The sequence below is a fragment of the Equus asinus genome, chromosome 1 (genome assembly GCF_041296235.1).
Source record: "Equus asinus isolate D_3611 breed Donkey chromosome 1, EquAss-T2T_v2, whole genome shotgun sequence".
NCBI lineage: Eukaryota > Metazoa > Chordata > Mammalia > Perissodactyla > Equidae > Equus > Equus asinus.
Genome location: NC_091790.1, coordinates 91,263,470 through 91,551,827, shown reverse-complemented (window position 1 = coordinate 91,551,827; position 288,358 = coordinate 91,263,470). Strand labels below are relative to the sequence as shown.

General features: G+C 40.6%; 1 protein-coding gene and 1 long non-coding RNA gene across 6 annotated transcripts; one reads left to right on the top strand and one right to left on the bottom strand.

Annotated features, from left to right (window-relative positions):
* Positions 1-88,456: 88,456 nt before the first annotated feature.
* On the bottom strand, positions 88,457-94,854 carry LOC123281697 (uncharacterized). Its single transcript, XR_006521360.2, has 4 exons — positions 94,588-94,854; positions 94,304-94,486; positions 92,888-93,074; positions 88,457-92,364 (listed from the first exon to the last, which is right to left on the bottom strand). It is a non-coding gene; the product is annotated as an uncharacterized lncRNA (long non-coding RNA).
* On the top strand, positions 94,369-287,683 carry EGFR (epidermal growth factor receptor). 5 transcript variants are annotated; one of them, XM_070496260.1, is made up of 28 exons: positions 94,369-94,502; positions 219,049-219,200; positions 220,336-220,519; positions 223,630-223,764; positions 228,695-228,763; positions 229,645-229,763; positions 231,195-231,336; positions 232,894-233,010; positions 236,606-236,732; positions 236,831-236,904; positions 237,779-237,869; positions 239,629-239,828; positions 240,762-240,894; positions 242,671-242,761; positions 244,477-244,634; positions 250,440-250,478; positions 252,497-252,638; positions 253,524-253,646; positions 254,590-254,688; positions 260,306-260,491; positions 276,573-276,728; positions 277,664-277,739; positions 281,052-281,198; positions 282,620-282,717; positions 284,294-284,461; positions 284,833-284,880; positions 285,638-285,740; positions 286,599-287,683. In XM_070496260.1, the coding sequence occupies exons 1-28, from the start codon at positions 94,415-94,417 to the stop codon at positions 286,958-286,960; spliced, it is 3,627 nt and encodes a 1,208-aa protein (XP_070352361.1). In that variant the 5' UTR covers positions 94,369-94,414; the 3' UTR covers positions 286,961-287,683. The 5 variants fall into 5 exon arrangements, with proteins under 5 accessions (XP_070352361.1, XP_044617370.1, XP_044617369.2 ...); XM_044761435.2 differs by having other exon boundaries at positions 285,635-285,740; XM_044761434.2 differs by lacking the exon at positions 284,833-284,880.
* The last annotated feature ends 675 nt before the right edge of the window (positions 287,684-288,358 follow it).

Here is a 288,358-nt window from a genome sequence, read left to right as displayed (position 1 = left end):
TTGTCAAGCCATACTGTGGCAGGCATCCCACATATAAAAAGTAGAGGAAGATGGGCACAGATGTTAGCTCAGGGCCAGTCTTCCTCAGCAAAAAGAGGAGGATTGGCAGCAGTTAGCTCAGGGCTAATCTTCCTCAAAAAAAAAAAGAACTAGACATATGAACATATATCTAATCAAAATGCCAGAAAGAAAAGATAGTATGAATGGCAGAGACATGTTATTCTAAGACTTATGGTTGAAAACTTCAGAACTGATAAAGAACAATCCTCCCATTGAGGAAGCATATTAAAAAACAAATCGATTAGATAAAATTAAGTGCAATACTTTGCACATTTCAAATTATACTAAAGAATACCAAAGTAAAAATGATCTCTAAAAGATCAAGTGAAAGCAGAAAGATTTCTTGCAGGGCATAATAACTAGACTGACAGATATCTGAAGGGAAACATGAGGTTCTAAGAGACAGTGGAGAAATAGCTTCAGATATCTGAGAGAAAATAACTGACACTGTGGAATTTGAGGCAGAGCCATGCTATGAATCAAAAGGGAGGGCAAAGTAAATGTATTTTCAGGCAAAACTTGAGTTTACCACCAATAGACCTTGTTAAAGGCATTTCCAAAACATTTAGATTATAACAAGTGATCTCAATTCTTAGGAAGAACTGGGATACAAGAGTAATGGTGAGTAAACAAATTAGAAATCATGCAAGTAAATCTAAACAAATATTAATGTATAAAACTTTACTAATAATAATTATCTGCAAGAAAGATACAGGTAGATATAGAGTAACTTTAGACTATGCTAAGTGCACATGCTACATTTAAAAATAACCAGTAAAACCAATAGTGGTGGAATATATAAATTCCAAACTAGTAGGATAAAAATTGGAATTTAAATCCATTAATTCAAAATAAGAAAGAAGGAAAAATAAGAAAGAAAGAAAGAAAAAAGAAGAAAGGGCAAATAGAAAGTCTAAAATAAGATAGAAGAAAAAATGAACTATAGCATTAATCACAATAAATGTAAATGGAATAAACTCAAATTAAAACATAGAGTTTGTAGGATTGGAGTTTTATAAAGTCTGACTAAATACTACTTAAAAGAGTCAATTGAAATTACTACATAGAAAGATTGAAAGTAAAAGAATGGAGAAAAGATATACTAGGCAGATACTAATGGAAATAAACTTGGTTAAAAAGTAAGAATGTCAGACAAATTAAATTTTAAGGCAAAAGATTGTAATTTTATAATCATGAAACATTAAATTCACCAAGAAGACACAAAAATTTAACCTTGTATGCAACCAATATGTCATCTCAAAAATATAAAGAAAAATTTGCAGAATCATATAAAAGTAGATTGAGAAATCTATTACCATATGGGAGATTAATCAGAAAAAAAGACGTAAATGTTTAGAAAAATGTAGGGATCTAATGGAGAAATGCATGTGTGTGTGTATGTGTGTGTGTTCGTATGCGCCTGCACTAAACAATTAGAATATATGCATTTAATCAATTAATTAAACAAATATTTACAGACTGCTCATTCTGTGCCAGGCACTGTTTGAGTTGCAGGGGATGCTACAATGATGACATACATATAGTATGTCAGAGGTGATGAGTACTATGGAAAAACAAAAAGTTAGGAATAAGCATAGGAAGTACCTGATAAAGGGACTTGATCTGTTTTAAAGAGTGTTTGGAAAAGGCCTCACAGAAAATGTAACAGTTGAGCAAAAAGTTAAAGGGGATGAGAAAGCAAATAGAGACATACGGATTTCTAGGGGAGGAGTATTTCAAAAGAAAGAAACAGCAACTTCTCAGTCCTTAAAGGGAGCATATTCCTGGAATATTCAGGACACATAAATTGGCTGGTATTTTTAGAATGGGTTGATGAAGAAGATAACCAAGTGGTAGGAGAGTAAAGGCCAAAGAGTAAATGTTGGGGCTGAAGTACATCCTGTAGTGCCTTACAGGCTACTGTTCAGATTTTGGCTTCTGTTCAGAACAATGCTAGCCTGTGGGGAAGACATAGAGGAAACAGCATGACTATGTGGGAGGTTGTCTCAGTAATCTTGATAGGAGAAGACAGCGACTTGGAATAGCGTGGTAGTAAGGAAAGTGTGAAAAAGAGTTCACATCTTGGGTGTATTCTGAAGATTCAGCTGACAAGAATTATTGATGGATAAGATATGGCATGGGAGCAAAAGGAAAGTCAGCTATCAACAAGCATCACAGTGACTATATTTTGTGACAATGAAGTGAAGTTAGAAATCAGTGATAGAAGGATAACTTTTAAAGCCCATACATCTGGACATTTAAAAACACACTTCTTAGTAATTCATAGGTCAAAGATTACACATAATAATCATTTTTAAATACTTAGATATGAGCAAAACATAAATATAGTGCATCAAAATTTATGGGACATAGTCAAAGCTGTATTATAAGGAAAATTTATATTTATAAATAGTTATTCATAAAAGCTCAAAGGCCAGCTTAATAAGTTAGAAAAGCAACAGAAGTGTATTCTTAGAGAAAGACGAAAGAGGGGAATAAAACATAAAAGCATATCAACAAAAGAGGTAAAATGAATACAAAAGAGATCAGGTAAGCTGAAAGTTAGTTCTTATAGAAGATTAATAAAATTCTGAAGTCTATTGCATGATTGATGAAGAAAAAAGACAAAAAGTAAAGAAATAATAATAGCATGGGAACATAACTAGGTATGTATGCAGAATTAAAATGTTCAATATTATACCAAAAAATTTGAAAACTTAGGTGAAACGCACAATTTCTAATAAAAATGTACTTAATAAAAAATAGACTCACCAAAAAATTAGAGTTATAAAAATAGAAAGAAAAATGTAGGAAGAATAAGGAAGGAAGGAAGGAAGGAAGGGAGGGAGGGAGGGAGGAAAGAAGGGAGGAAGAAAGCAAGAAAGGAGTCTTAAGAAACTGAAACAGGACAAAGATGCTTATTATATATATTCCTACTTATGTGTCCATTGTCACAGACAGGAAAAAGAATACAAGATATAAATACAAAATGAAAAGATTGGAAGAAAGAAGCTATTTAATTTATTAATTATTAAATTAATAATAATCAATTACCTATTCATTACAAAAGGAAAAATAATAAGTAGTGGAGAAGTCAGGCAAAACGTTACACAAGTACACCTTTATTAAAGACATTAGATAAAACTTAGAAAATGGAGGTATATACCATGTCCACAGATAGAAAGGTTTAATATCAAAAAGATACACAGCACAAGGAGAGAGAACCCAAACAGAACACCATAACCCTGCTGAGTTGAAGAGACAGAGAGAGGAGTTCAGCAAGTCTGAGGCATCAGGAATTGGCAAAGTACATGGGAAAAGAGGAGTAATGTAGAGAAACAGCTCCAGGAGTCTGTATATGGAGTCCTCTTACGGGGACTTTGGATGAATACTAAGCTGTGCACTTGTTTACTCTCATGGAACTATATTCATCTGTGCAGAGAGTATAGTTTTATGAGAGTAAACGGAAAACTACTGGAGATGAAACAACTACTAGAAATCTAAAACTGAGCAACCACTGGAGCTTGCACAGGGCAGATCTGCCAGGGAGTAGAAAGCTCACTAAATACCAAAGGCATCCAATAGAGAGTCCAGAAATGTGAAACTTTAATAATAGAACAAAACTACCCCTAGTGTGGGGTTACTCTAAACTAGCTTAATAGAGCATTTTTAAAAGCTTTAAAAGGCTCTAGCTGATCCCAAAGAAAGTTAGCTGCCTGTCAAAATGAAACTCAGTTCTCTTTTAAAAAGACAAAGAAATTCAAATATCAACAATGTGACACATTGTACAGTATTTAATTAAAAAGCATTAAGAATGTGAAGAAGTAGGAAACAATGACGCATAACCAGCAGAAAATAAGAGAATAAAAATAGACCCAGAAGCGACAGAGATAATGCAATTGACAGATAAGGACTTAAAACAACCATTGTATCAAGGTTTTAAAGGAAAACATACACATAATCAGGAGCAAAAGAGAATGAGAATTAATCTCAAGGCATCCAAGGAGGTTGATGCATGTAAGAATGAAGGTATTAAGATCCTTCAGGAAATGTGAATGTACCACGTCAGGGGGTAGATGTTAATACTGGAAATGAAGACATTTTATTTCTCTAAATCTGAAGGAAGGGAGGATAGAATCAATGATAATGGGGGAAAAGATGTAATTGTATCCAAGAAACAGAAAGAGAATTCATGTCAGATAGCCTTGTTCTGAGTATGAGGAGTTTCACTGTAAAATCAAAAAAAAAAAATCTGCCTGAATTAAGAGGAATAAAGTGGATGTGCGGGTTTGGAAGCAAATGATAAGACATAAGTTAAGTACATGTAGGATGATATTAAAGCTACAAACTATGTCAGATGTTGTTAATTTCTAGTAGAAAAATCCAATATATAATATGACTTTCTGCATCAGTTTTAAGATTGGAACGCCAATATGGTGCAAGTTTCATCAACAGGCAAAAAAATTTAGAATGTTAGTTGAACCAAGTCATGTAGAAAGAACTCAGGATATAAATGATGTAATGGGGTAACAGAAAGAGATCAAGTTCCTAGAGATTATAAAAATGGCAGAGTGGATTTAGGAAACTGGGGGAATGGCAACAATAGGAGAGATCGTTGTGTCAGTAGGAGCAAACCACTTCAGAAAGAGTCAGTGGCTGGTCTTGCATACAGGTTATTGATTAGAACTGAAATAAGGTTAAATTAAAGTACAAAAACAATGGAGCTGATCAAAAAAGTGGTGGAAATATATAGGGTAGAGACAAGTAGAGAAACCCAAGTATTAAAGTCCTTAGGGAATTTTGAGGATCTTTCTGTTGAAAGATAGAGTGAAGAGGGTGTGTCATAAATTAAATCACATGTTGCTGTTTTGGAAGGAGAGTGTAGGAGAAGGCCCTCACTATGGCATGAGATGTACAACCACTCACATTTGCCTTAGAAAGGTATCCAGGTGTCAGGATAACAGAAAGGATACGCTAGTCCAAACCATATTGCTCTAGCCTGTCGTACTTGTACACCAAATCTATTAGCAGACTCTCATCCTTTAGCTTAAGGTTTTATTTCCTCTTAAAATTTAAAATGCTTGTGAAAGGAATATTCATTCAACCTGATCCTTCATCTTTTGTGGAGCTGATGAATTTCTCAAATCTTTTTACTGGAGTAGTTTTAATAAAAAGAGAGGGGAAAATGCTAGATAGTAGAGAAGTCCCAATAAGAAGAAAATAATGCACCAAACAGGAGGCTGGGAACGTGTCATTTATGATTTCAACTGAGATCAATCTTACATGCCACACCCTGTGCATACCTGGGTTGTGCAACTCTGAAATAGGTGTGGCACACCTGTAAGTGTTCCAGGATGAGTCTAGGCAAAGACTTTTCCTGAACCCCTGTCAAATATACTGCTCAAAAAACTTGGGCTTAAGCCAAATCCCCTAAAAGGAAAGATTTTGCTCACCAGATGGTAAACTCAGTTTCCTCCCTTTATTACCAATTGCCTACAGAAGACTGAATGGGAGAAAAAAATTAATATATAATCTCTGGGTGTATATAGGAAAGAGGCTGGGGACAGAGTGGGAAGGTGAAGCAGAAGGATGTATACTATTATGTATACTATTTGGTTGTCTGTATCCAGGGAGTTAATCCCTTTCTTTGAACAAATCAAAATGACTTGACAGCTATAATTAAAAATCCAGTCTGTCTTAGAACTAAAACCCAGATAAAAGTAAATTTCTTATTTTCCTGAATACATACATAGCTATCTACTCTTTATCCTTTATTTTTATCTATGTGTGTGTATGTGTGTGTTTTTATTTACAAAGGAAGCAACAAAATTTTTAAAACTCTCCCTCTTATCCAGAGTCACATAACAATGGGAGGGAGTAACCAGGTCACAGAAGAATCTTGACCTTCAGTGGTTGCTCAGGATTCTAAAGCTCATCCTGTACTTCTAGGGGCAGGATAATAGCGTCCTCATTGCAGCCTAAACCGTATCTTTGCAATACACCCATTCTGGGGAGGTTAAAAGAGGAGCATATAAAAATGTGTGTATTAAGAATGGGGAGTATGAAGTACATAGTTTCTAGCTCACTGATTTTGACAAAGCATTTCGATTATTCACATCAATTGTGTTCAAAATCACCATTCATTATGTTACTGTAATGCTTCAAACACCAAGACTTCATGAACACAAACACAGTCTCTAAACTATGTGGCTTCATACAAATAATAGTCTAATCATGTAGTAACCTGTAGCATTAAAGATTTGTAATTAAATGTATATTTTTGTAATCAAAAATAAATTTAGTGAGTGATGTCAGTGAAAATGGCACAGTAAGAAAATCCAAAATCCTCTTCTCCATAAAAGCAATGAGAACACTGGCAAAAATTGCTAGAACTAACATTTTCAGAACTTTGGAAATTAACCAAAATCTCTCAGTTATCTAGGGAACATTTATTCAAGACAAACTCCTGAATCTCAGTAAGAACAGCAGGATATATGATGTTTTAACATGCCCCATTCCCATCCCACTTCCCCAACTCTGCAGTGGCCTTGAAAACCAGCAGCCTGCAATCATGGTGGAAACTAGCAGTCTGGCAGCCAATGGAGGGAAAGGAACAGGTTTGTATCTCCTTCAGAGCCACATTTCCAGATTATTCTCATTATTTGACCTGCCTACTGGCTCCTTGGAAGACCTTACTCACAAGGCTGTTGTTATTTCATTTGACTTCAATATTGCCCGGTACCAAGAGGCTTTTCTCTAGGGCTGTTTGTCAAAATAATCAGTCAATCCTTTAACACTGGTGATGCCCAATTCAGGAGCTAATAACTGAGGTAAATATTAGCATAATTAAAGAGCTTAAAAGATAAAGCTGAGGAAAGAGATGTCCATAGGGGCTTTGAAAAGCTCCAACAAATTCCAGGGAAGCTAAATGGTCATGCACACACCCAGGACTGTGCCAATGCCCAGGAAAGATTCGTGAAGACCCTAAGCTCTCACCTCTAGCTAATTCTGAAGCTCCACCAAGCAGGAAGTAAAGGCTAATGCAGAGTTGTAAGGTACCTGGCTGAGTGTTAAATATTCCAACACACACACACAGAGAACCCCTTGGAAAAGATTGGGTGATGTGTAAGTTCCAGGCATTTAGGGAAATCTCTATCTAATCATTAGCTGACCACTAAGCTAACCAGGCAGAGAATTAAGTGGCCATACGTGACAAAGAATACAGATTTTACAGAATTAGTTCATATACATAACTAAAAAAACAGTAGCAACAAACAGCAACAATAATAGGCCCTAGGGAGGAGAGAGAATCTGATTTCTAAAATTCCCACATTGTATCATTTAAAATGTCCAGTTTTGAATAAAAAATCATGAGATATGCAAAGAAACAATAAAGTATGGCCTAAATACAAAGAAAAAAGTAGTCAACAGAAACTTCTCTGAAGAAACCTATATGTTGTACCTACTAGAAGAAAACATTAATCAGCTATTTTAAAAATGCTCAAGAACTAAAGGAAACCATGTCTAAAGAACTAAAGGAAAGTATGAAAATAACATCTTAGCAAGTAGAGAATATCATTAAAGATATAGAAATTATCAAAAATGACCAAATAAAAAATCTAGAGTTGACAACTACAATAACTGAAATGAAAAATTTATTAGATGGGCTCAACAGCAGATTTATGCAGGCAGAGGATATAACCAGCAAACTTGAAGATAGCTCAAATGAATTTGCCCAGTGTGAAGAACAGAAACAAAAAATAATGAAAAATTAACAGAGCCTCAGAGAACTATGGGACACCATCAAGCATACCAACACACACATAGAGAGAATTCCAGAGAAAAAGAAGAAAAAGGAAAAGAAAGAATTGACAAAGTAATGGCCAAAAATTCCCAATATTGATTTTAAAAAACATTGCACATCTAAGGAGCTCAATAAGCTCCAACTAGAATAATTTAAAGAGATCCATACCTACACACATCATAATTAAACATCAAATCAAAAACAGATATCAAAAGGGAAATTAGAAATTACTTTGAGATGAACACATCTCAAATAAAAACATATCATCCAAAAACTAGTGGGATGAATCCAAAGCAGTGCTCAGAGAGAAATGTATAGCTTTAAATTGCTAGATTAAAAAGGATGAAGAATCTCAAATCAAATAACAAACCTTCCACGTCCGACACTGAGAAAAGAGAAGCAAACTAAACTTAAAACAAATGGAAGGAAGGAATGGAAATTAATGAAATATAGAATAGAAAAATAATGAATAAAATCAATGAAACTAAAGACTGGTTCATTAAAGAGATGGAAATTAACAAACCTTTAGATAGATTAACTAAGAAAAAGAGCAAAGACTCAAATTACTTGAAAGAAAATGATAGGACATTACTACCTAACTTACATGGGCAAAAAAGGATTGTAAAAGAATACTATAAACAACTGCATGCCAATAAATGAGATAACTTAGATGAAATGAAAAAATTCATAGAAAAACACAAACTACTAAGGCTGTTTCTAAAAGAAACAGACGATCTGAGTAGATCTATAGCAAGTAAAGAGGTTGAGTGAATAATAAAAAAAACTACCCACAAAGAAAAGCCCAGATCCAGATGGCTTCACTCCTGAATTCTACCAAACATTGAAAGAAAATTTAATACCAATTCTTCAAAACTTCTTACACAAAATAGAAGAAGAGGGAATACTCGTTTGATCCTGAGGTCAGCATTAGCCTCCTACCAAAATCAGGCAAAGATATCACAAGAAAAGAAAACTATAGACCAACACCTTTTATGAATATGGACACAAAAATCTTCAACAAAACAGAAGCAAACCAAATCCATTACCATATGAAAGGCATTATATACCATAACCAAATGTGATTTATCCCAGGTATGCAAGGTTGGTTTAATATCTGGACAGCAACTCATGTAATAAACTATATCAGTATTTTTTTAATGACAAAATCATTTGAATACATGCAAAAAAATTTGACAAAAGTCAACATCTTTTCATAACAAAAGCACAGCAAATTATGGATAGAAAGGAACATTCTTAACCTGACAAAGGGCATCTACACAGCTGACATCATACTTCAAGGTAAAGATTGGATGCTTTTCTCTTAATATCAGGAAAAATCAAGGATGTCCTCTCTTGCCACTTCTGTTTAACATTATCCTAGAGATTATAGTCAGTGGATTTGAGAAAGAAAAAAAAGGCATCAAGACTGGGACAAAAGAAGTAAAATTATCTCTATTCATAGGTGGCATAATTTTGTATATAGAAAATCCTAAATAATCCACTAAAAAACAATTAGAACTAATATGAGAATTTAGCAAAATTGCAGGATATAAAATCAATATACAAAAATCAATTGTATTTCTATACACTTGTAGTGAACAATTAAAAATGAAATTAAAGGAGCAATTCCATTCATAATAGCATCAAAAAGAATAAAATACTTAGAAATAAATTTAACAAAAGAAGTGCCAAGCTTATACACTGAAAACTACAAAACATTGCTGAAAGAAATTAAAGAAGATCAAAACAAATGGGGAAACGTTGTATGTTCATGGATCAGTAGACTTAGCATGGTTGAGGCACTCCTCAAATGATCTACAGATTCAATGCAATCCCTATCAGAATTCCAGCTGACTTCTTCATAGAAGTTGACAAGCTGATTCTAAAATTCACATGGAATTGCAAGTGATCCAGAATAGCCAAAACAATCTTGGAAAAGGAGAACGAAGTAGGAGAACTCGCACTTCACAATTTCAAAACTTACTCCAAAGCAATGATAATCAAGACAGCGTGATACTGGCACAAGGATACACTTATAGACCAATGTTATACAACTGAGAGTTCACAAATGAACTTATGTGCCTTTGGTCAATTGATTTTTGACAAGAATGCCAACACCATTCATTAGGGGAAAGAATAGTCTCTTAAACAAAGGGATATCTGCATGAGAAAAAAATGAAATTGGACTCATCTCACATTATATATAAGAATTATCACAAAATGTATAGAAGGTCTAAATGTAAAAGCTAAAACTATAAAACTCTTAGAAGAAAACATAGGAGTAAATCTTCATTACTTCGGATCTAACATTGGTTTCTTAGCTGTGACACCAAAAGGCACAAGCAACAAAAGAAAAATAGAGAATTTGGACCATTAAAATGAAAAACTTTTGTGCACCAAAGACATGATCAAGAAAGTGAAAAGCAAGTGATAAAAAATATGTGCAAATCATGCATCAGATAAGTATCTAGCATCCAGAACATAGAAAGAATTCCTACAACTCAACAACAAAATGACAAACAACCCAATTGAAAAATAGGAGAAAGTCTTAAATAGACATTTCTCCAAAGAAGATATACAAATGACCAACATACACATGAAAAAATGATCAACATTAGTCATTAAGGAAATGTAAACCACAACCACAATGAGATACCACTTCACACTCATTAGGATGACTATCACAAAAAGAAAAATGAAAAATAACAAGCATCGGCAAAGATGTGGAGAAAATGAATTCTCATACATTGCTAGTTGGAATGTAAAATGGCACAGTCTCTTTGGAAAACAGTTTGTCATTTACTCAAAAGTATAAACTCTGTGTTAAACAAATGTTATATGATTCAGCAAGTCCACTTCTAAGTATATACTCCCCAAAATTAAAACATGTTTACACGAAACTTGAACACAAATGTGCAGCAGCGTCGTTCATAACAGCTCAAAAGTGGAAACAACCCAAATATCCATCAGTGGAGGAATGGATGAACAAAATGTGGTATAGCCATTCAATATATTATTACTCAGCCGTGAAAAGGAATAAACTCCTGATTCATGCAACAACATGCATGACCTCTAAAAACATTGTGCTGAAAAAGAAGCCAGACACAAAAGGACACATACTGTATGATTACATACATGAATTCATACATATATGAAATGTCCAGATTAGGCAAATCCATACAGATAGAAAGTAGATTAGTGGTTGCTATGGGCTAGGGATAGGAGAGGAATGAGGAGCGACTGCCAATGGATAATGGGTTTCGTATGGGGATGGCCAAAATGTCTGGAATTAGACAGTGGTGATGGCTGCTCAACTTTGTGAATATACTAAAAACCCCTGAATTGTACATTTTAAAAGATTTAATTTTATGGTTATATGACATATCTCCATTTAAAAGTGAGTTTAGCTTTTAAAATGTGTCAAACGATGATAAAAATATTTCCAAAAAAGTACCATACTCTCATTTGCTCTTTAAATTATAGTCACCTTTTGCTAAAAACCAATTCCCAAGCAAAATCTTTATCCCTGGACAGGCAACTTCCTTTCACCAATCTTGGGGTCTCAAACTCTATTTTGATACTGAAAAGCAAACTTACCAGCTGGGTAAGTAAAGGCATCCAAGTAAAATTCTCTGGGGTTAAATAATTTAAGCTATCTGAAACCGTGACTAAAATTACTATGGCATATTTGAGTATATGTTTTAAAGTCAGTATTCCCTTTATACTATTTGTTTCCTTTCTTTTTTTTATTTATTTATTTTTTCCTTTTTCTCACCAAAGCCCCCCAGTACATAGTTGTATATTCTTCGTTGTCGGTCCTTCTGGTTGTGGTATGTGGGACGCTGCCTCAGCGTGGTTTGATGAGCAGTGCCATGTCCGCACCCAGGATTCCAAACGGTGGGCCGCCTGCAGCGGAGCGCGCGAACTTAACTGCTCGGCCACGGGGCCAGTCCTTGTTTTCTTTCTTCTGAAGAGGTTAATAAAAATAGGTAGCTCCTTAAATCCACTTACTTACATTTTTCTCATCCATTTGTTAGGTCTCCTTAACAGTATAGATTTGTTCCCTGCATCTGTGAGTTTGTCAGGAGACTTCAGGCAGGGACCTCAGGGTGGGTGGTGGGGTGGGGGGAGTGGGGGGTGATTTGAAGAATTTTATAAAAACTTTGCTCAAGCTCTCCCATGGATTTTATTTATCATCCCTTTAATATATGACAGAGTCTAATTCACTGATGTATGACATACAAAAATCATGCTAACAGTTCTTTAGTTCATTTGTAGCATAATATTTTTGCAAGCAACCTAAATTTTCTAACAAGACAGGATAAAAATAACTACATAAAATGTAAGTTATATATACAATGTATCCCTTAAATTATTTGCCATATTTTGCATGCGAGTAACATTTTAGTAACATTTCAAAATTAAAATTGCTTTAAAAATAATTTACATACATGGATTAACATTTTTTTTTTAGTCATTACAAGAGGGTATAAAATTGAAAGGAAAGGCCTCTTTAACCCCAATTCTATTTCCTGGGATCATCATTGTTAAGATTTTGCTTTAACTTCTTCTGGTGAGTGACATTATGAGTATTAATAACAATTTTCTAGTACCGTTTCTTGATTTACCAACTTTTTAAAAACTTTTAATATTGAGATAATCTATACTTAGAGAAGAATTGCCCCCCAAAAAGAGAATTCCCACATACCTTTCACTCAGCTTTCATTTATGTTAATGTCTTACATAACCATAGAACACTTATCAAAACTAAGAAATTAACATCAGTATGAGATTATTAACTAAACTACAGAACTTATTCAGATTTCACTGGATCTTCCACTAACAACATTTTCTGCACCAAGATCTCATTCAGGATTTATTAACTTTTAACAAAACCAATTTATCCTTCTCACAGAAAAATAAGATTAGCACACTTACACAACCTCCCATTTTCTTTCCCTCTTGGCCTTCCTATAATTACTACTTACATATTTTTGTTCTTTTAATGGTGTGATTATAACTCCCATGGTTTGATTATCAACTTTGAAAAGTATCTATTGATTTCCCACTTCCAACAGGAGATTAGCATACTTACACTTCCTTTCACTTCTCTTTCCCTACTTCTTAATTTTTGTTAAATTATTACTTTTATATTATTAAGGTTTATCATTTTATTTTTGTATTATAGTACCCTTGTCTTAATTCTTGATGTATTACTATCTACCAAAAAGATCCATTTAACACTTTGGCTTTTCAGTTCCTTGAAGGTCACTCTCTCAGTCTCTTTAACATACTTCAGAACTTGTCACTACCAATATCCTCTTCAGCAAAATCTCAAGCATTATTCTTTCTACTACCTCTGTCTTTCTAGCTCACTTCCTCCAAAAATTCTTTGACTTCCAAAAGTTTGCTCATGCCCTTCTGTAATTCCTCCCTCTCACCACTCACTACCCCATCCTTAAGCAACCCTTGGTGTGATTTCTGTCACTATATATTAGTTAGTTTCCCAGAATTTTATATGTATGAACAATTATGTATGAACAATTTTTGGCTGGTTTCTTTTACTCGGCAAAATAATTTTGAGTTTCATCCGTGTTGTCCACCTCCCATTTCTTTCTCTTGCTGAATCATGTTTCATTGTATGGCTATAACCATTCACCTGTTGATGAACATTTGGGTTGTTTGTAGTTTGGGGCTATACAGATAAAGCTACTATTAACATTTGTTTAGAAATCTTTGTGTGAACACACATTTCCTTTTCTCTTAGGCCATTCCTAGATATAGAATGGCTAGATCACACAGCAGGTTTATGTTTAACTTTTTTATTTCACTTATTTTGTTGAGATCATGATGGTTATAACATTGTGTAATTTCAGGTGTACCTTATTATTTATCAATTTCTGTATAGACTTCATCGTGCTCACCACCAGTAGTCTAAATTTTGTCCATCACCGTGTATATGTGCCCCTTTACCCCTTTTGCTCACCACCAGCCCCTTCCCCTCTGGTACCCACTAATCTATTCTCTTTATCGATGTATTTGTTTCTTTTCCACATATGAGTGAAATCATACAGTATTTGTCTATCTCTGTCTGGCTTATTTTGCTTAACATAATATCCTCAAGGACCATCTACATTGTTGTCTTTTTTTATGGCTGAGTAGTGTTCCACTGTATATATACCACATCTTCCTTATCCATTCATCAGTTAATGGCCACTTGGGTTGCTTTCACATCCTGGCTATTGTGAATAATGCTGCAGTGAACATAGCAGTGCATAAACCTCTTTGAATTGTTGATTTCAAGTTCTTTGGATAAATACCCAGTAGTGGGATAGCTGGACTGTATGGTATTTCTATTTTTAATTTTTTGAGAAATCTCCATATTATTCTCCAAAGTGGCTGCACCAATTTGCATTCCCACCAGCAGTGCATGATGGTTCCCTTTTCTCCACATCCTCTCCAACATTTGTTGTTTTTTTGTCTTGTTAATTATAGCCATTCTGACTAGTGTAAGGTGACATCTCATTGTAGTTTTGATTTGCATTTCCCTAACAATTAGTGATGTTGAACATCTTTTCATGTGTCTGTTGGCCATCTGTATATATTCTTTGGAAAAAGTGTGTTCATATCCTCTGCCCATTTCCTTTTTGTTGTTGTTTTGTTGTATAAGTTCTTTACATATTTTGGAAATTATCCCCTTGTCAGATATATGATTTGCAAGTATTTTCTCCCAGTTGGTGAGTTGTCTTTTCATTTTGTTCATGGTTTCCTTTGCCTTGTAGAAGCTTTTTAGTCTGATATAGTCTCATTTGTTAAGTATTCTTTTGTTTCCCTTGCCTTAGTAGACACGGTGTTTGAAAAGATGCTGCTAAGACCCATGTCAAATAATGTACTGGCTATATTTACTTCTAGGAGTTCTATGTCTTAAGTTCAAGTCTTTAATCCATTTTGAGTTAATTTCTGTATATGGTGCAAGATAATGGTCTACTTTTATTCTTTTGCATGTGGCTGTCCAGTTTTCCCAATACCATTTGTTGCATAGACTTTCCTTTCTCCATTGTATGTTCTAGGCTTCTTTGTCAAAGATTAGCTGTCCGTACATGTGTAGATTTATTTCTGGGCTTTCAATTCTGTTCCATTGATCTGTGTGTCTGTTTTTGTGCCAGTATCCTGCTTTTTTGATTACTATAGCTTTGTAGTGTATTTTGAAGTCAGGAATTGTGATGCCTCCAGCTTTGCTCTTTTTTCTCAGGATTTCTTTGGCTATTCTTTTTTGTTCCATATAAATTTTAGGATTCTTTGTTCTATTTCCATGAAGAATGTCATTGGGATTCTGATTGAATCTGTAGATCGTTTCAGGTAGTATGGACATTTTAACTATGTTTATTCTTCCACCCCATCATCATGAAATATCTTTCCATTTCTTTATGTCTTCATCAATTTCTTTCAATAATGCCTTATAGTTTTCAGTGTATAGGTATTTCACCTCTTTGGTTAAGTTTATTCTTAGATATTATATTCTTTTTGTTGTGATTGTAAATGGGACTATATTCTTGACTTCTCTTTCTGCTAGTTCGTTGTTAATGTATAGAAATGCAACTGATTTTTTAAATTGATTTTGTACCCTGCAACTTTGCTGTAGTTGTTGAATATTTCTAATCATTTCTGATGGATTCTTTGGGGTTTTCTGTGTATAGAATCATGTCATCTGCAAACAGTTAGAGATTCATTTCTTCCTTTCCAATTTGAACTCCTTTTATTTATTTATTTATTTTTGCCTAATTACTCTGGCTAAAACCTCCAGTACTATGTTGAATAGGAGTGGCAAGAGTGGGAACCCTTGGTTTGTTGCTGTTCTCAGAGGGATGGCTTTCAGTTTTTCACTGTTGAGTATGATGTTGGCCTTGGGTTTGTCATATATGGCCTTTATTATGTTGAGGTAGTTTCTTTCTGTACCCATTTTATTGAGAGTTTTTTAATCATAAATGGATTTTGGATCCTGTCAAATACTTTCTCTGCATCTGTGGAGATGATCATGTGATTTTTATTCCTCATTTTGTTAACATGGTATATCACATTCATTGATTTTCAGATATTGAACCATCCCTGAATCCCTGGAAGAAATCCCACTTGATCATTGTGTATCCTTTTAATGTATTGCTGTATTTGATTTGCCAGTATTTTGTTGAGGATTTTTGCGTCTATGTTCATCAGCAATATTGGCCTATAATTTTCCTTTTTTGTGTTGTCCTTGACTAGTTTTGGTATTAGGGTAATGTTGGCTTCATAGAATGAGTTAGGAAGCATTCTGCCTTCTTCAATTTTTGGAATAGTTTGAGGAGGATAGGTATTAAATCTTCTTTGAATTTTGGTAGAATTCTCCAGAGAAGTCATCTGGTCCTGGACTTTTGCTCTTTGAGAGGTTTTTGATTACTGTTTCAATCTCTTTACTTGTGATTGGTCTATTCAGATTCTCTATTTCTTCTTAATTCAGTTTTGGGAGATTGGGTGAGTCTAAGAATTTATCTATTTCTTATAGGTTATCCAGTTTGTGGGCATATAGTTTTTCATAGTATTCTCTCATAATGCATTGTATTTCTGCAGTATCCATTGTAATTTCTCCTCTTTCATTCTAATTTTATTTGTTTGAGTCTTCTCTCTTTTTTTCTAGGTAAGTCTGGCTAAGAGTTTGTCAATTTTGTTTGTATTCTCAGAGAACCAGCTCTTAGTTTCACTGATCCTTTCTACTGTTTTTTCAGTCTCTATTTCATTTATTTCTGCTCTAATTTTTATGATTTTCCTCCTTCTGATGCCTTTGGGCTTTGTTTGTTATTCTTTTTCTAATTCTGGTAGGTGATGTTTAAGATTACTTATTTGAGATTTTTCTTGTTTGTTGATGTGGGCCTGTATTGTTCTGAATTTCCTCCTTATAACCACTTTTGCTACTTCCCATAAGAGTTGGTATGTTGTAGTTTCATTTTCATTTGTCTCCAGGTATTTTTTAATTTATCCTTTTATTTCTTCATTGATCCAATGGTTGTTCAGTAACATGTATTTAGTCTCAACATATTTGTCACTTTCCCAGGTTTTTTCTTGAGCTTGATTTCTAGTTTCATAGCATTGTGGTTGGAAAAGATGCTTGGGATGATTTCAATCTTCTTAAATTTAGTGAGGCTTGCCTTATTTCCCAGCATATGGTCTATCTTTGAGAATGATACACGTACACCTGAGAAGAATGTGTATTCTGCTGTATTTGGATGGAATACGCTCCTTATATCTGTTAAGTCCATCTGATCAAGTGTCTCATTGAAATCAAATATTTCCTTGTTTACTTTCTGTCTGGATGATCTGTCCATTGATGTAAGTGGGGTGTTGAGGTTCCCTACTATTATTGTGTTCCTATTTATTTCTCCCCAGAGGTCTGTTAATATTTGCTTTATGAACATTGGTGCCCATGTGTTAGGTGCATATATATTCATAAGTGTTAAGTGTTCTTGGTGGCATGACTCTTTTATCACTATATCCTGCCCCTCTTGTCTCTCATTGTCTCTTTTATCTTGAAGTCTGCTTTGTCTGATATAAGGATGGCAACAATTGCTTTCTTTTGTTTGCCACTTGCTTGGAGTATTGTATTCCATCTCTTCACTCTGAGCCTATCTTTGTCTTTAGAGCTGTGATGTATTGCCTGTAGGCAGCATATTGTTGGGTTTTGTTTTTTAATCCATCCAGCTACTCTATGTCTTTTGATTGGAGGATTCAATCCATTTACATTTAGAGTGATTATATATATATATGAGGATTTAATACTGCCATTTTGTCTCTTGTTTTCCCATTGTTCTATGTTTCTATTGTTTCTCTTCCTTTGCATTTCTGACTGACATTTCATTTTGGTGGTTTTCTGTAGAGGTTTTCTCAGTTTTCTCTTTTTTTATGAATGGTGGCTCTGCTCTGATTTTTTGTTTAGTGATTACCATGAGGTTGGTATAAAAGTTCTCATAGATGAGATAGTCCATTTTCTCACAGCCTCTTATCTCTATTAGCCTGAGCAGGTTCCACTGCTTTCCTCTTCCCCTTCTGAGTTATTGTTGTCAAAAATTATTCTGTTTTCTTTTGTGTTTGTGATTAAGTTGAAGTTTTTATAGTTACTTTTGATGGTCTCCTTCCTTTTATCTTTTAAGTTATAATTTAGTATTTGCTTTCCTGTTCTGATAGAGAGCTGCAGTTTTCTGATTTTGAGTATTTATCTCCTTGCTCAAAGGTTCATAGATCTTTGCCTTTTTGTTTCCAGTATGAAGGCATCTTTAATCATTCCTTGTAGGGGATGTCTAGTGGTAATGAACTCCCTCAGGTTTTGTTTATCCAGGAAAGCTTTTATTTCTCCATTGTATCTGAAGGATAGTTTTGCTGGGTAGAGTATTCTTGGCTGAAAGTTTCTATCTTTCAGTGTTTTGAATATATCCTTTCACTCTCTGATAGCCTGTAAGGTTTCTGCTGAGAAATCCACTGGAAGCCAGATGGGGTTCCTTTGGAGGTTATTTTCTTCTACCTTGCTGCCCTTAATATTTTTTCTTGATCATTGACTTTTGCCAGTTTAGTATACTATTCTATACCTTGGAGAAGGTCTTTTAGCATTGAGGTAATTAGCCATTCTATTAGCTTTATGCATTTGTAAATCTGGTTCCTTCCCCAGGTTTGGGAATTTCTCAGCTATTATTGCTATGGACAAGCTCTCTGCTTCTTTCTTCCTCACTTCTCCCTCTGGAATACCTGTAATCCTTATGTTGCTTGTCCTAGTTGAGTCAGATATTTCTCAACGAATTCCTTCATTTTTCTAAAATCTTAGTCATCTCTCCTTCTCTACCTGTAGCAGTTCTATATTTCTATTCTCTAAATTACTAATTCATTCCTCTATAAAATCAGCTCTATTTTTTAAGGATTCTAGATTTTTATTTCATTAATTGTTTCCTTCATATCCAGAATTTCTGCTTGTTTTGTTTTTTATATAGTTTCAATCTCTTTGGAGAAGTATTCCATCTTCTCATTTAATTTTATTCCTGACCTCATTGAATCGTTTTACCAATTTTTCTTGTAATTCATGGAGTTTCTTTACGACAGCTATTTTGAATTCTCTGTTATTTAGATTGTAAATTTCTGTGATTTTACGGTTGGTTTCTGGAGAATTGTCATTTTTCTTATGATTTGAATTATTGCTGTAGTTTCTCATGGTGTTTGATGAACTAATCTTTTGTTGGTGCATTTGTGGTAGGTGGTAGTATTAGGTTGTAGATTCCACTTGCTACCACTAGGGTGAAGGAGGAGCTGAGTTTCTGAACCCACCCATCTGCTGGAAGTTGTGGGGATATTATGGGTGCTGGCACCAGCCTGGAGAGCATTCAGGCACCTGTGTGGTCTGTTGTTGGTGCGCAGGACTTCCTCACAGGGACCAAGCCAGGGCGACTCCTTGGGGCACAGCGGTATTGTGGGCTTCCCCACCACTGGCAAAGTGATCATGAGCAGACTAAGGACTGCTGCTGCCTCTTCCTACAGTCACTCAGGGGCACGTTCCCACTTTCAGGGTGCAGTGGTACTGTGGGTGCTCTTGCCAAGCTGGCAAGCACTTGTGCAAGTGCACAGGGCTGCTGAGGAAGGGCAGGGAGTGCTCACCTATCTCCACCACCTCCTGAGGGCCAATCAATCCACCTTCAGGTGTATAACTTCATGGGTCTCTCAGGCTGTCTGTTGTGCTGTGTGGGTTTTCTCCATTGGTCAGTGAATGTCCATTTAGTTGTAGTTTGAAGGGGGAAAGATAAAGGAACAGCTCACTCTACCATGTTGCTGACATCACTTCTGTTTAACTTTTTAAGGAACTCCCAAACCATTACCAGAGTGATTGTATCATTTTACATTCCCATCAGCAGTGTATGAGAATTTCAGGTTCTCCATATTTTTACCAATACTTTGTGTAGCTAGTCTTCTCAATTTCAGCCACTCAAATAAATAAGTATGCAGGGTTATCTCATTGTGATTTAAATTTGCATTTCCCTAATGATTAGTAATGTTAAACATCTTGTAACTATTTGCCATCTGTATGCTTTCTTTGATGAAGTATCTACTCATATTTTTTGCCAATATTTAAATGGGTTATTTTAATTGGGTTGTTTTGAGATTTCTTGAATATTCTGGATACAAGTCCTTTATCTGATATATAATTTGCAAATGATTTCTCCCAAGATATCCTTGTCTTTTATTCTCTTAACAGTGTCTTCTGAAGAGCAGAAATTTTATTTTATTTTATTTTATTTTTGAGATAACACTGGTTTATAACATTAGATAAATTTCAGGTGTACATCATTATATTTTGATTTCTGTGTAGATTACATACTGTTCACCACCCAAAGACTAATTACCATCCAATACCATACACATGTGCCCAGTCATCCCTTTTGGCCTCCTCCCTCCCCTTTCACCCCAATAACCACCAATCAATTCTCTGTATCTATGTGTGTGTTTGTTTGTTGTTATTGTTTTTATCTTCTATTTATGAATGAGATCATCTGGTATTTGACTTTCTCTCTCTGACTTATTTTGCTTAGCATAATAGCCTCAAGGTTCATCCATGTTGTCACAAATGGCAAGATTCCATCTTTTTTATGGCTAAGTGGTATTCCATTGTGTATAAATACCACATCTTCTTTATCCAGTCATCCCTTAATGGGCGCTAAGGTTGTTTCCAAGACTTGGATATTGTGAATAATGCCACAATGAACATAGTGGTGCATATATCTTTACACATTCGTGTATTCATGTCCTTTGGATAAATATCCAGCAGTGGAACAGCTGGATCATATGGTACTTCTATTCTTAACTTTTTGAGGAATCCCCATACTGTTTTCCATATTGGCTGCACCAGTTTGCATTCCCACTAGCAGTGTATGAGAGCTCTGTTTTCCCCACATCCTCTCCAACATGTGTTATTTCTTGTCTTGTTAATTACACCCATTCTGACAGGCATGAGGTGATATCTCATTGTAGTTTTGACTTGCACTTCCCTAATAATTAGTGATGTTGAACATCTTTTCATGTGCTTGTAGGCCATCTGTGTATCTTCTTTGGGAAAATGTTTGTTCTGATCTTTTGCCCATTTTTTAATTGGGTTGTTAGTTTTTTGTTGTTGAGATGTATGAGTTCTTTATATATGTTGGATATTAATGACTTATCTGATATACAATTTGCAAATATCTTCTCCCAATCATTAGGTTGTCTTTTAATTTTGTTGATGGTTTCCTTTGCTGAGCAGAAGCTTTTTAGTTTGATGTAGTCCCATTTGTTTATTTTTTCTATTGTTTCCCTTGCCCAGTCAGACATGGTGTTTGAAAATATGCTACTAAGATCAATGTTGAAGAGCGTACTGCTTATCTTTGCTTCTAGAAGTTTAATGGTTTCAGGTCTTACATTCAAGTCTTTAATCATGTTGAGTTAATTTTTGTGTATGGTGTAAAACAATCGTCTACTTTCATTCTTTTGCATGTGACTGTCCAGTTTTCCGAATACCATTTATTGAAGAGATTTTCCTTTCTCCATTGTATGTTCTTGGCTCTCTTGTTGAAAATTAGCTGTCCATAGATGCATGGGTTTATTTCTGGGCTTTTAATTCTGTTCCGTTGATCTTTGTGTCTGTTTTTATGCCATTACCATGCTGTTTTGATTACTATTACTTTTGCAGTATATTTTGAAACCAGGGAGTGCAAGCCTCCAACTTTGTTCTTTTTTCTCAGGATTCCATTGGCTATTTGGGGCCTTTTGTTGTTCCACAGAAATTTTAGGATTTTTTATTCTATTTCTGTGAAAAGTGTTTATGGAACTTTGCTAGGGATTGCTTTGAATCTGTGGATTGCCTTAGGAAGTATGGACATTTTAACTATGTTAATTCTTCCAATCCAAGAGCACAGAATACCTTTCCCTTTCTTTGTGTCTTCTTCAATTTCTTTCAACAATGTTTTATAGTTTTGGGGATTTAGGTCTTTCACCTCTTTGGTTAAGTTTATTCCTAGGTATTTTATTCTTTTTGTTGCAATTGTAAATGGGATTGTATTCTTAATTTCTCTTTCTGCTACTTTTATTGTTAATGCATTGAAGCGCAAGTGATATTTGTATTTTGATTTTATTTCCTGCAACTTTACTGTCTTCATTTATTATTTCTAAAAGTTTTCTGGTGGATTCTTTAGTGTTTTCTGTAAAGAAAATCATATCTGCAAATAGTGACAGTTTCACTTCTTCCTTTCCACTTTGGATCCCTTTTATTTCTTTTCTTGCCTGATTGCTGAAGAGCAGAAATCTTAAATTTTGATTAAGGTCCATTTGTCACTTTTCTTTTATATATAAGAATTTTAGAAATCCATTCAGAAACTGGATTAACATCTTTGCTTTAGGTGTATCCACCCTTATTCAAAGCTGTTCTTTCCCTTTGGGGGAAATTCCTCTGCCTGTTGTGGAACTCCAGAAGTAATTTGAAGCTCTGCTTTGCTCATTATTTAGGCCTCGCTCCCTCACTAGCAGCCCCTCCTATAGCCCCACTTCTTCATGGTACAATAACATGCTCTAGCCTAATGACCGCTAAAGCCTAAGACCACTGTGGCTGATCTCCCTGTGTGCAAGAACTGCTCCATCTATTCCCAACACAGTTTTGTGGTGATCCCCGGATCACCCCAGCTGTCTGCATTTGTTGGCTCTCAGTTTCTCCAGGGCCCTCTCAGGATGATCCAGGCAGTCTCTGGTATCTTAAGCAGTGCCTCTGTTTTGATATCTCTACTATTATTACCCTATCTTCTTTCTATCTTTCTGGGATTTCTCAAAAGTTCTGATGTGCTCATGGCATTTTCCTTATTTTCCAGAATGGTTACAGTTTCATTTAATTTACATTTTTATTTCATTTATGGGAGCTTGAGAAGCAGGTAAGACAGCCACATGTGCCATGGTTACTATCTCCAAGTTACACATTCCCAGCCTTTCACACAGACTCCTTATATTGGACAAGATTCCTTCAACTGAAAGAGACAGACATAAACTAGTTTTAGAAAAAAAGGCAGAGGTGGAGGCAGAAGAGAGATTTACTTGAGTGACTGGGAAATCAAGGCACAGTGGATCTAAGGGTCCAACAATCTCATCTGATTTCTGTCTCCTTTCTTCCTCTGCTTGTCGTCATTCTCAGACAGGCTCTCACCACATGGCAATAAGATGGCTTCTGGTAGCTCCAAACCTACCATCCTCATAGGTCATGATCCCAAAGACAGACTCTTTCTCTAGCGACATCCATATTTCACATCTCCTGAGGGAACTCTGGCTGGCCCGTATTGAGACATGTGACTAATTTTGAATCACATGGCCAAGGGGATGGATATCGTGGTTGTGTCCACAGCTATAGGCAGTATTTGGAGGTTGGGAAAGTTAAAGAAGGGTCAAGCCTATCCAGAAACACAGAATGGATTCTCCCATTGTAATTATGGGTTCTAAATCTAGGAAAAGAGGAATGGGATTTTGGGCAAATATCCACTCAGAATTAACAAAGCCATGAATTGGATCATGATACCTAGAGTCTAGAATAGACTATCAATGAAAGATTCTAGAAACAAACCAGCTGCATATAAGCATTGAGCATATCATAAAACCATTATTCCTGACAAATGAGGAATGGTTAGCTTGTTAAATGAATGGTGCTCGTAAGAATGGATAACTGTGTAAAAGAAAAAAAGGTTGGAAATTTCTCTTCATTCCTTAAGCCAAATACGCCATGTGAAACCAAAATTGTAATGAAAAACACATGAAATTGTAGCCTTAGCATGGAGGATTTTCTAAGGGTTTAGTGAGTCAATACATATTTACTGAACATCTTCTACATGCCAGGGAGTTTTCTAATTATTTGGGACACATCTGTAAACAAAGCAAACATCCTGCCCTAATGGAGTTTGCACTCTCCAGGGCAAATACATAATTAAAAAGCTAGACAAAATAAATAAGCTGTACAGTGTGTTAGGGGTGAGACATGCTATTCAAAGTAGAACTAGAGTAGGATAAGGGGTGACAACTGAGCAGAGTTGAAGGAGGAGAGGGTCAGCTACTGGAAAATGCAGGGGACAGGGCCTTCTGGCCAGAGAATCTGCTAGAGCACAGTCCCTGAAGCAAGGATGTCCCTGGTGTGTTGAGAAGCAAAAAACAGGCCCAGATGTCTGCAAGGGAGGGGACTAGGAGGGGACAGCAGGAGGTGGGGCATATCCCAGGCCCTGTAGGCCACTAGAGGACTTTGGCCTTTACTCTGAACAAACAGGATTTGCTCTAAGCAGATCCAAAAGGATCGCTGGGGCCACTGCTTTAGAGATGGACCTTGATACGAAGAGGGTAGGAGTGGGAACAGGGAGCCCAGTTAGGGGGCTAGCGGAGTGTCCTAGTGAGAGAAGAAGGGCTCAGAAAGGAATGTAACTGCAGTGGAGATGGTGAGGGGAAGATCAGGAGTTTAGTGTGCACGATATCTTGCTTTTTAAGTATAAACTGCCTACTCCATATCCCAGAGGGGCGATCACATAAGCAGTTGGTCATACAGCCTGGAGTGTGGGCGAAAGGTCTAACTCAAGTCCAAAAATAGGAAGATGTGACCCACACCTGTGTCATAGAGCTTGAAGCTGAATGAATGAATAGGACCACTGTGGGAGTGAGTGTCAATAGAGGAGTGCAGACAAAGGGTGATACAAAACAACAAATACAAAGGAAAATTTGGAATTTACCCATTGAATCATTTTAAGCTTCTTTGCATTAAAAAAGGAAAATATAAAACAAAAATAGAAAATAGATTTAAACCACATATGACAGATAGAGGGTTACTTACCTTAACAATATGTAAATATCTTGAAAATCAGTAAGAGAAATTCAACTACATCAATAGCAAAGTGGGCAAAAGACACCAAATAAAATGATCAATAATAAAGATTTGACAATGTCATCCTAAATAATAAACAAACACAAGTGGAAATAGTAATAAATACCATGCTTGTATTATAAAATTAGAGAATGATTTTAATAATAAAGGACTTGGAGAAGACAAGATGATCTCCATACTTTGTAAAACCAAAAACGCATGTTGCAAAGCTATACATACCAAATATATCATTTTAATAAAAAATAAACCTAGGGGCTGGCCCAGTGGTGCAGAGTTTAAGTTCACACACTTTGCTTCAGTGGCCTGGGGTTTGCCGGTCTTGATCAAGCCATGCTGTGGCAGGCGTCCCACATGTAAAATAGAAGAAGTTGGGCACAGATGTTAGCTCAGGGCCAATCTCACTCAGCAAAAACAAGAGGAGGATTGGTGGCAGATGTTAGCCCAGGGCTAACTTTCCAGTAAAAATAAAAATAAACCTATATTTATATAATGTTAATCTACTGTAGGTCGTGATGCTACTTATACAATAGGATATAAATTGTAAAGGGAAAGTGTGTACACGCGCAGAGACACTTTTTTACACATGGAAGAAAATGTGCCAAAATGTGGATAATGATTGGTCCTTGGTGATGGGATGATGGATTTTTTTCTTATATCTTTATTTTCTCAAAATGTCAACTATTATCATGCATGTTTTTGGTAAGCAGGGAAACAGTTCGATTAAAAAATAAAACATTGAGAACAAGAATTCCGAATAAATACACAGCTTACAAAAGCATTGGTAAAGTGTTAGCTAAACATAAGAATACATAGCAGTGAACAAGGGAACCACTGTTTACATGTTCTCATCCAGCTACAAATAAGGCACTTCACACACAGATTTGCAAGGCTGTGTCACTGCTATATTGCTAAACTAAATTTGTTTAGTTCTATAATACTGTAGGGACTGCATGAACAATACCCTTCTATAGAGAAATGTTCAAATAAGCAGACAGCGACCTAGCCAATGTGGCTTATACAGCCCCCTAAATCACTTGTTCAAATTTACTGGTCTCCCTTTCCTAAAAATCCTATTATTTGGGTTGCTTCTTTCAATTACACAAAGCGGAAGCATATGCTATTTGGAGGAGGAGGAAGGGCCCAGGATCTCTCGTTTGTGTGGTAATGTGGATTAATCTCTGAGCTTGTCTAACCGAACTACAGAAGGGAAAAAAGAATCTGACCTGAAGATAAACTTCAGCACATGCACTCTGGTTAAGCATGGTAGATTGAAACCACAAATCTACCTCCAAGACTTCTTGAAGTCCCAATAAATTTTTAAAGGAATTGAAAAATTTATATCTCTATCCAAATCTCTCAAAAAGGAAAAAGAAAGTGAGAGAGGGAAGAAAGTAAATAAGAGATAACTGCCACTTGTTAGAAGGAGGAAGGCCTGCGGACAATGGTAAATGGCCTAGCAGAATGGAGATAGCTGAGATCACCCTGCAGTGGGTAGCAGGGTGGTAACCATCTGCAAAGAACAAGCTGGTCTATGCTACAGAACCCTGAAAGGCTTAGCAACTGACAGCAGAGCTACCTTAAATGCTGAGTTCGAAATGTAAATGAAAATAAGGAATTGATTAAAGGTCCACACAAAAAGCAGTCAAATTCCCAGATTTCCAATCCCAGACCCAACAGCAAAAGGCTCCTCCCTCTCTGTCCTCGAGAGTGGATGTGCCGTATGCACACACAGGTTACTGAAGCAGCAAAGAATGAATTGAGAGGTTTATCTTATATAGTTTATCTCTTATAAAGCATAACGGGTCCAACGAATAAAGGTACACAATCCTGGGATTGAAGTTACTGAAATATGTGGCGTCTGAGTGAACACTTGGAGCTCTGACAGAGCTGGTCTCGTAGACATCATAAGGTTACATGAAGGAAGCAAGAGGACAAGAATGCTTCATGGCTCCGTTCATTTCCAGAAGGCTTTTATTTGACGCTTTGATTAGGTTTAGTGTTAATCCGCATTTTAGAGGACATCATTACATATCGGTCAACAAATCTCTAAGCTTTATGATTTTGATGTGTCAAAATGAAATAACAACCAACCAAACGAACTATGAAGAAAATAGGACATAGAACTGACTTAAAATGTATTCAAAAACCCTTTAATTTATTAGTTGCATTTTGTAAAAAAGGTTACCATGTACCAACTTTGTTTTCATTTATTTCCTTAATACAAAATTAATTTTAGCAAAGAGGAATGAAATTCCCAATACGTATCTGGTACTTAGTGTATCTGAGCTGAATTATTAAATCTTCCTGGACCTACTGAATTAGTTGCATTTTTTCACTGGTGACTTGTTATTCACAGTCCTAGTTATTTATTCATCTAACTAAACTAAATGCACTGAAAAATAGCTTCAAATTTTGTGTAATATTATAATAAGAGATTGTGTGCACGTGTTTAATCTTGTATCTACATTAAATATATAGATATGGCTCAGAGAGAGATTTCACAAGTGAATTTTGGTTTTGATTTGGTGTCTGCTACAGTCATATGTTACCACATAGTTGGCACATAATATATAAAGTACTTTTCTCCCACCTATTCTGTCATGCCACCAAATTTAGCCCTTTTATTAGTAATATTTATACTGTCTGCTGGCTTATTTTGGTGTGGATAAAAGAAAATGTTTATTTTATTTTATTTCCTGAGACTTGAAAGTAGCCACACCAGGCTCAACTTGTAAGAGCTAACTCGGGGGTAACTTTGTAAAGTCAGTTAACAGGGAGTTTTCAAGAAACCGTATTTGCCATAGTGCAGAGAAACAAAAAGCAGCAGGGAAATCGCAAGTCTTGCCAATCGTGGGTTCTGTCATTCTGGGATGCAGAAATACAAAATTAAAAAGGCCAGTCCTGGCCCCTGTGATTTCCTTTTCTCTGGGTCCAATGCTTTGGACTCCAGTCAACCCCAGCAGCTGGCATCCAAGACTAGTCTTAGTAGGTCAGGTTGGAATCCTGACCATTCCCACTCAGCCCTTCATCTGTACCCACCACACACAAGGGGCCATTTGAATGAGACCTTAAGAACCAGAGCTCTGCCTATTCTTCATTTTGGGCAAGATTCATCTTTGTTCCTCAAAAGACAATGGCTGTGCTCCTTTCCTCTCAGTTGAACTCTTGGCAACCTACAAAAAGCAGGGCATCTGCTTCTGTGGTCTTAATTTCCCACTGAACTCACTTTGTGTTTATTGAAATATATTCGTAGCTCTTGAATGAATATTATGAGCTTTGGAGTTAGGGAACTGGTGATAATGGCTTAGAGGCAGTCATGAAGGGCCTGGCAGGGACAGAAGCAGGAACTCCAATCAGCAGACAGTCCACGTCTGCCAGTCACTCCTGAAGCAATTTTCCTCTGCACTCAATCTGGATAAAGTGAACATTCGATTACGGAGGAAACATTTCGTGGGCTCCTAGTATGAATCAGGACTATGCAAAGTATTGCTGGTGTAAAGTCGAGTAAGATGTGATCCCAGTCCTCATGGCTGTTTCAATTTAGTGAAGAAGAATATATTACAATGTGATATTCACTCACTCATTGAACAAGATATTATTGTGCCTTAGGTGCCAGGTCTACAATAGGTCATCTCGTCCTCAACTCCTATTTTTCTCTCACACCCACATCCTATCTATTTTAAATCCTGTCAGCTCTACCTTCAATATATATGCAGAATTCACTGCCACCACCCTACCTTGAGTCGTCAGTGTCTCCTACATGAATTATTGGAAGAATGCCCCAATTGATCATCTCACTTCTACAGTACCTCTATCTGTTCTCCACACAGTGCCCAGAGCGGTTCTTTTAATATGTCAGCCATTAATGAGATGCCCTGGTAGAAAACACTTCAATGGCTCACAAATAGATGAGAAGTTAAAGCCAAATCTCGTAAATGGGGCACAAGGTCTTACAAGGTTGAAGTCACTGTCACCTCTCTAAGTTCATTTCCTGTCGCTCTCACCTCCCTCCCCTCCTGTCACCTTCCTTCCTTGCTGTCCTTCAATATGTTCTTCACCAGGGGCTCAGGGCCTCTGCTCTTGCCATCTCCACCTGGAACTTTCTTCCAAGATGGCACACAAGTCACCACATGAACTCGTTCAAGTTTGTGCTTAAATATCACTTTCACAGGGAGGCCTCTCTGACAGCTTCAAAAATTCTCATATTACTGTCAATCTTTTTTTATCCATAGCCCCACCAATGCCCCAACCTGGATTATTTTGAACTAAATATCAGACATTATATCTTTTCACCCATAAATGTTTTAAAAATAAAAGTTTTTGTTTAAAAAAAAAAAGACCACAGGCTGCCCAGTGGCATAGTGGTTAATTTCACGTGCTCCATTTTGTTGGCCCAAGCCTCACAGGTTCGGGTCTAGGGTGCAGACCTAACACTAATTGTCAAGCCATGCTGTGGTGGCATCTCACAAAATAGAGGAAGATTGGCACAGATGTTAGCTCAGCGACTGTCTTCCTCACAAAAAAACCCAAAAAGACTACAATACCTTTATTGCATCTAAAAAATTAACAATAATTTTTTAATGCTATCCAATATCCAGTTAGTGCACACGTTCCCCCAATGATCAATACATGTTTTTTAAGTTTTTTGAATCAGAATTCAAACAAGAACCCCTCTTAAGGCTTTTGTTTTTTAATTGCTTCTCTCTCTCCCTCTGTCTCTCTGTTTCTTCCTCCCTTGCTTCTTCTCTGCCTCTTTTCCTATTTATTTGTTGAAGAAAGTAAGTAGATCGTCCTGTAGAATTTCACATATTCTAGATTTTGCTGCCTGTACACTGTCCTCTGTATTTCCTCTAAACTGGTAATTAAATCTAGATATTTGATCAGATTTAAGTTCATACTTTTAGCAAGAATATACATAGGTGATGTTATATATTTCCATCACTAGGTACATAATGTCTGCTTGTCTCCCTTTTTTTTAATATTGGTAGCCATTAATGGATCCAATAGCACCTGGATCTATTATTTCACTGGAGGTGAAAAGATGTTGACATTCAGCTCTATCAATTCCTCAAGCTTTGTTAGCTGGAAGAGATAATAATAAGTCAAGAAGTAGCTGTGCCAGTTTTGGATGAGGTCATCCAGGAAGTGGATACAGAGAGAGCCCTGGGGACTATTAACATTTCAGGACAAATGAGAAGAAGAGCTGAAAAAGGAAGCTTAAAAATAAAAGTCCTGGAAAAGAAGAGAATGCCATCAAAGAAACCAATAGAGAAGAAATATTTCAAGAAATAGAGAGTAGTCCACAATGCCAGATATCACAAAGATATCAAATGTAATAAGGGTTGAAAAAAAAATCACTTAGAAACAACAACATGAAATTATGCTCCTTCCCACAATTCCCATTATTGTATTTGAAGGAATGAAAGGAGATTCACATTTACTTAGCACCTGATATGACACCTCCCAACTCCAAAACTGTCTTCCATGTAAGGGTCTCTACCATGAAGGGAAGTTGACTTATCAGGCATTCAGTCCCAGAGGGTTGACTTATCCAAGCTTAAAAGGGCATTGGAAAGTGAACTCTATTTCTTCTGTGATGAATCCACGTCTAGGATATGGTAACCAGGATCAATTGTGAATATAGCTTAACCACCTGAAAATGGCCAAGTGGAGAATACCATGGGGAGGGAAGTAGAATCATCCAAAATGACTGGATATTGAAAGGTAAAATCCAGTTAAGAGAAGTGTCAGCCAGCGAGACAACAGCAAGTAGCCCAGTAGGTGGCTGGGCAGGTTGAGGTTGAGACAGGACCGCCATGAAGAGGGGGTCCTGCTGAGAACCAGGTTCTAAGTGTCCATAAATGGGCTACTTTGGCACAGGCTCCAGCACATGCTGCAGGGAGAGCAGGTGGGTTGTAGGCGTTATGCCAGGTGATTTGGAAACCACCTGTTGAAAAGTTGTCGTGTGGTAGGAAAGATCAGAAGTCAGAAAAATCTCATTACGATTCTAGTAAGTTCAAAGCAATGGTATGAATATTTTCCTACACATAACAAGGACTGGAAAAAGACACAGGTTTTGGGCCCAACTCTGCTCCCTACCAAAAGGATGAACTAAGGCAAATTACATTAAGACTCTGAGCTTTTTTTTTTTCATAAGACCTGTACAATAGAGATGGCATTTCTCATCTTATAATTTGTGTTTGGAATAAGTAAGTATATTTTTTAAACTATCAAAGAACCACATCCAAAATAAAAACTCTAATCCTACAGTTTTAAAAAGTTTAAAGAATCAGCCCTCAGGTCATACAACCAGGTAATGCCTGGGCAGGGAGTAGGCTCTGGATACCTGGGCCTGGCGCTGAGTTCCCCCTGCCCCACCGTGCTGCCTCTCTTTCCTGGGCTCAGTGTTAAGGGCAAAAACAACACACAGACAAATTGCCCAACTTCTGGCAAATACCTGAGGCCATGGCTGTGCCAGCTTGAAAGTGAGCTGCAAAAAAAATAGCATTTACCAGACTCAAGTCCTAAGAAGACTCATTGTCAAAGGATCGAAAGAAACAAAGAAAAATCATTTATTCTCTTCCCGAAAGCCTGCCTACTGCCTAATGAGCAACAAGGGCTTGTACAAACCTCAAATTAGAAAGTGACCTTAACAGACTTTGGGCAGCAGTTTGATCAGTCTTCCTATTGTTTTTGGAAGCCGTACGCTAATCTGGAAACTATCCCCATGGTATTTACCAGGAAGTAGGTAAAGAGTTAGCCAAAGAAATTTCCGAAGGGATGGGACCTGGTATGTCCAAAGAAGTAATAAATTTCTCCCAAAGATCTTGGACTTTGTCAGAATTCTTCGAGAAACAGGGCTCCTGGTATGAAAGTATGAAAGGAACACCAGTGACTAACATCACAGGATGAGAGCTAAAACCCAACAAATATGAATATGGGTAAGATTTTTAATAAAAATTTATCTGTAAAGCAAATAAGGATAACTATTAAGGTCTCACAGCTAATAATTGGTAGAGCAGGAATTTGAATCCTATTCACTTCATTTCCAGAGCTTGTGTTCTTATCATTTACGATGGTTAATTTTATGTGTCAACTTGACTGGGCCACAAGGTGCCCAGATATTTGGGTAAACATTATTTCTGGGCGTGTCTCTGAGGGTGTTTCTAAATGAGATGAACACTTGAATTGGTAGATTGAGTAAAGCTGACTGCCCTTCTCAATGTGGGTGGATCTCATCCAACACATTGAAGACTTGAATAGAAGAAAAAGGCCAAGTAAGGGAGAATTCCTCTCTCTGCCCAAATGTCTTTGAGCTGAAACATTGGTCTCCTGTCTTCAGACTCAGACTCGAAAATGGAACTTATACCATCAATCCTCCTTCCTAGATCTCCAGCTTTCAGACTGCAGCTCTGGGGACTTTTCACTTGGTATAATCCTCTCTCTCTCTCATATGTGTATAGATAGTTTCTATTTCTCTGGAAAACCATGATTAATATATCACTACTCAATATGGAAATCTTAATTTAAAATAACAATGATATTTTGAGCATCAATTTGTTAAAATGGTTCTGAAGTTCATTGGGAAGCATAAATAGAAGAGTTAGAAAAGAGCGGAGAACTATATTAGATATTTATTGCTGCATAAGATATTAACCAAAAATTTAGCCATTTGAAACAACAAACACTTATCATCTCATAATTTCTGTGGTTCAGGAATTTGGGAGTTACTTAGTTTGGTTGTTTGGGTTCAAGGTCATTCATGAGACTGCAGAAAAAAAGTCAACCAGGACTATCAGAATATTGAAGAATAATGGATGTTTGGTTAATGTCTTAAAACTGGGTTGTGAAGTTGGTAAAATTTACTAAAAGTCGTTGGCTGGTATACTTGCTAGGGGTGAATTTTATGATATGTAAATTATACCCCAGTAAGGCTGTTTAAAAAAAGAAAAACAACCCAAAGTTATTTCTTTAAAAAGATTAGTTAAATCAATAAATTTTAGCAAGACTGATCAAGGAAAAGAAGTGGAGAAAACACAAATTACCAATATCGGGAATGAAAAAGGAAACATTACTACATATCCTACAGATATTAAAAAGATAATGAGTACAATACAAACAACTTTACAGCTCTAAATTTGACAATATATACAAAACAGACAAATTCCTTAAAAAATACTACTTACCAGAAGTAACACAAGAAGAAATTAAGAATCTTAGATATTTTATGAGGCCAGAATAACTTAGACACCAAAACTTCACAAGCACGTTACAAAATACATACATACAAAAATATTAAACAAATAAAAATTAGCAACCAAATATAACAATATACAAAAGAATAATATATTATGACCACGTAAATTTATTCCAGGAAAGTAAGGGTAACCTAATATTGGAAAGATATTCAAAATAATTCACCATGTGAGGTGGTTTTAAAACATGTCCATAAATGCTTTAACACTCCTCCCTTCAACAGTAGAACATAATTCTTCTCTCCCATAGCATAGGCTGGACTTAATGACTCCCTTTTAACTAATAGAATAAAACAAAATGATGGTATCTGACTTTGGAGACTAGGTCATAAAAAGCACTGTGCAAACAGCTTTGTATTGATGTTACTCAAGCAGCCCTGTGAAAATGCCCACTTGGTAGGAAACTGAAGCCTTTGCCAAAAGCTAGAGAGGAACTGAGGCCTCCTGCCAACAGCCATGTGAGTCAGCCATCTTGGAAGTACACCTTCTAGCCCCCGTCAGACTACAGATGACTGTAACTCTGGCCACCATGTTTTCTGCAACCTCATGGGAGATCCTGAGCCACGATCACCAAGCTAAGCTGCTACTGGATTTCTAACTCTCAGAAATTGTGTGAGAAAATAAATATGTGTTATCTAAGCTGCTAAATTTGGGGGTAATTTGTTACATGGCAATAGATAATTTATATACCATAATTACTTACAAAGGAGAAAAGAGATACATATATAAAATCATCACAATAAACATAGAAAAAATGTTTAATAAAATCAACGTCAATTAATAAACTTTTAAAAATCTTAGCAGACATGAAATAGAAGGGAATAACCATCATACTTTTTTTTGGAGGAAGATTAGCCCTGAGTTAACATCTGCTGCCAATACTCCTCTTTTTTGCTGAGGAAGACTGGCCCTGAGCTAACATCTGTGCCCGTCTTCCTCTATTTTATATGTGGGACGCCTGCCACAGCATGGTTTGACAAGTGGTGCATAGGTCCACACCCAGGATCTGAACCAGCAAACCCTGGGCCGCCAAAGCAGAACATGTAAACTTAACCCACTGTGCCACAGGGCCAGCCCCCACCATCCTTTTTTTTTAACTCAGGATGAATTATTTTTTCCACCTTTACTGAGATATAATTGACATATGGCTTGTGTGAGGTCAAGGTGTACAACTTGATTTGATATACACATATATAGTGTGAAATGATTGCTACAATAAGGTTAGTTAACACATCCATCACTTCACATAGGTACCTTTTGTGTATGTGTGAAAACTTAAGATCTACTCTAAGTTGCTAAGGCAACTTTCAAGCATACAATACAATATTGTTAACTATAGTCACCATGCTATACATTGGATCCCAGGAACTTACTCATCTTATAACTGGAAGTTTGACCACCTTCGTCCATCATGCTTAATAAATTATTGAAAGTCTTCCCTGAAATCAGAAATGAGACAGAGATTTCCACAATCACTTCCTCTATTAAACATTGAATTAGAGATTGTAGCCAGACAAGATAAATAAATAAAAGGTAAAAAGATAAGAAAAGAAGAAATAAAATGCCATTATTTACGAACAGGATAATTGTGTACATAAAAACCCAAACTACTATATTTAATGTCATATTATCGAGGTCTCTGACTACAATGTCAATATACAAAAATCAGTCATTTGGAGCAACCAAAACACTTTCATTGTTGGTGGGAGTGTAAAATAGCATAAGCACTGTGAGGAAATGTCTGGCAGTTTTTGTAAAGCTAAGCCTACAACTACCCTTGATGCAGCAATTCCAATTCTAAGTATTTATACAAAACAAATGAAAATTAATGTCCACAAAAAAACTCATACAAGAATGTTTGTAATAGCTCCAAACTGGAAGCAGCCCATGTGTCAATTGTGGAAGAATCAATACATAAATTGTGGCATATTTATAAAATAGAATACTACACAGGAATAAGAAAGAGCAAATTACTCACAGACACAGTAATTGTCTGATTCCACTTATACGAATGTTTAACGGCCCGAAACTAAACTACATTGAAAAATTCAGAGGAGTGGTTGCCTCTGGAAGTGTGGGGGTGGCAACTGGCTGAGATGAGACATAAGGAAACATGGCGATGGTAATGTTCTTTATGATACGGATTTGGGTTGCACAAGTGTATGCATTTGTCAACCTTGAATCATATACTTCAGATTTATTCATTTCATTGTATGAAAATTTAACCTCTAAGGAAATAAAGGAACCACAAACAAATACTAAACTCTAGTTGACGAAAATTAATGCTAAAGTAATTAGGAAGAAAGTACTAATGTCTGCAACTTATTTCAAAATGCGTCAAAAAATAAGATAGACTGATGGATGGATAGAGGAATGCATAGATGAATAAATAGTTGAAAAAACAAGTAAGGCAAAATGTTAATATAGGACATAGGTGGTGGTATATAAGTGTTACTGTAAACTTGTTCAAAGTTTCCATGTTTAAATGTTTTCATAATAAAATGTCAGAAAAAATTGTTTCTATGTAACAGCAAAAACTTGAAAATTTAGGGGCTGGCCCCGTGGCCGCTGCAGGCGGCCCAGTGTTTCGTTGGTTCGAATCCTGGGCTCGGACATGGCACTGCTCATCAAACCACGCTGGGGCAGCATCCCACATGCCACAGCTAGAAGGACCCACAACGAAGAATATACAACTATGTACCGGGGGTCTTTGGGGAGAAAAAGGAACAAAAAATAAAATCTTTAAAAAAATTTTTAAAAAAGATGAAAATTTTAACAAGACATCATTAACAAAAGCATTGAAAACATCAAATACCTAAGAATGACTCTAACAAAATATGTATAATATCTCTACAGAAAAAAACCAAAACAATATTTCATAAAATAAAGAACACCTTAATAAACAGAAGAATTTATTATAGTCGTGATCTGGAAGATACAATGTTGTAAATATGTCAGTTTTCCTCCAGGACTTATAGATTTCAATGAAATCCCACTCAGTACCTAGCAAGTTTTTGTTGTTGTGTTGAAGTTGACAAGCTCATTCTAAAAATTTACTTGGAAATACAAAAGATCAGAAATAGATAAGGCAATCTCAAAAAGTAAAAATTAATCTGGAGGACTTACACTGCCTGTTGTCAAGACCTATTATAAAGCTATAATAATTAAAATAACATGGAATTGGTGTGAGGCTAGACAAATTGGCCAACTGAATGAACAGAGAATCCAGAAACAGACCCACACAGATACAGTCCCCAGGTTTAGTACATGCGCAGGGTCAATAGGAGGTTCTCTTAGGAAAAAATTTAATCTTGGCTCCTACCTCACATCATATACAAAAAAAGATCAATTCCAGATGTATTAGAGATAAATATAGACGGCAAAACAATAAGTCTTTTGGAAGAAAACAAAGTAGAGCATCTTCAAGACCTTATAGAAGGCAAAGATTTCTTAAACAGGGCACAAAAATACTAACCATATAGAAGAGCAAAATAATAAATTGGACTATGTTAATTTAAGAAAATCTATTCACCAAAAGACGCCATTAAGGGAACAGAAATTAAAGCTACAGAGAGGGGGAAGTTGTTTGTGTTACATATTTCCAACAAAAGACTATCCACAATGTGTAAAGAACTACAGGTCAATAAGAAAAGACATAAATCCAATTTTTCAAAATAGAGGTAAAACCTGTGCAGGCACAATATCACAGGAGTTGATTTGACTACCTCTCCTCCTCCAGGTCTTTTTTTTTCTCCAGTTTTACTAAGATATAATTGACATACAACATTGTACAAGTAGAAAGTGTACAACATCCTGATTTGACTAACAAATATTGTGAAATGACTACCGCAGTAAGTTTAGTTAACATCCATCATCATAGATGCAATAAAAAGAAAAGAAAAAAAGTTTTCTCCTTATGATGAGAACTCCGGATTTACTCTTTTAACAACTTTCCTGTGTGTCCTACAGCAGTGTTAGCTATGGTCATCAAGGTATACATTACATCCGCAGTATTTATTTATCACAGAAGCCTTTAGGGTAACACACTATAGAAATGATCCCTGAAAGTATTGTCTTTCCAGGACTTCTTATACCCACTCATTCTCCTAGGCTATTTGAAATTTTCCTGGGGATCTATCTGAGATGTTACTATTTAAGTTCTCTTCTGTCTCTTCCATTAGTCTTATTCGGTAGAACCCTTCTGTTCAGAAACTCCTCAAATGAGCTGTAATTCTTTTTTCTTGCCTATCCACTCACATGGGTTTTCTGTCTCCCTGTATAGGTCAGGCCTTTGGTATCTCTTGAGGGGCGATAAACCAGCAAGCAGTTCGAGAACTTGGACCCCTTAGATAAAGTGTAGGGAATGTTAGAAGTGGAGGAACCTCTCTGTTCTCAGGCTCTCTGGGAACAAAAAAGAGAGGGGCAATCCTCTGATGGTCATCTGGTCAAACAGGCATTCAGCTCAGGGCTGTAGTTCCTTTTAACCATCTGGTGTCAGCACGATAAAGGGACCACCCTCCTTAAAGAATTCCATACACAAACCTCTTTCCCCAGCTGGTATCTCTTGGGTATCATTAAAATATGAGCATTCCCAGGGTCTCCCCCTGAGAGACAAGCTTTCTGTCTGACTGGACCATGCTTGCGTTTTGAGACCACAGAGCCACTGCAGCTCTCGGCCACAGGTTTGTCTGCATACCCTCCAGGTATGTTTCCTACACAAGCATGAAGTCTGTAAGAAGATGATGCTAACATATGTGTTTGGGCTACCATCTCTCCAGATATCTTCCACAACAAAGGCCGACCTTTAAGTGCAGATTGATGCTACCCACCAGCTATGTTCACCAAACTGAACTTTTGTCTCAGTTTCCCCATAGGTGTCTCATCCATCCACATGAACTTCTTGCTGATGTCTGTTTTGCCCTTTGGTGTCTGCTGAATATTCTACTCTGTCTTGTGCCTCACACTGTTCATAGCCTTGATTCTTTAACTAACCCTGCCACAATTACCCCCACCTACTAGCTAGAGTCCTGCTTCAACCTCAATTGACACCAAAGCCAAGCTCTTGCTGCCTGCCCCCAGAATGAAGAGACGCCTCCCCTTTATGTCAGTATGAAGACTTAATGCAAGTTGACCTTAAATGCTTTGGGCAGTTGGGTCCTCCTCTTGGGGTGCAGCCCATCCTACACCTCACTCTCTCACCTTACTGCTCTATTCCTCTAGTTTTTGAGATGCCCTTGAGCAAAGCCAAAGCACATTGTAGTATCTATCTCTTTTTGCTTTCAACTGAGAACCTGAGGAGGTCACTATCACTGATTTTCTTTATTGTGGTAGAAAATATATATATCATGAAATTTGCCATTTCAACTACTTTTATGGGTATAATTCAGTGCCATTGATTGTATTCACAAATGTTGTGAAACCATCACCACTATCTATTTCCAACACTTTTTCATCACCCCAGCGGGAACTCTGTACTCATTGATCTACTACTGATTTTAAATGACAAAAGTTTCCATTTGCTAGATTACTAATTTGAGATAAGGGAGATTCAGTAATCACATAGTTAAAGCCTTTTCTTATGTTTAAAGTTTCATGATAGGATACTTCTCTTGGGAAGGGAAGAATGGCAATTAATTCTAAACCTGGTCTGGTGACATCACTGTTCTGGAGCTAATTGTACTGTCTTAAGAAGGCTTAGATCTCCTCCTGAGCCGTGGCATTAACTGCATCCTCCATTTCCTGATCAGGCTTTTTGGACACAAGAGTTACATTCCAGCCATTGGGACAGGTACAAAACAGTTTCAGAAGATGTGTCCAGGAAAACTATCCCACAGCATCTCAGCAATACCACTCTGCCACTGACACACACATACTGCCTATTCCTTTAGTAACATCTTCACTACCCAAGGTGGTGTGAGGTAAGTCAGAGGACAGAGTGGAATGTAGACACAGGATCACGCTGGTGAGATAAGGGTATGAACTTTAGCTCTATAACGCCAGAACATCTGTTTTGACTTTTCAAAGTTTTGTTTGTTTGTGTTGGTCATACATCACACAGTGTAGTGGTTAAGTACATGAGTGGACTCTGGAATTAAGCTATCTGGGTTCAAATTAGAGCCATGGAACTTACTAAGCCTTAGAACTTTGTAAGGCTTTTACTTATTAAGGCAAGTTGACAAGTCTCTGTAAGTCTCAATTCCCCAAGCTGTATAGTGCACATTAAAATCATAACTATGAGGAGCTGGCCTGGTGGCGTAGCAGTTAAGTTCATGCACTACACTTTGGAGGCCCAGGGTTTCCAGCTTCGGATCCTTGGTGTGGACCTATACACCATTCATCAAGCCATGCTGTGGCGGGTGTCCCACATACAAAATAGAGGAAGATTGGCACAGACGTGAGCTCAGGGACAATCTTCCTCTAGCAAAAAGAGGAAGATTGGCAATAGATGTTAGCTCAGGGCCAATTCTCCTCACACACACACACAAAATTTCTAAGTATGAGATAAGGCTGTCATGAGGATTAAATGAGGTAAACCTTCTAACCTGCTCAGCTCAGTGTCTGGCCCATACTTAGAACAGTTGTTAAATATTAAACGTATAAGTGAAACAGAACAATAAGTAATTTTCAATAAATGAAGTGTTTAGGTACTGCTTTTGAGATGCAAAAGCCTGGCTGAAAAGACATAAGTGTTTCAATTAACAAGACTGTTCAAAATGTCAAGTTTACAGATTACTAAAACTGTTTCTTTAAACAGTGCTAGGATGTCAAGTCCCTGCATGGAGCGACTTAAACATTCTTTTCATAGTCTTTCCCTTCCAGTTATAAGATGCCAAGTTTCAGTCAAGCACCTGATTCCAATGATATTCTAATAGGCCCAAGTGTAAGGTGCTTTCATGAGTATTCATCCATAACCTTGATTTCATCCACTTGTTTTTTTGGGGAAGGGGTTTGGCATTCAATAGTTATGTGGGGAGTCCAGAGAAAACTTCAAGCTCGTGAGAAGTTTGTACTTTGTACTGTTGAGATTATTCTAATTCCAGCAAAACATCCCATTTCAGTCTGTTGTAACAACCTGTGTGATTACACACCTGAACGTGTCCTTGGAATGTGCCAAGCCACAAGCAAAGGCCAACTATTCCAGCTATGTCTCCATAGTTCAGCACCCGTATCTTTTCACAAACAAGAACCAAAACAGCCCCTGGTCTCATTGCTTGAACATGGTTGGGAAACTCATGCCCTCAGGTCATCATCTCCCATCTCAGGTCATGTGATAAACATCCATAAATAAGGATAATTCAGGCTGAAGGCTAAAAAATAAATAAGTGACCCAGAAGAAACCACAATATCTATTTTAGAGTTTTTTAGAGATAGCAGACAGAACAGGAATTGGGTCTGTTCATAACCAGGTCAATGATTTCCAAAAGCCTAAGTAATATCCACCAAATGTGACAAACTAGATGACGGTAGACTCAGCAGCCAAGAAATCTGATCACAAGTGGAAGAGAAGGGAGCAGGACAATTCTTGATATCTGCTGGGCATTCACCACCGAGAAAGGGGAAGTTCATCTGAACTCTCTGTGAAATAATAGTTGATTCCAGACACAAGGAGAATCTCTTGAAGAACTTGTACAGGGAGAGAACTGGAAAAAAAACCCCACAAAGTTCCAAGGTGACCTGGAGTGTAAAACCAAGACCCAGTAGCTGACAGGTTGGTCGTATACGCTGACCACATGTGATGGTGGGGAGAGGCAAGGCTGACCCAGTGTTCCTATAGGCACTGCCCAACCCTATCCGCAGGCATACGACAGCAAACCATTTGCAGACTTAATTTTGCACTCGAAGGGAAGCTGCCCATATAGCCAGGTGTGTATATTGTAGGCTCAGAAGGGTTGAGATTGCAGGTGGCAGTTTGGGGTAAGGAGAGATAGGGGTTGACATTTGCAAAGCCTTTTAATACCACCAATACCAATCATAAGGAATGAAAGTATCTTTAATATTATATATGCAATGTTTAATAACTACATTTTTAAATTAATATTTGCTTAATTTTTAAATTAAATTGGCACTGCTATCCCAATATGCCAAACTCATTCCATTTTTCTGTTGCATAAAAAAATGTGACTTCTACAGAGTTATATTCTTAACATAGAAATGAGTGTATATTTTGTTTTATGTCAAGCATTTTCATGTTGCATAAACATTGCAATTATTATTTTAAGTTCTGCATCCTGTATTTAACTCCATTTTAATTTTTTCATGGAATATTGAAGTTGATGCCCATGTTTTGCTTTTATGTATAAATATTACAATAATTACCTTCTTCCTTTTAGATAAAAAGTCCCTTGTTTAAGTTCCAAGAGGCAGGATTCTGATCAAAAAATATTTTTGCAGGGGCCGGCCCTATGGCATAGTGGTTAACTTTGGCGTGCTCCACTTTGGGGGCATGGGTTCACAGGTTCTAATCCCAGATACAGACCTACACCACTTGTCAGCCATGCTGTGACAATGACCCATTTATAAAGTGGAGGAAGATTGGCACAGATGTTAGCTCGGGGCTAATTGTCCTCAACAAAAAAAAAAAAAAATGTCTATATGCATGTCTGTTTGTTATTTTTCTCATTATAGATGCTGCCAAATTAATAGCAAGAAACACTGTATTAATTTACATCACACATGTTATGGGTGAGTGCACCACTTTCATGTCTAACACACTAGCTATTTTGCCATTCCAACTAAGCATAAAAGACATCTCACTGGTCTTTTAAATATATATAATTTCATTCATAAAGAACAGTGTTGACCATCCTTCAATGCTTGCATGCTAAAAATATATCCTACTAGGTAAATTTTCTATACTTAAAGACCTCATTTGGTGCTCATTAGTTTGAAAAATAAATATATTTTCTCATACAAGCTGAAAATATTTTCCCACTTATTTATTTTTACTTTTGATCAGTATTTTGCTCGTATGTTTAATTACTTTTTATATTCTCATGATTTGGGAGTCAGCTGGAGATATCTTGCAGTGCCTGTGCTCTGGAAAGATCACACTGGAAAGATCCCTATAAAACTAATAAGAAATGAATAATGTGACAGATAATTTGAGGAATATCATTGAAAAGAATTGAGACTATCAAACTGAAGAAGGATGAACCTACAATCTCTCCTGAGAAAGAATAGTATCTAAAGGAAGTTAGCGGAGGATGGAGCCCTGTCAGTGCCTGCAAAGGTTACACTTGGAACAAGGTGCTCTTGTAAGCAGAAAGCCAAATGCCACAGTGGCTAGTTTTGAAAGAACACCAAAAAGAGACCGCAGAAATAAGCCTCACTAGCGGGTCTGCTAGAGGCTCTGATTCTCCCCTCCAGGAGGGTTTGTCAGCTCAAAATCCCACCCTGACATGGCCGATTGGTGAGGGATATGGAAGTTTGAAGTTCAAATTTGTGCAAGAAGTTACATCCAAAAATAGCTTGTTTTTGTTCTCTTTTCTATAATTGTTTTATGTTTTCAGATTTTTGTTTCCAAAATGGTGAATCATTGACTTGGTTGTGTAAATTCAGAGTAAATGTGAATTTGTCTTCTAAGCGAATCTCTAACTTAATATTATGTGAAAAGTGGACATCTTATAAACTACCTGGATGGAAAATGAACCTGACGTGCTCTGGAAAGTGATGTTAGAAGGCATATAAACTGGTTCTGATAGTGAAGAAGCAGCTGAGGTTGAAGATGCAAATGAAAATATTGAATAAAATTGTTTTATGAAAAAAATGAAAGGTGCAAGATATCCTGCAGCAGAGTTTTATTTGTGAGAAAAAATTAATATATTTTATAAATGAAAAATACTGAAGTTCAAGAGCAGCAGACTGTTGGAAAGAGTAAATGCTTTTTCAAAACTTAAACAGATTTACTATGAATTATAAGAGAGAACTTTTAAATATTTTCAATGTTTATTCTCAATAGCATTAAGGGAGATAGAACAGCCATGAGACATGTAAGCAATATTGAAGAAGAAACTATCTAGAATACATAGCTCCATTAGTATGGTTAACTAGATACTCTATGCCTGCTATGAAACACCTAACTTCTGGACAAGAGCAATCTAGTTCATTTCTAGGCTCTTTAGAGAGAAGGAAACCTCCCACTCACCGCTACACCCCCCAAAAAAGAAAACTTATCACTGGGGAGTGATTATTGATGCACAAAGGAAATAGGCAGGATTTCCCTGAAGATCGATACCAATCATCACAAGACAATCAAGACACTGAACTTCGAGTAGGAAAGGTGAGCTGAGCTCCTGATAAAGTCAAGCCTCTCTGGAATCACTTCTGAGGCCTTGTATTAGTATCCTATTGTTGCTATAACAAATAATCACAAACTTAGTGGCTCAAAACAACACAAAAATTTAGTATCCTATACTTCTACAGTTCAGAAATTCAAAATGGGTCTGTCTCTATTCCCAGGGCTGTCTTCCTTCTGGAGTCTTTATAGAAGAATCCATTTCCTTGTGTTGCCAGCGTCTGGATACTGCCTGCATTCCTTGACTCATGACCCCTTCCTCCAGCTTCAAAGTCAGCAATGTCAATCCAAGTCCTTTTCACGCTGCCATCATTTCATCCTTCTGCCTCCCATGTTCACTTTTAAGGATCTTTGTGATTATATTGGGCCCACCTGGATAATCTCCCTATCTTGGCATCTGTAAATTAATCAAATCTGCAGTGTTCCTTTTACCATATAAGATTAACACATAAATAGATTGCAGGGATTAGAATGTGGAAAATATCTGTGGGGCCGTTGTTATGTCTACCATAGGCCCTAAATCTGAGTCCCTAAATCCCTCCCTAGGGCCTGACCAAAGCAGATGCACATCCTCTCTGGATAAACATATCCCCAATTTAAGTCCACAGGATTTACATAGAGGAAGACCAAGCATTAAGCCCGTGATCAATGATCAGCAAACGCATGAGGAAGCAAGTTACCACAAGTAAGAGACACCAGAAACAACAGATAGCAGAGTTAAGCCCCAAGGAACTGACATAAAGAGTTTATCAAGACTAACCATGAAAATAATAATAAGACTCAAAGAAAGGAAAAAACACAGGGCCAGTCTGGTGGCGTAGCAGTTAAGTTTGTGTGTTCCACTTCAGGGGCCCCAGGTTTGCTGGCCCAGATCCCGGGCGTGGACCTACACACCACTTATCAAGCCGTGCTGTGTCAGGCATCCCACATATAAAAAGCAGAGGAAGATGGGCACGGATGCTAGCTCAGGGTCAATCTTCCCTACAAAAACAGGAGGATTGGTGGTCAAGATTATCTCAGGGCTAATCTCCCTCAAAAAAAAAAAAAAGACGAAGAAAGGAAAAAACATAACTGTTGAAATGAAACACATATATGAACATAAGATGTGTTGAACCGGAAGATACGACAGGAGATATTACCCAGGATGCAGCAAAGAGATACAAGGCTATGGAGAAAATATATTTTTTTAATTTGAAGCTACATACAGAAGAAACTTCGAATGTCTAAATCTCAGCTAATCAGAGTCCTGGAGATAAAGAAGATAAAGGAGAGAGACAGAGAGAGAGAGAGAATGGAGGAGAGGCAATATTTGAAAAGATAATACCTCAGAAATTTCCAGAAACTATGAAAAACAAAATCCATAGATTCAGGATGCACAACATACATAAAACTCTAAAAACAAAAGTAAAATGTATAGGACACTTCTTGTGCCCTATCTCACACCTTCCTGGCCACTTTTTACTCCAGTCATAACTGCAGCAACCACCTTTCTGCGGGTGTAACTGACAGCATCTTGCTTCAGCTGCAACTCATAGCCTTTGCTCTCTGTCTTGGCACTTCTTTGGTGCATGTGGGAACCTGATAGACACCCACATATGTACCAGTTCTGAAATTTTAAGGGACTTAACACTTCACAGAATAATCCTTGACCAGTGGGAAAGAGGAACTGGTGGACAAATGGTCCCCTAGTGCATCTCCATTCAGCCAATTCGGAGGTACATTCAAAAAAGCACCTCAGAAGGTCTCAGAGGGCTTGAGCTCCAATTTCCCACAGCGGTGACCAGGTGCAAGGTTACCTTTTTAAAAAGGCCTAACAAATTAAAACAAGAGTCCAACTCTATGTTGCATGCAAAAGCCTTAACCAAATCATAAGAGCACAGAAAATTTGAAACTAAAAGGATTGAAAATTTTACCAAGCACATAATACCAAAGTGTATATTTCTAAATGCTTACAATAGAAAAGAATAAATCCAAAAGAAATTAGAAAGGAAGAGATGGAAAATAAGAAATCACCTAAATAGAAAACAAAGATAAAATGAAGAGGATAAGCAAAGCCAAAAACGTAGACCTTAGAAAACATCAATAAAAAAGATAAACTTTTGCTGAGATTCACCAAGAAAACAGGCTCAAATATAATACTAGGACTGAAAAAGTAGACATAACTACAGATCGGAGACTAAATTAAGGAAAGTGCTAAAACAACCTTATTCCAATACATCTGAAAACTTAAATAAAATGAACAAATTTCTACAAAAACATAACTAATGAAAATTATTTCAAGATGAAATAGCAAATCTTAATATTCCTATAATTATAAAGAAATTAAATTAACATTTTAAAATATTTCAACAAATAAAACAGCAGGTCCAAAATATCTTGCAAATGAGTTCTACAAACTTTCAAGGAGAGGATTATTTCAATCTTATAAAACTTTTTCCAGAAAATAGAGACAGAAGAAATACTCAACACATGCTATGAACTTAATATAACTTTATAACAAAACTAGATATGGACAGTATAAAAATGAAAATTTCAAAATTAGTCTTTCTGTATGAACAGAGATAAAAATAAATCAGCTAAAATTTATGAATCTTGAGTAAAATCATAACTAAAATATTAGCAAGTAAAGCCAATAGTATAGAGCAAAGATAATAAATATATCATACTCAAGTTGAAATAGTCAGGAGTACAAAGTGACTTTAACATTTAAAAAAATCCATAGTGGGCCAGCCCAGTGGCGCAGGGGTTAAGTTCGCACGTTTTGCTTCTCGGCGACCCGGGGTTCGCTGGTTCCGATCCTGGGCTCGGACATGGCACCGCATGGCAAAAGCCATGCTGTGGTAGGCATCCCACGTATAAAGTAGAGGAAGATGGGCATGGATGTTAGCTCAGGGCCAGTCTTCCTTAACAAAAAGAGGAGGATTGGCAGTAGTTAGCTCAGGGCTGATCTTCCTCAAAAAAAAAAATCCATAAATGTAATTCAGCAGATAGAGGAAAAATTATATAGCCACCAACAGATGCAGAATAAATATTTAATAATTCATCCAGCAGGTACATGAAAAGATGCTGAACATCAATAATCATTAGGGAAATGCAAATCAAAACCACAATGAGATATCACTTTACACCGGTTAGAATGTTTATTATTAAAAAGACAAGAGATAACAAGTGTTGGTTAGGATGTAGTGAAAAGGGAACCCTTATGCAATGTTGGTGGGAATGTAAATTGGTGCAGCCATTATGAAAAACAGTATAGAGGTTCCTCCAAAAATTTAAAATAGAACTACCTCATGATTCATCAATTCCACTTCTGGGTGTTTAGCTGAAGAAAATGAAAACACTAACTCAAAAAGACATCTGCACCCACAGTTCATTGCAGCATTGTTTACAATAGCTAAGATATGGAAACAACCTAAGTGTCCACTGATGGATGAATGCACAAAGAAAATGTGCTATATGAATATTATTCAGCCATAAAAAAGAAATGAAATTTTGCCATTTGCAACAACATTGAGGGCATTATGCTAAGTGAAATAAGTCAGACAGAGAAGGACAAATACCATATGATCTCACTTATGTGGGGAATCTAAAAACCAAAAAACAAAAAAACAAGCTCATAGATACAGAGAACAGATTGGTGGCTGCCAGAGGTAGTGGTGGGGATGTAGGAGAAATAGGGGAAGGGGTTCAAAGGCTACAAACTTCTAGGTATAAAATAAATAAGTCATGGGAATGTAATGTACAGCATGGTGACTGTAGTTAACAATACTGTATTGCATATTTGAAAGTTGCTAAGAGAGTAGATCTTAAAAGTTATTACAAGAAAAAAACTTTTTCTGTAACTATGTAAGGTGATGGGTCACTTATTGTGGTGATCATTTCATAATGCACAGATATCAGATCGTTATGCTGTATACCTGACTAATATGTTGTATGTCAATTATACCTCAGTTAAAAAAATATTTTATAATTCATCACTATTCATAATTTTTAAAAACTCTTAGCAAACTCAGACTATAATGGAACTTCTTTAACCTGGAGGGTTATTTACAAAAAAAATTATACAGAAAACATTAGTCTTTGATGGTGACATGGTTGAGAAAATCTCTTATTGTCAGGAGCAAGATAGAGCACCCATTATCACAATCCTATTCAACAGGGTACTGTGGATCTTACCTAGAACATTAATGCAAGACATAGTTCTAGGCATAAAGATGGGAAAGAAAGAAAACTGCCATCATTTGCAGATGACTTTCTACATATAAAACTCAAAAGAATGCATGGAAAAATTATTATAAATAATGAGAGAGTTTACTAAGTAGCTGGCCAGTAATGGCATTATATGTGCCATCAATAAACAATTAAAAAATACATTGCTTAGGGGCTGGCCCTATGGTGTGGTGGTTAATTTCGGCATGCTCCACTTTGGCAGCCCAGATTTGCAGGTTTGGATCCTGGGTGCAGACCTACACCATTCATCAGCCATGCTGTGGCAGCACCCCACGTATTAAGTGTAGGAAGATTGGCACAGATGTTAGCTCAAGGTTAATCTTCCTCAAGCAAAAAGTGAGGAAGATTGGCAAAGATGTTAGCTCAGGGCGAATCTTCCTCAGCAAAATATGTCTGTGTATATATGTATATATATATATTGCTTAAAAGATACAGTGCTTAAAAATATTATGTATATATGTATAGCTATATACATGTATATGTTATATATGTATAGCTACATACATATATATTACTATATATTTAAAATAATAAGATCAATAAGTTACATAGGAAAAAATCTAATACAAAATAGCACAATAGAAATGAAAAACGACTCAAACTTTAAAAGGCAGAGAAGAGAGTGCACAACAGACTGGGTCCTGTGGAAAGCTAGATCAATTATTTGAAAAACAAACTAAGAATCATCAGCGGACTTCGAGAAAAAGCGTAAAAGATGTGACATGAAAATTAGAAGTGATAGTGAGAGAATTATGATATACACTCCGTAGACTACATAACAACACCAGGAATGAAGAGCAAAAACAAATGGGAAGAACACTAGTTTGACTACAAATAAGAAGAATTAGTCAAATAGCAAGAAGAAATAGTCAAATCATTTATAAAAGTAGGCTTTCTTTTTCAGAAGCTAAATGTGGCAGGCCAGCCCTGGTGTTCCAGTAGTTAAGATTTGGCAGTCTTACTGCCACAGCCCAAGTTTGTTTCCCACCAGGAAATCACACCACCATCTGTCATATTGTGGTGGCTGCATGTTGCTGTGAGGCTAAAAGCTTGTCATCAGTATTTCAAGTACCAGTGGGGTCAAGCTAGGTTTCAGCAGAGCTTCCAGACTCATATATACTAGGAAGAAGGACTTGGCCACCCACTTATGAAAAAATTGGCCATGAAAACCCTATGAATAGGAGCGGAGAATTGTCTGCTATAGCATTGGAAGGTGAGAGGATGGAGCAAAAAGACCAAGCAGGGTTCCGCTCTGCTGTACACAGTGTCACTAGGAGTTGGAATCAACTTGATGGCACTAACAACAACAAAAATGTTCTCCCTACCTCTTCACCCTTCTCTTTTGTTTTCTTTGCAAAATTCTCTTCCTCTCCCAGCCAGCCACTCAGTGTTAGCATAGTTCAAGCAACCAGCCCTCTTCTCTGTTTTACCTATAATTTCTTCTTCAGGGATCTCTTTGAGGCCTGCATCGTCACTTTTAACTTCTTTATGGTGTATGTCGCAACATAGAATTCATGTATTTTTTATGTAGCTAAAACTGCCATTTTTTTCTTTTCTTTACTGGCCTATTTAGGAAGGCCCTCTATACCCAAATCATAGGAATCACCTCTTATTTATTTTTTACTACTTTAGTTGCTTTTAATTCTTTTTTATTTTGTTTTTTTAACAATTTGAATATTATTTCAACAGATTTGTTTTACATATGGTAGCTAATATTTTAAATAAATTACATATGGGTTCCAACATCATCTCCTTAGTAATTTGAAATCTCACTTTATCATTTTTATACAATAAACATACATTGTTTTTATAATTAGATCAAGTAACAAATTTAAGAAAACAATATTGTATATAGTCAAGTCAAATCTGTTTTTCCTTTACAATTTATTTTTTTACTTAGAGTAAGAAAAGGTAGAAACTGATTAATTCTTAATCATAATTTCTGATAGTTTTTCAATCAATTTATTTTCTATTTAACTCTTAAATAAATAATTTTTCTAAACTTTTCCTCCCTTCAGAATACAAACTCTCCGAAAGTAGGAATTTGGTACCTTTTTTCAATGTTATATCCATATTCCAGGGCTTGGAACAGACCAGGAAGAGGAATTTAATACATATTTGTTGAGTTAATAAATAAGTAATTGAATGAATTAATTATTTGCTGACAAGTTCCTCCAAACTGGTATTTCTTTACTTTTCCGAAGGGTTTCAAATTGTCTTTTAAAAATCAATTATCAAATTTTAAAAAGTCAATTGTCTATAATTATAATCACTATTGGTCCCACTAATTTAAACGTCTAGGAGCATGCCAGTGTGACTGCATTCCAATTATTGTGCCCATATATTATGTTTTCACATGTTTGGGCTAAGATCTATCTAAACTAATCTTTTCAGAAAAGTTCTTGATAGTCTTATAATTAGATAAATGTGATAATTATTTGACTGTGTTGGACAAATTATTTTGTGACTTTTATTTGACTCAAATCTATTATTAATCTGTGAGAATCACTTTTTTTTAGCCAATCCATCTGTACAGCTTGCATTCAGGGAGTCCAGGTTTCTGCCCGGGGTGTAACTAGTGTTGGAGAGGAACAAATGACAATATAGAAAAGAGCAGAGCCCAGTCAGCCAGGAGGGTCATTTACCCAAGACCCTCTCACCTGGAACTGGTACATTACAATTAGAAATGGCTGTTGAAAACAGAGCCTCAGCACAAGTCAGTAAGAGAGAGTCAAACCGAATGTCTAAAGGGCAAAGGGCAGACAGAAACAGGAGGAAGGGCAAGGGATTCAAAAGGCTGAAAGCCAGAAATAATAGGCATCAAAATAAAAGGGTGTGAAGAGGAGCTTAGCACGAAGGCTTTGAAAGGATCTCAACCCTCAGACAAGAAGGGAGGTAGGAAGGAAGAATAAAGACTTTTCATTTCTTTGAATTTTCTGATCAGAAATATTATGTTCACTATAGGAAATTAGAAAACAAAAAATTGTGAAGAAAACAAAATTCACCCATAACTTGTCAAATGAGGTAAAAAATCTTTTAGTTTCTGACACATTACTTTGTAGCCAATAAAGTCAAATATATTTACGTTTATATTTTCATAAATAGGTTTTCTCCTTCCCCATCTATTTCCTGGATGTGATACCTTCATCCTTTTTTTCCACCTTTATTTATAATGTTTTGGGTCTTTCTTTTCAAACAGAATATAGATGGATTTCATCTTTTTAACCCAATCAGATAGTCTTTTATGGGTGTTAAGTTCTTTTACACTTACTTATTACAGATGTACGGCTGCTCAACAAATTACCCAAAAACACAGCAGCTTATTATCCCACAGTTTCTCTGGCTCAGAAATTTGGGAATGGCTTACCTGGGTGCTTCTGGCTGAGGGTTTTTGATGGGGGTGCAATCAAGATGTTGGCCAGGGGTTCTGTCATTTCATTGCTCAACTGAGGAAGACTCACAACCAAGCCCCCGGTTGTTGGGAGGACTTGAGTCCTTTCTGGCTCTTGGTGGTGAGAGATTGAATACACAAATGGACAATTGCCAGACTATGTATAAAAATAAAGCTCTTACTGACTCACGACCTGCAGCAAGCTACCCAGGAAACCAACCTCTTATCTACAGTAACCCTCCCAGGAAGCCAGCCTGCTGTAAGTCAGACTTGGAGGAAGTCAGATTGCTATCTCTAGTAACAATCCAGGAAGCCAAACAGTAACCACTGTAACAATCAGCCCCAAATGCCCAGGACTTCATTAATAACTGACAGCTTCCTGAATTTGACCCTGCTTCCAACTTAGCACCAACTTAGGACCAACCAAAGAAAGTCAAATATGCTCCTCTAACCAATCACATAGGATGCCCCCCTTCTAATAGCTGCCTCCAGCTTCCCCAGGCCAATGGCCTCCCACCAGGGCATACCTGAAGCCTAGTAAATGCTCCCATCCTCGTCTTCCAGTTGCGTCCTATTTCCAGCTGTCCTCCTCCCCTCTATCCTTCCGATCTCTCTTCTCTGCACCTCCTCCCTCCTCTTCTTGCCTAGACCCCCTTCCTTTTCCCAACAACTCTCCTAAAACCCCAAAATGCCCATTGCCTCTAAGGATCCACCCCTCCTATAAGCCAAGTATGCAGACAACTATAGAAGCTAAACCTTGGACATAAGCTGAACTAAGAGTTATAATTAAAGATTTCCATAAACCAAAATAAGACCAGTACATATTCATGGAAGAATTTAGAATTTGGGGGGATGCATATAACTCATGGTTACCTGACATATATCAACTTATATATATGTTGGTCAGAGCCTCAGATGAGATATCCTAGAGGGCAAAAGCTGATTGAACTTATCCAGAAAGGGACCCACAAGATTCTTCTTTCCACAAAAAAACCTGAGGGTCAAAAAAAAAAGGCTTGAAAAGTAGGCCAAAGTATCCTAAAAGCCACACTGGAAAATTTTCCAGTAAAAATTAATTGGACCATGATCTAATCATACAAAACAAAAAACGAAAAAAGGTGAAAAAATAGATTTTCAGGATAAATTAGAAAATATCTTCCTCCTGACAGTATCCAGGAATTAAAGAAGGAACTGATGTAACAACAACCCTCTCACTTCGTTTTGTCAATGAAGTTAAACCTGAAAGTGGAGACAATTTAAAAACAGAAAATAAGAATAAGAAATAATCTCTTTAGCTGAACTACACCTGGTAGAACATTTTGAAAGGGCTTTAGTACAAAAAATGAGACAGGATCCAAAGTAAACTTTGGCCCTGCAGTATTCTGAGACTTTGCTTTACAAAGAGACTCTAAGTCTATTAATCAATGGGCTTGGAAATTTGTACTCACATCTGAGTTCCAAAATTGAGGTCACTGTTGATTATTTTAGGTACACTATCTAAGAGAATTACCAACTCATTGTTTATATGAATAATGAGAGCAGTGCTCCCACCAGTGGCATCATACAAATAGAAAAGACTACAAAGAAACACATCACTAAGTTTGGCAGAAGTTAAAGACACTATCTCTGACCTAGATGGAACATAGATCCATCTCAACTCATTGGCATAAGTAGCAATGGACAATTGCATTGTTCTAGGTTTCTTGTTAGCCATGGTGGTTCTATGCCATTTGCTAATGCCTTTTGTTGCTCTTGGGGCAATGAAACAAGCAAGTTGGAATAAGCTATACATTGCCTTAAGGAAAAAGTTATTTGGCTCACTAAGATTGATCCTTGTTGCCTATGGGATTTCTTCTCTTGGCCTAGGTTGGGCAATTGGGGTTTCTGGTTTCAGAGAATCTTACAAGGACTATTAATTATTCTTGTTTTTGTCACAATGGTTATGATAGTAGTCTGCTGCATCTTATCTAGAGTCTTAAATGCTCCTACATAGCAGCTTTCTCATCAGAAGATCACCATGATAATACATCAAAAAGTTCAGGAATATCTTGCAATACAGGTGACCAAGAAGATAGCTGAACAATTTCCAAGTGGCAAAGATCTGGATCTCTAGTGTTTCCTGAATTGGTCATCCTCATGCAAGAGAGAGAATGACCAAAAGGGGAGACTGAGAAACTAAATATACAAATTACAGTGCCCAAACCATATATAAAAACAGAACTCTGATCCACAACCTGCAGCAACCTGCCCAGGAAACCAACCCCTATCCACAGTAACCAGCTAAGGAAGCCAACCTACTGTAAGTCAGACTTGGAGGAAGTCAGACAGCTATCTCTAGCAACAACCCAGGAAGCCAAACAGTACCACTGTAACAATTGGCCTCACATGGCCAAGACTTGCTTAATAACTGACAGATTCCCAAATTTTAACCCCTTCCCAACTTAGGACCAACCAGAGAAAACAAAATATGTACACCTAACAAATTACAGAGGATGCCCCCTTCTAGTAGCTGCCTCAAGCTTCCCCAGGTCAAGAGCCTCCACTCAGGGCACATCTGGAGCTTTCTTTTTTTCCCACCATTAAGCTTTCCTGCACCTCTGCCTGCTTTTGAGTCTCTGTCAAAACGTAAATGACAATGGCTGACTCTCTTGCTACAACAAGCCCTGAATAGCCTTTGTCTGCTCTCATTTGGTTGGTCTTCATTTATTTCCACAGTGTGAGACATCAATTCCTTGACACATGGCCCTCTATACAGGCAGCTCACAAGATGGTAGCTGGCTTCCCTCAGAGCAAGTGACTAAGAGAGCAAGAGAAGGCAGTCCAAGACAGAAATCATAGCCTTTTTGTAACCTAGTCTCATAAGTGACATCCAACCACTTTTGCTGTGTTCTATTATTAGAAACGAGTCTTTTGGTCCATCCCACATTCAGGGGAAGAGATTATACAACAGTGTGAATACCAAGATGTGAGGATCATTGGGGTCCATCTTAGAGGCTGCCCACCACACTTAGTGTAGTGACTGATGTACTTAATACCATCCGGTAACTTATTTTATATTGTTTTTCCTTCCTTTTGTTTTTGTCATTATTTTTTGATTTTTTTTATTAATGTTATGATAGATTACAACCTTGTGAGATTTCAGTTGTACATTTTTGTTAGTCATGTTGTGGGTACCACTTCCCCCTCTGTGCCCTCCCCCCACCCCCCCTTTTCCCTGGTAACCACCAATCAGATCTCCTTACAAATATGCTAATTTCCACCTATGAGTGGAGTCATATAAAGTTCGTCTTTCTCTGACTGGCTTATTTCGCTTAACATAATACCCTCGAGGTCCATCCACGTTGTTGTGAATGGGCCGATTTTGTCTTTTTTTATGGCTGAGTAGTATTCCATTGTGTATATATACCACATCTTCTTTATCCAATCATCAGTTTCTGGGCATGTAGGCTGGTTCCACGTCTTGGCTATTGTAAATAATGCTGCGATGAACATAGGGGTGCAACGGACTCTTGAGATTTCTGATATCAGGTTCTCACACTGCTTAACAACAAAAAAACAAACAACCCGATCAAAAAATGGGCAGAGGACATGAACAGACATTTCTCAAAAGAAGATATGAATATGGCCAATAGACACATGAAAAGATGTTCATCATCGCTAATCATCAGGGAAATGCAAATCAAAACTCCACTAAGATATCACCTTACACCCGTTAGATTGGCAAAAACATCCAAAACCAAGAGCAACAAATGTTGGAGAGGTTGTGGAGAAAAAGGAACCCTCATACACTGTTGGTGGGAATGCAAACTGATACAGCCACTATGGAAAACAGTATGGAGATTTCTCAAAAAGTTAAAAATAGAAATACCCTATGACCCAGCCATCCCATTACTGGGTATCTATCCTATTTTTTGATATTTTTAATACCATTTTCCACATGATTGTTTTGAATTTCCACAGTACTCTTCCACTTCATTAATTTGTAATTTTCCTTTTCTATGCTTTCAGAGATAAATACATATGATGTTATTTTTTTAAACAAAGGACCAACTATTTCCCTCCATGAAACTCTATTTCATCACTATCTTATCATACAACAACAAGAGGGTTCCCTAGAAATATTCACTTAAGATTGTGGGGAAGTTGGTGGTGTAGGAGGACCCTGAACTCATCTCCTCCCATAGACACAACAAATTGACACCTACCCTTGGAACAATTACTCCTGAGAGAGAACTGAAAACTGGATAAAAAGAATCCCCACCACAAGGGACAGTGCTGACTGAAGTGGAAGAGGCAGAAACAACCTTCTGGAAGGGAAAAAGCTACATTCCAGCCACAGCACTTCATGGCCAGGAGCAATCTCAAGGTAATGAAGCTCTTCTTGGAGGAGTGGGGAATCTGAGTGGGAGAGCTCTGCAAAAATAAGCAGCTTTTGGACTCAGCACAATTGAGACAAGTGTCATAGTATCTGGCTTTGCTGGCTATTAACAATGGGAAATACCCCTAGGAAAGCTATTGGATATAAAGGAAAGAAAAGTCTGATTTAAAGGTCCCACCCACAAAGTCACCTGTTTTGGAAAGCAACCTAAAATCACCGGAAAGAAAGGTACACAGTCCTTTGGTGAAAAGAGACTCACTTAATAGGTTCTGGGAGCATCTTGGTGAGAGGTGAGACCTCCCCAGGCTGGGACTACCTCCCCATGGACTGAGACATTGGCGGCAGCCATTATTGTGACCTAGTAAAGGCATGTTGACCCAGATGCTAGCAGAAGCCATTGGATTTCTTGAACTGGCCTGGTAGCACAGGGGTCTGCCCCACCTACTAGAGCATCAATTTAATCCAGTTCATTCATGGCAGGCAGTCCATCAGAGGGACTGGCCCCACCCAACAGCAAGCCCTAGGGCAACTTGTGGGGCCTCTCCAGCAGTGCGAGTGGGTCTGCTTCAGTGGGTCTGTGTGTGCACACAGGGAAGGACTGTGTTGATGGGGTGTGTGGGCCTGTGGGTTGTGGTGCTTGTCAGCTGCAGCAGACCTGTGCTTCTCAAACAGCCACATAGGGGATCAGCCTTACCTTCCAAAGCCTGAAACAATTGTTCACCATGCCTGTGGCCAGCTCCACCCAGCTGCACTACAGAGAAAGCTGACAGCAGACTTACAGGCCAGAGGCCTACAGAAATATAAGCCCCTGAGCCTAGCAACTAGCCACGCCTGGGGCCTACTCACTTAACAGAAAAGCTGCAGCAGGAATGTGCTATTAGACCTTGCAGCCAACTGTGCTGGGGTTCCCCACATCCAATAAAGTGACTGAAGGGACCACAGCAGCTGCACACAGCTGAGAATTACAATCAGGCAGTCAGGAGGACAGCCTAGTTTCCCCATGCACCTGCAGCAAGAGCAACCCTGCCACAACAGAAGGACACAAGTAGCCCACATAGGGGACACTCCTGGAACATTTGGAACTAGTAATGAGAGGAAAGCACACTGCTGGGCCTCACAGGCATCTCTTACATAAGGCCACTTCTCCAAGATCGGGAGACATGGATGACCCACCTAATACAAAGATATAAGCACAGCAAAAGAGTAAAAATGAGGAGACAAAGGAATATGTTCCAAATAAGGGAATAGGACAAACCCTCAGAAAAAGAGCTAAATGAAACAAACAGTCTACCTGATAAAGAGTAAAAACAAATGGTCATAAGGATGCTCACTGATCTTGGGACAAGAATGGATGAATTCAGTGAGAACTTCAACAAAGAATTGTAAAATATAAAAAAAAAATCAGAAATGAATACAATAATGGAAATGAAAAATTCATTCGAGGGACTCAATAGCAGAATAGAAGATACAGAAGAACAGATCAGTGAGCTGGACAAAAGACTAGAGGAAATCACCCAAGCTGAACAGATAAAAGAAAAAAGAATTAAAAAGAATGAGGACAGTCTAAGGGAACTCTGGGACAACATCAAGTGCACTAACATCCGTATCCTAGGTGTCCTAGAAGGAGAATAGAGAGACAAAGGAGCAGAGAGTCTATGTGAAGGAACACTAGCTAAAAACTTTCATAACCTAAGGAAGGAAACAGACATCCTGGTACAGGAAGCACAGAGAGCATCAAATAATACAAACTCAAAGAGACTCACACTAAGACACATTACAATTCAAATGTCAAGAATTAAAGATAAAGAGAGAATCCTAAAAGCTGCAACAGAAAAGCTACAAGTTACGCACAAAAGAAATCTCATAAGGCTATCAGCTGACTTCTCGCCAGAAACCTTACAGGTTAGATGAGAGTGGCACAATATATTCAAGGTACCAAAAGGAAAAAACTTATGGCCAAGACTACTCCACCTGGTAAGGTTATCATTCAGAATGGAAGGAGAGATAAAGAGTATTCCAAACAAACAAAAACTAATGGAGTATACCACCAATAAACTAGCCTTAACAAGAAATGCTAACAGGACTTATTTAAGCGGGGGGAAAAAAAGACCACAAATAGGAATAAGAAAATTATCAAAAGAAAAAAACTATAAAATCACTGTTAAAAGTAAATACACAGTAAGGTAGCAGATCAACTGCCTATAAAGCTAATATGAAGGTCAAAAGACAAAAGTACTAAAATTATCTATTTCCATGATGAGAGGGGTAATGGATACACACACACAAAAAGGAGATTAAACATGATATCAAAAACATAAAATGTAGGAGGAGGGGAGTAAAAGAGTAGAGCTTTTAGCAAGAGCCCAAACTTAAGAGATCATCACCTCAATATAGATTGCTATATACATAGGTTATTACATATGAACTTCATGGTAATCACAAACAAGAAACCTATGATAAATACACAAAAAAGAGAAAGAAACCCAAAAATAATACTAAAGAAAGCCATCAAGCCACAAGGGACGAAAGCAAGAGAAGAAGAAAGGAACAGAGAAGAACTACTAAAACACTCAGAAAAAAGTAACAAATTGGCAATAAGAATATATTCATCAATAGCTACTTTAAATGTCAATGGACTAAATGCTCCAATCAAAAGGCATGGGGTGGTTGATTAGATGAAAAAACAAAACCCGTATACATGCTGCATACAAGAGACACACTTCAAACCTAAAGACACACAAACTGAAAGTGAAGGGATGGAAAAAGATACTCCATGCAAATGGCAAAGAAAAGAAAGCTGGCATAGCAATACTTATATCAGACAAAATAGACTTTAAAACTGAAACGAGACAAAGAAGGGCACTACATAATGATAAAGGGAACAATTCAACAAGAGAATATAACACTTGGAAATATCTATGCACCCAACATAGGAGCACCTAAATATATAAAGCAATTGTTAACAGACAGAAAGGGAGAAATATATGGTAATCCAAGAGATTTCAATAGTAATTACAATAGTTATAATCTGGCAGACCCTAGAAGCTTAATGAAGATAGCTTTGTTCTTACAACCAAAATTACTAGACTATAATGATACTTTTATTTCTTCAATTTTCACTATGGGAACAGATTATTAATGATTCATTTACTTGACTTGTATATGGGCAATTCAGGAAGTGATGAAAAATATCAAATGTGTTCTTTAATGGGTCACTCAATCATGGTTGTCAGAGCCAGTCTTATTACTTCTTTTAGTTGATTGCAGCTACTATCGTTTTCTATGACTTCTGCTTAGTAAAGAACATAATTTATTTGTTAATTTACTCATCTGTTCAGTTATTCAATAAGTATTATCCAACTCTGTGTCAACACTCTACCAGGAGCCAGAGGAAAGCAAGGTGAAGACGAGGTCGTGGACACTTTCTATTAAAGATGGATGTTCTAGGCATTTTGCTTTCTTCTTCTTCCTCAAATCCTTCAAAAACAACCAAAACAAGATGCAAGATAAAGGAAAAAACACCATTTTTATGAATCAAAGTAATTTCCAAACCCCATACAACAGTGAGGCATACCTGCTGACTGCTACACAGCCTGGACTCCAGTGCAGTGGAGCAAGACTGAAGATTCCCTCCAAAAGCCCCAATGAGGAGACACATCAGCCACATCACTGAGACCATAATTGGAAGATTCAGCAAGACCATGGGGACGGTAGAATGTCCCCATGAAAACCCACTTCAGCACCACAAAATGTTGGAAGATGGGCAGCTGTATCAACTGGCCATTTCTATTGCCTCCCAGCAGAGAGATCCTGCCAGAGGTAAAACGAATTGTTGTTTCTTAAGAACAAAACAGGAAAAGGTAAACAGAAAATACTCAAGGGTACAAGAAATCTTTTCTGAAAGAAAGAAGTATTGGACTATCTAGATTAACCCAGAATAAACACATTCAGGAAAATCCACAGCAAGATACAGCCAGTGAAATTACTGTATTTCAAAGACAAAGAATTATGAAAGCATCCAGCTAGGAAAAACAAGTTGTATTTTGGGGTGGGGGGAGGGTGGTGGATTCAGGTTCTCTATAATAACCAGAAATGCCAGGAGACAATGGAGCAATGTCCATCAGAATTGTTACACCCTTAAATTGTAAGTATAAAGATCAAAAATATTCTCAACCATGTAAGAATGAAGGGACTACTATACCAGTAAATTGTTTTTTAATAAGATTTTTAAACACAAATCACAATAACAAAAGTGCTCAATAAAATCTATCCACCAATCCAAATACAACATTCATTGATGGTGAATTTTCAATCTATTTAAGTATAGAACTATGGGAAGAAGTAATTGTGGTAAATAGAGAATATAAGAAAGGATATAAATGTTATTGCATGGACATTTAAAAGTAATATATGATAATACCAAATGCTTGCAAGGATACAAAGAAACTGAATCGCTCATACATTGTAAGTAGGAACGTAAAATGGTACAGCCACTCTGGAGTATGGCAGTTTCTTACAAAACTAAATATGTGCTTCCCATACAACCCAGTAAATGCATTCTCAAGTATTTATCCAAAAGAAATGAAAACTCATGTTCACTGAAAAACATGTATAGAAATGTGTATAGAAGCTTTATTTGCAATAACCCAAAACAGGAAACAACCCAAATATCCTTCAGTGGGTGACAGGTTGAACAAACTGGGGTCCATTCTTACCATGGAATACTACTCAGTGATAAAAAAGAATAAACTGCAGATACATGCAACAACTTGAGTGGATGTCAAGGGGATTATGCCAGGTGAAAAACGATGAATCCATTTATGCAATATTCTTGAAATGACAAAATTGCAAAGATAGAGAACAGATTTTGGGTGTAAGCGTTTGTGGGATACTTGTGATAGAGCTATTCTATATCTTGGGTGTTGTGGTAGTCACGTAAATCTATACCTGTGATAAAATTGCATAAAACTAAGCATACACACACATATACATGCAAACACAAGTGCATGTAAAACTAGTGAAATATGAATAAGATTGATGATTGTATCCATGTCAATTTCCTGGTTGTGATATTGTACACATGCGAGATGTTATCTTTGATAGAAACTGGGTGAAAGGTAGACAGGATCTCTCTGTATTATTTTTTAAATTTCTTTGTAGATGTGAATCTGCAATTATCTCAAAATAAAAAATTTTTAATTTAAATAATAATGTAAATAAAAAATGGAGATTATGAGAGAATAAATAACTAAAACCTAATGTTGAAACATTTAGTTAAATCAAATAATCACTTTGGTCTTTTAAAGTTTTGTACAATCTTTTTTTGAACGTAAAGAGATTATTTAGAATTGTGATAAAAATTAATTTCAGTTGTTCTTTAAATTTCACTTAGTTTAAATTCAAATAAAATTAAATGTAATTTATTTTGAAATAGAATATGTAATTTTATTCTATTTTTCTAAAACTATTTATGTCCACTTTTTCTATCTTTATATCTGGAAGTACACATTAACAGATTTTTATAAAAATGTATGCCAATGCCAAGGAAGGCTACTTCCCATTAATGAGACTTGAGGTAAGTTTTTTTAACGTTGTTTTTTGTATTTTATATAATTTATATTGTGGATATGTGTCATTTTTAATCCTAAACAAATATCAACCATAAAAAAAAGCAATGAAAGAGTCCCTGAACTTGAAGGGGTTATTGTCTGTAGGATGACAACCGGGTAAACAGAAGATTGAAAAGGAGGGTCAAAGTTTCAATGACAGCAGACAGATGGAAGAAACTAATACGCCTGAGATCTAGAATGAAAGAAGACCACAGGAATGATGAAGCATTTCACAATATTGTTTTTTAAAACATTCGTTTCTCAGTAACTTTACAAGTTCTGTCTGGAAAAAGCACACCATGGTAAAAATTGTTTCAAGTCAGACTTTCCACTGTAAAGTCCACCTTGGTTAGTTTTGACAACTTATTGACATGACTTTGTAAAAGGTGAAAAACTGCAAATGGAATAGCATGGACTTGGAGGCCAAGAGGTTGTTTATTTATTTTAATGAAGAATAGTTTTAATAAGTAGAAACTTACTTGAATAAGACACTTTTCAAAATTCATTTTCACCATTTCAACAATCATTTTATTTTTATGTTTGTAAAAGATGCTATTAAAGCAAAACACTGTGTGCTGGTAACCTACTTTTTTCATTTATATATAAAATTAAAAAGAGCATTCAGATATTTAATTTTCATAATTAGTTGGAAGTTTTCCCAGTCATTAAGGAGCAGGTATTAATTTATCACTTTATCTTAATCTCTGAACACACAACTCATATATTTTTATTCTGGACTTGGTGCCACACCAAAAACTCTTGTACTAGCAGGGATACATAATCTAAATCTTTCATTGAATCTATGTCTAATATTTGTACAGTTGTCTGTGCCTGTCACCATCTATTTACATGGTTTAATTATGTAATAACATAATTAGCCATCATAAAATCAAGGAGTTGGGCATTCATCAGTCCAATCTTGCCCGCAATCCTAGCTATCCTGACACACGGTCACTCAACTCCCACTTAAGCATCTCCAGTTTCAGGAAAAAACACACCGCTTGCCAGGTGGTCAATTTCCATGACTGCAAGGTTCTTCACAATCTAAACAGATGTTTGTGGGATTGATCTCGTTACTCGGTAGGCATACGTTGTAGATTTTAAACAATCATTATTTGTGTTCAAGATAGCTTTTTAGGTTGCAAATGACAAAATCCATCTTAATCGTGTCTCAGGAGTAGAAAGGGAGTTCTTCTCTGGAGAGACCCTGAAATAAATGATAGGATCCAAGAAATACCAGCGCCAACAAGAACAAACACAAAACAGTGCTTGGGATTTTCCTTGCTCCAGGAACCACGACCTTGGGAATTTGTGGATCTTCCCTCTGCAGTACAACCATTGACACCTGACTATACACCTGTCTCTCTCTTGTTCAAATGAAACAGTGAGATTTAGAGTTCACTAGCTGCTAGGGAGCTGGTAGTTGCACAGGGAATACCCAATGAGGTGTGTGAATCCTGAGGTAGGAGAAGTGGGAAGAATACATCAATATATTCCTACTGGACTATCTATCTACCTTTACTCTTGCTAATTCAATTGATTTTCCCTTTTCACTGTTGCCTAGTGGAACACTGGCTAGACACAGCCAAGCTTACAAGCTGCTCACTGGTAACAACTGTATTAGATTCACAACTCTTCTCCAGGGCATGAAACAACACAGTGCACATGTGGGGACTTAATGCCATTTTTCATAAAAATGAAAATATGGTTTGAACCACTTTCACAAGTTAATAACACACAAGTAATATATAATTGCAAAATTGTCCACATACCACATTAAAAAACGTCATTTTTGAAGACCAGATGTGATGATGTTTGTGGGGTACTTAACTCAGAATACATATCACATGGACGAATACTGTTTATGAAAACCTCATGTTGTATTTCCTGATGTGTGTATGTAAATATGTCAGTGATTTTGGAACTTATATGCTTTCATTTCTTTTATGGTTTTGAAAAATAAATAGAGTGGGGTGGAGACAGAAACAGGGATCTATCTCATCCTATAGTGACTGGTTGCTGAAAACCACATTTTTATACAAATAGTGTTATAGAAACTTATTGTGTTTGTTCATTAAGAAACAATATTTGAATTTCATCATCACAAGTGACTACTGTCCTCCCAGCAGAAATGCAACAATAACTTCTCATTTAGGAAAGAGAATCGAAAATTAAGCCAAGATGCTGAGATTTTCCCTTAGACAAATAGCAAGGGTGCTACCCTGCGATCTGCAGCAAATTACTCAACCTGTCTGAGTTTTACTTTCTTTGTCGGAAAGAAATAAAATCTCACTTTAAAGAGTTACGTACTCTACTGTGTGACAAATACTTCACTTATATGATGTCTAGGCCTCAGGACAAAAATCCACCTGTCCTCCAAATGTTTACCAACTTGCAGATAGAATTTAAGACCAAAGTCTAATGGCCCATTACTTATGTGGGATCCCAGCTACTTACACACTCCGCTCACCTTTACTTAGTTAATTCAGGAAGGTCCCAAGGGGCATCCAGCTCAAGAACAAGCACGTGTCACCTGAATGTCAACCTTTACACGCCCCTGGCAATCCCCACTGCTGCTTCCTGGCTACTCACTTACTCTGCCATCTCCTGCCAGTCCTCAGGCCCTGCTCCTCTGAAAGAATGTAGCCCTACCCTGTGCAATTCCCAGGAATTCCAAAGCTGCAAACTATTTCAATACACCAACCATTGTACACTCACTTCAGGCATATCCTTCTGCCTGCCCACCCTCCACACTGTCAAGGAATTATCTTTTAGAGTTCTCTTTCTTTCTAGCAGTGACAGGATTCATAGAATATATACAAATTTCTTAGCAAAGCACACGTAACTCCCATCACGACATGCCCTTGTCTTCCTCTAAAGCTTTATCCCCTGCAACTTCCTTGGTCCTAGAAACTTATGTTCTAACAATACTGAAAATCTTGCAGGTGGCTCCATATCTCTTTGCCTTTGTGTGTGGTATTCTTGCTTTCTCTCCAACCCCAATCCAAAAGAAGGGCTGAACATTCACCTCCTCCAGGAAGACTGAGAGATCTTGGAGAAAGAATTAATCTTTGTTTCCTCTGTACTCTATGGTTTGTCTAAACACATTTCTGATGTTGCCTAATCAATTTTATTGTTTGTTTGTAATTTGGTTCTTTCATACTAGTCTTCTGCTCAGAGGCTCAGTCAATTCTTAAATTCCTTTGGAAATTCCTACCACTTAGCAGAGTGTCTGGCAGTTAACTGACATTCAGTGACCAATTGTTGAATGAATGAAAGAACAAGTGATATTCATCAAAAGAGCCTGGTGTCAAGGTACCTGTCACCATAGAGTTTTGCACAGATTGAGCCACAGCTGCCCTTTAGAGCAGCACTAAGGTCTCTAGGCATCATGGATGTAACAAATGACATAGGAGGTAAGAGTGCCTGGAGCAACACAGAGAACACCATCAAATTCCAGATGAGGGTAGCTGCCGGATTTCTCCTTGGAGCATTTGGAGTAAGAGATGATTTGGGGGATCACTCCTGCTAGGAGCCATTGGGAACCACTGTTGGCAGAGGCATAAAGGATATGAGTTCGTGAACAGCTGTAGCTACAAGGAGTAAGTTCTGAGGCCCTGATGGATAGAAGCTGACAACAGGTTTCCTGCTGCCAGCTCACATCATACAAGCTCCCAGAGAAGCATGGAATGGAGACCAGCAGGCGGCCATCATTGCTCAGAGAGCAGGAGCCCTCTTCTTCCCCAAAGGTATCATCTCTGATAGCCTTGTGGGAAAGGTAGAGAGCGTTTTCAATATATTCCCCCTTAGAGAGAGAGAAAAAACATTTTCCCACCAGAAAACCAGGAATCAGGAAGATCTCAGTGGGACTTTCAGCCAGCAGTAGAAAACTTGAAATGAAACCCAATCTTCCAATCTTGGTGGAAGGCAGGGAAAGGAAAAAGGGTTAGAACTAAAAGTAGAATAATAAGAACTGACTTTATGTGAAATATAGAGTGAGAGAAGTGCTGAATAAGAACGAACGTAGAGATCTCGTCAAGATGGCGATGTGAGCAGACGTTGAACGTGTCTCCTCCCACGAACACAACCACGTTACAACAATTTTTGGAAGAATTACTCCAGATTGAAAACTGAAAACTGGATAAAAAGAACCCCCACGACAAGGGACAGTCCTGTCGAAGGCAGAAGAGGCAGAAATTCCTGCTGGAGAGGAAAAAAGCCACCTTTGGGAGCAGCAGAGCTCCTCAGCTGGCCAGGCGGGAGCCACCCTAAAGTACGAGCCCTCCCTGGAGGAGTGAGGTCCAGAGCAGGGGAGATACTGCTATAAGCATCCTGCAGACTCAGCCCAACTGAGATGGGGGGTCTTACTGTCTGGCTTTGCAGGCTATTAACTGCAGCAAGGATACCCCCATAAAGCTACCGGCTGAAAGCCGAAAAGACCCGGTTCTTAAAGGCCCCATGCACAAACTCACTCATTGCAGCAACCTAAAATCACCAGAGAGAAGGCTGACAGTCCTTTGGTGAAACGAGACTCACCTGGTAGGCTCTGGGGGCATCTTGGTGAGAGGAGAGACCTCTTTGGAGACTGAGACATTGGTGGGGGCCATTGTCCTGAGCTGGTCCAGGCATGCTGGTACAGACGCCCGTGGGTGCCATTGAGGTTCATCCCTTGGCCTGTTGGCCCAGGGGTCTGCCACACCCATTAGAGCACAGATTTGGTCCAGTTCAGCCAGGGCAGGCGGCCCGCCCTGGGGACTGGCCCCACCTAACAGCGGGTCCTCAGGCTACTTTTCAGCCTGCATTGACTGGGTCCCTTGATCCTCTATAGGTGAGTGAGGGTGTCTGCCTCTGTGGGGCAGGGCCTGTGTGAGGACCAGGTGAACTGTGGGGGGCACTGGTGGAGAGGTGGGGGCCTCTGCAGTGCGGCATCGGGATGCGCTTCAGGGGGTTGAGAGGTGTTCATGGGCCAGGTCTGTGTTGACAGTGTGTGTGGTCCTGTGGGGGGTGAGGCTTATCAGTGGCAGAAGACCTGTGCTTCACAAATAGCCATAAAAAGGATCAGCCCACCTTCTAAAGCCTGATACAATTGAGTGCCCCCGTGCCAAGGGCCAGCCCCACTCAGCTGCACTCCTAAGAGAACTCACAACAGCCTTGTAGGTCTGAGGCCTATCACAACTGTACACTGCTGAGCCTAGCAACCAGCTACACTGGGTACCAACCCAATTAAGAGGAAAACTGCAATAGGAGTGTTCTGATAGACTTTGTAGCCAACAGTATTGAGGTTACCCAAGCCGGATTTACAAACAGCTGGCCAGGAAAGGAAAGATCAGACTCCCTGGGAACCTGCAGTGGGAGCAACCCTGCCACAGCAGAATGACACAAGTAGCCCACAAAGGGGTCACTCCTGGTTCTTATGGACTGGTGACAAGAGGGAAGCACACTGCTGGGCCTCATAAGGCATCTCATACATAAGGCCACTTCTCCAACATCAGGAGACATAGTCGACTCACGTAATACAAAGAAAATAGCACAGAGAAAGAGGCATAATGAGGAGGCAAAGGAGTACTTTCCAAGCAAGGGAACAGTACAAAACCCAAGAAAAAGGAGTAGGTGAAACAGAAATTAGCCACCCAGTCGACAAAGAGTTCAAACAAAATATCAGGAGGATGCTGACAGATATGCAGAAAAGAATGGATGAACACAGTGAGCACATCAGCAAAGAACTGGAAGATATGTTGAAAAACCAATCAGAAATGAAGAATACTATACTCGAAATGAGAGATTCACTACAGTAGAGGAAGCAGAAGAACGGATCAGCAAGCTAGACGAAAGACTAGAGGAAATCACCCAAGCAGAACAGAAAAGAGAAAAAAGAATTAGAATGAAAACAGTGTAAGGGAACTCTGGGACAATATCAAGCATGCTAACATTTGGATTATAGGGGTTGCAGAAGGAGAAGAGAGAGACAAAGGGGCAGAAAATTTATTGGTAGAAATAATAGAGGAAAATCTTCCTAACCTGAGGAAGAAAACAGACATCCAAGTTCAGGAAGTACAGAGAGCTGCAAACAAGATAAGTCCAAAGAGGCCCACACCAAGACATGTTATAATCAAAATATCCACAATTAAAGACAAAGAGAGAATCCTAAAAGCAGCAAGAGAAAGGCCACAAGTGACATATAAAGGGAAGCCCATCAGGCTATCAGTGGACTTCTCAGTCGAGACCCTACAGGCGAGAAGAGAATGGCACAACATATTTAAAGTACTAAAAGGAAAAACCTACAGCCAAGAAGACTCTATCCATTAAGGTTGTCATTCAGAATGGAAGGAGAGATAAAGAACTTCCTAGACAAGCAAAAATTAAAGGAGTTTGTCACCAAGAAACCAGTTCTGAAAGAAATGTTGAAGGGACTTATTTAAGTGGGAAAGCAATGACGACAAATAGAGGTAAAAAACAATTTTCAAAAACACAAAACAACAACAACAAAAAACCAGGCAATAAAATCACTTGTAAGGTAAAAATATAGTAAAGGCAGCAGATCAACTACCTGTGAAGATAATATGAAGGTTAAAAGACAAATGTACTAAAATCACCTATTTCAATGATAAGAGGGTAATGGATAGACACACACTAAACAAGAGACTATATATGATTTGAAAAACATATAATGTGGGAGGAGGGGAGTGAAAAAGTAGAGCTTTCAGAAAGAGGTCAAGCTAAAGAGTCCATCTACTCAATAGAGACTGTTCTATGCATAGTATATTAAATAGGATCCTCATGGTAATCAATCACAAATCAGAAACCTATAACAAGCAAGAAAAAAAGTAAGACAAAAGAAATCAAACATATTACTAAAGATAGCCATCAAACCACAAAGGAAGAGAGCAAAAGAAAAAGAAAGGAACAGAGAACAAGTACTAAAACACCCAGAAAAAAAAGTGACAAAATAGCAATAAATACATATTTATCAATAGCTACTTTAAATGTCAATAGACTAAATGCTCCAATCAAATGCCATAGGGTGGCCAATTGGATAAAAAGATAAGACCCATGTATATGCTGCATACAAGAGACACACTTCAGAGCTAAAGACATTCACCAACTGAAAGTGAAAGGATGGAAAAAGATATTCCATGAAAGTGGCAAAGAAAAGAAAGCAGGGGTAGCAATATTTAAATCAGACAAAATAGACTTTAAAACAAAAACCATAACAAGGGACAAAGAAGGGCACTACATAATGATAAAGGGAACAATCAAACAAGAAAATAACACTTGTAAGTATCTATGCACCCAACATAGGAGAATCTAAACATATAAAGCAATTATTAACAGAAATAAAAGGAGAAATAGACAGCAACACAATAACAGTAGGGGACTTTAACACTCCACTTACACCAATGGATACATCATCCAAACAGAAGATCAATAAGGAAACACTGGCTTTAAAGGACACATTAGCCCAGATGGACTTAGTAGATATATACAGAACGTTCTATCCAAAAACCACAGAATACACATTCTTTTCAAATGCCCATGGAACATTCTCCAGGACTGATCACATATTAGGCCACAAAACAAGTCTCAATAAATTTAAGAAGATTGAAATAATACCATGCATCTTTTCTGACCACAAATGTATGAAACTGGAAATCAACTACAGGAAGAAAACCAGAAAAACCACAAAAATGTGGAGATTAAACAAAATGCTACTGAACAACGATTGGATCAATGAAGAAATCAAAGAAGAAATCAAAAAATTTCTGGAGACAAATAAAGATGAAAACGCGACATGCCAAAATCTGTGGGATACAGCAGAAGCGGTTCTACGAGTGAAGTTTATAGCAATTCAGGCCTACCTCAACAAAGAAGAAAAATCCCAAATAAACAATCTAAAAGCTCACCTAAAGGTGCTGGCAAAAGAACAACAAACAAAGCCCAAAATCAGCAGAAGGAAGGAAATAATAAAAATCAGAGGAGAAATAAACAAAATAGAGACTAATAAAACAATAGAAAAAAATTAATGAAACCAAGAGCTGGTTCTTTGAAAAGATAAACAAAATTGACAAACCCTTAGCTAGACTCACCAAGAAAAAAAGAGAGAAGGCTCAAATAAATAAAATCAGAAGTGAAAGAGGACAGATTACAACGGACACCTCAGAAATACAAAAGATAATAAGAGAATACTATGAAAAGCTATACGCCAACAAATTGGATAATCTAGAAGAAATGGATAAATTAATAGAAACATACAACCTTCCAAAACTGGACCAAGAAGAAGTAGAAAATTTGAATAGACCAGTCACCAGTAAGGAGATCAAAACAGCAATCAAAAACCTCCCAAAAAATAAAAGTCCAGGACCAGATGGCTTCCCTGGTGAACTATACCAAACATTCAAAGGAGACTTAATACCTGTCCTCAAACTCTTCCAAAAAATTGAAGAGGAGGGGAGCCTTCCTAACTCCTTCTACGAAGCAAACATTATCCTGATACCAAAACCAGACAAGGACAACACAAAAAAAGAAAGTTACAGGCCAATATCACTGATGAACATCGATGCAAAAATCCTCAACAAAATACTAGCAAGTCAAATACAACAATAAACTAAAAAGATCATACATCATGATCAAGTGGGTTTCATTCCAGAGATGCAGGGATGGTTCAACATCTGCAAATCTATCAACGTGATACACCACATTAACAAAATGAAGAATAAAAATCACATGATCATCTCAATAGATGCAGAGAAAGCATTTGACAAGATACACCATCCATTTATGATAAAAACTCTAAATAAAATGGGACTAGAAGGAAAATAGCTCAACATAATAAAGCCCATATATGACAAACTCACAGCAAATATCACTCTCAATGGAGAAAAACTGAAAGCTATCCCTCTAAGAACAGGAACCAGACAAGGATGCCCACTGTCACCACTCTTATTTAACATAGTATTGGAAGTCCTAGCCAGAGCAATCAGGCAAGAAAAAGAAATGAAAGGGATCCACATTGGAAAAGAAGAAGTGAAACTGTCACTCTTTGCAGATGACATGATTTTATATCTAGAAAACCCTAAAGATTCCACTAAAAAACTTTCAGAAACAATAAAGGAATACAGTCAAGTCACGGGATACAAAATCAACATACAAAAATCGGTTGCGTTTCTATACACTAACAACGAAGCAGCAGAAAGAGAAATTAAGAATACGATCCCATTTACAATTGCAATAAAAATAATAAAATACCTAGGAATAAGCTTAATCCAAGAGGTGAAAGATCTGTACACAGAAAACTATAAAACATCGTTTAAAGAAATCGAAGAAGACACAAAGAAATGGAAAGATATTCTGTGCTCTTGGATTGGAAGAATTAACATTGTTAAAATGTCCATACTTCCTAAAGCAATCTATAGATTCAACGCAATCCCTATCAAAGTTCCAACAACATCTTTTACGGAAATAGAACAAAGAATCCTAAAATTTATATGGAACAACAAAAGACCCCGAATAGCTAAAGGATTCCTGAGAAAAAAGAACAAAGCTGGAAGTATCACACTCCCTGATTTCAAAATGTACTATAAAGCCATAGTAACCAAAACAGCATGGTACTGGCACAGAAACAGACACACAGATCAATGGAACAGAATTGAGAGCCCAGAAGTAAACCTACACATTTATGGACAGCTAATATTCGACAAGGGAGCCAAGAGCATACGATGGAGAAAGGAGAGTCTCTTCAATAAATGGTGTTGGGAAAACTGGACAGCCACATGCAAAAGAATGAAACTAGACGATTCCCTTACACCATGCACAAAAATCAATTCAAAATGGATTAAAGACTTGAATGTAAGACCCGAAACTATGAGACTTCTTGAAGAAAACATAGGCAGTACGCTCTTTGACATCGGTCTGAGCAGCATATTTTCAAGTCCCACGTCTGACCGGGCAAGGGAAACAAAAGAAAAATGAACGAATGGGACAACATCAAACTAAAAAGCCTCTGCACAGCAAGGGAAACCATCAACAAAATGAAAAGACAACCCAACAATTGGGAGAGGATATTTGCAAACCGTATATTAGATAAGGGGTAAATATCCAAAATATACAAAGAACTAATACAGCTCAACAACAAATAAACCAACAACCCAGTTAAAAAATGGGCAAAAGATCTGAACAGAGATTTCTCCAAAGAAGATCTATGGATGGCCAACAGGCATATGAAAAGATGCTCAACATCAGTAGCTATCAGGTAAAACGCAAATCAAAACTATAATGAGGTATCACCTCACTCCGGTCAGAATGGCTATAATTAACAAGACAGAAAACAGCAAATGTTGGAGAGGATGTGGAGAGAAGGGAGCACTTGTTCACTGCTGGTGGGAGTGCAAACTGGTGCAACCACTATGGAAAGCAGTATGGAGTATCCTCAGAAAATTAAGGATAGATCTCCCATATGATCCAGCTACTCCACTGCTGGGTATTTATCCAAAGAACTTGAAAACACAAAGGCATAAAGATACTTGCACCCCTATGTTCATTGCAGCATTATACACAATAGCCAAGACACGGGAGCAACGTTGGTGCCCATCAAGGGACGAATGGATAAAGCAGATGTGGTATTTATACACGATGGACTACTACTCAGCCATAAGAAATGATGAAATCCAGCAATTTGTGACAACATGGATGGACGTTGAGGGTATTATGCTGAGTGAAATAAGTCAGAGGGAGAAAGTCAAATACCGTATGATCTCAATCATAAATAGAAGATAAAAACAACGACAAAAAAACACATAGCACTGGAGATTGGATTGGCGGTTACCATAGGGGAAGGGGGGAGGGGGGAGGGAAAAAGGGGTGATTAGGTTCACATGTGAGGGGATGGACTATAATTAGTTTTCTGGTGGTGAACATGATGTAATCTACACAGAATTCAAAATATGATATACATCCGAAAATTACTTAATTAATTAAAAAAGAAAAAAAAAAAAGAACCCAGTTATGCTGGAACCCTAATCTCAGACTTCCAGCCTCCAGAACTGTGAGAAAATAAACTTGTACTGTTCAAAAAAAAAAAAAGAACGAACGTAATGAAAACGAGGAATTTCACACCAAGATGAGGGCTTAATGACCCTTTTATTACTAGAAAGAACTGAGCCCTTTTCCCAATTTCTCATCCTGCAAAAGAAACTAATATGGGGAATGTCTGATGCCAAAATTCCAGCAAATCATTCGAACCGTTGAGTTTTCTAAGTATAGAGGATTTCTTTTACAAAAAGACTGATATTTTCTAACTTCTGCTAAATAGAAAGTTTTCCTATTTTCTCTCTGTTACCACTGTGCCCTATGAAATTTAAACATGTCATCTAAATTAAAATATTTATGAGAAGACTACAAAACTGAGTACTGTCTTTGCCTCAGATTTTTCTATTAAAAGTAAGTTTTTGCACAGAAATTAAATATCTAATGCAAATTTTTAGGGATAAATGTGAAGCATTTTTCAAGATTCATTAATTTGGCCAGAGCGACATAATAATTCTGCTATTATTGTAGTTAGGCATAAAAGAAATTCACCTTGTGCTTAGGTACGAAATATTACAAAATAAAATTGTGTTTACATTATTGATCACAAAATAGTTAATACTCAAAGAGAAACATTAAAATGCAGAGAAGTAGAAAAAAGAAAAAAGCACTTCTTAGTTTCATCATGCAAATACAACTGTTTTCAAAAGAGTTTATGTCATTTCTTTCCGGCCTTTTTCCCTACGTGTAAAGGGCTTGTTTTCATAGTTATCATCAACTCTATGTATGATCTATGCTAAGATCTTATATGAAATATTGTCATTTCAGTTATAAACATGACAATAGCAATAACAATGACTACCAGTTGGGGAACGTTTTCAATGCAGTAGCCACTTTGTACACACCACCTCTAATCAACCTAACCCTCGAATCTACTTAATGCTGTATTACTTTGACACCCCTGTATGAAATATCTAATGGATTTTTAGGACTCCCACAGGTTCCCTGTAGATTTAGACTGGTCCTAGCAATGCATTATTTATCCACAAACACAGCATTTCCAAGCTGGAAGAGTCCATAACAATAGTTAGAGGGCAATCTCATTTTTAAAATGAGGAAATTAGGACCAAAATAAATTATACAATTTGCTCAAAATTACACAGTGAATTAGTCTCAAGGTAACCATAGCCACTGGGCCTCTTGATTGCTCTCTAGTGCTTTCCACAACACGCACTGCCTGTCAATCATTTGTCACCAAAATTAGCATCCAGTTGGGGAGGCTCTCTGGAGCTCTCACACCTCTTTCTCAGATCTTGAGCTTAGTTGGTTTTTGGAAAGCTCTAACAGAAAGATTGTGTAAATACTACATTTCTGTCTTGAATTCATAGACAGTTCCTGCAAACTTGTCCTGGAACTCTTTAGCCCTCTCTGGGGATGAACTCTTTGTTTTCTGAGGAGGGAGACATATTCTGTAATTCAACTACACCACTGAGAAGAGCATTTTAATAGCAAGAATAAAATCTCAAAATCTAATCTGTCCTTTGCTCCCCTGTCTCTCTAATTGTCCCTGACTTGGACTTATCTGAAGAAGGGCTGGTATTCTTGAAGTAGGGGAGACAATCTAGAAATAAGAAAAAATTATCCTGCAAGAGAGATATTGTAACAAAGGGGAAAAGAACACAATAATTCCCATTTCTCTTGAAGGGTAGAAAATCATTTTAGGACTTGCTTCCCTTTTACTCAGTTCCCCATTGTCAAGCTCTCTTGTAGGAGGGGAAAGTTAATTTCAGATGAAACTGTGTAGACCCTGGAAAAGGGTGCTATAAAAACACTCCTACTCTGTTTTCTATGCGCCTGGTCAGACTCAAGTTCAAATATACAGAGGGCATCTGTATATATATCAGTGAAGAGTTGTTTTAGAAGCCATGAACTTGACTCGCGATGAGGCACTTAGGCATTTCTCTCACCCTATTTCCTCTTGCTCCAAACACAGTTGTCCTAAACTAAGCTGTCTGTCCAGAGGAATGCAATGATAGAGGTCCTAAGGAGGAAACACCTTATCATGTGGCAGAAGTGACAGTCACCAATGGAGAGACAGAAAACCACAACATCAGAGAGCGAAGTAGTGATTCTGTTTGTCCAGGGCCCTTCCAGGTTTACAGTTAATCCTTTGCACACTAGGGCTCTACCCAGATTCAATTGGTCCCCTAATTTATAAAGACAATGTGTCATAATTGCTTAGGATTGCACAGCATCGCCTCACTTACCTAGAGGTCACTTACCCTGACCCCTACTTGTCAGAACTTAGCCAAGAATTCAGGAGCAAAACTGGCCTCCAAGAAACTTGATGAGCCAGTGCAAAGCATGTACCTAAGTACTTTACTTGTGGGAGACGCCTCATCCAAAACCAATTTCATTGTCATCTTTATGTATTTCTAACCAGCATGATTGTAAGATTTCTTAGCCCACAAATAGATTAGAAATAACAAGTATTTAAAAGTGATTGAGGGCTGGCCCTGTGGCCAAGTGGTTAAGTTTGAGCGCTCCGCTTTGTCAGCCTAGGGTTTCCCTGTTTCAGATCCTGGGCGTGGACATGGCACCACTCATCAGGCCATGCTGAGGCAGCGTCCCACATAGCACAACCAGAGGCACTCACAACTAGGCTATACAACTATGTACAGGGAGGCTTTGGGGAAAACAAGAAGAAAAAGAGAAAAAAAGGAGAAGAGTGGCAACAGATGCTAGTTCAGGTGTCAATCTTTAAAAAAATAAATAAATAAAATAAAAGTGATTGACTTTATCAACTGACAGATAGTGAAGGAGAAAGAAAAATACTAAAAGTTAATAAATGCATAGCCACCTAGATGTGGATTCAGTTTAGAGGCTAATACACCAACACACCTCATTAGTTCCTCAGGGATTACCCTATTATTGCCCAGTCAATCAACAGATGTCAAGAATGATGAATGTCCTAGGTTCCTTCATGACCTTCTGATGGCAGCTTACACATCAAATTCTCAGAAAAACCTTCCTCCAATGAGTCTACTTGACGCAGCCCTAACCCATCATTCTGTTTCTCAGCAGGCTTTATATCTCCTTCCCAGCACCTATCAAAATGTATAATCATGTTATTTATGACTTTATTTTTTCATTACATTTGTCTACTTGCTGCGATAGATTATGAACTCCATGTGGCAAAAGCCATATCCTTCTTGTTCATCATTGACTCCCCAAATCCTGGTGCTATGCTTGTCACATGAAAGGTGCTTGATAAACAAATGTTGGATGAATAAAGAAATGTCACCAGGGAAGCATCCACATTCCTTGATTACAATATATCACTTTATCACTTTATAATAATCACTTTATAAATATTTAGAAACATTTCTTTAAATTTAGGAATGCTCCTTAAAAAGATGGCTAAAGGGATGTTATTTTCATGAAAGGACAGGAAATTTGGGAGAAGGCAACCACCATTTATTGAGCAAGCATCATGTACCAGGAACGTTAATCCTCACAATGACACAGTAAAATAGGCATGATTAGTCCTCACTTCACTGATGAGGAAACTGAAGTTAAGCTACTTTCCAATTTTATGTAATTAATGATAAAGCCTGGATTCAAGCCTAAGGTCCACATCTCATTACTTAAGATGGGTAAAGCTTGAATTATCTTCACTTACAGAATAGCTCATGCATTGTCTGCGATGCTGGATGGGCCAGAACCAAGAACTGGGTTCCAAAGGGACTAATTAGGAAGGGAAGAAAGTCTTGTAGATTGGGGCTCAATCAAGTCTGAGAGTCAAGACAGGGAGAGCAGGTTCAAAGGACAGACAGGGTATTATAAAAGGACAGAATCAAAAGTCAGGAGTCCTGTGAAAACAGGATCTGAGTCACTCTTCAGCCCACTTAACTCTGGCTTCCATCCCCAAAACTTTCCCAAAACAGCTCTCACTAATGTCACCAATGACTTTGACATCACCAAATCCAATGGGTAATATTTATTCTTCATCAAGCATGGCTTTTCAACAGCATTTGGCATTCTAACCATTTCCTCCTTTGTGAATCATTGTTTACCCTTGGCTTCCCTACCACACTCTCCCCTGCTCTTCCTCTTACCTATCTGTCTGCTCCATCTCAGACTCATTTGCCACTTCATCCTCCTCCACCTCAGCAATAAATGTGGGGGTTTTTCAAGATCAAGGTGAGGCTTCTTTCTCTTCTGCCTCTCAGTCTTTACTCTCTCTCTCTCTCATTCTCTCTCGGTAAACTCATCCATTCCCATGGCTTTAAATATTATTGACAGGTTGATGGCTCTTTAAAATTTTATTTCCCATCTTATACTACACTTCTGGGCTTCAGACTTGATTTGTCAATTGCCTATTTGGCATTGCTGGTTGGATGTTTTAAAGGCAGTTCAAAGTGAGTATTTTCAAATACAAAGTCACCATCCCAATACTGATTTTCTTTAGTACTCTCAATCTTGAAGAATGAGCATATCTACCCACCTGAGGAAGGCTGAAACTTAGTATGATCCTTATTATCTCCCTCTCCCTCATCCTCACATGCTTCTGCCTGGAATGTTCTCACCCCTACCACCACCCCTCACTTGATTACTCCTTAGATCTCAACTCAAATGTTACTTTCTTAGGAATCCCTGAATTTGCACCCCAATCTCACACACACACACACTGGATCAAGTGCCCCCAATACCTACTATGTTGTTCATAGGTCCCTATGTATTGTATAATTTGATCAATGTCTGTCTTTCTCAATGAACTCTAAGCTCTGGGAGGGTGGGGCCATGAATATTGCTCATCATTGAATCTCAGGGGCCAGAACAGTGTTTTGCAGAAAGATAATATGTGAGTATTTGTCAAACAAACGAAGGAAGGAAAGATGAAAGGAAAGAGGGAGAAGGAGGGAGGCAGTCCTGAGGGGGCCTGGGAGTGTCTGTAGCTCAGATAGATCAGGCAGTGGGTTGGCAATGCCCAGTTATGTCTGGCTTACAGGAGGGTGATTTGGTGTTATCAGTGGAGAATATGTGTCATTTTTTATAAGGCAATAGATGTTTGACTTCATCTTTAGATTTCTTTGACTTTACAAAGCTGAGTTATTGTTAAAGAATTTTTATTGTTGTGTTGCTGCTGTTTTGTTAAATCATATTTCCCCACTAATTTTCATCTCAGAATCTAATATATTTCAATTATAGAAATTTGCAATAAACTTTTTAATTTTTTTAATTAGGGCAAGAGTGGAGTTAAAATGGCAGACAAGTTTGTGCTAGAGATTATAGTATTGAAAGCAATTTTGCATAGATCTAAGGTAACTTGATCAACTCCAGACTGTCTTTCCTATTCTTGCCTCCAACTTTTCCTTCTCCAAAAAGAGAAGTTTCTTCAAGGCCTGAAGACCATCCCCAGTGGATTTCCATTGCTTGGGTTGGTCCAGGATCCATCAGTCCGTCTGATAACAGCATCTGAGTGTACTACCTTAGCATACAATCTCCACTCAATCTATGTGGTTCAAGAATGGGCAACTGACCCAAGTCTGGGCCATCAGAGAACAACATCCCCTGGCCCAAGTGACCACCACACAAATGGACACAGTTAGGCCAATGGAGACTCAATTCTGGTTCTTTGGACTGAGTGGGAAAGAGAAACTCTCCTTCCTCTTTCCTTGGCTGAGAGGATAGAAAGTAAGTATGCCATAACTTCCTGCCCTCTTTCCCTCACAGGATGAAAATAGAGCCAATACACAGAAAAGCAGTAGTGAGAAACAATGAGATAATGTCAATGGACATAATTTGAATGCTGGCGCCATCATGCCTCTAGGGTAGGGATGAAAACTTCTTCTGTAAAGGGTCAATTAGTAATATGTTAGGCTCTGTGAGCCTGTGGTCTCTGTTGTGACTACTCAACTACCTTCATTGCACAAGAGCAGCCATAGACAATATGTAAACTAATGAGAATAGTTATGTTCCAATAAAATTTTTTTATGGATGCTGAAATTTGAATTTCATATAATTTTTATGTACCCTGAAATGTTATTCTTCTGTTGAATTTTTTTCAAGCCATTTAAAAAGTGCAAAAACTATTCTTAGCTTGCTAGTTGTACAACAGGCCATTGGCCAGCTTTGGCCCACAGGCTGTACTTGCCAACCCTCACTCTAGGCTTTTCAGCAACTGAGCCTGTAAATTCTCTTTTTTGCCTAAAATCAGTTGGAGTTTGGGTTTTTTTCTTTCTGTCATTTGCAGATGAAAGAGCCCTGACCTTCTTATCCCACATGTTTAGGACTTGGGATTTAGTTTCTCTCTTCTTAGCCTAAACAGCTAAGCTATCTAAAAGAGGTAATAGAAATGAATGGCTAGGAAATTCTTTTCACATTTGCTAAGGTGGAAAAAAATGTTTGATAATATCTTAGCTGATAAGTTGTAGGAAAACTGGGACTGAATGCATTGCTTCAACATAAATATGAAAAATTCATTAATAAAAATAAAAACGTTAGTTATAAATTTACCAACTTAAAAGTCTGAAATTTGATGAAAAGAACTTGAGAATGGCATATTTGTGTTTGACTCTTACAGATTGATCTCCCATAACTAGAAAATATCATATTAGACTTTAATTTTAATATTTTCGTCATTGCCTCAAGTTGAATTTATTACCAACCCAGAAGATTTTGCTGACAGTGTTTTTAACAACCTGCTCATCCATTTACTCCAAATCCAAGTCATCTGTGTCAGTCCTCCAGTTATCTTTCTTCTCAACATTACTTCTTTATTATTCATTAAATTGGTGTTTTAAAATCTGATCTTTTAATTTAAAGCAAAGGGCAACAAAGATGAATAAACAAATAATTATAATAAATTGATCACTAGGCCAATAACTAAACCCAACATACTCTACAAGCTTGAAATGCAAGCTTAAAATTACTTTTGAGGAAAGGAAATTGATTTTGTTGCCAGAATGTACATCCTAAAGTTGACACTTTCCTTACTCAGATGTGCAAGTTAACGATGAAAGGAGATTTAAATCATGTATTGAAACACTAACAAAGCCTTCACTTAAAAAAAAAAAAAATCTAATGATGATCTGCTACTCCTTATATGTCTATGTATTACCTCCCAGGAAGATAACTTTTACACTTACATTGTTGTAAGCACTGCATCCATATTACTGTGCATGTTTCTATTATAACTTGCCAATGAAATTTTGTATTGCCTCATATTTCTACACTGTCTTCATAGTGACCATTTTATTAGCAAAATTATATTACAAAATATCGCAGCTCCTTTATATAACAAGCAGAAAGAGGGTATTTCCTTGATATTATAGAAAATGCTGCACTGAATATTCATATGTGTGTATTTCTTGGAGTCTCTGAATCTATTCTGGGTCTCTGACCACTGTTAAAGAGGTCCTTTACCATTTTCTTCCTAGATATTAAGAAGGATCTTGATTTAGTAACTGTCTTATTATTTCCCTTCCAGATCATACAGGTCTGTTGATCCATTTTATGGGTTTACCAAAAACGAAAGTAGTAATTCCAACACAAATCCTTTAGCTAAACATAGATTTCTTACTTTTAACTTAAGGTGTATGTTACAGACAGACCTGCATGCACATCAGTGAAGATGGCCTCCAGTTGTGGTGGCCTGAAAGCCGCCTCTCCTTCTGCCTTCTACCCTCTACCCTGCAGCAGAGAATGGTCAGACCTCCAGCCAGAGGGCAGCCAGCAAAGACAGCAGCAGCCTTGGTGAGCTGATGTTTGGAGCCACAGTGCCTGAACCTCGTAGATACTGCAGTTTCTTTCACAGGGTCACTTTTATAGTTTCTGCAGAACTTGAGGATTATTCAAAGCTCCTCTAGTCTCTAAACAGTCAGAAAAGCATTGTGAACCAGCGCTAAGCAGCAAGGAAATCTGGGAGACAGAGACCTCATCCCACACCAGGAAGGCCCAGGAGAGCAACCAAGCCTCTCCCATGTTTGTGGCTGAAGTGTCTCCCTGTGTCTTTTTTGGACCAGAACTGGTTCATTTCTCTGCATAAAGGCCAGCATACAAGAAAAGCAGGTTGATGCGCCTCCCTAAGAGGATAGATGGTAGGTAGGCTCTGGGGTGTTTGTCTGTTTGTCCCATACCCTGGAAGGTGGCTTTTGGACAAGTGCTACATAAGGAATTATTGCTTTAAGAGTAAACTAGTGGCTCCAAGGGTATAAACATTTTTAAAGATCCTGAAGTTTTTCTCATATTGTTCTCAAAGTTTTAGAATAATATCAGTAAGGAATAAATGTCCAGTTTCACCCTGAACTCACTATATATACAATCACTGAAAAGTGATGAAGTTTTTTCTTCTTTGATTCTAAGAAAAATATTTTTCAGAAGTACACAAAAAGGAAAACAAATTTTTCTGTTTGTTTCATTCCTGTTTGAGTTGTACATTCACACTTTATGTCCATTTACTTCGACGGGTTTTGTTTTGCTCGTCACTGTCATTTATAATTCTGTTTTAATCATTCTCTGGGTATCTTTGTCTGCTGTCTTTTCCCATTACAGATTTTTATGTATGGACTGTGCTCCATTTCCCTTTACATTTTCACCTTTGATGGGTGGTAAATATCCTAGTTTTTAATACTACATATGTTTAAGCTCTTACAAAAAATTTTAATTTATATAGCTAATTAATCAAAGGTATTGGATACTAATTAGGTTGGTAACTAGTGTTGGATTTTGTGTGCACTTTTTCTAATTTTTATTAGGTTAATTGGAAATTCTGACATCGCTATGGTGTTCATTTCAGCTACAGCTAAACATATTTCAAAGTGATTTTATTAGTATTTTTATGAGAACTAGAGGGTGCAATTTAATTAATATTTAGTCTCCCAATGATTTCTGCAGAAGTCTCAAAAAGTTCACCTCCCCAGAAAGAGAAATTGGTCTTTGACTGTAATTTACTAATTAACACTACATACTCAATGTTGAAATGGAGTGGAAGCAAGAGATTCACTCTTCCAGTAAATTCCAGGTGATTTGTGCTATTTGAGTCAAATCTATTTGATTACACAGACATCCACTAGGAACTCACATTCTATTGTTTCCTTTCATGCAAATTGAGCCATGGTGAGGAAACAGCACAGCACAACCCTACAGAGCTGTCTTTTTTTTTTTTTTCTGCTGAGGAAGATTTGCCCTGAGCTAACAGCTGTTGCTAATCTTCCTCTTTTTGCTTGAGGAAGGGTGAGGAAGATTCACCCTGAGCTACCATTGGTGCCAATCTTCCCCTATTTTGTATGTGGGTTGCCACCACAGCATGGCCACCCAACAAGTGGTGCAGATCCATATCCAGGAACTGAAGCCGGGCTGCTAAAATGGAGCTCACTGAACTTAACCACTAGGCCACAGGGCCAGCCCCCAGAGCTGTCTTACTGATGCCAATTACTATTATTATGTCCAATCCCACCTCTAGATCCTGCCCAAAGAGACATTATCGACAGTCTGCGACACTAATAAAAATTACTGCCATGCTAAGCTTTTAGAATTTGCTAAAATAAAACACTGTTTAGAGAAATGGTCACTAACTTCTTCCCTTTCCTAGCTCTAGGTACATCATACCTTACTGTAGAAAAGAGAGTTAAGGATGACCGCAATGTTTGAATGTTTTCAATTACACTAGCTCTCCAGGCAACTGTCTAAACGACATCTGATTTACCGTAAAATCCTTAACTCCTCCTTTGGCAATTATGGCAGAAATGTTTTGGCAGAACTACCAAAATACAGCAGTTTTAAGGTGGACATGATACAGCAGCAGCAGAAGAATAAGGAATAGTGAAACATGCATTTGCCTTTCAACTCAGCAATTCTCCTAGGTTCTTACCCAAGTGAAATAAAAACATATGTCCACACAAAGACTTGTACATGAGTATTCATAGCAATTTTATTGCTATTGATAATAGTCAAGAATTGGAAACAACCCAATGTCCAACAACTGGTAAATGATAAAATGTGGCATATCCACACGATAGAGTACTAACTCAACAACGGAAAGGAAGAAACTACTGATAAACGCAACAATAGGAATGAACCTCAGAATATTAAGGTGAGTGAAAAAAGTCAGAAACAAAATACTTCATACTATATCATTCTTTTTGAAATCTAGATTCCTTTTCAAATTCTCGAGAATGCAAATTAGTCTATGGTGACATAAAATAGATCAGCAGTTGCCTGGGGCAAGGGACAGAGGAAGGAGATTGCAAAGGAGCATGAGAAGGCTTTTGGGGTGATGAAAATGTCCCATATCTTGATTATGGTAGTGATCTCAGGGGACTTGCAATGTCAACACTCACTCAGTTGTACACTATCAGCAAAAGCAGTTTATTATATGTAAACTGTACCTGCATCAAGTTGATGATGATTTTTTTTAATAGGCAAAAGATTTAAAATAGATACTTCACAAATGGCCAACAAATACATGAAAAAAGCTCAACACAACTAGACAACAGAGAAATACAAATTTAAGCCACATAAAACCATTTAATACATTCATTTTATTGCATGTAAATTAAACCTTAATTTTTAAAGTTTTTAAAAAGAGGATAAAAATAAAATTTATTTTTAAATCTGAAACAAAACATTCAGAAATTCCACTTGGAAATGTGTGAAATCAGACTACAGGTTATTCATTCAGCAGTGTTTGGAAACCCTCTAAATGTCCTTCCGTAAGGAACGAGGTAAATAAATTATAGTACATACACAAAAGGAAATACTCTACTGTGGCAAGAAAGAATGAGGAACTGTTAAATACTGATATGAACTGAGATCTGCCATGTATTATTATGTACTTTTTAAAGTGTAGAGAGAACACTGTGTATACAGAAAGCATGTCTAGAAGAACTCCCAGGGTACAGATGAGCCTGATCACCTCCACTGTCTGGCTACAAGGACAGGGGTGGGACAGAAGCTTTTCCCTCCACACATTTTTAAATCTATTTCGTTTTGAACCATGTAAATTTATTAAGTTTAAATTAATAAAATAAGTGGACACAAACAGCCTACCATATCTCTTAATACTTAAACGTATCAAAAGCTGGTGCCTTCTCTCAAGGGTCCCTTGATCTCTCACCTCATTCCAAACCAAGTCTTGCCCTTTCCCCTTCGTTCTCCTTCCCAGCCCCTCCTGTTCTCTGCTTTGAGGCTTACTTGTTCTCTCCCAGTCCTTGGGCATTTGCATTCCCTATTGCAGTTGTCTGAAGGAGTAGCAGTGCCCCTCCACCGTCCCTCCACAGATACCTTTCACATCCCTGCACAGCAAAACTGTCACTTGATGTCTGCCTATGAAATATATGAAAAAAAAAGGAAGACATATAAATGGGAAAACATTATTTTTCTGAATGCGAAGATTTAATATTATAAGGAGCTGGAGATGCTATTTTAAAAGATATCAATACTTCCCAAATATTCCTATAAATTTAATAAAATTCCAACCAGAACTCCACTCCAATCAGACTCTTGCCCTACCACTCCAGTGAAACTTTCTCTTAATAAGGATATAAGCGACATTCCAGTGCCAGATTCCACTGATATATGGGCAGCTTTTGATGGAGTTGATTAACCCCTCCTCTTTGAAACCTGTTCTCACTTGCCTGCAGGACAGTAGATCTGGCCACTCCTTTTCAAGCTCCTTTGCTTTTTCCTCCTTATCTCCTGGGTCTCTTCACATTACAGGGCCCCAGGGCTCAGTACTCTAATCACTTCTCCTTGCCATTTGTATTCTTTTCTAACCCCTTTATGATCTCATTCAATCTCAAGACTTTAAGTAGCATCCGTATATTATATTGATGATCCCAATTGTTATCTCTTGCTTGGACCTCTCTCCTGAAGCTCAAATTCATACATCCAACTATTTCTCCAATCTCCCCATTTGAAAGTCTAAAAGTATCTCAACCAGAGGAAGTCCAAAACCAGACTTGAATTTTCCCCTTCCAAAACTCTCCTCTCCCTTGACTTTCCATCTCAGTGAAGACTACCATCCCCTACTTGCCTACCAAGACCTTGAGGTCATCCTTGGCTCTTGTCTTTCCCTCATGCCCCGGATTCAATGCATCAGTAATTTGCGTCAGCTCTTTCTTTGGAGTACATCCAGAATCTAATCACATCTCACTACCTCCACAGCTCCAAGCCAGACCCAAATCTCATCTGGATTACTACAATAGCCTCTTACTTGCCTTCATTCCTTTCTGGACACAGTCTCAAGAGGGATCCAGTTAACACCTAAGTCCATCATGTGTGTCAATACTCTGTTCAGTCCTCCAACTTCTTCCCCACGTATTTTTTAGTAAAAAGTTGACAATATAATGCCTACCAGGGACCTGCAGCACCCCTCCACCTCTGACCTCAGCCCCTGCTCCTCTCCCACTCTCCACTGCATTCCAGTCACACTGGTCTCCTTGCTGTCTCCTGTATAAACAAGGCTTACTCCCAGGAACTGAAGCTTCCTTCTCCCAGACCCTGCCTTACTCACTCCCTCTCTCCATGCACTCAAATGCCTCCTTCTCAGTGAGGTCCCCTCTTCATACTCCTTCCTTTCTTCATTATCCTGCATAGCACTTATCCGGTAAGATCTATAGCTACTGACAGTCTTCTACCCATTAGAATATGTCCTGGGCACTGTTCTAATGTCCTGGGATTGAACAGCAAGCAGTGCCCAGTGCACAGAAGTCTCTCAACAAAGTACGTACATGCAGATATGATGACCGAGGAGTTTACTGCACAAATGAGACACCTTCACACTTAACTGGAACTAGCTGAAGGCCATCTTCCACTCACTTTTCTGCTTAACCCCAAACAACATGTGGAAATAAGGGCAAAGGTCTAGTCTCCATAGCTTCATGTCCCACAGCTGGTGTAAGAGGTGATAGATCAATGAGCTGTCCTGGGAGGTGACCAGAAGAGCATGCCAGCTGCTGCTGGAGAGAAAAGACTTGTTGATTCTGCGTATAAACTGCCTTCAAGAGGGCACAGCCTCCTGGAGCTGGTCCTGGGTTAACCCAACAGTCTGTTCATAGCGGAGGCATAATTCCCTGTCTTGGGGTCAGGTAACATTTCCTAGCCAGAATCCTAGACCCCGGGATGCCGTCTGGAAGGAGGCCCTGCAGAGGCTACAAGCAGCTGGAACTTGACATGAAGCAGAGGATCCACGTTTTCCAGAATATAGCTTCCTTCTATCTTCTATACCCCAGACGGAAGCCTTAGATTCAGGGGAAGACATATCACTGACCAGATTGGTCCATGAAGCTGTCTGACACCACAGAATCTATCTCCATCTTTATCTAGAACTCCTGGTTATAGGCCTCCTAAGGTTGGGTAAAGGTGCCCCACCCCAGGAAAAACACAGCCAGGTGACCTGTCCTTGGGCCTACAGTGTGGGGACCGAGGGGATGAAGTGACAAGGAGCAGAGGAGAGCTTCATTCTCACCAGTTTCAGCACAGCGGGCTGTTTCCTTCAGAAGATGTGGACCTCTTCAAGGTGGTTCCAGCCTCAGTCAAATAACAATCAGTTCAGAGGGACTGTGGGGTTGGGGTGACCAGGTTACCACGTGGCACTTCCTTGAAGACTTCGTAGGATTATGTCCAAAGGGTCAGGTCTGTCCAGTCACACTTCTCAGAGAATGAGTTGCCCTTCCTGGCCACCGATGTTGCCGGGAAAGCCCAGTGAGGGCATTTACACAGCACACTTGGGAGCTGGGCCTGGAGCTGGAGGAGGGCCGGGGCTAAGGTGAGGCCAGCGGCGCCAGAGGAAAGGCCTGCCCTGCGCCTAGAGCAGGCTGACCAGGGCGCCCTGACTCGGTTTCCGGTAAACCTAGAGAAAAACGATACGTTGAGAGGAGAGGTCTCTCAGGGCGTGCGTGGTTGAGGAGCCACGCATCTCAGGCCATGACCCTGACGGTGCAGGGTCAGGCCCTCCGCGGTGGGTCTGGGAGCTCAATCCGATGCTCCTTCTGCTGGTCCCAGAGGACCACGGCGACACGCTAGTCTCCTGGCTGCCAGCTGAATGAGAACACCCCCGCCCCATTCAGTTTCCCTGGAGACTTTCGGGACCTCCCTCTTCTGCAGCAGGTGCTGGGCAAAAGACACTGCGGGAAATCTAACCAACGATTTGAAAAACAAACTCGAGAAACAGCCCCAATTCTCAGAAAAGGAGGAATAAGAAAAGCAACCAATATTCCCCTCCCTCGTCCTGCGGAAATCAGGGAAAAACGCAATCCTCTCCGGCTAGTCCTGCTTTCAATTCCTCGTTTAAAAGTGAAAGATTGAAAAAGAAACAAACAAAAGAATTCCTGAGGGGAGGGCAAAAATAGCGAAAAAAAAGCGGCTACAAACAAATTCTTACTAGCAAAATCACCATAAAGGGTCAGGCAATCAACTCTGGCCGACCCAGAGATAACCACCTTTCCAAGCACCGTACCCCAAGGGGTAGTTCAGATGCAAGCCCGGTTTCCCTCACGTCTCAGGTGAAATTCTACAACGTCAAATCCCGCAACTCCCCGCCACGCGCCCAAGGGCAGGAGGCCGCGGGGTGTCCCGGCGCCTCTGCCTCCAGTCTTTGCCAAGGCCCTGGGAGGGCTAACGCCTGCGCTACCACGTTTCTGCCCCCGGGCTCCATAGCCCTCCGCCCCGAATGCAGCCAACGTTCACCTTCCCACTGAGATCCCAGAATCAGTCTGGAATCAGAGACTTCTCCCTACCCCCACCTCACACGAAGGGAACAGAATTCAAAGCGACCTTTGAAGAAAGGCGATCGGGGAGCTATTGTGCGGAGTCGCTGGCCGAGCGAGCCCCTCCAGCGCAAGGCGGGACCCGAAGTGCCAATTGATGGCGTCCATCACAGTCCCATTAGCGTGTCCATCTGCCCACGGCTGAGCCCGGACTGCGGTGCCAGCCCGCTTTGGGACATTCATTGCCCTTGTTTCCTTAGCAGCTGTTACAACAAACAGCAGTTCTTTTGAAGGCAAGGAACAGCACTGGTTCTCAAAATTCATAATTAAAAATCTCAGGAAAAAAATCATTGTAGCTAACTTGTGCCATGAGGAAGCTCAAGGATTTTTAAATGATTAATTCTATGTTTAGATTGTTCATGTGACCATGAAGACTAACTGATGGAGAAATATAAGCGGCTGCACTCTGAGCTGTGTTTATTGCTCTGTCTGCACATAGGGAAGGCTTAGAGAACAACTAGGGAGAGAAAAGACTGTGTATACACCCCACAGCTCCAAGAGCACACGCACACAATAGTTTTGTCAAGTGTTATGTGCTAGGTGCTTCCACATTATTTCAAGTCATAACAATGCTGTGTGGCAAGAATTTATGATGATTTACAGAGAATAAAACTAAGGCTTTGGGTTGCAAAGATTGAAAACATAAAACACGCTCAAAGTCACATTTAGTTAATGGCAATTTTAGATCCCTGTTAATTTGGTTACTCCCTGGCCTCCCCTCCAAATATGTATATATATACGTGTGTGGTATTTAATATATACATAATATAAATATGTATATATTATAGAAATATATAAGGTATGAATGCTTATATATCAAACATAAAATAAATAATATAAAGTATATATAAAATATATAATGTGAATATTTAAGTAGGAGTTGAATACCTTCTTGTATAAATTAAGGTATGCTAGGGTATAATGGAGTAAGAAACAGCCTGAAAACTCTGGTAGCCTAACAAAGGTGTGTTTCTCTCTAACTCTTCGCATCCATCATGTAGATGTCACCTATGTGTCCAGCTGAAGGGTTCTGCTTCCTGTCATCATTCTCACTTCAGGCCCTGGCTGAGGAGGAAGTCCCTCTCTGGAGCATTACCAGCCAACAAGATAGAGGGAAAGGTGTGGAGAAGCATGTCCGCTTCTGAGAGTTTCTGCCCAGAAGTGACACAGATCCCTCCATTATGTTACAGAAGTCCAAGGCAGGCTTCCAGGGGACTAGAAAGTACCATCCTCCCATGGGGATGGGGGAGCCAGATCCTGAGGGACACACTCCACACTTCTCCATTGGGCTACAATTAACTGGTCTCAAGCAAGGTTACTAAGAAGGAAAGGCAGCATGCACTTGCCAAATAAATGATCTTACCAGGTGACAAAACTAAATGCCACAGTCAGAAAAACTCGCTAATCTCCAATGACACAGTAATTTCTGTAAATGCAGGCATTGAGAAGTCTAGTTATGTTTGACATTTATTTTTGTAGAGGGCTAGTAAAACATCCTATTTTTTTGTTGGTGTTGAGAAATCAGTGAAATTGATTAAGGAAGAATAGGAAGGTTCCTATTCTTACACACACACACACACACACACACACATCTGATTAGTCTGGGTGATCTTTAACAGGGTGACTAGAAGTTCTATGAGGCCAGGAACTGGTAACTGACCTCTGTCTCCCAGCCACTTTAGACACAATAAGTAAGAGTTGAGTAAATGCCATTTATTCCAACTTGAATTTTAATAAAATAACTAACAACCCTGAAAACTCCTATGTTTTATTTAATTAATAAAACATTATTCATTAATTCTCTCTCTTCCTGAAACAATTCATTTGGACAAGGTTCTTACGCGGTCTTCTGTAAAATAGCAGGGCCTATCTCTGAGGACTCTCTCTGATGGAAGTTTCAATGACTCAGGCTTTCTTGTGGCTCAGTTCTTCAAAATCATCAACTGCAAGAATTTCTAACTTTTTTCAATTGCAGAAACAGAAAACCAATTTACTTTGGATTTCTCTAGCCCTGTTGATCATTTTAAGCTGCAATATTCTCCCCCTTGCAGATCCTCCAGGGCTGCCACCATCTAAAAATGCACTTGGAATCTAACTTCTGGTGACTTCCTCAAAAAGGATTTCTTTCCTTCTATAGTACAGATGAAACGTTTATTCTCTGCATCTATAGTCCTTATGAGGAAAAATAAAGTGACATAACTATCTCTCAATTTAAGAAGTTCCTGAATTCCTGTTTAGAATATAAGCTTGACAGTAGGTCTTTGCCATATCACCTTTATTACATGAGGTGAGACATAATTATAACAACTAAATTACAAACAGCTAAAATACCTAAAAATGTCTCTTTAGTTATTTCCTAATAAAACACACATTCTATCATGCATTAGTTTATTATAGAAAAACAAGCCAGACAAAACTTGATGATTTGCAAGATAAGCAATGATATTTAGTCCAGTCAACTTCCTAATCCTCCACCTCCCATCCTGATTCCCTCCAATGCAAGCTCGTGGGCAGCTAACAGTGAACGATCACTGCACGTGCACCAGACATTGACAGGTAGCCTCTTCTTTCTCTGTTCTTCAACAGAACTGCATTTGTCCCCAGTAATTTTTAATTGGTTTTGTGTGTGTATATATATATATGTCTATACATATGTGTATATATATGCCTATAGAATGTTAACCATAATAATGATAAAGTATAATCATGAGCTGTGGTAAACATTTGTGCTTTTCTATTATTCTATATTTGAAATATGCTAATTTGAAGTGAGGTCTATCATGATACATAATGTATTATGATCTCTGGACCATAATCTATCAACAAATACATATGAAATGAGCAAGAATGAGTTGGATAGAGAAAGGAAGATAAGGGCCAGAGGAAAACCAGAGATGAGAATCATATCTATAAAGTGGCAGTAGCATTATTTAACCAGGAAGGGTGAGGCTGCAAACTTTAATGCCTACAGTAACCATGCAGGCCCCATGAACTGGTGAATCAGGCTTGGTCATGTCAGTGAGAGCTGGAGACTTAATGTCCTTTCTAAAGGGGACACTTATCACCCAGCCAACTGCCATTTTGCATGAAAGCAAGCCCAGTTGGCCAGCACTTCCCATTTTTCAAGAGAAATACAAAATTTAAAATCATATTTTAAATATGAAATCTCCTGATTTTTAAATGATGCCATTAATTCAATTAAAAGAAATATTGAATGGGCCCCACAAAACCACATCTTTATACTAAACTTGATCTGCAAACCACCAGTTGCAAGCTTAAGGCTAATATTTCTAGTTAAAACTACCCCTGAGACAAGCAGTGACACCTTGGACAAAATTATTTAATCTGTTTTAAATCTTTAACATAGGCAAAGATTTGTGCAGTGCCCAGAAATTTCCTACAAGATCCCTGTATGAAGGAAATTAACAATGCCAGAAACTAGTGTTCAAAAATGAGATCCTGTTTTTTAGGCATTACATAACCCTTAGCCCTAGAGATAATGAAAAATACAAATGACATATAATACTAATAAGAATACTAATGACAAATGAATGTCTCAAGCAGTTTTGTGTCAGCATATTATCCCTGAAAAAGAAGTTGTTTCTTCCATACTCTGCCAGAGATAGGTCTCAACTCAGAGTCTAATGCAAATAACTCAACTTGACTCAAAGGGAGAGAGCAAATGGCCAAGGAAACCAAGAAAGTCTGCTACCAGGAGTGCCCAGGAACCTCAGCAGGGGCACCTTCTGAGGTCACTGACCCTCACCTTACAGAAATAGGTCATGCCTGTTCACAATGCAAGATTGCAAGTATAAAAGGACAGACAGTTGAAAAATGTCTCCCTCCAACCCCTAGCTACCTAATTACCCTCCGTCCCCAGTGGCAATCCTGTTACCACAGTCTTGTGTCTTCTTAAAATGTATCTTTAGAAGAGCTGTGAGTGCATGTATGTTGAAATGGAAGGCTGTTTTAGAAATGCATGTTCTCATGGAATTTTAGGACTGGAAGGGATCTGGTTCAGTCCTTAATTCACAGCCCCCTTTAGCACTGCTCCTGCGTACAAATCTTTCTAACGATGGAGAAACCCATTCCGTTCAGAGGCAGCTCATTCCACTTTTAGATAGCTCCAATAGTTTATAAAAGATAATTTTTTAAATTCTGAAATCTGCCACTCTCATGTTTTTCCTCTTTAATCCTTGCTTTGACCTCAGGCGAGAGAAAACAGGTGGTCAAATGCCTCTTGCCTAAGATGGAACTCAAAATATTTGAAGCCTTCCTATCTTCACCCTGCAAAATAACCCGTCTCTCCTCCCTTTCCACAGGATATGTGATTTCTGGAAATTCACTGCCGTGTTCCTTCTAGAAAAGATTAAACTCATTTAAAATACTCAGAAGCCTCTTAAAGAGGAAAACTCCTCATCAGAGGAGGAAAAAAAGTTTCCCATTTGTAGCTGGCAAAGAGAATGCACAGCTTGTGTTATGAAAATTGATAAACCACGTGAGAGTTAATGTGGGAAATACTACAGTCTCAGTATATACTTGCTAATATGGTGTACATTGAAGCCTTATCCAGGAAGCTTTTGGCCAAGTAGAAATTTTGGTTGTACCTACTGCAAAAAGTTTCCAAGATATTCTGAAATAGAATTTGAGGTCCTGAAGTCTCTATTGGTCTCAGGTTTAGAAAAGTTGCAGAATGAGAGTGATGTAGAACATGGCTTAGATGTGGGTTCAAGGAAGGCCTCATGCTAGCAAGCATGCTTTGGGACTTTGGGCAAGTGATTTATTTAACTCTTCCAAGCCATAGCATCATCTTGTTATAAAAGGCAGACAAAAGTGTAACCTGGCTCTGGGTGGTCAGACAAGCTCATTTCTGATCAGTACCTAGTAGCATGCAGTCAGGGCTCCTTGAGCTGTTCCTGTGGTGGCAGCCTTTGCCTGAGATGTGGCCTGGGATGTGACCTGGGATCACTCTCTGCAGAGACTGGGTGCCCGAGCACCCTCTTTGCAGGGCTCAGTCTAGAAAAGTCTCTGTTTTCTCAAGAGGATGTCATTTCTGCCGGCTGGGCCATAGGTTTTTACTTAGCAAGCAACAGCTATCAGTACACTCCGTGTACCTGCCAAAGAGTACAAAATCATCCTGAATGCCATCCCCCACATCACAAGCTCAGAGCAGAAACTCAAACTTTACACAGCTGTCTCAGGAGGATCTTGAGTTCACCCATTCCTCTCCCTTCACTGGGATCAACCACGTATTGGGTTGTGTGCCTGAAGTGTCACACTGCCTCCTTGGTTTTCACAAAACTCTGCTTCTTGAGATGCCATCAGATAATATGGAAGGATGTTATAACATGACAGCACTATGAAGGTTGGTGCTGTCTATTACTAAAAAGTAGTTAGGGGGCCGGCTCGGTGGCACAGCAACTGAGTTTGCGTGCTCCAGTATGGCAGCCCAGTTTCACCAGTTCGGATCCTGGGCACGGACATACATACTGCTTATCAAGCCATGCTGTGGCAGGCATCCCACATGCAAAATAGAGGAAGATGAACACAGATGTTAGCTCAGGGCCAATCTTCCTCAGCAAACAGAGAAGGATTGGTGGCAGATGTTAGCTCAGAGCTAACCTTCCTAAAAAAAAAAGAAAAAAAGCCGTTAGTGAGAACTCTGAAGTCTTCGCACATTGTTTTCTTTTGGGGGATTCATGGGAGAAATTCCTACGCAGTCTTAAAAATTAGTTGTAGCTTCAGTGGATTGGTGTTTTAACGTATGGACAATAGATTTGTGCCACCCCTCATATTTCCTTGACAGATGGCTTAGAGTCAAACCTGGGGCACTTGCTGAGTAAATGCGAGGGACTTGGGTATGCACAGGTCTTCTCTAAGATTCTCTCCTGGCTTCATTCTACCTTCCACTGCTGTGTTTCCAGTTTGACCTTCTCTAATTTGTGTAATTTGTCTCTAGTTGTGTGTCTTTACATTCTGCTTGAAGTTCTTGTTTGCAACATGCAGAGGGAACTAAACCCATGGCCTGCAGAATCTTCATAGCCTTCTCCACCCAGGGGCTAAATGAATTCAGAGGGCTCAGCGGTCTTCCTGATTTGTTATAATAAATAAATGAACACAAATGGCTCTAAATTCAGAGGAATAGTTACCGGTTCTGTGGATGGTGAGGAGCCCTGTGCCCTGCACTTGCTGGATGGGAAGGAAGGATGCACAGTTTCTTTCCTCCATGGACAGGAAAGGTCCCAGCCTTAACTCCACTTCCTGCAGGTTTGTGATCCTTGTTTCAGCAGCCGAGAGACCAGCGCTGCTGAACCTGCCTGATTGCCACTAGTGGATCTTGGGAGGAGAAGAGGGTATTTAGTTGTAAAATGGGGCCCGAGGACATTTGTCCTGGAGGCAGAGGAGCCTTAGGGGTAGGGCAGACTTTGCTGAGGGAATTTAGCTAAAGTTCCTGCAGCCCAAAAAAGCATACATTCTTCTGGCCAATACTTAGTGAATTTCCCTGGCCTTTCTCCTACTTATCTGTGGCTGTCTCAGGGCAGAGGGGCACCTGGCTTCTCTAAAAGGGTCTCCACTACTGTTTGTGTCAAGCCTTTATTCTAAGTGCTTGACTTTTGCAAGGTAATTTACCCCCACGTACTTGCTTTTCAAGTACCCCTGGATGATTCCTGGCATGTGAAACGCTGTAGCTTCCCTTGGTACTCATGCATTCATTCAACAAACATTTCCCAAGGCTAGTCTCTGTGCCAGGAGTTGGGTGTCCTCATTTCAGACGATTTCTTCGAGGGTACTTGACGGGATCTGAAGGACCCTCGTACCTGAGAGCACCATCTCAGACGCCTGGCATGGCGAGGAACGACTTGGCTGCCAGGCCAGCCTCTGACCCCCACTTAGGATCCCGGGGTGCTGCAGAGAAGTTTGGGGCCAGAATAAATGGGTGGTTTCCTCTTCCTTGCCATTTTCCGGCTGTGGGCCTAAGGCTCAGCTAGTTTCCCCAGAGCTGGTACAAGTTTGCTCTAAAAGTTTAAGGGAGGAAGCGGGGAAATGGGAACCCTGTATAAATGAGGCTCGACGGAGGCTGGGTCTCCGAGAGAGCAGGGCAAGTTCTTGAGGACCAGGTCCTGAGGAACAGCGCAGGGAACGCCTCACGCGGAAATGAACTCTTAAAGGCACCCTCAGCTCCGGCACGCCCCCCTGCACCGGCCCTCACCGAGCGCTCGGGCCCACGGGGGCCACCGCTGTCCCCACCGCCTAGTCACTGCCTGCCTGCGGTCCTGGCTGCTGGCTCTTCCTCCCTCCTCCTAGCATTCTGCTCCTCCTTTGCTCCTCCCGATTCCTCCTCCTCCTCCTCCTGGTCCCTCCTCCTTCCAGCCCAGCCTTCCCGCGCCCGCGCCCGCGCCCCCGCCCCCGCGAGCTAGACGTCTGGGCAGCCCCCGGCGCAGCGCGGCGGCCGCAGCCTCCGCCCCCAGCACCCTGTGTCCGCCCGCAGCCAGGGCGGCCGGATCCCGCGCGCGCCCGGAGCGAGCCACCGCGGCCGCCGCCTCCCGGACCAGACGGCAGGCTACCTTTGCGTCCGCCGGCGTCCCCGCCTCGGCGCTGCCGCCGCCGCCGCGCACGGCGCCCGACTCCGTCCCAGGCTAACTGCGGAGACCCGGAGCGAGCGCCTCGGAGGCAGGATGCGACATTCAGGGACCGTCGGCGCCGCGCTCCTGGTGCTGCTGGCTGCGTACTTCCAGGCGAGTCCGGCGCTGGAGGAGAAGAAAGGTAAGGGCGTGCCCGCCGGCCCCGCGCCGCCCCTGCGGCGCGCCCGACCCCGCAGTCGGCCCGGCCCAGCCCGCGCTCGGCGCACCGGCTCCCCGTCCCGCGCCGCCCGCCCCTCCTTTCCTGTTTCCTTGAGGATCGGCTGCGCTTCTAGTCGGGATCGTGGGAGGAATTGGACGTTTCGTTTCTGAGCTGGGAGAGTCCGCGGCGGCCCGAGGAGGGGACGCTACGAACGCGGGGCCGCGGGGCTGCAGGCGGGTGTGGGAACGGCCGCCTGGAGCTCGGGGCCCCGCAGCGCTCTCAACTTTCTGGCTTCACTTTCCTGCCCTCCTGCGCGCGGTCGACGTCCGAGGGCGAAAACTTGCTGCGAGGCGGGCGCGGGGCAGCGCTGGTCCCCGCGGAGTCGGCTCGTGTTTCCGCACGTGCGCCCGGCGCTGTCACCCAGGGGGCCCAACCGGGCCAGGGGGCGCCCCCGAGGGGCCTAGGGACGCTGAGGAAGGACCGGCGGGAATCCACCCTAGCCCTCTCGGACCTCCTGGGACCGGAGCGGACGCTCCGCGTCTCACTCTTAAGGTGATTCGCTGCACCCGGCCTTGCCAGCCTGGGTGCCGGCCCCGCTCTCAGGTCCTTGCAAGCCCTTTTCCCGGGTGTTGAGCTGCAGCCTTGAACTGGGAGGCCCGAGAACTCGCCTCTGTCACTAACTACCTGTGGCTACCGGGAAAAGTGGACTTAGTTTCTTCTTTGGCAAAAAAGAGGGTGCGGTCGGACCCCGCTTTGGGCGCAGATCTCTCGCCCCGCGCGGTCCTCCTGCCGCCCCGGGACCTAGGCTCTCTGCCAGTCCGGAGCTCCCTCCCGGGCGCCTGCGACCCTTGAACCCGTGGGGTCTCGTGAAGTGGTGGCTTCCTGGGAACTCTAGAGATTTGCCCCCACCTGCTGCCCTTTGGTCACCTCTCGAGGCTTTGCGGTGGAACTGGACAGAGCGGTAGGACCTGCCGCGGCAGGACTGCTGGGTCCTGGTGCACAGCTCCCTGTGGGCGGAACCCATCTGGCCAGGTCCCCAATGGTTTTTAAAAATAGTGCTCACAGCAAACTTTCCTCCTCAAAATCCCCAGATTTTCTCTTTGGGATGTGCCTTTTAGCTTTTGGAAGAATTAGGCCAACCAAAATATTAAACTTAATTAAAAAAACCCACAACGAGCTGATGTACGTGGTTCACGTGTGCCAAATGTCCAGACCCAACATGAGCGAGTCTGGCTTCGTGACTACCGACCATAAACGCGCTTGACATGAGAAATATGCCTCAGAAGGTTTAATTGCACAATTTCAAAATTGAGCGGCCCGGGTTCCAAGAGTCAGGTCTGTACTTGCTGGTGATGTCATTGGCAGAGAGTTGGGGTTTGAGGCTGAGTGCGTTAGTTGGGGGAGCTAGTTGGGGGAGCGTTAAGGCGTAAAGCAGTGGTTCCCAAACTGTGTTGCAAATTAGAATCAGTTGGGATTTAAAACGAAACAAAACAAAATAAAACAAAGATCGATGTCTCGTTCCCACCTCCGGACCTTCTGATTTCTTTGGTCTAGGGTGAGACCCGGGCATTAGGATTTTTAGAAGCTCCTCAGGTGATTCTGTTGGGCAGCTGGGTTTCGGAATCCCTGGCATAGAGGAGAGATTGGTAAAGTCTTGGGAAAGGTTACCTGCCAATGTAAAGAGCTCTTTTGGAACATCTGGAGTTTTAACAATCTTGCAAAATGTGGGAAAGAGGAAGTGGGGGTGATCTCAGTACTAAGGGATTAGTCTTTCCCTGAAAGCTTTGCCTCCTTTACTGAGTCTGAAGGGCTCCCTGTCCTCCGTGCTGTGAGCCTGCACCTTGCTTAGCTGACAATAGGGTCCTCTTAGGCTGGTGGTGTATCTCCCTTTCTGCTGCAGGGGCCCCCATCCTTATTTTAAATTAAACTCTTAGAGTGCCTCCAAAGCATCACTTCTCACTCCAGAAATGATCCCAGTTCATTGCTGTTACCCCTTTGAACACTACTATTGCTGCTTGGAGATTTGTTTCTGAGGAAAGCATAAAGACCACTTAATTTGCCTGTTAGTCCCATATTTGCTTAAAACAGAATGCTCCTGAATAAAATAGGGAGCGTGGACAAACACATGTCATTCAGTTAAAGTAAAATGAAAAGACAAAATTTAAGGGGAAAATTTTTAAAAATATGAGATCTTTTTACAAAAAGTGTCAAATTTGGTCAGTTTTGTTCAAGAAAATTTACTCAGTTTAGAGAGATTTATTTGGTTCTGGGGTATGGTATCTTCTGTTCTTATTGCACTCAGTACTGTCAGGCACTATTTTGTGTCCTTTTAATCCTTACATCAAGCATATGAGGTGAGAACCCTCATTATATACGAGGAAACTGAGGTACATAGAAGTAAAGTGACTTTCTCACAGTTAGTAAGAGGCAGAACTAGGATTCAAACTCGGGCCTTCTAACCCAGAGCCCTTGCTCACCCACCTGCCTCCACTGTGTTGTGTGAGTTCTGGTTTTAGGAGAGCCAGAGTAGGTGTGTGTAAGCATCTAATGACAGGTGCTGGGACGGGCAGGAAAGGACCAGGGAACCGGCTCGTTAGAAAGGCCACTTGTATGAGACTGGGGAGAAACATCTGTCTGTTCACTGGTCTAGACTCCTGCTCACAGTTACTTGGTGGTCGCTCTGGCCACCTTTTGTGAAGGCAGCTCACTCACCAACTGTGAACATGGGGATTGCTTGAGGGATGTTGAGCAAGCCCCTTACTCTTGCAAAATAGAGGTAAAGGTCTTGCTCTAGAAACAATCCTGGGTGGTATTCCAAGGAGTTAAGAATTCCCAGCGGCCGGCCCAGAGGCGCAGCTGTTAAGTTCGAGTGTTCTGCTTCTCGGTGGCCTGGGGTTCCCCGGTTCAGATCCTGGGTGCGGACATGGCACTGTTTGGCAAAAAGCCATGCTGTGGTAGGCGTCCCACATATAAAGTGGAGGAAGATGGGCGTGGATTTTAGCTCAGGGCCAGTCTTCCTCAGCAAAAAGAGGAGGATTGGAAGTAGTTAGCTCAGGGCTAATCTTCCTCAAAAAAATAAAAAGAATTCGCAACCAGGCAAACCTGCCCTGGCCCCTCCTCTGAAGACATTCTTGATTATTAGGTCTGGGCTGTACTGAAGAGGAGCAGATGCAGAAACTCTGAACCACTATCCAAAGTGAACCCTCCTTTCTTTAAGGAGATCAGATTTGAGGAAGCCCAGTTCAGTCCTGGCCTGGAAGCCAGGAGGCCTGTCTTCTCAATCCAGCTCTCTGTGAAGGTGGATACATCACTTAAGCTCCAGGCTTCTGAATCCTCATTTCTGAATTCAGTGAATATTTACTGAGTGCATAGAATGTGCCAGATATTATGAGTTAAAAGAGGAGGGGTAATCTTAATGGTTTCTATTATTGCTTTCAGAGTGTGATTCTTTAAGCCACTAATTAAGTATTAGTAAATTGCTTTTCAAATCTGAAAAGGAGACCAGTGGTCTGTGTGTCTATCCTATATTTACACCCATGTAGTTCTGTCTAGAAGTAACTGGCTGATATCTCTCATTGGCTTTTGATTATCATTTCTGGATTTATATATTTAGTTTCATAGTCCATAATTTTTCAGAAACTTATCTGAATTTTGAAAAAGCCGATTGCCCAACTCCATTGTGCTACATTTAGACTTGGTCCACATGACGGCACTAACTTGTTTTGAAATGTTTTTAGAGTTAGTGTCAATAAAGATAAAGGATTCCACCCTGTTTAAAAAGAAAATACTGTTTTTCCTTTGCTCTAAGCTCCAGGACCTAAGCTCCAGGATCTAACCTACTGTCTGAACCTTTTTTTTTTTTGAGGAAGATTAGCCCTGAGCTAACATACACGGCCAGTCCTCTTCTTTTTGTTGAGGAAGACTGGCCCTGAGCTAACATCTGTGCCCATCTTCCTCTACATTATATGTGGGACGCCTACCACAGCATGGCTTGCCAAGCGGTGCCGTGTCTGCACCTGGGATCTGAACCGACGAACCCCGGGCCACCGAAGCAGAACATGTGAACTTAACCGCTGCGCCACCAGCCCGGCCCCTGAACCTTTTTTTTTTTTTTTATTGAGTTAATGATAGGTTACAATCTTGTGAAATTTCAGTTGTACATTAATGTTTGTCATTCGTGTTGTAGGTGCACTACTTCACCCTTTGTGCCCACCCCCCACCCCACCTTTCCCCTGGTAGCCACTAATCTGTTCTCTTTGTGCACATTTTTAAATTCCTCATATGAGTGGAGTCATACAGAGGTTATCCTTCTCTAACTGGCTTATTTCACTTAACATAATTCCCTCAAGGTCCATCCATGTTATTGCAAATGGAATGATTTTGTTGTTTTACAGCTGAGTAGTATTCCATTGTATATATATACCACATCTTCTTTATACATTTATCTGTTGATGGGCACTTAGGTTGCTTCCATGTCTTGGCTATTGTAAACAGTGCTGCAATAAACATTGGGGTGCACAGGACTTTTGGGATTGCTGACTTCAAGCTCTTTGGTTAGATGCCCAGTAGTGGAATGGCTAGATTGTATGGTAGTTCTATTTTTAATTTTTTGAGGAATCTCCATACTGTTTTCCAAAGTGGCTGCACCAGTTTGCATTCCCACCAGCAGTGTATGAGGGTTCCTTTTTCTCCACAACCTCTCCAACATTTGTTACTATTAGTTTTAGATATTTTTGTCATTCTAATGGGTGTAAGGTGATATCTTAGTGTAGTTTTGATTTGCATTTCCCTGATGATCAGCGATGATGAGCGTCTTTTCATGTGCCTATTGGCCATCTGTATATCTTCTTTGGAGAAATGTCTGTTCATGTCTCCAGCCCATTTTTTGATCGGGTTGTTTGATTTTTTGTTGTTGAGTTGTGAGAATTCTTTATATATTATGGATATTAAGCCCTGAACCTTTTATGACAGGAGTTGCAAGTCAACTCTAATATTAAATTGATGATTATGAGTGTTTAAGGGAAGATAGCCCCACGCTGGTGCCTCAGGCCCTGGAATGGGGATGGGATCAGAATGGTGGGGACACTGAGTTTGTTGAAGGACCCACCTGAGAAATCATTTAACCTTTGCCATGTGGCTCACTGTGAAAAGTGGTGTTTGTGTGTATGTGTTTTAGTTTGGACTTAGTAAGTAGAGTAGAAACGGGCTTATTTAAAGTTAGGTTTTCCTAGTAGGGGTGTGTTTTGGGAAAAGATCAAAGTTCGAGAATATGGCTCACCTATGCACTGTTTTCATGTAAATATAATTTAAAAACTAGATTCTGCTCCTCAGATCTGTACTGAATGAATTCTTTTTGTTTTCTTCTGTCACTTATGGACATTTGAAATTATGATCAGAAACACTTTTGGTCTCTGTTGATTACTACTGGCTTATTCTTGAGCCATTAACACATAAGGAATAGAGTATAAATCTTAGCTTATTCTCGTATAGATCATTCGCATTTGACATCATAGTTTCTGCTCATACCTTCTTTTTCATTTTCCTCCTAAAACATTGTCTTCTCTAAGAAAATTCCATTGGTTGGCTCTTTGCCCATCGTCTGAGGATGACCTGCCATCTGGACCATGGGCATAAGCAGGTTAGCTTGAATTTGGGCAAGGATCCAGGCTTTGAGACTTACGTCAGATAACCGGTTTGACTGAAATTTTCATTTTTCCAGAGTCATTAGGTACAGCTTTCTTCTTACACATTTAGATAGACACACTCAATTCAGTTGTCTAGAAAGTTTCCTGAACTAGCTGGGAGCGGGAGGGGTGGTTGGGGCCAGTGAGCAGTGGTGGCTTGTTTACTTAGCCCTGTTAGAAGCTAAGTGCTGGATTTGACATTTTAATCTCTGAAGTATAATATCAAATGCCTGACCCTGTTGACTAAGCATCCGTGAACTACATATGCTTAAAATAAATTTTACTCCTACCAAACAAATTTTAGTAGCTTGCTTAAGAAAGTAGTAAGTGAAATCTAGCATGAGGGGATTGCTAAGCTATAGGAATTTCCTTTTTGCTCCACATTATAACCTATTCTGGTGAGTTCTTACAAAAAGACCCAGAGTCCAAGTGTCTTTTCTGAATATATCTGGAATTCTCATTAACAAGAGCCTTAAGTTGCGATTTAGGGGACTAGTGGTTGATGAGAATGCCTGTACACAGTCCTAAATACACCCGTAGTTGCACCCTGTTACTAGTAGGCCAGTGCACATGGCCCTGACTTGGTATAAATACTTACACAAATTAACCACTATTGTTTGTACTTTGAGTATAAGGACAAGTATTGCCACCTATTATAGTGTGGGCTTTTATTTGCATTTTTTTCTTTATGCTTGAGCCAAGGTGACTAGTTTTCACTGTTCCATCCACATTTTGAGCTGTAGGAATGAATCAGACTTGGTACTTGCCGTAAGTGTCTGTAAGTCAATTAGGGAAAGAGATCTGTAGATAACAAGTGTGAAAATGTCACAGAACCAATGACAGAATTCTGTACAGGATAAGTAAGTCTTCTAGTATTAGTTTTTACTTTTAATTCTACCTGGAAAGAGGGCCAGAGATAGCCCTAAATGGAAAGGATTACTCATTTGGGCTTGCAAAGAGCTATGGATGTTTCCCCAGAGAATACCATGAGATGTGCATTCCAAGAGATGTGTCAGTGGTAGCTATGTTCTGAAGAGCACCGATTATTCAGTGTGATGGGAGGAGAAGGGTAGATGGTGATGCTACAGTTCATAGAGAGCTTTGCTATATTCCTATTTGAAAAGGGGGTCTCTTGGAGTTGTAAGCTAGGAGCAGGCATAACGTGTTTGGTGTTTCGGAAAGACAACTCTAGCAGCAACGCGGGGAATAGATTGTGGAGGCAATTGTGGAAGTAGGGAGATCAGTGAGGAATGAGACATGGAGAGACAATGAAGCAGGAGCAATGAAGGTGCAGAACAGGTGACTCGGACTGATTGGAAGGGAAAACTGATTGGTTATTATGTGTAATGAGTGTAAGAAATAGAGAATCCCAGTATGACACACGGCCTCTGACTGGGATGCCCGGATAAGTATGGAATCCACTCACGGAGCTTGTGAATGCTCCAGGAGGAGGACGGTCAATTGGGGGGATGTGAAGTGCTCTCAGGTAGAAAAGTCCGGGACACAGTAGAATATACTGGTCTGGAGCCCAAGAGAACACTGTGCCCTTGAATTGTCATTTTATTGGATATTTCAATTGCAGGTATTACCTTTAGCTGAAGAATAACCTGGCCCGGTCTGTCTCATGCTCACTATCACCATCCATATCGAGCCAGGCCAGGTTGTGGGTTACCAGCTGCTTTCCAGACAAGGCTGCTGTGGTTAGCAGCCTGATTAGTTGCAGTTATCAGCAACTGATAAATAAAATATTGTGCATATAAGTACATTGGGAATCATATTTGTATATCACTGCAAATCCTCAGATAGGAATCCCTCATTTCTTATTTAAGACAGCATCAGACTACTTGGTTTTGTACATTAGTGACTGGACCAAAAAGACTAGGAGGTGACTGTTTTTTTTAAAGCAGTAGTTTTTGAATCTGCAACCTACCTTAGAGTCACCCAAGGAGCTTTTGAAAAAGAAGATGTCTTGCTCCACGCAATTGAGTCAAAATTTCTGGTGGATGGAGCAGCGCACAGATTTTTAAAAACTCCCTGGGCCATTCTGGTGAGTGGATTAAGTGGTGTATGTCGCTTGTGGCAGAGAAGGAATTTTGAATTTGTTCTCCAACTCCCATTTCTTACTCATTGCATGAACTTCCTCAAGATCCAGGAACAGTTTTATATTCATTAGTAAATCAGTCTCAAAGTTACATTTTTTTCATGACTTAATTGATGAAAATTCTGTTACAGTGGCTCTCAGAGTATGTTTCCTAAGACAACAGCAGCACCTTGAACTTGATAGAAATGCACGTTCTTGGATCCTCAACCCAGGCCTCGGAATAAGATACTATGGGCTGGGGCCCAAATTTGTGAGTACAAGTCCTCCAGGAGATTCTGATGCATGTCAGAGTTCGAGAACCACTGATACACTCATGCACACCTCATGCTGGGTTCTGGATTTACTAAAGGAACAAGGTAACTGTGCTTGTCCGTAAAGGACTCACATTTTGAAGGGCTGAGCAGGGAGAGAGACATGAAAACTCACTGTAATGCAACGTTTTATCATAGAGATGATTTGGGATTTCAGTGGGAGCCGAGAAAAGCGGGTAATTCTACCTCTGTGATAGGGGCAGTTTCTCAAAAACAACTTTATCTGGACTTCGAAGAATGAGATTTTTGCCTGGTCTCCAGACAAAGGGAAGAGAATGAGAACATGCTGTGGGCCTAATGCTAGGGTTTCAGAATTTCCTGCTTTATTTTTCTAAGTGACCATAGGGAAACTTACAATGTCAATAGTAAAGTGCCTGAGAGGCGACACATTGTACATTTAAAAATGGAGGTGGTCATTTGGTCATTTTTATTTTTTTAAAGTAACAACTAGATGTCAAGAATTGAACTAGAGTCTGGAATGTGGTTGATCATTTTAACGTTCTCCCAGTAGCATGATTTTTCCCTAAGAGTTGTTCTAATAAGAAAAATGACTACTTCACATCCTTTAGTGAACTTTTACTATAGAAAGCAAAGAAAGGAAGCAAAAGTCTGCATTTCTAGACACAGTAAATACATGTTGAATCACACTGACTCAGAAAGTCTCTCAGATTAATTGAGCCACTGCCACTTGTGAGTTAAAAGATGTCCATTTTGTGACTCACTCTTGAAAATTGCACACATTCACCTGTTTGCTTGGAGAGATCACTTGGAAGCAAACAGGTAAGTTTGTACCAAGTAGAGGATAAACTCGGGCTGTGGGTGCAGCCTGTCTATTTGTGCCTTTATGTCAAAGGAAAGAGAGCAGGGATTCTAGACCACTGTTTACTTAGCAGCTATTTTAATAGCATTTACGAAGGATTTTATTTAAGAGCAGAAATGTGATACCTGAAGGTTCTCCTGCTATTGGTGTGTGGGCCTGCACATGGTGGTGACGTCATGATGGCTTTACCAGTTGTGCTTCCTTGCACATGACATCATTGTGATCATTTGTTAAATTTTTTTCTCTTATTCCAGGTTTTGGAGAGAATTGATGCATATAGTCTCTCCAGATGATAAACTGACGTTTGTATCTGAAAAACTGTGCATTTTTAGTTTCTTTGCCCATACTCGTAAATTTGTCACTATTTTAGAGTCTGGAATAAAAATAAATCATTTATTGAATATAGTACTAACTTGCACGATCCTTTTTTTCAGTCAAGTATATTTTAATATGGTACTAGAAAGTTAAACAATTATCTCTTTTACAAGAAAATAAAAAAACCCAGAACCCCAATTTCATCCGCTTTTTTTTTTTTTTTTTTAAAGATTTTATTTTTCCTTTTTCTCCCCAAAGCCCCCCGGTACATAGTTGTGTATTCTTCGTTGTGGGTTCTTCTAGTTGTGGCATGTGGGACGCTGCCTCAGCGTGGTCTGACGAGCAGTGCCATGTCCGCGTCCAGGATTCGAACCAACGAAACACTGGGCCGCCTGCAGCGGAGCGCACGAACTTAACCACTCGGCCACGGGGCCAGACCCCCGCTTTTTTTTTTTTTTTTTTTAATTTTATTTTTTTCCTTTTTCTCTCCGAAGCCCCCCGGTACATAGTTGCATATTCTTCATTGTGGGTCCTTCTAGTTGTTGCATGTGGGACGCTGCCTCAGCGTGGTTTGATGAGCAGTGCCATGTCCGCACCCAGGATTACGAACCAACGAAACACTGGGCCGCCTGCAGCGGAGCGCGCAAACTTAACCACTCAGCCACGGGGCCAGCCCCTCATCCACTTTTGATGAAGTCCAGATGAATGACAGAAAAACAAAAGGTGGTTGTTGAAGAATCATTATGTGACCTATGGTTTTTAAAGTATTGATTTTAAGGAGCTTTCAAGAATGATGAATTTCAGAACTTTTTCTTAGTTTTGATTTGCTGCAAAGTTAATAGAGAATCAGAAACATTATCCGTAGAGTTACTTCTTGATTTCTTTGTCTCTGATGCCTTTTCCTGGTACTTTATGCATGCGACATACATACGAGTGAGAATCATGTATTGCCTTAATCTACCCCTCCTCCTTTCCTCCCTTCCTCCCTTCCTTCCTTCCTTCTTCCTCCCTTCCTTCCTTCCTTCCTTCATTCCTTCCTTCCTTTCTTTCTTTTTTTTCAAGCTGTTATGAATAAGCCTTCACAGAGAAAGAAAATTTTGGCAAATGACTGCAAAAATATACTGTATCATTTCTTAAAGTTAGAAAATGTCAAAGATGTTCAGTGTTCGGGGCCGGGCCCCGTGGCCGAGTGGTTAAGTTTGTGTGCTTCGCTGCGGCGGCCCGGGATCTCACCAGTTTGGATCCTGGGTGCGGACATGGCACCACTCATCAGACCACACTGAGGTGGCATCCCACATGCCACAACTAGAAGGACCCACAACTAAAAAAAATATACAACTATAAGCTTGGGGGCTTTGGGGAGAAAAAGCAGAAAAAAAAAGATTGGTAACAGTTGTTAGCTCAGGTGCCAGTCTTAAGAAAATAAAAGATATTCAGTGTTTATGATTATTTTTAGTACAAATATGCATACACATGTTTCATTCCTTGAAAAGTAGTGTTGACTTAGGAGTTTTGCTCAGGACATAGCTTGTTGTATTTTTTCCCCTGCAATCTGTTGTTAGTTACAGTAGGAAGAGAAAACAGGTTAGAATCTACCTAAGCCAGTTGCAGTTTTCATAAAATAAACTAGATGGTTCCAAGCCTCCTTCCAGCCTGATACATCTATGAAATTAAAAGCAAATCTGAATGCGTGAAAGATATGTATTTAAACATGTTGATAATAAGTGTGTTATCCCTATAATTTAGATGCTAATACATTGATGTCATAATAATAATACCTTGCATTTGTACAGCACTTTACAGTTTACACAATGCCTTAACACCCATCTCTCTGAGCCTCCTAACAACCCCACAGGGTGGGGATAAGTATACCCACATTTGAGGACAGGCCCAGGCTCACAGATTCTGCACTGTGACTGTGATCCCTGGGCTGGTCAACATGCAGGTGTCAGGAGCTGTTCCTGCTGTACAACAGACGCTGTTTCCTAACACCATGCCAGATGTCGTAAAAGTTCACCCTATTCCTCCACTATTGGTTTTTAGCTATTGAGGCCTCCTAGTCACTTTTAGTCCTATTGGTGAATCAGAAGACTAATATAAAGTGTCCTTCGAGGTTTCTGTTATACTTCCATTATTATACCTAATGCTCCACACAATCTCTGTGTGTTCCACTCCAGTTTTGTTCCTTCCTCAGTTTTTCTCGTTTTGAAGTACTTTTTCAGACTCTCTTTATATGTATTATAATTGCCCATTTCATAAAATATAGGGCAATGAATTTATGAGCCTTGAAAACATTTACTTTAGAAATTAGAATTATGACTTTTTAAAGTTGTGTCATAAACTTCTGTAAATTTGCCAGACCGATAAATACTTGAAGAGAAAATGAGGGGAGAAAGTAACTTGGTGTAGCAGTTGGGTCGGTTAGCAATGCCGATGGCTACCTGTGGTAATTCCCTCACACAGATGTGTAAAGAGTCCTTGCTGTGACTTAAATGGAGCACCCACTTAAACTCATTAGGGTGTGTAAGCAGCTATTACGAGAAGAGACAAACTTCACAAGTAATGTGGCACTACAGGATTGCTCATTTCCTAGCTTTCTCTTTCTAAGAAGCCATTCTGGCTGGGAATATACTTTGAAGCATTGACTTTATGCAGAAATTGGTATGAAATTCAAACTTATTCACTTTGAGGAGCTTTGTTGGTTGAACAAATGGAACGTGAATGACAGTAGATCTCTCACTGATGGTGATACACCTTTTCTAAGAGAAATTTCAAAATACAGTGCAGTGCCTGTTTTCCTCCATTTGGAAAGAAAGAACTTTATTTTGTTATTGTTTATTCTTAACCTACTGGAAACTTTTCAGTACTCCTGCAGAAATTCGCCAACAGCATGTTTATATTTCATAATTATCAAGTGAACTAGGAAAAAGTCTCGTATGTGATCTGAATCATTGATCTCCAGCTGCCGTCGGTGAACTGCAGTTTAGAGAATATCACTAAGTGGACACATTGATTTTTTGAGCCTGAGATGATGCATCTCTTTTTGAAAAGAAAAGAAAACTTTTCCATTAAGCAGGCAGTTAGTGTATTCATTTCAGAATGGTTTTAGGAAGTGCGCCTCTCCGTCTTTCAAAAGTTACTTGGGCAAAAGCTATGCCATTTCACCTTCAACCAACAAAGTCTGCCCAGCCAAGGCAGAGTAGAAAGTTGAGCAATTTGGTGAAACAGGAAAACATCGTCAGACAAGTTGCTCGGTTTTTCACTTCACTTTTGGCTTCTAGAGACTCGTTCTTGTTTAATTGCAAACTTCGTGATGTGCCTGGTTTGGAGGAGAGATATTGAGTGAGAAAAGTCCTAGGTGGATGGAAGACTCGGGTGGTTATCTGAGTGCATCTTCTCTCATGACTCAGTATTGTTCTTAAAGTCTGGACTAGAAAAGCTAGGCTTTTACATTGTTGGGCAATGGCTACTAAATAGTCATAATGTTGCCCGGTTGCAAAAACAAAACATTCAAACTATAGCCAGGGAAATAAGTAGTCATGAATTCAAGGCCTGAACTATGCTAATGAAACCAATGAAAACGGGGTGCCAAGGTGAGGAAAGTTGCCAATAGTTTGTTCTTCTCTTGCAATTTTGGGGATTTTTTTTTCTTTCTTCTTGGACTTCATTTCCCTCCTAGGCTGCTTTCTCTCATTAGGGTGATAAGGGAAGAGTAGAATGGGATAGAAACCATAGGTGAAATGCAATGGTGGTGAGCTCAGGGATGCTGAATGTACTTTGTAGTCTAGTAGAAGTTTTACAGGCTGGGTGACTTCTGAACACTATTTACAAGGTTGATTTTTAATTAAAAGAGAAGCACTAGGTACCACATAATGTAATCACAGTAGTACTGATCTTGTGACCGTCACATGTCCTGTTCACAAGATGTTCTCCAAGCCAAAAAAGGCCCAGGCTAAGTGTAAGAGTAGTTTTAAAAGTAGCAGATAGTAATTAATTAATACCCAGTGATTTTGAAATGAGCCACCAAACATGCCAACTCAGTAGCATCATCTTAGAGATGAAGAGAGAGTGATGAGATTGAGTCTGTCTCTGAGGAAGCAGTTTAGTGCAGTGGGGCAGAGGTTCAGTGTGCCTCTCAGGGAAAAAAGTATGTCTGCAGGTGAATTTCCTTTCAAAGAGAAGTGAAGTTTCACTCCCTGAGCAGAGCTCCATTTGTACATACTTCTGTTCTGTAGCAAGCAGAATCCTGGCCTGATCTGGATTGGCCCTAACATTTTGGGGGGATGTGTCTCATGACATAGGAACCAGGATATGTTTATAGGTTTACTTTCGTTTAGAAGACCGTTGGTTTTGTTGTTGTTTTTTTTCCTGTATAGCGCTGGGCCAGTTTTTAAACTGCTTTTGATTTCGTTGTACAGCCTGATGATTTATCCCTGTGCTATTTTCACATTAGAGCTTTTATTATGGTTCCTATGAAGGCCCCATTTCTGGTCTATTTTTCCCTGCTCAACCTTTCTTCCCTTTCATCACTAAAGCACACGTGACAGTGATGGCCATGCACATTTCCTCGAAATCCAGCCTTTGTATCTTCATGGTCCCTAGACACCTGGACCATCTCATGAAGAGAAGGACAAACACCCTGCCTGGAGCACTTGGCCCTTTGACCAATAGTTAAGTTCCCTAAGGAGAGAAAAGAATGGATCTCTATTCCCCCTTTCAATTGTTATTGGATCTGAAGTTAATTGAGCTGTTTCAGGTAATGCTTAGGACATTTGTGGTGGATTCTGAGCTGCTGTGCGCCCACACCCGGTGGCCTCCATTTCTATCTGGGACTCTATCCTCAGAACTTCCTTAGGCTTCCCGTCCTTCATTGAGTCTGTAAGAAGAAGACCTGCAGGTGCTTACATGGAACTATGAAACTGCACCATTTATCTGTCCATCTTTTTACCTATCTATCTATCATTGGTTTTGAATTTGCAAGGTAACAGACTGGTCATGAATTAACATATGCTAGAGATTTGCTCTTTCCTACCAGCAGCATATAAAAGTTATTTTTAAAGTTGTTTTAAATCTGTGAGTAAAAATAAATTGCTTTTGCTGCAAGAAACACCAAAAATGGAAAAATGAACAGTTCAAAGATGATAATTTATTTCCTAGGCATTGCTGGAAGCATAGTTACTTTAAACAGTGAGAGGATTTATGAGATGTTTGACTTACAAATGGGTTGAAGGGTGGTCTAACCTTTGTGCCGGTTTCACCATCATAAGCTTTTTGGAGTCATACTGATGCAGTCATGGGGATGTGACATGCTTAGGAGCGGTACCTTTGAAAACATCAAAGACACAGGGGCAACGACTGTTGCCCCTGACACAGAAGAATTTGGGAGGCAAACTTTTATTTTCTTTGAATATTAACTTTATGGTTAGCATATTTTTTTTAAATATTAAGAAGCCGGGACAAAAATGTGTGGTTAGGAAGATTTGGATTAGGGAAGTTAACTGTTGTTTGTCCTGTAGATAATATATGTATATTTTTTTCCCTGAGGAAGATTAGCCCTGAACTAAAATCTGCTGCCAATTTTCCTCTTTTTGCTGAGAAAGACTGGCCCTGAGCTAACATCTGTGCCCATCTTCCTCTACTTTATATGTGGGACACCTACCACAGTGTGGCTTGCCAAGCGGTGTCATGTCCGCACCCAGGATTTATACTGGCAAACCCTGGGCCATCGAAGCAGAACGTGTGCACTTACCCACTGTGCCACCAGGCTGGCCCCCTGTAGATAATATTTTTAGGCAGTAAGTTCTTCACTTTCAAAACATATTTTAGAGTGGGTATTTTTTTGAACTTAATGATTTGATCTTATTTTTTCTCAGTAATTTTTTTTACTTAATAGAGAAGTTAAAAAGACTTTTTTTCCTTTTCTTTTCGTTTTTTTTTTTTTGAGGAAGGTTAGCCCTGAGCTGACATCCGTGTCCATCTTCCTCTGTTGTGTATGTGGGACGCTGCCACAGCATGGCTTGATAAGTGGTGGGGAGGTCTGCGCCTGGACCACTGGGTCACTGCCGGCCCTGAGAAGAGTTTTTTTAATTGTTGTAATTCTTTGAAAAATCCTACTGAAAACAAAACCCTGACTACCTTATATAAATATAAATAGTGGCTTGCTGCAAAAGCAAAGCTTTTTCTTATTAACTTTTTATTTTTAAAGAATTACAGAGTCACAGGAAGTTGCAAAATAGACACAGAGAGGTCCCGTGTACTCCCCCAGCCTCCCTCAATGGGACATCTTAGTAGTGAAGTTTTAAATATTTAGTTTGACATGTTTCTCTAATATTAACCTAGGGTAAACATTCACTGTTTTAATTAGCTAGTGAGGTGATAATTATAGAAATCATAACCTTCACAATACTGTTTAGAAGTTAATTGTTTTTAAATGAAATTTTTTGGTCTTTAACATTTGGGGGCCATCAAGGCATGAGGAGGAAAAGGGAATGAGGGAATGAAGGAGAAGATTGGTAAACAGGCAGAGAAATAGAAAGAGAGAGCGAGAGATTGATCAATTGGACAAACCAAACACTCTCTTGTAGTTTTCAGATGAATTTGCATGTGCTGAGTTTGTATTCCGTTCAAATCACAAGAGGTTGGATTTTTCTATGTGTGCCATACAGGCTGGAGCTGGAGGGAGCTCCAGCCTTTGTTTATTTTCATCTATTTGGTCTATTTTGCTTGCTTTATTTTAAGTATAGGTGCCCTCAGTGAGGGTCTTCAGGAATGCTGGTGATGTCGTGTTTCTTGATTTAGATGCTGGTTACACAGATGCAGTCATTTGGTGAAACATTCATGGAGCTGCACATTTTTCTACATGTATGTTGTACTATAGTAAAAAGTTGTAAATACTGGACTCGGTCACTTAATAGAGAAGATAAAAAATCTCCAGGGAAAGCCACGATTTTATTAGAAAATTCAGGATCTCAAAGAAGGTATTGGACTTAAAATCAAGGCAATGCGTCTCTTCTTTGTTCTGGTATAAATAGTAAAAAGCTCTCTTCAACTCAAAGTGATGCTCCTCTTACTGTTACTTTAATTTTCTCTAAGTCAATTACAAATTATTTTAAAAATAGGTTTGAAGAGGATGGCAGCAAAGTGGCAAACTCCTGCTCCTTTACGCATATATAAATTCTTCTAAGGAAAGCGTCTTTTAACAGGTATTAACCAACTGCAGAATCCTTGCAGAAAGACAGTGTCATTTGGCAGTAACCACAGTTTCCTTCTGTTTCTGTCACCTCCTAGAGTCAGGCTCTTGTGCAGCTGTTGTCAGACCAATACAGGGAAGGAGGAGAGAAAGCAGTCCCATGGTAAAGGAAAGTTGTTTTTTGTTGACCCCCCCATTTACCTTGTACTTCCCTTCTCTTCGGTTGTTCAGTCCCGCACTGCACGTTGTCAGGTACCTGAAAGCAGTTACTTCAAACATTTGGCTTGGCTTTCTGCTTGTTCACAGCAAGTCTGGTACCAGTTACTCAGCAGTGGCCCGAATCAGAAGCGTGTGGATGAAATTTTTATAACTTAAAAACTTCATTCCACAGTCGGTGCTTTTCCAATTGGGGTCCATGGAAACTGTTTTTCTGTAAAGAGGGCCCATGTATAATTAAGTTCGAGAACTGTCACTGTAAGTGAATGTATGTCCTAGATGTAATGGAACTCAGAGGAACAGAGAGAGAGGCTGTCTTGTTCAACGCACTGTATTAGGGACCTGATCATTAAGTGCTTGGTTGACATTTGGATAGCAAAAATAAACAAAGGCTCGGCAGTCCTGTTGTACATGTCACGCTGTAAGAAGACCTAGAAGACAGGTGTGAGAAGCAGTGGAGATGGTGAAGTTTGGAAGCCTGGAGAACAGTTTGAACAGCTGAGGATGTTTAATGGGAAGGAGAGGAACTTTTAGGGACCATATCTGCCTCTCTTGGCTGCCAGGGAAAAGAGGATGTGGGGATAAGCAAAGGTAGTAAAAGGCACTGGAGGCACAAATCATTTCAGCTCATAATCCAGAGAGGAATGTGCTTCATTGAGGGAGAGCCACTCTGAACCTGGAGGTTTTTGGGGACTGAGCAGTCACTCATGGGGTTATTACTGAGGTGTGAGTTCGTTTATAGAGAGGGTGAGAATAGGAGGTCTAGGAATACTTGAGTATGTAGGTATTTAAGAAATAAACTCTGTGCATCCCGTTACTTTTCATATTTTCTTGTGCTGTCACAGTGGTTGCAAAGGAAGCAGTCCCTGAACTGTGACCCCAACAGGCGGGGAGCAAGAAGCTAACTCTTCCTGAGGGGTTGACACTGAAGGATGCCGGGGAGACATGGGGGTTTGCTCTTGGCTGATACCCTTCTCTTTCTTAGACCAACTAATGAAGCTCTGATACATGGCTGTCCTCTTAACTCACACACTCATGGTGAAGCAGAAATTCAGAATTACCTGAATGTGTCACAGTTTGTAAGCAAGTGTTCTGAAACAGGTTTTTGTATAGGTTAGAATCAGCGTTGTCTCCACTGAGTCAGGTTCCAACAGTGAAATTTGCTTGTTGGAGACTCTTGTTGCAGGGACATATGAGTTTTCTGCATCAAGCTTGGAATCTGGCCATGTGGAGGTCAGAAGAATGATTTTTTTCCCCAGGAAAATATAAAAAGTGGATTATACCTCTGTAGCTATGTTGCCTATGAACTTTCTGTAGAACTACTGTACATATGTGTCCTGCATTTCTTCCAAGAGCTGTTAATCCTGATACCGACAGTTGACGTCAAGCAGAATTCAGGAATAATGAAGAAAAAGGTGGGCTTAGAAAATTTACGTAATTATGTAAGTCCTCTGTTTGATATAATTGGAACATTTTTCCATTGAGAAAAGCTTTGGTAAATAAAAAAAGGAGTGGATTAGACCTTTGCAATGTATTTTATCCATTACTATTTTTATTTCAGAACTGATTTGAAATATTGCAAAGTAATATTTAATAGTACTTTCCTAAACTCTTCTTTACTCTGCATTTCATCATTGGATTACTAAATAATTGGAGAGAGACTTTGTTTTTGTTTTTCGGTGTCTACTTATAAACCATGTTTTTTGAATTACCATGTTTTGGGGACAGCATGCTTTTTCCCAGAAAATCTCAGGTTAACATTAAATAAGCACTGTATGTTTATCTGATCTTGTTTATAGGAGCATGAAAAATTCAGTAACCTTTGTATATACTTTACTACTAACTAGCTAAGAGGTCATTGGAACATTTAGAATTCCACTATAAACTTCTAAAATTGTCAGGTGAAGTCTACTGCATCTATATCAGAGGATGTTTGTTATTCATGTAGGAATAAAATTAGCTATGTGAGAAAGAATATGTATGGTTCTATTTGGAAATCTCTACATTCAGGGACAGAAACCCAGCCAACTTCGTGTCTTTCCTGAGTTAACCAGGCCACTCTGGACTGTTCACAATGGTGGACGACCTTAGTAAATTCTGTCTGGGCTTCTATTCTGGTCAAGGTCCTGACTACACACATGATGTTAGAGTCATTGATTATGGTAGAAGTTATCTATAAAGACAGGAAGTGAGCCTGAGGTACTCTGCACTTCTTTTCTGACATTCTAAACTCATGATCATTATTTGTCTCCTGGTAGAGCTTTCTTACTAGATTGGAAGCTCCATGCAAAAAGCAGCTCTTATGATTCCTTCAGCCCATAACTCCCAGCACCATGCCGTGTACACAGTGGGCACTAAATAAATACCAACTGTGTGAATTGAACGTATCTAAGGTATGATTGCATTTCAAATAAACTTCTGAAATCCTAACACATCTTTATTCACTGACAAGCATGTGTTGAAAAAACAAAGAAAAAAGAGACTTTGTTTGAACCCGCAAATGATTAGGTTATAATGATCTTAGTTAATGAATTTCCTCATTGGCCTTCTTTATACTTAATTAGGAGTACATAGAAAAACAAACATGTCTAAAGGAGTGTGACCAGTGTTTTCTTACATATTTTACTTTTCAGAGAATTCATCTCTAAAGGAAAGAACATACATTGGTTTAAAAGTATTTTTAAGGAATTAGTAGTTGGATTAAAATAGAATTATCAAGAAAAAGTGAATCTTTACTTCATGCAATCGGGATTAGACCTCTTCATATAGAAGGATCTGAGAATTATCTGTAGTGTTCACCATCATACAAACAACTCAGGGGTATAGATATCTGTTTTTTTAAAAATTCAACTTAGTAGAAATTGGCAGGCAGTTTAGAGTAATACATGATCTTCAGAGTCCGCTTACTAATTACAAAAACTAATTATTTTGCATGGAATATGATAAAGTGATTTTAAGTGTATAATAAAAGGTCATAACCATGACAACTCTTAAATATTACGTCAAAGAAAAATAAGTTTGACTTTCATTTACCTTGGAAATAACTGTTAACTGTAACTTCAAGAAACACTATAAACAATGAGCTTGCTCCATGCCAGAGTGTTGTGAAAGTCAAATAGCTGGTGGTTATTTATTAATGACAAGAGGCAGAAGTCATGTCCTATATGTCTGTGTGTCTTGATCTGCCCAGAGTTGGCACAGTGATGAAAAGACCACAGGTACTAAATGGGAAGTTATTAATAAAATAAAATGGAATTTCAAGGACAGGGAAAGCAAAGTTTGTTTAATTCTGTGACTCATATCCCAGGTATCATATGTTTTTTTACACTCAGTGCAAGATTTCCCCTGTTTTGATTTCTATTTCTGTGTGGCATGGATGTGGGTGAGAATCTTCTTTACAAAGGAAGTTAAAGCAGTTTACTCTATGTCAGTGTGTGGGAAAGTTATGAAGATAGAAAATTTTGAAACATCAACCAGATGATTTTTTGAATCTTCAAACCAGAAGACCTAAAATAGGGGGAATCAAAAGAAATATCGACACAAAATAATCATAGCAGGTCAGACTTTGCTGCCATACATGAGTCTGAAGAGCAGTGTTGGTCTTGACTTTGCACATAGAAGTTTAACTAATGGTTCTTTCTCATTTTACCTCTAGAAATGGAAATTAGCATTGCAGGTGACTTTATTGGAATGTAGAGGCTGTCTGTGAACTTCCTTTTGTTGTTTTTAAAATAGACTATTACATTTAAATGTCAAATATTATGATAAACTGGCATCTTTTAGAAGTATAAAGCATATCCCTCTATTAGTATATGTTCTGCCTATTTCAGGTTTATACTGCCGTTTAATGACTATCTACTATATGCAAGGTGTTACCCTCAAAGGTAGGACCTAAAATACTGCCTAGGACTTGAGTTGCAGATCAAGTTAATAGATTTCAAGAATATGGAGGTCTAGACCAGTCGTTCTCAACTGGAGACAATTTTGCCCCTCCCAGACCCCCTCCCCTCTGCGCCCCCAGAGACATTTGGCAGTGTCTGGAGCAATTTTTGGTTTTCACACTGGACTATGTAACTGGGATCTAGTGGGTGGAGGCCAGGGATGCTGTGAAGCCTTCTTGAATGCCTAGGACAGCAGCCACCATGAGAAATGATCCCAGCCCTGAATGTGAATAGTGCCGAGGCTGAGAAACCCTGGGCTAGGCCAAGCCAGCCATAATCAGCTCTTACTTACCCGTCTTCTTTAATATTGCACCAGAATACACTTGTATTCTTTATTCCTCTTGCTTTGGAGTTAACTATCCCTGTGCCTGAATTTCTTATGTGCCCAGAAGTACAGCAGCCAGCATGGAGTTTGGCATTCCTATCAGGTGGCACTTGGACCAGCATGCCAACTTCACCTGCACCAGCTTGCCCAACCTGAAAACTCACCGAGGGAAAGCAATTAAGGCATCGTGTGAAGACGCTTTAATTATACCCACCAGTGAACTCGCTTAAATAGGAATCCATGAGGCTCTGGCATTAGAAATTGGCTCCTTCACTGCTGTAGAAACAACGTAAATTTAACATAAAACTTGTGCTTTTCCTTTTCATTCTTTTTCCCCCTCTCCTGGCACTACAAGAGCACCATTAGGTAAAGAAATCTTTCACACGCCACTCCCTCAGAACCAGAAGAACAACCAGCTTGTTCCAGCCCAGCTCTGTTGTGGAGAGAAGGCAGCTACTCCCTTCTGAAATATCCTTTCTCTGAGAGCAGCCTACCCTAGCATGAAAATGTGTTTAATAGTTTGAATTACACAAGTAAATGGTAAATATATATGTGTTTCTGCTTTCTGGTACTCTAAAACAATCCTAAGGTTTTAGATTACTCCACCTAACGGCCTAGCAGAAGGAAAGGAAGCCTCCTGCTGGGCAGAGGTCACCGTGTTAGTGTTGGGGCCCTGACCTGCCAGCTGCCCAAAAGAGCTGAGAAGTCACCAAGCGTTTGGCTGTGCCTGAAAGGAGTTACCAGCATCTTGGAATAGGGCATCGCCTCTGTGGGGTGTTCTCTTGGCATTTGGGCATGGCAGGTGACCAAGGGTCCTGTTGGAATTGGAGGCCAACTTGAAAAACAAATCTAGTTATGAGCTTGAGTTCAATAACACTTGTGTTTCCCCATAACCCATGTGTATCATAAAACAATAATTTCTTGGACTTTAGAGCCACACCTGTAATGGTGCCTGGAATACAACAGGTGCTCAATAAATATTTGTTGAGTGAATGAAAGAGTTCAGAAGTGGATGGGATCTTGGTCCAACTCTCATTTGACAGAGAAAGAAACTCGAAGTCCACAGAGGTTCGACAGTTACCAAAGGAAAAAGGTTGCTTTCATGGCCCATGGTTTTCATGGTCCTGTGAATCATGTGCTAGCACAGACACCCAGGCGTGTGACCAGCCACCTTGCTGGCACGGGTGCCTTCCACGTCCTGAACCCAGCTTTCTTGAGAACAACCTCCAAAATTACTTAGGCTGTAAGCTCCTCCAAATTTGTGTCACCCCTAGGTGAGAAAATCAAAAGAATGAATCCTCATGGGGTTGAAGATCTCAACATAATTGTTGGTTTTAAAACGATGAAAAAGATATTTTCAAATGTTTGACTCCATTAAGATTTTTAAAAATTTTACTTTATCATATTTATTAGTTATTGCTCTATCTATATTAATATAATGCAAGTGTTCCTCTCTGTATAATGTTTTAGAGAACCAAATTGAGATTTTTTTTGTAAATTAGACACATTTTAATCAAATTTAGTGTGACTACACCCAACTACAAAACTGATTGAGCTTAATTTGAATTTGTATATGTCTTTTCCAATAAAAGACCCGTTTTCCCATCTGTAAAAAGGAGTTAGATGTCGTGATAGCTAAGGTACCATCCAAGTCTAAGAAAAATGCCCTAAAGAGAAGCTTCTGAACAGTTCCCCAGTGGTCCTGGAGCCCCCGAGTCAACATCACACTTAGTGGCTCTGCGATCTCGTAGAGGCACCTCATTGTGCCTCAGTTTTCTCACCTATCAAATGCCAACATAATGGCACCTAAGGCAGGGGGCCGTAGTGAGGATTCTGAGAGGTAATGTATGGAAAGTGTTCGGTACATATTAACTATTTTATTGCTGCTGCTACTGTTATTGATGTTGTAGTTTCTAGATTTGCTGCCATCCAACAAGGTAACCATGAGCCACCTTGATGGCTATGGGGCGTTTGAAATGTGACTTGTCCAAACTAAGATGTACTGTGAGTGTAAAATATGTCCTGGATTTTGAAGACTTAGAATAAGTATGTAAAAAAATCTCAGTACTTTTTTGAATTAATTACACGTTGAAATGAAAATATTTTCGGTATATTGCATTAAATAAAATATATTATTAATGTTAACTTCAGCTGTGTCTTTTTACTTTTTTTTATTAATGTGGCTACTAGAAAATTTTAAATGACGCATATGGCTCGCATTACATTCCTAGACTGGACTGTGGGCAATATGTGCGGTGAGGATCCGAGAAGTGGGCTGCATGTTTGTTACAACCTTAAAGTATCTCCTAGTCTCCTCCACTTCCAAACTTTGGATCTTGAGCCTGAATTTCTGCTTCTGTAGGCTTTATTTTAACTCTGAAGAGTTAGCATTAATAGGTTAAAAAGAATAAGCGTCTAGGCAAATATGAATTTAATTTCCCTTTTAAACTGTTCTGCTCTGGCCAAAGGGAGATACTATTTAAGCATAAATCTGCTTCCAGTAAATGGAGTGAGATCCAATTCCTTACTCTTCAGAGAGCCCGCTGAGAAGGTGTCACTAAACTTGCGAATGGGTCATCCTGTACAGCATAGGCGTCCTTATAAAGAGCAGCACTTGGCTTGGTGCTTCTTCAATCAGTGGTTCCCAAGCTGTTCCTTAGACATATGTTAGTGTTAATAAATGTTCTTGAAAAAAAGCATTCTCTGGTCAATTAAGCTTGGAAAGCACTGCATCTACAAGACCTCTTCTTGTGCACATTTCATGTTAAAGATTCTTAAAAGTCCTGTCATAAAAAAAAGCCTGTCTAACATTGTTACAACCCACAATTTCTCAAATTTATTTGACCACAGAATCATTTTTTTCAAAAAACATCTATAAGACACACCCCCCTGTCTGCATGGAACACAGTTTCAGAAACACTCTCTTAAATAATGAAAAGTGTCCACTCACCTGAACAATGATTTTAGGGAAGGGCAGTTTGAAACAGACCCTCTGAAATGTTTGAGACTACTCTTTACTTATTGCTTTTGTTGTAAGAAATCCCTGATAAATGTGCTTCTCTAAAAAGAGTGAAGGGGAAAAAACAGAGTAATTGCAGTTTTGTCAGCATGTCAACCTCTAATTAATAATACCATTCTTGTTCTTGGTTTGTCAAATGATATTAAAAATGAATATCTTGTTTAGATAAGTAACATAAGGAAAAAAATAAAAAGTTTATATTTATTTATAATTAGTATATTTCCTGAAAATAGTTGAAACATCCTATGAGAGTTACAAATATGATAGGGCCATTCCAGCAAAATGTAGAGGAGCAAGAACACAGTTGTAAAGGAGAGAAGAAGGCTCTGCTAGAAACTGAGGGCTGACGGTGGTTGCTGCAAATGAGTGTGAGAACCAGCTCTGAGTTCCCTGGTTGCAGGGAGGCCTTTGCAGGTGCCTGATCCCAACTCCAGGCCTGGTTTGATTGCTGCCTAAGTCATAATATGCAAGGCCAGCTCTAAAGGTATCTCCTAGAACATCTAGTTACTGCAGATTTCAATTTAGAGGATTATGTATTATTGGAGTATTATTATTCAGAAAAACTTTATTTAAAAAGCCTGAAAAGAAAGAAACTTAATGCATTCAATCAAAATGTTTCCTAAATGGAAAATATGTTGTATACGTACTTGATCTGGCCTGCTGCTTATTTTATTTTATTTTTTTTAATCTATTTATTTTTGGTGAGGAAGATTGGCCCTGAGCTAACATCTGTTGCCAGTCTTCCTCTTTTTGCTTGAGGAAGATTGTCCCTGAGCTAACCTCCATGCCAGTCTTCCTCTAGCATGTATGTGGGACACTGCCACAGCATGGCTTGACGAACAGTGAATAGATCTATGCCCGGGATCCAAACCCATGAACCCCGGGCCACCAAATTGGAGCATGTGAACTTAACCACTATGCCACTGGACCAGCTCCAGGCCTGCTGCTTATTTTAAAAGATTAAAATTGAGGTCAAAGAAATCTATGTCTGATAAAGGGTTAATTACCAAAATATGTAAGGAATTTGTATAACTCAATAGCAAAAAAACAAATAATCCAATTGAAAAATGGACAAAAGGCCTGAGTAGACATTTTTCCAAATAAGATGTACAAATGGGCAACAGGTACGTGAAAAGGTGCTCAGTATCGCTAGTCGTCAAGGAAATGCAAATCAAAACCACAATGAGATATCACCTCACACCTGTTAGAATGGCTATTATAAAAAGACAAGAAGTAACAAGTGTTGGTGAGGATGTGGAGAAAAGGGAACCCCTATGCACTGTTCTTAGAAATGTAAACTGATGCGGCCACTGTGGAAAATAGTATAAAGGTTCCTCAAGAAATTAAAAACAGAACTACCGAATTATCCAGCAACCCCACTTCTGGGTATTTATCCAAAGGAAACTAAATCAGTCTCTCAAAGAGATATCTGTACTCCCATGTTCATTGCAGCATTGTTTACAGTAGCCAAGATATAGAAACAGTGTAAGTGTCTGCCTCCAGATGAATGGATAAAGAAAAATGTGATGCAATGAAATGTTGCTCAGCCATCAAGAAGAAGGAAATCCTGCCATTTGTGACAACATGGATGAACCTGGAGAACGTTATTCTAAGTGATACAAGCCAGACAGAGAAAGACAAATATTGTCTACAAATATTGTATTATCTCAGTTACGTGTGGAATTTAAAAATGTTGAACTCATAGAATGGTGGTTGCCAGAGGCTGAAGGGTGGGGGAAACAAGGAGATGCTGGTCAAAGGGTACAGACTTTCAGTTAGAAGATGAATGATTTTTGATGATCTAATGTATGACATGTGAATATAGTTAATAATACTCTAGTGCATACTTGAACTTTGCTGAGAGAGAAGATCTTAAGCATTCCCACCACACATACACACACCCAGGAAAAGGTGACTCTGTAACAGTCAGTCAAATAACAATCCCCAGCATATTTGTTAACTAAGAAAATATTCCATTGGGGAGCAGAAACTTCTGTTTCATTTTTATCTCATCAATTTCTATTCCTTAATGTACAACATGTATTATTACACTATATATGTACATTATAATTAAATAACTAATCATTTATTAGGGGGATGTTCTCAAAATGTTTTTTGCTGACAGGGATGATATTAAAAATCCTCAGACCTTCCTGCTCTAGTTTAGTCCAGCGTTTTTCAATCAGTAAGGAGGGGTGTTCATAAGAGCTTTTTAAAATGACGCATGCCCAACTCCGGGGCCAGGTGTAGACGGTAGGTGACAAACGTGTGTGTTGTGTAAAGCTGCATAAGCTGGTTCCGGGGCCCCGTGGAATGTGAATTATAAGTGCTGATGAAGTTAACAAAGCTTAGGGAAACACAGCTTGGACTGCCTGATGGCCTCTGGATGACCTTGGACGTCACTGTAATTTACCTTTGGAGAGACATCTTTTTTAGTATGGTGGGACCTTCCATGATGCTTCTGAAGTGGTTTTGTCTGTTTTTTTTGGTTAACAGACTTTCATGTGAGCCAATAGAATACAGTGGTTAAAGGCACCTCTTAATACACAGACTGGGTTCAGACTGGGGCTGCGTCTCTCCCTGGCTGTGTGACCTTGGGCGTGATCCAAGCATCAGATTCCTCAGCTTAAGAATGAGGTAAAACCCTCCGCTTCTCGTGGAGCACTGAGTGGGACAGTACATGCAGCTTAGTGCAGAAGTTCACGGCGACCGTCCATGGCACAGTTCCATAAAATACAGTAGCCACTAATTCAGAATTCAAGCAAGGAGAAAAATAAACTAAATGACCTAGGACAAATTTTCTTCTTTTGAATGACTCTGAGAATTAAAACAGCATAAAATGCTGTTGACAGGAAGGAGCTGCACATCAAATAAGAGCTGTCTCTTAATTAAAGGAAATCTAAACTATTAACACAAACAATATGAACAAGCCATTTATACACATCAAACCAAGGCTGAGCAAGGCTCTTCTTTTCCTGTTAATAAATATTTCCCAGCATTTCCACTCTGATTTTTATGGCAGACACTAAGTAAACCTGGTTCCCCAAGAGGGGAACCTTTGGTTTTATGGGCTGGGTGTTTGAATTGTAGCATAAAGCAGACATAAAGTCATCAGATCATTTTTGCCTGAACTTAGAGCCACTAAAATTAAATCTTTTCCTCAAGTATATGCCGATGTTTGTTATGGCCTGGCTAATCTATATTTAATGTTTTTTTATAAAAGAAAACACTCTGTTATGAGTATGTGTTATGTCTAAGACTTATCTACCTCACTCCCCATGATTTTAAAAGTAAGCAAGCTTGGTAATATGACATGCGAGGTATTTAACAAATCGCAACTGTTATGCACACATACACTCACAATTTAACAAGAATAATAGGTCTGAAAAGCAGTTTGAAATTCTTTTATTCATCAGAAAAAAAGTGCTGTGTTAGTATTTTTATTAGCTGTGAATGACCTGTGAGAATGTGTAACGGGAATTGGTTCCTGCATTCAGTGGCTTTTATGAACTGGGTGCTGTATTAGGCACTGGTGTCCCAAAGGTAACATAGTCAGAAGACCTTGTGACTAGTTACTGGAGAGTTAGGACCGTAACCTAGATCCTTAGACCTCAGTTGCTTCTGTAAACACCAGAAGGAGGAAAGCCATTTTGGAACACCCCAGGCTATTAGGATAACAGATACCAGCTAGCTTAATTTTTGCTAAGAAGACATTCGAATGGCATAGACCCATGGAGTGGCTGTGCTTTGATAATTTGGTACAAACATTCTACAGTTATATCAAAGATGGAACTAGAAACTCAAAGTGCTATTTTAAAATGATGTTTTCAACCTTTAAAATAAATGGAAGTGTTATTTACTTTTAGTATGTATACTTAACACATGAAGCACTTCAATCTTGCTAATGCAATACAGTATTACTGAACGTTTATACTCAAATTAGTAGAAGTATGAATTCCATCCACATTATGAATTATAAGGTGATCTTTATAGATTGGACGTGGGAATAATGATCACTGATATCTCCATGGAAAGTTCTATACCGGGTTTATAACCTCCTTGAGGAGGCACGAAGAGAATAGAATTTTAATGTATCTTCACTATGGGGAAAGCTTGAAACTACTGCACTCTCCTGCCCCAGTGGATTTCATTACCAGACCACTTTCCTCTTCATCATTTCACTTGAGGCACAAATCCACAGAGAACTCAGCTACCAGGCCTTCCTCACACTGCCCTGCCCTGGAGGGTTAGACCTAGAGTGCTTGTATCAGTCTTTAAACATCCCTAGAGAAGGAAATTTGATACTTGCTCCTAATTCTTTTTTGACAATTGGGGATTAGGTGTCCCTTGGCATTGGACTCTCATTTTCTCCTCTCCTCCTCCAGGCCCTTCCCTCCTCAGTGCCTACCAGAGGCTACATTGCTTCATGCGGCTCCCACCCCTGGTCATCCAAACTCACCCCTCCAGGGGCTGCAGCAGCAAGGCCTCTGAGCAGCAGGAAACGAGCAGGACAGGGCCCAGAAGGGCCTGTCTCAGTAACAGGCTAATAGGGAACAGGTGGGGCTCTTTTATTTACAAAATGGTAAACTCAAACAGAATTTGGACTGTGTGTTCACCAGATCAGAGGAGCGCAAATCCCTTGCTTACATGCAGCCTAGAGGGCAGCCTTTAAAATTAGAATCTAGCTATTATTCTTAACGGCAGAATCTCCACTCGCATCCTCACCTCCTTAGACTCCCACGTTCTCTCCAAAAATGCTACTTGAATCTGTCCCTTCATCCCCTCCACCACCCCTAGAACCTGGTCTCACTTCAAGCAGAGCATTCTGACAACCTCCCCACTCCTCTGCTAAGCTTTCTCTGCTCAGCTCCACCCTTCTCTCTCAAACTATTTTTAATTATAGTAAAATATATATAACACAAAGTTTACCATCTTAACCATTTTTCATTGTGCAGTTCAGTGGCGTTAAGTACATTCACATTGTTGTGCAGCCATCACCACCGTCCATCCACAGAACACTTTTCACCTTGCAAAACTGAAACTCTGCTCCCATTAAATACTAACTCCCCATTTCCCTTCCCCGAGCTCCTGGCACCCACCATTCTGCTTTCAGTCTGTATGATTTTGACTACTCTAGGGACCTCATAAGAATGGAATCATACAGTATTTGTCCTTTTGTGATGACGTATTTCATTTGCCATAGTATCCTCAAAGTTCATCCATGTTGTAGCATATTGCAGAATTCTCTTTCTTTTTAAGGCTGAATAACATTCCCATTGCACACATTTACCACATTTTGGTTGTCCATTCATCAGTCAGTGGACACTTGGGTTGCTTCCACCTTTTGGCTATTGTGAATAATGCTATTATGACCATGGGTGTCCACTGTCCCCTTTATAGCCCAAATCTGATCAAGTCACTCCCCACCTTAAAATCTTCAACAGCTCCTCCTCCCTGAAGGACAAAGACTAGAACTCCTGTAGTTTTCTCCTGCCAGCCATCCCCTGGGTCTTCTTTGCCCATCGTCTTTGGGCAAGGCATTGCATTTCCATAACCTTCTGCCTGTGTCCATGCTCTGTCCTCCATGTAGAGTGCAATTTCAATATCTCTACCTGGTGAAATCTTGCTGCTTCTTTCAAAAAAAAAATCAAAAACCAAAACCCGCAGAGTTCCAGTGTCCTGGCCTCTGCGTAGCCTTCGGCTCATGCCTCTACCCCATCCCCTCCTTCACTGTAGCACCTCATATGTGCCTCTGCCACGGTCCTGGAATGGGCACACTCACATTTGTATGTCTGTGTCACCTCTAGGGTCTGAGCTCCGGGAAGGTGGGCACAGTGTCTAGTTCATTTTGGAAATCCTGGTCTGATTTGTCCCGTCTTTTCTGATTAAGTGCCCAACTTACTGGAAAGGTCCCTTTAGTGGTGTGACAGCCCCTGAGCAACAGGAGAGTCCTTGTTAAGTCATTTTTTGCAGACTCCAGTTGCTGCCACATGAGTTTATCTGGTCACCAGAGTCATGAATTGTGTGGCAGGCATAGCCCAGGAATCCTTTATACAAAGATGGGGTTCGGCTGGTCAAGTTCAGGTCACAAACCTCTGAAGTCTTTTGTCCAAGGTTAAAGAGAACTTTTCAAGAGCCAGACACAATGTGGTCTGGCCCCACCTACTCTCCAAGGTCATGTCACCCAGCTGTCCCCTGGCTCACCTGGCTCCGGCCCCACTGGCCACAGCTTAGTTTCTCAAACAGAAGTTCTTACTCCCTTGGGGTCTCTGCACAAGCTGTTCCCTCTGCCTGGAAAGCTTGTCCCCCAGATCTTCAGTTGTAGGCTCCTCCTCCCCTTGCAGGGGTGTGTGTTTGCTTTTTAAATGTCTCACCTCCACGAGGGTGGAGCTCTTACCTGCTTCCTTCACCTTTGCACTCACAGAGCCCAGCCCTGTAAGGCAGCTTGAGTGACACAATGTGTACTGTGTCGAGAGTGAGAGAGACCCTAGAGCCCAGTCTGCAGTGTCTTCTTTCAGTTGTGTGACTTTGGTCGAGTCCCTTATTCTCCCTGGGCCTTAGCTTCCTCTTCCATAAAATGTGATGAAAATTCTGCTTTCTGGGGTGTCTTGGAGGATTCACGTGGAAGGCCCTGAACCAGCGCCTGCCGTCAGCTCCAAGCCTTGCAGTAGCCTTACACAGAATTCCTTCCTCGTACACAATTTATTCATTAATTAAATCTGTATTGAGAAATGGGTTCTCAAGAAGTGATTGTGCACCTTGGTCTTTGATGTCTTTGCTTGAGTCCTCCATGTTTTAACCCTTCTTATTCTTTAAAAATCACTAGTTTCAGTAATCAATCAATCATTATACTAATAATCATAATGAGTGTGATCCTGCCCCACCATGGCTGTGTTCTGCTGGAAGCACACTCAATGCTGTTCTCCCCAGAAACTTCGGGGAAATTCATGCTCAGTTGTGTGGACCCCACTGGAACAAGGACAGAGAACCAGGCCAAGACTTGTTGTGTGTTCGAGGTGTGATGTGCTGGCCAGGCTTTTGCACACGATAGGTGCAGCACGTGGCTGAGGAGCAAATGCCAGGCAGGACCCTGTGGAAAGGGAAGGCCGGAGAGGGTGTGCACTGCTCCCAGTGGGGGTGAGGTGGGGCCCTTGGCCAAGGCATTAAAAGTGACTGACAAAGGTGGAGGAGCTGCTCAGGAAAAACAGCGAGTGAGAGGTTGCACAGCCCTTGATTCTTCCTGACTTCTCGTTCCTGCTTCACCCAAGCAGATCAGCTCTCCAGTGATCCTGGAGACAGAGTGAAGTTGTGACTGGGAGAGGACACAAGAAAGAAAACCCAGATTCCCAGTATTGAGAGATTCCTCTCCCCCCATCTCTGAAAATAGAGCCCTTCAAACATTTTAGGGACAGTTTTGTTATTGTTGTTGTTTTGCTGTTTGTGTGAGGAAGATTCTCCCTGAGCTAACATCTGTGCCAGTCTTCTGTTTTGTATGTGGGACACCATCACAGCATGGCTTGATAGCTGTGTGTAGGTCTATGTCTGGGATATGAACCTACCAACCCTGGGCTGCTGAAGTGGAGCCCACAAACTTAACCACTATGCCACCAGGCTAGCCCCTAGGGACACATTTTGTTTTTAAAGATTGGCACCTGAGCTAATTTCTTCTTCTTCTCCCCAAAGCCCCCAGTACTTAGTTGTGTTTTCTAGTTGTAGGTCCTTCCTGTTCTGCTGTGTGGGACGCTGACTCAGCATGGCTTAGATGAGTGGTACTGTGTCTGCGCCCAGGATCCAAACCGGCAAAACCCTGGGCTGCTGAAGCGGAGCTGGCGAACTTAACAACTCGGCCACGGGGCTGGCCCCGGGATATAGTTTTGATGAGAAAGATGTTATTTTAGCTTTCTAACTATGAGAGGATATTTGTCTTTCTTAGGTCAGGGGAAAAAATGCAACCCATTGCACATTCTTCAGTGCAGACTATTTTAATTATTACCAGTTTAATGTGTGTTTTGCTTATTTAAGGAAAATCCCTGTGGTTCCCTGACGTGCTTCAAATGTCATAACTTTGTGTTTGAGTAAATAAGACTTCACGGTCCAATTCCTGCAGGAGCTCAGTCCTCAGTGTCAGGGGCTAGGGACATCTCCTTGACCACTGAAAAGAATGGACGCGTCTCTAGAAATGAGACCAACCACACAGCCGAAGTCACTGTGGCAAAAACAATGCGTGTCTCAGCACCAAAGGCTGGTGCCTGAACTGCAAGTGTGTATATGCGTGGAATTTCGTTTGCCTGTGGCAAGTTTTCAAGACCACTCTGCGACTTGAGTGTCTCTTGGTCTTCTCTGAAATTTTCCAGTTTTGGTAGTCATTGGAGCCCCCTCGCTCCTGTGCATGTTTTCTACTCCCAGGAGTTTCACAAAGCGATTATAAAACACCACCATTTCATCAGAGCTCAATTTACCCTGCTTTCCATTTAGAAACAGCACTGTCTGCCTCAGGCGCAGTGGACAGGAGCATGGCATCAGCTGCCTGCTGGAAGGCCCACATGCTCTGAGCCCTGAGGTGTCCTCAGTCTGTCCCTGTCCCAGGGCTGGTAGACCTGGGAGAAATGTTGATTATGTAATTATTGCTAGCTGCCCAGGGCCAAAAAGCAAAGGTTACAATTAAAATATGAAGGTTGGCAAATCCGAGAATTCTGACCTTCCTTGGAGGGGCAGGCCTGCACTGCTCCTCTCCCCAACGCAGCTGCCCCTGTGTCCCCAGGTAACCTCAGTGGGGTGGCACATTTCCTAGGAGGACATTTGATTCCCAGCTGTTCCCTTCAGGTGATTCACGTAAGCTCACACTCATTTTTTTTAGCTCTTAACTGTTCTGCTTAACAATGGACTAGTTTTGTTTTAAACAGACAAACTCGATTGCCAAGGGACAGTGATAACTTCTTCAGTTTCTAAAGAAGAGTTTTCATTTTCCCCAACTTGCTAAAAGACAGGTTCCCTCTGTACCTCTCAGTGGAATATTTTCCGTGCATATTAACAATGTGAGTGCCGTTCGTATCTGGGACTTCTGTCAACCTTGGAACAAGGAAAGCGTTGCCTACCAGGCTGCTTGTTCTTGTACATTCTTTGCCCTGGATTCCTCACCCACCCCCTTTCTGGAATACCTAAACATTCCTACTTAACATCTGGCACTTCACACTTCATTCCCTCAGACCACCTAACCTGCGTTTCTCAGTCTTCCAGGGCCAAGCTCTCTGTTTAGGAAAGTATGGAGTGCTCCAACAAGAACCTAGCCATTCTAGTTCAACCTCCAATTTGACCTTGGGTGACCTTGACAAATTTCTCAGTATTTCACCCCCAAGTCATCCTCCCTTTGGTGTGTGAAGGACTAAGTGAACTCTGCATGGAAAACACCACTTGAGGATTGAAAACCATTTTGAAGACAGCAGGAAAAGCCATGTTTGTCCAGACAGGGGTGATGTGGATCTGGGCACAGCATGGCTCTATTTTAGCCATTCCAGGAATTCTTTTAATGCTGATTTTTCCTGGCTCCCCAGTGGGGACTGGGGCTCAAGAAGAGGGAAGAGTTCTCTCTTCTCTCAACAATTACTCTAGATGAATCAGCGACTTTGGTGCTGCAAGCCGTTAAACACTGACTGTGTCTTTTGTTCCAAAAATTGGGATGCCTAATCTGAAGTGTAGCTTGACAGCAAGCCCGAATGTGTGAAACCTGCTCAAAGATCTGGACCACCAGGCGACCAAAACCCTGGACGCAGAGCAAGGGCAGTGGTGTCTCTGGGTTCACATTCCTCACGTGGTTGTGGGTCCTTATGGTTTCCTCATGGCATTACTGCTTTTATTTTATTTTACTTTTCAGGTGTACATCATTATATTTCAATTTCTGTGTAGACTGCATCATGTTCACGACCCAAAGACAAATTACAATCCATTACCACACTCATGTGCCTAATCATCCCTTTTGGCCCTGCTCTCTCCCTGCTTCCCCTCTGGTAACCATCAATCTAATCTCTGTCTCTAGTGATTGTTGTTGTTTTTATCTTCTACTTATGAGTGAAATCATACAGTATTTGATTTTCTCCCTTTGGCTTATTTCACTTAGCATAAGACCCTCAAGTTTCATCCATGTTGTCACAAATGGCTGGATTTCATCATTTCTTATGGCTGAGTAGTATTCCATTGTGTATATATACCACATCTTCTTTATCCATCCATCCCTTGATGGGCACCTAGGTTGCTTCCAAGTCTTGGCTATTGTGAATAATACTGCAATGAACATAGGGGTGTATGTATCTTTACACATTTGTGTTTTCATGTTCTTTGGATAAATACCCAGCAGTAGAATAGCTGCATTGTATGGTAGATCTATTCTTAATTTTTTGAGGAGTCTCCATGCTGTCTTCCATGTTGGCTGCACCAGTTTGCACTCCCACCAGTGGTGTATGAGGGTTCCCTTCTCTGCACATCCTCTCCAACAATTGTTGTTTCCTGTCCTGTTAATTATAGCCATTCTGATGAGAGTGAGGTAATACCTCATTGTAGTTTTGATTTGCATTTCCCTGATAGTTAATGATGTTGACCATCTTTTCATATGCGTGTTGGCCATCTGTGTATCTTCTTTGGAGAAATGTCTATTCAGATCTTTTGCCCATTTTTTAACTGGGTTGTTAGTTCTTTTTGTTGTTGAGATGTATGAGTTCTTTGTATATTTTGGATATTTACCCCTTATCTGAAATATGGTTTGCAAATATCTTCTCCCAATTGTTGGGTTGTCTTTTCATTTTCTTGATGGTTTCCTTTGCTGTGCAGAAGCTTTTTAGTTTGATGTAGTCCCATTTGTTTATTTTTTCTTTTGTTTCCCTTGCCCGGTCAGATATGGTACTTGGAAATATGCTGCTAAGACTGATGTCGAAGAATGTACTGCCTATGTTTTCTTCTAGAAGTTTAATGGTTTCAGGTCTTACATTCAAGTCTTTAGTCCGTGTTGAGTTAATTTTTGTGTAGGGTGTAAGATAACGGTTTACTTTCATTCTTCTGTATGTGGCTGTCCATTTTTCCCAGCACCATTTATTGAAGAGACTTTCCTTTCTCCATTGTATGTTCTTGGCTCCCTTGTCTAAAATTAGCTGTTACTGCTTTTATTTTCACTTCAGGATCTCCCAGCTCCATCCCCGGCCCTCGTCTCTTTCTCTGTCTAAATGGTCTTCTTCAGGCTCATGATTAAAGTCTGCCTCTGATCTATGATGCAGAGCCCTCACCACCAGCCCAGGCCTCATGTTTGCACCTTGTTTATAGAAGTCCTGGAGGTTGCATTGGCAGCCCTGTAACCACTTCAAGTTTGCAGGTGCACCTCCTTCTGCGGTGCCCTGGGGAATCACACTCATATTTTCAAATGTACCTGAGTCACACTCTGGAGCCATCCCAGACATCCCCCACTTCATCCATCCTGCCCTTTGGGTCCCCATGACTGTCTTGGGTTCAGCTCTCACTGTCTCCCATGAGAATGTCTATAATTGTCTCCTCTTCCTCTCCCTTGTTCTGTCTCAGATCTTCTTTACATTGCTGCCAGAGCTATCTCTGAAACAGCGGTTCACAACCTTAGCAGTGGTTCTAAGCCAGAGGAACCTTAAAAAATCCTAACCTTGGCCCCAACCCCTGAGATTCTGCTGTAGTCAGTCTGGAGTGGGGCCTTATAGGTATTTTTTGAAAACTCTCTAGGTGGTAATGTGTAAGTAGGATTGTTCTAAAATGTTCTAAAATGCCAATCTGATCATGTTATTAGCTACTTAAACCTTTTAGGTAGCTCTCTTTATCTAAAGTTGAAAATTTAACATATCTGGAATCCGTATACAAATTTACATTTGTGCATTAATTTAGCCCACAGGCATTATTTAGGAACTGTTTACTAGTTGTGTATAACACATTATGTGCATAATAGTACACGTGATTATTTTCTTCAAATGCATGACATGTGGGTTCTTCCTTGAACTGACCCACATCTAGTCATCCAACTTCCCCTCTCACCTTTCCCTCTCCTTCCCCCAACACCACGCCCCCTACATACACACACTAGAATCAGTGTCATCTACACTGCACTTAGTCTTGAATTCCTTCGAGATTGTCATTTAGTCTTTTTTTTCACCTGTGCTTTCTCTTCTCAAGTATACTTACACCTATTTGAGGTCATTTTCATGAGCTTCATGCATTCGTGGTGCTCAGTACAGTGTTCAACATGTCTGAAGGAATGAAGGGCGATTTCTGTGAGCCTCAGTGTCCTCACTGTACAGTAAGCACTGAGCTGGCTGATTCACTAGGCTCCTCCAGCTCTGAGCTTGCGTTTGCTCTTGATAATAATTGATCCTACAACACTTTACCCATTAAAAAGAGAATACAAAAGGTGAGTGAGATCCTTGGCTACTAACAAATGAGTCATGAAACGTGGAAAATCAGATAGGTGAGGACAGATTGAATAAAGACATCGTGTAATTCTATAGCAATTTTGGTAGCTTAAGAGTTTTATGGAAAATTCATACGTATTTTCAATGTTTAAGTAAAATAAATGGTCGTTCTGTGTTTATGTGTAGAGTAGCATCTGGAAAATTAAGGAACTTGTCTGATATGTCATAGTCAGTAAAGCAGCTACCAGTGCTATTTATATACTTTCTAAGAATAATACTTTTGATCTAAAAATTTGATTTCCACTGATTTTCAAATTGGTGATAGTCAGGATCTGACTTTTTCTCAGAAATATACTTTGTGCCCTCTAAACAAATCCATTTGAACATCACGTGGACTGCAATGGAATTTTACCTTGTTTGTTGTGATTCCCATTTCACATGTCATTGGAATTCCGTGTGGTTGCTTTGCCTGTAACAACCAACTGATAAATAATATAGTTAGCTTTTAAATTAACATGGAAAAGTTTAATTTCAGGTTCAATTGTAGGTCAAAAGTCCATGTGTTTCCTTGGTCTGTTTCTCACCCAATCATCTTATGGAAAATTGTCAGCCTTTGGTGTGGAAATAATTTTCTTGAGGGCAATATTTGTTGAGTGACTGATGGAATGAAAAAACACCAATTGCATAAGTGTGAAAAAGATCTGGGTGTTTTAGTTGGCTACAAGTTCAGTATGAGCCAACAACAGTGTGCCATGGATGTTAGAGTACATTAATAGAAGTACAGTGTCCTGAATTCAGGAGGTAATAATCTGGCCATGCCCTGTGCTGGTCAGAACGTGTCTGGAGTGTAGTAGGTAATTCAAAGCACATTTTAAAGGGATCAAGGTAAGTTGGAGTTTGTGGAGTGGAGTGTAGCCAAGAAGGTAGAGAGTTAGAATCCACACAAAGAGTAGTTGAAGGCACAAGGGACATTCAGCACAGTGGACAGACTTGTGGGTGCTATGACAGCTGTCCTCATATATTTAAGGTGCTGTGATGTGGAAAGGGAAGTGGACTTTACTCTCCTGGCTCCAGAGTACAGAACTAAGACAAACGTTGTGAAGTTAGAGGGAGGCAAATTTTGGATCAACATAAAGAATTTCATAAACAGAGCGATCCTAAAATGGAATTTGCTGTTCATAAATTTGTAAATACCTCACTCTGGAAGCATTTAAGCGCAGTTGGGATGGGCAGTTGTTAGTAATCTCTCTGTAGAGGAGATGCTGGCGTTCACCAGGAATTTGGGCTTCCTGGCCACTAAGCATCTCTTAATACAAGCATCTCATAAATTAACAAAGCTCAAGATTTCAAAGAAGCCATTTTATTTATGTTAAGTCTGCAGCTTCAATTTCTTGGTAACACTGTTAAACAAACCCACCTCCTCTCCTGCAGACATTTATAGAAAATCTGAGAGTTTTGGTTAAAATAAAACTGAAGTTTAAGAGAGAGTGTATGTATGTGGTGGGTGGGGTTACATTTTAGCATTTTATTGAACTTCACTCGAACTGACATTTTTGTATAAATGCAGTTTCACTAGCCCTCCTCCGTGTATGAATCAAGTCGTTTAATTTAACATCTCAGGCACTTGATTTTCTGATTTAAATGAGGGTGGAGCTGGAAATTTGAAGTTCCTGTGGTCTGCACTGTGCATTCTGCTAGTTCGGTAGCTGTGTGGTACTGTTCATGTCCCAGCAAAGCCAGGAGGAGATACTCTCCTGCCTTAGACTGTGATGGAGCCTCTGTTTTGTGGGAATCACTACCTGGTGCAGAATGTGTAGAGATCAATGACATTGAAGCACTAAAGAAATGTAGTTTTTAAAAATAGTTGATCAGAGTTGCTTAAAAGCAAGTGGTGGTTTTGTTACTAACCAAGTCAAGAGCTGCAGTATATTAAACATGACACCTCAATTAAAATTTTAACTTGGTAAATGTTGATTTAATAATCTAAAAAATATGTGTCTGGAGGGCTATAGCAAAAAAAAAAGAAAGAATAAGGTGTTCAGTGATGATAAAGCTGAAATAACGCAGGAAGAATCAGAATTTTAAGTCTTCCTTTTCTTGTTGGGCTTCGTGCTGCCTTCTGAGGTTTCGGATTTTTGGGTAGGCATGGGCGTCACAAGAGCAGTAATAAGAGAGAGCGCATTAAACAAAGGATTAAATGTCAGCGGCGAAATTCTGAGGAACCAGGCTGCGAGGCACAGAACGGGCAACTAAGATGCCCAAGGCCAGCAGGACCAGGAAGCAAGTCCTCACTGGTTGTCTTCTGTCTCCTTTGGGCCAGGCAGTTGCGTCCTCGAGGGTATTTGTTAAGGTGAAGAATAAAAGAACCTTTTCTTTTATTAATTAGTAGACAATTTTTTGAGCAGTTTTAAGCTTACTGAAAAATTGAGCAGAAAGTGCAGAGTTCTCATATACCCCTCTTTCATCCTTGGCTCCTCCCAGATTTCCCCTGTAATTAACATCCTGCATTAGTTTGGTGCATTTGTTACAATTGATGAGCCAATTTTGATACACCATTATTAACTAAAGTTCACAGTCTGCTGTTGGTGTTGAACATTCTGTAGGTTTTGACAGATGTACAAGACATGTATCCACCATTACAGTATAACACAGAATGGTTTCACTGCTCTAAAAAACCCCTGTGCTCCCCCTGTTCATCCCTGCCTTCCCCAAATTGCTAGCTTCCACTCCACCTTTTATTAATGCGTTTATTCATATCCTTTGTATTACTGTATGCTTACCATATTTTGTATACAAAAAACCCTACTTAGTCTACAGTAGGTGCTCCATAAATATTTATTGAACAAGTATTTGCGTTAATGCATGAATAATCAAAGTTTTGCAAGATTTCTTATCCATTATGTCATTCTGAGGAAACAGAGATGCGCTGAGGGGACACTGGACTTATTCTTGACTCACATGATGTCTGGGTGAAGCTTGAGCTGGAAACACAGAAGCCAGTGCTCACTCCAAGACTGCTGGACCTCAGGAGAACAGGAGGGCCTCGGAGCACACGTTGGCTACCTGCTGGCGGCTTCCGGGGGTTACAGGCTAGTCTATATTTGAGCTACCTGGGGAAAACACACAGGTGATTCTGGGAAAGACTTACAGGGATTCCTTCCACTCCACAAAGAACAGCTTAATTCTAATTTATTTCTGTTGCTCTAAGTTTTCTTACCTTTCTCAGAGCATGGTTTTATGTACTTTTAATCTCAGAATTATCATTTAAAGTTATATGATTTTACTTCATTAAATTAATATATTCTAGTTTGCTCGACCATTCTTTTATTGGGCCACTTTATGTGGTTTCCTGATATTTCTGTTTTCGATAGTGTTTCAGTGGTTTTACACAAAATTATTTTTCTCTTTTGGATTATTTCATTGGGGTATTGTTCAAGAAGTGAAATTACTGCAGTCTCATGGTAGTTTTTGAATTTCACAGTGTATTGCTGATTTTTCAAAGTCTCACATTCTACAAGGAAAATATAACGAGGCACAAAAATACTTTTGAAGTTGACGTTTTCTTAGTATCTTTTTCATCCAGCTTTGTTTGTGGAATACCAGGCTATTTCAGGGACCCAAGTTCTAATAAATATTGTTCCATAAGTATGGCCACAGGGTATCTCTCATTATTTTGCCTCTGTTTCATGAAAACATTTTATAACTTTTTGTCTTGTGTTTATAGGCTGCCATGGTGGGAGGCTGGCTGTATGATAGACACCATAGTTCAGAAAATTACTTGGGCTTGTTCCCAGTGTAATAATGCAGTTCCCTCTGAAAAGTAGATGAACAGATTTTTGGAACTCTGGATGCCGTGTGGTCTGGAGAAAGCCTGGGCTTTGGAGCCAGAGAGACCTGGGCTCCGTCCTAACTCTGCCTGTTACCAACTGCATAACCATGTGAGCCTTAAAAATGATGTGTGTGCTTTGGTTAGCATAGAGCGGGAGCTCAGCAAATTAATGTTATTTTCAATTATCTTACACAGACTTGACCAAATCTATTATGCTTTAACTTCTGCCACCTATGGGTCTTTTAAAGTGACCCTAAAGAAGGTGAACTATGTCTTGAGAGATGCTCCTTGTGCTGTTTAAACAAAGGGCAAACTATAGCCCAAGCACCCATGCAGGTTGCTCTTGACCACCAGCAATATTTGAGTTGAAAAACAGCATGTCCTACTGTGAATCACATAAAGTAAATTGAGCTGGATTTTCTTCGTTGTATTTAATAGGCCACTTGGTAATGGTTGTGTAAGTCTTTCACGTGGATGAGGATTCTTGCCTCTTATGTAGCATGGGTGTTGCAGCTTTCAGGTCCCAGCCCTGGGAAGGCTACTGGGCCTTTACAAACTGGGCCACCCACGCTAAGGAAAGCAATTGTCCAAATCTGGATAGCTGTTCTTCCCACTGTTCTCAGCTGCTTCCAATTAGCCCCAATATACATAACCCTGGGCTGTGTTTTTATCAGTACAATTCTCCCATGTCGATGCAAATTTTAAACCACAGAGGGAGAGGAGACAGCAATGGATATGCTTTTATAACACAGCTCTCCCCTTTATGGCAGCTCTTGCACTGCATATATCTCTTTGGTCTGATTAGATGAGTACTTCATAAGCCAGATTTGCTGTATGTGAGGCAAAATTTTCCCCACCGTGGATGAGGGTCTCAAAGGATATCATATATATAAATCACTGTATAAACATAAACATCTCAGTGTGAAACTTCATTTTCCATATGTGGATTTTTGGAACCAAGACAGATGGACTTTAGCCAAGAGACTGAAAAAGGTAGACCAAATATGATCTAATCTCCTTAACCTACTAGGCAGTTTATAACTTGATTGACATAATTTATGTGGCACCCAAGAAATGAATCTATTCAAGCATAGTGAAAACCAAAGTCACTAAATGGGTAGGTTGTTGATGAGTGACTTGGACTGCAGCTGGAATTTGTGCGGGGGGGTGGTTTGGGGGGCGGGGGATCTAGTTGCTCAGGGTTAGATCTCTAATCTCAGTTCCTGGGGAGTTTAGGACCCTGGAGGAAGAACTGAAAGACTCCATGAACCAGAAGAATTCCATGCTGGAGAGATAAAGTGAAAAGTAAGAAATCTAGCCTTTAGGAACAAGAAAGCCCTGAGGCCAGAAGCTCCAGGTGGAACATGTGGAAGGGAGGGAGGGACTGTTCTAGAAGTGGGTATCAGCCACAGCACCAGCAGCTCCCAAGACTTGGTAGAGAAGGAAACTTCATTTCTGAATTAAGATCAGTCTTCAAAGACGTGGTGGGGGATTTGGGCACATTATCTCTTGCATTTGTGGTCCACTGCATAAGAGGCAGGAGTTCTGGCTTAAAAAGCAAATAAGTTAAAATTGGAGTAAGACATGGACATGAAAGTGTGAACAGCAGAGAAAGAGAGGACTCCACACTCCAGAACTCCTTTCTTATCCCTTTAATCAAGATCGTAACCCTAGAAATAATTTACAAATAATTAACTGTTGATCATTTATACGTTATTGCTTGAATGAAGATATATTTTCTCTTTCATCACTGCTCATTTGCATGGAGAAGTGTTACGTGGGTTTCTAAGCATAATTTTGTGGTGTGCCTTTCCATTGTATCTGTGCCATGTGGATCATATTTGATAGGTAGGCACACAGCCTTGCATTACTGCACGTCCACATTATTGTTTCACAGAGTGGTGGTGGGTTGTTCTGGATTCCCAGTTGCCTTCTTTCCTTCCCACTTCTTTGGAATATCAGAAACTGATCTTTGAAAGCTACTTAAAATGTAATGCTGTGCTCTGCACTTGGAAATGTGCTTTTAATATAAAGTTTATGGAGCTCTTGCTGCTCAGCAGAGATGACTCTTACGTGTTGTGGATGCTTGTCCCATGCTGGGCAGTAAGCTTTAAGCCCATTAGTTCCTCATTTTATCGCTTAAAATTAGCTTGTGACAGAGACATCATGGTTCTTTTTTGCCAATGAGGAAACAGAGGACTAGAGAGGTGGAGTGATTTCTCCAAACTCACAGAGCCAAAACCTGAGCCCAGAGCTGTATGCTGCCAGAGTCTGTTTGCTCCTCTACACCACATTGCATCTCCATCCTCTTCATTTAGAGTCAAATGGAAAGAACAGATGGGGTCAAGTTTCAAACAATAAGAGTAATTAAGGAATCTATGCCCGGAAGCAAGAAGGACTGGCCTCATTAAACTGGCTCCATTCACCTCCGCTCATTTCTGTCCTTTTCTGCCTTTTGGCAGATTTTCTCTCCCCCACTTTCCTCCTTGATCTTGTTTGAAACCTCTTTCCTGATGAAGTCATTAAGGTCTAGGCCTCTATTTTACTTTGGTCCGTAATTTAGGTAGAACCACATGTGCTGATGTGATTGGAACGTTGTGGAATTCTCTGGACAGCAGTAGGATTGTGGAGGGGTTGAGTGTGTGTATTTAAGATTAAAAGACCAGGTGTGGAGGAGGAAATATGATGAACAAAAAATAGATTTTTTTTTAAGTGAATACTTAAACCTACACTTACGGAAAAAGTTTTCTTCCCATGAGATCCTCTCAAAGTGTTTTACCATCAGCACATGCAGAGGTTATTCCCAGTCCTCTGAGCTGGAGCCATCTTGGAATCAACTAGACTACACACAGCATCAGCCAGGCCAACAAAAGTACATCACAAGCACAGAAGTAGGTACTGATTTCAGTGCTGGGGCTGTGCAGCAAGAGGAGCAAAAAGAATGATTCATGAAGATAAGCTGTTCATAAAGGAGACGAAAGAATGAGGCAGACCTGTGCACCTCAAGACTGGAGGCGTTCTTAACTTGTCCTGGATTGTAAATTCCAACTGCTCCCTTCTTAAACTAAAAATAGAGCTAACTTAGCCAGTAGTTCTTGGGATTATTTGCCTGGTGCTGAACACTTTTCTTGTTTTCCTTGGCTTTTCACCTCCACATGCAACCCTCAGGGAGTAAAAATCTAATGGGAAAAATAGGGGTTTTAGTAAATTTTTGTCATTTGAACGCCACTGTCCTCCATTACTAATGGAAAGGTAGTTCGTTTCAACATTCTTATCTCAGCAGTACCTCATTATGTATGATGTGCAAGAGGCAGGAAAATTGTAGCCAGTGTTTTAGTTTTATTTGCCTGAACTTAATAGGAGATGGTTTTACTTTTTTAAAAAAGAATGATGAGTCTTCCGTGGACTAAAGGAAAACTTCTAAGCCCAAGTGAACATCAGTTTTTGATATACAACAGAATATATTTCTTTGAACTTTGTCCCTAATATTTAGATTTAAAAATGCATGCAAGTTTATATACAAACCTATAAGATATAGAGTGAATGTTTAATAATAGATTATATATATAATTCATAGGCCGTATTTGACTGTCAAATAGAAGTATTTTAATTCATATTAATTGTGTCATATTCTTCCCCACCAGAAAGTCAATTATGCAGACTTTGCCATCCACACATGGAGAATAATTTAGTGGAGTGCTCCTTGCTATTTCACAAATCCAGAATTGGGTATTTTTCACAGAGCAGCTTGTATTGCTTTGTTAAGGAGAATATGTTAATATCCAGACATCCAGAAATGGCCCCTCTCCTTTTCAGAGTCCATGTTCCCACTTTTGAGGTACAGACAAAAACACATAGATGCAAACCAGAGATTTTAAAGTGATTCCACTGATGTTTATTCACTTTTTTTTCTCACTGGGTCCTTCAAACTCTCATTCAGTGCTCATTTGCTCTTGTTTTAGGTACAATTTAAATCTAATTAGAAACCAGAAGCTCTTACTTATCCACAAGGGATTTAAAAAGCTAGACAGCAGGAGAAAGAGATAGTGAAGCAATTATATCGCAAAGTAGAGGCTGCTTAACAAGGATGTATTTTCTCATTGATCTTAGACTTCTGAATTTTAGAAATTCTCATATCAAACTCTAAAAAAAATGAAAGGTCAGGGGATAAAGGACATGAAAAGCAGACACAAACCTTGTCGGCTAGGTCATTTGTATAACAGCAAACAACCCACACATTTCAGTAGCCCAACAGAGCGGTGTGTCCCAGCATCACCTGGTCAGTGTGACCACCCTGCACCTCCATGGAAAGGCTTACCTACACTCCCTACCGTATACAAACCAAATCTAGTAACATCGGAAGGCATATAGCGAACATTTTAGAGATATTTATCCAATAGCATTTAAATAAGTGTTCTTGGGACTTATAGAAGTCAACCTGAATTATCTGGAAGGTGAAATATTTTGGTGATTGCTTGATCCTTAATAAATGGAAGGGCCGGATGAGGATTTTCCCCTCTTCCTTCTCAGAAATGTAATTTGGAATTCCTTAGTTTTTCTGGAGATTCTTGCTGCATTCTGGGTTTTTCCTGTATAAACACTTCCATGTTCTAAGTCAGTAACTCCCTAGGGAGGAGGGGGTGGATGAGGATGAACCTTTGCTGGTGACTCATGTGCTGTGTGGAAATTCCCTGTGCAGATCATCTGCAATGGGTGAGTCTAAAGAGTTAATGCACTTTCAAAAGCCTCTAATTTATTATTCCGGAAGAGTAATTTACTCACTAGAAGTATCTTGGTGAGTACTAACACATTTGTAGCCTTAAAAAGATCAGTTCTATTTTAAGATTAAAAGTACAAGACAAGAGCTGGAAAGTCATTAAAAACTGACAGCCAGTTTCCCATTTTTGAGAGTATTCATTAAAAGGTTCCTGTTGCAGAAGGAATAAGAAATAGCTTGGGATCATGGCACCGTGAATCATATTGTAAACACGTTAACTCTGACTGGTGGGAGGTCTGTGAACAAAACCAGAGGTGAGATGAAGCATCACCAGAGGCTGTTGGGGAGTTAGGGGACAGGAACTGTATTCCCTACGTCTCTCTACTAACATGTTTTCCACATACATGGCAGAGCTGAAGACACTGGGGGACAACAGAGTAAGTGAACTGGTTTTTGTGCCAAATGAAGTTGTCATGTAGCCTCTGTCATTCCCAAACTATCCTCTGCTACTACCTTCCTTCCTCTCTTGCCTCCCTGTATAACTCTGGAGAGGGGTTCCTGAAGTATCTCCCTGTTATATATTATGAAAAAGACAAACTATTCCAAAAAACTGCAGGTTGTTACTAGCATATTTTTTTGCAGCTGTGACTACATGACTAAAGTGCAGTGCACGTGTGATGTCTGTGTAAGGTGCTACAAATGTCTCTGTGGCATTCGGAGAAGCTATCCTGTAGAGTTGGCTGCATTCCTTTCTCCTTTTTGCAGGTTAATGTTTTCCATCTATTTGGAAAGACTCTTTTACCTTTCAGCAGGTGTCATTCTCATCTTCAGAAATATGAAGTAGCATTTGCAAATCACTGTAATCTAGTTTGGAGAATTACAGCCCATGTTTTAAAAGATCACAGAATTGATAACTGAAGAATTAATACAGTGGTCATAATATTGTGACATTTGATAGAAGACAAATCACTGCCATGCCAACTGTTATTTTCAGACTTTTGCAGTTCTTTTTTTAAATACAAAGAAATGTTCTGTGTGAAACGTGCCTTGGCAAGTTGGTGTAGCAGAAGAGACAGGACAGGTGCTCAGGTCGTAGTATTGAATGCACACTGGCTGAGGATTACCATCATTAGAACCAGACAAATCTTGGTTCTAAATAAATAAAATACAAAACCAAGATTTCCACAAGCAAATTAGTTCAAAACTCACTCTAACAAATTATCAGAGGCATCTCTTTTCAATGTCAAGCTGGGTTTGCTGAGTTACAAAAAAAGTAGTTCAAAAACTTTGATTCTTAGATTGAGATTAGGAAAAAATAAATTCTTCCTCCCTGCTCGATTGGAGGCAGAGCTCACATTGATTGTCTTTTAATTACACACGATGCTGTGGATTTGCATAGGAGAGGGTGCCTCCTCAGGACAAGTGTCTTGGCGCATAAACATCCAGTTGCTCTGGCTGTTCCCTGGAGTCAGTTGCACAAGTCAGAGTCATATTCCTCTGAAATAGACTGCAACAAAGACTAATGATGTGTGTAGTTCTTAAGCTTGAAAAATGATACAGCAAGAAAAATATCTTGTATCTAGCTTTATTAATGAACTTCTAGGACCCATTGGGGACAGTATTCGCTACTTTTTGCTACTATTTCTGCAGAGAAAAGTCATGAGACTCAAGTCTTCTTATAAAGCAGTTTGAGGCATTCAGTTTCAGATTGATTACAGAGATGAGTATGAAGCTTTATTTTTATTGTATTTTTTAAATGAAATTCTGATTTCAGGAAAGGCAAAGAAACTTAGTGAAAGCTCTACAGTTAATTTTTCTTCTAAAATTCAGATAATTAAGACAATTGATTCTCCTGCAATTGCTATGCATGTAAAGAGAAAAATTTTACACAGATGGTCTTTGACTTCCATGTGCTCAGCTGTAAAATGAAGTCGTTTGTGACCACCTAGCAGTAGACAATTTTTAGCCCTATGGTGACTCTGCTGCACACATAGGTCCAATAAGTATTTGAATAATCCTTATTGTATTATTCAGTGGATGAATAATAAACAGCCTCAGAAAAGAGGCAGTCAGTGTTTGCCAGGGATTATGTTCTTTGCCATCCCTAGAAGAACTCCCAGCCCCACCCCGTCCTGACTTCCCTCCGTGGTATCTCATGGGTCTTAGTGAGCAGGCACATCAGACCTGGGACTTTCTCAGTCCTGGGGGCCACAGAACCCAACAGGTACTTTACCTGCCAAGACCAGACTCCCTACTCAACTCTGCCCTCCTCTCAAGGATTGGAGACCTTTTAGGTCATGATACCATCATGGGCAGAGACCCAGCCCTTTCCCTTTTCCCTCTTCCAGCTACCTATGACATTGCCAATGGGAATTTAAATATTAAAACCACATTAGGGTTTAGGTAAATGTGGTGAACCCAAGAGGATGCCGTTACCTACCTGCTACCTCCACCAACCACAAAGGTTTGATTACACACACAACCACACATTCTCTTTCTCCCTCTCTCTCTCTCTCACTAAAACACACACACACACACACACAATCTTGTTACTTAACTTTCAGATAGTCTACTTTTAGAAGTTTCCAGGAATACATCATGTACCAAAACAAGATACTACCTGAAGTTTCTTTAGATCTAATAGAGACCAATGCATACTGTGTCATTTTTCAAACATCACGCTTGGAAAGCACATGAACAAAAATATACTTAGAAAAACATGTTTCAAATTATTTAAAAAGGAGAATAATGCTACATGCCTTATCCCATTTTTCTCTGAAGGTTTCATTTTCTCCCCTGTCCCAGGCTGCATATGAGAAAAATAAAAGGGAATATTCTATGTTTTTCTTGAATAAAAAAGCTCCAGTTTTCCCTGCTTTTTCAGTTCAGTCCTCCTCCGAGACAGGCGATTTTATAACTGAAATTGTGCTCTTCTGAGTCCCCTAATGTCATCAACTTACTTATCTTTTAAGTGTTGATAAGAATCACCAACTTTCCTCCCTCAGCAAAACCTCCACTATCTGAAATATAGCGAGTATCCATTTTCAAAAGGATTGCCATAATGATAGTGGTAAAAGAACTAGTGTCACATTTCTGATCTACTATCCATTTAGAGTTCTGGGATTTCAGTACATACACAGGCATACGTAAATACACAAACAAATAAAAGTAGCAACAGCCTTTAAAAAAATGCTGAGGTGCTGGCGTTGGAATGGAACTTTGCCAACTCCAGTTCAGTGGTCTCCTTTACAGATGAGAGAATCGAGACATATGCAGATGTCATTTGCAGATGATCCTCTAGTCCTCCAATTTATGTTGTAATTCACAGCTAGTGCTGATTTTAGAAGCAAATATACCAACAGGTGCAAGAAAAATCACACGTACTAGAGCTTGGACTTCTCCTATGTTGCTTTCCTTTCCATAGATAGAATAATTGATTGACTCTTGCATTTCTCTAGTTCCCCTACACTAGTCTTGCAGAAAGGAAAGGACATGGAGAAAAGACAAAGAAATGAACAAAGCTGATGGGCTTTCTTCCCAGAAGAATCTTATTTAATCCCAGCTTTATGAAGTTTTGTTTTATTCCATGGCAACAGGGGTATACACGTCCCGCTGGATGTTTCAGTAGCTTGGAGCAGGTAAAGTCTGGGCCAAATTCTTCAAGCCAAGGTGGAGAAGAGCCCCAGAGTTACAATGCTACCCCTTCTGTTATTCCATCAGTGTCTTGACCTTTGCTTTGATACTGAGAAGAACCTCCCTAATACTAACCACTGAAGCAAATACTGTTCTGGCAGCTTCCAACACTGTTAGGAAGAAGCAGAAAGGAATTTGGAGAATTTGTGTGACTGTTCAAAAGCAGGAAGAACTATGTGGGTAAAAGAAGGACCTATCATCCCCATTCCGTTAATCGTATGCGATAGTGGAAAACTCCTAAAAGATATAAATGTGTGTGCTGATTTCCAAATTGACTTTCTATGTTTCTGTATTAAGGCTTTAGGGGCAAGAGGAGAGAAATATCATTTTAAATATATGCTTCAGTTTGCCTTCTGCTACTTATAATTGTGTTTTACCTATTCCTTTTTTTTAAATTCAGAATCTTCAAGAACTAATGAGATGTTCTCTCACATTCTTTTTTTGAAAAGAGAATTGAAAACAGCCTGAGTATGTTAAAATACAGGACCCAGCTTAGTCTGTCCCTCACACCATCCTGTGTGTATTGGCAGAGTCACGATCGTTTGTCTGCTTCGTTCCATCTCATCATCCCTGAGAACAGTCTTCTTTCCAAACAGTCTTAGCAGTACGCGTGTGTGTTTCTGTGTGTATGCATGTGTATAGCTCAGAAGAACTCTAAATAGATACATCTCTGCTCAGATACTAATATGTTTGGAATCTTCATTTCAAGTCAATACAGAATCACATGAGTCTCTCCAAATTGTATATGAAAGAGAAAGAAAAAACAAAATTTATTTTACAAAAAGACTCTCAGCACATTTAGGTCACATATACAAAGATGTTCCAGAATGTAGCTTATCTCTTTAAAGACAACACAGTTTTCTGGGCAAGGCAAGGCAAAATATTCGGTAACTTAGCAACATAAACAGAATCGAGCCAATATTGCAGCACATTTTTCTCTTGGATTGGATCAGAAAATACTACAGAGAAGACCGTGGAGAGAAACTTGAAATAGTTCCGCGGTCACCGTGATTAGAGCTGTTCCCAGTAGGTATACAACAAAAATGTATACGTTACTAGAAAATCCTTGACCAGGACTTTAAATGCAGCTCTCATTTTGTATGTGACCTACAGCAAAGTGAAATGTGTGCGCTTATAATGTTCCAGTGCAGACTTAACTTTTAAATTATATAATCTCAATTTGTGTCATAGCTATGACTAGCAAAGTAATTTGGGACTTTCTTCTTCAAGGAACTTTGTGCAGACTTTGGCACATACAACTTACTCTCAGTGGGTTTTATAGCTTTATTTGTAGTGTTGTATCAACGTGGAAAAAGCACGTACGTTGGAGTCAGACAAAGGAGGTGAAAATCCCAGCTCTCCTATTTACCACCTGTGGGACTGTAGTAGGTTTCTTAGGCCATCTGTGCCTGCATTTTCTTATGGGGACTGTGGAGCTAATGATAGTACTTACCTCAGAGGGCTGTGGCATGGATCAGGTTTGCTGGTGCGTGTGAAGTGGAGCAGTGCCCGGCACATGGTGTGTTGGCTGCTTTCATTACTGAGGCTGGCGATCGTTTCCCTTTTTAAGGAAGTGACTTTTTGTTGAAAGGCAGCAACCACATAAGGATAGTTTCACGTCCGCTTATTTATCCATCGCTTGTTTCCACTATATGACCAGGAATGGTTGTTCAGTCATTTTATGACTGCTGGCTGTACCACAATCAATTGTGTAGTTGTGTTTAGATAAATAGTGACAAATGCTTTTTAACAATCTGCTGTTTGTCTCTTTTTGTGGTCCTTAAAGAGATCTCTGAGAAATGACAGCGCTGATGAAAAGAAGAGACATCAGGAGTCTTCTAACATCTCCCAGTGAACCTGTTTTTTCTACCATGTGTAGTTGCCAGATTTTAAAATGTTATATACAAAAGACTTTCATTATTATTATTATTTTAGGTGTATGGCTACAGTTCAGTTCATTTCATCATCTGGAAATTTTCCTGACAATCAGACTAAAACTTCTCATGTTAATGTCTCATTACTTTTAGGTAAGAAATAGTCAGACTTTGCCAAATCTGATCACCCTTGGAGCTAAGCTCTCAGCTAACTACCTGACCAGTTTTGTCATCATTTCTCCTTCCTTGGGATGATGCAAATATCTAACTTCTCAGTGTTTTTTCTGTTATTTAGCCATTTAATTATGATTTTTCCAAATACTGAAAGTCTGCCTCAATTCATATGTGTCCAGATTCAGAGGGGTGATTCGATTTTGTGGGGCAGCATAAAGCGATGGTTGAGTACCATGGTCCACTTGAGACTAGTGGATTCTGCCTACCAGCTGTGTGGCCTTCTCCACTGTCTCACCTCTCAGCCTATTTCCTCATCTGTGAAATAGGTGTAAGTACCTTCCTAGTAGGATTTTTGGTGAAAATAAATCAAATACTCGTTGAAAGACTTTAGCACAGTATGTGGATGAGGCATGTCCTGGGAATACTTCTGCAATCACTATGATCGATGCAGTGCCCAGTGTGGATATCAAAATGTTATATACTTATTACCCCAAACCTCCTGACCCTGGCTTTGAATGCAGCTCATGTTTTGTATGTGGCCCATAGGGAAATGAAATATGTATTATTTTATAAAGTTCAGGTGTGAACTCAGTTTTGAATTTATGTAACATTATTGGCTCTTGGCTGCTGTTAAGAGCATTTATATCTACTTTGTCCCATTTTTCCCATGAGGAAACCAAGGAACAGAAATTAAAGTACTTTCTCAAGTCTTTTGAATCCTATTCCTGCTCTTCTGCCACTCTGTTAATTACATAGAGACATCCACAGCCACATCAGGTTGGTTTTCCCCACCTCTTAAGATATTATCAGCTTCATATAAAAAAAAGCAAATATGCCATTTACTCTGTCATTTAGTCAATTATAACATTTATTTTTCTTTCAAGACTTTGCATACTTACAGAAATGTGTGTCCTCTACAAGGAATAAATTTTAGGTGAATTATAATTAAAGTACTATTTGCGTCTCTTTCCCTTCAGAATTGAAATAATCATTTCTTAAACTGAGTTAAAATCTCTCTTTCTGAGCAAAAGTGAGTGTAAGCCACACCCTTCACCTGTGTGAGAGGCATTCCTGGGGCACCAAACAATCCGAGGTGGATAGGGTTTATTGGGACAGCACCTCGAGCGGTGGCCCGGTGGCCCTTGATGGCTCTCTAGTTCACTCCTTGTGTTCTCTGGGAGTATGCAGCCACATTCTGTTATTCCTGCCGTGCTGTGGCTCGTTCTAAGGTACATACTATTAACCCCAAAAGAAAACAAAGAGACTGGCTCCTGCCCTTCCCTCTTGCTCTGAGTCATGCTGAAAATGTTTCAGAATATCTGTTTTGACAATGAGTCCCCATCTAGATCCACGAAAAACTTGTGGAGGACCACATGTCCACCGTGCAGTTCCATTTTGGTTCCCCTCCTGGCTGATCCATTACTTCAGACTTTAATACTCTTGCTATATTTACATTCTGGCTGACTTGAGTTAGAACTGAAAGTCAGGATGATGTGATCAAAATAGAGCACTGGTTTACAGCTGCTTCCCTTTGTTTGGTTTGTGTATATGAAACAGAAACAGAAAGTGTAAGTAGTGACATCATATTCTTTCACTCAGTGTGAAAGGCCACTAATAGTCTTTTCAGAATTATTTTTGAGGTTAATATGGGTTTTAAAAAACAACTAATTATTTTAAACATCTTCTTACCTGTTCCACAAACACCTCTTGCTTTTACCTAGATGTATAATATTATTAAAGAATATCTAATATTTAGGAATACGTATTTTCATATTATAAACTAGTACAAATTGACCTATTCATTGAAGTCAAAAGAAATTTGTAATCAATTAGTAAGCTGATTTGCTGGCAAAATCAAGATTATTTTTTCTTAAAGTAGCTGAGGAGTAATAGCTAACCGATGGTTCTAATTACTAAATAAAGAGTTCTCTGGGGCCGGCCTGGTGGTGCAGCGGTTAAGTTCGCACATTCCGCTTCTCGGTGGCCTGGGGTTCGCCGGTTTGTATTCTGGGTGTGGACATGGCACCACTTGTCAAGCCATGCTGTGGCGGGCGTCCCACATATAAAGTAGAGGAAGATGGGCACGGATGCTAGCTCGGGGCCAGTCCTCCTCAGAAAAAGAGGAGGATTGGCAGCAGATGTTAGCTCAGGGCTAATCTTCCCCACAAAAAAAAAAAAGAAAAGAAGAAAGAGTGCTTTTCAAAGGGTATTTCAGCAAAACCTTTTCATATGGAATTTGAACCTTGAGATTTTAAGATGTTTTAGACATCTTTGGTGAAGGTTCTTACTCAAACAGTTACATTAATGGAAAATCAATATAAGAATAACTCAAGAAAACATCTCACAATACTAGTAAAATAACTTTGTCACTCCCTTAAAACTTTTAAAGAACATTTGTGAGTAACTAAATAGAAGGTCAAGGGTATATGATGGTGGAGCAGGGTCAGGCAGTTCTAGTCTGCATTCTTCTAAAGGGAGGAGAAAATTGACACAGTAGAAGGTAAAGCTAAAAGAAACAAATGTTTTGAATAATTTTACCAACCAGAGGACACCGTCTATGACAATCTGGGCTCTCTTGTCTTTGTATTGCCTTACCCTTGTCTTAGCATGAGTGAAGCCTCCAGCTCCCTCGGCACCTGCAGCCACGTTCATTTTGCTCTGAGCCCTTATGGAGGTCATTTTATCAATTGAGATGTAAACACAGTGACAGGAGTTCTTGTTGTAGGACTTTTATAATAGAAACCGTTTATATTGAATTTCGAATGTGCTCACTGGGGAGAGTGGACTTAGCAACAATGATAACACAAACAAACAAAAAACCCAATGTATTTTGGAACAAATTTGTCAATCTGAATTTTTCCCCAGATTTGGTCACACAAACATCACAGCTGATACTTAGTTGTATCTCTCCCGAATCTTGGGAACTTGATTACAATGGGCTGCCTGAAGCTCAGGTTCTTGACATGGATGCCTCAGGAGGCAGAGCCAGCTACAGCCTTGGGGATGGATGCTCAAGGGCTATCACAAGTGCAGCAGCTGCCTTCTCTGGCAAGTGCCAAGCTACATGCTGTACTCTGGGATCAGAACACTTTATTTTTTTCAGTTGGTTTGTAAATAGGATTGTACAAAAATCCATGTAAATCAACTCTCCAAATCAGAATTTGCTGAGCTAAAAAGACCATTAAATTAGATGAGCCAGCCTTCAATTGGTGGGGTTGCAATAATATAATTCTGCATAACAGTTCTTTAGGGAAAAAAAGGCAAACAAGCACATTACATGATAATTTCCATTCAACTGGAAATGTCCAAGTCTGTTTACCTCGATTAATTTTCCTTGTCCACTTGTCCAGTCTAGGAATTATCTGTTAGTAATTATGAGTGGGACCTTTGATATTAAAGCATCTCACTTAAGGTATTGCTGCTGTTGATTAAGACATTCTATTAGCATTGTTTTACCAGCTGAAAATGTATTAAAATCCAAACTATACGTGAGCTTTATTAGTTTCTCAAGTGGCATACCTTGCTGAAATTCTGAATTGAAATATGATTCTCATAATTGAATAGATCAACAGAAATGGTAACAAATGTTAAATATCCTTGAAACCCACGAAAGCCTTGTAAATTCTTGCTATCTAAGGGGAATACAAGATAGTTTTGTTGTCAAGATTCAGGGATCCCAGTGAAAGCTGGTTGCATTGGTTAGAGAGAATCCTAAGAACCACTGTGTTTGTTCACTTTGATGATTAAAAGTTTCAGAATAGTGTGTGACCTGGACTTAAGAACACAATTAATGTCAAGAAAATAATTCTGCTTTTTATTTCTATCATCTGGTGCACCTATTTTCACACACATACCAGACCCAAACAGCCAGGCAAACACACACATGCGCACACACCCCACTATGTCTGATTCATCTATATGAATTTTTCAAAGCTCTTCTCAATAAGACCTACTTAATACTTGATCCCTGCTTCTCCTGCTTCTTCCAACAGTTTCTCCCAACTCCAGGGAAATAATTTTCTCTCTTTTGAATTTCATTCGTAGAGTATACAACCCATCCACTCTTGAAGAAGAATTATTTGTGTAGATAGTGTCCTTCCCTTCCTAGCATATAATGCCCACCAGAGCTCTGAGCACCCCCTTGTCTATTTTGGAGCTTTGGAATGCCTGCCACCCCCTCATTGGCATTGTCATGCAGGCTGTCAACATGTGTGTTGAATAAAACAGTGAGAGAATGAGGGAAATTGACTAGCAACCAGGGATCTGAACCTTCTCTGCTTTGGCATTTGAAAATCGAGTTCACTACCATTGTAGGACTTATGAAGGCAGAATGAATATTGTACAGAAATCCATGTTAATACCAATATGTCAGTATAATTGTTGAACAACACCCATGTAGTAATGGAGGAATTGATAAATCATTTGATGTCTTTCTGAGATCAATTATAGATGATTATTTAGACTCAGAAGATTCCAAAGAAGATATTTGGATCAGATCTTCATCCTTTGTAAATCTAGGTGAAAATGAAGTTTAACTAATATTCTGTGCTAGATATGGTATTTTTAAAAAAGATGCATCAGTGTGCCTACCAAAGGGCCTCGGGCAAACAGAAGTTCCTTGATAATTGCTGAATAAAATTTCAGTGCAAAAGATCATATTAAGACTGTGAAATTATTTTCCTGCGTGGTTAAAATAGTAAATAACTGAATATTTAGCACAACATAAATTGTAGTACAATTTCATTGCTACATTTTCTGATCTTGTTCTTGTCATTTACATAGAAGGGAAAAATTTATCGTTTGTCTTTTTTTCTCTGAAGTGAAAAGTGTGTATGTATGTATGTGTGCCCTTTTGCATCCCACATCACACATTTTATGTTTTTATTTTATCGAAGTCATATTGGTTTATAACATTGTGTAATTTCAGGTGTACATTGTTATATGTCAGTTTCTTTATAGACTGCATTATGCAGTCTATACCAATAGCGTAGTTTTTATCCATCACCATACATATGTGCCCCTTTACCCCTTTTGCCCACCCCCCAACCCCCTTCCCCTCTGGTAACCCCTGATCTGTTCTCTTTATCCATGTGTTTCTTTATTTTCCACATATGAGTGAAATCATGCAGTGTTTGGCTTTCCCTGTCTGGCTTATTTTGCTTAACATAATACCCTTGAGGTCCATCCATGTTCTTGCAAATAGGATGATTTTTGCCTTTTGCATGGCTGAGTAGTATTCCGTTCTGTATATATACCACATCTTCTTTATCCATTCATCAGTTGATGGGTACTTGGGTTGCTTCCATGCCTTGGCTATTGCGAATAATGCTGCAGTGAACACAGAGGTGCATAGCTCTCTTTGTATCGTTGATTTCATGTTCTTTGGATAAATACCCAGTAGAGGAATCGCTGGGTCATACAGTATTTCTATTTTTAACTTTGAGAAATCTCCACTGTTTTCCACAGTAGCTACACCAATTTGCATTCCCACAACAGTGTATGAGAGGGTTCCCTTTTCTCCACATCCTCTCCAACACTTATTATTTCTCATCTTGTTAATTATAGCCACTCTGACAGGTGTGAGGTGATATCTCATTGTAGTTTTGATTTGCATTTCCCTAATAATTAGTGACATTGAACATCTTTTCATGTGCCTGTTGGCCGTCTGTATATCTTCTTTGGAAAAATGTCTGTTCATATCCTCTGCCCGTTTTTTGATTGGGTTGTTTGTGTTTTTGTTGTTAAGTTGTATGAGTTCTTTATATATTTTGACAATTAACCCATTGTTGGATATATGATGTGCAAATATTTTCTCCCAGTTGGTGAGTTGTCTTTTTGTTTTGTTTATGATTTCCTCTGCCTTGCAGAAGCTTTTTAGTCTGATGTAGTCCCATTTGCTTGTTTTTTCTTTTGTTTCCCTTGCCTGAGTAGACACAGTATTTGAAAAGATGCTGCTAAGACTAATGTCAAAGAGTATACTGCCTGTATTTTCTTCTAGGAGTTTTATGGTTTCAGGTCTTACAATGAAGTCTTTAATCCATTTTGAGTTAATTTTTGCCTACCACACATTTTCTAGTCTAATATCTTCCAGCATGATTATGGTGTAATTAGATGACAGACATGTTGACTTCCTAGTAGAACTAACCCAGAGTAACCCAGGCTGGGGCTGTGTTCAGACTAACAGCTTGAGGCCTGCTACAGAGCTGGAAACAGGCAAGAGCAGGAACGTCAGGTTCCTCCGGAAGGATGGAAAGCTTCTGGGAGGCCACAGAAACTCTTTGGTACTAGGGTTGGTTAAATGCTCATAAAAAAGAAACCTTGGGGAGGTGCTTTTCCAGATGCAGCCTGACTTTTCTTTTAAACTAAGGCAGCAATAGGGAGCTGGACATTGTTCCCTGGGCTGGGACTGGAGTGGGCTTTGACGCCATCAGGCTCTGTTTTGTTTGGCTAGCAAAGGTCCACACAATTGTAATGTTCCACCAGTTAAACACTATCGGTAGTGAGCCAATGACACTGTGGGTGTGGAGGGGAAGAGGAGGGGCGGGCATCTGAGCTGGCTTTCTTGGGGTAAAGTACACAGTGGGCCTGGCTTTCCTCTCTGGGCAGATGAACAGTCTAGAATAGGCTGCATAGATTCCTCATAGCTTCCTAGAAGCTCTAGAATGTTTACTCTCTTCCCCTTGTGATATATTCCAGTACCTGAATGTTCTTTCCCTTGTGGGCATGTGGGAAGGGGAAGAGAGGAGAGCAAGGTGACAACTGTGGGGGCCAAGGGTGGGGAGGGCACGTAAGGACCCTGTCCTCCATGTCCCCATATCTTCCCTAAAGCCAGCAGTGCCAGAAAGGTCCCTCTTTACAGCCATACCTTTAGGTACCCCACTTCTCCAGTGATACCACACACATTTAGAAAGCTATTTTTTTACTTTATTTTGCTTGTTACTAAAGAATATGTGCTAGTTATACTAAGCCAAATAATACTAAGTGTACAGAGTTTATAAGCTTCCTCCTTCCTTCTGATTCCAACACCCTACATGTCTTCCACATGTTTTTCCAACATGTCTTTCCGCACCTGCAGAAAATGTTTATATATACTTGTCAGTTTGTGGATCACATCTGTCAAGTTTAACTGCCCATGTGGGCCACCAGGGTAAGGGCTTGGATGCCATGATAGGTCCATGATGTAGGGCTCTGCTTGAAAGCAGAGATTTGTGCAGCCCATGGGCAATACTAGATCTCTGGGCCCCAGGGTATCTTCTCCATCACCTGTGCCTTCTTCACAGAGATGTGGGGCAAGAAATGAAAAGAGAAAGGTTCAGGAGTTCCACTATTCTGTATAGCCCCACATCCTTGTGTGGTGTAGAACCTGGTACAGACACAGGGCACCAGACTCTCCCTCCCTCTGGCCACCTGCCCATAAAGCAGGGTGCATCTGTTCAGTTTTTGTTTCAAAAAGGAGAAGAGAACGGGGTCAGCCCAGTGGTGCAGCAGTTAAGTTTGGCGGCCCGGGGTTTGCTGGTTCAGATCCCAGGTGCAGACCTATGCACTGCTTGACAAACCATGCTGTGGCAGGTGTCCTACATATAAAGTAGAGCAAAATGGGCATGGATGTTAGCTCAAGGCCAGTCTTCCTCAGCAAAAAGAGGAGGATTGGCAGCAGTTGTTAGCTTAGGGCTAATCTTCCTCAAAAAAAAAAAAGGAGAAGAGAAAATAAGTTCAGCATGCAGGAGTTATCCACTCTTTCCTGCCCTGAGTGACAGGCACTCTTGATGCTGCAGCTCACAGGCCTGACAGCAAGAGAGAGCATGGCACTGCAGGAAACTGAGAGGAAGTTAGCTGAGCTGGGAGACTGTGCAGAATGAGACAGGCCAATCTGAGGTGGAAGACCGGGACACCACATCCAGGGACAGACTGAGGTGGAAGATGGGGATGCCGCATCCAGGGCCAGACTGAGGTGGAGGATGGGGATGTTGCATCCAGGGACAGACTGAGGTGGAACTCAGGGATACCACATCCACGGCCGGGTAGAGATGGGGCACCCAGAGCGATGAAAAGAGAACAGGCAGGGTCTGCAAGGGGACAGAGCAGGGACCACTGTGTTGAGTGACAGAGAGGTGAGGAAGTGGACGCTGCCCGGGAGAAGCTGGGCTGTTCAGGGAAGAAGATGCAGGTGGTTCACGAGGAGTGGGTCTGACGTTAAAGATGGAACGAGCTTGAGTGGTACTATTTACGTGCTGAAAATTATTTAAGAGAATAAATTGAAGATGTTAGGATTGTATATTTCACTTTTCTTCCCCAGAAGCTGTGTTCTTTCCGTTGTTCTTCCTTCCAGGGCCAGGATTAGGGCTACCAGTGAGGCAGGCATTGGATCCTGTCTGCATTTAAATTTTGGTATTTGGTTCATCATGGATTGTATTACATTAATTTGGATTTTAAACAATATTGCAATAAATATTATTTACTTGATTATGGAGTCTCTTGATGCTCCCTTATTTATTTGGTCCTCTTTTTTGCGCCCAAGGAGCAGGCCCTGCTTGCTTTTTACCTTTTATCATTGACAAAGCACCTTAAAAACTTGAGGGGAGAAAGGAGAGAAGCCCAGTGGTTTGTGAGAAAGTATCCTCCCCCTATGGCACTCCATGTATCTTCCTGGGGCTGTTGCTGGAAGTCAACATTTGTATTTGTTGAGAGTTCTTTATATATTTTATATGTGTCCTTTGTCAGAGGTGTGGTCTGCAAATATTTACTCCCAGTCTGTTGCTTGTCTTTTCAGCCCCTTAAATAGGGTCTTTTGCTCAGCTTTTAATTACAAAGTCCAGTTTATCAAACTTTTTTTCTTTTTATGCATCTTGCTTTTGGTGTCATGTCTAAGAACTCTACACCAAACTCTAAATCCTGAAGGTTTTCTCATTTATTATCTTCTATAAGTTTCATCGTTTTGTATTTTAGACTTAAATCTATGATCCATTTTGAGTTAATATTTGTACAACATGTGAGGTTTAGGTCGAGGTTCACTTTTCTCTCAGATGTCCGATTGCTCCAGTGTCATTTGTAGAAAAGACTAACCGATTTCAAGACTTATTACATAGCTGTAATAATCAGGAGCTTTTGTTTCTTTTTGTTTTGTTTTTAGTAAATATCAGTCTCTGCAACATGGCTATGGTGGGGACAGATGTGGGACATTCCTCCCTGTTGAACTGTGACCTAAGGGTGACCCAGTGACACGAATCATTGGTCAGGAGGTTGGGGTGCCGTTGATGATAGTAAACCTCCCTCTGAGCCGCTGCACAGTTAGAAAAATTACCTGCAAAAAGTGCAAAAAATGAAAACTGAATCTTGGATGCTTAAAAAGTACCCCTGGTTGCCATGTTTATGTGAAGTAGTTTTACAGGTAGAATTTTTCCTCATGTAAAGTAACAGCAATTTAATTTGAACAAAAAGCGTTTTGAAACGTGCTTTTGGCAGGGCTCCTTGCAGATAGGGAGTGGAAATGATTAACAGGGCGCTTATCAATTGTGGACTTTTGGCAGCAGAGGGAATGTTATCTTTTGATGTGGTGTGGGCCTGGGACACATATCTTAGATAATTCGATTCTGAGGACAGTTCCCTTCCTCATCTACTGCAAGGAGCAGGAGAATGCAGTGCTGAGCAGAGGGGTGGGCGTCTTTTTCTTGGTCATTCCTGCTGCTTGTAGGCAGCACGAGTCTTGTTTTGACTGGATCCCTCTTTCTTCTTGGCAGTGTGTTGCAGACTCTTGACAAGGGTCAGGACCTCAGGAACCTGCGGTGTGGGTGGACTCGAGCCGCAATATCCGAGCTTACCTGTCCTCAGCCACCTATTGTTGTATAGAGGTGGGAGCAGCCTGTGAATTCTGGGCCCCTCAGTGTCCCCAAAGCAAAGCAACACTTCCCCTTGGCAAGCAAGCAGTTACCAAATCACCCACCCACCTGGAGTACGCACATCCTGGGTTCCTGCTGGAGGGAGAGCAGATGAAGAGATCATTTTGGAATAGTGAAGTTTTTTTTAATCTGCAAACTATTTTCCTCTCCCCAGAACATGTTGTTAGTGTTGTTTATTCTGTAAGGGATTTTGAAGCCTATCATAGACTCACAAAAAGTTGGCACAGGAAAGCTTCCAAGATAACATTGAGTTCAGTGGCTTTCAAATATTTTTGACCTTACCAAACTAAGAAGTGCATTTTGAAATCATGACATATACGTATAGCTATACATAAAGTTTCGTGAAATAATACTGCCTTTACAGTATCACTCTGATATTGTCCATTTTATTTTCTTCTTGTTATCCTATTTATTTTCTTTTTATTCTTTGTTATGCTAGTCTCAACCCCCTATAATGACTTCACAACACACTGCTGGGTTGAGACCCACTTTGAAACAACAATCTAGTGCGTGCCTCTCACTGTACAGAATAGGAAACTGAGGGCATCAGCCGATAAGTGATTAACCCAAAGTTGTTTAAAGCTAGTTACAAAGTGGCAGAGTCCAGATTGGAAAACCGTTACATCAGCTATATGAGGGAACTTGGGCCATCCTTGGTTCTTCAATGAGTAGGAAGATAGTCTTTGAACCTCATGCATCTGTAGATGATGCATTATCTTACGTTATTCCCCATTTTCCGTTCCTCCCTGACACCAGTCATTGATTAGGCCCACCCTAATCCAGTATGATCTCATTTTAGCTTGATTACATCTTCAAAAACCTGATTTCCAAATAAGGTCAAAGTCACAGGTACCTGAGATTAGGACTTGAACATATCGTACTGAACCATTCAACTCACAACATGCACTCATTTATACACTCCTCCTTGGAGACTCCGATTTTGGTGGTCTTAACCACTGCAGTATCACCAGTGTCACAGACAGCTGAAGCATATGATCTCTGAAATGCACTTAAGACATTGTATTCACTTCCTTAGTCTGCAGACAGTCAGCCTTGAACTCCAGTGAGGGGCTTCCTTTGGATTTTCTTCCTGACTCACTCCACTTAGCTCTCACCACAGTCCGGAAGGTCTATAGCAGATGCCTATGCCAGTGGTCTAGAGCCCTCTACTGAATACTGTCTTTGGTGAATGTATTATGAAAATGACACACAGTAGGTCACTCTTACAGGGACGTGAAAACCTGTCTGCAGTATAACAAAAGGAGCGATATGGTGAGGTAGTATATATATCCCGAGTTTTATATTTCTTCTAGGCTGAGTAGAGATCTCTGATGGGTCTACTAATGACAATTGAAGACTGAGAAGAGAGAATCCTGTTCTTCCCGAAAAAAATTGCTACTCATTAATCGTATTTGTGATTTAAAAAAATGTGAATTTATATAATGCATTCAGTCAATCATACTGTTTAAATATACCGAGAAGTTTTTGGTGGAGTGAAATCCACTGTCTCTGTGTGTTACTTACGTGGGTCCATGTGCATCGTGCTGGAATGATCGTCCAGGTTCAGTGAGTACCCACGAGTTTTGAATATGAAAGATGAGAAGAGATTAGAATATATAGGTTGGAAAGATCAGAATCCTAAAACACAGACCATGGTGAATGGAACAGAATTAGGGAATTTATTAATAACAAGGTCAAGGCAAAGCCAACCGCCCAGATACAGAGTGGCGGAAGGCTGGCTTGACCAACGCACCTATGAATAATAGTTGGTTTACTTTACCATAATGAAATAAAAGCCAAACTATGATGTTGTAACGAATTACCATAAATGTCATGTCTTAAAACAGCACACAAGTCTCATGGCATTGTTTCCATGTCTGGGTCCTTGGGAACTCTCAAGGCTGTGATTGAGCTGGGTTCTCACCTGGAGCTCGCAGTCCTCCAAGCTCATCTGGGTTGTTGGCAGAATCCAATTTCTTGAGGTTGTGGGACTGAGGCCCATGGCTCCTAGAGGCTGCCCCTCCCTGTAGCCAGTTCACAGCAGGCCTGTTTGCTACTTCATGGCCAAAGTGTCTCCCTCAAGGAAAGGCGCAGCCATTTGTTAAAAGCTTTCACCTGATCAAGTGAGGCCCACCCAAAGTATCTCCCTTTTGATTTGGGACTTTCATGACACCTGCAAAATTCCTTTACCTTTTCTATATTACCTAACCACAAGAGTGTTTTCCATTATTCATTTGAGTCAAGTTGCATTAAGGGATAAGCAAGAGATATAAAACTGGACAAGCTTATGTTGATAGAAGTGCTCACTGCTCTTGGGAGCAGTGTTTGCAAGCTGGAACGGGCCAAGGGCTGGGGAAGGCACATGGAAAAAGCCACAACAACGGATGAAGATGGACTGGGGATGCTGTTCTGGGAGAAAACTGAGGGAGGATAGACTAGTTGTCATTAAATATTGGGAGGGCTATTATCAGGAAGAGGCATTTAGCATACTGGTTTTCTGGCCTTCAGAAAGGAGTGCTAGAGTTCTGGGGCGTTCATTCCAGCCCTGGCACTTGCGTGCTACATTCTTTCCTGGCTCTTCCAGTTCAGTCTCTTGGCTGAATTCCAGAGGAGTACAGCCTGTCCATAATCTGTAGCAATCAGACGTATTGTGGGCACGCAATAAGGAGAGAAATAACTGTGACAAAGGCACACTTTCATTGGAATGATCTACTGAAGGGTACGCTCAAATCCAGGGAAGGGATCTCCTGCCCTTCTCCATTTCTCTAGACACTCAAATGGTCATTTAGCAGCAGAAAGTCAGGACACCAGGAGCCTTCAAAAGTTTGTGGCACCTAAGTGGACAATAGTTAGCCTGCCTAGAAAAAACATCCTCATAGGCATTTTGTATTTCTTCATGTAAAGGATACATATCAGATTGAAAAAATGCTAAAGACCACATCATCAATTGATCAATACCTCAATCAATACCTCAGTCTTGCCTGAGGTATCAGAGTTAAGATTCACTTGTCCTTTTTCCACTGCCTTCATGCAAATCTTTTTAATATTACAAAACCTCAGGTCGTTCCTGTCTTCTTTAAGTCTTTTGTGTGCATCTGTTTTTCCAGTGTGCTGGAATGGAAAGCTCATGGGCTCCGGGGTCAGATAGGTACTTGTTTCAAATCCCAGGTCTGCCGTGTGCTCCTTGACCCCTGGACATTTGCTTCATCTTACTAAGCACATTTTCTTCTCTATAAAATTGGGATGATTCTTATCCCTAAGGGAACAAGAGAATAAAGTACATAGTTGGTGCTTCATAAATAACATTTCTCCTACTTTTTGCAAATCACCTTTGAAGTAGCTGAACAAGAATTCTTGAACATTTAGAAATTTAGTTTTAGCCACACCGTAAAAGTCAAAGTGTGAAATTCTGCTAAATAAGATTTGCTAAGAATCAGGGCGGAGAAGAGAATTGACATTTAGGGGGTACTTCTGTCTACTCGCACAATAGTAGCTTCTTTCCACGTCATCTCTCTCCATTCTCACGTTAACTTTCTATTTTAAAATAAGGAAATAGGGATTCATTATGGCCCTGGTAGACACAGTGGCAGACGGAGAATTGGAGCTCATGTATATTTATCTCCATGTTTCATCCACTAAACCTGTTGCCCTAAGTTTGACAATACTCATGATCATCCCTGCCACAGAAGCAGATGACCGACCTCTTCCACTTATAACTTCCTTTACATCTAATACACAGTTTAAAACCATTATTAATAGTATTATAATAGCTGCTGTTTGTCAAATGCTTACCATATACCAGGCACTGTACTAAATTATTGTTATGAATGATCTAATTTCTATGTTGTCTCACAATTTCCCTGCTTCATATCTTCATATCACAATTAAGGACATGAAGCTCAGAAAGACCAATAATTTGCTCCGGTTCACACAGCTGGTCAGTATAGAGTCAGGGGTTTCTAACCCAGAATGCTCTTAATATTTCAAAACCAGTGATTACAGTTTGTAAGATTTACCCCAAAAAAAGGCAGTCTGTGGTAATCCAAAAAAGTCAGATTATTTTGCTCCCTTGGAAGAAAAAAAGAGCACTGGAAAGCATATCACTGGAGTATGGGAAAAAATGAAGCTGTGGCTTTTCTGTGAGCCAGTTCTTTCCTGGCAGCATCTTGGAATAAAACCAACTATAGCAGAGTTTTCAGTGTTAATATGAGCTGCAGGGTGACTGTTTTTTCTTGAATGCTTTCATCTCTCTCCCCTTTCTTTTGCCTCGTTAGTTTTATGCCCTTGCCTCCCCACCGCCTCACAGTCACCCCATCACCCTCCCTCTCTGAGGCCCAGGCAGGCTCCTGCTCCTGCTCCTGCTCCTGCTGAGGGAGGCGGGAACCGAGGGGGCAGGCAGCTGTGGAGGCGGCTGCAGCTGGCAGGCCAAGCGGGAAGGACGTGTGCGATGTGGGGGTTTGATGGCCCCTGAGAGAACAGAATTTTTTCTTTTCTTTTTGTTTTTCCTTCTAAGTCATGAATCAATCTCCATCTCTCTCTCCCTCCTCTGCTCCCCTCTCCCTTGCTCTATCCCTGTCCTGTTGCATGTTCTCATTCTTTGTACACAATACTATCCTAATATTTCTCTTTTCTCCAGGCAGGAAATGAGAAACCCATGTATTTAGAGCCATTCAGGAAGTCATCCAGAGTTATAATGGCCCATTATCTAATGGCCAGAGTTTACTTAGGCTTTCACTGCTTCCACTGCCCACTTGAAACAGGGAAAAAATATGTTCCCCGCCACCATGAGTGTGCTATTTAGATCTGACCACAAATGCTCAGACCTGCACGTGTTTCCATCGAGAGCTCAGTCAGCAAAGCTGTGTCGTGTTGCCCAGCACAACACTTCATGCTAACATTGCTTTTTATTCATTTTAAGAAGTTTCTCAATTATTTTTTTAAAATCTGTGCTATGTGAATGCGCTGACAATCCCTTTATTTAAAACCCAGCATTTCTTAGTTGATCAGCACCGTCAAAGACGCTTATTAAAATGCATATTCTTAGGCTCTGCCTGGTGCCTCCTGAATGGCACTGGTGGAGGGTGGGTCTCAGGAATTCTAAGAGTCTGATTCTCTGCACCCAAAAAAGAGGAGCCATTGCTTGCACCTGAAGAATGAAAATATTTAAAAGGAATGGCAAAATATGTGTTATTTGCACTCAGGATTTATAATTTTTATTAGGAGCATTAATAGCAAAATCAAACTTTGAAGGAGGAATGAGAGTGGCATTTTTTCATACACTATTTTTGATGTTATGACAAGTTGGAAGCTCCCCTATTGGGTTAATTGCTGCATGAACACCCATGCACCTAGTTTAGACCCAGCCCTTGTTTAGACCCAGCCCTTAGCCATCCTTTCATCAAGCATGTGGAAAGGGCTGACCCTGAGTCAAGGCCTACAGGAATTTGTGCAGGTGAGCTAGGGAACATTCCAGTGCTAGGTAGGCAATGTCATTGTCTCCTTCCTCAACTCCTCCATCCCTGTGTCACAGGCCATAGAAAGGAACCAATACTAGCAGCTTTGGGTCTTCTTAATCCTTTAATCAAAAGGGGAAAAGGTACGTGGGTTGGTAACTGATTGAGATGGCCCACAGGGGAGGTGATGGATGGAGACAGTGGTCTTCTTCCTCAAACCTTGATATAATGCAGGGGAGTAAAATCGCCTCTCCCCGACATCCTTGGCATCTGCCACGCCTGCCCAGTGCCTATCCGTCTCCCATCTGGATAAACAGCCGCAGAAAACCCAAGGTACCTAGAAAGGAACAGAGTGATCATCTCCAAGGAGAAGAAAACCCTTTTCCAGACTCTGCACTGCACTTCCTACTCAGAAGGTGCAGTCAACTGGGGGGGGGGCCCCCTTGGCACAAAGGACCCTGTGTAAGAGCCTGAAATCCAGTGTGTAAAACTGCAAAGCAGATGCAGGAAGAGTTCCTGGGACGTCTCTGTGAGTCAGAACACAGGTGTATCTAACACCTTCAGTAGAAATCTAGCTTGCCAACCTGTAGTTTCCCCCCATGCTCAACTCTCACTGAGTCAAGCCCTGGTCATATTACATAGGGGTGATTTTAGAGTGATTTTAAAGTCAACTGTCAGGCATCTGCACTTGCAGATTAAATGCCTGGCTCATCATTTTGTGAAGGTAATAGTTCATTACAATACAAATTACAGGGGCACACCTGGGGCATGCACAGTTTACAGTCATTTGGACTTTCCCTGGAGTTACCAGGGGAGCCGTCATCCTCCCTCTCAGCCCTGAGGAAAGCATCCTTCATTCTGCTAATGGGGATATAGCCACGTTATTAACACCATTTCTTCCTGTCTTCCTTTCTTCCTTCGTTCCTTCCTTCCTCTCTCCCTCCCTCCCGCCCTTCTTTCCTTCCTTCCTTTTTTGCTGAGGAAGATTCGCCTTGAGCTAACAGCTGTTGCCAGTCTTCCTCTATTTTGTATGTAAGCCGCCATCACGGCATGGCCACTGATAGATGGGTGGTGTAGATCCATGTCCGGGAACTGAACCCGGGCTGCCAAAGTGGAGCATGCCAAACTTAACTACTAGACCACCGGGGCTGGCCGAACCACATTTCTTTAATGCTGACACTGTTTTCTTTTTGGAATGAATGGCCTTTGCTGATTAAACTCAAATGTTGTGTGTCTCACTCCTGTTCCTTTGAATATGAAAACATGCTCTGGAAATTTGCCAGCCTTCATCTGTTCCTTCAGTCTTCCCTTCATCTTTCACTCCCTTCATCATTTTTTTTCTGACTCTATTTATCTGTTTGGCTTGCATTTTAATTATATGATACAGAGATACTTCCTCTTTGTAAAAAGTTCAGTGTTTGCAGAAAGTTTGAGAGTAGAAAGCAAGAGCTATGCTTTTAGCCTTCCTCAGATCCCACTTCCACTGTCAAGAGTTTGGGAGGTCTCCTTCCAGAATTTGTTCTCTGTAGTTTACATACAGATATATATACAAATAAGGATAGTTTAGGTTTTGTTTATATTGTTTTGCCGTCTACTTTCTTTTTAACTTAATTTCACTTTACTTGGGAGCTTTCCAAATTGCAGTATGTACAAAAGAGCCTCATTTGTGTAATTATCACCTCATCTTCCATGTGGCTGCCACCACTGATGGCATTTAGATTGCTTTGGGTTTGTTAGCCAGCACCCTGAGTGCTGCAGTGAACATGTTTGTACAAGCTTCTCTGTGCACACCAGAAGCAGTTTTCCAGAAGAGATCTGGAAAGGGAGGTGCTGTTAAATGGATTTTTCAGTAAAAATTTTTTTAAATTTCAGTTATACACAGAAGTTGTAATACACATGCAGAGCCCCAAATCATCAAGAATATTTCTTCTTTCACCGCTTGTCCTTTCATTTCTGAAACATTTTAAAGTCAACCATGTCACATCCAAGAAATCATGTCATTTCACCATTCCATACTTCGTTATGCATCTCTAAAAATATGTTTTCCTTATGTAATCACAATGCCATCATCACAGCTAAAAAATTAACCACCAGTCTTTTATGTCATCTGACAACCAGTCTCTGACACTTTTCCAATTGCCTTGAAAATACCTTTTAACTGGGAGTTTGTTGGAATCATGATCCCAAATTAGGCCGACACCTTGCCTTTCATTATCATCTCTAATTCTCAGCCTAGAGCGGCCCCCTTTCTATGGTGTGTGTGTGCCTGATTGGCTTGTGGAAAAGCCACTGCATTTCTTTACATCTGTCCTGGGAAATATCCCGCCTGTTGGGTTTGCTTCATTGTGCTTTCCTCCACCTTCCTACGCTATCTTTTCTACTTTCTGTGCCTGGAAGTTTCTCAAAAGATTAATTATATTCAAATTAACCTCGGAGCCTGACTTCTGCCTGGGTGATGCTCTCTACTTCATATTGCATCAGGGGTTATTATGTGCATTTTTAGTTTTTTTGTTTCTTTTCTTTTATTTTTTTGGTGAGGAAGATTGGCTCTGAGCTAAGGTCTTTTGCCAGTCTTCCTCTGTTTTCTATGTGGGATACCACCACTGCATGGCTTGATGAGTGGTGTGTAGGTCCAAGCCCAGCATCCGAACCTGAGAATCCCAGGCCACAGAAGCAAAGCATGTGAACTTGACCACTACGCAACTGGGCTGGCCCCACATTCCCACATTTTTAGTTTCAATAATAATCTTTTCAGAAAAGACTTCAGATGATCTGTAAGGTCCATAGCCATTGTTTGCAGATGGGAAAACTGGTAGTACAAAGGAGTGAGATGACTGGCTAAAGACGCACCACCAAGAAGCCCCAAGCCAGGGCCACAGCCCACCCCCAGACCTGCTCCATCCACTGCCGCACAAGTCTTCCTTTCTTCAATGTTGCATATCCAGTTTGCCTTGAATTGGCCATATGATTTAGGATTAAGATATAATGATCAAATCGAGGATAAAACATAACATAGAGGAATTAAAAAGAGTGCAAAGCATATGATTTACTAAAACCACCAGTCTTACAGATTGAAAGATTCTCCAAATTTTTGAAAAATGTACATGTTAAGCTCTGATTAAAAGTCAAAGCTTAACCCAGATATATGGCCAGAGATACCAAGGAATGAATGACAAGCCATGTGTGTTCAAAGAGTAATATGTGACTATTTGAAGTTTTTGTTTAGCACTAGAGAAATAGAAAACTTTATGTATATAAAAGGGTAATTTAGTTGTCAGCGCTGTTTTTAAATATATATCTAATCTTTTTTTATATTCTTTTAAAGACGACCATCCTGACTTAAATGAACGAGGCCAGCAAGATGTGGAAGTTTATCTGCAGGCAGCAATATCTCCTGTTTGTGCAATAAATCTTATTTTAACTCTGAAGAACTGAAAAGTACATTCTGATTTTCGACGACCTAACCTATAGTTGTGTATTTTATAAAAGACAAACTATACTTTTATATATAAGGTTTTTTTTAATGTGGATTTTGTGTTTTCAAGATATATGGTGTTCTTCCAGATGTCAGGCACTGTGTGTCGCACTTTACGTGATTTCATTTGACCTTGGCAACGTAGCGTGAGAGATACTGATCCAAAGAGGTAGTATTGCCCAAGGTCGCCAGGTTGATAAACAATAGAGCCAATATTTTAACCCCAATTTCTAATTTAAAGATCAATGTTCTTTCCACAATATCATGTTCTAAAGGAGGATGTCCTCAACTTTGCAGAACGTGCCTTTTGAGTTACAGGAATTAGCAATATCTGAAAAAGAACTATGATGATAGAATATGCTAAACGAGTCTTTACCTGTCATTATCTGTTATGCGGTAAAAAGTGATGAAAGCTGCCATCTCAAAAGGGTCTGGTAATAGTGGTTCCTAATGCAAAGAAAGATATGTGGGTTGAGAAACTAGTACCACTTGGGCTGTCATGCCCTCCAACCTCCTTCTAACACGCACACCCCTTTATTGTCACCTGCCAGAGAGCAGGGCCAGGGGGAGTGGAATGATTCAAGAAATGCCCAAGCCGTTTGTCAAAACAGCTGCTACCATGTTCTAAAATCTGGCCCTGAGTGGCAGGCAGAGTCCACGAGTAGTACTTGAACTATGGCAGAGCTTACCTCAGACAAGGCTCTTTGGCCTCCTGAAGAGCTACACGCAGGTACAAGATCCAGTCCTAGCTTGGTGTGCACACACACATTACTGAAGTTGGCCAAACAATACATACCCTAATGAAGACTTACCCATGGCTAAGCTGCTTCTGTTCTCCCATTGTGCCTGTGATTCCTGCTATGCTGAGAACAGAATAGCCTGTAACACAGTATTGTGGGTGAAATTTTGTAAACTACCCCTTGCTTCCCTTTGCGTTTGGCCTGACAATTCAATTAGACGCTGAGTCCTGCAAATTTCGTTGAGGAGGCTGGGAAATGCCCTAGAGGATGAGATTAGGTGGCTCCCTGTCAGGTTGAGCATTCCCTTTAATTACCGCAGCAAGATCTGCAATGGTAGGATTAGCGCCAGCCTCACTTGGAGCCCTGCAGTGAAGTGTGCCACATTCAGGCTCCGATTTCCTTGTTATTCTGTAGTGTAGGGCACTTGCAGATCCACGCCAGACCTACAGCCCAACTTTCTTAAATTTTACCCTCCCCACAAATGCAGCAAATACAATGATTCTGTTTTTCATTCCCTAGAACTGCTTTTTCTATATTTATTACAGAAGAATTAGTTTTGAAGAAAGTGTTCAAATATTGTATCACATGAAATATCGTTATGGAATCAAGTTCATATACCTTTTTCACCACTTCAAAGCAAGCTGTCCTATCAAATATCACCAAGCACAGGGACGAGCAGATGAACATCATTCGTGTGCCAGGCTAATTACAGCTGCCTGCCCTGGCATCAGCCACTGGACAGGGCCAGCTACTGGTGCATCTCCAGCAATTTGCAGATAATAAATGTGATTTTGATGATATTGCTAAAGATCTGTCAATTTAGAGATTGGATTAGAGATTAGGAATTTGGAGGGCTTCTGTTGCTAGCATTTCTATACATAACCAGTTAGAGCATTGAGGTCTAGCCTGAAAACCTGTGTGGATAAGTTCACTTAATTGGTTATCTTATGTGTTCCATCCTTCTAACTTGCCCAACACTTTTGCATGGGCCTTTTAATTTTAATTGAAAGAATCCAAACTTAAATGAGACTTTGAAAAATCATTTAGCCTGTGTGTGTCTTGATTTCCTCAACTGACATCCAGAGAAGAGAAGATGATCTAGGTGGTCTAATGGGTCCCTTCCAACATACGTGCCCATAACTGCTCATGCTGAAATCAAGCCTGTAACATACGTTCGTCAGGATGTTTGTCCCATTATATCAGCTTTTGCCCTCTCTTTTAGTTCTACTTTCCGTGTTTGAAATCACAGAAACCATATTTCTGTGATTTTTAAAAAAGCATTTTAAATGAAATTGCTTTTTTCTTGATAGTTGTCTTGATCATTTTTACTCCACTTCATTTTGGAATCACTAGCCTGACCAATTTAAACCCAAAAATTGGTAACATACCATTAGTAATAAATCAATAGGTGAACACAGTAGCCCAATTCATACCCTCTTTCCACTGCTTATTTCCAAGGTTTGGTCCTAGTTAATGATTAACAAAACTGGAGCGTTTCTCATTTCACTTGTGCAGCACCTCTGCACTACTTCTCCTTGTGTTTTCATGATATTACACAATTTTCTATTCTGGAAACAGTAATTTCTATTCATATCTGTGGACAATCAATAGTGAAGAAGTGATTTTTTTGAGGAGGAAACTGCATTTGTACCCATTCTAATTTTAATGGAAACTTTTTGCTGGAGTCTAGGGTTGGTTTGTTTAGTTTTTTTGGTAAACATATGACAGTTTTCTTAATATAGGGGCATGAAGAAATTTGCATCTGTTGTCCAAGGACTAACTTCTCTAAGTTTCTCTTAGGTAGTGTAGTTTAAGACTTAACGTTTGAGTTCAATCTGCTCTTGGCGGCAGTGTAGCATTTTCCCAGTCATGTAAGTGTTCCTGGAAGCCCAGGGAGTTGCTGAGGAAGATGGGAGTGTGGAGGTGCCGACGGACACAGAGCAGTTGACTTCATAAAACATCAATTATACTGCAGATGATGGTAAAACCATACGCAGGACAAGGAAGTGCATCCACCAGGAAACTTAGGATACAGCTAATGTGAGGTGCACATAACATGAAAAGTGAAATTTATTGTACAGAACTTTGCATAGGCTCATTGAAGTTGTGTTTTCTCCATTACACAGGAAAAGTTTGTCCTTTAGAGGGCTGCTTGTAAGGATGACTGACATCTGGTGATAACATTTATTCATTTGGAAATTAATCTTAGAAGTGAGTTTCCGTTGACTGGTGAGGAGAAAAATGAATTGGCCTAAGCCAGCATCCCGCTTCTTATCCTCAGGAGAGAGATCTCCTGGTTGGTCATGAGAGGCAGCTGCCTTGTACGAGTGCCAGGCCTGAGAGGTTTCACAATGTTCTTCCTGAGCACAGCAGCGGCCTTGGTGTGGGCCCTCCTGCTGTTGAGAGGATCTTTTGGGGACAGGCTGGCCTGTCACGCCAGGAGGTCCAGTCAGAGAGAGGTTTTCGAGGATCTAGGTTTTGGGCAGTCAATAGACCAGTGCTTGGAGAAACCTTACTTTGGAGACCAGTATCTAGGTCATGGTTTTCTAAGAGTCCATAATGAAAACAGGAAGGGGAATTTACTACAGAACATTCTAACAGTTTCTTTTGTAGTTTCATCTTTCACTTGTGCTGATACTCCAGGACTTTGTATCCATGCAGTTGTCTCAGGCCCATTTTGGAAACAGGGTAAAAAGAAGTCACTATCTCATACTCTAGGGATGTTAGTGGGCACCATAATTGCTGTGGGATTTCATTTCATACTCTGGACAGACCCTGCCCTTTGGCAGATGAAGCAGATATCTTTGAAATCTTAGAAAAGCCCAGACAAATTTAGCAAAAGCATTTTGGACCATTCAAAACCATAACTTGTAGTAATGCAATTCATCAACTCTAACTTTAGTTAAGCAAAAGAAACTGAGTTTCTGGGGACATCCAGACTTGGGAAATTCTCTGAAGACTTTGGAAGACTTGCAGAGGGAAGCTCCTCCTTCAGTCGTTTGTTGTTCACCTTTCTCAAATTAAGGCTCAAGGTCTCAGTAATTCTGAATGGCCCTATTCCTTTTCCGGTTGAAATGCCTTGCAAGTATGGATTAAAAGATGGTCATTTCCTTCAGGACACTAACTTGATCTTCCTGTTCTTTTGTAACTCTCCTCGGTGCCCAGACTCTTAGCGCTGATGGGCGTGGTCTCTCCAGACCATCCCTGTGCTCTTGAGCACTCACCACGGTTCATGGGTGCACACACTTGGGAAATGAACTGGTGACATTGGAAATTAGAGTCATCTGCAGGTAAACAGGAAACCCAGGAGTGAATGCAGGTTGATCTTCGAGCTTCATTCATTCTTAATACTGGTAAGCGAAGAATTTCTGGAAGATTTGGTTCAATACATGTCACAGGGAAAGGAGAAAATTGTATTTTAAAACTAAAGTTTATATTTTATTTTATCTATGATTCAGTAAAAACTATTCAATAACCTTGTTAGAAATAATTTTGTGAGAACTGAGCGTATTAATTTTTGGTTCCTGGTGGCACTTACAGAGCCAACCACCACTTTTGAGAAAAGGATCTTAGTGAGTCCTCTGAGCCTCCCCTCCTTGTACTCTGCTCCCTGCCAGCTTCTGCAAGGTGCCTTCTGTTTCTCTGCCTGAAATCACTGACATTCCAGTTGTCTTGACAAATACAAGGCAGATGTCCTAACAAAGGAGCCCTTTATCCAACGAATCACCTCGGAGAACTCACTGGGGTCCCAGAGAGTGCATCAGGGTGCACAGCCTGCACCTAGCATTTCTGCTGGGCACCCCGAGTCAGCGTTTCAAGTGTTAAGTGCTTGAGGTGGAGAAACAAAGTGAGGTGGGTGAGCGTTAGATCTCCTAGGAGACAGCAGGCTGGCAACACAAGAAATCTTTCCCCACGTGCTAAACCCGGGTGCAAACTAGCACCAGCAGTCTTATCTCTGGCTTTTATTTCTCCTAATGAAAGAGAAAAACGATTTATCTTTTAAATAAAGCAGTGACACAGAGGTAGATTCCTTACGAAGTTAATGATGCTCACGCTTCTCTGGTATGGGCACCACCCAAGGCCCTGCCCTGGTTATGTATTCATAATCCAGTATCCCCTTCTCAAGCCCCCAACCCCACACTTGTAAGTTTCAGGCCCCACAAAACATGGATCCACCCCTACAGGAGTCTTATCTTTGTCTTATCTGTTTGTTCGGTTTTTCCTCCACCATGCAAAATTCAAAAGGTCATATCACTTAACCTTTCTTTCTTTTTTCTTTTTTAAAGATTGGCACCTCAGCCAACAACTGTTGCCAATCTTTTTTTTTTTTCTGTTTTATCTTCCTAAATCCCCCCAGTACTTAGTTGTATATCTTAGTTGCAGGGCCTTCAAGTTGTGACATGTGGGACGCCACCCCACCGTGGCCCGATGAGCAGTGCCATGTCCGAGCCCAGGATCTGAACCAGCGAAACCCTGGGCCGCTGTAGCGGAGCGCACGAACTCAACAGCCACGGAGCCAGCCCCTCACTTAACCTTTCTGAAACTCAATTTCCTTTTCTCTAAAGTGGGAGAAATACTGGGAATGTTGTAAGGATGAAGCAAAGTGAGCTGCCCAGTAGTGTTAGTGGCTACTCTAGTACTGGTCTCTCCTCTCTTGCAGGCAGGCATGACACAGAGGGTCATTTCCCTGAAGCTGTGCTCGTGGGTGCTCTGTCTGGCCCTGTCCTCTGGGGGAGACAGCTCTGATTCCCATGGCTGCTCCATGCTCTGTGCTGTTGTAGTCGTTGGGGCTATCTTAGCCTCGCGCCTCAGTTTCCTGATTTGTGTAATGAGAGAATTAATACCTGATTCACAGGATCACATACAGAGACACACATAGACACAACATAGAGACACACACACACACACACACACACACGCACACACACACAGAAAGGTAAAGTAATATTCCCTAGTCAAGGAGGAGAAAGTGAAGCTCATTTCTCTGTACTTATTACTGAAGGGAAAATGGAGACTGAGTTTGAGGAGAGTGGAGCACAAAAGTGAATCCCAGCCCCCACCTATGCATTTTCTCTGAGAAATTTTCTCTCTCACACTGATACACACACTCAAATATTTTTTAGTGTCTTTTTTTGAATTCTTAGTCTTATGTGGTCTGACAGCAAGAAACAATTATAGTTATGCTGTTTACCTCAAAGGGACTGAGGATAAATGTGATAAAAACATAGCAAAGTCTGAGAAACAGAACCTGCAAATGGGAAGAAAAGTCACAACGGCAATAACAGGAACACAGAGGACTAGGTTTATGGTAGGGCACTGTGGGAACAAAGTAATTACGTTATGTGCACCTCCATCATCCTAATTAAAATGCATACACACACACAAAGACGAGCTTGTTTAAATCCGAGCCTGTATTAATATCTGGCAGATGGGAGTATGCAGGATCAGCTACCCAACGGAAGCCAAGTAGAATGCAGACAGAAGTCCAGCAACTGCTTCTACCAGAAATCACTCCTCCCTTCGCCAGCCCTTAGTTCATTGGTTGTCAGCTCTGGCTGTTCATTGGAATCATCTGAAGATGCCTCCCAGAATGATTAATTCAGACTCTTTGCAAATAATATTTTTTAAAAGCCCTCCAGTGCCTTAGCATGACTTGCTGAATATCTAGCCCAATTTATCAGTTGACTAGTTTTTTCCCTTTAATTTTATTGTTTGTAAACTCTCTACATTGTGTCTTCTAATTTTTACAACTGTTGGTTCTGTGTCATAGCAGTGCTGGCTCTGTCTATCAGAATTCAACTTGTGGCACCCTTCTAGAAAAGCGTAGGGGATTCCTCTCCCCAGAAAGTGTTGAAGGGTGTGTTTGTACATCAGTAAGTTTCTTCTTATTAACCGAGATTGTCTGATTATTGTGCAGCATTCTCTTTCTAAACAGTTCATAATTACATTTGGTTAAGAAAATGTGTCATGAGTTACCATCAGTGATGGCTCCTAAAGGATTTGTTCGCTCACTCTCTCACTCATTTATTCAACAAGTATCTTATCAAGTGCCTGTTGAGTGTTTTCTGATTGTTGGGCACATCTGGGCATATAGCCATAAAGGAGGTAAAGCCCTACCTTCTCCTTTTCCCCCATTGGTACAGATCTATTAGGACAGATCCAGTCAGTGTTTAGTGTATTGAGTACACCTCTTGGTATCATGACAAGCCCTATTCTTAGTTTCCTTGCTTGTTGTTGACCTGAACCTTACCTTTTGGGCTCACTTCCTCCTATGTGAAATTTAAATACCAATAGAGGCTACTGGCTGGGTCCTTAACCTATTCTGTAACAAATAACTTATGTTCCCCTAGTCTATGTCCCTCCAAATTTCTGTACTCTCACCCTCCCCTGCGTTATGCTTCCACACCTCTGACTCCTTCTAAAGGCAGCTTCTCTCCTAACCCTGTGTCCAGGGAACCTAGTTCCATATTAAATCTTGAACATCGAACATCTTCGCTGACCACTTCCTTGGGATCTTCTGAAGGGCTCCATAGTAGCTGTACCACAACTTATATTTCAGGTCCTGAGGTACCCAGAGGGGTGGATGGCATTTTGTAGTTCTCACCTGCTCCCTCCAGATGATTAGATGCACACTTCCTCATCCTTGAGGCTCGTCACTCAGTGCTTATGAGGATGACATTCAGAATCCCAAAGATGTTTGATTCCACATCACTTTTTCTATCTACTCCCAGGGCCTTGGAGCTATTTACATCATAAATCTTAAAGCCTAATATCAGAAACCCAAACCTTATACTCTGTTTAAAAAAAAACTTGCATAGCTATGGTTGCACAAACACCTTGTACTATTTCATTCTTTCATAATGAAGCCTTGTCCCCTCATATAAGAATGACTCCCCTTTTCCTCTCCTGGTTAAATTCTCTTGTTCATTTAAATCATCATTCTCTCAATCATCACCTTTTCATATGTCTTGTAGTGCAACTGTCTGACATGGTTTTGGTGAGGACCGAAACCTATATGTAAGTAACTTCCCATGACAGTGCTTTTGAAATCTGCTGTCTACCTGAAGGTCCAGAATTCCTCTGAGTATTCTCAGGGCACTGGTTCCTTATCAATAGATACACAGCTTATTGGCTGTGTTAAAAGTGCTCCAGGTAGCTTCCTGAGTGCTGCCCTGTGGCATTGTGTTAGAGAGATTTGGACAAGGCTGATGAGACATGCTCAACCTTCCAAGCATCCTTATAATTACTGTCATTCCTCCTGCAGTTAGAAGCCCTTTTTCTTTCTGCTAATTTAGATAATATTCCCTTTGCAAATCCTTGATAAAATGAAGACTTTAAACTTACAGTTGAGATGATTTTCCAATTATATTGACCAAAGTACTTGGTAACAACTAAGAATCCTGTAGCATATACCCATGTGTATTGAAATTTGTTGTAGGGTTAACCCTGGGGCACCTACAGCCTGAGTGCATATAATGGGGAGAAACTACCTTTGCAATCCGTTCTTCGTTTTTCTGCTCCTTTATAGAAATTATATCAAGCAATGGAATTAGATGATAGAGATCACCTGTTATTTAAAAACAACAGATTTCATTTATGGCTATTTTACTTCCAGGAAAATAGGAAGCATCATGATCTCAGAGACCAGGAAACCAAAATATTTTTTCCACTTGGACATTAATTGATTGATCAGGTCTTCCAGGCCAAGCTGCTCCTTATTAAACTTCCACTTTCACATTTCTAAGGTAGAAATGTATTAGTTTCCTGGAAAAATAAATCTCTCCTGTCTCTTCACTGGTGACAGAGTCTGTGCCATGTTATCATCTCCTAGCTCCAGGTTGCTGGTGAGTGGGTATGTCCTTGCAGGAGGCAGGGCAGAGCATGGGCCTGGCGGCCTTTCTTGACTGCTCCCTACTGAAGTTACTGGAGGTTCTGCCTAGATTAGCTATTAGTAAAAGCTGCCTTACGCCATGCTTGTGGAAAAGAGTGAATGGAATGAGTGTAATGTTACCCCCAACTCCTCACCAACCCTCTAGATGCATTTTAATGGCCTCCTTTGACTAATCAGGAAATTGAGCAAGGGAAATTGACTTACCCAAGGTCATGTACCCTGCTGTTTCTGAAGCCTGGATCACTGGTTGTAAAACTGTCGTATGCAAAGAAACTCCTGAGGATGTTTGTCAAAATGCAATTTCTGTGCCCCTCCCCAGATCCACAGGATCAGAATCTCTAGAGTGGGGCCCAGGAACTGGTGTTTTTCACAAGCACCCCAGAGGAGTCTCATGACACTTTGATAACCACTTCCCTAAGGTGCTGCTGCCTGGAATGCAGAACTCCAGCCTCCTTGCTCTTTGCCTGATGGCCTGAATGCTCAGATCTAGAGAGGAAAGGAAGAGAACACAACCTGTGAGAATGGCCTCAGCCAGCAAAGCCTCCCCCTCAAACTTGTTCCCCAGTATTGTTTTAATAAAACAACAAAACAGAATAAAACTATAAACAACTCAACTATCCATCGCAATGAAAATGGATAAGTGAATCACCCCACATTCACCTAGAGGGGACTTATTGTAAAGGTAATGAAACTTCAGCCCCTTCCCAGGCCCTTGGTCCTCCTAGCAGTATGCTGGCAGGGTCTTATATTTTAGGTAATTTGCATAAGGAAAAAACCCATTTTGTCCAATTTTTGTGATTTCTCATTCCAATTATTCACTTTCACTTTGTACCTAATTTTGTACACTTAAGCTTCAGGGCCCACAAACCTCGTATGCCCCTCTGCAGTCACCCAGGGAGCACCGCACAGCAGTAAACAGACAGCAGTAGATTACAATGTGCCCAGTGAGCGATGTCCAAGATGGATTTTGTACTTTGCCTAACAATATCCATAGGACAATACTATTTATGAAAAAAAGAAGATATATTTGTGTGCATCTATGTGCCTTTAAAAATTACAATATTTTGCCCCATACCCTTCTCTACTCTTGATCTTTTCCCAAACTTTAAAAAAAAATAGCATTAATTCTATTATTTTCCTAATTAGAAAAGTATAGTTTTTTTCCATAGGAAGTTTGGAAAATAATTAAAAATATAGTGAGAAAAAAATTCTCAAATCATGCCTCACAGCAGTAACTACTGCTAACATATGTAAAACTGGTGTTTCTTCCAATACAGACCTTGGAGTTGCCCTTGATGGTGTAGTTGCTGGAAAAAATCTCCTTTAGGATCCGTTTGGTTGCAGACCATGAAGAGAGGGGAAAAATGAAGGTAGTGATAGCCTTATTAGAAATTGAAACCTCATTGATTTTTCAATACCTAAATAGCCTGTATTTCTCTCAATAATTAACTTGTGGCCTGGCTGGGGCCAGAGAGAGGGCAGCTCTCCTGCTCACCTACTATGAGCATGCTGGCTTGACAACATGTTTCTAAAGACTTAAAACATGCAGTAGCTTCCAACAGCCAGGGACTGGTTAAGTATATAGTCATGCGTCACTTAACAACGGGGACATGTTCTGAGAAATGCATTGTTAGGTGATGTCACCGTTGTGCGAACATCATGAAGTGTACTTATACAAACCTAGTTGGTACAGCCTGCTACACACCTAGGCTCTATGGTGCTAATCTTGTGGAACCACTGTTATATATGCGGTTGGTTGTTGACTGAAACTTCATTATGTGGTGCATGACTATATAATGGTAACTCTATATGTTGAAATACTTCTCAGCCAGTAAAAAATATTTTGTAGATAAATATTTATTAGGATGAAAAATTTGGCAATATGTTAAATGAAAAAAGGTCAAGTGTCACAAATTATGTGTAGTAAAAATATTTTTTTTGTAAATAAATTTACCTATTAAGCATGAATGCGTAGAAAGAATTCTGAAAATATGAATACTATATGACTATCATTGGCTATTTTGTCTGTTTTTTTGTGTTTGCTTATCTATAATCCCAATTTTGCTTTGCGGAACGTGTTCCTCCAGCAATATAAAAATAAAATAATTAAATTATGTTACAGTAAAAAAGACAGCAAGAAGAGGCAGACCTGGCCCCCATGCTGTCATCCTTTTCTGATGGGAAGCTTCAGCTTTGTCACTTGTTAAAGAAGTTCAACAAAGTGGTGACAATATGTGGACAAGTAAACACAAAAGGTGTTCAAGGGTTACCTGTAAGCCAATTTAGAAAGTGGTTTGACTTTTGACTCCTGAAGTCTGACTTCCAGGCAGTGCCAGGTGCTACAGGAGCCTCTTACCCGCCTCCTGTCCCCAGGAGGAACTGATGACAGAGCCCACGAAGGTGCCTCTGTCAGCACTCAGCCATTAGCAGGCTCTTAATAAGTGTCCATGTTTCCCCTCCTCTTTCACTCTTCTTTCTCATGGTCTCAAAGAAGAAATAAAAATCAATTTCTAAAATATTCTTGTGTTCTCTTCCTTACCTGTTCTTTTCACATGTGCCGATGTGTGGTTTTCCTTGTACTCACTTTGATTTATTCTCTGGAACCAAGTGGATCATGAGTCCATGCCCAGAATGCTATGGAGCCTGTGCTTGATCATCCCCCACATCTCATCAGTTACACAGACATTTCAGGTGCTATAACAGATGCGCGTCCTGGGGCAGGGCAGCCCCATCTGACTGCTTCGGTTTTAGGCCATGGGATGGGTGATTTTTGTTAATGCTGCATTCTTTTAAGAATTAAAAGCTACCATGTGGCTGTCAGAATTGGAAGTCAGTGTGATGGTACAAGCCATGAGAGTGAGGGCACTGTTCCTTTCTATAAAAAGGTGAAATAATTGCTTGAACTGGCTGAGCAGGAGACTTTCTCCCAGAGACACAGAAGGAACTCAGGCACTAGCTAGGAAAAGAGCACTTTGCTCTTTGTAGCTTTGATAGCTACACTCAGACACTGCAGGACCCCCTACTGCCAAAGCCACCTTCTCGAGGGGTGCCTGCTGTCACCAGAGGCGGCTTCCCTTTGAGAGCAGTCTCATGGGGCCGCAACTGCACGGACCAACCCCTCGTGTCGGGAAGTGGGAGGCCTCCTCCTGCTCACAGTTCTGGGCACCCTCTCCCAGGATCTGATTCATGAGAAGGCACAGTATGGATTTCACAATCGCTCCCAGTGTCTTCTGCCAACTTCTATGAACAGATGTGGAATTAAAACAAGAAAAGAAAAAGACAAAGGACATCCATTCTCAACTTAATATGGTAACTGGAACATTTTTGATAGAGGAGGATAGGCTGATGACGTTTAAAATCTCAGAGATAGAACCGATGCATTAAATGATCTGGTGTTTACAGATACTATAAAGTGGGCTGCATCTTATGGTTTCTGTCTTTTCTCTTTTAATTTTGCTAGAAGACACTGGGTCTAGGAGCACTCCATGCAACCCAAAAGGCTGCCAGTTTTGTCAAAAAGAGGTCTGTTTTCATTGTGGGCTTGGTGGCCAATCTGAGTGGCAAACCAACATCTCCAAGGCCTCCCCAGGGCAGCCTGCTACTTCAGCGGAGCCTGTGAGCAAGTTCAGGAGCCAGCACACATCCCTCCTCTGACACCTGACCATGCTTGTTGAGAAAGGGAAGTGCTGGAAGATCACAAAGCCCTCCACCTAAGCTGCCCTGGGCCGCCTGACCTAGTTTTCTAATTTTATTATGTCAAGTGGGTTCACAAAGACAGTAGCTGCCTTGGGCACATCATGAGCTCACCGTCATAAGATTGCTCCAATCACAGCTGTGTCGTGCGCACAGTGATCCTCTAGGACCCAACAGATGTTCTGTGTAAACAGTTGTATTAATTACATCTTGAAAACATCACCCTCGCCAGATCCTCCGGGTTTGGGTGAAGTCTGAGGTGGGCGGGAAGGCCCTCAAGAGAGAAATGTCTGCAGGAAATTCTCTCCCTCCTATAGCTGTCTGATTTCTAAATTGTTTTAGAGCCACCACAGCTGTTTACTGCAGAGTGACCCTGCTCACAGCTGTGGTTACTGGTGGCTTTGAAGGGGGATCTCAGCTTCTGCCCTCTTAGAGCATGATGCAGGGATCTCATTGTCATCTCCGCACGCACACGTCCTCGGGGTCCTGCACTCACTAGGATTCACAACAGGAAGCCGGCCACCTGAGCCCACTGCAGATGCTCTGCTCCTGTCTTGGAGTCAGTGTGAGCCTTGGAGAACACCCTGATCATTGTTAGCACCCAAGGGCTGGGGGGCCCTAAAGTCCATTTGAACACTTCCAAGGACAGGGAACTTACCACCGTCAGAGACAATCTATGTTCAGTGTTTTTTGACAGCTCTAATAATTTTTTTAAAAGTTGTTAACACAAGTGTCTGTGTCCCTGCCTCACCTTTATTCTGGCCCTCTGACACCACGTTTTAGGATGTTTTTCTTCTTGCCAGCCCCCTAGTTTAAAGAGAGCTGATTTTCCTCTTTCCAAGGCTGAGCAGCCCCCTCTCTGCCACCAGCTGACAGCGCTCGTCACTTTGACATGTCTGCATGGGCTGCCCAGAAAGAGACTCGGTGCTTCCTGAGCAGCCCAGAGTGGAAGGCAGCAACCAAGGCCAGTAACTCTTACTACGCCTGCCCTCTCCCTCTGTTACACTCTACCCTGGTATAATCGGGGTTTGGGACCCAAGTAAAGCACTTGCCATTTGTCCCTTTTAAAATTAATACGGTTATCAACACTTCTTCATTCTAGCTTCTTGAGGTTACCTCAGATCCAACTCTGTCATCCAGCATACGCAGTTCTGCTTGACCTTGTTTCATCATGCTTTCTATGGCTTTATTTACCCAATCATAGTGAAAATGTTGAACAAGGCTGAGCTCTACATTATTAACTCCAGTACCCTCATCTGCTTAGAAATCAATCCACTTATCAACAGGCTTTGTTTACCCTACAGGGATCCATGAAATTCTATCAGCCACCACATCTTTCCTTTTACTTGGCAGTTGTATTAGCAGTGACTTGCCAAATACATTGTATTTATGTAGCTGGTTGGCTTCAGCTACTGCCTGATCCGTCAGCTTTGTAATGCTGCCCCCAAATGAAACAAGTTAACCACATATGACCTGCATTTGCTGCACTCCCTCTATGTACAAGTAACAAATTCTCTGTCTTTAGTCATGCATACATCCAATTTTCATAACTGTCTGTATTTTTTCCTGAGATGAGTATTCATCTTCGTCTTCTTTTCCTTTTTGAAAATGAGCACAGGTTTGCCTGTCAACAGCTTTCCGCAGCATGCTGTATTTTCTAGGATTCCCTAAGATTGAGCAGCAGTAGTTCAGCAGTTTTGGCTAGTGTTCTTCCCATCGCATTTCCTTTCCTTTATATATCTTAAATTAAGATTTAAAATTTATTCAAGAAATTCCTTCGTACTCCTTGGTATTTACTCAAAGAAGTTGAAAACTTATGTCCACACAAAAACCTGCACGTGGATGTTTATAGCAGCTTTATTTATAATTGCCCAAACTTGCGAGACACTAAGATGTCCTTCAGTAGGGGAGTGAATAAAGAAACTATGGTCTATCCAGACAATGGAATATTATTCAGCACTAAAAAGAAATGAGTTTTCAGGCCATGGAAGGACATGGAGGAAACTCAAATGCATATTACTAGTTGACAGAATCCAGTGTGAAAAGGCTGTGTACTGTATGATTCATGTGATTCTAACTATATATGACATTCTGTAAAAGGTAGAACTACAGAGACAGTAAGAAGATCACTGGGGGTGAATAGGTGGAGCACAGGGGAATTCTAGGGCAGTGAAACTATTCTGTAGAGATACCATAATGATAGATACATGTCATTATCCATTTGTCCAAACCCATAGAATATTCAACACAAAGAGTGAACTGTCATGTAAACTGTGGACTTTGGGTGATAAGGATGTATTGATGTAGGTTCATCAACTGGTAGGTTCATCGAGTGGTGACAGATATACCACTCCAGTGGGGAATGTTGGTAATGAGAGAGGCTATGCCTGTGAAGGGGCAGGGGATATATGGGAAATTCCTGTACCTTCCCCTCAATTTTGCTGTGGCCCTTAAACTGCTCTTTAAAGAAAAAAAACCCTTAATAGTAATCAAAAGACTCCTGACAAAGTTTTTGTAAGATGCACTATTTAGCTATTGGTTGATATACTTAGCTGGAATAAACTGTAAAATTACATTTTGTTTAATTTTGTTCATTGAGATGGTGAACTGCTTCAAGACATCTTAAACTTCTTGGAGGCTTCTTCTGTTCACAGGCATTGAGTGCATTCCTGGACAGCCTAGTCCTACAAACACTTCTCACTAAAGAACTCTCAGCATCCAGTATCTCCACAGACTCGATGGCTAAATAACAACCTGAAAGAAACAGCTAAGACTTTGCTTCCTTTTGAAACTTTCTATAGGAGAGCCAGAGAGTTTCATCAGTTGATAATCATTGTCAGGTCTAGACAAGCCCTTAAATACACATATTCTCTAAGCGTTATCTGAATCATGTGCTTAATATATGGAAAGGGATTTTTTTAGAGGGGCTTGACTTTGTAAAAAACTAATTTACTAATGTTATGCCTTATTTAACTGGATGGGTTCATTGCAGAAGTTCATAATTGTAATATGCCTTAAAATAGCTCCACTTTCCTACCACTCTTCAATGCATTTTTGTAAGGATACTCGTACAAAATTAATCCAAAATTCATGAAACTGTAGTGTCACATTAAGAGACTGAGTTGAAAGCTGCCATATTTCATTTGAAGCTCAACATAGGAATAAGGTTCGTATAGTCAGAGCTATGCAGATGGAGTGCTTTGGAAAGGAATGAGGTGCCAGTGATGGTGGTGTTCAAATCTGAGCAAGGAATATTATCAAGGGAATTTAGACACCAGACTATATTCTTCTAAACACAAGAGTCTATAGAATAATGTCTTGTAGAAGACCTCTAAATGTTCTGGAACCTGTCTCTTCAGTTAGCATGTGAATTGAACCTAAACATGCTAAATGTGATTTAGGAATATTCATACAGATTTTGTCATCTCTGGTTGCACGAAAAATGATGATGTATGGGAAGTTCACGTCTTTTATGAGAATTAATTTTTCTTGAGTGATATGGTTTCTAAATATTCACTACTTGCATTACATTATTTTTATTTTTCTGTGTCAGAGGGTAGAAGCACCTGTGCTCATGTTAAAAAACAGCAACGTTGATCTCTGAATAAATCAAAACTCCTTTTATAGGATATATAATACGCTATACATAGGTGCCTGTCTAAAAGCACCCATGGACATGCTGAGTACAAAAGAGCACTTGTTGCTGATAATAATAGGAGATGCTTATTGAATGCTTACACTCCTGTGGGCTTTAGTCTCATTAACAACCCTATGTGGCAAGAATCATCGTATGCAATTCAGCATGAGGAAACTGAAGCATAGAGGTTCTAAGCAAACTTCCTGAGGCCACATAGCTAACAAGTTGCCAAGCTGGACTGAAGCCCTAGTCCACTGGTTCCCAGCTGCCCTGCCACAGCTGCCGTAGATGAGTGATGTCTGCATAGATGGAGGTTTGAAGTCTCACTGGATGCTGAGACAGGCTGCGTTTAAATCCCCAGTTGCCTACAGGCTGTATGAGCTTGGCAAGATCATGTTCTTGGGCTTCATTTTTCTTATCTATAAATTAAGAAAAACCATGTCTATTTTAAGGATTCCAAGCATGTGCCTGGCACTCAGTACCCAGTTTCTCCTGGGTAGTCCACAATGTTAGAGTGATTGATATTCTCAGTGGAGAGGTGCTCAGTGTGCTGTGTCCTGCAGCCGCCTTTGCCTGGCCTCGCTGGGCTTCATGATTAGCCACCTGCCGCACTTCTCCCAGGTTCCCACCCCTGTAGTGAGGCAGGCAAATTAATTATTTCATGCACAAGTCTAGATCTGAGTAATACAAAGTGACTTTTTAAACTTTTTAATTCAAAGACGTTTTTTCCTAAACTCTGGAATTTTGTTGGATCCTATCAACATGTATCCTTAATGCAATGGTTATTGCTTTTTTAAATTTTTTTTTATTGAGGTAACATTGGTTTATAACATTATATAAATTTCAGGTGTACATCATTATATTTTGACTTCTGTATAGACTGCATCATGTTCACTACCAAAAGTCTAGTTGCCATCTGTCACCATACATATGCCCCCCATTATCCCTTTCACCACCCCGACCCCGCCCCGGTAATTATCAGTCTGTTCTTTATATCTATGTGTTTGTTTGTTGGTGGTGGTTTTTTATCATCTACACATAAGTGAAATCATACAGTATTTTTCTTTCTCTGTCAGTCTTATTTCACTTAGTATTATGCCCTCAAGGTCCATCTATGTTGTTACAAATGGCAAGAGTTCATCTTTTTATGGCTGAGTAGTATTCCATTGTATATATGTACCACATCTTCTTTATCCATTCATCTGTCAGTGGGCACTTAGGTGGTTTTCAAGTCTTTGCTATTGTGAATAATGTGGCAGTGAACATAGGGGTGCATATATCTTTTTGAATCAGTGTTTTTGTGTTCTTGGGATGAATACTCGGAAATGGAATAGCTGGATCACATGCTATTTCTATTTTTAATTTTTTGAGGAATCTCCATACTATTTTCCATAGTGGCTGTACCAGTTTCCATTCCCAACAGCAATGTATGAGGGGTCCCTTTTCTCCACATTCCTCTCCAATACTTGTTATTTCTTGTCTTTTTAATAATAGCCATTCTGATGAGTGTGCGGTGATATCTCATTGTAGTTTTGATTTGCCTTTCCCTAATAACTAGTGATGTTGAACATCTTTCCATGTGCTTGTTGGCCATCTGTGTATCTTCTTTGGAGAAAATGTCTGTTCATATCCTCTGCCCATTTTTTGTTCGGGTTGTTTGTTTTTTTGTTGTTGAGATGTATGAGTTCTTTATGTGGAAAATTTTGGAAATTAACCCCTTATTAGATATATGATTTGCAAATATCTTCTCCCAGTAGGTAGGTTGTCTTTTCATTTTGTTGATGGTTTCCTTCGCTGAGCAGAAGCTTTTTGGTTTGATGTAGTCCCACTTGTTTATTTTTTCTTTTGTTTCCCTTCCAGTAGCTTATTCCCCAAAACCTGAATTGTAAAATGTGCATTTTAAGATCAATTTTTAAGAAGTGATACTTGGAGAGTTTGTTGAAAACCTAGGAGTCAAGGCATTACATATCAACCATGGAATTGTCTTCAACTCTCAGAAATCATATGTTCTTGAATGAGTTTTCAAAATAAACATTTTAAATATATAAGTAGATGCATATATGTATTTCCAACTTTGTGCCTTTCCAAGCAAAATTACAATACAAAGAAAGTCAATCTGTTTTGTCAGAAAAAAACACATATTAAGCATAATTTGACAGCATCTGGTTTACTAAAACTCAAACATTCTCATTGTTTACACAAAATGGTTCCTGTTGTTCAACAGGTGTTTTTATTTCCTCTCCATTACCTCCCCTTCCTCCTCACTTTCTTTCTGGTACTAGGCGCATGTTTTTTTCCCGTTTCCACTGGCAAGCCATGTGTCAAGCAAATTACCCTAGAGGAATAGTATTCCCTCGATGAAGAAAAATGCCCAGTAGCTTCTGTTATTCAGTGATATAGAGCACTTTTTTCCAGCTGTTTTGTTTTGTTTTCTATAGCACCTATGGAGTTAAGTGATATAAAAAACCTACGATTTCAAGTGTTCTTGTTTAATTAATTTCATGTGCACTATTGGTGGGATAACCCAAAACAAAAGAAACATGCAAGGAGTGGATGCTGCAGGGAGTGAGAAATGAGCACAGAGTTCCTGTCTTCTGGTCTCTTGTAATGTCCTAGCAATCCTGCTAGACAGAGCACGTGAGAGAGCTCAGGAGTGAATTCTGTTTGTCCAGAGTCTGTTTGCCCTCTGCCTTCCTGAGGCCGTGCATGTGAAGAAACAAGTATTTGCGTATGAAACTGGAGGATGATTTTTGCACGAGTGCCTATGCTTTATCTAGAGAGAGTTTGCCCACCCACTCTACATTTTTTCCCCTCTGGTATCTGACACACATTACTAAAAAGATAGGCCTACTTGTAAAATAAATGGTTTGCAAACTAAGAAAAATATTTAAAATCCATGTAAATGGTTATACTATGCATAAAAATGTCAATAAACAAGGAACAACTTGTAAACGACTCCACCACTGTGTAAGTGAAACATCTTTTTACTGGATCCCACTGGATCTCTTAGAAAGATCTATATTTCCTCTTCACTAATTATCCTTGAAAGATGAAACTGAAACAAAAGTTCTATTCTTTTTAAGTTGGCAGAATTTCTGAAAGGTGATCCTTAGCTGCACCGTGATTCATTCCAAATGCAGAATTCTCTGATCCTGACCTAGTCTGTTTTTCTTGTAGGAGCCTAGAAAAGCCATGGCTTTCTGTAGACTCTGCTGTGAAGTGTGGGTCTGGAGACCAGGGCAGAGACCAGCAGTTGTGGTTGACATGAGCTTCATGAGAGGCCGTACATGGCTGCTCCCATCCCCACCCCTCAAAAATTAATACACGCTTACACAGTGCATTCCAAACCACTCCTGGAGCACCTCTTATGAGTTAATGGAAAGATGGCGGGTATCCAAGCAAAGGAGAGAGTAGTCCTCTGCTTTTCCCTAGCCAGTCCACTTCTGGAGTAATATTTTGTTTTTCTGTTATTCAAAGTACCATTATACTTATATATATTTTTAAAAAAAACTTCAAAAATATATGACAAAAAATAAAAATCTCCATAAATCTCCGTCACGCCTGAGAAATAACAAATTCACAGCTTTCCCCCAGTTTTTTGCCTATAATATAGCAATATGTGTGTATATGGATATAGATAATGAATTTTCAACAAGAATAGAATCATTCATAATTTAAAGCTCATAACTCACGTTCATAATCATGCTCTAAAAGTTCCTTTTTTCTTTTTAACTTCATACTACAACTCAAGCAGATTTCCATGTCCACACATCAAGGCTCACCTCCTTTTAATAGCCACCCTGAATTTCAGTGTATGAATGAGTCTTGATTCGTTTGTCCAATCCTTTATTGTTGAATATTTGAGTTGTTTCTATAAAAGGTTGTCATGAGCATCCTTGTTCATACATTTTTATACACTTAGGCAAGTCTCCATTGTGTAATTCCTGGAAGTAAAATGTCTGGTCAGAGGTTTGTGAGAGTTTTAAGTGCTACATTTTAAGAAGGTGGGAAATTGCAGTAAGACTGAAGAAAAGTAGCCAGCCTGGGGTTTGTGAATAACAGTTGAAAGAGCTGAGGTGATTTAGTCATGACAGGAGGGATGGGGAGGCACTTGCACGTATGACAGCCATCCTCAAGTTTTCGAGGAGCTGTCATTCAAAAGCAGGATTAGAATTGATAATCTGTAGGACTCCGAGTGGCAGAATATGAGACAATGAATGGGTGGAAGTGAAATGGTACCGAAGTTTGACTTAAAGTTCAGCTTTCTTAGGCTTAGAATTATTTGAACTCAACAAGGACTGGGTGCCTGAATGTTCTCAGCCTCACCCTTGAAATCAGGAACACAGGTGGGGAAGATGCCTGCTCTCGTGGAGCTTGCATTTTAGTGGAAAAGTACAGAAAATCCAGAGGTAAACATTTAAAAAAACAAAGTCAAACTCATTGGAAAAAAATAGGATAATGTGATAGAAAGTGACTGGAAGAGAGAGGGGGAGGAGCAGCGTTTAATAGGATAAACAGCAAAGGCCCAAATGAAGAATAGGCTGCCTTGTTAGGCAGTAAACCACAGCCTTGAAGTTAGAAAGGGAATATAATAACGTGCGTAGAAGATTAAATTACGGGATCTGCAAAGTCACTTAAAGTCTCTTTCTACCTAAAATATATTAATGTAATCCAAACAAAAGATATTAACAAGGGCTTATATTCTTCCCAGGTATTAAATGCTACTGTAGTTAGTCCAGGATGCTTATATTCTTGTCAGAAAAATTGTAAGGTGTATCTAGAGGAGCCAAAGATAGGCATTGGGTTATGTTCCCAGGTGGCAGTGAGTCCAGGCTGACTTTGCCCTGAGGTGCAGCCTCCTGGCCCTCTTCACAAGATACCAGGGTCTACTGCAAGGCATGAGCACAGTGCTTGCTGCTTACTGGTTGCCAGTGATCAGATTGCCAGAGACCAAGCAGAAAACAAGACAAGACAGGTCCTGAAGCAGTAATTCAAAGGCTTGCTCTTTCCCAGATGAGTCACTGTTAGAGTAGTACCTTTGCAAAGGCTTAATTCCATTTCAGACCTTAAAGTGATACTTCCTTCTAGTTTAGGTTAAACTTTTGTCTCAAAGGACAGTTTCTGTCAATCCTTTGGGCCTAGGACTGTGGGCATGTGTTTACTTGCAGGACAAAGAGGCCTCTTTGGTATTTCAACAAACAACAACAGACATATAAAACCATTCTCTTTTTGAATAAGTACCAAAATAGTTCTCCAGTGAACTTCAGAAGGAAGAGGAAACCCACGCTAGTCAAGGTCGGTTGTGTATTTGCAATGCATGACCTTGGCTAGCTACCTCTCACTTATCAAGATAACCAGATGTGAAAGTCCTTGAGGGAGCATAAAAGGTAGAAAAATTTGAGATGTAATAATACAAACCCATAGTATTAAGAGTGTGATTACAAGATTCTGTTGGAGAAAAGGGTAGGGAGAAGATCCAAATGAATCTTATGAGAATGTCACGAGAGAGAGATGTTTTAACTTTCAAAGGAATGTAGCCAAAGCGAGAGCAAAGGGGTCTCTATAGGGACAGATGTCTCTGTGAATTGATCACTGCTAATCCCAGTAGATAATGAGACAGAAGTGTGCCTCTGGGTGGTTGCAGCCCAGCCTGCCCAGCCTTCTGGGGACAGTCCCTCAGTGTGATGCAGCCCTCCCCTGCCCTCCGTCCCCAGGAAAGGCAGGCAGAGATTGGGCACAACTCAAGGTTTTCAATGGCACCAACCTTAATGATTTACAGGCCTTTGTTTTAAGTCTTAAATGTCTTACGATTATGAAATTATTTATAGCTCAATTAACATGTATCCATAACTAAGAAATTAATGAGAGACTATTTCTGCATGAACAGAATCAAGGACCCAGGCATCTCCCTCTCCTGTAATTTCTGGGCTTCCACGCTGCTTCCCTTTCATATCCAGAAGTCAAACTTCAAATATTGCTTTTCAGACTTTTGGGGGCGAATTTTAGCCCCACTTTCCTTTCTCTTGCCTCTCATTGGCCGTCAGCCACCACACTTTGCACAATGACCAGCTGGCCCCTGGCAGATCTTGGGCCCAGGTGTGAAGTAGCTGGAGAAGCATTTCAAAGCCAGGAAGGGAGTGATTTCATTTTCCATTGACACTGTGCAGAAATGAAGGGGATTCAAGTGCCTTCAGAAAAGCTTCCTTCTAGCGAGTGGAGTTTTGGGGGGTTTCCAGACTTACACTGCTTTTATTCTTGGAAGCATCATTGTTGCTTTTCCCTCTCCCATTTATATCCCAGGAACTGATTCAGAAACCATAGAAATTGGATTTGGAATCGCTGAATGCTAGCAAACAGCTGACTGCACTCTTCCCAAGAAATCCTGCCAGCTGAGTTAGGATATTAAGCGGTGTATGCTCTCCTGGGCTGCCCGGTTGAGTCCTCCAGCTCCAGTCGACTCACATCTTAAAGCAAAGTGCACTAGAACTAAAGTGTTTTGCTTCATTCTTTAGACATTTTGTGGTTTGGGGCTCAATCAACCAGGGTATAATTTGCAATCCACAGTAACCGGTTTCAGAGCAGCTGCCCCACTAGGCAGGTTTCATCTTGTTTGCTTGCTGGGTTTTTTTTCCCTCACACTTTTTTTCCTTAGAGTTGGATTTTGGTTTCCTGAGCCTGTTGTTACGACCAATTCAGACAGGCTCCGAGCAGGACCTGCCAGCCTCCTTGAAAAAATGCAGCAATAAATGTATTCGTAGGTTTAAAATTTCCCAAAATGTGGTCTATAACACCATTAAAAAAAAAAAAAGTGTTGCTACTAGATAGGTAGAATAAAATCCCGTAGAAATGAATTCCTTGACTTGAAGTGTAAGTGAGCTGACTTTACCTCTGGAGTGAATGAGTTCAGTTAAATAAGTTTAATTAAGATAAGATCAGAAAGACCAGTGTGAACCTGAGAAGCGTTTTGTACTCCTTGGTATTAGAGAGCTTTTCTGTAGAAGCTCTGGCCTTTTATGTTAGCAGCCCACCAATGAATACCATATAAATTACCACACTTACGAGGGCTTGAGATGATGCTAATAAAAGGAAACATTTTAAAAACAGGAAGGAGGTGAAACACATACCCTTGATTATATGTTACTCTGTGCCGGGCATTATGCTAAATACTTTTATCGACATTATCTCATTTAATCCAAGAGTCACCCACAGCTGATGTTCAGGCGGGGACACAGGAGCCAGGAGCGGCTGAGAGATGGGCTTGAGATCTCCCGCAAATGTACAACAGCTAGAACTGGAACTCAAGGCGGGACTGACGCCAACCCCTGGGCTCTCCAGCCTCACACAAAACACCCTTAGGTGATGAGTGCACAAGATTCATAGGGAACAGGGTAGCAAAGGCCATTCTGCCTGATGCATGGAAGCCGCCTTTTACATACTCTTTCTCAGGTTGAAAAAACCCAATAATGACGAGAATTTAACCTGTGCTCTACAGCTTACTCCCCTATAATATGTGAAAAAACCTTCGTAAAGTGACAGTTTTCAAGCCTCTGTGTCTCATGGATGTATGGATATTCACATTGATATCAACATTGTTTTAAGGGTGGTTTTGCCATGATATTTTGGCTGCTGCAGCTCAGTGTTCTTCCCTCGTCCCAGTTACGAGTGCAGCAATAAAAGGCATCAGTGCCCTGCACAGCCGGTGACAGAATCTCCGGCCAACCCTGAGAACACAGCAACCAGGCGGCTGAGGCAGCTGGTGGGAGGGGTCTACTGTCAAACCTGTAATTTGGGATCAAAACAAACAGATGATTAGTTGGGGGTTGTCACTTTCAATCAAAGGCTTTAGCATCGTCTAGACGTGGCCTCAGAATGAGGCCTGGGGGCTCCCTGGCAGGCTCCTTGGCAGACTGGTAAGCGTGGAGGAAGGGCAGGTCCAAATCAGAAAGCCGACTCAGCGCTGGGCGACCCATCTATGCATCAGCAGCCTCACATGAAAACCAAGGGTGGTTGTCCTACATGCTTCTCAGGCTTTTGCTATTAGAATTGAAAAATAAACAATGCATGTGAACACTGTTTGAAATGTGATATCTTGACAATCCTTGTATAGACTATGAAATTGCTGTCCAGAGGGTTTCTGTAACTGGCCAAGGTCACAAGGCACTTAGTGGCATTGTGCCTAGCACTGGAATCTGTCTCCTAACCTCCAGCCTGTGCACTTTTCATTACGCCACACAGCCTTGCAGTCACACTGGAGCTGCAGAGCCGTCTCTGGGGGCAGCCTTGGTCTGCTGCCATACTGATTTTAGCATGCTCATCCTGAGATAGTCATGGAAGGAAGATAAAATTATGCCCTGGAGACTCAGGGTGTCCATATAATTTCCCCTCCAAACTAGGACACTTTTGAGTGAAAAGATGGAACTAACTGGACCAGACCCTGGAACCAGCATTAAGAAGACTGTCTGGGCAGCAGAACAATGATTCCCGTACTCTTCAGAAAGGTTTTCAAAAGTCAAGTTGGAGAGAGGCTTTGTCACTCAGCTTTCAGTTAAATAGGAAGTTCAGTGAATTAGAACAACTCATTCTCCAAACAGTCTGACGAATAATGACACCATGCTGATAATACTGCCAACTCTGTCTCATGGTGTAGTGACTAAGTGAGATAATATATGTGCCTAGTGTATAGTGAGCATTCAGTAAACTTGTTAATCCATACAAAAATTTCCTGGTCAAATCACCTCACATTCAGGCAATTTCCTTCTTGTTTTCCAAGTGAATGTACAGTGAATTTCCAGGTGAATTGAAAACCTGATAGCTCCCATTCTCCCATGTGTTTGCAGGACAGTGGTTTTGATTTCATTTTTCCTCTAAAAGTGTGAAAAGTCTTCCATGTGTATAAACATTATGTTTTGCCCTGTAGACAAGTAAATCATCTTCTTTCTACCTTCTCACTATTTTTTCAATGGACCTCCTCCAAAAAGGAATCACTAAGGGTAAATCCATTGAAAGCTTCAGTGAGGTTCACTATTGACCCAAAACGTAGCTCAGAAATCTGGCTTTTGTTCTACAGTCTTGCCCTTTAGTTCTAATGCAGACATCCCTGAATATTTAGCTTTGACCGAGACTGTTTTGATAAGAAGGACTACTGCTTTTGGGCCCTGGGATTTTTTGATAGGAGTTGAAGTCCCACCCAATTACCTACAAAGCTGTAGAAAGCAGGACACATACTTTCCTGCAGGCACCCTGGGGCCACCTGGAGAGGTTGCACAAACACTGAGGCCCTGGCCCCGCCCAGCGTCCTGATCTCCTGGGTCTAGGCGCTGCCTTGTGGGAGGGACTCTAATGTGTAGCCAGGGCAGGAAACACTGCTCCAGAAAGATACTACTAATGGCTTCTTTCCTTTTTTCTCCACACTTATTACCAGCTCTTTGATTTAAAAAGTAAGGCATGGCCATTCTGGACTATTAGAAAAATATAGAAAAGCATGATATAGTAAATAAAAACCTCACGTAATCTTATGCAGAGACAACCATTATTAATATATTAGTATCATGCTTTTTACTGTTTAACAGCATATCCTGAGATTTTTCCGTGCAGTTTAACATTTTAAAAAGATGTTTGTTGGAGCACTCAATTTTATACCTATATGCAATAATTTATTTAATAGTTCCTTAATATTGGAAATTTAGCAATTTTTTTTTTTCAAGGAAGATTAGCCCTGAGCTAACTGATGCCAATCCTCCTCCCTTCACTGAGGAAGACTGGCCCTGAGCTAACATCTGTGCCCATATTGCTCTACTTTATATGTAGGACGCCTACCACAGCATGGCATGCCAGTCGGTGCCATGTCCACATCCAGGATCCAAACTGGCAAACCCCAGGCCGCCGAAGCAGAACGTGCACACTTAGCCACTGCGCCACCGGGCCGGCCCCAGAAATTTAGCAATTTTTTGAAAAATACTATTAAAAATCTACTTTTTTAATTTTTATAAGAATCATTGGCTTTGATGTAATTGGAAAATTCATTCTTTTCTATAGTATCCATGTCCAATAGATTTAAAGTATTAATATATGTGTTTGTGCTTTTTTTTGGCATTACAAAAAAATTAAATATCTTGTTACAACCTATGTAAATATTAGCTTTTGAGAGAAGTAAGTTGCATAGAAATAATGAAACATTGAAGCCTTTTATTTTTTATTCAAGTTCACATGAAAAGTTAAGATGATTTCGAAAAATACTCTAAGTTAGGATATCACCAAGACTCTACTTAGACAAAAGTACGTGTCAGACACTTTACAGGCATGATCGCTTTTTAAAGGCTTGTGAATAAGGATCTTACCTGCTAGGATTACTGCAGAAACACCATGCACATTGCCTGCATAAGTAAATATTCAATCAGTGGTTGATGTTTCTATGAATTCTGTTTAACAAATATGTATTGTCCTGTATCGCATTTAAGAAGTTATATTTATCATTACCTAAGATTTTAGCTATTCTACCTTTTAAAAGTAGATTCCATAATCAATCATAGGTTAGCAGAGTGACTCACAGATCTCTAAATCTCAAGGGTTTTCTGGAAGCCTTCTTGAAGGTGGAGACTGTTGGGAGTCCATCAGCCCCCCGGCATGGGGGACACTGAAACAGCAGGGACATGGCTGCGACAGGTTTCACTTCCCATTCACAAGTCCCCTTCCTACGTGCAGGCTGCTGCTATTAAGACCTGGTTGTTTATTACATCGTCTATCAATTACAAGGAGAACTTCCTGTGTGCCCTTCCCTCTCTGTCTAATTCCATTCCTACAACAATATGTCAGTGTCTCTGGGTAGTTGGACTCGTTGGCCCCTGGATTGCATAACTGGAATGGAGAGTGACATCAATAAACTTTATAATCCTCAGGGCAATCGTGAATTGTTATATTTTTGCATTTTAAATGACAGCAGGTTATGTGTAGGAAGATGCATACACTGGCACAGCACTTCGCAAGTAACGTGGATAAGCATCTGAAGTTAGAAATAAAAGTATTCATGAGCAAGAGTTAGGTGTTTTCTATTAGCTTACTCCGTTTGGATTAGGGGGCAAAACATGTGGGGTCATGGTTATTGTTATAACTTTACTTGGTTGACACCTGTAAATTTGTCTTAATCATTCTAGAAAAAAAAAGATTACCCGGGAAAAGAAAGACTTGGCAGCATGAATTCAAGAAAGTAATGCATGTTCTTCATTTAAATAACTGTGTATGCAGGTCAATGCCCTGATCTCAAACTCAGGGAGAGTCCAGGCCTTCTGCTCTCTCTCCTTCTGCTCTAGGACAGGTGATTGAGAGTTTTGTGCCCACGCTATGGTCAAAACTCCACCCCTGCCGGCTCTCCACAAGGAATCCAGTTACACCAAGAACCCCGCCTTTTGCCTGTAGCTTAGTGAGAGGCTGTGAAGGGTCCTGAACTGGATCACGTCATTCTGGCCTCCTCAGTGCTCTCCCATCCGTATACTCTGCTAGCCCCAGGCACTCTGCCGGCTCCCTGCTGAAAATCTGAGTTCCTTTTGGGGGATTCTGTTCCACTCAGGCAGATTTTCTCATAGGAAACAGCTTTCCTAGAATTTTTTTCAAGTAAATTTTCACTTCAAATATAGCATAAAGTCAGAAAAGTGCACAGATCAAAGGTGTGCAATTTGACAAATTTCACGGACCAAACCCCCCTTTGTGACCAGTGCCCAGATGAGGACAACAGGCCTCTTGTGCTTCCTTCTGGGATACGATAACCACAGTCAGCCGTGACCAAGGATGATGAACTGACATGTGGTCTCTTCTGCTTTGTTCTCTTCCTAGGTAACATGAATTGTCATAGTTTTCCCATAGCCATTCCTGAAATCATAGTCTGACACTTAAAAAAGAGCTTGGAAATCATCAGCCCAACAATTCCACTAAAACCGTAACTGAGCCTCAGAGAGGTTGAATGACTCTCCCAAGACCCCACAGGTACCTGTGGCCTACAGGCAGCTAGAACACAGACCATCTGATTCTGTTGCTAGTGCTAGTTCCACAGTGTTTGGTGCCACTTATAATTAAGGTATAAATCTGTTTTTAAGCAATAATGAAAGTGCAAATAACTTCTGACATATGTAGTTACTGTAATTTCCAAATTGTTAACCATAAACCTCAAGAGCTTGCTGTTCGTCTCGCAGACCAGTGACTTAACTATTCAGCAAATTCAAACGGAAATTTCTTTTCTTTTTTTTGATTCAAATGGTTTATAAAGCAGGATATGGATGTGGTTAAAGGTTTCCTTGCCACCTTTTTTGATCAGTAAATGTTTGTTGAATGAATGTGTGAATGGATGAGATATCATAGTGCCCAATGAAGGATGTAACAGTCTAAAAGGGAGGGGCATTTCCTCTGGGAAAACTCATACTTTCTAACTCCCACATTTAGAAAGCGTGTTACAGTTAAGCTGCAAAAAATAAACAAGGCAATTTGTCAAAAGGGAAGGACTTTTGGCCATGGCTTCTGCAGCGGGACGGTGGGAGACACACATTTGATCCAAGGAAAGTGACAGCAACCCTGGAGAAGCATCTCTGAGTGAGGGTGACACTCCTCCAGAATATGATCTGCCCTGACTAAAAGAACTCTGTGGAATAATGCAGAGACAGCCGCACGGGCGTCTTGCTGAGAGCACCTGGTAGCCCGCTTTCTGAGACTCCTCCACAGGCAGTCTGCAGAACGCCCTCAGGAGAGCAGGAAAGGAAACCAGGTCTCTCCAGGTTTCCGTGCTGGTGCGTTTGTGCAATGGCAAGTGTGAGTGATGTAGTCAGGCTGTGGAAAACCACTGGTAAACTGTATGTGAGGCCTCAGATATTCGAAAAGATTGGATTTTGCGGACAAACTGATAATGTTTTGCAGGTAGGAGCTGAGCGCTGATCCTCAGGAGACTGAGGTTAATTAGAGACCTGGGCCTGTGCAGAACTGGGCCTACAGGGAGGAGAAAGAAGAAGAAAATCAGGACCTGGATGTGGGACTGACACCACCTAGACTTGGTGTGTCGATCCCGCCTTAGAATTGCGTTATAATTCTACTTCTACATTATTAGTAACTTTTCAAATCTCTAGCACAAGTTAAGTTTTTACTAACAAATCCTTTGTTTGTCTTTCTAAAATGCTTAGAAGGAAATGACCTCTCTGGGTTTTAAGCAGAAATGCAGGGAGGCCCAGTGGGTGATAGAGGATCCATCGTAATGTTAGCCCAGAGTGTCCCCACTCTTGTCCCGGCGGCTCAGCCACCCCAGCGCACACCCAAACTGTGGTGCTTGAAGGGCTCAACACCTTTTAGTCATCAGCAAACACACGTCAGCCTCCCATGCATGTTGGCAACCAGTGAGGCATGGCTGAAGCAAATCCAACTGACGCTGTGCTTGCCCTCCAAAATGTCACATCCACCAGGCATGGGGCAAGTAAGTCCGTCCTTCCGAGCCATGGGACAAGTGCTACAGGGCGGCAACAAGGGCTGAAATCTGGCTGGTCCATCGGAGGCTCCTGGGCAGGTGACCCCAGGGCTGAGTATTGAAGTGGCAGGTTAGAAGGCAGCCCAACAGTTTGAAATGCTACCGAGAATCTTCCCATCACTGTTTTCTCAGTACCAAACTAGCAGGAAAATTGGTTAATCTGTTCCATTTAAAAAATTCAAACTGGAAAGCTAGAGCTTAACTTTAATAAGAAATTTGTTAAAAGTTTTTATTTATCTATTTTTTAACAAATCCTACCTTTCCTCCAAAGTCAGGGAGAAAAACATAAGGGTCCATGGCGGGATCAAGTAAAGCCTGAAACCATTGCCCCTTTCCCCACTGGTCATTGTTCAATTAGAGCATTACTATGTTTCTCATTCAAGAAAAGAAATGTATTCAAGACAAGAAATTATTAAGACCTTAATTTTATAATATGTCTAATCTGATAAGAATATGAATGCTATGAAATTTTGTGTGTGTGTGTGAGGAAGAGTGGCCCTGAGCTCACATCCGTGCCCATCTTCTTCTGTTTTGTATATGGGACACTGCCACAGCATGGCTTGATGGGTGGTGTGTAGGTCCACGTCCAGATCCGAACCACAAACCCCATTCCGCCAAAGTGGAGCCTGTATGCTTAACCACTACGCCACCAGGCCAGCCCCTGAAATTCATTTTTAATTAATAACTACAGGCCTTTTGAAAGAGTTCTCTAGTAACACATTGAGTACTCTTTTTTCCCTATATGCATGGTCTTCAAATCCTTTTCCTGTGAAATGTAACAGAATGAGATTACCGACTCAGAATGGAGAGTTAGGCTCTCCCTTTCTTTGATACAATAGGATATGACATAAGTGCCTGATACCAATGCAGCCTTTGGAGTGTTTAAAAAATCCATGGTGACTATAGTTAATAATATTATATTGTATACCTGAAATTTGCTAAGAGAGTAGATCTGAAGTGTTCTCACCACACGAAAAAAATGGTAACTGTGAGGTGATGGATGTATTAATGCCTTGTTTGTGGCAATCAGTTCACAATGTATACATATATTAAATCATCACAATATACGTACACATATATACAATTTTTATTTGTCAATTGTACCTCAGTAAGTCTGGGAAAAATATATGAAAATAATGTTGGCACTGAATTGTACATCTCCAACAATGTTTAACATTTGGAAACTAGAATTTCAGTGTATTCAGAGATGGTCTTATCCCAGCAAATGTTGTGAGAAGAGAATATCTCTGTGCATTTTCTCCTCCTATTCAATGTCTGAATTTTTTCAGAATATAATCTCTCTGTTCTACCCACTTCACTGAAACTCATCTGGGAAAGGTTCAAAGGATATACCACTGCTATCTTTCTGTAGCTAAATTAGTATCTGCCTTTCCCTCTTATCTGCTGCACCCTTGTGCAGCATTTGAAACATGGTGTCTGCTTTTGTTTCCTGGCTCAGAGACCCAGCCCTGTCCTGGTTCTGTCTCCTTGATCTCTCTTCGTTAGTGTCTTTGATGGCCTCTCCTGTTGGGAGGACACACTCTGTTGCAGTCCGTGACTGCTCTGAGGCTATATCGCGTCCCTAATGCCTCCTGCATCACCTTCACCTGGAGCTTGTTAGAAATTCAGAATCTCAGGTCCCCCAGGAATCTCTGAATCTGCGTTTTAACAAAATCCTGGGTAATTCATATGCCCATTAGGATTTGAGAAGTGGTCTGATAAGCTCCTGAAGTACAAATATTGCTGAGGTCAGTGTTCTAATAGGGTGACTAGATACAAGTGGGGAATCTTTTTGTTTCTTTTGAGTCTGGATGGATCCAAGGTCATCCACCTGGGCTGCCAGAGGCTGTTCTTTCTTGTTTTTTTCTCACATTGCTGTGTGTCTCTCTGAGTTCTGGTGCCATCCTCCCTGGCAGGAGGACCACGGACAGGATGAGCTCCAATACTCTCTGATGGCACATGACAGAGGCTGCTCTCCAAGGCTGGAGGCCCCCACCCTCCTGCTTGGCTTGTCTCTCTACCATGTATGGCCAAAGAGGGCCTGTTTGTGACTAGTCTACTTCCTGGTATTCTGTATGAATAACTTAGCTCTCTACATAGGTGTTGAGCAACTTTATTAATGGCAAAAGGAAGTACTTTCTTGGTTTGACAAAAAATTGCTTCCATTCTTTCATTTGACATTTACTCACTTTAGTAGAGAACATGTATGACAACAGTGAGGACATTTATGTGGGAATGAGCCATCTGAAAAGGCATCCACTCATTTTCCCTTCCAGTCAGCTCATCAGTGGTGGTGGGAGAAATACTCATCTGCAGTATTCAAGGTCTGTCTTCCTTCCCAGACTGTCAGCTCCATGAAGGCAAAAGACTGTTCATGTCTCCAGCAACAAGCACAGGGCCTGATATGTTTTCAGGCCTAATAAACGTTTGATGAATGGTGCGTGAACTCATTTGTTCTCCTTGGAACATTGTTGGCACATCTTCAAACGCTCATTGGAGTGGTGGCTGCTCGTCAGGCTGCATATTATTATTTTATTTTCCACTGGTTACAGTGCCTTCAGACTTAAAAGGCATTATTGATATTGCTTGTAAGAAGAAATGTTTATGGAAGTAAGTCAAATGCATTATGGTTAGAAACTTGCCAGGTGTCATTTTTGGGAGATTAGATAACTGTATTTTCTGGTAGAGTGAATTGCCTGTTTGTTGCAAGTTAGGACTTTGCTGGACTGGTTTACAGGGCCAGGGGGAAGGAGATAAGTGAATCTTCTTGTGAGAGGTCATCTGTTTTGAAAGTGGGGAAGATTCCATGAACCAGATCCAAGTGTTACAACATAGGAAAATGTCTCAGTCTGCACAGAGTAATGAAGCCCCCAAATGAACATTAAATCTAAATCCTTCACGCTGTTCTCTTTGGAAAGCCTTTATGATCCAAACCTCTGAGTGCTTTGATATTTACAGCCATGAGTAGATTTGGGGATAAAACTCTGATACCAAAGAAAAAGTGAACTTTTTCAGCAGACGCTCTCAGGAAAAGTCTGCTGCTTCTCCTTTGCTGGCCTCTGCTCTTTCAGAAGCCATTTTAACAGAGGAGGTGCAAAATGCTACCACTGCTCCTCCGGGAACTGAAGCATGACAAATACAGCGTGTTTCAATGGCATTATGCGTTCCCCTTCTTCAGGTAGTGGGTTGGCCATTAGAATAATGTCTTAGGCATCCTTGTGTTTTCCTTGATGGGAAGAACCAAAAGGTGCTGCCTTCTAGAGATTCCATTTGTCCTCATAAGCAGCTGCCTGGAGCCATGCTTTCTATCAGTCTTCCTCTCCATCCCCTTGCCCAACCACCATTACTGACCTTATCCTTTCTCTCTAGGAACATCTGGTTCAGAGAATTACCTTTAAAAACAGACTAGTTATAATCATCATTAAAAATACTCTGCAGCATAATGGGTGGGTTTTGTCTTTTGTTTTAGATTACCAAGCATTCCTGGATAACTTCAACTAATTGAACTTATTAGAAGAATTTTCCCTTACCAGAATAAAAAGGCATTTAAGGGATGCAATCAAGTGTGGGCAGTAATTAATTCAGTCATCTAACAAGTATATTTGACATCCTGGTGCAACTGGGAATGGGGAACATCCTATCAAGGTCTATACTGTGCAGGTGGCTCCTTGCTATCCAATTCCGTCAAGTCATACTTATTATGTACTTAAAATTTGTTACAAGGATAGATCTCATGTTAAGTGTCTTACTGATGTAAAATTTTAAAAAATTAAAGTAGATACGCTGCCTATTTGATTTTAAAAAGGCAATGCATTCCATTAGAATCGCTTTAATCCATATTAGGGGTTCTTTACTATCCAAAAGAGATTTAGAGGGTGGATCTGAGCCCACTTTCTGGAAGAAATGATAAGCATTTACTTAAATAGACTGTGAAATAAGCATATAACTCACCAAAGGAATCTCCTCCTAAGAGTTCTCTGAGACCTTACCATAACCCAGAAGTCTCCACCCCTAAAACCTTAAACACCTGCATTTCTCTTGCAATTCCTTTCTTCCCAGCTCTCAGCCTCCCTCCTGGAGTGCACCAGACCTCAGTCATTCCGTGCTTTGATAATGTGAGTTTTCATCTAGCAGCTCCTGTCCACTCTCACGCCCATTTTTAACCAGCCCACATGCTGCAATCTTTCCCATCACTCCTCCTTCCCACTCACTGCACCAGCTGGAGGCAGCTGCCAGTCCTTTTTGCGTGTCCCCTTCCTTCTAATTAGTGCCTGGCCCACTTTTAGAGGTGCTCTTCCCACTGGCCTCGAGATCCTCACTTGCTCAGCAGATGTCCTTGTGTCTCTTCACTGCCTCCCACTCCTCCATTTTCTCATATTCTGTTCCTTTGCTCTTTCCCCCCTTTTCTCCTCTACACAACTGCAAATTATTCTTCACCATACAGCTCAAGCATCAAATCCTTTAGGAAGCTTTTTTTTTTTTTTTTTTTTAAGATGCCCTCTATCCTTTCTTAGCTGGAAATCAGCAGTTTGAGCAGTTGCTTTAACTTCTTTTCCAGCAGGTCACATTCTTTCTCTGCTGCTGGCTGAGTTTCTTCAGGGCAGGGGCCAGAGCACAGTGTAGCATTCAGTAAGTGGTAATGAATGGATGAATTGATTGGTTAATTAATTAACAGTTTACAATAGTACACCTTTGATGCAAAGACCACATTAAAATAATTCACATGCTGGGTTATTTTAGAATGTTGTCTAGGCTGATCTATGATCAGCAAAAAATCACAAACCTAGGTCACAAATTCCTTTTTAGTCTACTGGCTTGCTATAGAAGATATTGAAAATGACCCACCTGGTTCCTTCATTTTACCAAGTTCTGTCTTAAAGTTATTATCTGGAAAAAACTGTGATATATGGCTATAGACTCTTCCTGCTGTGACCTAGTCAGTTTCAGGTTAATTCTCGGAATGGTGGTAACATTGTGGTGAAAGCCAAGGAGTCAAAGGAGCATTCTTTGGCTTATGAGTGTCTGTTCCAGCAATTAAGAAATTGATTTTCAAAATGTACTTATAGTAATTAGTATAATCATTCCTTTTATAAACAAATATAAAGAAAACTTAACTAAAAATACCTCCTATTTCTGCTCCAGATTAAATGTCCTGGAAAGAATGTATTCTCCTTATAAGCTTTTTGCTCTTTTCTTCCATTTTGGTATAGAGCCAGAGGGAAAACGGATTTCTTCATACTTGAAGTGCACCTCCTTATAAAATGTTTTCAGAGCCTGCTTGTGGACGCAAACAATCGTGGGCAACATCCTGAGGAGCTTCGTCTCATATTTATCATGTGCTTCATTTCATGAGGCTTTTAAGAGAAGCTTTAGAGCTGTAATGTCTCCCTAACAGGAATGTCCGTTCAAATCCAAGATGCAGTTTTTGAGAAGGGAATCCTGCAGGAGACAAAAGAGTGGGATCAAATTGTGGGGGAAATGTAATGAAAGACTAGAGTAGCTGACCTTTCCCAGCTCAAATACAGAATTAAAGTTGTGTGTGTTTGTGCACATGGATGTGCATGTGTGCTTGTGCGTATGTGTGTGTGTGGTTCTAAAGTCTAATTAGGGAGAGTACATAAAGGAATGGGGATACGAAAAAAAGCTATGGCTTGGGCCCACCCCCATGGCCCAGTGGTTAAAGTTCCATGTGGTCTGCTTTGGCGGTTCATATCCTGGGCGCAGACCTGCTCCACTCACCAACCACACTGTGTAGGTATCCTACAAACAAAAAAAATAGAGGAAGATTGGCACAGATGTTAGCTCAGAGCTAATCTTCCTCAAGCAAAAAGGAAAAAAAAGAGGAGGATTGGCAATGGATGTTAGCTCAGGGCAAATCTTCCACAGGAAAAAAGAAAGAAAGCAAGCTATGGCTTAAGTTACAGGAAAAGACTTTGCTTTAGATCAGTCATGGTTTTACAATGTCCAGACTTGTTGATATTTTTTCCCTGTGCTATTGGCACAAAATGTCCCCATGACATTCCATACTACTTCAATCAAATCTAAAAGCTTTGTTTCAGCATGTTATTTTATGCTTCAAATCTCTACCAGCTTGCTGTATAGGCACCGTAAGCATGAAATTGACTAAATCATTCAAAATGGAGGCTGAATATGACATAGGAATGGACCAAGGCTCTGGAGACTTGTTTGACTCTTGTTAAGTTTTCAGATTTTCAAAATTGCCAACTTAAACTCTACAGTTATGATGCTGTTCATGATATTCTTTGGTTGAAACCTATGGTTGGAAAACTATAGGGGACCCTCTGTGAATACCATGGATTTTGGGATTTTTGTGATCTTCATTGTCATCATACATAGGTTTGGACCAGGCATGACTAACTCAAAGAATGGACCCCTGTGGGCAATGCACTTGGCTGACTTGAGCCCAGAGGAGAACAGTCAGGAGCCATTACCACCTGGCTATCCCTTCAGTGCACTGCTCTCATCTACAGCCCTAGCAGGGAGACCGAGCATTGTCTAGACTGGCAGCCCCTGTTGCCCTGTCTGGACTGAACTCAAAGTCTTCCCCTATGATCTAGGCCTTTGATGTTCTCTACTGCCATGACTAGCTTGAACATTCCAGATTTCTACCTGGAAAGGTCAATGGCTCCTGACACCACCCTCTTCTATATTTCTGTAATTAAACCATCCCCAGTTCTGTTGCTTTATTCTCCTTAATACCTGTCGGGGTTGTCTGTGACCCTGCCATCATTCTGGTGCTGTGCTTGGAAAGCTCAGTATGGGGGCATCTCCTGGAGATCTTGTTACAATGCAGATTCTGATCCTGCGAGTCTGTGATGGGTCCCAGGCCTCCTCATTTCTAACAGACTCTCCCAAGCGAGGCTGATGCTGCCAATCTGCAGACCACCCTCTGAGGCATGAGACTAGACTTCTGCTGCAGCCTAATGGGTCTCTCCACAATTCCCCTGGAGGCCTGCTAGGCCCTTCTCCATAGCAAGGCCTTTTTTTTTATTTAGAAGAGGGAGGTGATTTAATTTTACGAAGGTGCAACATGGCATAGAGAAAAATAATTCTTAGTCATAAATCAAGTATGCACCCTTGAAACCATATGCTTTAAAAACTATAGGGGACCCTCTGTGAATACCATGGATTTCCACAAAGCTAACACTTACCTACAGATGATAGTCCTTTGCAAGACCTCTGCCTTACAGCTTGTGCTTCTAAATAAGTTATGTAATTAAACTTTTTATTTTGAGAAAGGTGTCAATTCACATGTTGCTGTAAGAAATGATACGGAGAAGTTCCGTGTACCTTTGACTCAGTTTTTCCCAAGGGGAGCATCTTGCAGTATCACAACCAGGACATTTCCATCACCATGGGATCCTCGTGTTTCCCTCTTACAGACACACCTACTTCTGGGTGCCATCTAAGGCCTTCTCCAAAATTCAGCAGGTATTATTAAAACACAAATCTGAGCATGTTCCTCCTTGTTTGAAACCTGTCAGAGGCTTCTGATTGCCTTTAAAATGGAATCTAAAATCCTTAGCAACAAGCACTTCAGCTAGCCCCTCTGCCTCGCACTTCCTTTTGCTCTCTCAGCTTCATCTCTACTAGACTTCTCTCCAGCCACGGAGCTCCGTCTGCTGCAGAAAAGCCCCCCAGGCTCCTCCCCCCACTTGGCCAAGCTCAGCTGACAGGCCGTTCCTCAAGGGGTTCTGCCACAACATCTCAGAGGTCAGGTCAGGTTTCTACACTCTCAAAGCATCCCACAGCCATGGTCAGAGCTGCAATTCAGTACTGAATTGTTCGATGATTTGGTGAATGTCTATCTCCTCACTGGACTGAAAGCTTCATGAGGCAGGAACAGCGCCAGTCCCATCTATGCCATGTCCCTGGACCTCACGTGTTGTCTGGCACGCTAACACTAAAATGACCATGATGATGATGATGATAATAGCGATAGCTTACAGGAGCCAGATGCTGTTTTACAGGTATTGACAATTTAATCCTTATGACAACCTCATGAGGGAGGCACTTTTTACCCTCATTTTACAATGAGGAAAGCAAGGCTCAGCAAGAAGTAATTTGCCCAAGGTGACACCACTAGTACCCTCAGAGCTGGTTCAAAGGCAGGTGCCTGGAGCTGGAATCCACGTACTTAAACACAACCAAATTCTGCGTCCATGGCCGTCTGCGCACTTGGCCACCACACACACTGGTAAGATGTTTGGTGGACATCTGCTGGACAAATGAAGGGAAATGTTTGCTGAGCTCCTTCTGGTTAACTACTGCATAGAAATGACACATCTACAAAGATTACAAGGGGCTTTCATTCTAGCGGGCTTGCTTCTCAGTACATAGTTTTCTTATTAGGTTGATTTGTGTGTATATGTGTGTGAGAGAGAAAGAGAGGAAGATTGGTTCACTAACACCTGTGCCAGTCTTCCTCCATTTTGTGTATGGGATGCCACCACAGGATGGCTTGATGAGCGGTGTGCAGGTCCACACCTGGGACCCAAATCTGCAAACCCCAGGCCACTGAAGCAGAGTGCATGAACTTAACCGCTATGCCACCAGGCTAGCCCGTAGGTTGATTTTTTTTTTTTTTAATAGCGTAAATATTAGGTAGACCTGAATTAGAAAGTCTAGATTATTTGCAAGTGTAAATTATAAAGCATATTGTAAATGTTGATTTACTTATAAGCAGATGAGGGTATAATGAATATAACATTCATTATATGTAAAGTGTTATGGGATTTGAGGTATAAAATTAACTTAGGAATTATCATATGAAATAGCCACAAACATCCAGCAAAACCCAAACACCCCCATTTAACCTCAAGTCAACAGTAAATAATAAATGAATAGACTAGGGGGAAAGTGCAAGTGTGTTTCTAATGGTAAAAACTACTCCCCAGTGAAAATTAATTTGTTGTCTAGTTAATAAGAGCTCCTCTATCCCTTGACACATAAATACTTACTCCTAATTATTATTTAATATTTTTGGTTTTGTATTTCTTTTGCAAATTGAGCTAGCATTTAATGAAAGACTGAGTTCTACTACCCAACTTTTGGACAGTTTCCAAGCATAAAATTACAATTCCAGATAATCCTGTCACAAAGATCTGGGTCTCGTTAGGAGGAAGGGAAGCTGGGAGATGGTCCAGTCGGGCCTCCCCCAAACCAAACAACCATGGCTTTCTCTAGTTGTTCTATGAATGATTTAAATCAATTCTAAAAATTGATGTGCTTTTTCCATGAAAGGAAATGTTACCACATTTTCCTAAGGGGGAAGCATGTATATCCTTACTCCTTCATCCTTTCATTCCCACCCCTCACCCTTGCCACCACCCACACAACATCTGTAGTTCTTAAATTAAAAGCACAAATTATTGTAAAAGTTAATTGAGCTTACAAAGAAATGCTTGTGTAGAAAACTTTCTCAGATTCAAGGGAAAAAACCTGGTTTGAGTGGCCATTCAACAGACTAGAAGTTAGTTCACTGGGAGGCACTCCTACAGCCCCTTAGAGTAGCTCCTTCTGCTGCCACCTCCCCCTTCTAAAGACTTGACAATATGCCAGAGTAAACAGTTAAGGATGAGTTCAGTTAAAACGTATAGCACACACTTAGAATTTTACTTCTTTGGTTACTGGTCTCAGTAACCAGATAGTCAGCTTAAAAAGAAAAAAACAAACAAAAAAATTGCTTTAGATTTCAGTTTACCAACTTATTGAATATGTCCATTGCAGTAGTCCTAGGCCTCCCAGCCATTCAAAAAGCCGTTGGGCACCATCCTCACACAACGCTGGCCTTGCAGGAACATGCAGAGCCCCAGGTTGCCAGGAATGACTTTATCTCCATCAACATGTTCTGCCAGATTGAATGGGACAGCCAAAGAAGCCAGGGCTGGCACAAGAACAAATAAAAAGGTTTCCCAACACTGGCATGAATTGTTGAGCCTGGATTTGGTACTTAAACATACCGTGGAGGTAAGCAGCTTTCACTTGTAGTGGTTTTCTAGACCCAGGGACTTGGCTCCAGCCCCATCACTCCTCTCCTTTCCTTTAATTACCAGGAGTCTCCTAGATTTAGGATTACAAGCAAACGGATGAGGTTCCTTTCATTGTGGAGCATTGTGGTGAATGCCTTGTAACTTCACTCAACGGTAGCTGCATTTTGAAAGACACTTCTGATGATCAAAAGCAGCATATGTGGCTCCTGGAGATTAGTCTCTAATTGTCCCCAAGGGAAAAAAATTCAAAGAGTTTCTTACTAAGAGATAAGGAAATCCACTCCAGTATTCTTTGGCCTGGACTTATTGTCACGGTGGGCAGTTTCACCTTAGTCATTGCACTTAAATATGAAGGCTATTTAAGAAAGCTTAACAGAGAAGAGAGTTACAAAATGTTTTCTGTAAGCAAGATAAAAACATGACAGTTGAAGGTAGGAATTTTTTTAAAAGAAGATATGAAATATGTTTTGTGGATCCCCTGTGTGAATTATTTTTATGTATTCTCTTGGATAATAATAATGAAGCAAGGACGGCAATGATGTTTTCTTATCTGTTATTCATACAGACTCATGTTTTTGGAAGACATCACGCTGGTTAAATCTCAAATACGTTTGCCTAGAAAATGGGCTTTCAACAGCAGAATGCTACATCTGCCATTAGCAGCAAATCTAATTCTATTAGGCTGGTAGGATATGATAGAAACCAAAATCTAAGAGAGACCGAAGCAAGGAAAAATACTTTCTCATCCAAGCTTGAGAAGAATTTACCACCAGCCCTACTATTAATAGATGCAGTGGAGATTCCATTTTCATTGCTCAACTGCCATATTAGTTATTAAATTTTTAAAAAATGAATCAAGTCTGCTCAAAACTTACATATGATGTTAACACAGATATTTCAGTGATTCAGCAGTATTTATTCATCTTTTATGCTTGGTAAAATCTCAATTTAATAAACTAAAGGGAGGCCAAAGGGAACGAAATGTTTGCTTCTGTTCTCAGATGACATATTCTTCTTTAAAGAGAGAAAATGTGCTATGAAACAGCAGAATGCTTTCACCACCCAAGTATGAACAAGTGCAAATCCATAAGATCAGCCATAGGGCTGAGGAACCCAGAAAGAGGAGCTGGAGCGGGAATCTTTCTGGAGGATGTCACTTTGAAAGCAGGCCACACACATGGAGTTGCCAAGAGCACTGAGGAGGAGGGGAATCTGGAGGAAAGCACCCAGGTGGCAGAAGCCGTGAGAAACAATCACTGTTTTCAAATACCTGCAGGGCTGTAAGGTAGAGGAGAAATAAATTGCATCTGTGTTAAGCCAGAGGAAATTTTCAAGGGACTAGCTTCAGATCAACATAAGGAATAATTATGTAACAGAGTTGTAAATGCAAGAGTGGACTGCTTCACAAACTCTTAGCAAGATTAAAACTCTTTCTCAGAGCAGACAAGCAGGGCTTGACAACCGTTTGTCAGGAATATGGAAAGCCAGGATTCCTGGACATAGGGGGGATATATGGAGTTGGATATCCAAATCAAAGTAAATCAAAGTATCAAAAGTAAATGATGCCTAGCAGAGAGCTGCAACACCCCCTACACAAACACACAAACAATTCCCAGCTCCTGTGCTTCCCTATCAGTCTTCAGTACCTTATATCTTTAATTCCTCTTTTTAGCTGATGATGAAATAGGAAAATCTTGACCCTAAGAAAACTCTTTTGGAGTTTGGCCTTAGAAGAAAATGAATCACTTTAACCAGGTTTATCTTCTGGAAAGCACAAGATAAAGGGAATTCTAATCAGATACTTCCTGACCTGTTAGGCCTTCCGCTAAAACAGAGGTTGACAAAGTACAGTCCATGGGTCAAATTCAGCTGCTGCCTGTTTTCGCAAATAAAGTTTTATTGGCACATGATAGCACTGTGCTCATTCATTGCTTATTGTCTGTGGCTGTTTTTGCACTATAGTAGCAGAGTTGAATGGTTGGGACAGAAACCATATGATCTGCAAACCTGGAAATATTTCCTCTCTGGCTCTTTGCAGAGAAAGTTTGCCAGCCTCTGCTCTGGAACATCCGTAATAAAGGATGCAGCAGACTCTGTTTTCTAGACTTGGACCTGCTGCAATGGACGGCCAGCTCTGGTTGGCATTACCCATTCCCTTTTCAGGCAGGGACCTATCTAATGTCAAACGGTTAGGTATGAGAACTATTCCTTTTAACTGATAGCTCTCCTCATGAAGGGGTTAATATGTTCTAGAAACAATAGTGTCTGAGCCAAAATTAAGATTCTTCTGTGGCAGAAACTTGGCTTGGGCTTCTCCTGAGTTAACTTAGAAGTTGTTAGTGATTTTCGAGTTCAGTCTTTCCTAGTCAATAAACCCGGGAAGTGGGCTTTGGGTCACAGAGCTAACCAGGAAGAGAGGCTTCAGGCCTCCCCGACTGGGACAAAGTCTGTCCTCCTGACTAGGCTCTTTGCACTGCTATTTCCTCTTCCTGTTTTAAAGTGAAACTTAAAAGGAATATTTAAATTAAGTAGGAGTAAGTGAAAACATTGTTCATTTTAAAACAAGCATTAAATAAAAACGTGTATACACACAGCACACAAATCCAACTATACTTACAAAACTACCACAAGGGATCAGATGACGCCTTATTCTAAATGAAAAATAACAGCCGTAGAGAATGTTCTGAGCAGCAAGCTAGGAGTTCTCTTAGGATAATTCTTCTAAAAGGCACGCAATAGGTGTGGCTTCCTCAGCTTTCAGTGCTCGGCGTGGCTCCTTGGTCAGGTATGGGTCCAGATACCTCCCTTTGAAGCCATAGGTTCATCCCTGTGACCAAGGCAGGCTGGTGAGCTGTGGTCAGCATCAGCTGTTCCTTTCTCGGCAGCAAGAGCTCATGGCTGCTTGCCAGGCCACATACAACATGTGAGCAGAAGGGCAGAAGAGGTCAACCTCTGAGAGCGCTTGGAGGGAAGGAAGCAATTCATTCGACTGGGACCCAGTCCAGATTTAATTCAGATTCAAGTCATAGTAATATTTATTAAGGGTCTACCATGTGTCAGGTGCTTTGACCAGGGATTCTCCCATCTCACTGGATCCTCCCAAGAGTCATAAGTCCCTGTTTGATAGATGAAGAAAAGGAGACTCAACATGATTGAGAAGTTGCCTCAGCAGTGGTGGAACCAGAGTTCTAATCCAGACCTGTGACTCCAAGGCCACTGGTCATTGACAGGTGCCAATAAAAGCTTGATTGCTTATTGTTCTGTAGTCGAAGTGGCTGGGGGTTAGCTTTCCACTTTTTTTCCTTTTCAAATCGTTTATGACATAAACTTGAAGTATTGGTTCAAATAGTTCTGCCGAGGACCTGACACGTTTCTGTAACTTGAGAAAAAACAAGTAGACCGTGCTCCTGGTGAAATCAAGCAACTAATCTTTTTAGGAAGGTTATTTTTCTTCCTTTCACTGCTTCTTATTTGTTCCCAGCAGCAAAAAGGATATGATGACTACCACACAGAGAACACTTCCAGCCTGAAGGAGCACAGTGCAAGCTCAGACTTGAGAAGTGGCTTAGAAATCTCAGCCGTGTTGGCTCTGTCCCCTCCACACACCTGCACTGCATCTCCCACATCCATTTCTTTCCCAAGTCCCCCCTGTAGAGTGACTAAGCTTCCTTCTGCCTCCCAACATCTTTGCTTCATTTTTCCCTGCTCCTTTAGGTACTGGTAGTTCCACATTTGATGCTCATGGGTAGATTCCAGATCTGCCCTTGCTCTTATAGGTTCCCCGTAGGAAGTCCTCTGTGATTTTCCTGCACATCATGTCTGGACTTTCCTGTGGTTCTGCAAGAGCCACCCTCGGAAGTCTTCACATAGCAAAGGGTGGGCGGGATCCTGAACGTCATGGGCTAGCTAAAGAACTAGACGTGGCTTTACCATGGCAGGTGCTACTGAGGGGAGGGGTGCTGGGAGCATCTTTGTCTTCAGAAGAAAACACTGGTGTAATGACCTTCTCCTAGCGTCTTAGTGATTGCTCCCTTGTTTAGATTTTTGTTGTTGTCATTTGCTTTGGGGTTTTTTGGGGAAAAGGGGTAGCTATTTATGTGTTTGGTTCTTCTTTCTAGTGTTCATTTAAGTTGGTAAGCCACCTTAAATGTGTGTATATTTAGAGAAATGACCTTAAAACATAATTGTGCGTTGGAGACTGATTTTTTTAAAAACATGGGTAATAATAGAACGAAAAATTTAAAGAACATTGAAACTATCTTGGGGCAGGGGATAGACATGCTCTGCCGCATAGAACCCAAACAGAGTCTCTCCGCAGAGAAACACTCACAAAAAAGGTCCTTATTCCCCATTCTGGATTGGAAATCTTTTCTTTCCTTGCAAACTACAAGTCTTTTCCAGAATTTGTTCAATAAGAAGACTGGATGGAGAAATGATTCTTTTAAATAATTCTAAACAAACCCAGAAAGGATTACTTATACCCCCAAATAAGAATATGGGCAATGACCCAGACGAGGGGAAGGCAGGAAAAAAATAGAAATGGAAGAAACCTTGTTTTCTTAGTGTGGTAGATTGTGGAGCTGTGTGTGGTGAGGTCACCAAGGCCCACTCTGGGCAGCTGTAGGCCGCTTACTCTTTTACTCTGAATGTGAAATATCATGTTTTAATTTGCTTGGTAATGAGTATTGGAATCCCCTTCCCAGACAACTCAAGATTGGTGATTTCTCTCCTTTCTGACTTGTGCTCCTTTAGCACATCTCTACATTGCATGGCTTTGGGATGTGCTAGGATGACTTCATGTATAAAGTCATCTCCTCAAAGGGCTAATATATTCCTCCAGGGCCGGGAGTACTTCTGATTTATTCTTGGCAAGTGTCGTTGTACTGTTTTATTAAATATGTTTTAGTTTAATAAGTGAAGGAACAAAAGAACACACAACTCTTCATGGTCCTGGTGCATATCACGGAGCACTAGTGGAATGACCCTTACTGAGTGACCTAGCAACACCTAAGGCTAAGGACTCCGCATTGCCATGGTGCTTCACAGCCATGCATGGCATTCACATGAATTCTAGAGGGACAACTCAACCAGCAAGTCAACAACCCCCTGTGGGGAATATTACTCAGCCTTTGTTGTTAGAGAATGAGTCATGTGGGCCTAACAGAATACAAAACAGAAAGTATGTGAGTTGGGTGGGGACTGGCCCAGGGGAGTGAAATCTTGTCAGCCCTGCCTCACTTTACCTCCACGTCACCTCACTGGGAATGACATAGATTGTGAGGGTGTACCTTGGAAGAGAAAAGTTGCACCTTGATTTTAGCATTAAACTGTCCTGTGAGAAACTGTTGAAGAAACAGCAAGTTGGCAGCCCAGCTGGCCAAGGGCTGTGGGAATGTTGACCAGTGGGATTGTGCTCCTGCATACCGGCAAACTTTCAAACCATCTCTGCTCACCACTTCTCTATTGAACAGTCACCTCAAGTCAGAGGTGAAAGGTGGTAAACAGAGGGCAGTCTTGAGTCAGGTTTTGAATCGGTTTTTAAGCAGAGGTCTTTGACACCAACTCATTTTGGAATTTTATATTTCCCAATTCACCCTATCCCCCACCTCATGCTGCCCCATTTTTTCAAGTCTCTTAGCTTTCTATGGTGGCAGCCAAGTGAATCAGATGGGCAAACCCATCCTATGTCTGTGGGTTCTTCTGTGATAAGAGTAACTAGCTCTTCACCGTCTTTTCCACATCCAGGTAACAGGCAGGTTTCAGCAGTAGCCTTCTTGAGGAAGAGCTTTGAAACCTGGGAATGACTGTGTAAATGTCAGGTACTGATGTGATTCTTGGCTCTACACTGCCCTGCACTGGTAGACCTGAAGTACTAATCTGAGAAAGCAACAAAACTCTGAAGAAAGTCAGAAGTACTGAAATCACAGTGGAGGCAAAGGATATGAGCGGTGGTTTGGTTAACAGACTTTTGGAAGGGAAGTGGTATTATTCACTTCAAAAGTATGCCTGTATGTGAAGAGAGAGCCCCTGAACATGAATAAGCAGTAGTCTTCAGCTAAGAGATTAGAAAAAGAGAACCCAGGCCAGAGAGGAGGAGCTTTCTCATGACATCTCTTGAAAGAAAAACCAGGCACACCAAATTCACTGTTGTTTATATTTTCTCATAGAAACATTTTAAACCACATCTAGTATTCTGTCCTTTCTTCACTGTGCCCCACTCAGCATTCAATATTCAGGCAAGGAATACTCCAGCCACATACAGATCTAGTTCTGTATAACCTGATGTAGATTCTGTCGTATATCTGATGTATATAATTCCTCCATCCATGAAGTTTTGTTTAGTACACGTCCATGCGTTTAAAATACAGATTTTCAGAGACATTGGCCACCAAGACAAAGTGTGTTGCCAGGCATATAGTAGGTCCTCAAAAGAAATTTATTGGATTGAATGAATAAAAGATTGGTGGATATTGCTTTCTGAAGTCTTTTTTTAGTCTGAATTAGTTTCTGATAGTCCAATAATAGGTCAAATTTATTTTTGATTTACTAGCCATTCAACTACCTATAAAAAATGGAATGGATTGCCAACCCTATGACTTGAGATTTTTAATTTCCATTGTTAAGACCATTCTTTGGACAACATCCTATAATAATGAAAAGTGAGGTTTTTTATTTTAGAATTTTAAAGAATCTCAAATTTCAGCACAACTCATCAACTGAGCTCAGTCTGTTTACAATAAAAAAATTCCTAGGGGGAAAAAATAGTTTGCTGGTATCATTGAAGACATAGGCAGAAATAGATTGCAGCGGTTTGGTTGCTGTTAATACTGCTATGGTAAAGCTCGATATCAGATATTATTTATATTTAGAGAGGTTTGTGATTTATTAAGCACTTCCATGTCTGCACTTTCATTACTGCTCATAACCACCCTGTCAAGTACATCAAGCTGCTCCCATTTTAACCAGTGAGAACGTTGAGACCCAGACAGTTGAGGTAACTGGCTGGAGATCATCCCATAATGATACTGTCATAGTCTTCACAGTGATAAAGAGATGTTTGATGATGTCACTGGAAACATATTCCACAATCCCTCATAGAACTGGCCTTGCTGGGGTTCAGAAACATCAGTTAACTCCCAAGAGAGTGGACACAATATGCGAAGACAATCCTAACTCTACTTAATACATTTTTTAAAACTCATAAACTTGACTTGGGATCATTTTAAGGGCTAGGAAGAGAATCACAGGGATGGAAATCAACCAGTTTTGGTGTTCTATTCCCCAACTTAAAAGAGATGTTGAAGTCTTCTTAATTAGGGTTACTTAATGAAGGTTACTTTAATTTGCAGCTGTGTTGCACGTGCCAAAGCTCGGCATGTTTAGTCCAGCAGGCATACTGTAATGCACATGGCAAATTATCCAGTATTTAAGAGGACTTTTTGAGTATTACATGTGCATTTCCAAGTTGCAGTGTAGATTCGAATTCAGTTTGATGACTATCTTTGGATGCCTACAAACTGAGAACAATTATTTATTAGTTATGAAATCAAATACAATAAAATAAGGAACAAGTGATAAAATATAAAGTTTTGGAAAACAAAGAAAAATCTTCTTCACAATTATAGTGAGACTTTTGCCATTCCACAGAACCTTTGATTAAATCCACAATTCAAATTTAAATGCCACTTTTTATTTACTTCTATTGTTTCCCCAATTATTTCCTTATGACTCAACCATAGATTTTCTACTTTCCTATTATTACAAACTGTTGTGTGGGTTAAATAAGTTTCATAGGCTAGTCTGATACTGTAATCATAATTTGTAACATTTTTCTATGGGATAAATTTACTCTATGCTCCCCAAAACCAAGGTAAGGAAATGTATTTATAGATCAGGAAAAATATGCCACTTGAGGACTCTTCAAGTCCATCACTATTTGAAGCAAAATCATTTCTGCAATGAATGGTCTTTTCCAAGAGCTGCCATATGCAACTATTCTGAACAATAATGAGGTGAGTAAACTGCAACTTACTTGCCCTCCTAACACTTTCTGTATATAATACTTCATTGTTCATCATTATTTCTAATTTTTTAAAGTACTTTCACAAAACCATTTAACATGACTAATGCAGAACTTTGAGGATCTTAATTAGTTATGCATGATCATTTCTCCATTTAAAAAATATATTTTATTAAAATATTCTTCCAATTTTGGCCTTGTTCACCCCAGATTTTTGTAAATTTTCTCCTCAGTAATTTTTTTATTATAAAGTATTATGGCCACTAAAGAAAATTTGTACAATGCAGAAACTGTAAGGAAGAAATAGAATCCCACTATTCATAAAAGACCATTGTTAACAACTTGGTGTATTTTCTTCCTGTCATATTTCTGTGCATTTTAGCATAGTTGAGGTGTATATACAAACACATTTTGAAATTACCACCATAATACAATTTCAGTAAGGCAAAAGAAATGGTAAATCCTGATACGATGAAACCTCTGGCAAACTTTCTGAGTATCTTTTCCTTATATATTTTTAAATCTGTCATGTAAAGATTATCTTATTTGAGATTTCCTTAAACCTTTTCAGCAAGAAGGTGGGAAAAAAAATCCCCTGGCTTTTAAAGCTTAATCAAATATGTTACCTAGACTGGAAAGATTTTACAATGACCAACCAGAAAGCTGTGAAGACTGACACTCTTCTAAGACATCCTGCCTCCTCCTCCTCCATCAGACATGTGCAAAGAAAGGCAGAGAGATGCATGTCAAGTCATCCAAGACTTTGGTCGCATGGCCACCATTGCTTTCACATCTAAAATATAAATGCAACAACATGTGTGTACACATCATAGCAGCCCAACAAGATGTATATGTATGTAGATAATCCACCTCTCCCTACCATGTATATGTGAATAAACAAATAATGTATATAATTGCATAAACAAATAGTAATTTTAAGTAGTGATAAATACTAAGAAAAAAAGAAAGCAGGCTAATATGATAGAATGTAATGGTGAGGACTTAAGCTAATTTGTTTCCTGAAGGGATGACCACTTAGTTGGAATCTCAAGGATAAAAGGTAGACAAAGATGCAAAGATCTGGGGAGAAATAGAAGAGCATTCCAAGCAGATGGAGCACCTCTGAAGTGGGCAAGAACTGGGCCAGCTGGAGAGAAACAGGGGGTGTGGCTGAGACAGTGAGCAGGGAGAGAGGCTGAGAGGAGACCGCTGACGAGGCCTTGCAGACCACAGAGAAGAGCTTGTGCTGTGTTCTAGTTATACTGGGAAACCTTGGGATAGTTTAAACCAAGGAGCAGTGTGATGTGATTCTGCTGCAAAATGAGGTGCTCGGTGGAAAATGGGGCAAGGATAAAAGCAGAGACAACTGAGGAGGCCAAGGGGAGGGATTTACAAAAACCCAACTATTTTGGCAGCCATTAATGTGTAGTTGAGAAAACAACAAATTCAAACAATTATAAATTTGCTTAGGCAATTCCAAAAGTGTCTCAGTGGATTTGGGAAAATCTGGAGAAACTTGTTTTAATGTTGTGTCTTCATCAGCAATACAGACTTGCCCAGGCTCGTGGGCAAAGAGAGGTATACACCCCCACACAGGCACAGAAAGCCAAGGCCTTACCCCATAAAATCGGGGGCATTTCAAGATTTAGAGGAGGCAGACTATTTTTATTTTAGTTAAGATAAATTGGAGGGTTCTTGAGAAAAAGAATAACCAGACTGTAGATCAGCCCTGGATGTCCAGGGATGATAAAACACTTCCTTGAATCTGTCACTAACAGCTAAGTGCAATGCGGCAACGTGGATGAATCTCAGAAATAGAATGCTGTGAAAAAAGCCTTACACAAAAGGGCAATACTGTGTAATTCCACTAATATGAAGTTCAAAAATAGGCAAAACTATTCTAAGTGAAAACCAATCAGAGTAGAGTTCTGTGGTGTGTGGGGCAGGGGTTGTCTGGGAAGGGCGTGAGATGGGGAGCTCACTAGGGGGACGGTGATGTTCTGTATTGTGACGGGAGTGTGGGTTACACAATGTGTATGTTTGTTGAAACTCATCAAATACTACACTTCAGACGGATTATCTCACAGTTGGTGGATGTTACCTCAACAACAACGACTATAAACTAATATTGACTTGTAATCAATGGCACGCCAGGGCAACGTTTACTGATATCTGTACCTTACTTTGAAATGCATAAAAAAAAATAAGATGGATAGATACATGATAAGGTGAACATAGTAAAATGCTAATCAAGGACGTTCATGGTACAGTTCTTTCCACTTTTCTATACATTTATGAATCTTCATAATAAAATTTGAGGATGAAAAGCTAAGCGCTTTGTAGGGCCTGCATCCTGGGGCCTGCTGCTCTTGATTCAGTAGAAATTGTCTTCAGATTTACAAGGGGTAGAGCAAATCATTAGCATTTGTGTGGAGCTTGAGACAAACACTTTCAGTTATCTGGTTTTCAAATATATAGCCCTAAAGTAATGTTCAATTTCTCTTTGAATAAATTGCTTAAACACCTGAATCCATTTTTTAATAAAATTCTTAAAGTAAAATATATCCCTTTTTCTTTCTTTCTTTTTCTGATTTGATAAATGTTCTACAGACAAAGTAACTGTTTAATGCCCAATCTTTGAGTAAGCCTATCTGCAGACCCAAACACTCCCCGTTCAGACAGTACCTTAGGGCACGTCCATGGAGGTCCCTAACATCTGTCCATGTGCACCTGATGTTACATTACTGTCACATTTCTCAGTAGTTAGCTTTAACAAAAGAAAGTTGAAAGGCTTTGTATTCATTCAATCTTCGAAATAATCTAGGAGGCTAATATTATTTTCACCATGTCTGTATTTGAGGAAAAGCTTGGAGAGCTTGGAGAAGTCATTCAAGGTCACATAAGGAGGATGTGGCTAAACACAAACTGTCTCCTGGGTGAATTAAAACTCCTGCTCTTTGCAGTTTTGTCTCAAATCTGCCTAACTAGTTTGTGACTTTTAGGTTTTAATAATTTTACCAATTCAGTGGTCTCACATTTAAATTTTCTCATTGTTTTATCTTCATCACATGAGATATTTGGTATAAAGATGGAACCAAGATCATACTTTGTTGAATCAAGAAACCTAGGCCAAGTCGTTCTGATTCTCACCTAGATTTTTCTTCGACACTCTTGTCTCCTTTGGGGCATAAGACAGGAGAAAGCCTCAGAAGAAACAGCCTTATAATAATTTCTTTTGATGCTTTAGTAATTAACCCTGGATTCAAGGTAGACTTGTCTTAAATGGAATCAAATACTATATCAACTGTTTTCTTCTTCTCAAGAATACACATGTTGGACAGTTGGGCATTTAGGGTTCTTTGTAATATTTTGCCATTATTAAAAAATAAACAATGGACAACATTTTGCATGAAGCTTTTTCTATGTTTAGGTCTGTTTCCTTAGAATAGGTTTTCCAAAGTGGAATCATCGTGATCTAGAATTTAAGCATGTATATTTGTTTACAAAAGTTGTCCAGTTGCTTCCCAAAATGTTTTATGAATTAACGTTTACATCAGTAATGTGTAATGTTGCTATTATCTTCCAAACTAGGATCTTTTTCTGAATATAGACATAATTCATACTAATTGTAAACAATAAGGGTCAAGATAGGTATTCATCAAATAAATGCTTAGGTGCTCTTTTAGCACTTTTTGAATGAATGAATGAAAGCACAATACAGTCTTTTTGAAATTATTTTTTTTATAACAGGCTAAACTTAAATGGCATGTTTTCCTTTTTTACTGACAAAAGTTACTTTTCCGTTGATTTAGTAATAAAAATTATTTAGTTCAGCTGAGAGAAACTTACAAGCTGATCTCCTTGATCATGTAAAATGAAAGCAGCTGTTATTGTTTTCATCTCTTGTGTACTGAAGACGCTGAAATGTGCTCCAACCCTGTTCACCTGGCTGCCATGATGGGTGTGACCAATACTGGTGGTTATCTAGACCACAGCCAATCAGTTAGGCTGAAATTTAGAGACCACAGTCTTTCAGCTGGGAAAGCAGCTTTTGTTCCATGGTGTGCCAACTGACAGGTCATGCGTTATTGTCAAAACCCTGTACTTGCATCGGTGGTGGCATCTTTAAGGACCTTAGAATTGGGAAGTCAGTCTTGCCCCTTCTGCATGCATTGCAGCCAACTGTGTACAACTGCTCTAACCTGAGGTTGCAGTCACAGCGGCCCATACTCCTACATGAAAGCAAGCCGGAGATGTTGGTCAATCCAGTGTTATGATTGGAAGAATTATGAATCATTCTACCCTGGAGCCAGTAGATAGGGGCTCTGTCTTGTTGTCGTCTGCCATAGTTCCCATGTGAGGGTTCTCTCCAGCGCTGAATTTGAATGGGACCACAGAGGGGAGGAAGAGGGAAATCTCCATGGAGTTAAAGAGGATGTGAAGATTACTTCATATTTAATGTTGGTGTAGGTGTCTGAACATGTGCTCGCTGTCGTGGCATGGAAATGCAAGGGCAGACAGTCAGGTGATGCTCTTCAGAGCAGTTTCCATGGGGAGGAAACAAAGAAGCCTATAAAACAAATATTAATTTGGAAAGAGTTCCTGAAGAATACCTGCATATTGACTTTGGCCTTGTTTTTGAGCTCAACGACCTGGTTCCTGATTGCAGCTGTGACTTTGCAGACGTGAAGAACCTGGCCAGTTCTGAATCTAACCTCCAAAGCCAGAGGCCATATTTCTTCACTGTTATGATAATTTTGGTTCAAAGTATAGTCCCTTAACAAGCTGCCGCTTCAAAAGCCCCATACCTCTTTGTTTTGTTATGCTTGCCTAAACATGTCTTTCAAAGAGCTGGGTTTGGAAATAGGACTTTATTATAATCCTCTCCTTTGCTTTTAAATATAGACAATGAAGTGTATTTCTGTAGTCTAAGTTTGTCTCCTAATTTAAAATGTTTTCTGGTATTAAGTTTGATACCTTAAACCATTAGAGAGTGAAGTGTGCCAAAGTTGTGTATTAGCAGGAGATGCAAAGCAGTTGCACCTTTACCTGTGCTGTTGGATTCACACTGAGTGTGGACAAAAGCAAGGATGTGTTGGTTTCTTAGTAGTTGAGTGTGTTTTTCTGTTTGTTTGTTTTTAAGGAAAATTAGCCCTGAGCTAACATCTGCCGCCAATCCTCCTCTTTTTGCTGAGCAAGACTGGCGCTGAGCTAACATCCATGCCCATCTTCCTCTACTCTATATGTGAGATGCCTGCCACAGCATGGCTTGACAACTGGTGCACAGGTCCGCACCTGGGATCCGAACCAGCGAACCCTGGGCTGCCGAAGCGGACCATGCAAATTTAACTGCTGTGCCACCGGGCCAGCCCCTTGAGTGCATTTTTAAATGTATATTTTCACTCCTAGAAGAAAACAAAGGCAGTAAGCTCTTGGACATCAGTCTTAGCAATATTTTTTTTCATCTGTCTCCTCAGGCAAAGGCAGCAACAGCAAAAATAAACAAATGGGACTACTTCAAACTAAAAAGTTTTGGAAACCATCAACAAAACAAAAAGGCAACCTACCGAATGGGAGAAGATATTTGCAAGTGATATATTTGACAAAGGGTTAATATCCAAAATATATAAAGAACTCATGCAACTCAATATCAAAAAAACTATCTGGGGCCAACCCAGTGGCATAGTGGTTAAGTTCACATGCTCCACTTCGGCAGCCCAAGGTTCACAGGTTCAGATCCCGGGCATGGACCTACACAATGCTCATCAGGTCATGTGGTGGCAGTGTCCCACATATAAAATAGAGTAAGATTGGCACAGACGCCAGCTCAGAGACAATCTTCCTCAAGCAAAAAGAGGAGGATTGGCAATGGATGTTAGCTTAGGGCCAATCTTCCTCTCCAAAAAGAAAAAAAGGAAAGAAAGGAAAAAATAGTCTGATTAAAAAATGGGCAGAGGACCTGAGTAGGCATTTTTCCAAAGAAGATATACAGAAGGCCAGCAGACACATAAAAAGATCAACATGAGTAATCATCAGGGGAATGCAAATCAAAACCACAATAGCATATCACTTCACACCTGTCAGAATGGCTATTCTCAAAAAGACAAGAAATAACAAGTCTTGGTGAGGATGTAGAGAAAAGGGAACCCTAGTCATTGGTAGGAATGCAAATTGGTGCAGCCACTGTGGAAAACAGTATGGAGGTTTCTCAAAATTAAAAATCAAACTACCATATGATCTAGCAATTCTGCTTCTGAGTATGCATCTGAAAAAAACAGAACCACTAATTCAAAAAGATATATACCCCCCATATTCATTGCAGCATTGTTTACAATCGCCAAGATATGGAAGCAACCTAAGTGTCCATTGATGGATGAATGGATAAAGAAGATGTAATGTGTGTTTATATATATTTCTGTGTGTATATATTATATATATATATTTGTGTATGTGTGTGTATATTTATATGTATGTATATATATACACACACACATACACACACACACACACACACAGTGGAATACTACTCAGCCATAAGAAGGAACGAAATCTTGGCATTTGTGACAACGTAGATGGACCTAGAGGGTATAATGCTAAGTGAAAGAAGTCAGACAAAGAAAGACAAATACTATATGATTTCACTTATATGTAAAATCTAAAAAACAAAAATAAATGAACAAACAAAATGAGACAGAAAGAGACTCATAGATACAGAGAACAAACTAGTGGTCACCAGAGGGGGTTGGGTGAAATAGGTGAAGGGGATTAAGAGGTACATACTTCCAGTCATAATAAGTAAGTCACGGGGATGTAATATACAGTATAGGGAATAGAGTCAATCATATTATAATAACTTTGCATAGTGACAGATTGTTACTACACTTGTAGTGGTGATCATTTTGTAATGTATATAAATCTTGAATCATTATGACAGACACTTGAAACTAATATAATATTGTATGTCAACTGTACCTAATAAAAAAGAAAATAAATATTTTTTCATTGTGTTATTTTCTATATATTATATAATTAGACCTTTGATTTATTCTTTGATGCATTAGTTTAGAAGAATATTTTTAATCTCTAGCCAGTTGAGTTTCATTTAAACTCTCATTATTGATTTTAGGTTGTACAGTGTTGTGGTCAGAAAATATTGCCTAGTATATGTTATGTTTGTTAATATTCTTTGGACACACAATAATGTATAGGATATCTCTTTGTGAGGTAAAAAGTTCATTATATGGTTATTAACTCAACATTGTAATTATATTATTTAAATGTCTAATGATATGTATTTTTTGTGTACTGAAGCTCTTAACAGACTATTTTGCCTTAAAGATTTTCATCTATTTGCCCTTGAATTTTTAATATTTTTAAACAATTTTATGCATTATAGGGTTGAGCTATCCCTTGTCATGAACTGCACTTTATGTGAACTTAAACTTTTTTTGTCACATTTGCCTTGAGTGACCTTTGATAGGCATTAATAGTGCAAAGTCACTGAAGTGCACAAAGTTAAAATTTGTGAATATTGTTTTACTTTAGTTTTGCTACTTTACTTGGCATTTCATGTAATATCTTTTTTCCTTTTCTCCAGTTTGCCAAGGCACAAGTAACAGGCTCACGCAGTTGGGCACTTTTGAGGACCACTTTCTGAGCCTCCAGAGAATGTTCAATAACTGTGAGGTGGTCCTCGGGAATTTGGAAATTACCTACATGCAAAAGAATTATGACCTTTCCTTCTTAAAGGTTAGTTCAATGAATTTGATTGTCTTACACAAATATAATAGAAGTAAAGATAAGTAGACAAAGGCCTTGGCAGAATTTAACTGGAAGTGTATTTGTTTTTGCTATGACAGTTACAAGTCCCAAGGAATACAGAGGTGAGTTTTACGGGAAGGCCACTATACCAACTGGTGTCAAGTTATAGCTATAAAAGAATATCAAAGAGAAACAGACTAGTCTGGCATCCCACTATCATCAAAGACGCTGATATTCATCTTTTAACTGTTGCTTCAGCCGCCCTATTCTGGCTCTTATTTAAAAAAAAAGGTCCTGCTCTGTAGCATTTGCCTGTTTTCTTGGTGTAAATATTCTCAGCATGGTTGATTTCCAGCTACCAAGAGTTTTAACAGCCTGTTCACAAAATTTCCGAATATTTCACAGTAGAGGCTCTAGTGAGCCAATAGGAGCAGCTCTGAAGGCTTCCGGGGTTTGGTGGTAGTTGAACTTTGGATTTGATTGGCCTTCTTCTGGGTTTATTTGTTTTTTATCTATTTAATTAACTAATTAATTAATTTGGTGAGGAAGAGTAGCCTTGAGCTAACATCTGACACCCATCTTCCTCTTTTTGCTTGAGCAAGATTGTCCCTGAGCTAATATCTGTCCCAGCCTTCCTCCATTTTGTATGTAGGATGCTGCCACAGTGTGGCTTGATGAATGGTGTGTAGGTCCACACCTGGGATCCAAACCTGAGAACCCCAGGCCACCAAAGCAGGGTGTGTGAACTTAACTACTATGCCACTGAGCCAGCCCCATTTTTTTCCTAAATAAGAAAGCATGCAAGATACAAAATAAATTAATAAAACATTTCCATTTTCATTTGAGTGTGTTGAACACCAAGTAAAATGAGAGTCACAGCATTCCTAAATAATGCACATTGCCCTTTATTATTGCCAGCAGGCTCAAGAGGCAAAAGTACAGGAGTCATCGTAAATCCTGTCACCCGCCATATCCCCAGTTGTAATCATCTACATGCTTTATATCTGTCAGTCACTCATGTGCATCATTCATTTGGTATTCTGGGCTCTCTGGACCCACTTTAGACCTTGCATTCTTGAGTTCCTCAAAAGAGAAATAACATGTTCACATTTTATCTCTTTAGACCATACAGGAGGTTGCTGGCTATGTACTCATTGCCCTCAACACAGTGGAGAAGATTCCTTTGGAAAATCTGCAGATCATCAGAGGAAATGTGCTGTATGAAAACACCCATGCCTTATCAGTCTTATCCAACTATGGTGCAAATAAAGTCGGACTGAGGGAGCTTCCCATGAGGAACTTACAGGGTGAGAGGCCAGGGCACAGGGAGGCTGTCAATGCAAAAAGCAACTTGGGTGGTGCTCCGCGAACCTGTCACTTTTCTTAATTCCACTCAGAGAAGACATTCATTCATCAAATATAAATGTAGTGAGTGCCAACTGTGTGCAGGATACAGCAGGTAGAAGTTACTGAGAAGATGGTGGGTGATGGGATAAGAAGGGAAGATTTAAGCCAGGTACCATTTCTCCTCTGTTCATGGAAAAATATCCAGAGAGTTAGTAAGAAATGGTAAAGGTTTCGGGGAAAAGAGAGTATGAACAGATAACCTGGACTGGAATGCAGACTTTTTGTGCCTAGGGAGTGAATAAACTGTCAATCTTCTAACCTGGACCGCAGATATAAGGAACATACATTAAAAATCAACCCCTATTTGAGCCAGTTTCCAGAGTAATACTGTTATACAGAAGCACTGTTAAAGATAGGGAATGAAGGTATTACAGGAGAAGTCTGAATTCTTGTGAGTAGGACACTGTGAGGGTCCCCAGAGGGAAAACTATGAAAGATGGTAAAAGAGGCAGGAAGCTGATGTGAAATGACTGAAGATAACAATGCTTGTGCCCTCCCTATGTGGCAGGTGCTGTGCCAGGCGTGTTAAATTGGTAACTTCATTGAATGCTCACAACCTTCCTTCAAAGTGGGTGTTACACTATGCCATTTTACAAATAAAGAAATGGGGGCAAAGGAACCCTCTTAAGGTCCCAAACTAGTGAAAAAATGGCCAAGGATGGCCACCAAATCCCTGCCCCAGAGCCCTCACCCTTCCTGTAGTTTTGATGGGAAGGAGCCGACGAGGAAGGGGGATGAAAGCAGAGGATGCCTAACAGAGGGAGTCATCCTGGCAATTGTGGGAGCCCGAGAGGCAGCAATGCTAGAGCCAGGTGGTAAGTCCAAACCCAGGATGGAACCCACCAGGCATGGCCCTCTGATTTGGCTTCTGGGTTTTGCCATTCTATAAAACTGCCTTAAGAATTCCCACGCACCACTTTAACTGCACAGAGCACCCACGCACAGGTTTCTGTGTTGATGCTAATACTAATTTGTGCTATTCACACTTTTTGTGAAATGGACTATTATGGGCATTGGCATGCCTCTGTCTGCCTATCTTGCCTCTCACTGTCTCATGGTGACAAGTAGATGTGGTTAAGAGCATGGACCCCAGAGCCAGACTGTCTGGGTTCCAGCCTGGCTCCATTACTCACCAGCCAGACACCCCGGGAGCATGTTCTCTCTGTGTCTCAGTTTGCTCATCTTCAAAAATGTCGGTAACAATGGTAACATACTTCCTGGGGTTGTTGAGAAAATTGAGTGAATTTCTATAGGTAAAGCACTTAGGAGCTATTTCTATTGATGGTATTACTTCTGCTGCTGGTATTGGGGTTGTATAAATCCAGTTTATTTACTGTTATTAAATAATTATTTAATTTGAATTATTTAATATTAATTAAATGCTGTTATTAATAATTAACCTAGTGCCTGTCATAAAGGGAGCAGTCATTAAATGTTGAAAGTAAAAATAAAAGAATGACTGCCTCCAGATTACTGCCTCTTTCCCTTCTAAGCTACCAGGCAGGGCACCTCAATCCTTCAGCACGTTTACTTCCTCCCTTTATTCTCATAGTTGCTGTTTGCAAGTGTTCTTTGAGACCCCACTTTGACCTTCCATCTTACATGCTCTTTCTTGGCATCCTGGTCTGTTGTCCTAATTGTCATGACAGCCTTGACATCCCTATTCTGTGTTTCCAGTTCTGACTTCGCATCAGTTTCATCCACTTGACTCTGGCTCCCTCTATAGTGTGTGTTTTCACTTGACTGTCCTGCTGTCATCTCTGACTTTATATCCAAAGCTCCACAATTTGGCCCTTTCCAACTTCCCAGCCTGTCTTCTGTGATTCCTTTGTTCTCCACCGTTCGCTGAAGAAACTGCCCTCTATGTCTTTGCCCCAGTCTTCTGTCTACCCGAAGCCTGTGGCGCCCTCCCTCCATGTTCCTTCACAGGATGCTCCTGTCAGCATGCTAGGACATGTCATTCTTTCCAACAAACCTCAGAGATCTTCCCCAGGAGCATCCTTCCTTCTTCCATGCTGGTACCTTGTGCACATGGTATATCCATTCCCTGCCTGTGGGATGTGGGGCATTCTTTACATATCTATATTTAAACTACAGAGAGTCATAGGACCATTGTGAGGATTAACTAAAGTAATGCCTATAAATCAACTCGCACAGTACCCAGACCTGCTGTATGTCATGATCTTCCGTGGGCATGAGGTCATTAACTGCGTGACCTGTCTGTCTCCCCATGCGTGTCAGTTCTTAGAGAGAAGCCCACTGATCCAATTCATCTTTGCAGCCCCTAACACACTTGCTACTATGTTTTGTGCATATAAGTCGTTCAGTAAATGTTTACATTTAATGTCACTGATGCAACACTCTCCCTTTGCTCAGGCTTGAGTTTTTTTTTATCACCCCTAATTTTCCATGTCCTATCAGTTCTTCCTTTGAAACAATTGTACAGTCTGTTACATCCTTTGCATTCCTGGTGTCTTCCCTGTCTGTTCATCCTACATACAAATTCTTCTTGCTCCACATCATTCTTCACACCCTTTTCTCCAATGAAATGCTCCAAAAGCACCTCACAGCATTGCCACCTTCTCCTGACAATCCTGGTCAGCCTGCGATGCTGGTTATTGCCACTTGCCCTTCTTGTCCCATCTGCCTCTTCATGTCATCAAACGGTCATCCAATCCAGTCCAGATCAGCCTCCTTGGGAACCTCCAATTCCCCATCGACTCGTCGTTTATGCTATAACCACTGACTAAAAGCGATCTCTCCTTCCTCCCCATGTTTCTAAATTCTGATCACTCATTGTTCAAAGGCCCAATTCAGGGGAAATCCTAACTCCTCCATGGCACTATCATCAACTCATTTTTCATCTGCCCTTGCTGAAGTTCTATGAGGAGTCTCTTTTGCACACTGACATCATTTTAGCAGAGCACAAAATGTCAAGAAATGCATGCTTGTTTTATGAGAGTTTAGAAGAGATGACAAGTTTGCTTACTGAGGTTCCTTTCTCACACAGAAATCCTGCAGGGTGCTGTACGATTCAGCAACAACCCTATCCTCTGCAACATGGAGACTATCCAGTGGCGGGACATTGTCAACAGTGATTTTCTAAGCAATATGTCAGTGGACTTTCAGAATCAACTGGGCAGTTGTAAGTGTTCCACAAAAGTTCCCTCTGCCCCCTGCTCCTATGGTCGGGCAATGCTGTAGAGTGTTGGGGTGGTGAGAGAAGGTAGAGTTAATGTTAAGTCACATTAATCTAAAAAATAAGTACAGTCATGTGTCACTTAATGACGGATATATTCAGAGAAATGCGTCAGTGGGTGATTTTGTCATTGCGCAAACATCGTAGAGTGTACTTAGACACACCTAGGTCATACAGCCTACTAAACCTACATAGAATATAGCTACATAGAGTACCCAGTCTCTATAGTACTAATCTTATGGGACCACCGTGTATATGTGGTCTGTCATGGACTGAAACATCGTTTCGGTGGTACATGACTGTAGTAAGCAAATTATCTGCCCACTAGAAAAGCACTGGTTTAAGACAGAGAGAAAAGTCTGTTTTTCATGGTGACAGTTAGGACCCTTGCTGGCAAGGCAGATCACCCCCTAGGACAGCTTAGCCCTCCTGTGGCCATTGAAAAGAGCCCATCAGTCGTGGCATAAGGGCTCCTCCCATCCTGCCATGAGGAAACTGGCCAAACTTTTGTGTGCTTGTGACTTGCTGCTGAGTCTCGAAGTGGCCCCAGGCCCTCTAGTAGCATTGGGCCTGAACTCTCCCCTCCTGCTGACCAGCCTAGGCACTCCCACATGGTCCCCCAGCAAAACTGGGTGAGCACTTGGGGATGGAGTTTGTCTATATTTCCTACGCCCATGACCTAGTCCCTGCCCGTTCAACAGTAAAGCAGCCCGCACAAGGGACAGGATGGCAGGGGGCCAGCTGGAGGTCAGGGCTGTACCACTTGCCCGGTTGGCAGCACAGTGTGGGAAACTCTGAAGACACATGCTTACATTTACCGAGCTCCACTTAGCTTATCCCCTCCTGGTCTCCCTGGTCTTTCAATCCTTTAAAATAAGGAGCTGTCACCATGTCCTGCTTCTGTTTCCCTACAGCTGTGCAGTGACTGCATGGGGTTTTTGGTCTTAATTTGGAGCTGACATGGATCTTCATAATCAGCTAGAGCCCTTTTGTTTTTTGTTTGTTTTTTATTTGATTTGATTGATGGTTGTGTAGAAATACCCTTAACATAAAATTTGCCATCTTAAGCCATTTTTAAGCATATAATTCAGTGATATTAAGTACATTCACATTGTTGTGCAGCCATTGCCGCCATCCATCTCCAGAACTCTTTTCACCTTGCAAAACTGAAACTCTGCACCCATTAGACACTAATTCCCCATTTCCCCTCCCCCAGCCCCTGGCACCCACCATTCTACTTTCTGTGTGTGTGAATTTGACTTCTCTAGCTGCCCCATATGATTGGAATCATTTGTCCTTTTGTGACTGGTTTCTTTCACTTACCACATGTTTTCAAGAATCATCCATGTTGTAGTGTGTGTCAGAATTTCCTTCCTTTATGTGGCTGAATAATATTCCATGTGTATGTATACACATTTTGTATATCCATTCATCCATCGATGAGTGCTTCCGTTGCTTTCACCTTTTGACGACTGTGAATCGTCAAAGTGATTGACGTCAAAATGAACCATGTAAATCGTTAAAATGAACACGGCTCTTGAGCTCCTTTGTTTTACAAATATATTATTCCAGCAGATACCCAGGATGGCACCTGCTGTGTTTGCAAGAAGCTGAAAACTTTATTTTACAATGCAAAATTCTGTATTGTCCATGAGATCATGGTTAGCCTTTCCTCAGCCATCTGATGGATAATGGGGAAGTTAAATTGTGCACATCTATAACAAAAGAAGTGACATGGAAAGGCTGTGAGGCTTGTATGGGTTTGCCACGGACTAGATCAGGCAGCCTAAATAGGCATACCAGCCCTCATGACACTGCAGCTGTGAGAAAGATCTGGCAAGAAAGTATTGGGAGAGGAGAATGGTGGACAGGTTAATACAACAACAAGATTCAAATATTACAAAGCTATGAACTATAACCCAATATGATATTCGTTTGAGAATAGACATATAAGAATAAGCCGTAGACATGTAAGAATAAGACAATAAGAATAAGCCTAACTAAATCAAATGTCCATAAAGAAATGACATTTCAGACAAATAAGGGAAGAATTCATTATTCAATAAATTGTTCTGGAATGATTTAACTATTAGGGGAAAAATATCAAAGTGACAGAACTCTAAAGGATTTTTTTTTAAAAAGGAACTAAGGATGTTAGGTAGTCACATTGGAAATTCCCAAATCACCGTTCACCTGCCACCTGCATTTTCCGTATTCGTTACGTGACCAGTGACAAGTTCAGAAGCCTGACACTCTCCTTGTGGAAAGAGAAGCCCCGCACATGCCTCAGGCTTTTCAGGCCACAAATGACTTCTGAGAACCTGTCTCATTTACTCTTTACCCAAAAAATCTCACAAGGTGATTTAAGTGTTTTATGGACGAGGGGTTTGAGATTCAGAAAGGTTATCCCGTGTAGCCCAACATTACATTATTGTTGATGTAGCTTGGAATTTGAAGTTAGAATGGGTATGTTTACTTGAGAGGAAATTAAAATAAATCCACAGTCCTCTTCATACACCAATATTAATTCAAAATGCATATTATATACAATAAAATACTGCATATATATATGTAAGTGCTAGAAGGAAACATACAGATGAATATTTGTAATATCAGGTTGAAGAAAAGCCAAAGTCACATCCCATAAAAGAAAATTCCCTTGTGAAAAAATGTTAGTAACAAACAGGAAAATACTGTACAACATCTGATTGCCTTGAAAAGAGTTAATATTCTTGCTGTATGACTGTAAAAGTAGTCTTAGAAATCCTAAGAAAAAGGTGAACCTTTCAATAAAAAAAATGGGCCAAGGACATGAGCGCACACACACACACACTAAGATGGCCAAGAAATAAAGTAAAATGTTATTTGTTACTGTAATTGAAAAAGTCAAAGTAAAATAAAGTATTATTTTTGCCTTTGCTAAAGTTTGGGTTCATTTTGATTCCTAGATACCTGGATCAGCAAGGGTGTGGAGAAACAAAAATTCACATATTCTGTTTGTGGGAATATAAATTAATAAAACCTGGGCAGGGAGAGAATTTTGGCAATATATATTGAAACTTTAAAGTGAACACACCTCACCCTTGAATTTCATATCTAGAAATAATAAGAAAATATTTTCATTCCTTTAGGGAGTGAAAATCATAAGGAATGTAAAAAAATATTTTTGTACAAAAATATTCCTTGTAGTCTTGTTTATAATAAGTTTTGGAAAAAACATATACCTAAAAATAAGAGATTGGTTAAATAAATTATGGTACAGCCTTGCCATTAAAAATCATGTTAGGTAGAAGGATACTTAAAGACATGGGAAAATTGTCATAATGTTTTATTAGGTTTTTATTTAAGTTATGATACAATGTACAGTGTGATATCAATTCTTAATTATACATACACTTATATGTCTGTATTGATTACCTCTGGATCCTTTCTTCTTTTTTGCTTTTTTCTATTATCCATATTTTATATAATGTGTCTGCATTTCTTTTTTGTCACAGAGGGTTAAGAATAAAATTATAAGCAGACCTTGAGTTCCTCGGTTGGCAAATGTTTTCCTCTTTACAGAAAGATTCCATTAAACATTTTTATTTCAAATATTTTTTTTATAAACCTATTACATGCTTATAATAGAAATTTGAAAAATATGGGGAAGTAGAAGGTAAAAAGTGAAAATAACATATCACTACACAGACACAACCACTAACATTTCTATGTGTTACTATTGCTCTCTGTTTCTCTCTCTGTGTGTCTCTCTGTCTTTGTCTCTCTGTCTTCATAGCGTACAGCCCACACTGTTCATCTAGGGTTCAGCCTCATGGTCTTTCATGATTCTAAGGATCACCAGCCTTGCATTAATGCCCTCCTCCCTGGGGGGCTATTCTAAGATTTGTCAGTCCTGTTAAAGGTGTGTCCTGCTTCAGCAATCACGTGACAAATTATCAGCTCTTCTGTTTGAAATCTAAATTCTCCCAGAGAATAAATTCTTCCTGACTGTGGGAGACTTTGGGACACATATTAACTCCTTTGAGTTATTGTGTCTTTGCAATGAAAGACATGTCTTTGCATGGCTGATCTCTTTGTAACAAATTTGGTGGTCAACCTGTTCTCTACATATAAATAGAACACTTTGGTCTTCATATTTTTCAATGCTGATAAAAACAAAACACAACTAATGAGATTAAAAACCTTTGTAGCCGTAATTTGTAGTTGCTCATTTCTAAAAACTGCAAACATTGATCTACCAATTGCAAATATTTTCAGACAGTAGCTTGCAAATTAATAGCTGAGGTTTTAGATAATCAATAAATTGGCACACACTGTGAACATTTCACTTTTTGTGCAGCATCCTGTGCCTGTCTCTGACTTGAAGCCCAGGGCTTTTTATTTACAGGACCCCAACTCTCCCAGGGTGACTGACCACCCAGTCACTCAAGACCGGACATAGCAAGAATGTAGTGGGTGCACCAGATTAGACACTCTTAACATTATTGTGGGAGATGGCTGGTGTGCCAACACTCTTAACATTGTTGTGGGAGACGCTAGGCTTTCAAGCCTAAGCAAATTTGGTGTTTGGACCCTTGCGTTCACCTAAATCCCAGTTTTCATGGCCTGTGAAAAGTCAGTAATTACTCTCTGCCTCAGTTTGCACAGCTGAAATGTAAATAGAAGCAGTACGTGGTTCATCTTTTTTTCCTACAAGAGTCTTTTAAGTTGTCTTACAAACCAACCAGCCAAATAAACAGGGAATGAGAAATTTGAAAGCTATTTCTCGTTTCTAGAACGTCACTTTGCTCAGAGACTTAGGAAGGGTGTGAGTTTCTTGTCACTCATTGTCTTTCCCTGTGATATGAATTTAACTATTACTTTTATATTTTAGGCCAAAAGTGTGATCCAGCCTGCCCCAATGGAAGCTGTTGGGGTGTGGGAAAGGAGAACTGCCAGAAATGTAAGTCAGTGAGCAAAATTTCAGATAAATATGTGGCAACCTCCTCCCACTTATACTCAGCTGATTGTATTTTGTTTTCCCTTTGAAGACTCCAAAAAGTATCCTTGATCATGAGGCCAGATGTTAGCAGTGATGTGAATGACAGTCTTGCAAATCTCCCTCCATGTGGTTAATCCAGTGTGGGCTATTTTTGACATTTCAGCCTGTCATAAATAAGTGAAAGTCAGTCACCCATCTATGAGCCATTCTCTCTGAACAATATGTTTGGCAGATTTTTCTGAGAACGGAAGACTTGTCTGTGTTACCTGAGTCCATATTCTTCTTGTTTTCTCTCCCTTTTCCCCCCTCTCTTTGGTACTCAGCTGCATAGAAGCACAAGCAACTTTTTTCAAGAGGGTTTTTCTGCGGGAATCCTAGTTTAGGAGCATGAATGGCCAAGGAATCTGGGGACATGTCAGCTTAACACCTGGCTATCTGTCCTCAGATTAGGTATGACATGACTGTTATGTCCTTTTAAACACTACTTGCTGGCAGGCATTTTTGTTATTTGTGTGTGCTTTCTATATTACCCAAAAACTCAGTTCTAACTAGTATTTAGTTATTTAGCAGGCCTAAAAGTCTAGATTTTATCTGGTTAGTTCTCCTAAGTAATTCAAAATAAATCAGAGAAAAAAAAGGTGGTGCAATAAAGAAAGGTCATGGTTCAGTGTAATTTGGCAGAATGAGAACATTTGGGGAATTTAACAAGCCACAGAATCACTAAATTCATCCTTTCCTTCACTTTTCATCCACTGTTTGCAAGTGCTCTGCAAGGTCCCTGGGAAATGACCTTTCTATCCTCCCTGTCTCTTCAGCTCATTGGTGACCTTTGCTCTTTTCAGTGACCAAGACCATCTGTGCCCAGCAGTGTTCAGGGCGCTGCCGTGGCAGGTCCCCCAGCGACTGCTGCCACAACCAGTGTGCCGCCGGCTGCACAGGGCCCCGGGAGAGTGACTGCCTGGTAAGACCACCCCAGCTCAACACGGTGGGGCTTCTCTGGCCCAGGATTTAGAGGGGCTTCCTGTGGGAGAAGTGTGCCGATTAACATTGGTAGTAGCAGACATGGATTTTGCCCTTTGCCAAGTTACAAACCATCTTTTATTGTCCTGCCTTCACCACTTACTTTATGACCTCGGGCAAATTACATGACATCTCCATGCCTCAGTTTCCTCATCTGACAATGGTGGATAATAAAGTACCTAAGTGTCAAGTGGTCTAAATGACACAGTGCATGTGGCATCCATAACCAGGATCTGGGCATAGAATAAGCATAACTCATTATGAAATATGTGTTATTTGTCATTAATGTTTATTGTGGCCAGCAGCAGTATTGTCATTCTCCTTCTTGTTTCACTTAATTTTCATTACAAACCTAGGGAGTTGATACTGTAAGAGCCCCTACAGTATATGTTTAGAGATGTTAAGAGACCCATCCAGAGCCACACAGATCTTGAGTGTCATGGCTAGGACTACATTTGGATCTCCTGACCCAGTCCCTCTGCTCTTTCCACCATGGCTCAGATGCCTCCTGCCCACCCCCTAAGGAGTCTTGAAGCACTCACTTTTGTCCCTGTTCCTGGACTGGCAGATGACAGTCCTGGAGACACCAGAACTCGGAGACCTGAGTCCTGGAGACACCAGGACTGGCAGATGAAAGTCCAAGAGATACCAGGACTGGCAGACCTGAGTCCTAGAGTTACCAAGTCTGGCAGACGTGACTCCTGGAGTCACCAGGACTGGCAGACGTCAGTCAGCGCCAAGTATGATAAGACCTTCATGGGCTCTAGACACGGAGTCCCACCTAAGGTGGAATCCAAAAGACTGATTTCAAGGAAAGGAAGATTTTTAAAGTCCAGAGGCTGGAGCCGGCCCCAAGGATTTTGCCTTGTGTGGTCTGGGCTGATTCTAATGTGTAGCTGGAGAGGAAAGATGACGTGCAATTCTTAGGGCCACCACTGTATTTGATCTGGTCCCCTTTGCATGGCACCCTTCCTAGTCAAAGTTTTCTGCAGTTTGGCAGTAAGTTCTAAAATGTATCCTCAAGTGTTCTTTATGAGGGAGACCCAATGTAAATTGAATTAAAAACAATTTCACTATATAGTTACCACTCTGGTGTGTGAATTCCTTAGTCATTTTGTAATTTAATAAAGAAATGTATTTTTCTCTCATCATGATCCAGAAATCATCACAGCTATGACAGTATATTTAAGAAAAAACATGCTTTTAAGAGAAAGCTCTTTCTGACTCTACTGAAAGTACTTTGCTAGATTTTTCTGCCATAATCGAACTTCTGAACAGTAAAAACTGTAACTCGAGCTTTCTGCACGAAATCAAAACAGTGCTGAGTGTCCTTGCCCAGCCTGACCAGCACGTGTGGTCCCTCCTGTGACAGGTCTGCCGAAAATTCCGGGATGAAGCCACGTGCAAGGACACCTGCCCACCACTCATGCTTTACAACCCCACCACGTACCAGATGGATGTCAACCCAGATGGAAAATACAGCTTCGGTGCCACCTGTGTGAAGAAATGCCCCCGTGAGTTCATCACATGGGAAACACTTTCATTTGTCAGGCATCCATTTCCTGTTTTGGCTTCTACTGGAATTGTGAGTCCCCTGTCTCGGGTAGTCTTTGAGTGCCTGTGTCTGCCTCATTGTCAGGCAGGTGACCCTGGGCCTGTCCAGGTGCACAGGTGAGGAGCCAGGCTGCTGCGGCAGGCAAGAGATGACAGCTGCCACTCTATTTCCCGGTGGGGTTTCTCGTGTCGTGGTGGCCAGGACAAGAGACTCGCCTGTTGTGCAGCCCTCTTAACTGAGGTCCAGTGTAGCAGTCCAGAATATTCTATTGTCTGATTGGCACAAACCCATGGCCATTGAGCTGTTTCACAAGCAATTAGCAATGGTCCTAAATTAGAGAACACGCTGGAGGACCTGCCTTCTTTGGCCGTTACAATTCTGGTGAAAGCCGTGCCTCTTGGGAGTACCGCAGAAGGTTTGTTCTTGGTTTGGTTTCAGTGGTTTGGGTTTTGCTTATTTGTGTTTGCGTTCTACAGGTGGCTGTAGTGTTTAGGGAAATAGTGACATGAATTATTTCCTGATTGAGAAAGTGTAGAGTTGTCTAATTAAAGAGCTTTAGAAACCATCTTGATTTCTAGGAGGGTAATTAAGAAAAAAAATTTAAGAACAATTATGAAGGAGAGATTTGCCCTACCAGATTTTTGGACATGGAAATTTTTTAATTCTGTGCAGAAAAAATAGCACATAAATGGAATAATAAGCCATTGTAAGGTATATGAAAAACTAAGATAAAGAAAAACTTGCCATGATTATGACATGTATAATCTTTGAAAGAGGTAGAGTTTTAAAATACACAAGAAAACACTTAGGGCCTAAGACAACAAAAGCAGACGACTCAGAAGAAAATGACCAGTGTCCAGTAAATATGTTTGAGGATCTGCTTGGGGAAGCCAAAACAGGAACGCACAGAGCTTTTGAAGAAGTATTAACATTAACACAAACAAATTACTTCAAGGGGTAGGGGAGGCCGAGAAAATGACCCATGTGCCTGGCTTCATGCAGAACCAGTTGGTTCTACCACCCCCAGCAAAGGGAAGATTGTCAGAACAAGAGGACCATGGAAGGGCAAGATACCAGCTGCAAGAATTAAATGCAGCCTCAAATGTAGCAGCTTCGGTGGAAGAGTAGTCTTTGTTTAGGTTCACATATTTTTAATAAGCTTTCAAGCTTTAACCGTAAGTCCTGAAGTAGAACCGATAGGAAAAAAAAAATGAGCTGTGGAGGTGTTTTAAACTTGTGTGCATGCACAATGTTTTCCTCTTTAACACATCTGTTTCCTGCCTGTGATAAAATATCTTTATTTCTCCATATCATGGTTTGGCAAACTACTAAAACTCTTGAACTCTATTCCTTTTCTGTTTGCAGCCTTTTACTCTTTGTCCTTAAAATAAATAAAAGCAGAGGACTATGGGCCCTTTTCATTAGCCCTGTTATAGAAGGACACGAGATGATTGTGGGAAACCCAGAAACACCTGGTGCCACTTTCGCCACCTTCCTTTTATTGTCACTCCCCCAGGTAACTATGTGGTGACAGACCACGGTTCCTGTGTCCGCGCCTGCAGTTCTGACAGCTACGAGGTGGAGGAAGACGGAGTCCGCAAATGTAAAAAGTGTGAAGGGCCTTGTCGCAAAGGTAGGGGAGCCTGCTCGGTGTGGGGATAGGCTCTTCCTCTGGTCCTGAAGCTCCCCCGCAGGGCCCCATCAGCATCACACTTAGAAGAGATTTGAGTAAATGTCTTTCAGCTCGAAATTTGTTCCTGCCTTTGTGCTTGGTGTATCCTGAATGCCAATTTATTCCTACTTGGCCTTGACTGTATCATTTATTATGAAATCTTTCAAACACCCAGAAATGTTGCCAGAATAGTACAATGAACACCCATACGCCTTTCACATAAATTCATCAGTTTTTAATATTCTTCCACACTGCTTTCAGGCTCTCCATGTTTGTGTTTATATATGCCTGCATACGTGTATGTGTCCATATGTGTGTGTATTTTTTTCTGAACTTCGTGATGGTTACAGATATTATAACACTTTACCCCTGCATATGTCGGCATACTTTTCCTACAAATGGGGACATTCTCCTAAGTAATGAAAGACAGTTTCACACTCATCTCAAGTTTCACGTCACTCACTACTATTTTCTGGTATTAAGTTTAAGTTAAACTTCCTCCTACTATCCCAATAAGTCATTTTTAGCCAGTTTTTAGTCTAGAAGCCAATCAAGAATCGTGGGATTTGTTTAGATGTCCTGTCTCCTTACTCTTCGTTAATCACGAACGTTTCTCAGTTCCCCACCCCTACGTTCTTTCTTTTCTCTCCCATCACCTGATGTTGTGAAGAGTACAGGGCAGATGTTTTGCAGAATATTCCTCAATTTGCCTTTGCTGGTTGTTTTTCCTCAGGGTTGGATTTGGGTTGAGTGTTTTGGGCAGGAGTGCTGCGTAGGCCATGTTGATTTCCTCTCGTATCACATCAGGTAGCACATGATGCCTGTATATCCCATTACTGATGATGACAAATCTGATAATATACTTCAGGTAGTGTCCCTCAGATTTCTTGGTGGTTATAAAAAAGTGATTTTCTGTTTCTATCATTTCTTCTACATTTTATTAGTTGACATTCTTTAAAAAAAAGTTTTTTTAGTACACGTGTGAAATCATAGAATCCTTTTATATTCAATTTATTGTAATCCATTCCTGCCATTATTCATTTTGGTATCTCACATATGGCTGGTGGGAAGAGCCTCTCCAGCTGGCTCCTGTCCCTTTGGCATGTCCTGTGTCCAGATTACGTCTTCTACTCAAAACATACTATCTACACTCTTTGTACCTTGCTACTTAAACTTAGTATATCCTGGAAGTCATTCCAGATAAGTCCATATGAATCTTCCTTATTCTTCTTTGTAAGTGACTCCCCTGTGTGACTGAACCAAAATTCATTTAACCTGTCTCCCTTTATATGGTCATTTAGATTGCTTCCACCATGCTGCTGTTATAAATAACGCCTCAATGAATAGCTGCTTACCTGGAACATCCGCTTCAGATGCCACCTTCGCTATGAAGCCGTCTGTGATCAATGAAAACTGATTTCTCCCATAGACACTTCATGTGCATTCTTTCATGGGCAGGCTCAGCCTTTGTGTTCCATGTCATCGAATCCTCCCAACCCCTCTGGGAGGTCTGTGCTGTTATGATCTCCATTCTACAGATGGGGACTCTAAGACACAGAGAATCTAAATGACTTGCCCAAGTTCCAGCAGTTGGGAATGGCAGAGTTGAGATTTGAAGCTCTTGCAGTCTCCTTCCCAGGCCAGACCTGGCCACCTCTGCATCTTCCTGGTCTTGTAACTCCTGTGGGGAGGTGGGTTAGTGCCCTGAGAGCTGAGTATCCTTAGGCTTCAGGAAGCCTCTTGGCAGAGGAGACATGGAAGAAAGGAAATAAGAACTTGGGAGTGGTGCCCGGCCCAGAGGAAGTTAAAAAGAAGAGTTAAGCCACTGAATAGAGAGAAGCGTACTATTAGCATCCTCAAATGGATCTACAAAATCAGAGATTGTTTTTGTTTTATATATTTTTTTTGTTCAACAAACATTTTGATTCTCCCATAATCCTTACGCTCTATTTTTCTATATGTCCCAGTTCATATCCTGGGAGTAGTGGCCAGCTCAGATCCCTTTGGGTATAGGGCGATGCCACTGGGTAAGGGAGGAGGTGCTAGGAAAACAAAGGGCTGAAAATGTGTGTGCTGATGGCCCACACCTTCTCCAAATCTGATGTCTCTAAGGGTGAATGTATAATTTATTTCCGAATTTAGGAATTAAAGTAATCCCACCATCACACACAAGCATAGAGAGAATGAATATTCCGTCAAACACATGGAATTCTCTTCCAGACCCATAATTAAATGGCGAGTCCCCATATAGCAGGTGAATGCCTCAGGGCTTGTCTTGCTGAAGCTGTCTCATTCTCTATTGTCAGCCAGATCCTTGGAATCCCAAACAAGCCTAGCCATTGAATTCCACAACCCACATGGGTTAGATGTGGCCCAGGGAAGCATGGGGATCCAGTGGTTGGTGGGATGGGCTCAGCAGCCAGTTGGCAGCCAGAGGTTTCTTTGCAAGCAACAAGGGACTCCTAACAGAGCGGAGCACAGAGGGGATGATGGAGTAGCAAGGTGTAACTGTGTCACCAGGAAGTCTTGTGGAGATCAGCATAGGACCTATACCTGAACAATGAAATTTTCAGTGACTATCCTTCAAAGTAAAGATAAAGTCTGGAAGATAGGTACCAAAAATTGCACTGTGAATTTTAGAGGGAGAGCTGCAACAGATAAATGGGCTTTAGGGTAGCGATGGCATTTGAGATGGAGATTCGGGAGTGGATGTAAATTACTAAATGGGCTCAGAGTGTGGAAAAAGGCATTTTAGATTGGTGTAGCAATAAGACACAGGTCAAAGCGTTTGGTTCAACTAAACACTGAAATAAAAGCAGTTTATCTGATAAAAGTTATTACAGTATTTCCTATGATCAGCCAGCCTTTAGAAATCATGTTTGTGAATAGTTTCAATGATATGATGAATGTTCACAGCATAATAAGTGAAAAAAACAAAATACCAACTGCATAGCTTATGTGACATAACCATGGAGGATAGCCGGAAGGAAATTTTCTGAAGTATTAAAGGTAGATAGTGGAATTGCTGGTCATTGTGTTCTTTGTTCTGTGTTTTCAACATTTTCTTAAATGAATTCATCTCACTCTTTCAAAAAGAAAAAATCTATGTGTATTGTTTCTTTAAGATAGAAGACAAAGCTGCCATTCAGGTTAGGGCAATGGAAAGGCATTGAAGGTTTAGTCAGGGGGATACCTGATGAGCCCGTGCATAGAAGCAGTACTGACAGCAGCAAGTGGACTGCACTGCTGTGGAGAGGAAGTAAGAGTTGTTAAGAACAATTAGATTCTGGTCCAAGTGGGAAATAATGAGGAGGAGAATGCCAGCCCAGGGAGGGGAAAAACAGCAACAGCATCTCCTTCTCTAACTCCAAACCCCACCATGGTCCCTGGTACCTAGCAGCCCCTCCATTGATGTTTGTTGAGTGAATGAATGATGGCATGGCAGTGATGGTTCTCATGGCTACAGTTCACTTCCTGCTCCCCTCTGCTTGTGAAACCCTGGCTATTCCTAATTCAGCAAATGTGAATTGAATAAACATTTCCCTTATTTTTACAGTTTGTAATGGAATAGGAATTGGTGAATTTAAAGACACACTTTCCATAAATGCTACCAATATTAAACACTTCAAAAATTGTACCTCGATCAGTGGAGATCTTCATATCCTGCCGGTAGCATTTAGGGGGTAAGTAATAGATTAAGTTACTGGTGTAGAGAAAAATAAAATCTGCCTTGTTCAGTGGTAGAGACTGTGAATCAATAATCATCCTGTACTTGTTTCAGTGACTCCTTCACACGGACCCCGCCTCTGGATCCCAAGGAGCTGGATATTCTACAAACGGTGAAGGAGATAACAGGTGTGTGCTGCAACGTTTTATATGAACATAAAGGAGAAATCGGAGTTTTATAGAGAGAACTTTTAGATGTATTTCCTTCTCCCTCAGGATAAAAACCTTTATTCTGAAATTCTACCATTAATGACTAATTAATTCCTTGATATTTTTCAAAAATGCAATTTCCACCGCATGCAAGGGGTGAACACTCTAAGAAAAGACTCTGGTCATCCATGACTTCACGTGAACATGTTTAATCCCTCGTCTCTCAGCTGAGGGCAATGTCTTGATGGCCCAGCGACTTTGGTGGGTAGAGAGAGAAGGGCAGAATGGTAAGGGAACAGCATGGGCTCTCAAGCCTTGTAGACTAGATTTCACATCCCTGCTCAGCCACCAGCAGGCCTTGGGTCCTTCCTTCCATCAGAGCTCCACTTCCCTCATCCCTAAAAAGGGCATAATGAGACCTAAATAACAATATTGTTTTGAGGATTGAAATTAAATAAGGAAAATGCATAAATTTCCTTGTATATAATAACAGCTCAATGCATGGCCACTATCATCAAGAGCAGGAGCTCTTGGGGTCGTCAGATACGTAGCCCAGCAAGGCTCTCAGGGCCGCAGCACCACGGGGACAGCCTGTTGGGTGAGAGTTGGGCAGTGGGAGAGACGCAGCAGGGAATAGGAATTCCAGGGGAGAGACGGAATGCCCAGGGTAGAATCGTGCCTTGGCTTGCATCTGCACACGTGTATACACTCAGTGAAGGTGATAACAAGAGTCAAACCAAACGTTCACCTTTTCTTCTCCTACTATAGTCTCTTGAGAATCCTTTAATAATGTCTCATACAAAAAGGGAATTTCCTAAGCGGTATGTGTCTAAACCTTCCTTCTGCTTTGTAGGGTTTTTGCTGATTCAGGCCTGGCCAGAAAACAGGACTGACCTCCATGCTTTCGAGAACCTGGAAATCATACGTGGCAGAACCAAGCAGCAGTAAGTTGACCCCAGCCCCAGCCTGGTAGATCCTTTCTTATTTTTTTATTTTGAAATAAGACTTAACGAGAGTTTGAAATTAGGCTTACGGAAATGTTGCAAAGACATTGCAGAGAATTCCCTATATCCTTCACACAGCTTCACCTAATGTTAACGTCTTACATGAGCCTGGAGCAAGTATCAAAATGAGGAAATTAACGTCAGCACAGACTTGGTTCTGGTTTCACCCGTTTTTCCATGAATGCCTTTGTGCTGTTTCAATGTCCACTCCAGTATCCCACATTGCATTCCGTTTTACGTCTCTGTAGTCCCTTGCATATAGTTTCTCTGTCTTTCCTTCTCTTCCGCCGTCAGGCATTTTGTAGAATGTTTTCTCCTGATGTGACTGAAGTTATGTGTTTTGGGCAAGAAGAGCACTGAGGTGACATATTCTTCTCAGCACGTTATATCAGGATGACCTAAGAGGCTTTTTGGCATTCAATGTTTCTTTCAGGATTTCCACTTTTCCAATTCCAACAGTGAAATACACACACACACACACACATCTTTAACATAATAAGTATAATAATTAGTTTTATGGTGAGGAGGAATTTGAGAATCTCTTGGTCAAGTGTGACTTGGAAACAGTCTGGTTCCCAGAACTGTTTCCTATAATTGACTTCTAAAAGGACTACGTAGTATTGTGCAATATTAAAGAAAATCAGGATATGGTACATATAAAATAAGCATTGCTTTCCAAAAGTTGCCTTGGCTATGCATCTCTGATGCTAAACATGTAGCTAACATTGCTTCCCAGAAATGCCCCTCTGCTCTGAGTTCTGAGGAATATTTCCTCTACCCAAGGTTCATACAGAGACGAGAGATTTAGATCACTTTTCTTAGGTGACTGGCATGTACTTCTTGGCTTAGTTTTAGGGGTTTAAAGAAGATAAGGATTGCTTTTTTCTTTTTACTGAGAACTCCAGTGACACACAGTCCCTACTGGGGCAGGGTGACCACTGATTCCAGGGTGTGGCTCACCAAGCCAGGCCTTCCCGCAAGGAAGACCCCAGCTTTGTCTCTGGTGTCTTGGCTCCCCTGGGTGCATGTTGGGGAGAATGCCTAACAGTAGTGGTGCAGGCCTCCCACCTAAGGCCCTTTGCTTTCCCCAGGGGCCAGATTGTGGGAAGAGAGAGGGAGAAAGGGTGAGGAGAGAAAGAGAAACAAGGAGAGAAGGAGTCTCCAAATTACACTTAAAGCTTTTGTCATCTCATGCCTTAATTATCAGTCTCTTCATTCAATACTGTCTCAACTGGCCCATTCTCCATCCTGGTGTCCAGTGAGCTTCCTAAAAATGCAGATCTCTTTCCTGTGTTTTCCCATCATCTGCGAACAACAACTCAAGCTCTTCCACATGGTGTCCGAGGTCTTCTGGCCTCTTGTATTTGGATGTTTGAGAGATTAGAACATGTTCTCAATTCACAGGCAAAATAAAACTTCAGTAAATAAAATAATAACATAAAAACATTTATTCAGCCCCCAGTCTGCCACTGGGATTAAAGATACTAAATGAACAAGGAACTAGCTTTTCCTTGGAAAAGCTTAAAAAACACTTGCAATTTTCAAAAGTTGCAGTACATACCTTCCACAGTGTGACTTACGATCACTGAAAGGCAGGCTGTAGTAGATCTAAAGTGGTCCAGAAGAAGAAAATAAAGTTTTTAGTGATATTATGTTTTCATAATTTTTCACAATGTTATTTTTCTTCTTTCCAAATTAGTGGTCAGTTTTCTCTTGCGGTCGTCGGCCTGGACATAACATCTTTGGGATTACGCTCCCTCAAGGAGATAAGTGATGGAGATGTGATCATTTCAGGAAACCGAAACTTATGTTATGCAAATACAATAAAATGGAAAAAACTGTTTGGGACCTCAAGTCAGAAAACCAAAATTATAAACAACAGAAGTGAAAAAGACTGCAGTAAGTAATCACTTTGGTTTGGCTGTGGAAATGGTTCCAATGGGTCACTTATTTTGATTTAAAATATTGAAAAGCCATTCTTAAACATTTAAATTACTTTTTTCATTCCTGAGGATCAAATTAAAAGAAATCTGTATATTCTTAATTATAAAGTTATCATGTGAAGTTCATCAGAATTGTTTCTAGATCATTCTCATTTCACAGGATGAATTTGCCTTGAGGTTTATGCTATCAGTTATTTGTAATTTACTAAACTAAATTTAGTATTGGTTTTATTACATTTTAGCTATAGGTTCCTCCCTGCTCATTTCAGCCTCTAATGACTATAGCTACACACACATAAACACACACATGAATGGGATGAACATTTCACATTGGCATTTCCTATGCTGAGTTTAGAGCCACAGACAGCTTTTGAAGCTGGGCATGCACCAACGAACGCCCTGTGCTGAGACCCTGGCCCCTGGCAGAAACAGATCTGAGTTCAAATCCTAGCTCTAACCCTTCCGAGCTTTGAGACCTTCGTCCATTTACTTCATATCTTTAGGCTTTGGCTTTCTCATCCATTAAATGGAGATAATAATGATTCCCAGTGCTACTGAGAGAATTAAATGAAATTCTGTATGTAAAGCTCTTGGCCTGGCACATGGCAGGCAACCACAAACCTTCCTTATTGTTACCATCAGCTATGATATTCATCAGCAAAATACCACCCAGGCCATCCAGGTCCCGTCGGCCCCCACTAGGGAAAAGGGAACTTGCAGTCGGCCTCTGGAAGCCCCTTTTGTGTCACTGCTTCTTCCAGGGCCGCCGGCGTATCTGTGCAACTCAAGATCTCAGAGAACCCAGCTCCTCACTTACTGGTGTTGTCTCAACTGGCCCCTCTGGTCACTTTTCCATAACTGATTCCTTGCGCTCACTCTGTCTTCTCAGAGACCGTTGGCCATGTCTGTAATCTGTTATGCTCGTCAGAGGGCTGCTGGGGCCCAGAGCCCAGAGACTGCGTGTCCTGCCAGAACGTCAGCCGTGGCAAAGAATGTGTAGAGAAGTGCAACATTCTGGAAGGGTAAGACATTATCTTTTAATCCATTTGTTTTGATTAAAAAATAAGACTTCAGATTGTTTTTATAGGTTTATAGTTATTCAGTTTGATTCTTTTCTTTTTGTTGGCAACTATTAATCACAACAGGAAATGAACAAACTTTTTTCATTACTTAATTTAATCCAATAATTTATAGAATCTCTTTTTCTGGAAATATCTTATATTTTTCTAACCTGCAAAGTTCCCAAGACAAATAGAACAGCCATCAGTGGCTCATATGGCCAAGACCATGGCCATTTGTTCTCTTCTTTGCAGTACATTCATCCTGCTGTGTCAAAATATGTTAATACAAATTACATTTCCTGGTTAACTTTTGTTTTATGTTCAAGAAACACTTAACAGTGCTAATAACTTTAAAGGTAACCATGGGCAAAGACATAATCATATAACGTTTGTTGAATTTACTTGCGATGATTAAAAAGTATATAGTCTGTTGATTCTATGAGAATCTTGATATTGATATAAAGCTTTGAATAATCACAAATAACGACTAAAAACAAATTAATAGGAAAGTAAAATTGAAAGATAGGGAGAAATTTTTTAAAAATTTTTTTAAAAAGGGAAATTTTGCGGTAGGGAAGAGCCATAGAAATTACAGAGGGCTACAGAAAATCTTACTTCCTGTTCTGCTGTCAGGCCTTAGGGTACAGCTGGGATCCAGAAACATTCAGGAGCAGAATGAAGACCAAGTTCAATTCCATAGGAAGGAATTCTTTAGCTGATAGGCTTATTAACCTAGCAGTAATTTGCATAATTAATGGTACTGTTTCAACAAGTGGGAAATACTGGTGTAATCCTGATGGCTGCAAATAGACACTAATCTCATGTTTTCAGTTTTCATATCTCTTTAAAGAGACAAAGTAACTAAAATAACCACGTCGGTAGTGCCCCATGCCTTTCCCGTAGAGAACTTTGGTGTCCAGCAGCACCTGCTCCCTTTTCAAGACAGGTCCTTCAGCAGGCGTGATAACCCAGAGAAGAAGCACAGAAAAAAACAGTTCCAAGTCTTTGGTTTCACTGATGCCATTTGCCTGGAAAGGAGGACTTAGGGAACATATTTTCGGGTATGACCATCCCTTGTTCACTGCATGGAGTGAAGACTCATGGTTAACTACCAGGCAGATTTCAGTGTTCTTAACAGCTGTCACAACAATTTTGTCCTTTCAACTGAACATCAGCTTCTTGCTTAGCATTGATCTACGTCTTTGAAGAGTCATGGAAATATTACAACCAAATTTTTTCACGCCTGTGTTCCGTACTTACTGTTTTTAGTAATAACAATTGAGCAAGTTTTAATCTCTCTCCCTCCTTTTCCGGTGCATTAGTCTAGTTACCATTTCTGTGCTGTTTAATTTAAATATCCATGAATCTGATACAGGAGAGAGGAGGTACCTCCTAAGGACTATTTTCTTTTTTGTTATTTGTTGCCATGGTTTCCTAGTATACAAAAATTGTGCCTATAGAAAAATGTAGGGAGGATGCTTTGATTATAAATGAAGCTTATGTGTTTATTCAGGGAGAAGATGAGCAAGGATTCAGTTAATAGAATCAATTTATTATATTTAGTCCTAGAGTCCCAATCGTTTGACCTTCACCTAAATTATTGTGGATTTCTGAGAGAGATGATTCGTGTCATCTGAAATTTTAGACCCGTCAACTCAGGCAGTTGTAACCACCCAGCATTTTGAAGCAGGATCTCTTGGAATGGCACTGATCGGTTTCCTTTCTTCCTCCTCTCAGCGAGCCAAGGGAGTTTGTGGAGAATTCCGAGTGCATACAGTGCCATCCAGAATGCCTGCCCCAGGCCATGAATATAACCTGCACAGGACGTGTAAGAACATGTTTGATGTTATTCCCTCAAATGTCACAGGGAAAAGCACCTGTAGAACCACAACCATGACCCAACATCCCCCTGGAGCTGTTAAGGACAGTCCAAGTCCACTTCCCAGACAAGAGGCTCTGCGATCTCACACTTGGGTCAGAGGGGCTGTGATTGAGTTGAAGTCATCACACAACTCGCCTGGCAGGAGCTTTCTCCTTTTCTGTCCAATATCCCCAAACACGTTTGATGATGACTGCTCTTTCAATACAAAACAGGGAAGCCTTGTGGACTGGGTATATTGTCAGCCAGTTTTCACTATTTCTGACATCTGTCATCTTTGCTTTATCATTTTAATCAAACATTATTACATTCTTGTTTAACATTAGTTAATAATTATTTGAAGAATTTTTAAAGAAATACGTAGGAAAACTTTTCAAAATTCAGTTTCTGGGGTTGGCCTGGTGGCATAGTGGTTAGGTTCACATTGCTCTGCTTCAGCGGCCCAGGGTTTGTGGGTTCAGATCCCGGGCACAGACCTACACACCACTCATCAAGCCATGCTATGGCGGTGCCCCACAGACAAAATGGAGGAAGATTGGCACAGATGTTAGCTCAGGGACAATCTTCCTCAAGCAAAAAGAGTAAGGTTGGCAACAGATATTAGCTCAGGGCCAATCTTCTTCACCAAGAAAAAAAAAATCGGTTTCATATCTATATGTTCAGTAATAATCTTTTAAAGAATATAAATAAGAATTCAGGTCCCTCTCACACCAGTGTCCTAATGTTAATGCTCACTATTATTTATATAAGGAGCTCTGTTTGGATTTGATCTTCAACAACCATACCTAAATCTACTAATTGAAAACAATTTTCAGAAATTTTCTCTAAATCAGGCAGAAGATGACAAGACTGTTTTAAGGTATAGGTTGCCAACATGGCTAGTTACAAAGTAAACCCCTGATGTACAAGTTTCCATGGTGTTGGGTTAAATTTTCATCATTGACATAAAATAATTGATGATACTGACTTTGTCATCTGGTTGTTCTGGGTCTGGGAACACTCAGTCTTTGTGTGGACAAAACTGAGACGTCAGAAAACTTAGCCAACAGGCAAGTCCTTCCCTATTAGTCTTATTTCAGTCCCTTGATGAAGTGTGTGCGACATGACCCAAGCAGTCCCAGAGCTTGCATTTCTCTGAGTTTTGCAAGGGCATTCCAAGTATGATAAACAGAATCACATTTCGCATGTGACACAGTTAATTCTACAGCCACCATTGCGCTTGCCACTTGCCACCTTCTCATCACTGGAGAGACGTAGCTGTGGGTTGTCTTAAGTTTTCTTTGGCAAGTCTGGCTTCCCTTTAACTTCAAATCTGACATGCAGGAAAGTCCATCTGACGATAAGGATATAAATATACATGAAGGCCACTGAAGATTGTTTTGACAAGAAACAATCTCGCAATGTATTAATAAAATGTAATAAAATATACAGTGTAGTTTCTTTTATGTTTTTATACATTATATGCATTTAAAGTCAGAAAGACTTAACACTGAGCTGTTAACAGTGGTCCCCTCAAGCAGAATCACAGACAGACTTGATGTGTACTCCTTTAAGAACTTCTATATTATTTGACTTTTTTCACAGTAAGTATTTTAAGTAAAAAGTTACTTCCATTTTGAAAAAGAAAGAGACATACATAAATGTATTTTTCCGCCTTGGTGCAGGGCCCAGACAACTGCATAAAGTGTGCTCACTACATCGATGGCCCTCACTGTGTCAAGACCTGTCCGTCTGGAATCATGGGAGAAAACAATACCCTGGTCTGGAAGTTTGCGGATGCCAATCACGTGTGTCACCTGTGCCATCCAAACTGTACCTACGGGTGAGTGGAAGCTCAGCCCTAGAAAAGAAAATACAGAGCAACAAAATGGTCCCTATCTTTCAAATTTGTAGACTGAAAATGTCTCCAAAATTTCCAGGCAATAAATTACAGGGGTTTGTATTTGAGTCATTCACTTCTGGTGTTTAGCTCCATGGCCGTGGCAGCTGCAATGACATGCTTGTGGGCAGATCATGGTGCAGGTAGGAATGCCTCTCAGCCTCTCACTATGTTTGTCATGCCAGGGCTCTGTTCTGCAATGCCAGCATGTCCCAACAAGAAAGAGTAAGTGACAGATGGGGTAAAGCATAGGTCCTGCCAGGTCTCTAAGTTTTCTACATATCTTTCCCAATGACTGGAATTCATATTGGAATCTTTTATTGTTGTTTTTTAATTAATGTAAGAAAACATGGCCTAAAATGTTGCTTGAAGACACTTTTTCCTTTAGCTAGTTGATTGCTAAGCTTTTACTAAGTAAATTAAAACTATTTTGACTGCAATTAACAGAAGCACTCAAAATGTATGTATCCTGTTTACTGAAATGATAAATTTGGCAATCAAACTGGACTTTTCCCAGCAATCAGAAAGAAAAGTTGAGTTGTCACGTATAATATTTCACATTTCCTTATATCTCTCATAATCCTCAACCTTACTTGGAACTGTTACTCTTTTTCCTCTGGATCCGTCTCTTACTAGCTATGTGGCCTTGGACAAATGTCTTAAGCTCTCTGTGCCTCTTTCCTCATCTATAAATTAGGATACTAATACTGCATAGCTCACAGGATTTTTGTGGACTTGAGCTAATATGTATAAGCTACTTAAAATAATAGTGCTCTAGTGGTTAAGATTCATAGCTCTCACCACCATGGCCCGGGTTTGTCTCCTGGTCAGGGAACCACACCACCCGTCTGTCGGTTATCACCCTGGCAGCTGTTGTGTTGTGGTGATACTGAAAGCTACACCACCAGTATTTCAGATACCAGCAGGGTCACCCATGGTGGACAGCTTTTAGCAGAGCCTCCAGGCTAAGACAGACTAGGAGGAAGACCTGGCCACCCACTTCCGAAAAAATTGGCCATGAAAACCGTAGGAATAGCCATGGAGCATTGTCCAATACATTATGCGCTGAAAGGTGAGAGGATAGCACAAAAGGCAAGGCAGGTTCTGCTCTGCTGTACACAGGGTCACTAGGAGTCAGAATTGACTCGATAGTACTAACAACAAAAACTTAAAATAGTGCCTGAGCTCCTGAGCACTGATGGTGGTGATGGAGCTGGAGATGAGGTGGTAATAATGCTGGTGACTGTGTTACTATTAATGATACTGGTGAAAGGAGGTGGTCTTGGTAGTGATGGTGGTGGTGATTATGACTGTGACGATGATGATTACTGTCCTTTTTCTTTTCTTTCTTTCTTTTTTTTTTTTTTTTTGCTGAGGAAGATTCGCCCTGAGCTAACATCCATGTTAATCTTTCTCTATTTTGTATGTGAGCCACTGCCATGGCATGGCCACTGTTGAGTGGTGCAGGTCCATGCCCAGGAGCTGAACCAGGCCACTAAAGCAGAGTGTGCCAAACTTAACCACAAGGCCACCATGGCTGGCCTATGATTAGTGTTTTTTGTCTTCTTTTAAAAGATTGGCACCTGAGCTAACATCTGTTGCCAATCTTCTTCTTTTCTTCTTTTTTTTTTCCTTCTTCTTCTTCCCAAAGCCCCCTAGTATATAGTTGTATATCCTAGTTGTGAGTGCCTTTGGTTGTGCTATGTGGGATGCCACCTCAGCATGGCATGATGAGTGGTGCCATGTCCGTGCCCAGGATCCAAACCAGCAAAACCCTGGGCCACCGAAGCAGAGCGCGCGAACTTAACCACTCGGCCACGGGACCGGAACCCCTACTCCCCCACTGATTAGTATTCTTAAGGGATGAAGAACCTTCCGGTTAGAGTTCTACTCAGGAGTCTTGAAAAATTTTCCAAATATGTCCTAAGTTTACCAAGAAATATTTTAATTGCATTTGTATGGAAGAGCCTAGGCCTGGAGACAAGTGACCTGGATTCAAGAATGACTAGTACCCTTGTCACTTTGGTCATTTCACCTTCCTGAGTCTCAGCCGCCGTGGGAGTAAATGGAAGGGCTGCATCCTTCTATGACCCTGTGGTACAGAAGTTTCAGTCCTAGGTGACTGAAAGGTAAATCCTCAGCTAACATATAAGAAACCTTGTCGTTTCTTCTGTGGTTTGCAAATGATTGACTTTACATGCTAATCTTAGTCTAATCCATTGGTTTTTTCCAAACGGTCTGGCAATATTTTGCCAAGTTTCCCACCAAGAGAAACAAAAATAAAAAAATTAAAGCCAATAAATTAATTTGAGTAGGGCTGGCATTTTTACAATATTTCATATTCTCATATTCGGGAAATGATATATTTTTCCATATATTTAAGTCATCTTTTTTCACATTTCAGTGAAGTTTTGCAGTTTTTTCTTTCATGTCCCACCTATTTTGTATTTATTTTTGCTATTGTGAAATGGATCTTGTTTTCTAGGTATCTTCTAGTTTATTATTGCTAATATATAAGATAGCTTTTGACTTTTTGGTGGGGGGGACATACTCATCTTGCTTTGATTGGCTTTACTGAACTTCCTTTGAAATTAGTGTTTTAATTCATGATCTTGAATTTTCCAGGAAAACAATCCTATCGTCTCCAGTAATGATATCTTCCTCTCTTTTTCAAAAGTTTCAGATCATATTACAAGGACGAGAATTTCCAGAATAACATCAGACACAGTGGTAGTGGACATCAGAATTTTATATCTGATGGTGATGGGAATGGCTGTAATGAATCACCATTAAGAACAATATTCACTATTAGTTTAAGACACTTATCTTGTTAAAGAAATAGTCATCTGTTCCTACTTTTAAACTATTTTTTAAAACCTGGAATGAATTTTGAATTTCACCAAATACTTCCTTGATAGTGATTTAAGATTTTTCATATTTTTCCCTTTGAGTATATCAGCATGCTGGTCATATTGACCACTTGCAAACTCTACAAAGCATGGTATAAACTACACTTTGCTAGTTTTTCACTTAATCTGTTTTTTCATTTTCCTAAAAAGTAAGCAATTTGGAGCAGATTCTCTAAAACAGAATTATATTAGCTGTATAAAACAAATGTGTCTTTCCTCCTTTTTGTATCTTTTAGAAATAACTGTGTATATATATTTGTGTGTCTGTGAGTGTGTCATTGGGCTTACAAGGGCATCTAGAAAGTCTTTGGGCAGTTGAAATTTTCCATAAATTTAAACTCTATGAGATACAGCTTGCCAAACATAGAAAGAGGGAATTTACTCAAGGTTTAAATAAAAAATGTTAAAAAATATTAATGGTAATTTTTTTCTTCTATTTCCTTCTATAATTTCTATCTCTTTCTCCCTGTTTCAAATAAAATCCTGATGCTATGCCTTTGACATACAGAGTTTCGTCAATGTTTTATCTTTAGTATATTTCATTACCTTCCTTATTCTGAGTCTTTTTGTTGACAGAAGAACATATAGTTTTATATAATCTTGTTATTACTATTTGTATCTTCTCCCAAAGTCATTGATTACCTAAGAATTACATGATATAAATGGGTTTAATTTTGAAAATATGGAGAAATGTTGATGGCAATATAAGGGAAAATAAGAAAACATTTCTTTGTGTATTTGTTATATACACATTATCAAATACCGTGTCTCACTGTTTTCTCAGAGTAGGTGTATGGATTTTTCCTTTTGTATTGTTGAAGGAATGCTTAAAAAGTTTCAGTTATCGCGGGGCTGGCCCTGTGGCTGAGTGGTTAAGTCTGTGCGCTCCGCTGCAGGCCGCCCAGTGTTTCGTTGGTTCGAATCCTGGGCACGGACATGGCACTGCTCATCAAACCATGCTGAGGCAGCGTCCCACATGCTACAACTAGAAGGACCCACAACGAAGAATATGCAACTATGTACTGGGGGGCTTTGGGGAGAAAAAGGACAAAATAAAATCTTTAAAAAAAAAAAAAAGTTTCAGTCATCACCACAACTCATTAGCCGGTTGTGACAGAGCCCAGAGTATGACATGGGAGCTGCCTGCTTCCCAAATGCCTGCCCGGTATGGCAGGTCTGGTGGCCCAAGAGAATGGTAAGGAAACTGGAAGCAAATCCATTTTTAGGTAGAACCACATTTTCATAGGAAGTCATAAGGGGAAGTTTTCTTTGAAATTGTTATCCAAAAAATTAAACAATAAGAAATTTTGTCTATTTTAATTACATGTAACAAAAAAGAATAAATCAAGTGGGGGACAGAGAATAATTTCCTGACAAAATTAAATGATGGCATGATATGGCCTCTTTCACTTGACACACGACAGTCATTTCTGCAGAGTTACCAAGGGCACCATCAGCTGTCCCGAGGACCTCAGATCATTCTTCCTTACAGCACCTGTCCTATCACTGTCCTTGTCAGTCATCTCTTCAAATGTAAACTGGCCTATATTTCCCTATGGGCTTCTTATTTGTCAATAGCTTCTTGCTAGCAATCCCTGCAGCACTGTCAGAGGCTGCATAAAACCCTGTATTGTGTCCAAAATTCACAGTTTCTGTTTGCACCCACTTTGCACAGTATTCCCATCCTATTATAGTCTGGACACTGACTAAAGGCAATGTGGGAAAAAACACTAGTGAAGGGGGATTTTGTGAGTAGGCCCAGATTTTATCAGTGGTCATCCAGTAGTGAATGTTTTTTGTCTTTGGTGATCTTGGTTTTCCTAGGACATAATAGACTATGAAATAATAAGACCTCCCTGCATATTCCACTGCCTGAAGAAGCGTGCATGTCCGGTGTAGGAATGAAGGCCCAAATGCATTGCAGGGGCAAGATTGCACTGACACCGTGGAAAAGGGGGATGGCTTAGACCCTCAAAACCAAGGAGAGTGGAGTGTAGAGATCAGAGCCCTCAAGAGATAGAAAATGTTAAGGACCAGACGACAGTGTCAAACAAGCATCCCCAGTCCTCTTCATGTATTTGAAATGTAGTTCTTTGTCTTTCCCCAGGCCATGATATGTCAGTCATTCCATTTAATGGAATATTTTGTTTTCCTGTTGACGTTTGTGTTGGCAAATGTTGCTGTACTTCAAAGCCAACTTACTCTGCCCTTTTAACCATCATTCTGTAATCACCTGTTGGTGGTCTCCTCTGCTGGAAAGGGAACCCAGCTGTGCAAGAGTCGCATTAAGACAAATCCTGTCTACTTCATGTAAGACATTTCAGTTGGGTGGAAGTGGATCAAGCCAGCTCTTGCTCCTCGCTTTCTGGACCTGAAATCATCATCACCACTTCTCTGCCACTGAAATTCATGTCTTCACTTACCTGTTCCTCTCCGCCTGCTCCTTGATCAGTCTGGCCCAGGAAATTGTTCCAGTCTCAACTCCCTCTCCTCCCCTGCTCGTATTGGCATTCAAGCCAGCTATGAGACAGCTATGCTGTCAATAATAATACATGAAAACATTTCAGTTATGAAGACCAGGAACTGTCTACTTTGTTCAATGCTAGAACAATCCCCGTCACAGAGTAGACATTCAAAATATTTGCTGAGTGAATGAACAGATGAATAAATGCATAATAAACAAATGATTAACCACCAGCCCAAAATTGAGACACATTGGGATTTTAATGATTTGAGAGTAATTTAACACACATTACCTTAGGATTTAATAAAAACTCCAAGAAGAAATGCTAAAGAAGTAGAACGATCAAAATGTGTATTTCTCTTTCAACTCCTACAGCTGTGCTGGGCCAGGCCTCGAAGGCTGTGCGAGAAATGGGTAAGTGTTACAGCTTTGTGTCTAATTGACCCTGTCAGCAATGACCCAACATGCTCTGGGCAAAGATAATGCTTTCCCGCTGTTCTGGTTGCCTCTACCTTGTCAGTTCTCACTTCTCCTCTGGGCCAGCGTAGGCATCCCTGGCAGAGACCACCTGGTGGTTCCACCGCACTCCTCCTGCCTGCCTTGTTGGGTATGCCTCAGTGGGGCCTGCTGCATGTGGAGAAGTGCTCGTTGTCCAGTACGGCTCTTTCTGTGGAGCCAACCTCTGCCTTCTTTGTTACACCAGGTTGGTTGGATCCTTCTCTTCCAGCTTCTCGTCTTTTTTTTCCTCACTGACCCAGTTGGCCTTATCACAATCCCAAGTTTGAATGACCTTTCTGTTCGATGACAGATGTCCAATATGGGGGAATTTTCTCCCCTTCCTTCCCTTTCTAAACATGACTTCCTTCAGCATTTCAGTTCTGATCAATTTGCCATCATTGCTGGAAGTGCTAAACTGAGAAAAGCAGTATTGGGAATTCCTGTTCAGACTCATCAGGAAAGAGTGGTATTATCAATTAATAATATCTAGTGAGGAATCACAATTCTATACAAGGCACCTGTTTGCTCTTCTTGATATCCCTAACACCAGCCAAACCTCCAGGCACCTCTTCCATATCTACAAAATCCCTTCCCTGCCTCAACATCAGCTCACACCTCTGCCTCAGAATTAGCCGTGATAACAGATCCCTCCTACTATCAAGTGAGACATTAAAGACAAATAAGGCAGTTTCTCAGATTTTCTGTCATGCCACCTCTTCACTTAGCAAAGACCCTTGCAAAATTTTTCCTATTTTTCATACTACAGTATCTTAGTAATGATATTTTCTGTCACATACCCACCTTGAAACCAATGGACATTCCTTGTTTTCTTTACTCTTGTAAACTTTTTCTCTTCTCTTGTCACTCATCCACCCTTACTGTGGCTCCCCATGGAACACATACTCTGTAACAAATTATTCCTTATATCTTCCCTTCAAAATAGTAAAAGCCCATTAATTCAAACTGCATTAACTGGGGAGATAGTGTAAAGCAGGAGATGACTTTTGCACTCGGTAAGAAGAAAGCGTTGTAAATGCTGTTTTCATGAAGTATGTTCAACCCACTTACAAGAAATTTGTAAGGATGCTGGTACCTTTTTTGGGTGCAAATAATGCTTCTAATTGATCATTTATAGTCATTAACATTTCTACCTGAAAATATGCCATTTGCCAGAAGCCTAAATGGCATAGATATTTGATAATAATAACTTTATAAAGATTCTAAATTCAGAATCTCCTAATTCAGATGGTTCTTCCCCAGTGAGCTTTAGAACCTGAGTTTTGCATTTTTGCTGTCCCTGAAATCAGACACAACCTTGTGGGAGGAGGAGTGCGTTAAAGTGGTTTGAGGCCACATGATGACATCACTCATCTATGACAGTGATGTTTTCTATGTCAGAATCCTATTACTTTATAACATCCTCCAAGCTCATTCATAAAGCATTTCACGTGGCTGTTGTCCCATCTTGAAAGCCAAGGACATTATTGAGAGAGTCCCTTCACCCAGCCTGGCCAGTAGACAATACACATCTCCTCTGTGTGGAATGCCATGCTTCAAATATATGGAGACACTCTGGGGATACATCCACATCCATATAAAAAGCATTATTGAAGTCTGAGTTACTTTTTGAATGATGTGTTTTCATAATCAGCAGATTAAAATATAACCATCATATGGAGAGGTCCGGATGATACCTCAATTTAAAAAATGAAAAGAGCAGGACAGAGGCAGTGGGTGGAAAGAAGTTAGAAACGCTGCCCCAGAACTCTTAGTCAGTTTTCTTTTCTCCCTTTGGAAGCTGCTCAGCATTCCACTTTCTGAGATAGTTTTAAATGATGTGACTGTATCAAAATATGCTGGAAATATGTAAAATGCCAGTGTGATAAAATCTGCCAGCAAACCTTACCTTGCCATGTGTCTCCACCTCGTTCCAGGCCCAAGATCCCATCCATCGCTACTGGGATTGTGGGCGGCCTCCTCCTGGTGGTGGTGGTAGCCCTTGGGATTGGCCTCTTTTTGCGCAGGCGGCACATCGTCCGGAAGCGCACTCTGCGCAGACTCCTGCAGGAAAGAGAGGTGAGTGTGCACCCTGGCCTGTGCACCCCGTCAGCACCCCATCAGAGTCCTCACTGCCCCAGATAAGAGCAAGGGCTGTGCAGACTTGCTATTTGAAATTTTGTATTTTAAGTATGTAATTGTATTATTATTCTTTATTTCTTGGGATGGAAAAACCAGGAAGAATCTCTGAATGTCTAATTATAAGCAATTAGTTACATTTTGGTACATCTATCCAATGAAATGCAAATGTTTCTAGCGTAAGTCACACAACATGGTTGCAAAGCCGTACAGAGTGCTTTTTACAGTATAGCACCAGTGTACATGCCCAGGAGAAAGTCTTGTGAATAGGTATGTAATTGAGCTCCTGTAAAGGCACTGTGGTTGAGGAGATGCTACTTTGGGAAATGCCATTGTCCACACCAGTGCTGTTCCTTTTTGAGCTCTGTGTGTGACTGATGTTATCCCTGACACTTATCAAGTGTCCAGCAGTGTGTCAGATGCCAGAGTCCCTGGGAGGAGAGACCCATAGCAGCTCGTAGCATAGTGACACCTGTGGGTTATGAGCTCCTACAGGCTACCAAAATGACCACTGTATAAAAATTTTCCTCACCAAAATTTTCTCAATTCCAGCTAATTAGCCTGGAAACAGAAATTGCATTTGTTGAAATGGAGCCATTCTGTTCAAGGACACTAGCTAGTATCAGGGAGTCCCTGTTCCTATCATCTTTTATGAAGTTCTTTAGAGAAGGTGTCCATTTTTCCTTTTGAGGGAGCATGGCAAGTTGTTTGTGCTAAAGCGCAACCGCACACTGCTGTGTCTGCACCTGCATAACACCCTCCTCCCCCGGGGGCACTGAGTGTTGATGCCAAGCAGCACTGGCTCTTGTTCCTTGTCTCTCACAGCTCGTGGAGCCTCTTACACCCAGCGGAGAAGCTCCAAACCAAGCTCTCTTGAGGATCTTAAAGGAAACCGAATTCAAAAAGATCAAGGTGCTAGGTTCTGGAGCATTCGGCACAGTGTACAAGGTGAGGCCACTAGAGGTGTGATACTGAGGCTTCTGGGGACTCGGGTTGGCAGCCCCCTCACATTCTAGGTGGGCAAATGCAGAGTCCTTGGCTGTGGTCTGTTTAGCATCGTGGTCTGTTCTTTGTGTCACTGAAGCTTTGGGAAATTACACCATTTTCTCAATTATTGAGAGGAAATCTTTTATAATCACCATAAGAAATAAGTGGTCCTGTGAGACCTGTACACAGGCAAAAACATTTTTATGGATGACACATTGACCTTTTAGTGGGGTGGGTGGCACAGATGGATTCTGAAGGAGGATTGTCTATCACTGAGTGACAGCATCCAAATAAAGCCCAGGTTAAAACAGCTTCTTTTTAATTTGTTTTTCTACATCCTCTTTGCATTAAGTCTGATTGCAGTTAGGTCTAGACCTGGCGTCTTAGAATTCTGCATGAAATGATCCACACTGGTTTTATAACTAGCACGAGTTTAGGGTTTTTGAAATCTAACTAATTCATGGAACATGATAGCTAAAGTGCTACTGAGGGGGCCGGCCTGGTGGCGCAGCGGTTAAGTGCGCACGTTCTGCTTCTCAGCAGCCCAGGGTTCGCCGGTTCGGATCCTGGGTGAGGACGTGGCACCGCTTGGCACGCCATGCTGTGGTAGGCATCCCACATATAAAGTAGAGGAAGATGGGTACGGATCTTAGCTCAGGGCCAGGCTTCCTCAGCAAAAAGAGGAGGACTGGCAGTAGTTAGCTCAGGGCTAATCTTCCTCAAAAAAAAAAAGAGCTACTGGGATGTCATCACTCCCAGACCTGATGGCCTTGCAATGCAGAGTTTGCTCGATGTCCCTTACCCTTTGGGATAGTGTCACTAATAAAGTCCATCCAGCTCACAAGTTACATATTGCATGGTAAGACAATTGCCAGTTAATGTCTTCCCTCTGTCTTTGTCATAGGGGCTCTGGATCCCAGAAGGTGAGAAGGTTAAAATTCCTGTGGCTATCAAGGAATTAAGAGAAGCCACGTCTCCAAAAGCCAACAAGGAAATTCTTGATGTGAGTGTCTGCTTTGTTTTCTGGTTGTCCACAGGCCTGGACGTCAGAAGCCACCTTTTCTGGTGTCTGGCAGCACATTGCTCTGTTTTAGACTTTTTTTCATCACCATATTCTAAATGTTCACTTTTTATATCTTTTTTCCCTTCTAGCTGTAGTTGGTATAATTCCCTCTCAGGCCTTCTCTTACAGAGAAAACTCACCTCGTCCATTCTATTATCTCCCCCAAAAGGATAGAAACTTACAGGTGCTGGGCATTTACCAAAGGCTCCTGATGAACCTATGGTGCAGGTATTGTGCTCAATATTTTTTGGATGAGGAAATGGAGGCATGAAGAAATTTGCTCAGGTTCACACGGCTGGGGTAGAATTCAAGCCCTTTGTTACTCCTGACTCTGAAACTCATGTTCATTTTGCTGTTATCTTATCTTTGAAATGGCTTTTTAAAGGTGCCTAGGGTTAACAATATGATGCCCACTCTATAAACTCTTGCCCACTTGCTGTACTTTCTCCCCAAATAATTTAAATTTATTCTCCAGTGTCTGCTGATTGTTTTTATGGAGTAAGTCTTTAGAATGTCCCACAAGATGATTGTTATGTGTTTGGTTTTGATTCTACTGAACTTTCTCCACCTTGTCTTGACCTTCACTAGCCAATGAGGGGGCTGCACACTCTTAGAAAGAGGCTGGGCCATCCTGGAATTTGGCGGAGGCCACTTTAAGGAGATGCTCTGGAACATGCAGTCGGCAAACCCTCCAGGGTCTTGTGTTAACAACATTGGCCTCTGCTTGCTGTGGGTTGATGAAAATTCTTGCCCTTGTCCCAAGACAGAGTCAGTGAAAGGGGAGGTAGAGGGCTTAGTAGTGGGTTGGAGAAACAGTCAAAGAAAAAGGAAAACGACAGCCTTTATTGCCTCAAAAATCTAGAGAATTTAGCCAAGAAGGACAAAAGTCAGATGTAATATTCCCCACTCTTGTATCTAACCCACAGAATAGTTAGTAAGCAAAACAAACATGAGCCTTTTTATAAATACGTTTAGATTCAATGAACTTCCCAGTGGCAGAACACTCTCCACTTCAATTTTCTCCGGGCAGCCTTCCCTCCTTTTATTATAATGAGGAAATTCCCACTGTGGTACACTTCTAAATGAAAGATGATGTATTAATACAGTGCAGTAGAAAATCTCACATATCAATGATATACTTATCAAGCAAAATTTTCTTTCATTTTAATGGCTTGCAAATTCATGTGAAGTTCCATTACACAATGTCAGTATCTATTAACATAACCATAGGAAATATAGTGGACGAGCCATTTGTGAAGTCTCTTCACTTAACAACCTCTGGCTCCCTCACCTATACTGTTAAAAAGAAAATATATTTGCAGAACTTGCTTTCTTAATTCATTTTTTACTCATTTAAGAAATGCTAATAAATTTCACAAAGTGATGTTGAAATGTGAATTTCAGCAATATTTACAATGCAGAGTAAGGGTGATTTTTAAGACAATAGCTATGCTTTTGGGAAGGAAGTAGTTTTCACTGAACAGGGCTCCCTGGGACTTCTAAAACTGGAGGAAACCTGCTTTTGTGTGGCAGAGGAGGGATGGAAGACAGAAAAGGTAAAGACTTACAAGTTTAAAAAGTTAAAAAAGTCCCTTTTTTGCCTCTTGCTCTGCATCTCTCCTGCTCTCCCTCCATTGTTTTTGTTTCCTCTCCTTCCCCACGTCCTGTTTCTTCTTTCTATTCGTCTTTGTCTTCTCCTCTCATATCAAATGTTATGACTCAGTTAGGGACAACGTACTTGAAAAAGGCGTTCTCATTTGCTTTTCCCGCAGCTCCGTCTGCCCAGTGCTCACGGGTACCTGTTGGTGCAGGGTGTTGTGTGGGTGACTGAGAGCCCCCTGAAGGCAGAGGTGAAGCTGAAGCAGGCTGTTTCTGCTAAAGGAAGCAAAAGCTGGCGCTTCTAAGGCCAGTTTCCACAGTGAGCTGAAGAGAAAGTTAATTCTTTGACAGGGCAGCCCACGGGGTAGGGTGTGCTCTTTGAAATGCTCACAAGCCTGTGTCAAGGCTTCCACTCAGACACTTCTTCCCCTACTGAGGCCAGACACTGAGACCCAGCACACACACACTGTAGCCCCTGGTTTAAGTTGCTACCAGCAGAGTAGTTAACTGGTAATGTTCCAAAAATGTAGGGCCACCTACTCTTCATTCTTCAGATCAGGCATATGCCTCTCCTGAAGGAGTTTAAAATCTGGTGGAATCCTTTTTCTCATTCTTAAAATAGTTCACAAATGAGGGAGACAAGCAGGAAGGAAGGTACGAAGTTATTTGGACAATTGGGACAAAAAATAATAAACTTTCAAGGTCACCAAGCCTCAGAGACACCCCTGCCATGTGACTCAGGCGTCAGCCTTTGGGGTCTCTGAGTGTGAGCTCCGCCTACCAGCCTGTGGGCCTGGCTGGGCAGCTAATTCAGAGATTGTTGTGGAATACCAAGCATGCTTGCTGTAGGTCACAGTGCACCTTTGAGATTCCAAGATAAACAGTGAAGAACAAAGCTCACTTTAACTTCTGCACACACTGAACAGGACACATGACCAAACAGTGTCCCCATAGTGCCTGGGGGTGGGGCGGAAATGATGACCTGGTTCTGTTGCTCTATCAGATTTTAATGGGATCAGGACTTGGCAGGGCTCCAGGCCCTGTGTGGCCTGACACCCACGCCCCATGCTCTGTTCTCAAACTTCCGGGTCCAGGTCTCTCCTTGCCAGCCCCACAACAGATGGGAGTTTGAACTGCTCCAGTTTGCAGATTTTTCTCCCCTCTAAAATGAATACAATATGTTTCCAAATCTCAACCAGATCTTGAGAAAATAGGAATAGCTAGAGGATTTCTTTGGTATTATGTTTGTACAGTTTCCCAGAATTGGGAGAGAAACGTGATTTGTGCTTTTCTGGCAATTTCATGGCCTGTTAATCTTTCCATAGACTTCCCAGTTTAAATTTAGGACAGGCAGTGGAAAGAAAATGCAAAACAGATTTGTATATGTGCTGTGTGTCTCTTAGCATCTAGAGTTTCCTGGTAGACCTTTATCCAGAACGCTCAACAAGGCAGCACAGGAGGCCACCAGGCGACATGGTAGGCAGGGTGAGCAGGGTGTCAGGGAGGGCCCAGCCCAGGACACCACATGCGGGGCCAGTGCTGACACTCAGAACATGGTTTCAGGTGGGTCATTCGCCTCCCTGGGCTTCAACTTCCTCTTCAGACTTCAGATAATGGCCCCAGAAGAAATGCACTTGCAGGCCTTTCCACTTCGAACTGTTTATAAACTGCCCTTCTCAAAGACGAACGGATGTTCAAATGTCCATAAGTATTGAATATCTACTCTTTACTGTTGTGATACTAAGGTCTCAATGTAAAAGAAAAATACAGACTCTACTTGAAAGCAGAGTGCCTACCACTCACGAAAGTGTCCCAGAGTCTGCAACGAATATTAAAAGCGACAAGGATTTCTTTTGTTAATGGAAGTGGCATGGTCTCTGCTTTGCTTTGAATTTCTGGCTTGGTATGGTTTCCATGTGGTTCAACCCTGATGTTCTCGAGGCACTTATGTGCCTCGATGTGTGGTAGGTGCCCCTGGATGACAAAAGAAGAAAAGGTCTAGCCCTCTCACCTAAGCACTTACCACACTTGCAGGAACATATGTGGGGGAAACTGAGGCAACAGATGCGTAGCGTTTGTCCAGAGGGTTCAGTGGTAAAGAGCACTGGGCATGTTCTGGGAGCTGGATGCAGGCCTCTCCTCAGACAGCATGGCGTGCAATGATACTTTTTTAAATCACACAAATATTTAAGTGCAGATTATGAGGAGTGCTCCAAAGTACTCAGAATCCCCAGAGGTCTGTTCAAACAGATCAGATCCTGGGCCCTGCCTCCCTACACTCACACAGGGCCTGGGTGGGGCCTAGGAATTTGCAGCTCTAGCAAGTTCCTCAGCCATGTAGAGCCTGCTCCCCCAAAGAGAAACTGCAAGGTGCCAGGAAAGTTTCACTAGGTTGGGGGTCGGAGAGGCCCGTCTGAGGAGGAGTCCTCCAGGGAAAGGGGAGGTAGAAGGGCATTCCAGACAAAGGACCTTGTGGGCCAGGGCCTAAGGGAGGATTCAGAGAGCAGAGAGCAGAGGGGGAGGGGGCTACACGAGGAAAGTCTGGACCGGCAGGGCCTGATGCTTCTCAGGAACAGCAAGGGCCAGGAGAGGGTGAAGGCCAGAAGCTGCGGCGGTATGTTCGTATTTAGGAGTATGTATGTGTGCTGTCTCAGCCCCACCACCCATCTCCTCCTTCATCTCTGGCTCCTGCGGTGCTCTCTGCTCTTGAGCATCCTGGAGCACACCCTCCTGGTACCTTCACCTGGCCCAGGCTGTGCTCACTTCTTCAAGGAGAGCCTAGCTCACCCAAATCCGTGCTTCAACCACTTGAGATGTGAAAAGGAACCTCTGAACTTTCTCTTGCAGCCATGTGGTCTCTTTCACACCTGAAAAAAAGGTCACCACCCTCTGTATTTTAAAGGGAAAGAGACAATTTATGGGTGGAAATCGAGGATTCCCTAATTCTCAGTCAGATTTGAGGTTTGTGTACACTGTCCTAAATAAAATCAACTTCCTGTACCCCAAAATAGCAGAAGGATTTAAATAAAGAAAGATTTAAATAAAGAAGGATTTAAATAAATCTGTGTGAAACAAAGGCCCCTGCCTTGGCAGCGGGACGAATTGGTTGTGGGGGATGGTGCATTTTACAGAGCAGCTTGGTTTTCCCATTGTGCAACTGAGGCAGGGGGCAACACAGACCACCTCTTTTTAGAAATGATGCCTGGGAAGCCAAGTGAGTCTACAGTCATTGTAGATTTAATGCCCTCTGTCTGTTTCAAAGCCTGAAACAGGTACAGTGACAGGGCTTCTCCAGCTCCACTTTGCAGAGGTGGCTCCAGGAGCATACTAGTGCTGTAGGTGCACTCCCCCCACCCCATTGCCCACTGCACAGTCAGGAACAAGCACTACTCTGATGAGAAGTGCAGTGTCCCTCCATGGCTGCCTGCTGGCTCACGTGACCTCCATTGGGCGCTCTCACCACCACATCTCTGCAGTACCTAGAGCAAGGGTTCTGGATTCAGTGGGCAAGTCTTTATCCAGGGTGTAGGAACCCAAATGTGGATTTCTACACTCCCTGACATTTTAAACTGCGGCATCTTTAGCCTTGAGGTGGAGGTGTTCATAATGAAGACATCAGCAATACCCAAACTTGAGACATCGAGTCTCATTTTCATCCAACATTTTACCAAAGGCGAATGTTGCCTGGGTCTCTCTGTGAAGAGGAATCCCTACATGCACCCAGGAGGCCACTGTCTTCCACAAAGTGCCTGGTCATTTCACAGCCTCTCATGTCACAGGCCCTGCGTGAATGTCTACTACACTAGATGTTTCCTGGGCTAGGTTGTCCTCCACAAGTACACATTTTGAAACTCAAAATCATGTTTGTCCTTTTTTACCTGGAAAGGGCTCTGTCTGCCTCTCCCTTTACCACTGTGGGGAGCCTTTCTGATGCTGTCCTCTCCTCTTCTCCATGCAGGAAGCCTATGTGATGGCCAGTGTGGACAACCCTCACGTGTGTCGCCTTCTGGGCATCTGCCTGACCTCCACAGTCCAGCTCATCACGCAGCTCATGCCTTTCGGCTGCCTCCTGGACTATGTCCGTGAGCACAAGGACAACATTGGCTCCCAGTACCTGCTCAACTGGTGTGTGCAGATTGCAAAGGTAAACCGAGAGCACTGCCCAGAGGAGTGCACACAGAGCAGGCAGCTGGCTCTGAAAGTAGGGCAGATGTTCCCACTCAGCCGGATGTGCAGCTGCCTTAGCTTGCTGCTCCCGCCCCACGTCTCCTGGGATGCTACTGTCATTAGTGAGAGCCCCGAGATCACCAAAGGAAGGTGGCAAGGAGAAAAACAAAGACAACTGGAAAATCGACAATTAGGGTCTCCATCCTGGGATGGCTAAGAGATTGCCAAGAGGGTATGTGTACATGAGTATGCAGACATGCACACAACATACACTTTATTTTGGGCAAAATTGAACTCCTGGTCTCTTGCATCAAATCAGTGCCTGTCCCACTACGTGTTGAAAATGTAATAATCAGCTAAATTTGAACAATTTTCTCTTTTTTGAGTGCTCAGTATGGTTTGATGTTAGTATTCTTATTTCTCTGGCGTTCTTTTTGTTGAGTACTGTGGTAATTTGTGGTAAAGGGAGAGATGTGGCTTCACCCAGTCAGCACTTGATAACAAGGCAAGCAAGCCAGGCTGAGGCTAGATGGAGGACGCAGGTGACAGTGTGGTTGAGTGGACAGCGGGGGTGGGGGCGGGAGGTACTGGGTTCAGTCCTGGTGTGCAGGTTGAACGAGGACTGACAGAGGTGAATAAATGCTTCTGTTGCTCCACTGTGGCTCCTTACATGTCCCCCTGTTGACAGGCTTAATCCAGAGTGAGGGAAGGACTGAGTGTGCAGACGGTGGCCGGGCAGCCCTACCCGTGTGCTAGGACAGGAACAGAGCAGTGAGCCAAGCATTTGGCTGCTCATACTGCCTCAGAAGGACTTTTACTTTCATCTTAAACTTCTCCCTCTTTATCCCAGCACTGCATCAGTTATTTGCAACCCAACTTGCTAAATCCTATTTTCTTCTGACAGTGGATGTACATTTTACTCAGTTGAATTTAAGGAATTTGTGGGCAGGCCCCCTCTCTGCGCCTACGTCAGTCATTCTCTCATTCCCTCATTTCTCTCAGACAATGGGCAGGATGTTGAGCAGTGTGCCAGGGACCAAAAGGCAGGGAGCAAATCATCTACCAGGTCTTATCCAGTTCCTCACTGTTCATCTCACCCGTGGTTCATAGTCGCATTTGTTGGTCCTGCAGAATTACTCCTGAGGATGTTCTGAACTTGCTCATTCAACTCCCAGCAGATGTAGAAAGTGACTTATAAGACACACAAAAATATTTTGGGTACCACTCAGCCAGTGACTGCCCATTACTACACAAGTCAGGCTCTTGTTAGGAGCAGTGGCACTGGGGGAAGGCAGGCCCCCTCCTGACACTGAGGTTCTAGACCAGGTTGGCTAAGCAGGAGACCACCTCCCTGGATAACTAGACAGCAGCACATTGCTATTTATTCTAGTGCCATCTGGTGTTGATTTCTACAGCTCCTGGAGGCTCCCAGCACCCTGGGAAGTGGGGAGCGCTCCCTCTCTGACCACCACGATTCACCTGGTGTTCTTGTCATTCCCACAGCCATAACCCTGGTCACAGAAAAGAGAAGTTACATTGCCATTATTAGATAATGGTCCTGGAAGAGAGTGTGTGTGCCTCAGATGCTGTGGCTTCGTGAAGATGCTTATTATTTCTGTGTGTCACTGTACTCATTTCCTAGGATTGCCATAAGAAATTACTGCAAACTGGGCAGCTTACCACAAGAGAAACTTCCTCTCTCACAGTCGTGGAGATCAGAAGTCCAAAATCAAGGTGTCAGAAGGGCCATGCTGCCTCTGAAGGCTCTAGGGGAGGATCCTTCCTTGTCTTTCTCAGTTCTGGTGGCTCCAGTCATTCCCTGGCTTGTGGCAGCAGCATCATTCCAGTCTCTACCTCCATCTTCACATGGCCTTCTTCCCTGTGTCTGACTCCAAATCTCCCTCTCCTTTCTCTTAAAATACACCAGTCATCCCTAAATCAAGGATGCTTTCATCTCAAGATCTTGAACTACTAGATCTGCAAAACACCATGTCCAAATAAGGTCACATTCTGAGGTTCTGGGTAGACATGAAATTTTGAGGGATACTATTCAACTCAGTACAGTGGCTGATCTAGGGGAGATGTTTAACCCCAAGTAGTTTTTACTGAATATAGAATTATTCCTGACTCCTGAATTCAGAAATTAGCTTTCTTCCTTGATTATCTAAGGCAGGAAACCGGAAGTCTTGCCCTGCCTCCCCAGGAAGTCTCTATTACCTGCTTTATTTGTTTAATTTTCTTTTTAACACATGTTGCTACCTGGGAAGATCTAGTTTATTTACTTCTTTACTTGAGTTTCTGCCCACCTGCCCCCACAGGGAGGTGAGCTCTGTAAGAGTGGTGTCCTGGCTGCATGTCCACCACGGGCAGGGCTTCCAGAACTCTGCACACCCCTGGCAGCTTCTCTTGACTGCTTCATGAGGCCCAGTTCACCAGAGGGTGCCCAGGCATTTAGCACATCTTCTCTAATTATCTCGGGTCAATTTGCAGCCCCACAAAAGTGACTTTTCGTGTAAAGGGGCACATAGCCTCAGTAAGTTTTGCCCAGAACAGAACTGGGCTTATGACTCCAGTGGACTATAGATTGAAATCTCGATTCTGGCATTAATTAGCCATGTGACCTCAGGCAAGTTGCTAAATCGTTTTGCACCTAGTCTCTTTGGCTATAAAGGGGATTCTGCCATCTGTCTTCCCAGGTAGTGAGGACGACACCAGTCAGCCTTCATGAAGCTCCCTACCAGAGGTCCCAGCACACAGCCGGTGCTCACTAAATGTTTCCTTCCTCTGCTTCTTTCCCCACATTTTGGCTGAATTACGTTAGATTAATGACTAAAATCTAAGCCTCTCCTGTTTCTGGCTCTTCTCTTGTTCCTGAGCTTTTTCTCTCTCTCTCTTGCAATCTTACATTCAAGTCTGCCTGACCACTGGTGTCTGCACTGTGGAAGTTTATTTGACCCCCAAAATCAGCCTTCTAAAAGCATGATAAAAAAAATACAAAAACCTAAAAGAGACAGTTCCCACCGCAAGAATTCAGCTTCACCTGCGCCCTGTTTAAGTATGAGTTACCAAAGTTTCTGAATTGAGTTTCCAGGACCTGAAAGTCTTCCAGGATAGTCTCTATCTAATATTACTCCCAGTTTCAACCTGTTACTTAAATCTACTGTCCTGCCTGTTGTACTTGGTTTAGCCTTACTTTGATTTGAAGTCCTTCTACATTGTGGCTGTGAGCTTGTCTGTGATAGCTTTGCTTTCTAATTCACAAAAGAAACCTTGTTCCACTGTAGTTGAATAGCTGCTTTTGAATAGCTATAGTGATGGAGTGTCTATCCCTAGAGGGAAAGGAAAATAATGGTTTTCTCAATTGTAAAGAGAGAAATTTGTTCTTGGGCTAGTGACTATTTATCTAAGTATTAAACAATTTCCTTTTTAAAAGTTAGAAATGAAACTACGCAGAAACACTTAGTGGCTGACCAGACACTAAACTCCTGGCATTTTCAAAGTGAGATTTATTGATTTATGAATGTCCTGCGTTGTTCACAAATGCATGGACTCTCTTGGGAAGTTTGCTAAATATTGATGGAAAGCTGGCCACTGTTATGCAAGTTTATTGTCCTGGCTAAAGTGCTAAGATGGCAAACAAAATTATATCACCCAAGAAAAAGGAAAAAGAAAAAAACATATATAGGTAGCCTAGGAAAGAAATCAGGCTGGGATGGGGAGAACAGAAGAGAGCCACACCACTGCCTTAACGTACGCTGTGAAAATGGATTCTGTTCTCAGGACTCAGGAGCTGTGGAGACGTCACCTACGTACCAATCAGAAAGATCAAGATCATCACTTCTTAAATTCCTGCTTTGCAGGGTCAGAGATGGGTCTCACTCCCTGGGCATAATTTAGTTGCTTCAGATAGCGTATCCACTCTTTCTGGCTACATAAGCCAGCTAGTGAACCCTCAAATATATTAGATGGCACAATAATGTCATAAAATGTTCGAATCCAAAAGATGCTATCATCAGTTCAGTTTGGAAAACATTGCTACTGTGTCACACTCCTCCCCTCAGCGCTCACAGTGCACATTATTGCAAAGTCCTACAATAAATGAAGCTGTCTAGACTGTGAGTAATCTAACATTTTCCCAAACTTTTTTGGACAACAGAGCTTTCTTATCACCTAACCCAGATTAAGATCTCACAGAATTGAGTTTTTAGGTGAATAATATAAGTTTAAAGTCCCTGAGACCAGGCCCTGGCAAGAGGAGGGAGAGGATCCCAGAAAGAAACTGATTTATGGGCATCATTCTCTGACCACAAATTTATAAGCACCAAACTGTGCTTAGTTCAATCTGTAAGAGAAAAATAATGACAAACTTCAAAAAATTTTGGTTCAAAAGATCCATTTTTCAAGTACGCAGGATACATAGTTTAGTCTAAGTTCATTTGAAAAAGCCCCAGGTGTTTTCATTATTGACGCACTAATAAGAATTATCAGTGCACGTGAGCAGCTAAAAGGAGAGGAGATGAGACCAGCTGAGCCGTCCTTGGGTTATCATGTCCAGGTGAGGGATAGGGAACCTATCACTCCACTGTGATGTAGAACATTCCAGGCCACTTGTATTAGTTCTTGGTGCCATGTCATGAGACCCATGTTGACAAATGTTTGTGTACTCATAATAGATGAGCAGGCATGTGAGAGAGTGAAAATCATGCTGGATGAGGAACTAGAAAAGGAGCTGCGGTGCATTAGTCTAAGTAGGCTGCTGCGGAGAGAAGACACTGGCTCTTCTGTGAGCTTCAAGTGCATAACTTCCTGTGTAGGTCCCAGCTGGCCTCCAGCCTTCACTGCCCAAGTTAGTTCCCTCATCCCCATGGCTTTTCTGTTCCAGGTCAGGATTCATGAAGGTGAGGTCCGAGGGACAGCCACCACCCCACTAACTGTGCTGCCCCAGGGTAGTGATTCAGCTCCGGCCCTCAACTCCCATCCACAGGGGCCAGAGAGGATGATTTCTGAGAGCTACTCACCTTCAAAGCAGACACTTCTGTAAATACCAAGGCAACAAGACAGAGGACAGGTGACAGAGCCAACGGCAGATCCAATTACCAGATATTTTAGCAATTTGGATTATTTTTTTATTTTATTCTTGTATTGTTCCACTAAAGATCACCGTTGAACTTTATCAGCCTAAATGATCACTTTACAGTATGTCATTAAAAAGCCAAAATTTGCTATGCTTTTATAGCATATTCATCAACTTTTAGACATCTCATGGGTTATTTCTTGAGTGTTTATCTGCCAGTGTTATGTATCCTGTGAAATATAAGACAACATTTCTTATATTCCCAAACTTACAAAACTAGTAGGGGAAACAGATCCATACCGAGCTCACAGTGCAGCAGGAAATGAGTGGGTCACAGCAGGAGAGCTACAGGCGAGGAGGACCAGGCTCCCGAAGGCTGTAGGGAAAGTCACACGGGGACCAGCAAAGTGGGCTAAGTCTGTCAGTCAAGTGCAGGGTACTGGGAAGACAGCAGTGGTCAAGAACCCTGGGCTGTGGCTGTGAGTGACAGGTCCAACCCTGTCCTAGTGGGCCATCTGAGGGGTGACACAAAGTAAGAGGTGGCCAACGCACTGGAGTGAGAGCACAGAGTAGGCTGTGGCCAAGAAATGCCTAAGGGCCACGGAAGAGTGAGGACAGCAGCAAGGAGCCTGGGCCGGGGAGGTAGAGGGGAGACCCCGCAGGGCTCTGCAAGCCCAGCCAAGGAGATGGCTGCATCTCAAAAGCAAAGGGCACCACTTAGGAATTTATTCATGATCAGACTTTTTTGGGAAGTGTAACAGTAGTCTAAACAAGGCATGGGGTAGCCTGATTCAAGGTCATGGCAAAAGGGACAGAGAAGAAAGGAGGGATTTAGCATTTAGGAGGAAATGATGACAATCACCAGCACCTACGGAGGATTTTTTTTGGTGATTGCCACGGCAAGATTACTTTTTAGTCTTTTCTTTTTTTTCTTTTTTTAATTGCAGTAACGTTAGATATAACATTATATAGCTTTTAGATGTACATCATAATAATTTCGAATTCTATGTAGATTACATCATGTTTACCACCCAAAAACTAATTATAGTCCATCCCCTCACATGTGAGCTTAATCACCCCCTTTGCCCTCCCCTTCCCCATGGTAACCACAAATCCAATCTCCATTCTATGTGTTTCTCGTTGTTTTTATCTTCTACTTAGGAGTGAAATCATACGGTATTTGACTTTCTCCCTCTGACTAATTGCACTCAGCTAATACCCTCAAGGTCCATCCATGTTGTCACAAATGGCCGGATTTCATAATTTCTTATAGCTGATTATTATTCCATTGTGTATAAACACCACATCTTCTTTATCCATTTGTCCCTTGATGGGCACCTAGGTTGCTTCCAAGTCTTGGCAATTGTGAATAATGCTGCGATGAACATAGGTGTACATGTGTCTTTATGCCTTTTCATTTTCAAGTTCTTTGGATAAATACCCAGCAGTGGGATAGCTGGATCATATGGTAGATCTATTCCTAATTTTCTGAGGACACTCCATACTGCTTTCCAAAGTGGCTGCACCAGTTTGTACTCCCACCGGCAGTGTACAAGGGTTCCCTTCTCTCCACATCCGCTCCAACACTTGTTCTTTCCTGTCTTGTTAATTATAGCCATTCTGACCAGAGTGAGGTGATACCTCATTGTAGTTTTGATTTGCATTTCCCTGATAGCTAATGATGTTGAGCATCATATGCCTGTTGGCCATCCGTATATCTTCTTTCGAGAAATCTCTGTTCAGATCTTTTGCCCATTTTTTAACTGAGTTGTTGGTTTTTTTCTTGTTGAAATGTATGAGTTCTTTGTATATTTTGGATATTAACCCCTCATCTCATATATGGTTTGCAAATATCTTCTCCCAATTATTAGGTTGTCTTCGATTTGGTGATGGTTTCCTTTGCTGTGCAGAAGCTTTTTAGTTTGATCTAGTCCCATTTGTTCGTTTTTTTTTTTCCCTTGCCCGGTCAGACATGGGACTTGAAAATATGCTGCTAAGACCAATGTCAAAGAGCGTACTGTTTTCTTCTAGAAGTCTCACAGTTTCAGGTCTTACATTCAAGTCTTTAATCCATTTTGAGTTGATTTTTGTGCGTGGTGTAAGGGAATGGTCTAGTTTCATTCTTTTGCATGTGGCTGTCCAGTTTTCCCAACACCATTTATTGAAGAGACTCTCCTTTCTCCATCGTATGCTCTTGGCTCCCTTGTCAAATATTAGCTGTTCATATGTGTGGACTTATTTCTGGGCTCTCTATTCTGTTCCATTGATCTGTCTGTTTTTGTGCCAGTACCATGCTGTTTTGGTTACTGTGGCTTTGTAGTATATTTTGAAATCAGGGAATGTGATACCTCCAGCTTTGTTCTTTTTTCTCAGGAATCCTTTGGTTATTCAGGGTCTTTTGTTGTTCCATATAAATTTTAGGATTCTTTGTTCTATTTCTGTGAAAAATATTGTTGGAACTTTGATAGGGATTGCGTTGAAGCTATAGATTGCTTTAGGAAGTATGGACATTTTAACGATGTTAATTCTTCCAATCCAAGAGCACAGAATATCTTTCCATTTCTTTGTGTCTTCGATTTCTTTCAACAGTGTTTTATAGTTTGTGGTGTACATCTTTCACCTCTTGGGTTAAGTTTATTCCTAGGTATTTTATTCTTTTTATTGCAATTGTAAATGGGATTGTATTCTTAATTTCTCTTTCTGCTACTTGGTTGTTAGTGTATAGAAATGCAACTGATTTTTGTACATTGATTTGTATCCCGTGACTTGACTGTATTCCTTTATTGTTTCTAAAAGTTTTTTAGTGGATTCTTTAGGGTTTTCTAGTTATAAAATCATGTTGTCTGCAGAGAATGACAGTTTCACTTCTTCTTTTCCAATGTGGATCATTTTTATTTCTTTTTCTTTCCTGATTGCTCTGGCTAGAACTTCTAATACTATGTTAAGTAAGAGTGGTGACAGTGGGCATCCTTGTCTGGTTCCTGTTCTTAGAGGGATAGCTTTCAGTTTTCCTCTGTTGAGAATGATATTTACTGTGGGTTTGTCATATATGGCATTTATTATGTTGAGGTATTTTCCTTCTATTCCCATTTTATTTAGAGTTTTTATCATAAATGGATGGTGTATCCTGTCAAATGCTTTCTCTGCATCTATCGAGATGATCATGTGATTTTTATTCTTCATTTTATTAATGTGGTGTATCACGTTGATAGATTTGTGCATGTTGAACCATCCCTGCATCCCTGGAATGAAACCCACTTGATGATGAGGTATGATCTTTTTAATGTATTGTATTCGATTTGCTAGTATTTTGTTGAGGATTTTTGCATCGATATTCATCAGTGATATTGGCCTGTAATTTTCTTTTTTGTGTTGTCCTTGTCTGGTTTTGGTATCAGGATAATGTTGGCTTCATAGAATGAGTTAGGAAGCCTCCCCTCCTCTTCAATCTTTTGGAAGAGTTTGAGAAGGATGGGTATTAAGTCTTCTTTGAATGTTTGGTAGAATTCACCAGGCAAGCCATCTGGTCCTGGACTTTTATTTTTTGGGAGGTTTTTGATTGCTGTTTTGATCTCCTTACTGGTGATTGGTCTATTCAAATTCTCTACTTCTTTGGTCCAGTTTTGGAAGGTTGTATGTTTCTAAGAATTGATCCATTTTTTCCAGATTATTGGATTTGTTGGCATATAGCTTTTCATAGTATTCTCTTATTATCTTTTGTATTTCTGAGGTGTCCATTGTAATCTCTCCTCTTTCATTTCTGATTTTATTTATTTGAGCCTTCTCTCTTTTTTTCTTGATGAGTCTAGCTAAGGGTTTGGCAATTTTGTTTATCTTTTCAGTGAACCAGCTCCTGGTTTCATTAATTTGTTTCTATTGTTTTTTTAGTCTCAATTTTGTTTGTTTCTGCTCTGATTTTTATTATTTCCTTCCTTCTACTGATTGGGCTTTGTTTGCTGTTGTTTGTCCACCACCTTTAGATGCACTTTTAGATTGTCTATTTGGGATTTTTCTTCTTTGTTAAGGTATGCCTGAATTGCTATAAACTTCCCTTGTAGAACCACTTTTGCTGTATCCCACAGATTTTGGTGTGTCGTATTTTCATTTTCATTTGTCTCCAGGAATTTTTTTATTTTTCCTTTGATCATTGACCCAATCATTATTCAATAGCATTTTGTTTAATCTTGACATTTTTGTGGCTTTTCTTGTTTTCTTCCTGTAGTTGACTTCTACTCTCGTACCTTTGTGGTCAGAAAAGATGTGTGGTATTATTTTGATCTTCTCAAATTTATTGAGACTTGTTTTGTGGCCCAATATGTGATCAATCCTGGAGAATGTTCCATGTGCATTTGAAAAGAATGCATATTGTGTGGTGTTTGGATGACGTGTTCTATATTTATCTACTAAGTCCATCTGGTCAAATGTGTCATTTAAGGCTAGTGTCTCCTTATTGATCTTCTGTTTGGATGATGTATCCAATGGTGTAAGTCGAATGTTAAAGTCCCCTACTATTATTGTTACTATTTCTCCTTTTATGTCTGTTAATAGTTGCTTTATATATTTAGGTGCTCCTATATTGGGTGCATAGATATTTACAAGTGTTATATTTTCTCGTTGGATTGTTCCCTTTATCATTATGTAGTGCCCTTCTTTGTCTCTTGTTACAGTTTTTGTTTTAAAGTTTATTTTGTCTGATTTAAGTACTGCTACCCCTGCCTTCTTTTCTTTTCCGTTTTCATGGAATATCTTCTTCCATCCTTTCACTTTCAGTTGGTGAATGTCTTTAGGTCTGAAGTGTGTCTCTTGTATGCAGCATATACATGGGTCTTGTTTTTTTATCCAATTGACCACCCTATGGCGTTTGATTGGAGCATTTAGTCCATTGACGTTTAAAGTAGCTAGTGATAAATATGTATTTGTTGCCATGTTGTTACTTTTTTTTTTTCTGGGTGTTTTAGTACTTCTTCTCTGTTCCTTTCTTTTTCTCTTGCTCTCTTCCCTTGTGGTTTGATGACTTTGTTTAGTAATATGTTTGGTTTCTTTTGTCTTACTTTTTTGCTTACTTACAGGTTTCTGATTTGTGATTACCGTGAGGATTCTATTTAATATTCTGTGTATATAACAGTCTATATCGAGTTGATAAACTCTTTAGCTCGACCTTTTTCTAAAAGCTCTAGTTTTTCACTCCCCTCCTCCCACATTTTATGTTTTTGAAATCATATATTGTCTCTTGTTTAGTGTGTGTCTATCCATTACCCTCTTCTCATTGAAATAGGTGATTTTAGTATATTTGTCTTTTAACCTTCATATTCTCTTCATAGGTAGTTGATCTGCTACCTTTACTATATTTTTACCTCTGCAAGAGATTTTATTGCCTGGTTTTTTTATAATTTTTTTTTTATCTCTATTTGTGGTCATTGCTCTCCCACTTAAATAAGTCCCTTCAGCATTTCTTGTAGAACTGGTTTCTTGGTGATAAACTCCTTTATTTTTTGCTTGTCTGGGAAGCTCTTTATTTCTCCTTCCATTCTGAATGACAACCTTGATGGATAGAGTCTTCTTGGCTGTAGGTTTTTTTCTTTGAGTGCTTTAAATATGTTGTGCCCGTCTCTTCTCGCCTGTAGGGTCTCGGCTGTGAAGTCTGCTGATAGCCTGATGGGCTTCCCTTTATATGTCACTTGTGGCCTTTCTCTTGCTGCTTTTAGGATTCTCTCTTTATCTTTTATTTTGGACATTTTAATTATAATATGTCTTGGTGTGGACCTCTTTGGGCTTATCTTGTTTGGAGCTCTCTGTGCTTCCTGTACTTGGATATCTGTTTCCTTCCTTAGGTTAGGAAAATTTTCATCTATTATTTCCTCAAATAAATTTTCTGCCCCTTTGTCTCTCTTTTCTCCTTTTGGGACACCTATAATCTGAATGTTAGCATGCTTGATATTGTCCCAGAGTTCCCTTAGACTGTTCTCATTCTGTCTAATTCTTTTCTTCTTTTTTCTGTTAAGCTTGGGTGATTTCCTGTATTCTTTCATCTAGCTCACTGATCCATTCTTCTGCATCCTCTACTCTGCTATTGAGTCCCTCTAGTGAATTTTTCATTTTTGGTATTGTATTCTTTATTTCTGATTGGTTCCTTTTTCTATTTTCCAGTTCTTTGCTGATGAGCTGACTGTGGTCATCCAGTCTTCTCCCAATATCTGTGAACATCCTTATGATATTTTGTTTGAACTCTTTGTTGAGTAGGTTACTTGTTTCTGTTTCATTTAGTCCTTTTTCTGGGGTTTTGTCCTGTTCCCTTGCTTGGAAATTGTTCCTTTGTCTCCTCATTATACCTCTTTCTCTGTGCTTATTTCTATGTATTAGGTGAGTCTGCTATGTCTCCTGATCTTGGAGAAGTGGCCTTATGTATGAGATGCCTTATGAGGCCCAGCAGTGTGCTTCCCTTTTATCACCAGACCAAATGATCCAGGATTGACCCCTTTGTAGGCTACTTGTGTCCTTCTGCTGTGGCAGGGTTGCTCTTCCTGCAGGGACCCAGGGAGTCTAGTCTTTCCTTCCCTGGCCAGCTGTTTGTAAATCTGGTTTGGGGAGCCTCAGCACTGTTGGCTACAAAGTCTATCAGCACAGTCCTGTTTCAGTTTTCCTCTTTACTGGGTGGTACCCAGTGTAGCTGGTTGCTAGGCTTAGGGGCCTAGAGTTGTGATAGGCCTCAGGCCTACAAGGCTGTGGTCACGTCTCTTAGGAGTGCAGCTGAATGGCACTGGGCCCAGGCACGGGAGCACTCAATTGTTTCAGGCTTTGGAAGGTGGGGCTGATCCTTTTTACGGCTATTGTGAAACACAGGTCTTCTGCCACTGATAAGCCTCACTCCCCACAGGGCCACACACACTATCAACACTGTCCTGGTCCATGCACACTTCTCAACCCCCTGGAGCATACCCTGATGCCACACTGCAGAGGCCCCCACCTCTCCACCAATGCCCCCCACAGTTCACCTGGTCCTCACACAGGCCCTGCCCCACAGAGGTGGACACACTCGCCTGCCTGTAGAGGATCAAGGCACTCAGTCATTGCAGGCTGAAAAGTAGCCTGAGGGCTTGCTATTGGGTGGGGCTGGTCCCTAGGATGGGCTGCCTGCCCTGGCTGAACTGGATTAAATCTGTGCTCTAGTGGGTGTGGCAGACCCCTGGGAAAACAGGCCAAGGGAAGAACTTCAGTGGCGCCCACTGGGGTCTGTGTCAGCACACCTGGACCAGATCAGAACAATGGCCCCCACCAATGTCTCAGTCCCTATGCAGGACTCTTGCTGGGCACCATCTAAGTGCTCTGTATGGGTTAACTCATTTAACCTCTGGTTAGCCCATTTTACACATAGGGAAACTGAGGCACAGGTGTTTAAGTAACAAGGTCTCAAGCTAGTAAGTAGCAAAATCAGGATTTGACCCCAGGCAACTGTGTTCCCAAGTGTGTGCTCTTCACCAGGACTCAATATCACAGCTCATGGTGGAACCCAAAGCCAGTGAGCCTAGCTGTCCTCTGCCCCTGCACAGTAGGATGTTGGTGCTACACAATCTCTGTCTGCAAATAGGAAATCCAGATAATTTCTTGCCTCTTCTGAGGGCAGGGGCTTAATAGTGGGTAACCCATGCCATTGACTTTACTCTGTCAAAACCATCTGCCAATCTGTCCACCTCCTACTTTCTGCCACTTCCGTGTTCACTAAGTCAGCACTCACCCAGACTTCTCCATGTGGTGGTTTATAAAATAGAATAGAAATGGAGCCCATTGCCGCCTCTCACTCTGGACTCCTCCCAAGAGTTGTAGCATGTTGCAGCCCCTGGGAAAACAGAGCCCGTAAATGTCAACCCGACCACCCCCAGTCCTTTCTTCTTCCGTCGGTGTTGTGCCAGAAAAATCTTTACAATCCCTGGGAAGCATATCCCATGTTCTCCTTTTGTACACTAAGGTTCCAGATTGGCTCTTCAAACTCCCATTTAACCTCAGTATTTCAAAAATTCATCCTAGCTGTCCTGTAGTAATTAGCAAAAGTAAATACATTAAATTAATTTAAAGTGAGGATCTCAGAGAAGAATCAGGAAATGAGTTTTCCAAGAGGCTACACTGAGGCTTATGCTGATATTGCTCCCTGTGGTGTCTCTATTTAGATTCTGAGAGTTCATGAGCAAAATCACTGCTCTTATCTTCAGTGACTGGTTAAAATATAACTCTGCTGGGCACTGAGATGGCCTTTCAAACTGCGTCTATAGTGTGGGACAGAGACTGATGAATAGAGTCTTATCTAAATTCAAATGGTCTAATCTCTTTGTCCCCAAATTATCTCTGATTTAAACCCCTCTGGCCGATTAGCTGTGTGCTCCGGAATATGTAAACCGCTCTTTGCTCTGCTTTCCCAAGCCATCTCTGAAGACTGATGTTCTGAGAAAACATCACAGTTTATTCCAGTTGCTTTGATCCTTTAAAGATCCTAGGGGTATGGGAAGTGGGTTGTGGGTTGAGTTCAGTTCGATTTATTAGATTTACACGACAACATGAACTTAGCAGCACAGGGCCAAGGTGCTGGGGTGTTGGGTTTTGGGGGGGGGGGGGGTTTGGCATCCCAAGTAGCCTTTGGGCCAACAGGTGAGTTTCACTTGGAGGTCCCAGCAGGAAATTAAGGACAGAGTCCCGATGGCACTCGGAGGACTTGGTCTGTGAAGCATCATCCCAGACTCTGGACCCTCAGGGTTGGCTCTCAAAGCAGTCTTGTGGCTGCCAGGACTGCCAGCACCAAAAGAGGCTTCTAAACAGATGTGTTTGAAATGCCTGGCACATCATCAGTGCTCAGAACTGTCAGTTGCTACTGTCATTCATTCATTCCTTCATTCATTCTTCAACAAACTTTTGTAAAAATGGGTTCAGTGTACCAGATTCTCTTTTAGGCATTTATAGAGGCAAAATGAAAGTTAGTGATGGTGGTTAAATGAAGCTGGAAATGCCCTCTGAAGTCCTCCTTGTGGGTTTAATGAACTCACAAACAACAGGAATTTTAAATAAAGGGAGAGGGTGACTAGTTCCTGTGTGTAGGGACTTAAGTGTATTACTCTATGTATGTGAAACACCTGCACAACACCTATCAGAGAGGCAGTCTTTAGGAAATGTGTGATGAAGCAATGAATGAAAGAGATACAGGGTGGCAGGAAAGAGAGAAAGCAAGGGTAAGAGAGAAATACAGAGAGAGAGGGTGAGAGAAGGATGGAGAGAGAAAGAAAGGAGAGAACAATGAGCTAATACAGCCTGGAATGCAGATGGTGGATCCAACCAGGCAAGAGGCCAAGCATAATTAACCTTTCTGAAGGGATGAGAGTACATCATAGTCAATAAATGGAGGTCTTGATCTTTTATAAGAGGCGGGGGACCAAGCACAGAAAAGTCAGGGTCCCAGGAATCACAGGGAGACTGACGTTGATGAGAGGAGCCCCCTGTGAAAAACAGACCTTGAAGGCTAATTCTTGTCAGTGTCTTTATAAGATCTTACTTTCCTATGCTGGCTAGTTTTGCTCCAGAAAGAAAAATTTTAAAATTTTACTCTGATATGACAAGCCAACTAATAATTTTCAGCTAATATCTATGCAAAAGGAAGCAAAGAATTTGCCAGAAAATTTGGGATCCATCATTTTCTACAGCTCCTTCCTGCAGTTGCACAGAACAGAGATTTCTGCACAACTACAAAAAAGCTAGAGGGTAAAGCCGGGTGGGTTAAACCCATTTGTTTCCATTTTGTACATTTCAATAAGCACTTCCCTGGTGCCTGATCTTTGCTGGAGAGCTCATGAGTGTCAGCTGTGAAGGAAATTGGAAATATGGTTACCTCTCCTGGCTTGAGAGAGGAGGGGTGCATTTGTGAGTAGGTGGGAGAGGATGTGGTACAAACAGTATCAGATGTCTGCAGAATCTGATGCCCTTCTCCCGCCCCCCAGCTTCTCCTGCCTGCCAGTCTGGCCCTGCACAGAGGTGAGGACTGCCAAGCTCATGTCAATAGGTTGAAGCTTGATAGGGTCCAAGGGAGCTTGGCTCAGCTAGGCAGACATCAAATGAGGAGGAGTAGAGGCCAGAAGTGACCCTTGCCTGCCAGCAGGGAGGAAGTGCACACGACAAAGACACCAAGAAGGCTTTGGGCAAGGACTGGAGTTGGGGATAATATTTCTGGAAATTCACTATGAGTCTGGCACTGTGCTAGGTGCTTTTCAAATATCGTTTCTTTCTTTCTCTTAGAGTAGTGATTCTGATTACAACAGAATTATGGAGACAGCCAGAGAGATCATGTGGAGTGGCTTCTTGTAAAAACAAATTTAGTACCCACATGATTTCAATTAAAAAGAAAGCAAGAGAAAATAAAAATGGACAATTACCATCTTCATTGCAAGTGAATCCTGTAAGATAGTCCAGGAAAGCATGAGAGCGTGGCTTCACAACACTGAGAAGCATTGCTCTGCTCCAGCCTGGGGAGGCAAGTAACCCTCCCCACTTTACCGATTAACTAAGTGCAGAGAAGGAAAGACCCAGCAGGGGGCACAGTGGACAAGTTCCAGAGTAAAGTTTGGGCCAGGCCTCAGCCTTAGGGCAGAGCTCTTGCTCTGTCACTCTCTTCTGCTTAGTTCATCTGGGTTTGAAACTTGAGTAACTGGATGGAGAAAAGTTAATAAATCAGCAGCTGGTTCTGTCTTCATTTATTTGCCTTTCATCCGTTCAGTAGATAGTTAACTAATGTTTACAAGGTGCAAGTTACTGTGTCCATCAAGGCAGGTACACAGGTGGGCTCATAGTCCCTGACAAGGAGAAGCTCAGAGTCTGGTGGGAACATGACATCAAATCCCTGCATGTGGGCACAAGCTTCCCTGGCGCACCGTAGGGCTTGCCCTCTCCATTGAGCTCTCCAGGGGCTTCTGCCAAGCATCCCATTCCCTCACTGCATGGCTTCACGTTTCAGGGCATGAACTACCTGGAAGACCGGCGCTTGGTGCACCGTGACCTGGCAGCCAGGAACGTCCTGGTGAAAACGCCACAGCATGTCAAGATCACAGATTTTGGGCTGGCCAAACTGCTTGGTGCAGAGGAAAAAGAATACCACGCAGAAGGAGGCAAAGTAAGGAGTTGGCTTGTAGACAGGAAAACATTTTCCTGCCAGCAGACTAACTGATGTGGGGGCAATCTCAGGACATTTTGAGTGAAGTCACAGCAGCTGCCACCAACACCTGGTTCTAGCCAGTGTCTTCCTCTGGCAGTGCAAGCTGAAACTGCTTTGGGAGCAGGATTTGCTGGGAGAGTGAGTAAAGATGTTTCTGACGTGTCCAGAGGCCAAAGTCAGTAAATATGAGTTCAGCTCCATCTCCAGGTGACAGTGATGGTTAGCCAAGGTTAGGTTTCAACCTCCCCCTCCAGGATAAAGCACCCTTCAGAAGAACAGCTGGGAAATGCCACAGCTAATTTGGTGGCACACTGCTGTTGAGGACATCTCAGAAGTAGGGACAGCTCCCCATGTTGTTTCAAGAGCTCCCAAGGGTCTGGAACTCATGCTTGGCACTGGCTTCCTCCTCTCAGGCAGGCTTGGGGCTTCTCCAGGGGACTCTCTCCCAGCAGTGAGGAGGGCAGGTCTCCTGTTAGGTGCTCCGGAATGGTCTGGATCTGCTGCACCCCACTTAAGTTTCACTGTGGCCTGCATGGCTCCAAGCAGTGGCCCCTGCAAACACCCACAGACACAGGGTGGATAGGACCACAGGGCACAACCAGGGACGCCAGCTACTAGCATGTGCACCCAGCTCACCAGAACAGCCCACAGACCAGAGGTCCTCAGCTGTGATGTAAATGAAACCAGCCCTGGGGCCTAAGAGAACAGTGCTGTTCTTTGCCAGATTTAAAACCTGCTCCTCCTGCTGGGGAGGAGCACTGGGCTTGGGGGATCTGGTGGGAGGGCTTGGCTTCCCCACGTTTGTCACTTGTAATTTGTACCAACATGATTTAATTTTGTCAACAGAGGGAAGCTAATAGTTGTCTTATTACTTTATCTCTCATTATCCTAAGGTACCTATCAAGTGGATGGCTTTAGAATCAATTTTGCACCGAATTTATACCCACCAAAGTGATGTCTGGAGCTATGGTGAGTCAAAATCCTGATGCAAATGAATTTGTACTGAGGCTAAATTGGCTTGTATTGTTTGTTGATTTACATTATATGCTCTGTCATTCTAGTATTTTTCTTCTGAGACAGTGATAATGTAATAGTTGCTATCTATTATGCTAAAAACACATGACGAAGGAAATTTAGTCTACCATATAAATGTCGCTGGAGATATCAGTGAACTTGTCAAGAGAAGGTAACAGGAGGGAGAGGGAACTTGAACTTAGGAAATGTCTTTAGCTGTGAAATCAAACCAGGATTGACCTCTTGCCATGAATTTAAAGTGACCCAAAGGGAGATGACAAATCAGGCTTCATGGGGAAGAGTTTCGTGGTAGAGAAATGAGGTTTTATGATGGACTGATTCAGTGGCTATTATTTCATGTAGTGAATGGTGGTCTTTGTGTGTCGGAGAGAATGGCTTGACAAAAATGCGCTGTGAGGATGTGTCTGTGGGAAGAAAATAAGAATAGGGAAATAGTTATTGCTTCCAGTTCTAGTGAGGACCATTTCATCAGGATCCGATTGTCCATTTCGCCCTCACTGCACAGGCCTGTCCTCCGTCCTCAGGTATTTCCGTCTTCTCAAACATGCCTTTCACATTTTTGCTTCATTGCCTTTATACAAAGGATTTCCTGAGCCTACAAGGGCTTCACTGTTTGAGAAAGCATCACTAACACATTTTCAATGACTGCCGTGCTAGGCAGTTTCACCTGTATTATCACCCTCAGTCTTCACATGTCACTCAGCAGTCTGCTGAAAGCCTGCAAAACACCTTATCTGCTACATTTATTTGTGAATTATCAGCCTATCCCTACCTCCATAGAAATGTGTATTTGGGGAGAGCAATATTGACAGGAATTTCCTAGAGGAAATTAGTCATTATCACAAAACAAAATCATTCAGGATATCATCCATTTAATTTTCTTTTATAGCATTATTAACTTCCTAATATTCCAGAGGTATTGTTTTTAACTTCATGGGTCTTTGTCTGTCTCTTCTACTAGAGTGAAAGCTGTACAGAGAGATCTTTCTGAATAAGGGAAGTTTTGTATGTACCTCTGAGTGGAGCTGCCTGCAAATGATGAACTAGATAAGGAAATAAAGCTATTCTGATGCCTTTTTATTTTCAGTCATTTTCAAGCTATGTCTGCTCCCCATGAGGGATGGAAAGAAATGCATCTTTTCCCACTTCTGGATCCTGCCCAGTGTCATCTCCATTGTCACCACCCTAGCCCAAGCCACCTCTCTCCCTCATTGACCCACAGCAAGAGATCCTAATAGGTCTTTCTTCCTGTTTTGCACACTCTCATCTATTCTCCAGACACAGATGAAATATATTTTTTTACTCTATTAGACTTTTACTTCTCTGCTTAACATCCTTCTTTGGTTTTCCAAATATGTTCCAAATGAAATCTGAACTCCTAACTATGATCAATAAGGTCATGAACGGTCTGACTCCTCCTGCCTTTCCAGTATCATGTGGCTCCCTTGTCCTGTGTGCTCCAGCCAGTGTGTGCCAACTCACAGCCCAGACTTGGTCCACATTTGCTGAATAAATGAAAACTTTCTTAAATTCAGTTACTTGATACCTTTGACAACCAGTCTCAGAAAGTCAGCATCACTCTAGTGGTCGTGTGTTCTTCATTTCAGTGGAGATTGTGTTGTCAGTGATTATAATCTGCTATCCCTGGTAGTACACTGGAATTTTAGACCATGAACCTGAATTTTTTTTTTAACTTTTCGTTAAGATTATGATAGTTTACAACCATGTGAAATTTCAGTTGTACATTATTGTTAGTCATGTTGTAGGTGCACCCCTTCACCCTTTGTGCACACCCCTCACCCCCCCTTTCCCCTGGTAACCACCAATCAGTTCTCTTTGTCTATGTTTAATTTCCACCTATGAGTGGAGGCATACAGAGTTCGTCTTTCTCTATCTGGCTTATTTCATTTAACATAATACCCTCAAGGTCCATCCATGCATGAACCTGAATTTTTAGTTTAAAAAACATATCCTCTTACTCCACTTTCTAGTCTCCAGTCAAGGCAAAATATTTTAATAAATTGGGTACCTATGTATTCCATTTAGGAGTTGAAAAGAGACAGAATTCATACCACCTTCCAGTCCCACTCATAACCCACAACCAGGGACACACACTCCCCTCTCTTTGGCCATTTGTTCCCAGACCTGAAAAAGCTTTCTTTCCCATGGAAATTCATTCTGCTTGTTTAAACCTAGTTAGGTGAGACTTAATTGACCTCATAGATCTGGAAATGATATTTTCTTTCTTTCGCCAAATCCATATTGATTATATGGTGGGAAAGGATAGAAGAATCTATTTTCTTGCCCCTGGACCGTTGCTTTCCTTCATTTTCCAACCTTGCATTCTATATATTAATTCAGGTCATTCAGTTTTGGAATGGTCCTAGAAAATCCGAGCAGATCTGTGGTGATATGTATCTAGAGGCCAACTCTAAAGAAAATGGGTCATCAGACCAGTTGGAGAACAGGAAACTGCTGGGTTCCTGTTTCTGATCTCTCCCTGTGTAGTGTGGGGAGCCAGGCTCTGTTCCACTGAGGTCGTCTCTAGTGGCACCACAGGGCACCTTCGCTGTCCAGGTGGGAACAAGATCCCTAAGGCGTTTGCATGTTTCTAGAGCAGAGAATTCTATCAAAGGAGGCATGGAGATGGAAGGACCATCAGAGCTTGGAAATAGTCTGAAAAAACACCAATTCTAAAATTACTACTGCTTTGATTTTTTTAATCATGATGATTGCTTGATTTTGAAACAAAAAGTATGGAGTTTTTATGTTTATCAAAAAGAAGATAGGGCTTTTTTTGTTTCTAATTGTTTTTATTATTTAAAAACACACAGTTTATAAGCTTGATGTGTAATCTCCATCCTTCCACTTCCATAGATACAAGTTCACTTACGGTAGATGTCTGAGTGTTTAACTCCTGCTCTGTAGCATAATAATACTTAGATTATTTGAGTGGTTGTGCTGTCTTTGTTGTTATTACTAAAGTCTGCCATTTACTGGCCACTTATTATTTGCCTGGCATTGTCTGGACATTTCAGTTGTATTATCTTATTTGATCCTCACAGCCATCCTATGAGACAGATACTGACATAATCCCACTTTACAGAGAGGTAAACTGAGGCTTCCAGCAATCAAGGAAATTGCCCAATAGGTTTTTAAACATTAGAAACAGTATCAACAATGATGACTAATAACAATTTGTCATGATTATTATCAACTCATAAAGCGACTACTTCATCCTCTCAGGAGTCACCGTTTGGGAACTGATGACCTTTGGGTCCAAGCCTTATGACGGAATTCCCGCAAGTGAGATCTCAACCATCCTGGAGAAAGGGGAGCGCCTCCCGCAGCCGCCCATATGTACCATCGATGTCTACATGATCATGGTCAAGTGTGAGTGACTGTTGTGGCCATCCACACTCACACTTGCTGTGCCTGGGGAGGCACTGTTGCCCTAGCCAAACAATCAAGACTTTCCCTTCTCTAAAGAAATACTGTCACATTCTTTACGGCAAGCACTCAAGTCCAGAAACATCCGTAAATACCCCGCTCACACGTTCTTCAGGAAGCACTTGCTTGACTCATAGAGCATGGACCTGACATTTGCCCACGTTAGCAAGCAAATAAATAAAATCGAAGTCCTTCATAAGCCATTACACCAAAATATTCTATTCTCTGAGTTGCTCAGTGAAAAAGTCACCCCACATTTTAAAGCCTCTTACCAGAAAGACTGAATGTCTTTAAATGCCTAACAATGAGTAACCACGTGAGGCTAATAGAATCAACCTTTCTGCTTTAACTTAAACCTCTTAAATAGTGGAGTTATGTGAGGTCTTCTGCAGTGTAGCAAGTAAACATTTCAATCCAAGAGTGTGTCACTTGATTGACGGTACTAGTCCATAAGAATCACAAATTCAGTAGGCTCTGAAGGTGACATTACCTGTGTGTTGAGAGTTTACACAAGAAAGTAGCATAGGGAGTACGCTTGAGCCAAGTTAATGTAAATATTTAATGCCTTTCTGAACTTTAGACCACAGAGTTCATCTATTTTAACTTCCTTGCTCTGAGCTGAGGAAGCTGGAATCCATAAAGGTTACATGATTTGTCTAAGGTCACATAGCATTCTGGCCTAAAATAGCTTGACATCGGCTGATAGAAAATAAATGGGAACCCTCATGAGGCATGAGGATTTCCAGTCAATAGTTGTTCCTCCAGTTTGTTTCATCCAGACCCACATCACTGCATAATCAAATGCACTAGCATGGTTAGCAAAAGCATTCTCCTAAGGAAGGCTCTGAAATATCCCCCTCACACTTGATGCATGAATACTGAGCATGTAGTACGATGCAAGCAACAGGGTGTTTGAGTGGAGTTCTCAAACCCCAAGGTTCTTAAAGTCTTTCTATTTCCCTAAATTAAATCTAGTTTCCATCTTCCAAGACTGCTGAGTGAATATGCATGAGACTGAATGTCAAGTGAGGGCTTTGAGAGCCTGGGCACAAGGGCACGCTACAGTCAGCACAGTTCACAAATAGCGACACATAGAGTAAAACAGTTACATCACCCAAGGTGACAGCACCAGATTGCTGGCCCTAGGAAGAGTAGGTACATAAAATTCCAGGAATGTTATTGTCATTCTGATTAAGTAATCAGTGCTAGTTTGCCAAGACTGAAAATTCTATCCCAAAGATTAGGTTTCTTCATCAATTATTTGTCTAAAAGGATCTCACCATCAATGCTTTCTTTAAGCAATGCCATCTTTGTCATTTCTTTCAAGGTTCTAATTGTACCGGTTTTCCTCATTCCTTCCCCAGGCTGGATGATAGATGCAGATAGTCGCCCAAAGTTCCGTGAGTTGATCATTGAATTCTCCAAAATGGCCAGAGACCCCCAGCGCTACCTTGTCATCCAGGTACCAGATCATAGTCTGCACTTCCAATGGGAAAAGTCCTTCTAGTGAGCATCAAATGTCACTGTGCTCTATCATGTACCAACACAGCCTCCTGCCTCTCGAGTCACGTCATTAAATCCTCAGTGCATCAGAGCAAGCCTTGGTTAAGGCACAGGCCAAATTGTGAACCAAGTGGAGTTCATTTGTGGTGCCCCCCAACTCCATTCACCATCCCCATCTGAACTCTAGTGGTGAACTCAGCCTCCCACACACACAACTCCATGTATCATATTCATATTTCAGCTAGCCAAACCCTTAGCTAGGTATGATAGAAAGCAGGGCTTGGGCGTCAGGCAAACTAGGCCTCAAATCCTAACTCTCCACTTACCACGTTAGATTAACAAAACCAAGCCCACGGGGCTGTTTTAAAGATTCAATAAAATACTGTATGTAAAATACATTGCATAGCACCTAAAGGTCTGCTTAGCAAATCCAGTGTGTGTGCATGCATGCATGTGTAGTTGGGTGGGCGGATGGCCCCACATCACCAAGCAATCACTTCTTTGACACCAGCTGGGTATTCTAAAATTCAACTCAGTTCTGACGCTATCTACCTGGAGATAGCGTCAGATCCCACAGGTTAAGAGCTCAGTCCCACAAGACTGTCCCCTCAACTTCAGATGCCAATCCCAAGTCCAAGTTGTTACCTGTGCTTCTGACCTACTGGCAGTAGATTGGAGGCTCCCATGAACCCCTCCTTGAATTCAATTAATTTGCTAGAGCAGCTCTCAGAACTCAGAAAACCTGTTTGCTCACTAGATTACTGGTTTATTATAAAAGGATATAATTCAGGAACAGCCAGATGGAAGAGATGCATAGGGCAAGATAAGGGGAAAGGATGCAGAGCTTCCATCCAGGCGCCACTCTCCCCGAATCTCCACCTGTTCACTAAGCCAGAAGCTCTCCGAACCCCATCCTTTTGGGTTTTTATGGAGGCTTCGTTACATAGTCATGATTGAGTAAACCATTGGCCATTGCCGATTGATTCAACTTCCAGCTCCTCTTCCCTCCCCAGAGGTCAAGGGGGCAGGACTGAAAGTTCCAGCCCTCTAATCACATGGTTGGCTCCCCTGGCAGCCAGCCCTCTTCTTTAGGTGTGATCCTAAAGTCACCTCGTTAACATAACAAAAGACACCTTTATAGCTCTCATTACTTAGGAAATTCCATGGGTATTAGGATCTCCGTGGTCAGAACAGTGGATGAAGACCAAATATATATTTCTCATTATAAAGCACAATATCCCAGCACCTAACAGCACAGTACACACTCAGTAAATGCTGCTGCTTCATCCCTTTCTTTTCCCTTGTAAGCTGTTTGCAGTCATTCTGGGGCTTTTAGACATCAAGAAATTTTTAATATTTTAGTTTCAGGTAGGAGGAGGGGAGGAAGCAGCTATATGTCAGAGAATCAGGGATATTTTATTATAAACTGGCAAACATACAGGCACCTGCTGACAATAGACCCCTAGCCTTATAGCCAGGAAGTGGAGTAGCATCCCACTGGATCTTTCTAATGGTCTCAAAAATCTCTGCACCAGGGGGATGAGAGAATGCATTTGCCAAGCCCTACAGACTCCAACTTTTATCGCATCCTGATGGATGAAGAGGACATGGAAGATGTCGTTGATGCCGATGAGTACCTCATCCCACAGCAGGGCTTCTTCCACAGTCCCTCCACATCCCGGACACCCCTCATAAGTTCTCTGGTATGAAATTTCACTCTCTCTCAAGCTCTGTCTACTGGTTTGAACAAATTGAGCTTTTGGAGAAAAACCCATCTAGTAGAATTCACATAGGTACAAAGAAGTAAATTTTAACCAAATGGTAAAGCCAAAATCAGTATGAATCAATTACGTGTATTAATTACTTTATTGCATTTCAACAACTGGATTGCAATCTTAGGTCCACTAAGAAACAGAATTAAATCAGAATTAAACCTAGTTTTTCTAAAGCTAATGAGTCAAGACGAAATTAAGCACCTTTAAATATATCCACTCTATGAGACCCACCTCCTGCATTCAGTGGAAATGGGTGAGAAGGTCCAAGCATGTCACAAACAACTTCAATTCTTTTCCAGAGTGCCACCAGCAATAATTCCACTGTGGCTTGCATTGATAGAAACGGGGTATGTATGAACACCTAATGAACCGGAATTAAGTAATTAAATAACAACTCCGTATCATGGCTCTATTGGACATAGAAAATGCCCCTCCTAACCCCAATAATCTTGATTTTCCTTCCTGTATTGTTTCTTCCCTGCATGGTTTCCTTGACTCCCAACCCTAAGGCCTCCAGTTAGCTATCATTTATCACAGTGTTATTCAAAATGTGATTCTTGGATCAGGAGCATCAGCATCACCTGAAAGTTTGTTAGAAATGCAAATTGTTGGGCCACTGGCCCAGACCTGGTGAGGCAGGATCTGGAGCAGTGGAGCCCAGCATCTGCATTTGAGCCAGCCTTCCAGGTGGTGCTGATGCTTGATTGCTTGAAGCCTTGATCTAGACCCACACCCACCAATGTAGAAGCCACTAGCCACATGTGGCTACTTAAAATTAAATTTTCATTAACTAAAATGAAATAAAATTTAAAATTCAGTTCCTCACACATGTGGCTAGTGGCTACTGTCTTGAAGAGCACAGATTATAGAACATTTCTGTGGTTGCAGAAAGCTCTGCTGGACAGCCCTGACCAGGGCCTGACCACTTACCCTGTGGTCTGTGGGCCAGCAGTATGGGCGTCACCCAGGGGCTTGTGCAGAAACTCAGGCCCTTCCTTAGACCCACAGTGAATCAGAATCTGCGTTTTAACGAGATCTCAGGTGATTTTTATATACGTTGAAGTCTAAGCAGCACTGACTAGAGTAACCTTTCCTCCCCAGCAGAGCTGTCCCCTCAAGGAAGACAGCTTCTTGCAGCGGTACAGCTCAGACCCCACTGGCACCGTGACTGAGGACAACATAGATGACACTTTCCTCCCGGCGCCTGGTGAGTGGCTTGCTGTAAAACAGTCATGTTCCTTAGCCTCCCCATCTGGCAGCAGCTGCCTCCATCCCCTGGTACCTAGGCTAATTGCTTCCTTCAAGTTGATCCAGAGATAGAGACTATGGCAAATTTGCAGCCATAATAAAAGGAGTAAGAGGCAGATCAATACCACACAACTGAACTTACACCACAGGTCTTTGTGTTGAGCTCAAGTCTTGTGCAGGTTGTTTGTTAGAGGTTTGTTTTTAGAATGAATCTGTAGATTTTCTAGAATTTGAAGCAAATAGCAAAGATATACTTTGTGTGTGTGTATTGAGTGTATGAGCATTATGTGAATGCATAATTATGTGTGAGCATTCTATGAATGTGTGTGTGAGATTATGTGAGTGTGTGTGTGAGCATTGTGTGAGAGTGAGTGTATGTGTGAGTGTGTGAATGTATATGAGCATTGTGTGAATGTGTGAGAGAGCATGTGTGTGTGAGTTTGTGTGTGTGTATGTGTACAACAGACTCGATCCCTGGTCTCTCTTCTGGCTCCATTCTTGGCCTGTGAAAGATGTGTTTCCCTAATCTAAGCTTTATCCCCAGTCACTCCCCACCTGCATGCACACACACGCACCTCTCAAGGCAGGCTGTCCTCTGAAAACTTTAAATTGGCAAAAGATAAATGTTCCCATTGCTTTGAGAAGTACAGAAAAGATCACAGTTTATTTTGCAGCAATAGCAAGATAGTCGTCTCCCCAGGCTTCCCTTCATCAGTTGCCTCATCGAAGAATATCCACAGGCTTCACAATGAGCCATGGAATCCTGCTTAGGATGATCCTGCTTTGCTTATTAACTCTGATTTCTGTTCAATTTCAGAGTACGTCAACCAATCCGTTCCCAAAAGGCCCGCAGGTTCTGTCCAGAACCCTGTCTATCACAATCAGCCTCTAAATCCAGCTCCTGGCAGAGATCCTCACTATCAAAATCCCCACAGCAATGCGATGGACAACCCTGAGTACCTCAACACCACCCATCCTGACTGCGTCAACAGTGTGCTCGATGGTACTGCCCTCTGGGCACAGAAAGGCAATCACCAAATTAGCCTGGACAACCCTGACTACCAGCAGGACTTCTTTCCCAAGGAAGCCAAGTCAAATGGCATCTTTAAGGGTCCTGCAGCTGAAAATGCAGAATACCTAAGGGTAGCACCACCAAGCAGTGAATTTATTGGAGCATGACCATGGAGGATAGCAAAAGCCATAACAATTCTAGACTCTTCAGCCCCGCGGGACCAAGCCACAGCAGCTACTCCTGTCCTAAGGGCCATGCTCACATTAACTGTTGGACTCATGGACTGGTTTGGCCATATTTGCTCTGATCAGCCCTTCTTTCAACCAGGAAGTGCCCTCTACTCAGATGCACTTTGGGAAGTTTCAGGGACATTCCTGGGACATTTCTTTCTCTTCAAACTGTGAGGCTTCCACAAAAGGCATCCAGAAAGAATGTTGTCCATTTGAGCGGAAGTTCGCCCTTCAATGAGGTATATTTGAAAAAAAACTAAATATATATAAAGAGTTTTATTGCTTGGGGACCTTTGGAGTTTTTGATTGTCATTACTGATTTTGTTTTCAATGGGCTTTTCCAATGAGGAAGAAGCTCGCTTGTAGCACTTGCTGCACTGAGTTGATCCAGGGCCAACTGAGACTAAGAAGCTAGGACCAGTCTTCCAGTTAACACTTGATTCCATTGGCTCTGCTTCAAGACTCCTCCATTGCAAGACAATTAAACAAACAAGAAGTCCTCCAAGTCCTGAGCAGGCCTGCTTGGTACTGTATCAAATCACGGCAGGTACAAGAGGATAAGCCACTTTGAACACTTCCTGGCAACGAAGTAACAGAGGGGGTAGAATTCTTCCTCAGACTGACTTTTATATAAATGTCTCCATGGTACTTAACTCTCCATTCGTTGAGCAGTGTTTTCTAATTATGAGACTTGTTTATTTTGCATTGTTTTAAAATTCAATATGCTTTCCCTGTCAGCAGGAGAAGATGGTACATCAACCAATAACCAAGATCAGCTCACATTTGATTCATCAGCATTCAGACCAATAGCCTTTAATTAAGATGGAACAACAATGCAAAAGTTCACACAAGGACATAGTCCCCAAATTTGAGTCTCAGAGGAAATATGTCGAGTCCTCTGGGGGTCAGGGAGCAGACATGTAGGAGACTGCAAAAAAAAAAAAGCTGCTCTTAAAACTCATTTAGCCTTCCCCGCCAAAAAGGAAATAGTTTAGGCTACTCATGGAAGATAACTTTCTTTTTAATTCACTTTGAAAGTTTTTTACTCACAGGGTGCTTTGTTCCTCCCTGGTAAGCTGCCCCCAAAGCTCCTCCGTGCCCTTTGTGAATAACAGGATCCAGGCTCTGGGGTATCTATGCAAGAACTTACAGCCCTCCCCACTGTGGGCACTTTTTACAGGGGGATATAAAGATAACATTATGTGTAGTGTGGAGTTCAAGTGGTAAATATGAAATGAAAGTTGGAAATTGATGATAATGCCTTCACAACATCTGCAGGTATATTAGAAGAAAAAAATTTTCCCTCTTAAAATAACTTCCCTATAATTGGAGGAT

What these genes read in the sequence shown, in the direction of transcription:
- EGFR (XM_044761435.2), top strand. Translation starts at nt 94,415, where the DNA reads ATGCGACATTCAGGGACCGTCGGCGCCGCGCTCCTGGTGCTGCTGGCT. An exon ending in CAGAAGTGAAAAAGACTGCA is followed by an intron (nt 239,829 to 240,761) that starts GTAAGTAATCAC and finishes CTGTCTTCTCAG; the next exon opens with AGACCGTTGGCCATGTCTGT. An exon ending in CACTTTCCTCCCGGCGCCTG is followed by an intron (nt 285,741 to 286,598) that starts GTGAGTGGCTTG and finishes GTTCAATTTCAG; the next exon opens with AGTACGTCAACCAATCCGTT.